This window comes from Ursus americanus, chromosome 26, assembly GCF_024610735.1.
Source record: "Ursus americanus isolate L20-20 chromosome 26, mUrsAme1.1.p, whole genome shotgun sequence".
Classification (NCBI taxonomy): domain Eukaryota; kingdom Metazoa; phylum Chordata; class Mammalia; order Carnivora; family Ursidae; genus Ursus; species Ursus americanus.
Window position 1 is genome coordinate 33,208,144 of NC_142152.1, and position 207,677 is coordinate 33,415,820.

The window sequence follows — 207,677 nt, forward strand, 5'->3', positions numbered from 1 at the left end:
GGCAGCCGGGACTTTGACAGGGATTGTGCTGAATGTATAGATTAATTTGGTGAGTACTGACGTCTTAAGACTATCAAGTCTCATCCTGTCTTCCACTTGTCCCTTGCCTCTGCAGAGTTGCGATTTCAAAGAGGCCCAGAGCTGGATTTGCTGGGTTCCAGTGGCCCCTGGGACATCAGGTTCCTGAAATCAGAGAAGAGGTTTGCTTTTTCTCTCAGAGACCCTTGGGGATCAAGCCTCAGCTTCTGGTAGGAGCATCTCCTGAATATTTGACAGAATTCCTGGGCCCAATCTGAATGCAATTTCAGGGCTTCTTTCCACCCCAGGCTTGATCAGCAAATGCTCCCAGCTGAGTCTTCAGGAAACTTCACTACATAAACCCACGATAGGTTGGCTTTTACACATGCAGCTGCAAATATTTCTGTTGCGTAAGTGATCAAATCACTCAGGCAAGCAGTAACCCCCAGGTCTCTTTAAAGACCCAAAAAGGCTTCCACCCCAAGGTTTCACCCTTCCTCTCCAAAGGCCTTAGAGATTCTTATCTTGGGCTGGTGCCTTTTAACATGCAAATGTGTCTGAGGATTAATGGAAGCTATAGTCTCCCTGGTCTCCCAGCTCAAGTTAGTTTCGTTTCATTTTGTTTCTTTTCTTTTCTTTTTTCTCTTTTTTCTTTTCTTCCCTCCTTTTTTTCTCCTTCCTTCCTTCCTTCCTTCCTTCCTTCCTTCCTTCCTTCCTTCCTTCCTTCCTTCCTTCCTTCTTTTTATTCATTTATTTGAGAAAGAGAGAGCACAAGCTGGGAGGGAGAGCAGAGGCAGGAGGGAGAGAAAGAAGCAGACTCCCCACCAAACAGGGAGCCGGATGTGGGGCTCAATCCCAGGACCCTGGAATCATGACCTGAACCAAAGGCAGCCCGCTTAACCGACTGAGGCACCCAGATGCCCCTCAAGTTAGTTTCTCACCTCCCTTTCCCTGGCACAGGAACCGCCCCTCCCAGGGTGAGGTGTTGGGGGTGGGCTGTGAGGGAAGCCAGGGAGGGAGCAGGGGCCCTGCCTGCCCAGGGAAGTGTGGGAGGGTGCCCAGGAGAAACTTCATTGACATCCTGATTTTTCCAGACCAGGCCTGGACTAGTTCTGGTGGTTAAGAATGTTAGGGCCTGAGGGAAGTGCTGAGAGAGCAGGGGGTGTAACCGGCACAGAGAAAGAAACCAGGTCAGGGCATCCAAGGGACAGCTCTGCAGTCTGGAGGGGAGCCCGGGTCAGAAAAGAATGGAGCTTCTCTGTGCTACAGGTCAGGGCTGCAGACAGGCCGTGGCCATTCCTTCCAGACTGACTGTCTATGGTGGCACTGGGGACAAAGCTGGAGACTGGGGACAGGCAGTGGGGAGCTGACAGCTGCATCCATTAGATGGCTGTGAAGTTACTTGCTTATAAATATCAGTTGTATTAAGATGTGGGGGTCTGGAGAGGCTCCTTTGAGATCAGCAATCTGAAAGGCCCTGCTGAGAGTGGCCACGAGGGACGCATCCCGGCAGAAGATGGTAGTGGAGGTGTCCTGTCGGGAAGGGGTCAGGGAGTGCTGGGGCAAGCGAGAAGGGCGGGGAGCTCACGTGACTCGGACCATGGGGGGCTCTAGGGCTTCTACCCAGGATCAGTTGGGAGCCACAGAGCAGCTTCAGTGGGAACGTGACATAATCACACTTTTCTGATGGTCATTGAGGTGACCCACCTCTAAACTCCCTGCCGCTGAAGCTCAGCCCCCCCCCCCCCCCCCCCCCGCCCCGGGGAGCTGCCACCCAGGAGCCTCTGGGAGGCCAGCTGCCGCCTCAGCACGCAGAGCGGAAGCCGCGGCTCAAGCTCCCTTTTATTTACCGAGACCAGGACACACTGAAACCCACTCTTGGCCCCGGCTTCGGGGGGTCTTTCGGCTGTCGGGGCACCCTGGGCGGGCGCTCTCGGAGCCGAAGAGCCAGGACGCAGAGCACGGGGGCATTTCTGGCCCACTTCCCTCAGGCCTCTGCCGCTCTCCGAAGTCTTGGGCGAAGCCGCCGAGCCACCTTCGGAGCGGGGCGGCGCGCTCTGGTCAGCGGGGCCAGCTGCCAGGAAAGACGGCGCGTAGCTTGGGCGCCCCCCGTTTCATCAGTTGTACCCGCACAATGTGAGGGGTGCTGTCGAACTGACAAAATCAGCTCTGAGACCCAGCCCCTCATCTAGAAGCCGGGTTCCGAATTGCCTGTGTCCCCCTCACCCCCCCCCCCCAGCTCTGTTTATTTGGGGTGTCTGTATACAAGGCTGGGAGTGATGTCTGTTTGTGTTTCTCTCTTTCTCAGAAACATCTCTAAAGTCAAAAACCAACATGACGTCCAGGGTGGCGCCGTCCCTGAGGGGCTTTTCCCCAGACTATGGGCCAATCACCACCTTTCTGGGCCTCAGTGTTCTTGCTGTAAATGTCTCTTGCCCCCCCAGTGTCTCAGAGCAGGCGCGTCTGGACGCCCCGTGCCGGTCGGTCGTGCCGTGTCCAGGACCCCAAGTGCAGTGAGGTCCCGGGCCTCCCCGAGTCGCCGCACAGGCTTCACCTGGCCGCAGAGGAGCCGCCCCGACTTCCTAAGGGGCATCTGCGCTCCACGACGCCCCAGAGCCGCTCCTCCCGGCCTAGCAAACCCCAGGACACGCCCCTTGACGGAATGGGTTAGGGAATAGGGTTTTGTTCATTTGTTTCAAGGTTTTTGTGGAAAGTACCCCTGGAACGAGAACTATAAGACTGCGGGGTGGGCGGGAGTTTGCCCGTTCCTCTCCCTGCGCCCCAGAGGCCAGGCCGACGCGTTTATGGATCCCGAGTGGTCTTGAGGTCGCCGAGGAGACAGAAGCGCTGCCTATGTCACGCACGGGCCACGAGCAGCAGAGCAGCCGGCTCCCGTGCCGGCGGGCCCCTTTCTCAGAGAAGTCACGGCCGCCAAGTCACCACAGCTCCGGAAGGAAGGTGCGCCAGTTACTGGGAGAACGCGGGCGACCTGCGTCTGAGGCGCCGAGCGGCGGGAAGGACTAGCCCCGTCATCAGGGGACTGATGACATCGACACAACTTTGCTGAGATTGGCATTCCTTTCTTTCTCAAGGATGGAAATGAATTTTTGACATCGAATGAGCCTTCTTTCATACTTTATCTAAGAATAAGACCCTCATTGGTGGAGGCAGTGTCTTGACAGTAAAAGGCAAGCTTATTCTAGTATCTGCAATACCGCAGAGAAACGCCCAGCCCCGGGGGGGGGGGTGACGGGGGGCAAAGGGGGCTTCCAGGGTACAGAGGCCTCAGAGACACAAGGCCAGTGTGATATATTTAATCCTTGCCACTTTAGCTTAGAGTGCAAAGACGTTTTGAACTGCCAGAAAGTATGTTAAAAAGATCCGTATTTCATTCCTCGTCTCTTTGACCGGATTGCACCCGATCCCATCAGTAGTTATTAGGCGGCTCCGCAGTGATCAGGCCAGTTCCGAACTCCCTCCCACCCCACCCCACCCCTCCTAGGGAGATACAAGTGCAGGAAAAGGTCCCTGTCCTGGACTTTGGGCTCTGCTGGGGAGACGGATGGGTTGTTAAAAAGCCTGGACAAAAACCACAAGGCAGAGCGGACATGGGGGTGCGGGTGGGGCTACCGATGTTGTTTCTGCCCTGAGTCTAGACTCCTGTCTTCTGGTCATGCTCCCATCTGGCTTTTGAAGAACGGCCTCGAACTAGCACCTATTCAGTCAGAGAAGATGCCCGGCCGTCCTCTAGCCAGGGCACATAGAACCTTCCCTCCTAGGTGGTTCAGTCTTGCCTGGAGGGACACAAGGATGAAGGAAAAAATACAGACAGACAGACAGACACACACACACACACACACACACACACAGTCGCAGGCTGCCCACCCCTCCACATTGGCTCAGACTCTGCTCAGCACCGAGGCCCAGATGAAGCAACCCATTAGTGTTTGTTCCTTAGGCCCCCAGGGCCAGCAGGCCCCAGCCCCTGCCAAGCCTGGCTCTTTGTTCTTTTGGTCCAACGGGCTTTCCCATTTCCTGTCATCCGTTCCCTTTTTGCTGAAGTTATTCAGAGGTAGTTTTTGTTGCTTTCACACAAAGAACCCGCGTGGGATGCTGGGGAAATTATTTTTACATCCCTCAGGGTTCGGAAAGATTAGCGAACATGCTCAGGCCTCAGGAAGACTGACAGAACCGTCCAGAGCCCAGACCCAGGCGGAGAATGGCTAGCCCTGGGGGCTGCGAGCTCTGAGAATAGAAGCAAGACACCTTGACTATGGGGAGCACAGAAAGCCTCCTATGTTGGTCAGATGAACAGAGATCTTAACATCTCCTCCCTGCTCTTCCCCCTACCCCTTGCACGCTCAATATAGGGTGTCCCACATAGTGGGGTCTGTGAATGGGTTCAATCCCATGAGTCACCTGTTTTGATAGGCCCGTGGGCCCCCAGACCGGAGGGCCCGCAAGAGTGAGCACACACAGCTTCCCAGACTGAACTTTGTACCATTTGCTCAGTCACCCTGGGGATCATCTGGGTTAAAATTTTATTTTACCTTTTTTGGGGGCACCTGGGTGGCTCAGTTGTTAAGCGTCTGCCTTCCGCTCAGGTCATGGTCCCGGGGTCCTGGGATTGAGCCCCGCGTTGGGCTCCCTGCTCAGCAGGAGGCCTGCTTCTCCCTCTCCCACTCCCCCTGCTTGTGTTCTTTCTCTCGCTGTGTCTCTCTATCAAATAAATAAAATCTTTAAAACATTTTTTATTTTACCTTTTTAAAGATTTATTTATTTGAGAGAGAGAGAACAAGAGCACACAAGCAAGAGGGGCAGAGGCAGAGGGAGAGAGAATCTCAAGCAGACACCACAGTGAGGGCAGAGCCCCACATGGGGCTCGATCCCATGACCCTGAGGTAATGACCTGAGCTGAAACCAAGAGTCAGACGCTCAACCGACCGAGCCACCCAGGTGCCCCTGGGTGAAAATTTTAGTCCTTGGGTGGTCTCCTCTCACCATCCAACATGCTCGGGGCAGACTGCCTTCCTTACCAGTTGTCCAGGGAAATATTTTAAAGCTGGTGGGAGCCAGGGCCCAGCATGCGGCGCTGTTGCTGGTGGCCTCCTCTCTTGTCGCGTCTGTTCCTCTCCTCCACGTTCTGTACGCACTGACAGCTCTTTGCTGGTGGCGCGAGGCCTACGTTGTCCTTTAAAAAATCCTCATGAACTATTCCTAACGTGCAAAAGGGCATAAGGAATACGACAGTGAACACCCGTGTGCTCACACTAAACTCAAGAAATAAACCATCAGACAGGCATTTGGAGGCTCCCGAGCAAATGCGCCTGATCTGGGAAGACCCCGGGGGAGCCGCCGTGGGTCTGGAAGATTGCCAACGTGATTATCCCTATCGCTCGAGTTTTCGGCCTCCAGAGTGCATGAGCTGAAATTCTGACTCCAGCACTCCGTGGTCCTTCTCATCCTAGTGACAACCCGGTGTTGGCGGGAGGTGTTGGTCAGACCGCCATGCCCAGCTCCTGCAGGTAGAGCTGGCTCGCCCCCCATTACCTTCGAGCTGATGGTGTATTAGCGGCCTTAGACCCTCCCTCAGCATTTGTAATCCTTCATAACTACTACAATTTTTGAGCAGTCTGAAAGTATCCAGACACTTCCAATAGACTTGACAGTACCAAGAAATACCCCAGAGAATGTTCCAGTTTCCTGGGACAGAAGGATGACAATAATGTCACCCCTGTTTTGCAGGTGAGGAAACTGAGGCCCAGAGAGCAGTTTGTCCTCCAGGGGTCAGAACTCAGGCAGGGCTGAGCGGTGGCATCCGGCATGGCGAGGAGGAAGGATGTCGAGGCAGAGGTCTTCCCCAGGCTCCCACCCCAGGCCGATTCGGGGTTCTGCCAGGCTGGTCCGTCCACTCTTTGGGATGGACCAGCCACTTGTGCTCAAGCCATAGTGTTCAGTGGACGGAGCCAGGGTGGCCTTCATCTGTGTTTCCTGGGGGTTCAGCATCGATTCCAGCCACAGCCGGAAGCTAGCACAGGGGCACAGTGTGGGAAGTCCTGATGGGTGGCCTCACTTGACATATGTTATTATCTCACAAAAATGAGAGTCTTGACTCGGTCTCGTGGCTCCGAGTCCCATACAGCTGAACCTTCCGCCAAGTAAACACGCAGCCCGGGCACTTACGGGGTACCTGGGGGCTCTCGGTGGTCCCACGCCAGCCCTTCACCCCACACCTCTCTGTCAAAGCTTAGGCCGTGGCCTTTGGCTTCACCTGGTGTTACCCTGGGGATTATTTCTTCTTTGTCTTATAAATAGCCGAACACGTGCCCAGACTGGCTGTTAATCCGGGGCACTGGCGGGGACACTGGGGAGTCACATCCACTCCAGCTCGAGCCAAGAGCCGCATGCACGGCATACCTGACCCAAGTCACGCAAACACAGCGCGGGAAGCACCAGGCTCAGTTCGGAGTCTGTGGCTGGATCCCAGAATGGATCAGAGTGAGACACACGAAGGACGTGGTCCTCACAAAGCCATCCTGCAGATGTCGTCCCACCTCACTTCCTCGTGGCCACGGGCCTCACACCGTGGAAGCCCCCCCTCCCGCCCCCCGGGAATCCTTTGTGGTGAAAGTGAAATTCTCCTGCTGGTTTCAGGCCAGAGAGAGGGAGGAGAGGGGGATAGGAATCGAGAATGAGGGCTCCGGAAGCAGGAGGTTGGCTCATTATTGCCAAGAAATGCAAAAAAAACTCAGTGCAAAAAGAGCCAGGCCACAAAGTCATGAACAACTGACAAGCAGCCTTTCATTTCAGCAAATTAAAAAAAATTTTTTTAAGTTGCTTTTTTACGCATCCCGTTTAAAACCAAGCCTTAGAAAAGACACCCCGCGGTTCTAAGCTGGGGGCAGCATAGGAACAGTGTCCGGCAGGCAAACTGGCCGCCGGGCCTCCAGGGTCAGCAGAAGGCAACGAACTTTACTCTTGGGCCAGATAATGAACTAAGTAAGCATCTGAGTTGAAGGCATTTCTTTCCCTCCCAATGTTCTGCTCCAGGTGGTTGAACTCAGGAGCCAAATGTCTTGAGAAAAGCTCTCGGGGTGCTGGTCCCGAGCAGGCAGGTGGGAGGGGGAGGGCTGTGCTCCTGGAAGGGCGCTGGGAGACGGCGCTCTTGTGTCCTCGTGGTTAAGAGGGGTGTCTTTTGTGTTATGTCTATGTTGGCGTGAGATTTAAATGTTGTCTCCCCCGAGGTAAGTGGAAAATACATCTTCTGCGAATGCTCTGCACGGCTAAAAGGAAACCTTGTTAGCCATCAGCCCGGATGTTACCCGGAACACCCCCTCCCTGCTCCCCCCACCTCCAGGTCCTAGGCAGCCGCGAGTCCAGCGTCTGTGTGGGGCTGGAGATGATGGCGTGCTTCCCTCTGAGTGACACCCGGTCTTAGATGCTGAGGGCTCAGTGGGTCTGGGGGTGGGCCGCAGCCTCGGGTCTTCTAGACTTGCCGCCCCCGGCACGGAACCCCTGCCCCAGGTGCCAGGGGCACTGGGGCCCCGGGTTCTCCGTGCACAGTGCCCACCGTGGAGCCTCTATCTCGCAAGCAGGGGCCGGGCAGAGGAACCGAGCCCCCAGCTCCCACCTGCACTTGCCCAGGACTCAGCCTGAGCAACAGGTAGCTGGGCCAGGTTGAGAAATGCTGACAGCCTGCCTCTCCTGGGAAGAGAGCCCCCCACCTGCATGCTGGGGGAGCAGGGGCTCTGTGTTCTCGGCTGCGCCGTTCTGGACGGAAACTCCCATCTCGCTGAGCTGGAGGTCAGAAGCCCACAATCAATCTCACTGGTCCAGTCAAGGTGTCAGCAGGGCCGGCTCGCCTTGGAGGCTCTCGGGAAGAATCTACCTCTTCGCCCGTCCAGAGGCCACTGGTAGCTTCAGGCTTGCGGGCCCTTCCTCCCCCTTCAAAGCCAGCAGCACAGCATCTCCCCTACGCTCTGGCCTCCGGCCTCTCTCATAGGAACACGTGGATTATACCCGGCCTCCCTTGGGTAATCCAGGATGATCTCTCCTCTCAGGACTCTCACCTTAACTCCACCAGGACAGTTCCTTTGCCACATAAGGGGCCACATTCGCAGGGCTGGAGATGAGCACATGGCCATCTTTCTGTCTACGACAGGGTGAGAAGCAGAAGGGAAGCCGGAGTGGCCTCCAGCTCAGAGCCTGGCACTTTCCCACTAGCGCCCAGCGTGGCTCGTTCCCTGACCCGGCGAGCAGAAGCCGAGGCTACGGCTGCGGGGAAGCTGCCAGCACCGTGGGACGGTCCGGGGAGCATTCGAATGACAGCAGCCCTGGCCAACGTCCTCATCCTGCCGGAAACACACGAGAGGCTCAGCTCTGAGCCGGAACCATCCAGCTGAGCAGCTCCAAATTCTTGACCCACAGGAACTGCAAAACAATAAATGGTTACGGTCGTGATGCAGGGACGGGGAACCCAGGCAGGCCCCGAGCCTCGACTCATCCCATCGACCGCTGCTACCTCCGAAATAACCGAACTGGGTCACTGGTTTTTGGAGACCTGAGAGAAGTGGGCCTTGAGGGATGGAAGGTGGGTGTTTCAGAGGATAAAGTGAGGGATGAGGGGCCAGGGGAGAGGGGGAGAGTCACTTCTCAGGGGGGCTGAGTCCCAGGAGACGGGGTGGGTGGTCGCAAGGGGACCGGGGAACCAGCTGCCGAGAGCCGTAGTCACGAGGCCGAGGCCCGCCTCCTCCAACATCCGGGGCGGCTACTCCCGGAGCCCTCAGGTCACACGACGGGGGAGACGAGACCTCTGGAGAACGCTGTGCCGAGAGACGCTTCCAGGCTTTCCAGGTACGCGGAGCAGAGCAGACACATGTGGTTGAAAGAACTCTGCCTTCAGTCAGCTCCACGCAGTTTTCGTATGAGTTAACGTGAGTCATTCTTTGAAGAATTCCTGATCTAGGGGCGCCTGGGGGGCTCAGATGGTCAAGCGCCTGCCTTCGCCCCAGGTCATGATCCCAGGTCCTGGGATTGAGTCCCATGTCCGGCTCCCTGCTCAGGAGGGAGTCTGCTTCTCCCTTTCCCTCTGCCACTCCCCCTGCTTCTGCTCTCTCTCTCTCAAATGAATAAATAAAATCATAAAAAAAAGAAGCATTACTGATATATACTGTTGTTTCTTTAAGAATCTTATGTAATTCCAACCCCCCTCCCCCCACAAATCCAAGTCAGGTGACAGGTGTTTGTACATAGACAGGTTTATTCTTTTCTTAAAGCTTGAACAAACACATCTTGGCACGCACACAGGTTGGTAAAAAGTAAGCCCTTACTGCTTTGTTAAAAATAACACCCATACACAAAACTTTCTGGCCAAACCCCCAAAGCAAGAAAACATCATATTTCTACAATACATCCGCTTTTGGATACGTGTATGTTTTCCAGTCAATACAACCCATGAGTCAGACCTGCCTGAACAAAGGGAAAACTAACTTTAAGACCATGAAAGGAAAAAAATACACGCCTCTCACAAGTGTTAAAGATAAGTAGCTATGGAATTCTGAAAATTCTCAATGAATAGTTCATAGTATAAAAATTCTTAACTCCGTATTGTTTACCTTTGATCAATGGCAGTACCAATTATCACTATAAGAAAGCATTCAAAAGACATTAAAATAACTATACATATTTACAGAAAAAAAAACCCCCATTTGTAACCTTTAGCTCTTCTTCTACATAAATTCCAGAAAAGGGAAAGTTCACTATAAAATAATACTTGATGCTTCTAGCCCAGCTAGAACTAATCAATTTTTTAAAATTAACCATAAAGTATTATAAATATGGGATTCAAGAAAGCAGCCAAAAAACCCCACAAAAAACAAAACAAAAAACTACTTACTAAATGCAGGAGGCATCAAGCAAAAAAAAAAAAAAAAAAAAAAAGAAGAAGAAGAAGAAGAAGAGGAGGAAGAAAAATGCTACTCCTTTTGGGGAGAATTAATGCTAGAGTAATACTAATAAAAATAATAAAAGATGGCATAAAAGGCAAATAAAAAAATAAAGTTGATCCTCGATGTGCGAATAATTTTATTGCTTGCATTGTAAGAAGGTCTTCCGTTTTTCTAGAGAGACTTAGAAAAAAAGCCATGCATATAAAATTCTAATTACATGCCAGTTGAGTGACTTTGTCAAAGGTTTGCCCCAGAAGGGCTTTTTCAAAGAGGCTAAAAACCTGTCCTAATTGCCAGCCACACTGATGTTTACAACCAATATAAGCCATCATCTTCTTTCAAAGCAAACCCTATCTAGAGACTTCACTTAAGAGCACTTTTTGCTTCTTGCTTGAATAAAAGGACATTTCCCATATTGGAAAACTGGGAGTAAGAGTGGGAGAGAAAGAGGCAAGCTATGCAGGTCAAGGACCTCACTAAGCCAAGACAGAATATGGGAAAGATAAAAAAAACCAAAATAACAAAAAACCCAAAACACCAACAAGTTTCTGCAAACAGAGTAGTTCCCCTCCTGGAAGGCAGGTGAGTACTTGGTCCTAAGCAGGAAACCCGTGGGGTCGGGATGTAACACAGGCTCCTTCCCTCTGCAGGCAATGAGGGCTTAGCTAACTGCTGCCCCGGCAACTAACAGATCCAGAAACAAAAAAGTTACAAAGACACCTTCAGAACCAGCCCTTTGAAACTGAAAACAAGTTTTGGCCAGAGACAAGATGCACCCACATGTCTCAAAAGAGGTATTAAAGGGGGCATTGAAGAGAGGTCTTTTATTCTAGAAACATATCCACTCTGGTTGGTGACTCTCCTGCCCCACAGGCCACCTTGGACGCTACATAGCTGGTGTGACGGGACATCAGGCAGCTGTTGAAAATGGTCCAAAGTTATTCGGCGGCTGCACACAGAAAATCACAGTTACAGGGGGTCGAGTCTAAGGCTGGTTCATCTTAACGTGGTGGCCTGGACTGGGCAAGATCAAGCACAGCTTCCCTTAGAAAGGTGGGAGAAAGCAGAAGGAACCCGCAGAGAGAGAGGGAGAAAAGAAAACCAAAAGAAAAGATACAAGTCAAGTGATTTACTTCATTGATGAAAATTTGGACGAGTTAGCAAAATTGAGGTACCCCCATTTCCCAAAGAGGAGCAAAGTTGGAGTGGAATGTCGAGGCTGGATGATGGCCCCGCACCTGACCTGATAAAGGAAAGTCAACAAACCGTTACACATCCTTCCTACCCAGCAGCTGGTTCCACTGGGACGCCACGTCTCTGGGAAATGTGCTCCTTAGAAGGAAAATACAGCCATGGGCATTGGGACGCTCTACTCTACTTTGGGGTACCATGCCTTCCCCTTCCTCAGAGCACCCCATGCCACTTACCAGGCATTTACCTGAAAAGAACGGCTTCTAGTTTTGAAGGGCCCTTAAAGAAGAGATCAGCAATCTATCCAGTTGCCACGTAAGACAAAAACAAAAGTCATGATTTCAGTCTATTTTAAAAATCAACAACTCTTGGGGCGCCTGGCTGGCTCGGTCGGTAGAGCATGCGACTTTAGATCTTGGGGTCGTGAGGTTGAGGCCCACATTGGATGGAGAGATTATTTAAATAAACTTTAAAAAAAAAAAATCAACCCTTCCCTTCTTGCTACCATAAATGCTAAATGGAAGAAGGCACAAATAAAAAGGGAAGAAAATATGTTCAAATTATATCAAATGGAGAAAACAACCAATGGAAGAAATCATAAAAAGAAACCCAGAAAATATCACAAACCTAGGCCCTTTAAAAAGACGGTATTCCTTAAAACTAAAAATGCATGCATGTTCTGATGTAACACATGACTACTTCCAAGTTTAAGGAAATTCTTGAACAAAACGTACACAGCAAACCAGGGAGGTAGCAGCTGGCTCCCTGCCCCAGAGCCCCCCGCGAGAGCCCCACACGCTCCCGCCAGTGATGGTACCGGAAGGAACCTCGCCTCTGGCGGGAAATGGCACTGGGCAAGCTCTAAGGCTCCTAACCGCTGAGATTCTAGAGATGCTAAAAATGCTGCTATGACTACGGTTTGCTGTGATCCCCATGCGGCCCCTGAAACAGACAAAGTTGGCTCAAATGACAGGACCTTCTACAAAGGAGCTGAGCGCAATGATACACTTTAAACCCACACTGAGAACCATAATACACATTGTAAATTTTTACTATCTGATGGTTGAAAATATGAAACAGCTCCTTAACTTTAAACCTACCTATTCTCAATTTCTATTTCAAAATATCAGTTATTATTCACTATACAGAATCAGGTTAAAGACGCTTTTAAAATCAAGTCGCTATATAAAAGAAAGTCTTCATTACTAAAGCACAGGGACATCTGTATTCTGCCCACCTTTGGGATCAAGGCACCTTATAGAATTTTTCCTCTTCTTTACCTGACCCTTCAGTATGCGGGTGAGGCAGGGAAGGACAGGGACAGGTATTCCCATTTCATGGTTGAAGAAATGGAGGCAGAGAGAGGCAGAGTGACTCGCCACGTGTGTGGCCAGCCTGGACATGTAGGACCAACTGCCTCCCTACTTCCTTCCCGAAAATCAGCAGCGGTATCATGGGAAGTGTCACACAGAGTACATATTACTCTTCAATGACAGCCCAAGGATCAGCGAAGACAGAAGGAATCATGTGAGGGCTTTTCTCTTTTTCGGTAACCCTGTTTCCTTTGAGATGCCATAATGTTTTTCTTAAGATGCGGTTAAGTACAATTGTTAAAAACAGAGCACTGCGAGACAAAGCTGAGGCATGGACCACGCCAGACGTGAACGGCGGGCTCGGTGTCCTCTGTCTCGCCTCCCGGGGCCCCAGTTCTCATCACAGGGTCGCTGCACAGGTCACCTGGCCTCTAACTTCACCACACAGTATCCTCCAGCATCTCAGAGCTCTTCTGACCACAAGAGAGCTAATGTAATAATATGTTGGTCGATATAAAGAAATAAATAGTATTTATTCAGTAATAGTCCTAGAACATAGAAACAGAGCGTCATGCCTGAGCAGTCCATTGGCAAAAAAGTTAAGAATGGAAATGTCATCTAAAACTGTTCCTTGAGTCTGTGGTTCATAAGCAAATCATTAATTTCCAATGTCTAAATGCCTCCAAAGGAGCAAATATTTATGTATTAGTCCAATCACAGGAAACCCACCCGAGGAAAGCCCTGATCTGAAAACACGTTCCGCGTCAAACGCCAAGTTTAACGCAGCCGTGCCTGCTGTTAGGATGGTTGGTGTCCAAGGCTACAGTCGCGTGCTGCTAATTTATAGTTTGCCATGTGAGAGGCACACGGGCAACTTTTATTTTCTCCGTATTAAACATATTTATCTTTAAACAAAAATCAGTTCCAATCAGGCTCTCATCAGGGAGGAACATTATTAAGTTTGCAAAGCAATCACAATGAAAAGAAGCCATGTTACCAGAACGTGCTAAACGTGCTTGTCATTATATCCATAAGATGAATTTACTCTGAAAAATGAAGAATTTGCCATGATGCTTTGCTTATCTTCCCCATCTCCCAGCATAAGCTTTGAAAAACTCCTCTAAATGCCACGACTATATAAGGAACATATATGGTGTCATGATATTTTCTACTGCAGAAACTTCTTAGGGTACCACCACCCGCCACCCTAAAAAAACCCCAAACCAAGCAAACAAAAAAAATTTAAAAATCCAAAACCTAGCAGAAAGAGTTGACGAATCAAACTAAAATTTCTCATTAAGGCAGCAACAATGAAGTCAATAATAAAAAAAAAAATAGGCATCACATGTATGTCTAGATGAAGTCAACCAAGTAAATAAAATGTCTTCCTCACACCAACTATCGATGGATGTTTTAAATACATGAAAGTTGGCCCTCTGAAGTCTTCATATTCAATCAAAATTTAACCATCCTTAAATCTACATTAAAATAATCCTGGAACTCTGGAATGTTGTCACCTGTGACAGCTGTATTAATTCCTTCAGAGACCAATCTGGCGTTACTAGTTTGAACTACTCGTATCCAAAGCTTTTTATTATTTTTTTTAAGATTTTACTTATTTATTTTAGAGTGAGAGAGACACAAAGTGCATGGAGGAGGGGCAAAGGGGGAGGGAGAGGGACAAGCAGACTCTGCCCTGAGCAGAGTCCCACACGGGGCTCCATCTCATTCCGAGATCATGACCTGAGCTGAAATCAAGAGTCGATGCTCAACATACTGAGCCCCCCAGGCGCCCCGGTAGTTTTCATTTTAAAAGAAACCGACACAGCTACGTCACCCCCTTTGGTTGGTCGAGCATTCATACCAGACAGTATTCCAGTACAGGCAGGATCACAGCAGGACAGATCATTTTAAGTACTTATGATGCAATTATGAAAATCTGACATTGTAACTAATACTTTAATAATCTTTGAATATGCTACCATATTTAAAACAAAACCCTCTGCCTGCTAACATCTGAAAAACTTAACACGAAACCAGTGTAGAAACCGATTAAAAGAAAAAGCCTACATAATGAAGACTATACATTAAGTAGAATAGTCACAAATACTTATCTTAAGTTTCATAATATCCATAGGGCACAAAGAAGTCAGTTTAAACTCTAATTAGAATTCCTAAAGCCTCAAGGTTTTCACTGAATGTATCATTAGATACATCAGTGGAACAAGTTTTCTGAATTTTTAGGTAAGTAGGGTTTGATAATTCTGACTTTAGAAAGCTAACGCTAGGCTCAAAAGCAAAGATGCTGAAATTAAAAAGTCAGAATACTTTGACAGTAGACTTGACTCCCATATCTAAAAGATTGATCAGAATTAGGGCATCTGGCTGCTTTGGTTGGTGAAGCGTGCGACTCTTGATCTCGTGGTTGTAAGAAGTTTCAGCCCCACACCAGATGTGGAGATTACTTAAAAATAACATCTTAAAAAAAAAACTTTCTTTTTTTTTTTTTTTAAAGATTTTATTTATTTATTTGACAGAGAGAGACAGCCAGCGAGAGAGGGAACACAAGCAGGGGGAGTGGGAGAGGAAGAAGCAGGCTCATAGCAGAGGAGCCTGATGTGGGGCTCGATCCCATAACGCCGGGATCACGCCCTGAGCCGAAGGCAGACGCTTAACCGCTGTGCCACCCAGGCGCCCCCCCAAAAAAACTTTCTTAACATATTTAGAACAAAGCACAGCTAAAATGTATGAGTTAGTGTAAGTACTGTATTGTATCATTAGTGTAATGGTATATATGTTTTTTTTTTTTTTTTAAAGATTTTATTTATTTATTCAACAGGATAGAGACAGCCAGCGAGAGAGGGAACACAAGCAGGGGGAGTGGGAGAGGAAGAAGCAGGCTCATAGCGGAGGAGCCTGATGTGGGGCTCAATCCCATAACGCTGGGATCACGCCCTGAGCCGAAGGCAGATGCTTAACCGCTGTGCCACCCAGGCGCCCCCCCAAAAAAACTTTCTTAACATATTTAGAACAAAGCACAGCTAAAATGTATGAGTTAGTGTAAGTACTGTATTGTATCATTAGTGTAATGGTATATATGTTTTAAAACAAGAACGGACCGGGAAGATAAATATTTATTTTACTGAGTGATTCTGAAATGCCTTTTATTTTATTTTTTTAAGATTTTATTTTAAAGTCATCTCTGCACCCAACATGGGGCTCAAACTCACAACCCCAAGATCAAAAGTCACACACGCTCCACTGACGGAGCCAGCCACGTGCCCCTTTAAGAAAGAATTTTCAATAGCCAGTTACTATTTAAAAATACCTTCAAAACATTTGCCACTCAACATGTGTAACAAGTACTGATTTTAACGCCCTACAACATATACTCTCCACATAAAGATTTTAGGTGAAATAATTTGCAGTTTGAAACAACTTTATTGACATTGGCTGTAAAAGCATTTTGAAAATTTCAAAGTCTAATCACTTTTCTTCAGTGCGGTTCTTTGTTGCCCGAAACAAAAGCAAAGTTTCATGTGATGTCTCAATCGGTGAATAAAACAATTTCTAAGCTCTCCCTCATATCGATAACACTTTTATGGTTAATGAGTGTACATAAATTACTGAGGATAAAGATACTTTAACCGTATACAGTGGAGTAAGGGAGACGGTACAGCCTCTGACTACTTAGTAAGATGGAAAAGTCACGAGTGGCATGACTTCCTGGGGTTTGAGAAAAAGACAAAAGCTCCAAACGATTTCCTGAATAAATAAATTAATATTTCAGTGAACTGCACACATGAACCAGCTTCTGAGCGAAAGTTAATATTGATAAGATAAGAAAGATCTGAGAAAAGTGCTCACCAAAGAAAAATGTCTGCAAAGCAAGAGCCTGGGGGTCCCATGAAGACAAAGAGGCCAAAAGCAAGAGATTGACGTTCAGAGCAGAGACACAAGTAACGGTAAACCGGACAGACCATTGTTAAGACACGCAGCACTTTGAGATCTTCCCAAATGTCACTGAGCAGAGGGAAAAATATGATCCAGGGGAGGTGCCCTCTCTATTAGGCTGCAATTTTGGTGTTATCTGCAAGAAACACATTCACTTTGTCCCCCAAAAGTTAATTTCTGTTTATAAGTGGAGATTTTCCAACCATAATATTAATTATGCTTCAGAGTCGCTACCAAATAAATGACAAGTGGGGATGGTCTTCTCAGAATAGCGAGGTGTTAGAACTGGCTCCATCAAAACAACTCTATCTTTTACAGCCGGGAATTTGTGTGTGTGTGTGTGTGTGTGTGTGTGTGTGTGTGGTGAGTGAGATTTTTAAAAAATTAGGATAACATTCATATAATAACATTTTAGGTGTACAATTCGGTGGTTTTGAGTACTTTTACAATGCTCTACAACCATTAGTCTATTTAATTCCAGAACGTTTTCATCACCCCAAAACATCACCTACTTGCATCACCTATATGCATTAGCAGTCACTCCCCATCTCTCCCTCCTACCATCCTCTGGAAACCTCTAATCTACTTTCTGTCTCTGTGGATATGCCTATTATGGACATGTCATACACATGAACTTATACAATAAGTGGCCTTTTGTGTCTGGCTTTGTCTATTTTAACTGGTAGTTCTTAAACCATTCCAAAAGTATGGTAATTCCAAGGACACCAAACCACCAGTGCTCAAGATTCTTGGTCTGGCCCCATGTGTGTACTCTAGCTTCTATGGAACTTCTATATAGGATGTTCTAGTTCTTTGACGGCCTTTTAATCACATGAAAATGGATTAAAATTGGAACTACAAATTATCATTCCCCAGAATATGTGAAGTTTCTAAAGTGGGAAAGCGTAACAAAGAACAGAGAAGTAAAATTCTTGATTTGACCACAGTATCTTAACAGTAACATGTGCTCGGGTTATATTTTTCTCTTGGTACCAGTGACATTCAAGCTGTTCGGAAGACTGGGAAAACCAAGCCATATTTTTCCCAGTATCTCAAAGCACTTAATAAGTAAGTGGTTTGTAGCATGTGAAATGTTTTTTAAAAACTGAAGCTAAAATGAGAAACCACAGGTAGGCTGATGAGATCTCATGTTGATGCTCATTGAAAGATTTGCTTTCAGAACTAAGTTTGTTCTCCGTGAATCAATTCTTGGAGTTTTAGCTCGAATTGTCATATATTTCTGTTCCAAAGTAGGTCTTTCATGTGTTTGCCTTGTCCGTATGAGGTAGAAACTCACAGATAGGGAATTAAGCATAACACCTTAGCTTTCAAAAGGTGGCCTTGAATGGACGTACTGTGTGTGAATTGTGAACTGGGTTAATCTCAGCAGAATTTTTTAAAGGCTAAAAATATTTGTATAAAATAGGAAGGTGTTGTCATCCTAAAGGTCTTGAGCTCAGTCTGTCTCTCACTCACCCACACATAAGCAAAAGCCTTTAAATAGTACCAGCACGGCACAGAAACCCTTTAGTAGGCCAGTCTTTCTATGACATAAAAGGCTCTACCTCGCAAAGTGGCAGAAATCTTATTTACTGCTGTATTACCTGCGTCTAGAACAATAGCTGGCCTGAGTAGGAGCTCAAAAACTGTGTGTGAAAGACAAGTGAATAAACTGGGCTCCCTCCTACGTGAACTCATGACAACCAAGTTCTCGTTGCCAGAAGCCACTGCGGGAAATGGCTTTGGTGATTAAGAGTGATTACCACCAGATTCCTGCTTTGGGCCACAATACAGTAGCTTGTAATTGAACTGATTTTCCCCCTGAAAACAACAGGAAAGCAAAATAGCACCAGGGAGCAAACCCACACAGGAGCCCTACGAAGCTCTAATCCCTGTAAGAAGGGAAGCCCGTTGGTATGAGCTCCACGTTCATTCTGACTTCTCAAAAGGCGCTGCAAATTCATGGCACAGGGGATATGTTCCCAGGAGAAAGCAGTCATCCTACCTGGTTGAGGAGACAAAGGTTGGAGTCTGGGCTGCTAAAGCAGCTAGGACTTGAAGGGCAAAATCCCAGAGAGGAGGAAACCTCAGGGAAGTGAGCCAGAAATGCTATTACTTTATTTCCTTGAGGTGTTTGCCATCCCTGAATCATGGGCACCAGGTGAGGCCTCCAGAAACCCAGCAAAGAGCAGCAGCTGTGAGGCTGAAGAGAGCAGAGCTTTGAGAAGCTCTTGGTGCGGAACTTTTGGTGCAGGGGTCAGGGCAAAAACTGAAACCCGCCCTTACAAAGTCTAAAGTCAATCCTCAAGAGGATTGTGGTAATCTCCCTACACTCTACCTACCTGCCAGAAGAAAGCATAACCATCTTGAAAGGACATAACTCCATGCAGTGCCTCTAAGATCTTTAATACACAATGTATAGTATTCAGCCAAACTCATGAGAGATCTTAGAAAACAGGACAAAATGACTGACTACCAGAAGAAAATATGTATGAATAATACAACCAGCCAATACGGAGTAATTCAGACATTGGATTGATCAGACAAGAACTTCAAAATTCCTTTGATTAATATGTTCAAGAATTGAGAGGAAAAGATTGAGAATTTCAGCAGAGACCTGGAATCTATAAAAAAAAGTCAATGAATATTTTAAATCTGAAAATACAATATATGAAATTAAGATTAAAATTCATTAGATCTAGCAGAACAGAGGATAAATGAACTGGAAGACAGACCAGTAAAAATTACATAGATTGAAGAACAGGGAGAAAGAAACAGGAAAACACAGAAAGACTGTAAGATACATATGGAACATGATGGAAGGTTTGGAAGAATTCTAGAAAAGAGGAAAGAGACAATAGGTTGGAAAAATTATTTGAAGAATGACTGGTTAAGAATTGCCAAAATTAAGGAAGAACATCAATCAAAAGATTTAAACAAGTTTACTATCCTTAGGGAAAATAGAGAAACCACACACAGGTATGTTACAGTCAAACTGCTAAAAATCAAAGGCAAAGACAGAATCTTCAAAGTGACCAGAGAAAAAAAGACATATTACCTTCAAAGGTGTAACAGTAAGACTGATGGCTGACGTTTCCACAGAACTTACAGAATGGGATGACATCTTGGAAGTGCTGAACCCGGAATTTCATACTCAGCAAAAACATCCTTCAAAAACAAAGGCAACAATGAATTGTACACTTTAAGCAGGTGAACAATATGTTACATGAATTGTATCTCAATAAATGTGTTAGAAAAGGAAATAAAGGCAAAAGAAGGTTTCAAAATTCAAAAGCTAGGGAAATCATGGGCAGCAGATCTGGCACTAAAATAAATACTAAAGAGAGTTTTCCAGGGGCAGCTGGGTAGGTTCCGTTGGTTCAGCATCTGTCTTCAGCTCAGGACATGATCCCGGGGTCCTGGGATCGAGCCCCACGTCGGGCTCCCTGCTCAGCAGGGAGTCTGCTTCTCCTTCTGTCCCTCCCCCTTGCTCATGCTCTCTCTCTCAAATAAATAAAATCTTTAAAAAAAGAGGGAGAGAGTTCTCTAGGCATAATGAAAACAATCCCAGATAGAAGTAAGGGAAGGCAGGATGAAATAAAATAAAGAGCAGAAAGGGTAAATATGTGGGTAAACAAAACTGAATACCGATTCTTTAAAATAGATAATGGTAGTAATAATAATAATAAATAAAATAATGGGTTGTAAAGTTTAAAACACACACAGAATACAGAGGTAAAACACATGACAACAACACAGAAGAAAGGAGGGGGTGAACAGATTTACACTGTGAAACAATTCTTACACTGCCGGGAAGTAGCAATGTATCAACTTCAGGTAGACTGTGGTAAGTCAAAGATGGGTGTTGTAACCTCCAAGTTTACTGCTAAATGAATTTTTTAAAAAATTTCCAATACACTAACATGGTAGGGAAAAAAATGGGTAATAGAGAGTACTTGGTTTCTTCCAAAAAAGGCAGAAAAGGAGAATCAGAGGAACAAAGAGGAAGTGGAACGAATGGAAAACCCAACTGTGGGACCAGGATTCAACAGTCACATGAACTATAAATGGACTAGATATTCCAAATATCAGACAATCCAAAAATCTTGGGCAAAATACTAGCACAGTGAATCCACTGATATATAAAAATAATACACCATGACCAAATGGGGTTTGTTCGAAGAATGCAACATTTGAAAATCAATTAGTGAAATTAATCACTATATGAGAACAAAAGTGAAAAACCACATGATCATGTCAATAGAGGTAGAAAAAGCATTTAATTAAAACTCTCAGAAACCTAGGAATAAAAAAATCCTTAGTTTGGTAAGTGGTATCTCCTAAAAAATTTGCAGCAAACATCATATTGAATGATAAAATACTGAATTCTTATTTTGAGTTCAGGAACAAATCAAAGAAGTTTGCTGTCACCACTTCTATTCAACATTCAACTCAATAAGGGAAAAAAAGAAAAACTGGAAAGGGAGAAATGAAACTATCATTATTTATAGAAGATACGAATGTATACATGAAGAAAATACAAAAGGATCTACAGAATTAGCATAATTAAAGTGAATTTAGTAAAGTTGCTAGATGCAAAGGCAGTATAAAAAAACAAATATAGGGGTGCCTGGGTGGTACAGTTGGTTAAGTGTCCAACTCTTGACTGCAGCTTAGGCTATGATCTCATGGTCGTGAGATCGAGCCCCGCGTCCAGCTCCATGCTCAGCATGGAGTCTGCTTGAGATTCTCTCCCTACCTCTGCCCCTCCCCCCACTCACACACACACACTCTCTCTCAAAATAAATAAATAAAATCTAAAAAAACCCCAACCAATTATATTTCTACATACTAACAAAAAATAGAAAATAAAATATAAACATCAACAATCTAAAAATAAATCTAACCTCTCCATGTAAATCTTAAAACCCTACTGAGACAAATTAAAGACCTAAGTAAATAGAGATATACCATGTCTAAGGATTGCAAAACTCAAAATTGAGAAGATATAAATTCTCCTGAAATGGATCTATATATCCATTGCCATACCAATTAAACCCTAATAGATAACTTCCCCAAGAAAACTGACAACTTGTTTCTAAAATGAATATGGAAATGCAAAGGGTGAAGAGTTGCTAAGACTATCTGGAAGAAAATCAAAGTTAGAGATCTGACATTACCAGAAGGGAAGACTCTAAAAATTATAACTACAATGCCCTGAGATTTTCAAGACACTGCTAAGTGAAGTGAATGCTCATGGAGTAAGTGAACTTGGACTATTACCTCACACCATATACAAATGTCGGTGCTAGATGGATCACAGATCTAACGTGAAGGGGAAACGATAAAGCCTTTAGAAGCATAATAGTAAAGACCGATGAAACAGGGCACAAAGATCATTCACCATAAAAACCGGTATATTGAACTTCATAAAAATTAGAACTTTCTGGTTATCAAAGGACATCAATTGGAAAGCAAAAAAGCAAACCAAAGAGAAGAGATTTATAACAATATACCAGACAAAAAAAACCCTCATAGCAATAAAATACAAAGAACTTTCAAATCAATAGGAAAAAGACAGACAACCTAGGAAATACAAACTTGTTAAGTGACTCGAACAGGCACTCGACAAGTGAGAATACCCAAACGGCTGATAAGGATATACAAGGGTGTTCTACTCATCATTAGTTCTCAGAGAAGTGCACGTTAAAACCACAATAGGATACACATTTGCCAGAATGCCTACCACCACCATGAAACACACCCTTGACGGAGCGGCTAACACTGAAAAGGCTGATGTACCAAGGACTGATGAGGAGGCAGAGGAACCGCAACCCTCACACGTCGTCCGGTGGGAGTGTAAACTCTTTGGCAATATCCTTTAAGCCAAATATACATCCATCCTGCGATTCAGTGAGCTTCCTTCTTATGTAAAAACCCAAGAGAAATGAATGCGCATACCCACCAAAAGGTAGGCACAGGAATGCTCACGACAGCTTTAGACATCAAAGCTAAAAGTTATCAACAACCCAAACGTCCATCAACTGTAGACTGGATAAGTAAACGGGGATACACTCATCTGATGGAAGAAGACACAGTAATGACAAAGAGCGCACTATTGTTTTTGCTGCGGGCAACAACGTCGGTGCATTTCACAGACATCAGATCAGGATCATCAAACCGAACCAGACACAGAAGACTAGACTACAACTGCATTTACAGGAAGATCAAGGACAGGCAAACGATCTGTGGAGACAGAAGTGAGGACAGTGGGTAAGTCTGGGTACGGACTGGGAGCCTCATCCTGATCTAGGGGATGGTTTTAAGGGCGATACGTACATAAACGTTGAGCTGACCACTTAAGATCTGTGCACGTTATAAGCTATACTGCATTAAAAACTTTAAAGACTATGATCGCTACCTATATGTAGTCTTAATGCTCTATGTGAATTGCTCTCTTTGACCACAGAATGGCAATGGTCTCGACAGAAGGCCAGAGGAAAAGTTGGGGAGGGGGTAGGGAAACAGCGAGGAGAAAGCAATCCCATGGGCCCCCTAGGAAAAAATAACTACCTTACCAAGCCTGTATAGACATGCTGAATAAGTTCACCTCTCCAACCAGGAGATGAAATTATTAAAGACATTTCTATAAATGGCTCCTGACATGGCATTTTTATAAAGTAGCCCTCTCCGTGTTCCTATCAATTGTTTGCATCTCCAAGATGTGGGGCTGCTCCCTTTCTCACAGTGTCCTTATTTCCTTATTCCTACACACGTTTCATCCCCGGGGCTCCCTTCTCTGCCCTAATCAAGTACTTCTCCGATCTTAATTACAGTCTATCAACAGTAGTCAATACATGGCTGTACTGAAGCAGTGAGGGAAGGATCAGTGTGGGGAGACATTACCATGTGCAGGCGAACAACCGGAAAGCAAGAAAACACAGCGAGAAACACAATGACGGCAGGCGGTGAAGGCACCACGCTTGGCGATGGGCGGCCTGGCACTTGGCTGAACCGTAGTGGGACTACACTTAGCCTTTTCCTTGTTCACCCAGAAGAAAAACAAAGTTTTTCATCTTTTTATATTCCATTTGCTTTCTAGGAAGACAAATTCTTGTCTTTCTGTAAACTGAGGAAGAATGTACATAGTTACGTAGATTATTGAAGTTTCGATTATTTTCAGCAATTCCACACCCAAGGATACATATCCGTTTAGACAGAAGTACACCCGCTATACATTAAAATGCCAGTCTGTCAACAATTCTCCTGGGTAAGTATAAATGTGGTTCCCTCTGCTTCTGAAGTTCTTAGGGATATTTTTCAGAACTCGAGTACTAAAGCATTAACTTTATATGTACTGTAGCATCTTCGTATTGCCCTTATGCATCAGAAGAACGAGAATGAATATACATTTAATCTCTCCTTCTACTGGTATTTATAACTTAGCAAATAGGCTAGCACTATATACTGAAAATAAACTGTTGTGAATGATCGAATGTCTCCATAGCCAGCAAGTCCTTCATGAGGATAATTGTCACACATCCTTTCAACACAACAGTGCACATTCTCCGTGATCAGCCTCTTAGAAAGTTAAAAATAAAACTGCAGTTAAGAATGTCAAGTTCGTTAACCTAACTGGATTTTAAACAAAGAAAACAAGAGAAACAATGGTTTTCCCAACTACCTATTAAGCAGAAATGGCAGAAAAATAAATCTATAGTATTCTGTTCATAAATTTCCTTTTCTAAGTCATGACACTTGTTTGTTCTTTCTGTTTCCTTCTTTCTTTCTTAGTACAGGGCTTTTTTGTTTTTTTTTCTTTAGAGAGAGAGTGTGCTAGCATGAGCAGCAGGGGTGGAGGCAGAGGGAGACAATCTTATGCAGACTCTCCGCTCAGTGCAGAGCCCGACACGGGCCTCGATCTCGTGACCCTGAGATCACGACCTGATCCGAAACCAAGAGTCGGAAGTTCAACCGACTGTGCCATCCAGGTGCCCCTCTTGGTACAGGGCTTTAAAACATCAATGAAAAGATAAAAACTCCTCCATATGGGAAGGAACAAGGATGAAACTGGAAATTGTTTTAGTGAAGAGACCAATTTTATAAAACCATACAAATTAAAATTATAAAGCAATGGAAAAGAATGATGGAAATGACACAAGGCTGAGTATCTTCCCAGTTGCCTGTGCTCCAGAGAAGTCGCTGTGGTAAATACCAGCTTGACCTGTCTGAAGCATTCAACTCTTGATAACTGAGGCAGCACTCCCGCTAGAAAAATATCACAACATGTCCTTCCACCCATCCCCGTGGAAATACGCCAGGAAAATGAAGCCTGATGAGTAACTACCAAGAATCCTGTCTTTTCATCCAAGTCTTCTAGACACAAAATACCAAGCTTTTACCATGTGGTCAGAAGTCATCGAGGAAAGGAAATGGCTGGCAGACAACAGGACCTATTTGGATGAGTGCAAACAAGTGGAGACAGATGGAACTGGGAGATACTTCAGTTTCGTACTCCTTTTCTGTCTGCTAGTAGGAAAATGTAAAATACTGGCACCTGCTTCATTCACGAATTCATGAACGAGAAGGTGGACAGCGCCCTTGGGGAACCATCATTCACTGAGTTAACGTAACAGAGAGCAGGGCGGCCAAATAACAGGGCTCAAGAAGCGAGATCTTGAAAGCCCAGAAGAAAGAAATGCTGAGGATGAGAAGTGGAACAGAGCTAACCCCATGTTCTTAGGATGGAGGATACTGCTCCCTTGATAAGACACGTTGTCCTCAGACTCACAGGATTTAAATAACTGCTCTCAAGAAACATATTCTCCCCAAAGAATGTCACAACTTTGGAGTGAAGTCACTTAACCAGACGGTGACTAAAACCTCTAAGTTGCTGTAGCAGCTATTTCCTTTGGCTAGATGAGACTTAAACTATTTATTTATGCATACTTCTTCTGTTGTCTTTTGATTACTTTCCCTTTCTTTGAGTTTTAGAATGACTAGCACTTCAATTCAAAATTTCGTGAGAGCCTGCTACATTCTTTTTACTGCTAGACAATGGTATCGGGTACAGATGGCCATTCATGTAGCGAACAGAAGTGATGACAGGCCAGAAGTCAGGTGTCATGGTGAAGGACATCTGAGGGCCAAAAGTCATATATAATTGTATGATATTTCATTATGTTACGATAATTCCTCTATAAGACAATTATTTTGATACGGTGTAAGTGGCATATCAGAATTTAACTTACGTATTTAGATCTTAAAGAATACTACAAGTGTGATAAAAAACAAATACCCAAATCTTGATCTTATTATTGGCCCCAGGTGCATACTCAAAGTAATCAGGTCGTTGAAGGCACAAGGGGACCAGTCATTTAGAGACTTTCACCATTCTGAGGTACGCCGCTCTTCATAAATATGGCAATAACAGCGTCTGAAATGGGGGCAAGGAGAATGAGTAGATAAGCAACTGTATATTTTTATAAAGTGCTTGAGGATATACTTAAAAAAAAAGTAAAGTGAGATACAAAAGAAATCCGCTTATTAAAAAATAGTTACTGGTATCCTCATAGGCTTCTTTAAAAAAACTTACCTTGTGTTTTCCATGTTGTCTTTACACAGTTATTTAAGAAATCGGTAGCAATAGAGAAACGTTAAAAAGCGTTTTTTCATGGTAAGTGAATCTGCAACTCTACCACAAACAAGCATGTTGACATTAACTCTGGGCGGCTTGAGTTTTTTGGTTCCAGGGGGTTCACGGACTCATTGTTTTATAGAGGCTGGGAAGAATGCATGGATTTCAAAATAGCTAATTTAACTCAGTCAGCCACAGGATCTGGCATAAGAAATAGAAGGAACTCACCTTTTAAAATGTATTTCCTCTATTATCTCATTGACCCTCAATCAGCCATCTGTAGTCGTAAAATAGATGCACCAGGACCTATGATGGTGTGAAAACTACATGCAAATAAAATCAAGCAGGGAAAAGGGGGAGGGGTGACTTGGCCTTATCTCCAAAATTAATATTATAGAAAGAGAATTTAACATATACATTTGGTTTTTATAGATCTACTTCTTTTTCTCTCCTGACACTAAGAAAGAGTCCTTTCATTGAACATTTTCATACGAAGCATTTTTTAGTTTACTCGGCTATGACTCAGTGAAAGCTTTGTGAATTTCCAAGTGCAAGTCCCCAGCCATGAACAGCTTGCACAGAGTCTAAGTGCTACAGACTCGGCATCAGAGCTGTGTCTCTGGAATTGGGGGATAGGGTGAGGATGAAGATATTTGACAATGGGGCACTCCGAGTGTTTTCTGAGATTCTTCCAAAAGGTAATTCAGGGAGCCTCACTGTGATGGATTTGCCTTCTCTTTCCTTCCTCCTCATCCTCCGCCTGCCTTTTCACCCATTCCATGTTCTGTCAGGTCCTTCGGAAGAACAAACGAGGGGCGCCTGGGTAGCGCAGTCGTTAAAGCGTCTACCTTCAGCTCAGGGCGTGATCCCGGCGTTCCGGGATCGAGTCCCACATCGGGCTCCTCCGCTATGAGCCTGCTTCTTCCTCTCCCACTCCCCCTGCTGTGTTCCCTCTCTCGCTGGCTGTCTCTCTGTCACATAAATAAATAAAATCTTTAAAAAAAAAAAAAAAAAGAACAAATGAAAAGGAAACCCCTCAATTTCACTCTCTGGGAGTCAATGACATCATTGGTCCTTAGGGTACACCAACTATTTTTCTGGATCATTTGCCATTAGCAACAAAGTCCCTTTAGTTTATACTTTATAACTAGTATTTCTTACCAGGATGCACAGTTTAAAAAATGACCTGAAGAGTTAACTTAGATGTTTCCAAATCTATTCAACATAACTGTAGATATAAGTGGACATTTTCTTGGTTATTGTAATGCTGTGCCTGGATGGAATCACATTCTGTGAATTTGCTATAGGTTGTAATAATTCATGTAAAGATTTCTCATCATTACCAGGAAAGGCTGAAAGCTAGGGGTACAAAACTTTCACTGACTCGTGAGAATTATAGAGCCATCTTGGCCACTGAAAAGTATAAAAAAGTTACTTCCGATAACCACTGTGGACAAAAATGTGAACAGAATAATACAATATTTTGAAAATATTTTAATATTTGCCATTTTTTGCCTGTGCTATTAATATATACATTGATTTAGTAATAAATATACTATTACATAGAGCGCAATATTTTTAGTATTCATAACTAGTTGAAATTAATGCTGCTATTATCTCAAGAAAGGAATAAATAAATATCATGCCCAAATTCCAAACCAATGCTCAAGAGGTTATCATTAACAAAAATTATAAAATAAACAGGTCGGGCATTATCTTTTTAAGCATGATTCTTGTAAACATAGCAAAGATCACTTTTCTCAGTCCTGACATTTCGTGTGATGGCTTGAAAAGAAAATACAACATACAAATCCTATCACTTCTTTTTTTTGCATAGGGAATGAATTAATTGTGCCTGAAAATGCAGCAATCTTTCAGTGAAATGTCTTCACCACATAGCACTTGTTTCCTGTAGGAATTCAGAACTTTGGAGCAATAAAAGTGCTCTGCATAAGTTTATAAAATATGCTTTCTGGATTTAAAATTGAACAGAAAGATTCCGAGACAAGTCATAGTCATGATTCTAAAATACTATGTACAGAACGTCCGGCCACAGGAGGGGCCTCGCTGCAGCGCAGCACAGTGTGCGAGGGAAGCACAGTGTTTCGCAGACTTGCCCTTCGGATCTTCGTCGGTGCCCACGTGGCTAACGATTGCGCCCGTTCCACTGGCGCAGACAAGGTAGAAAGGGGGATGTGAGGACAAATTTAAAGTGGATCATGGAAAAACTGGCAAAAATGCAGTACATATGCTTTAAACAGTGCACTTTATAAAACAGTTTGCTTTATTCGTAGTCTCTTATAAAGTGCAATATTACTTAAAAGAGACCTGTACCTTAATAGTTTGCAATAACCATGAAAACAAATCGCCAGGAAAGAGCAGTGCAAAATTAAAAACATACGTAGCTTAGCATGCATCTCACACGGATCCCGAGTACAGAGCGTGGGACCTTAAGTTCCTGTACTTTTTTTTTTTTACTTTTTAGAAAAAGATTAATAATAACAGGTTACCATCGTAAGTAACCATAAAATAAAGACAATAAGTTAAAATCCTCTCTCAAGAAATAAGTGTACGCCACACATACAATTCACTACAGAATCATTTTGAAAACCCTCAGACCGTTTTCTCTGATCGATCCCTGTTCGAGGGGTGCAAATCTCAAAAACCTACGCTGTCCACAAGGCAAAGCAAAAGGTGCCATCATCACAGGATGAGTGACTCTTGCCGGCAGAGCTCTGGAAAACCCACGACTCACTCTGTAAGCAGCTCAAACCTAACCAGTCCCTAATTAGATTTACAGATAGACACCTTTGCTCTTTCCAGAACAGTCTGATGGCATCGTGCTAGGTCGCTAAACAGTATAGCAGGTGCTCTGTTCACAGTAACATTCGCTGTCCAGTGCTTTTGGACAAGGATAACCAACTGGGTTTTCCTGAAAAAAATTCCCTAAGAGGCAGATTCCAAAAAGACCAACAGGACATGGTTGTAAAAGCGTAAGACATCACCTCAGGCACATGCTGAGGGCATTCAAGGTGCGATGGGTCGTCATCGGTGACACTCCTACCGTCCCCGCGCCACTCAGTCCGAGAACTGGAAGAGCGTGTCTGGGTTGCCGGAGTCCGCGGGGTTGCTGGGCTGCAGGGTCTTCGTGGGCGTGGTTTTCCCGTGGGAGTGAGAGGAGGACGAGTGAGAACTTTCGCTAGAGCTGCTGCGCGTCTCTGTGCTCGTGCTGGTCTTCTTCATTTTCCGTCTCTTCGCCAAAGGGGCCTTGTCGACATTCTGAAGGCAAAACCCCTCTCTCTTGTATTTGTTAAAGGCCTAGCGGAGAAAGAAAGGGAGCCCCTGTGAAGGTCAAGGGATTGAAGTTTTCTTGCCAGCTAGGACTTCTGGCAGAAGACAACTTCCGGTCAGCAACCACAGCTCCAAGTTGCTCTGGGAACAAGGTCCTGAAAAAAGCATTTGCAAACCTCCAGACAGGGTACGGAAGCTCACGGGGAAGAGTCTCAAGGGCTCTGCTTAAATCAAACCGGCCAGGCTGTTCAGGGGTTAGGATTCTCATAAATCTTTTGAAGAAGTTAGTGCTACCTTTCCATAAAAACCACGAACCTCTCAGCCCCCATTACTTTTACTAGTTCTGGGTCTGAGATTTAAAATGCTGACCACAACATCCCCATACAGAGCAGACTGGATCCGTGATGGGCCCTCCTCTCCACTTCCAGGTCGGGGCAGTTGGGGTGTATCTCGGATACGTCACCTGCACAGAGAGGCTCAGCTCCGCCCGCTCAGGCTGGCTTTCTCCTCACAGCGGCCTGTCCCCACCTCTCTGAGCCTCAAGTTTGGGTGTCCCTGGGGTTACTCTTGATAGCTTTGCATCAAGTGTCACTGGGAAGTCGGGGATCATCTGTACAAACTCTCGCAGTTAATCCCTTCACACCTCAACATATCCTAGCTCATTAATTTTTAATCCCTTTCTGCAGCTAAAGAAGAAATGCTGTCCCTTTTCCTCTCTCAAGATAATCCTTCAGAGGTAATTTACTTCTCCCTAACTCATCTATTCCTTATACAATTCTCTTAAAGCATTTGCATCTGCTTGGCACAAATGCATGCGCTCTTATTCCCTATCCCTCAGTTTCTAGGATGTTATGCATAAATGGCGGCCGAGTGAACGAACAGACTTTTCACATGTGCCTTAGTTCCTAATGTTTAGCTACGGTTTTTAAAGAAACTGATTTGGCCTATTTGAGAGATAAAAGTTCCAATATCATGCATAGTTTTCATTAGCTACTGAAAATTTTCAGCTCTTCAAATATCAAACCACTGCCTCATCTCACAAACACATCCGAAATGTCAAACAAGTATTTTGTGGGTTAGCAGTGACTCAGGTCCCCCACATACTTTCTGTTAATAAACGTGTTATATCATGGAGGGATTTATAAAAACATACCTAGAATGAAAATAACACATTCTTTTAAATGTACTACTAATTAAGAGTGTGTCTCAGAGGTTAAGGAGTAAACACATCTGATTCCTTTTCAAACCCGCCCGCCGTGTGCGGAGCGCAGGGCCTTACGTGGAAGGTTGCTTTCACACAGGTTTGCACGGCAGCTCCCGAAGATCCTAGAATGTCCGGAGTCATCAGAGGATTGGAGGACAGCTGACTGCCATCTTGAAGCCATTCGTTGTATCTCAAGCCTGACATTTTAAGTCTTTTATTTGGGTCGACTGTGAGGAGTCCTATGGGAATAATTAAAATATTTTTATTTTATGATTTGTTTCAAACATACATCTCAATTAGGTTTATGTGACACAATGGTTTCAATAAAGCTTCAACCTCCTACAAAGGTCATTACATTTTCATATACATTTCAATCCCCTAATAAATCCCGAATGCTAATGCCAAGGCCCACAATAGCCTAGTCTACGGTAGGCTAACTCGCTTCTCAATCAGGAGGACACTGGCACCCAAAACAAGGACTCCCACTGGCGACTGGGAAGCTCCACATGACAGAGAGAACCGAGATGTACTCACTCATGCACAAACACCTTGTACAAGGCAGCGAGCGCAGTAAGGCGCTCGAGATATGGAGATGGAGACCCAAAGGGGCGCTGTGAGGAGAGACACAGACGAAAACCGACTGTGACAGTGTCAGGGGACAAGCACAATAGCAACATCCCCATGCACAGCATGTCAGAGACCTGAGGGGAGGGCTCTGACAGCAGTGTGGACACCCTGGAAGCTTCCAGAAGATGAGTTCTGGGGGATGAGGGGGTGCCCCAGGGATTAGAAACAGCAAGCGTGAAGTCACGCAGGAATCTGAGCTCTGGCACATCTGAAGAATTCAGAGGCAGCATGAGGGTAACCAGAGGCATGGGCAGGCAGGGCCAGGTCCTGAAGGGCTCCGGAGTTCAAAGGCTCCCATCCGGGAGTCTGACCGGAAGCTAACGAATGGGGAGTCTCGGAAGGATTTTTAGCAGGAGAGAGGCATGATCACACCTGATATGAGGAAGGTCGCTCTGCTATTGATAATGGTGTCTAACACCTCCATAGTGAACTGACACTATTTTACTATCCTTTCCCCCAAAATATGCCTCCCCTCCCGCTCTTGCACTGCCAGGCAGCCAGAATGGGTGACACCATCCACCCCCCACCTTCCTCGCCTTCCACAGACAGCCACCCAGTCCTGCAGTTCAGCATCCGTCCTCACCACCCGCTCGTCCCCATTCACGTGGCCGCCCTCAGTTCCTGCTGTCCTCTCTCCTAAGAGCCCCCCCCACCCTTTCAGCTCGTCTCACTGCTTCTGCCTTGACCTGTCTGTTATTAGTGTCAGTTCACTAGGGGGTGTTAGATTGAGATGCTGTGGACCCTGCAGATGTGGATAAGATTACTAAGGGACAGTGTTCCGGTAAGAAAAAAATAAGACTCAGTTGAATAACATGGAAACCTTCTAGAACACACATGAGTTCCTTGAGTAATCAACAAATATATGCGAATGGGCAGGATTCCACGTCAATCACCTGCACATCATACGCAGTGTAAAATGTCATTAGAGTCTGACCTTGGATCAAATCTTTAGCTTCTTGGGATACATTCTTCCAGGCTTCTCCTTCAAAGGAGAAATCTCCCTTTTTAATTTTCTTCATGATTTCCACCGCACTGGTACATGTCAAACTTTTGTCATGAGACTGGAATGGAACTTGCCCCGACAACATTGTATACTATCAAGGACAAAAAAGGAACAAAGAGAATGTCTACCAAAGTCATTGTCAAAGCCATGCTAGTCACTTCATTACTAACTGTGTCAGCATCATTTACCAAATACCACAGCTGGCATTATTGGGTTTAAAAGATTACATGGACTCTATCCCTGAAGCAACAAATGCATTTCAAAGCCTGGTAAATAAAGTGAGACAGCTTATTAGATCAAAATTTAAAGAGCAAGAAGAACAAAACAAGGATACTCCAATTACTTCAGAAAAGATCATACTAATGTTAACAGAAAGTTGAGAGACAGCAGAACCTCTCAATACCTTTTTTTTTTTTTTCTATTCAGTTCCACATATCCTTTCCTTAGGACATTAATCGTGCTTAAGGGCTGCGAGCATTTTTGATTTAGGCCTTCCAATTCTGGTTGTAATTACCACTTTTATTTTTCTCGTTGCGTTAAATAGAATGAATTCTCTGCAACCACCTGTTTTCACTGAAGCCATGTGTTTGAAAATTCATGTTTAAGGGTTTTGCCCTTTAAAAAGTCAAAAGAAAAACTGAAAAGCTAAGTAAGGCTTGTCTTTGCAGCAGAGACTGAATTTAAACTTGAAACTTCTTGGAAGGTTTTCTCTCTGCTCGCTGAGAGACTTAGAGGCCTGCGGAGGTGACAGACGGCCATGAACAGTGGAGTGAAGCGACAGTGTCTGAGCACAGACCCCACAGAAGCACCGCACACTGAGGACATGGTGGTGCTGTCGGCAGGAACCGGCTCACCACGGCGGTTATTCATGAAGGGACACAAAAAGGAGGATCTCTGTTTCAAGCCCAGGCCTCAGGAGGAGGTGTGTGCCCACGGAGAAGTCCCAGCGACCTGGAAGGACTCTGCGTTTCTCTTTTCTGGCCATGTGTCTGATGAGCAGGCTCAGCCTCATGACGGCAAGATGGTGACACCGCTCTCACACACTGGCTCTCAGGAAAGATGGGTGTGCCCAGACAGGACAACAAAAAGGACATTAAAAGGGGAAAGCAGGAGGCAAAATTAGGTGGGCAGTCCACAAACCCTGGGTGAGGAGGACAGAGCACAGAGGGATGAGCCCCAGAAAGACAGGAGAAGAAACCTGGCTCCTCTGAGGTGACCAGAGACCAGGAGGCTCTGGGCGAATCTGGACTTTCTGCCTGAGAGAATAAAAGCTCTGCTCGCCAGGATGGAGAGTTTGAAAATCGAAGATGCCAAGGAGAAGACACCTCAGTTACTGACTTGGAACAACCTGACGTGAAGACAGTTGTTCTAAGGAGGGAAATGTGAAGATGCCTGAAGAACCATGACAACACAATTTAAGAAAATAAAAACCTCCCTAAATCTTCTCTCCTTTACCCTTCACGCATGATGTTCATGCAGCCTACCCTTTCCCCCCCGAGGTCTCCTTCCTCAGACGACGACACTGACTTCCCGACCCTGCCCTGGCACCTTGCTGGCACCTTCCAGGCTCCGACCTCGCCTGCCCGCCCACCTCAGCCTGTGAGGCCCAGAGTCCCACCCCATGTTCCGCACCAACAGTTCCTCGGCTTCCCTGACGGTGCTCCAGCTACTCATTCTCCTTAGAAGGCCATCTTCTTTTCAGCTGGCAAAGGCTCCCTGCCCCCATGGTGTAACTTTCCAGGATGTGTGACTAGGACCTCGGCCATCTGCCATCGTTACTCCATGGCAGGAGGGGAACATGGGCTTTGAGTCAGACAGACCTGGCTTCCTGCTTTTTTACTTACTAGCTTCTATTTTCTGTTTAGTTAGCCGTTTCGTTACTAGCTTAGGCAAATTAGTTAAGCTCTCTTAGACTATTTCTTCGTCTTTATAATAAATGTAACGGGATCGAGCAACCCACTGCATTTGGTAAGAGCAGCAGGCAGCTCAGTAGTACACCCAACTTCACTGTTTTCCCTTCCTCCTCTTTCTCTGGTTGGAAGGCAGTAGGGACCCCATTCCTGATGGCAAGTGGGGGAATCAGAACAGTGAGTCACACAACTTTAAAGTCCCTTCTTAAAGGTCCACTTTCTAGATCACTGCTGGCACCAACTATCTCAGCCCAGGTTCCCCAGACAGCAGAGTCGAAAGCAAAAGCTAATACACAACTACATTAAGGAGTGGGGTCCCTGAGGAGGAAGAATTGAGGAGAACAGGAACAGTGTCCGTAACAAAGGAACTGCTGGCCCTGGCTAGAATGGACCAGCCAGGATCAGCTGCCATGCTGAATGTGGTACAAGTCAATATGGTGCTGGCATTGACAAGCACCTGTTGATCTAGCCAACAGATCCTTCTTGATTTCTATCAATAGGAAAGATCAAAGCAGTACGTCTTTACATGGCGAGGACAGCATTCCTGTCTTGTCTGAGAGCTGTGCGAACTCTCCGGCTCTGTTACAATACGGTCTGTGAGGACGACCCTGATCATCTTGACATTCTCAAGAACCCCATGCTGGCTCTCCGTAGTGACGTCTTCACGAAGGGAGACCCGGTGAGCAGGAACTAGTAGTAACCTAAACGCCTTCTAAGCACCCGAATGCCAGAGGGTGGGAGAGAGACTGGACAGACATTCAGGGGACTGTCACACTGGTAGAGGTTTTAGAGCCCCCACCATTAGGGGCACAGAGACTTGTCCCTGAAAGACGGGTACCACCAAGAAAGAGGCATACGGCTTAGTGGGCTTCTTTGGATTTTGATGATGTCATCTACTGCTCTTCTCGAGAACACTGCTCCAATCCGTTCATCAAGTGACTGGGGAGGCTACCAGTTTCAAGTGGGGCCCGGAGTCAAGAGGGTTCTGCAGCAGGTCCCAGCTGTAACACAAGCCATCCTCCTACCGAGGCCATAGGATCTTGCTGACTCGACTGGGCTAGAGGTTTATCTGTGAAAGGTGAGCATGCTGTGCGGAGTCTCTGGCCAGTTCACGAGGAGAGTCACAGAGCAGATGTGAAGGATTCTGGGGTGGAGTTCTTGCCTTCTGTGGCAGAGAACTACTCTCTGAAAAACAGCTCCTGGACACTACTGGCTCCTAGCAGACCATGTGTGCCCGCAGAGGGGACACCAAGAGCAGTGCCTCATGTTCTAGGACCAGCAGTTGTGCTGACTCATAAAGTCGCAGCAGCGACCCGATGTACTATGGACACGGCACTCTCAGAACAGTCCTAGGAGGTCCAGAAGGCAGGAGTAGGTTACAGCCATGGCTGTATGTTACCTATCTCTGTTGTATCAACAGTTCTTCCTTAACTCAAGCCAATGGCCTCACTGAGGACAGGTTCCCGATGACCAACTGACAGAGGAAAAGGAAATTGGGACTGCTTGATGGATGGTCTATTAGAACATGAAAACCTCAGTGAAGGCACCTGCTCAGGACAATACCCTGGGGGGTTGGAGCTCTGTCCTCGAGGATTGTATCGAACCATCGGCTGATCCACTGGTGCTGGGTCGCGCATATCTAGATTCTTTTTTTAGCGTCAGAGAGAGGGAGGGAGAGACACTGCAACTCTTTGGGGTGGGGGGATCTTAGGCAGGCTCCATGGCCAGCACAGAGCCCTACACAGGGCTTGATCTCACGACCCTAAGATCATGACCAGAGCCAAAATCAAGAGTCAGATGCTTAACTGACTGAGCCACCTAGGCACCCTCTCCTCCAATATCTAGATTTTAAGGGTACATGGCCAACTTATAAAATATCTTTCTATTGTTGATGAACATCTGATTTGTTTCCAGTTTGGGGCATTTTGAAACATACTAAAAATATATATGTGTATATATATATACACACATTTTTTTTTTCTTATACACATCTTTTGGAACATAAAAATACAATTTCTCTCGGGTTTATTCCTGAGGATGAACTGCTGGGTCATTTGGTCTGTGTATGTTCAGGAGATACTGCCAAACAGTTTTCTAAAATATATTCCACTTCTTAATCCTACCCTACTTCCTAAAGGATGTGAATGTAGCTAAATATAAGAAAGTAACCTTTATAAATACAGTTTTCTTGCTTTCTGATATGTAATAATGCAACAGGCTGTTGGGTAGAAAAACTAATTCTCCATCTTTATAAGTATTTAAAGGAGACTGGTGATCAGGGACCTTGTAGAAAAGATCCCTGCCCTAGAAGAGGTAGAAATAGACAAACTTTAGGCTCCTCTTAACTCCAAGATCTTACAATTTTAGTTGATTACCCAGGAATCAACTTGTGTTAAAAATAATTTTGTGGGGCACCTGGGTGGCTCAGCTGTTAAGTGTCTGCCTTCGCCTCAGGTCATGGTCCCAGGGTCCTGGAATCGAGCCCTGCATTGGGCTCCCTGCTCGGTGGAAAGCCTGCTTCTCCCTCTCACACTCCCTTTGCTTGTGTTCCCTCTCTCACTGTCTCTCTCTGTCAAATAAATAAAATCTTTAAAAAATAATAATAATTTTGTGCCTGCAAATTGTTTGCAAATGGTGTGGCAAACAAGTACTTACATACATAAAGATATAGCTCTATGTGTGTGACCATATGTATGTATGTACCTACACACACACACACACACACACACACACACACACACACACGGAGAGTGTGCACACAAGACAGAATTCAAGAGGAAGAAAAAGGAAATGTGGCAAAATGCCAGATGTTCGCAGTATTATTCTCTCAAATTTTTTCGAGGTCTGAAATTTCCAAAATAAAATTTTGAGAAAAAAGTAAAATAAGAAAGTATTCTCCTAAATAAAACACTTGGAAGAATTATGTTTTAAGTGGAATTCTATATACCCGTTGGGTGGCATATAATCCTATCCTACATAAATACTTTGCATTAGGGACTGAATGCTTACATGCCTCCAAAATTCTTATGTTGGGGCACTTGGGTGGCTCGGTTAGTTAAGTGTCTGACTCTGGATTTAGGCTCAGGTCATGATCTCTGGGCCATGAGATCGAGCCCTGCTTCAGGTTCCCTCAGTGAGGAGTCTGCTTGAGATTCTCTCTCTCTTCTTCTGTCCCTCCGCCTGCTCACAAGCGCGCATTCAACAGTCTCTCTCTCTCAAACAAATAAATAAATCTTAAAAAAAATTCCTATGTTGAAGACCCAACCCCCAATGTGACTATAGTTAGAGACAGGGCCTTTACGGAGGTAATTAAAATTACATGCAGTCCTAAGGGCGGGGTCCTCATCCAATGGGATTAGTGTCCTTATAAACAGAAACAGCAGAGAGCTTGCTCACTCACATTCTCTCTCCAAGCACACTCACTGAGGAAAGGCCATGCGAGGGTACAGAGAGCAGTGGCTGTTTACAACCCAAGGGGAAAATCCTCACCAGACGCCAACACTGCTGGCATCTTGGTATTGGACTTCCCAGCCTCTAGTCTGTGCGAAAATACATTTCTGTTGTTCAAGCCGCCTAAGCGGCGGCATTTTGTTACAGCGGCACCAAGCTAGACACTGCGTAAGCTCTATTTTAGTTAAAGTCCTGTAGGTTTCTGACAGGGACCACGTATCCACGAGGCCAACGGGGGTGTAGTCAAGCCACATGAGACTACGTGACGCAGCCTCCTGGAGTGTTTGTTTTACTCAACGGCGGTGATGTAAATTATTTTCTTATTAAAATAGCCACATTCATGTTTATTAGATACAACCCACAAGAAGGCCACAGATTTCCTGTCTTTTTTTTTTAAGATTTTATTTTTAAGTAATCACAACACGCAAAGTGGGGCTTGAACTCACAACTCTGAGATCAAGAGCTGCATGCTCCACCGACTGAGCCAGCCAGGTGCCCCAAAAGGCCAGAGATTTCTAAGGCAAATCAGGAGACTCCAAATAAACTTGGTGCTTGCTATGGAATAACTGAGGCTTTGTATCTAGAACTTCCGGAGGTATGCATTCATGCATGTGGAAAGATTTGCAAAGCACTCTGGTTTTTTTTTTTTTTTGACAGCTCAATGCATGTGCTAACTTCGTTCTTCGTCTGTATTTCATTGTGTATCTCTAAAAGGCAAAGATTTTTAAAAATCACAACCACAACACCATGATCACACCTTTAAGAAATTAGCAATCATTCCTTTAGATCATTCAGTATCCAATCAATATTCAGATTTCTCCAACTGTGTCACATACATTGTATGTATCTATTGTAATTACATCTGTATGACTTAGAGTTTGAATTTAATAAATAGAATTGAAATTAGAATTTGCTTGAATCAGACTTCAAGTAAGTGTATATATTGTTTCATAAGCGTCTGTTAGTCTATACGCTCTCGGGCTACCTTTTTTCTCACAGGAGAAACCAGGTTATTTGCCTTGTAGAACTGCCCACAGTCTAGATATTGTGACTGTACTACTGTGTTATCACTTAAGCTGTTCTTTGTCCCTTACTTGTCTTAACAACTTGACAAGTGGATCGAGAGAGAAGCCTGGCTTCCGTATCCATGCCATTACACAAAGTTATTTCCATAGATACGGCATTAGGAACCTCGAAAATACCTGTCCGCGTGTCTAAGACTGTCTTTTAAAACCTTAAAGAGGATGATGATTATAACTGACCTATATTTAAAGGCTCTTTTACGAGGGGTAATTTTATATGATTACTAAAATTGGAAAGCTCCATTTTTTTTAGGCTAATTTTTTAGGAGAATGCTAATGAAAATGTTAGAGGTTTATAAATGAAACTCTCAAATCTATAGAAGTTAGTTGTTTACTTTTATTTAAAAGATCTTATTTATAAATATTTAATTTTAGTTTGAAAATTATAAATGATGACTTAAAATTGCTGAAATGAAAGCCGTATAAAACTTAAAAATAAAAAGAAGAACCATTGTGCAGGGACAACTGGCTAGCCACTGGGGGAAAACACGCTGACACCAAAATAAATCCCAGATGGAGTGCAGATTTAAGTATAAAAATAAAATATAATTCTAGAGGAAAATTTAGGAGAATGTTTTTATAATCTTGGTTTGGGGTAGGGGTGGAGAGACAATCTGACATCAAAACCACATATCATAAAGGAAAAGACTGACATCTTACTACATTGAAATAAAAAAATTCTCCATTTAAACCCCACTAAAACCCCAAAGAAAATCCCATATTATGATAAACAAAGTTTTCAAACAAAGGACCAAATCAGAAAAAATATCTTCAATATCAATGGCAAAGGATTAAAATCCTTCACAGAGCTTTAAAATAAGAAAAATTTCCCCACAGGAAAATGGGCAAAGCTCATAAACAGCAATTCATAAAAAAGAAAATACAAATGTTCAAATACACGAAAAGATGCTCAAAACTGAATAGTCATCAAAGAAATGTATGTAAATTATAACAACAGCAGGAAATAATTTAAGATTGAAATCGATAGTGTCTGATGTATTCGCATACAGTTGACGAGAACATGATCTGTTAAACCTTCTAGAAGGAAATCCAGGCATATGTGTCAAAATAAAGATGTGCACGCCCTTCTCGTAGGAGTCTATTCCAAGGAAATAATGAGACAAATGCAGCCACATATGTAAAAAAATTTTCATTTGCGTAGTTTATAATTAATGAAAACTGGAAAACACTAACTGCTCATTAGTATAGAAATGGTTAAATGAACTCTGGAGGCTCAAACCACATGTGTAATATAATCTCATTTGTTAAAAAACCCACATAGCTGACAGAAAACACACATAACATGATGGCGGAAGGCGGGGGGTGTTAGGAGTGGGGGAGCTCGCGCACATCATCTCCACGCAATGCGCTTATGAGTGATTTCACTGTTCCTTAAATCTTTCTGTATTTGTCTGAAATTTTCTCCCAAAGATTATGCATTACAAATTACATGCAGAAAAAGTCAAGCTATTTTGAGAAGAAACATGCCAAGATTTTTCTAGCTTAATGTTCTGCTTCTGATCATGGCAGCCAAGGACATTTTGTGAAAGGCATGCTTATCATGATTACTATAAGTTACTATAAATATTTCCCGCTTTCTCTATTAATTTGTTAATTTATCCTAAATTATCTTCCTTAATTACATTTTTAGTCTGAAAATCTCACAGAATGTATTTTTAATGTTTTCCTATCAATAAGTCACTTTGCTATTTTCACATTTTATCCAATATGACTACCTTTTGAAAATATACTATTGCTTCTTTTATTTAAAAAAACCACTATATAAACTCTTATGCACATAAAATGCAGTGCCTCCAATATTTCAAAATAAACCAAAATAAAACATATCTTTCAAAAATATACTTTTGCTTCTTCTAAAAAATATAAACTCCTATGCACATAAAACATACTGCCTTCAATATTTCAAAATAAACCAAAATAAAATCTCCTATATTGTCTCCAATGTAAATTTTGAAAAAGGGAAGTAGTCTTGGGTCAGACCTTTCATTGGTGGTACAGAAAAGAAACGAATCTTCCAATTTTCCCCAAACTTGAAGAAAAACAGCAGAGAGCGAGACAGGTAAGAGGCAATCTGGAAACTGACCGGGTTCAATGGCCCCAGGGAAATGAACTCACCAAAATGACGCCCAGGCTCCAGAGGTCGCAGGACTCGTCGTAGCCGTTGTGGTTCAAGAGCTCGGGGGCCGCGTAGTGCAGGGTGAAGCAGGGCGTCTTGAGAGGCTGGTTATCAGGCGGCTTTAAGCGTGCGAACCCAAAATCGATTACTTTAATTTCCAAATTGTCATTTTCATCAGTGAACAATAAATTCTGCAAGATACAAACACTTCAATTAGTCTCTCATGAAAATGTCCTAGGACCTGGGGACGCCATTTGTTTAACACTCTCGGTCTACACGCCGATACTGGATTCAGACGAGGAGAGAGGTCTGATGGGGAGCGTCTGGGAGCTGGGTGTCAGCATGCTGTTGTTCTCTGCCTGACGCTTTTTGGTATTATTTCAGTTTTATAATGTCTTGTGAAACACTTTTCGACTGTACCACGCCTCTTCCCATGTCAGAAGAGCCTTTGCCTACATTTTTCTCTCTCACGCTGTTTGCCCTCTACCTCCCCCATCAGTCTCCCTTCCGACCTGGCTCACATGCACCTACTCTTCGTTTGAAGATACCACCCTAATGTGCCACCAAACGGAAGTTAGGACTTTTCCTATTTTCTGCTAGCATATTTTCTTTTTCTTTCTGGTACTTAGCATCTTGGTATTAGAAATTCAACATCTTCTTCCCCCATTAGGCCATAATTCCCTAACGGCAGGGACTAGGTGTCCCCCTTATTTATGACTCTATTCCCAAAACCTGGTGCAGTCATATAGTAGGTGCTTTGGTAAGTATCTGTCCATCAAGTAAAGTCATAAATAAAATCGCTGTCTCTAGTCTCTCCTGTTAAAGAAGACATGGTAGGGGCGCCTGGCGGGCTCAGTTGGAAGAGCATGTGACTCTTAATCTTGGGATTGTGAGTTTAAGCCCCGCATTGGGTGTAGAGATTACTTGAATTAAAAAACAAAACAAAAAAACCTCAAAAAATAAAAAACAAAGAAGACATGGTAAAGACATACATTACATTTCAGAAATATTTTCTCCAAAACAGTTAATACTTAAATATTTTTTGATGCGTATGGATATTATCCCTCAGTTATTCAGAAAACACTGTTCTCTCGCATCCCTCGTCTGCCAAGCCTTCTCAGTCACTAAGGCTTTCCTGCGTCGTTTCTGTGTTTATCACATGTTGAATAAATGCTAACTGTCTGATGCACGGTCATCACTTTTATTAGTCTATCAAGCTAGTACCCACAGTAAGTGACTGATTATATTGTCTTCAGACATCCTGACAAAACCTGTTATGTCTTTATGTTTATTAAATTATTCCTCAGATCTGGACCATCATTTGCTTTGTTACTATTATTCCAGCTAAATTAAAAGACATCACAGAAGGCTTCATTCCTACCAAGAAGAAAAATCTACACTTTCCATTCAAAAGTTAAAAATGAATAAAGTGGGAGGAAAGAAAAGCAAAAATATTACAAAGTTTTCTTAAATGTTCTATCTACAATGCTGGATCCTGAATTTGTGATGGAATTCAAATGTGGATATGACTGAATGTAAGGTTCACCACCACTAAGTCAGAGCTGGGGTTCACGCGCTTGTGCTCGGGAGAAGTCTCCCAGCCAACGACTCCCAAGCCCCTCTGTAGGGCCAGCACTGGGCTGCGTAGGTAGGCGTGAGAAGCACCCCGGCCCCTGGCTTCATCGAGCCTGCTCAGCCTTCGGAAATGACTTCAGTTTCTTCTGTCTTTAGGCTGGCAGACGACTGCCTTAGCTGCAGTTCTTGAAACGAGGGAGACTCCCTCTCCGGGCGGAGCTGGGCATGCATGCGCAGGAGTGGCAGGCAGCAACGGCCTTTCAGCCTCCTGTCAAGTCCCACCTGAAACTAATCTGATGACGTTTTTCTTAATCTTTCAAGAGTATGGGGTTCGGTTTGAAAAGTACAAAGCAGCCCACCAGGAATGTTAGCCCGCTTCTAAATTTGTCGACTTCTCACCTAGAATTTAGGATTTTGCCTAAGCAGAAAGCCAAGGCCACATAAGTATCAACCCAAAGATATATAACCAGATCTTAAAATATGACATCAATGGGAAAGGAATTAACCCTTTGTCTGGAAATAATATACTCTGCCATTTAAAAGTCCAAGGGAAAGTTATTTTATTATGAGGATGTTAGTGCAAAGGCACATTTTCATTTCTCCAAAGTCTATTTTGATTTAGGGCTAGAACTGTAGTAGAATGTCCTAGATAATCTGACAGTTCTTCATTTCAAATGATTACTTGAAAAAAAAGGTTTGTAACAAATAAGAAGAATTAAACAACATAAGTATCTTTTTTATCAGTAAAATAGGAAGGCAGATTTAAATTCTGTTGGAGAGGACAGTTGCCTCATTTGAGACTCATGGGACGACAGATGGCCAGTTATCAAAGAATAAAACATGTGAAAATGAATTCTATACAGTCATGGAACAGATCTTTTCAATTAAAAAAATTACATGCTTGTTCCTTGTCTATCAAGAAAACATTTAAGTGGTGTGCTTTCACATTTAAAAATAGAGCGCTAATCTCTGATGTACAGAGCACCATATTTTCAGTGGGTGTTCTGTAGGAGAGTGAGAACTCACATGAAGGAAGCAGAGGGGGAGCTACCATAGTTGCAAGTTCATAAAACAATGCACTTTTGACTAATTACTAGTAATATGAAAAACAGCAATAGGAAGTCCACAGAAAGAAGTTTATATGCTTTAGAATCGGTCCATTATATTTGGATGCACATATTTCCATTTTTAGGGGCACCTGGGTGGCTCCGTCAGGTAAGTGTCTGCCTTTGGCTCAGGTCATGATCTCAGGGTCCTGGGATTGAGCCCTGCATCGGGCTCCATGCTCAGTGGGGAGTCTGCTTCTCCCTCTCCCTCTGCCCCTCCACCTGCTTGTGCTCTCTCTCTCTCAAATAAATAAAATCTAAAAAAAAAAAAAGAATTCCATTTTTAAAACATCCTCTTCCTACCAATGATTTGAGATATTTAAACAGGCAAAAAATGGTGCTTTTAGAGACATATTCTTTTGTGGTTTAACACAAAAAATTAACTCCAAATAAATTATTATTTTAAAAAATTTGACAATGCATTATAATCACATGGTAATTAAAAATGAAGTTCTATTTTAAAGAGGAAATATGTATAATTTTGCATATGGTAAAGGATGAGTCATTGTTATGCTTTTATAAATTATTGGGTTTTGTTTTTTAATTTTCATTATTATTTTGATGATTTCCTAAAAGGGGGGAATTTTCATATTTTTGATACCAAAAAGGGACATTCTGGAGCTAGAATCTTTTTTTTTTTTTTTTTAAAGATTTTATTTATTTATCCGACAGAGATAGAGACAGCCAGCGAGAGAGGGAACACAAGCAGGGGGAGTGGGAGAGGAAGAAGCAGGCTCCTAGTGGAGGAGCCTGATGTGGGGCTCGATCCCACAACGCCGGGATCACGCCCTGAGCCGAAGGCAGATGCTTAACCGCTGTGCCACCCAGGCGCCCCAAGAATCTTTTTTATTAACCTTTTGAAAGAAGAAATATATAAAAAGCTGCTGCTTCCACACTGCTACACAATTCTAAAAATATAATACATGAGCAAAGAGAAGCATAAATAAGGATGGTACAACTAATTAAACAAAGACAATTCTTTATGTTTAAATATTTAGAACAGAATTATATACATCCCGTTTCATGAGCTAATCAATTTGATGACAAAAATGAAAAATAAGCTTCTGCAATACATCATTAAAAAAAAACCCCTCTAAAACGGTACACATATAGAAAGGATATTATTTTCTGCTACAAAAATTTCCATTGCTATTTTTAGCCCACAACTGTTGCATAAAGTATTTCTTCCATAAAAGGCTCTCACACTTACAAATATAACCTCAAGATGATCTGCTGGCAAAAAAAAAAAAAAAAAAAAGACAAATTTATTTTAGACTAAAATAGAAGAGAAAGAAAATCCAAGAAACGGGATCTCTGCAAGTATCTATTTAGCAGAAAGCCCTAAACAACGAAACAAGAAAAGCCCACCCGGCTGTGGTGGGGGGTGTCTGGTACTGAGGCTAGACTGAGTGACAGGAGGGAGCGCGCGGCGCTTGATACCTCGGGCTTCAGGTCCCTGTGCACCACACCCACATCGTGCATGTGGCTCACGGCCGAAACGAGCTTCCGCATGATGTAACTGGCTTCAGTCTCACTGAAGTGTTTCTTTTTCTTAATGCGTTCAAACAGCTCTCCCCCGTTCAGAAGTTCCATCACCAGAAACGTGTGCAGCTAGAAAGGAAAAAAGGAGAATGCGGAGAGGGCTTTCATGAAGAGAAGCGTATTTACGGATGAAACATTCCTGGACTATTAACGATCGCCAATAAATTTCGATAATCCCTTGTTAAAATAATCAACAGCAAGCCTTAATGCTGGAGAGGGAAGAATTGAAGGATAACGTGGCTTTTTTAGAATTCTATTTTGGTCATGGGAAATTTCAAGTGCTGCAGTGAAGTCTTTATACATCCCTTCCTTGACTAATTCTTTCATTTGAATTCCATTCCAACTCTCTCTATCGAGTTTACATACCTTTCTTTTTAAAGTGTGACCTAGTGCTGATAATAATGTGAAATCGTCTGCTTTAAATCATAGAGAAGATTAACGACAGAGCATGGGCAACTGCCCACAAGGAGGCCTGACCCACCCACTGAATGGCAAATATATCTTTTAAAAAAGGTATTGTTTCATGAAGGCATTCTGAACCTCCTGTGAGAGCTCAGCGGGTAGCTTCAGGGTTCCTTGTTAATATTCATGGCAATACCAAAACTCAGTGCGGTGTTTTTTGTTTTCGTTTTTTTTAAATAACTGCTTTGGATACCAATGGCATTATCTTAATTAAATAGTTAAAAATTATTTATTCACTATGCTTTGTATACATGTCCATAAAGAAAATAACATAGGAGCAATCAAAAAACAAAGGAATTGTATCAGCTCTCAAATGAACACAAACATGTAGTTTAAAAAATGATATCCAATCAACAGATTCAGGCGCTATGTATTACGTCATCCAACAAACACGTTTCCTTTTGAAGTAGCAAAATCCAAAAAAAAAGAAAAAGCTTCATAAAAAAGGCGATTATCCTGTAATACTGAGAAAACTTTAAAAGCTGACCCTTTGTAATAAGAGAATTGCTTCCAGGCTACCAGAGATCAAGCTAATTTGAGTTTCTACATACGACGGATACAGCCAAAGTTGAAGGTCTGCTAGAAGCATATGCCAGTGAGCTTTTTTTAAAAAAATGGAGGGCAATACCTCTAAGTGGTTTAACAGATAGGTTTTAGAGTCAAACGTGGATTGGAATGGCACTTCTATACTTATTTATGACCCTGGAGATGCTACTTAACCTCTAATGAGCTTTGGGACCCTTATCGATAAAATAGGTAAGAGTGAGAAAATGTACATGAGAGAGTTGGACAATGGCCCTCGGAAGACAACCATATCCTAATCCCCAGAACCTGTGGACATTCCCTGATATGGTAAAGGGACTCTGCAGATGTGATTAAGGATCTTGAGATGGGAAGAGAGTCTAAATTATCCATCAGAGCCAACAGTATGGGAGGGGACTATGGAAACAAGAGACTGGAGTGATAAAAAGAAGGGTCACAAGCCAAGGAATGCGAGCAGTTTCCAGAAGCTAAAAAAGGCAAGCAAATGGATTGTCCCTTTGAGTCTTCAGAAGGGACCACCCCTGCTGCCACCGGACTTTACACCAGGGAGACTGATTTTGAACTTCTCATCTCCAGACTGTACGATTATAAATTGGTACTGCTTAGGTCTGTGGTAATTTGTTACATGAGCAAGAGGAAGTGAATACAGATCGCGGTACACTCCGTGAACTCCACTGCTGTGGCGTCGAGGCTGAAGACCCACCCTCATCGATCTCACCCATTAGCTGAAGAGCAGATTGTGTGCACTTGGGGATGACTGAGGCAACTGTCACTACACGGAAAGAATCACCCAAGGGGTCAACAGCAGAATGATAATATATTTTAATATATTTGTACTAGTATATATAGGATTATATCATGAGACAACTTATATTCAGTAACTTTTTTTTTTGAGAGAGAGAGCGAGCATGGGGGGAGGGGCAGAGGAAGAGGAGAGAGAATCTTTAGGGGGCTCCATGCCCAGTGTGGAGCCCAACAAGGGGCTCGATCTCACGACCCTATCACGACCTGAGCCGAAACCAAGAGTCGGTCGCTTAACCGACTGAGCCATTCAGGCACTCTTCAGTAACTCTTTCATATAAAAATAACAAATAAGAAATTTAACCTGTGGCATAAGTACAAAATTAGGAAGCCAGTTCCTGAGATATGACATCTACCTGAACATAAGAGACTGAATGTCTCTGCTGGGACGTAGCTGGGCACAAGCGCAAAACCGGAGGGGGATGTCAAAGGTCATCCTCCAATCTCTTGACTAATCAGGTGAATCATCTTCAACAGGAGACTGTCCAGGCTCTTTTTAAGCACCTCCAGTGGATGGGGGACTCATTACTTCTACTGGACTTGGGTGGCTCAACGACATGGAGGCAAGCAGAGGAGCATGGAGAGCAGCTCCCCCAAGGCCTTGCTTCAAAGATATTCCTTTTCTGACTATGCGAACCACAGAGCACGTAGATGACAATGTCATTTTGGGGTGCTCACTCCATGTTTCTGCCACCCCTAAGGCAGCAGAGTTCTGAAGTTGGACTGCTTAGTCCAGAGCCCAGCATTACCACTCACGAACTGTGAGACCCTGTTATTTAACTTCTGAGAGTTTCTGTTTTCTCACCCCATGGCGTGACTATAAGGACTGAATAACATGTGCGGAATCCGGGACGGTACCCGGCCTGCGTGAGGTATGCAATAATAAAGGGCAAGGTTATTGTAGTTAAGACGTATCACTGCTGGCCACGGCACCCTGGGAACTTTCAGTATGGCAGAGAACTGGGCCACGGCCTACCCAGGACATGGTGTTCCAGCAGCACCATGGAGACAGCCCCGGACTGGAGTCCAGGTTTTCCCGACTAGATGCTCACGGCCTTGTGGTGTGACCATGGACAAGGCTCATGACCCTTCTGAGTCTGTTTCTTCTTTGGTAAAGTTAGGGTAAGTCGCACCCAGGATTGGGTTTGGCTTTTGTGCTTTTAGCATGTTGTCTCAAGTAGGACCATGTCATCTCACCCAGACCCAGGGGGCAAGGTAACTGTAATGGAGCAGTTTTCAGAAGGTGGCTGTGGAGGGGCTGAGGAGGAGGCATGGACCTGACACAGTGGCACTCCTCCCGTGTGCAGAGTTCCATACTTCTGTGCTGGGCTCCTGTTGAAAGCAGGACTGAGAGAGGAGGGGGCAGCGTGAGCTGGCCTGCGGTCTGGGCGCAATATGGCATCTGGAGGAAGGTGAGAGGAGCACCTCCGCCCTTCCGCTTCGCCTCTCTTCTTGAGCTTGCACTAATTAGGCTTACAACTCTCTAAATTTTATTCTGGAAGTGAAAAGAAAGTTGAAGGCCGCTAATTAACGGACTCCTGAGAACTAACCAGTGATTAAGCTGCGGTGGGCCACAGCTGAACAGGTGACAAGCACAGGGCAGCCTATGACAGCGCCACCAGCTCCTGTCCCTCTGTCCTTCGTCCACGTCCTATATGCCCACTGCTGAGGGAGAAGAGCAGACGTGAAAGGATGCATCCGTCTGTGGGAAGGGTAAGAAGCTTCTCTGTCTTCTCTAGGGGCTGGGTCATATTCCACATCCCTGACTCTGACCCGGAAGCACCAATAAGACTGGTAAAAAGTAGAACGCTCTACATGAATCAGAATGCACAGAAAAATCGTGTCAAATACCTGATCGTGAAAAACTTCGTGCAATTTCACGACGTTGGGGTGCCCTTCACAGAGCTTCAGAGCTGTTATTTCTTTCTGAGTATTGGCTTCCATCCTGCAAGATGAAAGCAGTTAGCCTCCACATAATACCTCTTCTTCACCAAGTTCTTTTTTTTTTTTTAAAACATTTTATTTATTTATTCGACAGAGAGAGAGACAGCCAGCGAGAGAGGGAACACAAGCAGGGGGAGTGGGAGAGGAAGAAGCAGGCTCATAGCGGAGGAGCCTGATGTGGGGCTCGATCCCATAACGCCGGGATCACGCCCTGAGCCGAAGGCAGACGCTTAACCGCTGTGCCACCCAGGCGCCCCTTTCTTCACCAAGTTCTTACGTCCGGATGGTCCCAACCTGAATTTTGTGTTTATTGACAGTGCATTCAGAATGTAACTGTCAAAGTATCACAGTGAGGTCTCTGTGACAGTAGTGAGTCATACTACCCACCAGCACAAGTAATGCGTTATTCCCGAGACAATGATTATTTCTGAGTCAGAAGAGAGCCAATCCTACAAAGAAATGGATGCCTCACTTGCCTGACATTTTGGTAACAGGAATACATAATCACGGAGGTAATAACGAGTTACCGAAACGACAAATTGGCTCTCAAAGCTACCAGCAAATTGCTAAGTCATTTCAGAAAAAAAAAAAAAGTATTTTGAACCTATAACTATTAGGAGCGGCAACAGCTGCCGAGCACGTCTCATTGCCACTGCCACAGACAATGTTCTCGCAGGAACCTCGAAAGCCTGTCACCCTATGATTTATGTCCCAAATGGATTACTTTACCAGCAAACATCTATTAGAGTCAGAGGGATAATGGATCAGCTAATGAGCTGAATGGCTAAACCCATGGGTGAAAAGCCTTACAAGAAAGCATTGATTTTAAAATAAAAATCCTAATTTACAGAACTCATTGACTAGGATGAATCCACACAAAAGAATGCCAGACACGGTCCTACCTCTTGCTGATTATTTTGACTGCGAACGCTTGGTTACTTTTTTTGTGTATGCACTTTCGACAAATTGAAAAACTTCCTTCTCCCAGGGGCTTGTCCTTCAGATCCAGGTCATAGTGTTGATAGAACGGGGAGTCCTGATAAGAAACCAACATCATTTAACTTAAGAAAATACTAGGAATGCAGAGGGATAAACAACACTGTAGAGTCAAAGAACATTATTTATGTTAATAAATATGCATGGGATACATTTAGAATCTTCTAAGATTCATCTTACTTTTAGCTCATTTCTATTTTCATCTATATAACTTTTTAAGATACATCATTTCCTATCGTTGTAAAAAGGAGTTCATTGAAATTGATGTGACTAATTCTCGAGGGCAAATATTGCTTTTTCCACTTATTCATTTCCTAAAATTCCATCTTAGTCAAATGGTAAGTCTCACGTTCACCGGCCTTGACAATGTTAATTAGTGTTGGTATTTAAATCATAACTATGTCATTTAATTAACCACATCTATACCTTCATCATTGCACTCCTGGCAACATTTGTCACTCCAGGACGTTCAACTCCCATGTGAAACTGAAGAGGGTCTATGACAGCTGCATTACGCTTGAACAGAATAGAAGGAGCGACAAAGGAATAGCCCTAAAAAAGAAAAGGAAGAGTAAAGAATGAGGATTTGCAATTTGCCAGGTTAGCACAGACCCGACTGTAATAATTTTTTTCTAAAATCAAGAAAAAAGACTGAAAAACACTCAAATGTGTTAAGATGAATACAGTTTTATTTTATTTGTAATCTAAAATACAAGGTTATTTCAAATCAATAGAAAAATGCTTTTCAGAAGGAGATAATGCCATCTTCTGGTAGAATTAGACCAATTCAAAATTAAAGGCAGAAAAACCTTCCTTCCTTTTTTTTTTTTAAATAATTTTTATTTTGTTATATTAGTCACCATACAGTACATCCCTGGTTTTTGATGCAATGTTCCATGATTCATCGTTTGTGTATAACACTCAGTGCACCATGCAATACGTGCCCTCCTTAATACCCATCACCCGCCTATCCCAATCCCCCACCCTCCTCCCCTCTGAAGCCCTCAGTTTGTTTCCCAGAGTCCACAGTCTCTCCTGGTTCATTCCCCCTTCTGTTAATCCCCCCCTTCATTCTTTCCTTCCTTAAGTGAAGTAAGTCAAGCAGAGAAAGACAATTATCATATGGTTTCACTCATTTATGGAACATAAGAAATAGGAAGATCAGTAGGAGAAGGAAAAGAAAAACCTTCCTTCCTGTACCACCCCCAATATCTGACTCACAGCTGTAATTCTTTTCCATTGTTGATAAAAGTTGGCTTATAAACACAACTAACTTCTCAAAAAGGGTAGAGTTTAAGGTATAAAACAAAGTGGTCCAAGGGCTCTTGTTTATTGTTATTCCAAAGGCTACAGTTAGTTTCTAATTTAGCAATTATTTGGCTCATTATACTTCTTTAGACTAAACATTTTAAATAGAGTTTTGGAAAAGAAATAAAATCAAATGTCAGAATGATGTATTGAACCAAAAGATGTATAGTGATAGATGATTAATCTGTTCAAACTAGAACGTTCACTAGTTCGAAGAACATTTTTAAAACATCTACTCTGTGCCCAGCCATGTGCTAGACGTTAGTGTCGTCAAGGTCCAGAGACACAGCCCAGGTGACCAGATCAAGCCATACTAACAGGACACTTACGGGGTCAAGAAGGGAGCTCTGACGCCATTTAACAGAGTACTGCAAATCTGAGGAAGATCTTTTTCTAAGTATGAAATCTTTTCTAAATCTTCAGGAGTTGGAAAGCAGTTGAGCTAATTCACTGAAGATAAAGAATCGGATAATGCTTTTTATGAGCTGAAGAAAATTTTATATGGATAGAGGTAAAATAAAGTAGTATTGTATTTTTCTATAAAAGAGCTTGAACAGAAATAAAGTTTCAAGTAAAAAATCAGCACTGCTTTATAGAAAACACAAACACATAAGTAATATCTACTATTTAAGAGACCATAAGCTTCAGTTAATAATGGGCAGTATCTCTATATTTAATAATTTTGAAGAGATTAGGGAATCTTATTTTTAAGATGCCCGGAACACTGTCATCTGGGAAAATTAATCCTTTTTTCCAGCGCACACAGGGCCTCGGTGAGCACACTCTTGGGAGATCACCTGGAACAGCCTCTCGGAGCTCTGGGGCAGTGCCGCCGGGGAGTAGGTGGGGTCCATCTCCGTGAACTCTTCTGCGAAGTTACTCACATCTAGTTCGTCTCGGATGACTGGCTTAAATGGCGCGGGCACTTTTTTGGCAGCTAAATCATCCCAATTGATTTTCTAAAACAGAGAAAGAAAATTGGTACAAAGTAGAAACCAAGTATTTTCTCAGAATTGTCTGAGAATAACAAAGACAGATTAGGGTTTTAATTGGTCTATAGGGAAAGAGTACATACTTCAAACCGATAATTAAAAATACGTTTTTTGGTTTTTTTCCCCAAGCCTGAGCACATTTTCTGACTGCAGTTGTTGGCTCCAGCCAATGCTGTGTCTGAAAGAGGAGAGGGCCTTCCATCACTGTGTGGTCTTACTGTGTCCTCTGGGGGGCCCCAGGATACCCTCGTCCACCCTTAGGGATAACAGAAAAATTACTTTCGTCCTGACCCTCCTGAGAAAGGTGTGAGGCCAGAACAAAGCAAAACTGAACTGTAATAAGGGCTTTTCAATGCTTTATGGATGGAATATTAACTCTAAAGGAATATTCCTATTTTCTAGAGGCAATGTGAAGTGGCTCTCGGCCTATACTTGGTTTCCCTCCAGGTCATCTGGACAGATTAGAAAATAAACTCCTATAAATCATGCCCTCGTTTGTGTCTATAAATGTAAATGATACTATCATACTGATGTAATCATCTTTTTCTCAGTTAACTGTATTTTAGCTTTTAAAACTCTGCTTCTACTCCTCCTCCTGGGATAATCCGAGCCCTCTTTCCCCCCATGCCAGACATTACTGCCTGAGAAAGTGCTACGTTTTATCTTATTCAAATTCAACTCTGTGCTCTATTTTCCTTGTGCTCCTTCTGTCACTTAAAACAACCTTAAGATAATACTTACTGAATTGAATCCTACAGCTATCCTATCAACACATTTCCCAAATCTAAGATGTCATCACCGATAGTGAGATACAGCACTATTTTATGCACCATTAAGAAAAGGCATCGCCAGCTAGAATGGTTACCATGTCCATTGTAAGACGCATTCTGATCTCAGAGATGGTTGATGGCATCGCTAAGTTGTAATCAACTAACATAACATGCTTTTATTATGCCCTCTTGTGGAGGCAAGGTAGAAAAAAATCATTAGATTACAGATCTTCACGGCTTCCAGTTAGAAAGGGCTTTAGAGATCATTCAGCTCATCTCCTTTATTTGATCCAGATGGAAATCGAAGGCCAGAAGTAAGAACTAACCTTTTTCACCTAAACATTAGCTAGTGGAAGGGTCAGTCTCTGGATTTTCTAGTTAGTGTTCTGTCCTCTGTGTGGCTCTAATGTTTTCCATTACAAGCATATGATTTGTGCTTGGCTATTTATACACACGTTACGAGAAACTTCTAGAGTAAAGGGGTAATTTCAAGAAAAATGTTGTTAGCAGGAAAATGTTTGGTATGTAGAAAATTGAACGCTATTATGCTCCTCTCCACTTAGGTCTTTACAAGTTGGAGTCGGGTCTTTCCTAAAGTGTCCTTGTGATTTAAAAAGCAAGGCAATTAAATAACCTAAAATTACTATTCCAAGCTTTAGAAAAGAAAAACTTCTGTAATATGAAAAACATACTGTAATATTCACAAATATAGGGAACTGCAGAGAAAAAGATCCTAGGAAAATATGATTGAGATATTTTGCTTGAGCACTTTCTTGAATTTTACTTTATTGTTAAATTTTGAGCCCGATTTCTCAACATTATTTGAAACAGTTTGTTCAAATATTGATCTTTGTAATCCATGCTAATTTATGAAATGCACACACTGAGAAGTTAATTTTATTCTAAAAGTATTTCTGTTACTGAACTTCCATAAGATGTATAGTAAATATTTTTAAATGGGTTACAACTGAGAGACTGAGGCTCTTTTTTTGAGTATAGAAATACAGAGAGGTAATTCTTATTCTCAACCATTATTTGTTTTTCTATATTTAAAAAACAATAGATGACATAAAGGTTACTCTACAGCAGAGCTTTTTGTTTTGTTATGCTATTTTCATTTGTTTTGGTGATAATACTGTAAAAACTCAGTTTGCAGAATAAAAATAAAACTCGGATGGTCCCTTTAGACCATGGATATTTAGAGGTCATGTTTGTTGAGGTGATGAAATTATTTAAAAGTCATAAGTTCATGGGGTATCTGGGTGGCTCAGTCGGTTAAGCATCTGACTCTTGATGTCAACTCGGGTCATGATCTCAGGGTCCTGAGATGGAGCCCTTGTTGGGTTCCGCGATGAGCACTGAGCACGGAACCTGCTTGGGATTCTCTCTCTCCCTCTCTCTCTGCCCCTCCTGCACCCAATCTCCTGCTTGGGCATGTGTGTCCTCCCTCTCTCTCTCTCTTAAAAAAAAGTCCTAAGTTCAGGGTTTTAAAAACTGAGGTCACGGTGCCTCAGGCTGATCCCTTAGATTGAAAGAACTAGCCAAGCTGGCCAACTTCACTTTTTTCCTCCCAGTTATCTAAAATTTTGGAGGGTTTTTTTTTTTGTTGTTGTTACTAAATCGGGCAAACTAAGTTGAGCAGATGTATTGGTGTTCTGTGGAATGGCCTCATTAGGCTTTTTCAGGATAAGCAAAAAAAAAAAAAAAAGAATAATTAATTCTATGTTGCAGATACACAACTGAGAAATAGGTAGATTTTTAATTGTCTGAGATTGCTCCTGAGAAAAGAAGGAAAAATGAAATCACTGTCTAAAAGGTGGAACACACCGGTGGGAATGGCTTGTATACTGAGGGAAGAGTAAACAACAAAAGCCTCCTTGGTCCACGTGCCTAAATTTCAAGATCGTAAATAGAAACCAATACTCAAAACTGGAACCAATATACATATGGAAGACTGAATGCTATTATGGTCCTCCCCACTCTCACTTCATTTAGGGAGAAAAAGACCATTTAGGTGTCTCCAAGTAGAATTCTGATTCTTGGATTCCTCCAGGGTCCCTGTCATTTTAAAGAAAGCTGCAAGGTATGTGAAAATAGGGAGCAAAGATCTCCAAAAGGGACCACATTCACTCATTTCAACAAGAATGCCAAGCACCCTGGAAATAGCAGGGCATACAAAACCATCTGTTCAATATATTTCACCTGGAAAAAGAGATGTTCTTTGATCTCATCCGCATCACGTGGACCACATCCCAATCTTTTCTTGGGATCTTTCATCAAAAGACGCTGAATTAGGTCTTTAGCTAAAGCACTCATTTCTTGAGGATATGGAGGCTCACTTTTTAATATTCTCCTGTAGGTAGATAAAACTTGCTATTAAAACAACCAGAGAATGAAGTTATAGTGACAGTATTCTTAGCAAAACAAGTATCGTGCAACACACTTTGAAACTGAACTATCTGTGAAAAGTAGAGCAAGAGTATTTAAAATGAGATACCATGAAATCAAATTTCTGAACTTAAATAAACAGAAACAAAAAGTGTTGGATCATTTTTCAATATAAGTCACTCCTAATGGGAAGTTGCCATCCCAAATATTAAAAAAAAAAAAAAATGAAGGCTTGGGACCTCCCATCTATGGACTCGATTCTGATGAAAGATTTCCCAACTGAAACGATTCCTAATAAACTCAGGGAAATCAATCCAGCCCTCAGATTTGAAAGGACAAAAGAAACTCCAACCATACCCGCCTCTCTTCTCCTTCCATGTGTGCCAGCCAACAGCAGGGCCCAGCAGGAAGGGGGAGGGAAGGCAGGCCAAGACAGGGAGAGTCAGAGCCACTTGGACATGGCTCCACTCCTAATATCTGAACATGAGCACCAGGGCTTTTCATGGGATGAAAGCACCTGCTTCATTATTACTATAAAACAGGCAGGCGAGCCCTATAAGGAACTCAAAGATAACGTCTACTATTTATTACAGAAGGTAAACAATTATGATAATCAAGTTTCTTGATGAAATATTTGACTTTATTCTCAGGTCATGGAAGAAACCAGTTCAACCAAATGTACCTTTTACTCCTGTTAAAAGGAAGATCAATAATGAGAAGGAATAATGAAGGGGACAAATTGAAATTAAGAAGCTTAACACGGTATATATGGAAATAAACAGTTATTCCTTTATTTGGATTTGCAAAAAGATTCCCTGGTGTGCATTAAAATATTCATAACTGTTAGGGAACAAAACCAGATAACACATTTGTAAGAGCACAGCGTGGTAAGAACCTGGACTCTGGAGCCAGACAGAATTCAAACTCTGGCTCTGTGGCTTACTGGGTACGTGATGCTGAGATAGTTCAATAACCTCTTTATACCACGGTTTCCTTAACCTAAAGTGGGTTTGATGGCACTTAAATGGGTGAAAACACGATGAACAGCGCTTAGCGCTGCCCCTGGAATGGAGCAAATGCTTGACCTGCGTGCGCTGCTGTTAGACTCCCTCCGCCTAGAGCCGCCGCGAGAACACCGGAGCCGGGAGCCACTGAGAATCGGGGAAATGATCAGTGATTTGGGACTGAAAACTCCATTCGTGTTGTTCCTTTCAAAGCGAATCCGACTTCTTGCGCTCCATCCCGGGGACGCGAGAAAACCTTGGCAGAACAAGGGAAAAAAATAAGCAGTGCCCTTTTTTTTCTTTTTGACTCCTTAGTGTGCGCCCACGGCTCGCCGCTCGTCCGGGTTTTCAGCGTCAGAGATAATCCTCTCCTCGGATCAGGCACATCCGACAAAGACACTGGCCGCCCCGTGTCTGAGGGCAAAATAAGCACAGACTTTTCCATTTTCTCCACCTTGAGTGTACTTTTTGCAGGCAGGACCTTTTTGTATAAAAGGATCGGGCAACAGACACGCTGTTGCTGACAGTGAATTCTGCCGATTCGGGCGAGGGAAATAAGCACTGCAGCCGCCGTCGGCAGCGGTTCTGATCCTGTGTGTCTGCGGCTTCTCACACCCGAGTCGTTGGCATTTACTGGAAGTCTACTCCGCACCAGGCACCAGGGAAAGTCACGGTCGGTCAGGTCAGCGGGGGTGGGTTCATCCACAAAAGGGGGGACGTGGAGAGAACAGGGTGGCCCCGCGGAGATGCCAAACCGGAAAGAGGGGCAGAAAGAGACCCCGTGTGCAACTTGGGGTGGTGGTCGGAACACACAAACAGCACTGGCGGGCGACGGCATGCAGCAGGTGCCACGTGGGTTTTAGGTTGGGACAAGGTAGGGATCCCATCGGGAAGACACAGAGTGGAAATGTGAAGGGACTTCTCAGAACAGTGCTGATGAGAGGACATGAAGAATCCCCGGTGCTGGCCCCAGAGCTTTCCCTTGCAGAGAGAAGCTCACCCGGCCAGAAGCAGCGGTGGGAGGCCCAGCAGGCCATGGCAAGCACCCAGCCAGCTTGCAGGAGAGAAACCAGGGGCCCCCACAGGAGGAGGCATCACGGCAGGAACACTTCTTAGGCTTCTTGTTGTCTTGGTAAACAGAGTGGCACAGGATTTCCTTAGTGCATGGAGAGGTTCTGAAGCCTAATCCTGCAGAGAACCGTAGGGCCAGGAAGAGGACCAGAAATGGAGGTGGGGTGGTGAGGAGAGCGCCCCCAGCAGGCTTAAATCTTGTCTCCACCGGAAGATGATCTGGGATTCACCTTCTTCTTATACTGTTTCCTTGAAACGTAGTGGGCCACGATAAATGTGAAATGACAGCGGTGCCTGGTTATTGCAAAGTTACCCCTGAGAGGTGTGAGCAGACAGGACTATTTAAAACTCGGAGAACACAAGCTTCTGGGTGTTATCTCTTACCCCAAGGGTGTCCTTGGGTCGGGGTGGGGGTGTGCTTGGAAGCTGTGCACAGGGGAGTGTTAAGATACAGTTCCCGTGCTGAGCTTCCCATGCTGGGGTGGTTTGCATCCACCCACCAGGTCTCACCACTAATGGCTGAGTGTGTCCTCTGTGAGCTGGGAAGCCAGGCCGAGGTGATTAGAAGGACCACTGATGAAGAGGTGTTCGAGGCTGTCATGCTGTTGCTCTGTTTCCTGACCTGTGTCTTAGAAAGCCAAGTAAAACTGGTGCCAGATTCCAGCCCACTGTGACCTGTGAACGTGAATGCCCATCCGAAGCCCAGACCGATACAGCTACACAGAATGTGCACTGCAGAAATGGGGGACGCAGGGGGAGGATACTGTTCTAGCCGGTGCTAGTCGTGGCCATCCTAGAACACCCTGCAACAAGGGCAGGGAGACATTTCTCAGGTGTTGCTGCCACTTCATCTCTCCAAATGTTCTCGATTTCTGAACTGGTAGTAGTCCAGAGCTCTTTCTTTTTAGCTTCAAAGGGAATCCGGAAAACTCCACAGAGGAACTGCCATGGAGTACAGCTCTCTGTAAAATCACTACAGGCTCTTGATAGATCATGTTCAACACTTCTTGTGTTTGTTATCATTTAATCCATACAATAATCCTATCAAAAGGCGAGCTAGTATCATCCCTGTTTTAAAGATGAGGCAAGATTCCTTTCAAATAAAGCAAGAAATATACATACAAATTAAAATTTCAAGCAGGTATTTTAGAACATAGATGATTTTAATTTTTTTTGCAAGAATAAGCAAAACAGCTAAGAAGAGTTTGAAAAATAAAATAATTGGGAAGGATTTTACATGTTAACTCTGTGTTAAAAAGTATTACAAAACAAAATTGTAAAACTGAGGTGCTAGCAAAATAAATCAATAGCCAAATCAAATGAACAGAAGAGATAACTTGATAAATATCCAGGCACATAAACAAACTTACATTGTTTTTGAAAAGGGAACAGCCAACATAGGAAATACCACACTGCTTGACAAATGTGTTGGGGAAACCAGCTATTTGGGAAATATCGAAACAAAGCAAGACCCTTGCCTTATACCACAACCTGAAATAAACTCCAAATGGATTGAGGAATTACATGAAAAAAGAAAAATTAAGTAAAATTAAAATTTATAATATAAACATGAATATAAAATTTCTTTCTATTCATGAATGTTAAGTTTCTGAAAACCTCTGTGGCCAAAGAAATTCACAACTGATTAGCTTAAGAACATATGAATTAAAAGGTGCAAACACCAAGACTAGACTTAAAACTATGACGGGGAACAGGATGGATGGACAGTAGACAGACCAAGCAAGGATGGTCAAACCGTCATGGTAGAATCATGGCGGAAGCAGGTAGACGCATGTCCACTCTAACAGATACAACATTTTCATAATAAAATGTGGTGGAAACAGTGAGCCTATGAAACTTTTCACGTGTTTCATACGTTTACTAAAACATAACAATAAGGAACTGTCTCAACGATGGTATTAGTACAATGGGTAACGCTCACCTGTTTCTCTACTGAGGTCTCTGCTCAAGGGTCACCCTATCAGAACATCTTTCTCTAACCATCCTGACAAAATACCCATTCTCTTCATCCTTCTTTCTTTTTGCTTCATGGAATTTAAAGACTATTACATTTTTATTTGTCAATTATTTATCTCTCCCAAATAAAATGTAAACTCTGAGGGAGTAGGGATTCCTTTTTTTAAAAAAAACAATTTTGTTCACTGCTTTTCTCGTGGGGCCGAGAACACTGCTTAGCACACAGCAAGCCCTCAACAAATATTTCCTGAATGAATAAATATCTGATTGTTTTCCATTCACGATATCTTGCTCACTCAGGATCTTTCTTCCTCAACTACAACAGACGCCAGCAGACAACATTTTTGCATTTTCACAGATGGCATGCCTTCTCTTGGGTTGTTTATTTCTATTTGCCCTCCATTTCAAAGTTCACAATCTTTCCAATATCGTGACTTAATATTGTTGATTCTCACTTCCTGGTTCCCAGGTGGTCCCAGAATTACAGGATTACTCATATGCCTGCCTGAGTTAAGAGGTGTTCTCAGCCAACTTCACTTACTCTGAATAGTTAAGAACATTGTGGTATATCTATTCAATCGTATGTTATAGAGCCATTGAAAAATTGTGTTTACAGAGAGCCTATAATTGCAGAATGTGTAAAACTTAAAGCAAAAACTGGGAAATAGGAAATTGTATTTCTAGTATGAGTACAACACTATACAGATGTAGAAGGAAATATATCACAATATCAGCAGTGTTTGTCTCTGGGTGTTATTATGCACATTTCACACTATATGCACATTTCACACTAAATTGAACATTATTTTTAGCACAGGAGCAATAAAATGAACTTCATTTACAAGATCACAGACCCACAGAGAACAGCACGCAAGCATGGCAAGGAGGCCAGGAAGGCTCGAAACTCCCGTGAGCAGGCCCCTGTGGGTATTTCCCACCATCTGAAGGCATCCTTTTCTACCTTCAGCCTCCACAAACCTTGTCGGTCCTCCCAGCCTGGCCCCTGCGGTCTCTCCATCCTGAACAACTGCTTCCTTGACACTCCCAGTCCTCACGGGTCTGCGCTGCCTTTGTATTTACATGGCATGGTCCTCTTACCACTCAACTATTTTTCAAAACTCCCTGGTATTACGAATTGTCATCTCTTTATTCCATATCTTCCCGGACAGTATGTAAGTTTTCCTCGGACGACAACTCTGTGTATTTCTCTTCTGCCTTACGAGGTAAAAATGATTCAGCACATACTCTAGAGATCAGTGACATCAGTCCCCCTCTTGTCTGCGGGCCAGCACTTCCCAATCCCTTACCTGCAATAAGCATCCACCTCCCTAGGAAAGAAAGCAGCAGCACAGAGTCAAGTGTGAGACCTGGCAGAGCATGGAGCAACTTTCCAGGAGCCACTTTGTACTTGACCCCACTCCCAGCTCCCAGTAGCTCTGCGTCCTTAGGCAAGAAAAGCTCAGTTTCTTCTTCTGTAAAGGAAGCACACAGGGAGCTACCTGTTTTCCAGGGTTGTAAGGATTCCAGGCAACGAGGTGTGTGACTTCTCGGCACAGACAAAGGCTGGCACACAGCTGTGCCCAGGTGAGCCTCGCCCTCGGTGGGGCCAGGACCCAGGAGTGTGCCTGCTCTGAGATGCTGGCTGCCCAGAGGGGACACTTCCCTTTGGCTGTTACTGCATTTCTCCTTGATCCTCCTACCCTGTATTTCCCTAGACCCTGCCACTAAGAATAATCAAATGAAATTCTTTACCTATTCCTGCAAAATCAGTAACTCTACTCAAACTCTGAGCCAGTAACTCCAGGGACCCCCCAGGGCACGTCTTATGTGAGCAATAAATACTCTTCCTCATTCTCACATCTCAGCATCTCCTTTCCTTCTTTTGCCTCACAAACTACCCGAGGGGTGCTCACTCCTGCAATGGCTTCTGGTGCACAAGACAGAATATTTCTGTTCCTTGTGAGGTTTGGGGAAGTAAAGATGTGTGCATGAGCTTGTAAAGATTTTGGTAAAAGAGCTTTCTTTTCTTTTCACCATACAGCATCTTCTCCCTAAAAGTGATGGATATGACCTAGATTTGCCTCCCCCCCCCACCCAAGGGCTAAGGCTTCCAAGAACCGAGCTGCTCGGGCTGGGCTCCTCCCCTCTGCACTCTCCTATGCCCAGCAGGTCTACTAGACTGCTTTATCAGACATGCCTGGGTGGGTCTTAATCGCAGGGTAGGTGCAGTCTGGGCTAAAGCTGGGACCCCACTACACCAACTATGTTTTTTGTTGGCAGTCCTCGTCCCTGTCCCTCTTCCTTTCCGCTCTTTTCTGTGACTCAGACAATGCTCACAAAGCTTTTACTTCACCCACTCCACTATTCTGTTAGAGCACTTTTCCTTGGAATGTCTGGGTGACTCAGTTGGTTGAGTATCTGCCTTTGGTTCAGGTCATGATCCCAGGGTCCTGGGATCGAGTCCTGCATCGGGCTCCCTGCTCAGCTGGGAGCCTGCTTCTCCCTCTGCCTACCGTTCCCCCTGCTTGTGCTCTCTCTCTCTCTCTGACATATAAATAAATAAAATCTTAAAAAAAATAGAGCACCATTTTCTTAATGGGCAAGATGAAACAGATGGGAGAGGGTGGAGAACCACACCTTGGGGGTTTCCTGGGACCAAGAGGCTGCATGTGACAATAAACTAAGGCAGCGTTGAGTCAAGAGTGGAATGAAATGCAAAGAATTTCAAAGAGATGGCTAAATGGAAAACAGCCAGAGTGAGGGCAAAGAGCTAGAGTACAGAGCCAAGATTATCATCCAAAAGGATGAGGCCCATAAGGAACAGTAAGATTACTCCAGAGATGGAACTAAATGACTGAGTCATCAATGCAGAAGGCCACCTCCACAGCCTCTCCAGGTACGGATGAGGCGGACCTTTTCGACTTCAGGTTGCTGGAACCAGTGGAGAACTGGCTGAGGCGGTAATCAGAGAGGGCAGTGAAGTGCCTACACAGGGCCTTGCAGGGACAACAGAAGGCCAGGTCTCAGGGGGAGCACTGCAGACTGAGAAAGCCCCAAACGCTAACCATTGTGATAGCACCGCTGATGGCTCCTTCCACGGCTGGAAGGATTATTCCTACGTTTTATTCAGGGCTCTACACCCTCTAAGCTCCTGAAGAGAGTGCTTGAGAGGGCAAATTAATAATACAGTATGATTCAGCGGATCCCCACATGTTATGCAAGGGAAGCAGGAGTAACCCGAGCTAAAGGACGCTGAAAGGAAGTAAGACAGAAAGCTGAGTACCAAGGGCAGGGTCATTTCCACCCTGCTCCTCTCCTCACTGCACCCCTCCCATCACTGGACTCTGCCCTGCTGCTGCAATTGTGTCACGTGGAAGAAAGTGTAGATGAAATCTATTGTGCACAGGGAACATTAGTGGATTTGGGGGTAACTAGTCAAAAAAACCTCCAGAAACACAGATGCTGCTAATGTGTACACAAATACCTAAAATGAGGAAGAAAAGAAAAAAATGAATAGCACATTGGGAATCAAGAAGGCTTTATAAAACATGCTGATTAAGGATTTTATCCAAAAAATGTAAGAAAGCCAAGGGGAAAAATGATCTCTTAAAACAGGCTAAGAAATAATGACGCTTGTTATTCTATGCATAACTCTAAAAGCACGACATCTATAAGCAGACAATCTTAAAAAATACAAATGAGTTAATTCAAGGTGTTACTGACTAATCAACATGGATAGAATGAAAGAATCCAACAGAATTACTATTTTAATTTTGCTTCAGAAGACTATAGTATGACACACAAAATCAATGTACCAGAGTAATTACCTAAAGAGAGACACTCCTTGGGAGGACAATTAATATTCAGTTCCCTAACCCAGAGGTCAGCAACCTTTTTTAAGGACCCATGGTAGGCAGACTTCTAAGATTATCTCCAGCGATCACGGTCTCCTTATAGTCACAGTAATCCGCTTCAGGCATGTGCAGGACCTAGTGGCTTTCTTTTTCTCCTTCTTTTTAAAGATTTATTTACTTATTATTTCAGAGAGAGAAAGAGAGCACGAGCAGGAGGAGCAGAGGAGAATCTCAAACAGACTCCGCGCTGAGTGCAGAGCCCAACGCTGGGCTCCATCCTACAACCTTGAGACCACGACCTGAGCCAAAACCAAGAGTTGGATGCTTAACCTACTGAGCCACCCTGGCGCCCCTGACCTCGTGACTTTCTTATAAACAATACTGTCAGTAGAGGTGACAGGATGCCACTGTCACAATTAGGTTCTAAAACAGTCCAGCCTCCTGGAGACTCTCTCCATTCCCTTCCAGCCTGCACGCTTTGAGGAAGCAAGTGGCCAAGTCAGATAGGCCCACGTGGCGAGGAACTGAGGGGCCGTCTTTAGCCGACAGCCAGCCAGGAACAGGGTCCTCGGACCAACGGCCCAGAGGAACCGAATGTGCCAACCACCACATGAGCTTGGGAGCGGATCTTTTCCCAGGTGAGCCTTGAGAGAACTACAGCCCGGCCAGCACTCCGGCTGCAGCCTGTGAGTGACCCGCAAGCAGAGAGGGTTTAGCTACGCTGTGCCCAGATTCCTCAGCCACGGAAACTCTGAGATAGTTAATGTAGGTTGTTTTTAAGCCACTGAGTTTTGAGGCAGTTTGTTACTTAGCAACGGATAAGGAATAAGCAATATAAGGCCAGATGATAAAAATCCGTTAGGCTTTGAAAGCCACGTGGTCTCCGGGGCGACTCTGCACCCCTGCTGCAGTGGCCCCCATGGCAGTCAGAGAGGATACTCCAGTGCAGGAGCACGGCTGTGTTCTAGGAAGATTCTACTGATGGACGGTGAAACTCAAATGCCATATAATATTGATGTGTCATAAAATATTGTTCATCTTTTGACTTTTTCAACCACTTCAAAATGTAACATGGAACGTAAAAACCATTCTAGCTCACAGGCCACACAAAAACACGCAGCAGAATGGATTTGGCCTGTGGGGTGTAGTTTTGCTGACCCCTGACCTAAACAGATTTTATTATTATTTTGATAACACTGAGACCTGAATTTATCTAACATTATGCTTATAATAGTACAGTGAGACACATTAACAAAGCACATTGTACTGATGGATTGTGAAATGCCAAACAGCAAATATTTTCTACCTTTCAAAGTCAGGGAAAATGAGGCAAAGAAACAACGCCATCAGAGATGACGGAAGAACTGCACACAGACCTTCTATATCCTGAGTCTCAGGTGAGGACACAGGATCCAACTTTCGTGGATCACAAAGCCCCAGGCCCGCAAAGGACGAGGGGCGGCCAGAATTGACGGAGACCCTGGTGATGGGGAGGACGCCTTCGCACGCAGCAGTAACCCAGAGCTTAAAAGAAGGGGGTCTACACACAAGGGGAATAAAAGCTAGCAGGAGACACACAGGTAAGAAAAGCACACGCTATGTACGTGAAATACAAGTAAGACACAGACTCAGAAAAGCAAATGAACGCTTTATCCTAAATAAAACGATCTTCAAATCCCTAAAGCACTGTCTGGAAGAAACAACAGAACTTGTCTATGTTCTTCAGAGGATGGGACCAGGATCGACATGCAGAGGTTAGAGGAAGCAGACTGCAGCTCGTGTTAAGGGAGGCAAGACTTTACACAAGTGAAGTTGTTCAGGAACAGAAGGGGCTTCCCTGAAAAGACCTTACACGCCTGCGTCATCCGCTCGCCGATGGCGCTCACGTGGAAGGGAGAGGATGCCTGGGACCCTGCTGAAGGGGTTCTTACAGCAGGAAGAAAGCTCTCCTCTCCTAAATTCTTACTATCTTTTAAAATTTGATATAGTGGAAGAACACTCTTACTCTGGTTTTAGGCTACCTAACAGCTACAGGCAGGCAGGTAACTTGGACCTGATGCTATCTGGAAGCAGCTCAAGTAAGAGCTCTAGGAAGTAGGCAGCACTCAGGAAGATCACAAACAGGAAGCAAGAATTCAGTGATGAAAAAAGCCCTTGGCTAACTGAGACAAGGGACAAGATAATGATACACTTATCAGAATGGTACATTTTTTTTCACTTTTTAAATTTATGGGTTTTTTAAAAAACTGAAGTAGAGTTGACACAATGTTACACTAGTTTCGGGTGTGCAGCACAGTGATTCAGCAAGTCTGTATGCTACGCTCTGCTCATCGCAGTGTGGCTACCATGCGTCAGCACGCACCATCGCAGCACCACTGACCGCATTCCCTGCAGTGTACCTTTTAGCCCATGACTGACTCATTCCATCCCCGGAAGCCCTTATCTCCCAATTCCCTTCACCTGTTTTGCCTGTTCTACACCCCCCCCCCCAACCATTAGGTTGTTTTCTGTGTTTATGGGTCTGTTATCTGCTTTTTTTTGTTTGCTTGTTTGTTCAGTCTTTTAGATTCCACAAATAAGTGAAATTATATGGTATTTGTCTTTCTCGGTTTCACGTATTTCACATAGCATAATACCTCTAGTCCGTCCATGTTGTCACAAGTGGCAAAAATCTCATCCTCTTTTATGGCTGAGTAATATCGCACTGCATATGTTGTGGATGGTGCATATTTTTAAAAAAAACAGACTATGAAAGACTTTATACCAGGAAAGACAATCGGAATGATTACCTTGAAAGGGAAAGGTAGTGTAGGATAATTTAATTACTACACTGTTACAAATTTCAGTAACAACCAAAAACCATGCAATCATAAGTTAACCCTAAGCTTTAAACAAAATTATTAACAACATGACAAAATGGATAATTAGTTGATTAAAGGGCAATAATCCTATTTAAGTTCTTGAAAAATATGTTCTAGTTTTAAGATTTCTGACACTCTGATTAAGGCTCTTTCTCTTCCTAAAACCAGAATGTCAAATGATTGATCTAAAGGCAATAAAAGAGGGGCGCCTGGGTAGCGCAGTCGTTAAAGCGTCTGCCTTCGGCTCAGGGCGTGATCCCGGCGTTCCGGGATCGAGTCCCACATCGGGCTCCTCCGCTAGGAGCCTGCTTCTTCCTCTCTCACTCGCCTGCTGTGTTCCCTCTCTCGCTGGCTGTCTCTCTGTCACATAAATAAATAAAATCTTTAAAAAAAAAAATAAAGGCAATAAAAGAAATTTAAATTTGAACATCGCTTGGTTTAGAATACTCCTGCCATCGTAATCAGCAATATATTACCTCACTGCAGGCAGTCCTTGAAGGAAAGGAAAACTGTAAGAAGACCGCTTGCGGACGTGGACTCAGAGAGTGGGGAATCAGTCAGAGGACGCACTATTTCATGCCGTCAGGTTAAGGCTGCCCTTTGCACCTGTCACCATGACAGATGTGACCTTGCAAAGAGACCCAAATTCTCAAGACAATGATCAAGATTTCCTATAAATCTGAGGCATTTTCAAACTGTTAAGAGGCCCATTTAAAATAAGCAAAGTGGTATTAAATTTTTTAATAACAGGCATGACTTTAACTATGATTTTAACAAGAAATATGACTGATCACTTTGGAATTAAATAAACTGGAATAGTGAGAAATTATTTCCTTCCTAGTCTGTCCTGTAATTGGTATGTTTAGAAAAATGTAACAGTTTTATTCAAGTAAAACTGACGCACAGTGAATTTCCCACACACAAAGTATACACTTTGGTAAGTTCTAACGCATGTACACCTGTGAGATCACTGCCACAGCCAAAGAAAGGAACATACCCAACCGCCCTCCATAGGTTCCTGGTGCCCCTTGGTCCTCTCCTCTGCTCCCCTTCCCAGTCAACTGCTCCTCATCAATTCCCACGCTTGAGCCAGCTTATATATCCACAGGACCTCTTGAATGAAGGGGAAGGTGGGTCGCCTCAAGGAAGGGCCATGAAAATTCATACTGTGAATCTTCCTCCCAGCCTTCCCTGAAGGGGCCTATAGCTTTTTACCAGAGGAACTGTTCATTGGTGAAAAGGAATTAACCACTTTCTGGGGACTACTGGACTCCGGCTCTGAACTGACAGTAATTCCAGGAGACCCCAACCATCACTGCAGCCCACCAGAGTCGGGGCTTATATTATGGAGTCAGGTGACCAAGAGAGTTTCAGCTCCATCTCATGGTGGCTTCAGTGGGTCCCTGATGCCATCCTGCGCTTATTTTCCCAGTTCCAGAATGCATAATTGGAAGAGACATAGTTAGCAGCTGTCACAATCCCCACATTGGTTCCCTGACCTGTGGAGGAAAGACAATTATAATGGAAAAGGCAAAATGTAAGCCATTACAGCTGCCTCTTCCTGGGGAAGTGGTAAAACCAAAAGTGATAACGGCATTCCTGGGGGACTGCAGAGATGAATGCCACCGTCGGAGACCTGAGAGATGTAGGAGTGGTGATTCCCACCTACCCTCTTGCCTCTTTGGTCTGTGCAGAAGACAGATGGATCTTGGAGACGACACTGGAGTATCATCAATTTAACCAGGTGGTGGACTTCAACTGCAGTGCTGTACCAGACATGGTTCCGTTGCTTGAGCAAATTCACACACCCTGGTACGCAGCTATTCATCTGGCATATGCTCTTCTCTCTACCGCTCTCCATAAGGCCCAGCAGAAGGAGTTGCTTTCGGCTAGCAAGGCCAGCAATGTACCCTTACTGTCCTAGCTCAGGGGTACATCAACTCTCCAGCCCTGCGTCCTAATTTAGTTTTTGAGGCTCCCGATCACCTTTCTCTTCTATACCACACTGATCAACATGTTATGTTGATGACCTTATGCTGATTGGACCTAGTAAGAAAGAAGTAGCACCTACTCTAGACTGGGAAGATAGCTGTATGTCAGAGGGTGGAAAATAAATCGAACTGAAATTTAGGGGCTTTCAAGGTTAGTGATTTCTAAGGGTCCAGTTGTATGGGGCATGTCAAGATACTACTTCCAAGGTGAAGGATAAGTTGTTGCATCTGACCCCTCCTACAACTAAAAAAGAGGCACAATGCCTGGTGGGCCTCTTTGGATTTTAGAGGTAACATATTCCCCATTTGAGGGGAGGACTCCAGCCTGTTTTCCAAGTGGCCTGAGAAGCTGCTGTTGAGGGGGGCCCAGAACAAGAGAAGGCTCTGCAACAGGTCCAGGCTGCCGTTCCAGCTGCTCTGCCCCTTGGGCCTTATGTTACAGCAGATTCAATAGCGCCTGAGGCGTCAGTGGGAGATAGGGAAGCTTTTGGAAAGTCTGGTAGGCCCCTAGAGGTGAACTGCAGTACAGACTCATAGGATTTTGGAGCAAAACCCTGTCATCTTCTGCAGATAACTACTCCCCTCTTGAGAAACAGCTCTTGGTCTGCTACTGGGCCTAAAAAGAGACTGAACACTTAACTATGGGCCCCCAAGTTCCATGAGACCTGAGATGCCCATCATATGCTGGGTGTTATCTGACGCATCAGCAGCACTCCCTCATCAAATAGAGGTAGTAGACACAAGATGGGGCCTGAGCAGGTCCTGAAGGCCCAACTTACATGAACAAGTGACCTGGACGCCTGCGCCCCCCGCTCCCGCTCCATGCCTTCTCTCTCGCAGCCTGCATCTGTGGCCTCATGGCTGGTTCCCTATGACAGCCGACAGAGGAAGAGAAGACTCAGGCCTTGTTTACAGATAGTTCTGCATGAGAAGCAGGCACCACCCGAAAGTGGACAGCCGCAGCACCATAGCTCCTTTCTGGCACATCCGGGAAGGACACGGTGAAGGGAAATCTTCCCAGTCAGCAGGACTTGGAGCAGTGACCTGGATGTTCATTTTGCTTGGAAGGAGAAACGGCCAGACGTTCAATTTTATACTGACTAATGGGCAGCGGCCAATGGTTTGGCTGGATGGTCAGGGACTTGGAAGAAGTAAGATTAGAATTGGTGACAAGGAAGTCTGGTTGACAAAGATATATCAGTAAGAGGTACATGGATAAACCTTACTGAGTGGGGAGAAAAAAATGTAGAGACATTTGTGTCCCACGTGAATGCTCACCAAAGGGTGACCTCAGCAGGGAGGATTTTAATAATCAAGTGAATAGGGGGATCTCTTCTGTAGATAGCAGTCCCTTTCCCTAGTCAACCCCGCAGCAGAGCCCAACACTGAGTGCCCACTACGGCACCAATGCCCAGGGTGATCAGCCAGTTACATAGTGGCAGATTGATTACACGGGACTGCTTCTATTATGGAAGGGCCAATGTTTCATCCTACCTGGAATAGACGTGTATTATAGATACGGATTTACTTTCCCTGCATGCAGTGCTTCTGCTAAAACGACCATCTGTGGACTTAGAAAATGCTTTATGCTCTGTCATGGTATTCTACGCAGCATGGCTTCTAATCAAGGAACTCACTTTATAGCAAAAGAAGTGTAGCACTGGGCCCACGCTCATGGAATTCACTGGTCCTTACCAAGTTCTCCACCACCTTGAAGCAGCTGGCGTGATAGGACAGTGGAATGGCCTTTTGAAGAGACAGAATGTGAGCCAGGTGACAATATGTTGCAGGGCTCTAACAAGGTTCTCCAGAAGGCTGTAAATGCTCTGAATCCACATCCAGTATATGGTGCTGTTTCTCCCATACCAGGATTCATGGACCCAGAAATTATGGGGTGCAATTGGGAGTGGCACAACTCACTTTACTCCCAAGTGACTCACTAGCAAAATGTTTGCTCCCTGTTCCCGACTTTATGCTCGGCTAGCCCAGAGGTCTTAGTTCTAGGAAAACGAATGTTTCCACCAAGAGACACACAATGAATGATTCCACTGAGCTAGAAATTAAGACAGTCATCCAGCCACTTCAGGCTCCTCGTGCCTTTGAATCAACAGGCAAAGAAGGGAGTTCTGGTGCTGGCTGGGGTGACTGATCATCACCACCAAGGGGAAATTGGACTATTACTCCGCAGCAGAAGTAAGAAAGAGTGTCCAAAACATATGAGATCCCTTAGGGTATCTGTTAGTATTACCATGCCCTGTGATTAAGGTCAACTGAAAACTATAACAACACAACCTAGGCAGAAATACTAAAGGCCCAGATTCTTCAGGAATGACTCTCTGGATCATCCCATAAGGTCCTTGCTAAAGACAAAGGGAATACAGAGTAGGTAGTGAAAGAAGGTAGTTATAAATACCACCTATGACCCCGTGACCCGTTACAGAAATCACTGTATTTCCTCCTCATTTTGTTATGAATATATCTGTGTGGGAATACGTGTGTATTAATCATTCTAATATATATGTATTACAATATGTCTTTGTTGCCTTTCCCCTCTTACTGCTTTATCATGCAAGATAAGATGCACTGACTTTATATCAAGGTATTTAAGTATTGTTAATTTTTATCATAGTATTTAAGTTATGGGATTTCAAGAAGAGCGAACATCACTTAAGGATTTTATGTAAGGGGTTAATGGGTATTCCACTGTATGTAGGATAGCTGTATCGCATTTGGTGGAATTATGACCTTGTTATTGTCTTTCTTTATTTGGAGATTAAGTACAGTTAAAGGAAATGTGCATGGCTGCCAAACTGACACGGGGTGGACTTGTGATGGTTAACCCCAAGTGTCACTTGACTGGGCTACAGATTGCCCAAATTTAACATTGCTATGGGTGTGTCTGTGAGAGTGAATCTCAATGAAATTAGCATCTGAATTGGTAGACTCAGTAAAGTAGAATCCTCTCCCCAGTGTGGGCAGCAACCAATCCCTTAAGCGCCTGAGTAGAACAAAAAAAAAGCAGAGAAGAGAGGATTCAGCCCCTTGCTGCCTGCCTGCTTAACATAAGATGCTGGTCTTCTGCCATTGCACTGGGATTCATATCCACAGGCTCCTCTTATTCTCAGGACAGGGTCTCCAGCTTGCAGACGGCAGATCATGGGACTTCTCAGCCTCCATAATCAGATGAGCTGATTCCTTATAATACATCTCTCTCTCTCTCTCTCTCTCTACACACACACACACACACACACACATACACCTTAATGGTTTTGTTCCTCCAGAGAACCTGCTACAATCCGGCTCTTTATCTGTGGCCACTCCAGTGAGTACACAGCAGCATCTCACTGTGGTTTACTCTGCATTTCCCTAAAGACTAATGATGTTGGTCATCTTTTCACGTGCTTATTTGCCGCTCATAGATCTTCTCTGGTGAGCTGTTAAAATCTTTTGCTCATTTTTCAAAGTGGAGGGTTTCCCCCCTTGAGTTTTGAGAGTTCCTTATGTATTCTGGACACCGGTCGTCGATCAGCTGCAGGATTTGTCATTTTTCTCCCAGTCTGTGGCTTGTCTTTCCACTTCCTTGGTTTCCTTCAAAGAGCACACATACTTAATTTTGATAAAGTCCCATTTATCAGTGTTTTCTTTTACGGGCTGCACTTCTTGTGTCCTATCTAAGAAGTCTTTGCCTAACCCAAGGTCACAACGATTTTCTTCTATGTTTTCTTCCAGAAATGTTGTAGTTTTAGATTTTACATTTAGGTCTATGATCTATTTTTAATTTTTCTATAAAGTACAAAGTATTTATTGAAGTTCATTTTTTCCTCATGGCTCTAGCATTTGTTGAAAAGACTATCTTTTCTCTACCAAATTGACTTTGCACCTTTGTAAAAAACAAAACAAAACAAAAAAACAGAAACAGTCCTCTATATCCGTGTGGTTCTGTTTCTGGACCCTCTATTCTGGGTCGTTGATGATTTGTCTATCTCAATATTAACAGCACAGTGTCTTAATTATTGTAGCTTATAAGCCCTGAAATCAACTTTGGTCTACGTTTTCAAAGGTGATTTGGCTCTTCTACGTCCTCTGCATACCTCTATGAATTTTAGGCTGTCAACGTCTACGGGATAAAAAACAACAACAAAATAGCCTGCTGGGATTGTGATTGTGACGAATCTACAGATCAGTTTAGAGAGATCGCATCTGAACTATACTGAGTAGCTCCCTCACGCGTGTGCGCTTATCAACACTTCACTGAATACTCAAGAGGTACCTTCTGCAAGTCTCTGGATGTCTCTCTGACTCTGCCCTGCAAACGCTAGGTGCCTGGTCCTCCTGGGCTCAGTTCCACATCACCTCAACTCTGCCTGGGCCTGCCCTCCCTGTTCTGTAGCCTGGATACTCTCTCAAGGCAGTAAGCTGGGCAATCAGAGGGCTCACCTCGTTTATTTTCCGTCTCTCTGTGTTCACTGTCCTTCACTGCTAGAAGCTGAATGTCTTCGACAGTGCTGTTTCAGATATTTTGCCCATTTTAAAAATTGTTTCAGGCAGGAAAGTAAATCCGGTCCCTGTTATTCCATCTTGGTGGAAGTCTCAATTTTTAATTTTTAATGTCAAATCTGTTCTCAAAGTTATAAAATTCAAGTAAAAACAGGACAAAAACATAACTAGCAATTAGTATAATGTTTTATCACTGTTCGTTTATTTGCTCATTAATCCATTTCATTCCAAAAGTATTTATTGAACTCTGCATGGTCAGCACTGTGCTGGCACCTGAGCATACAATCCTGAAGATCAAAGCCAGATACGCCCCTTGCTCTCACCGAGCTTACAATCTAGTGGGACAGACAGACATTAATCAAATAACTAGGAACACATATGTAACACTGCCATCGTGACAGCTGCTATGAAGAAAAGACTAGAAGAACGCTACTGTGATAACCTACAGGAGGGTGATTTTATGGTATTTGTTTCTATTGAGCCTAATATATCCATGAGTTGAAAATATCACTACTTTTTCTTTACTTGCCAAGAAATTACATTCGGTTTACAGTAGGGAAAAAGTGTCCAACAAATACACTTCTCAATATATGATGTCCTAGGTTAAGATAATAAATGAAGTGCTTAGGAGCACATAAAAATTTTGACACTATCCTTATGAGACTTAAGATGTAAGTGGGCACGTAAAATATAAAGAAATATAAATTCTACATATCTCCATTGAATATAAATGGAAGTTAACCACTTGAACATCATTTTGTCTACCTTCATTTAAAAAATTATCTTTTCTATCAGCCTTAATTTCAGAAATTTGGTAAGTTTCTTTGAGAAAACAACACACTTATTTTATTTGGTAAGTCTTACCTAGATATCTCAGCTTGGGAATTCTTCTCCCCATCCACAGTGAAAGGAGACGCTCCAGTAAGTAATTCATACATCAGAACACCCAAACTCCACCAGTCAACTGCCTATAAAACAATAACGCCATTTTATAGACTATGAATATATATTGTATGAGAAAAGAAAAAGAACAGAATAAAACTATATATTTGAAAAATATTTTAACAAAAAGATCTTGTATATAGCTTTCTGTGTAAGCAGTATTAAATGAAGCACATGCAAGAAAGACATTTAGAGAACAAATATCCAGGTATCCTCATAATAGAATTTAAACACAGCAAAGTCGATCAAGGGACTAAAGGTGTTGTCATTATTTCTTAAATCATTAACTAATGGTTTTATTTTGGTTAATTTTTTTAAATTTTAAAATTTATTTTAAATTTAAAAGATTTATTATTTTTAAAGATTTTATTTATTTATTTGATAGAGAAAGAGAGACAGAGAGAGAGAGCATGAGATGGGGGAAGGTCAGAGGGAGAAGCAGACTTCCCACTGAGAGGGTAGCCTGATATGGGACTTGATCCTGGGACTCTGGGATCATGATGTGAGCTGAAGGCAGTTGCTTAGCTGACTGAGCCACCCAGGTGCCCCAAATTTTAAGAATTTTAAGTAAAATCTTCAGACTTATGGTGGGGGGAAAAAAGGAGCGTTCAGCATTTTTATTAATTATTTAGATACAATAAATATTATGAAATTCCTGGAGTCAGAGAACAAAAATGAAAAAAATCCCATCTAAAGGTATCATATTTTCATAATCACCTAAATCAATTCTTCTTATAGGACCTATCACATACATCTTCATTTATGTGAGTCTTCAATTGTGGGAAATGTGAAGATACTTAAAATGATATAAAATAAAATGATCTAAATTGGAAACCAATTTATAAATGCAGCTACCTGAACTGAGAGCATAGCAAGTTATATATAATTTAAGGAATCCTGACATATTGAAAATTAGTTCTTTTATAGTTAGGCAAATCAAGATTTCAATATCTGTTGAATACACAAGCTTATACCAATGAGATATTAACTGGATGCTAAAATTTTTAACTCTGCTTCCAAATTTCAGGGCAAAGGTTTCAGAGAGATGATGCAAAATTTATGAACCTAGAGCTATTTTAAAGAAAACGCATAATGATAAAGTATAAACCATGATCAGGCCAACTGCAATCATAAAAGGAACAGTGTGTAGCCAGGTACCCTGATAAGCACTTTGTATATACGGTCACATTTAATCAACTCAAAGTCATCAAGGTATTCCACGAACAGGAAAGAGTATTTATTGACTAGCTATATTCCAGACCTTGGGTATACAGGAATTCTAGGAGGTTCTAGAAGGTTTTTGTCCCTAAAAATTGGTTACATTAGGTCTTCGAAGGTAATTTTCAAATTTTAACAGTTATAAATCCCTAACAAACTGTTGGGGACAACAGTTTCAAAGAATACCATGAAGCAAATGAAACCAGCAATTCAATTACTTTATTCATACAAGCTGTTTCACTGCCACCTGAGTCAGGACCCTCCGAATGTTTTGCTGTTGGATTTGAAACCAGCTGTTGAGATGATACAGATCAACAGATTCCTAATCATATGGCCTGAAACTAATACCACACCAACTTGAAGAACAGGCTTTGGTATATGATTAGTTATTAGTAAGGAGAACAAAGATTCTCCACACTTATAGGTGGGATTTTGAAAGGGGATGAGGGAGAGGGGAAGATGAGGACCAAAAAATAGTCGAAATTCCTTATTTGGAGAAAATTATTAGTACAGCAAAAGCATTAAGATGGCACTAAAGAAATCTGTACCCTTTAATACAGGATGAAAAAATATGTGACCTAGATTTTATAACAAAACTGCTTAAGATGCTTCTACAGTCTTCACTTTGCACATACAAAGGGAAATGAGGTTTTTAGAGGGCTTAGGAAAACAAACTTGGACTATCTTGAATGCAGGATTTTTTTCTTTCTTCAAGGACTGTTACAATGCTTATTTCTGTTGAAGAGATAATCAACAAAGTCTATCTTTTCCCCCTCAAACACCAGAAATCATAATGTGTTCCTGTACACAAAGCAAAGGACAGAAAACAATGAAGGTAAGACAATACCAGAAAGAGGGCTCCGCTGAAGATACTGGACCTGGGTTACTAACTAGGGTTCTTATTATACATTTTATGGAGATATAAGAAGTGTAGAACATACCTTGTCATGTCCTGAATCTCCCCCTCTGACAATATCCGGTGCCATGTATTCAATAGTCCCACAAAAGGAATATGCTCTTTCAGCCTTAAACAAACAAAAAGGCATTTGATTTCAAACCAGGCAAATGACAAAAAAGTTAATATTACATGTTAGTGGTTGAGATACATCACAGTAGAAAAGTAGTGGTAGAATCTACTTGACAGACTCCCCCCTTCTCATCAGGACAGATCATCACCTATATAGTGAGTCCTGTCCAAAGACTTCCTTTGCCTGAAACCCTCCCATTCATCCATCCATCCATCCATCCATCCATCCATCCATCCATCCACCCTTCTTCTTTTTTGTAGTCTCTGTGTGTATTTTAATTATTGGTTTCTTGTACCATTCTTTTTGTAAAACCTCAAATAATCCTAGTAGGGTAACGAGAACTGTTTAACACTTTAGTACTTTATTTCCAGATAGGCAAGATTGGGAAAACACTGGGAAACCTTAAGGCAAAAAAGAGACCAAATTCTAAGAAGGAGAATAGGGAGTCCAAAGATGAAAAATGCCAAAAAATATTTTTTCCACCTTATTTTGTTTAGGTTTGGCACTGCCAATCATATGTTTAGTAATGAGGAACAAAATTGTTTTTCTTTTATAAAAAGATTGTCTCTTAAAGAGAGTTGCTTCTCTTTTGCAGAGTTTTAAAAAGGTCTAGATTTAAAAAACTAAATTTTTAAATGATCAATTGTGTCATATGACTCATCCCAATGAAACAAAGGAGAGTAAATATCTATATTATTATACAGATATATTAAATATGGAAAAAAGAAGTCCTCTTTAACAAGATACATTCTTATGGCTGTATCTGAAACTTTTTAAGGCACTTTGGCACCATTAAAATATTTTACAAAATTACTTTAAAGGAAACTTTTCAATTTATACTTTACTCTTTTTCCACTAACAAGGGTTTTTTTTTTTTTTTTTAAAGATTTTATTTATGTGACAGAGAGACAGCCAGCGAGAGAGGGAACACAGCAGGGGGAGTGGGAGAGGAAGAAGCAGGCTCCCAGCTGAGGAGCCCGATGCGGGACTTGATCCCGGAATGCCGGGATCACGCCCTGAGCCGAAGGCAGACACCTAACGACTGCGCTACCCAGGCGCCCCCACTAACAAGGTTTTAAGAAAAATAAGCATTCCTCTTATTTATCCAATTTCAAAAGTAAAGAACACTATTCTAGCAATGTTATAGAATTAGTAGAAGTCCTTTACTTTATTAGGGGAAAGTTAAGCCCAAAGACAATAAATATAATGAATTTATTTAAACATTTTGGTAACTAATGTATTAAAACTACTTAATTGTATATATATATATATATCATATATATTATACATCATATAATTAATATGGTTTAAGATTCATTTCTTTCTTTTTATGTGCTATATATGCTGAAAGATTACTATCCCCAGAAACTAAAATAAATAATTTACTTATGCTTATATCTGCAGAAAATTTTCTTTTTTATTACCTGGCAGAATAATATTATTGAAGAGCTAATATAAACCATACATCAAATATTATCTCTCTGCTTCATCATTTCAGTACCAGATGTTAATTTTGTATTAAACTACTGGAAAATTAAAGCTAAATAAAATTGATTCCATTTAATATCTGCACAAAAACTTAACGAGTCATTTTTAACTTTGTTAGACATGCTTGGAAAAATGTGTCAGGAAACATTCCTCTGTTTACTGAATTATTAAAAAAGAAATAGTACAAAATCACTTTAAAAAAACCCCCAAACTTCATAAACCAGTGTTTTTAGTTAATATACTATTTATTATGCAATAGCCTTTTTTTGGATAAGCTAAAATCACTGTGTAGCTGACAAAGAAACATGAAAATTACTAAGTCAGAGTACTTATTATTTGTTCTCATCTTAAAAGATACCTTTAAAGCATTATATCCTAAATCAAGTTTAGATACACTGAAAAAAAAAATTCTCCAAACTGGTTTAGGAGTAAAAAGATAAGGAGTTTTGATTGATTGCTTCTCTAGATTTTATTTATTTAGAAAACTAGTCTTTTTAGCAAATATAAACTTTCACTTTCATTTATAGGCAGCTCCATGTCAAACCATTTTGGAAATTACACACATTTCCTTCTAAGTATGAGGCAATGATTAAACTTTATAAGCCGAGGATCAAGAAAATATGCACTCTCTTCTTCAAGATAGATATTCGTAAGTTTAGTGTAAAGAGGGTATGAAACACACAGATCTTATTGATTAAGTGCCAGAAAGGTTTGACAGTCACTACCATTTCCCATGTCTTCCTTTCTCTGACAATGAGAACTATGGCGGCTCAGTTCTTGACTGTCTCAACAGAGGGGAAGCTCAGAACCACAGTAAGTGCTCAAAGAGATACTGGCTACCTTCTCTGTGTGATTTTTGAGCTCCTTTTTAATACACTTTAGGTTCTCTGTTTTGTGTTTGTTTTATGTGTTTTTTGGGGATGGTGGTGGTGGAAAGGAGTAGGTAGTATCTACATTAATACGATAATTATCTATTTGATTGAAATTCCAGGAGACAGAAAAATTAAAGCCGAAGTGTTGGGAAATTCCAGTTACTGAGAAATAATAGTGAACAAAGCATTTCTTAAGTTTCTGTTATTTTAAAACATTGCCATTTTAGCCTCCTGCAATTCTGTGTCTGCTTCCTCTTCCTCTGCCCCAGTGGAAGTGTTGCTCCCTCTGGGTTTTAACTTACAGTGTATCAGCCTTGACTTCCAAAGAGTTTATCTTTTATCTGTAAACATATCCCTAATTTACTTTTCAATTTGTGTTTATCTGCCTAGGAAGATGCATGTTATCTGGAGTGTATACTGAGTGCCTTTCAAATACTTCTACCAAGAAGATAAACTGATGCGGTATGACAGGGGAAGGTCAGTAGTGGGTGCAGGAAAGATTTCTAGGTAATATTTTATGAACTATGATATAAAAAGGCTAGGATAACACAGCTAAATTCTATTGCTTATTATTTGTTCAAATTATCTTTATGGTAATATTCTTCTCAAGGAGACAAGGTAATCAACCTATTTAGCATTTAAGTCCATGCTATATTATAAGCAACATTACTGATTAAAGCTAGCACAGAATTAAAAGATGAGAATTTATTGAATGTAAAAATGGTAAAAGCAGAGTGTACCATCCTGGCGAATAATATATAGTACTCTTGTGCTTAAGGAATCAGCTGATCAAGGAGGTTTCACTGTTCCTTAGAGAGAAAGATCAGATAGCACTGGACAAAAAACTGGCTTCCTTCTAAGGAAGAATCCAAATACAAACTGAACTGTCAAACTCTTAGGCATTTCTTAATAAATACTAGATTAAATCATCCCTAGCTTTTATTTGCCAATGTTTTGTTTTTTTTTAAGATTTATTTATTTATTTATTTATTTGACAGAGACAGCCAGCGAGAGAGGGAACACAGCAGGGGGAGTGGGAGAGGAAGAAGCAGGCTCCCAGTGGAGGAGCCCGATGTGGGACTCGATCCCGGAACGCCAGGATCACGCCCTGAGCCGAAGGCAGATGCTTTAACGACTGCGCCACCCAGGCGCCCCTTATTTGCCAATGTTTTATTCTGATCTTATTTATGATAAATTTGTAAGTTAAATATAAATTTACCAATGAGAAGTTTTTTTCTCCCTCCTGTATTTTTTCCCATCCTAATTTTGACAAATCTCCTCACAACAAGTATCTAGAAATGTTCAATTTTTAAAAAGAAGTAAATATTGGACTGCTAATCATCTATGACTGTGCTCACAAGAAAGAAAGGGGAATCCCTAGATGCCAGCCATGAAGAAGGTGCAGAACACCAGTGAGGTAGGCATATGACCTATGCTGTAGCTGCACAAAGGGAGGGCCTTAGCTTAGAAAACAAACAAATAAATATTCCTCTTGTGAAATCAAATCCCAAGGCTGTGCCTCTTGTAGATTTAAGGCCTGAATTTACTCTCATTCTCCATGGTATGGGGAAGTGAGAAAATCTGGTCAACATGGTGCTACTCTGGAACACATGACCGAACCAGAGAAATTTCCACAACCTAGCTGGACCAGGGTTCACATACAGAAAGTCCCAGAGTCTTAAAATTTCTAAATATGTGAACTCAACCAAACTAAACAGAAGGATTACTTGAAATCCTAGAACAATAATCTATAAAAGATCAGTATGTTGTAAAAGATGAAAGACATAAAGGAAGGAAAATATCCATAAAATTACATAGCAGTATAGAAAAGATTAGAAAAGCTATGAAAAAGCAAATAGAACCATATAATGAAAAAATATAGTAATAAAAACAGGCTGACCAAACAGGGTAGACACAACTAAAGAGAGAATCTGCAAACTAGAAGATACATTTGAGAAAATATTGCAGAAGTCCCAAGGAAACTAAATAAAAATACATCCATGAGTGGCAAATTCCATTTCTTAACTTGAGTGATGGTTATAAGTGTTTGCCTTATAATAATCCCCTACTCTGCACATATATTTTGCTTTTGTTTTTGCATATGTTTTATTTTAAAATAAAAAGATAAACCAGTCCATAACTAGATATATCTATGATGGCTAAATTAACAATGAATATGCAATAGAAAATAAAGGCATTTTAAGACAAAGAGAGTTTACTATTCATTAAGTGTTGTTAAAAAAGACATCTAAAGGATGCACTTCAGAAATAAACTGAATTCACAAGAAAAGAGTTAAGTTGTAAGAAGCAATAGTGAACAGGGAAAACAGGTAAATGTGAGAAAATCTAAACAAGGATTGAATTTATAAAATGAAAATTACAGAATAATTAATTTGGGGAATATAACACAACATAGGACCAAATAATAAGTAACAATAACACAGAAAATGAGATGGATAATTGAAGTTAAAGCATTCCATGTTCTTGTAGTGGTCATGGCAATTACAGACATAATTGTTAAGTCAGTATGTAAATTAAAAATTTCAGGGTAATAACCACTAAAAGAATAGAAATAGAGTATATATAACTTCTAGACCATTAGGGAGAAATGAAATAAAGAAATCCTAATAATCTAAATAGGAAAGGAGGGGGAAAAGCAAAGAGAAGTTGTGATAAAAAGAAACACATAGCAAGATAAAAGAAATAAGTAAAAACATATCAGTAATCATAATATACAGATTTAACTCACCAGTTAAAAGATAGAAACTCTCTGGATCAAAAACAAAATCCAGCTATATGTTATTTACAAAAGGCACACCTAAAACATAATGACAAAGAAATATTGAAAGTAAAGAGATGGAAAAAGATATATCAGACCAGCACTAACCAATAGAGAGCTGGAGTATTTTTATTAACAGCAGGAAAATAAACTTTAAGGCAAAAAGATTATTAAAACTAGGTAGAGTTATTACATAATAATAAAAGAAACACTTTACTAGGGAAATAATACCATTCCAAACCTGAATTGCTCAATATTTTTTGAAAAGCCTTAAACTATATAAAGCAAAAAGGAGAGATCTTCAAGAAGAAATGGACAAATCCACAACTGTAATGGGCATTTCAACATATCTCTTTTATAACTCACCAATCAAGCAGGAAAATAATTAGTGAAGCTATAGGGGATTTGCATGATGTTTATGAGAATACACAAAACTTTTATAACAGAGAATACACATTCTTTTCAGGCATACATGTCATATTAACAGGAATTAACCATGTAATAGGTTACAAGGCAAATCTCAAATTCCACAGAAATAAGATCATACATAGTTTGTTCTCCAAACGGAAAGCAATAAAATTAGAACTCACTTACAAAAAGATAACCAAAAAATCCTATATGTTTGAAAACCTAAAAACCCATTTCTAAATAATTCATGGCCCAAAGAAAAAACACAATGAATATTAGACTATAAGAATAACAGTAAGCATGCCATATATCAGAACTTATGAGATACATCTAAACTTAAAATTCAGTTTCATTAAAAATGAAAAGATTAGTGAGCTGGAGGTCCAACTCATAAGTTTAGAGAGAGTGTATGAACGAAAAACTCAAAAAGTAAAAGAAACAAAGTAATAAAGGAACATCAGCAAAGAAATAGAAAAAATGAGAAGCTTGACAAAAGCTGTTTCTTGGAAAAGACTAATAGGCAAATTTCCAGCAAACTGTCCAAGAGAAAAAAAGAGGAAAATTACAGATCAATAATATTAATAATTTAAAAGGAAACATTACTACACTTACAATATTTAAAAAATAAGTGAATTCTATGAACATGATGCCAAAGAATTTAAAAAGAAAAAAATGTAACATTTTCTATAAAAATATAACTTACCAAAATTGACTCAAGAAGAAATTGAAAACTTAAATATTATTATAAATATTTTTAAAGAATTAAATAAGTATTTGAAAGCTACTCACACTCACCTAGGAGGTGGGAAAAAAATATACACCCTGAGGTGCATTAAGGGGAAATTTTCAGAGGAATAGGATTTCTATCTACATACATGATTCTAAATTCATCTCATGATGTTAGTATAAGCTTGATATCAAAATCAGACAAATGTAATATTAGAAAAGAAAATTACAGGTCAACTTGACAATAAAGTCCTAAATAAAATATCAGCAAAAAAATCCAGCAAAGTGTAAAAAAACCAGCAACATAGAAAGTAAAGTTTGTTCTAGGAACTGAAAAATGGTTTAACATTCAACAATAACAAAAATCCTATTAAAATAACTTACAACACTAGGTGATTAAAGAGAAAAACCGTAAGAATTTATATCAATAAACAACTAGAAACTAAGAATATAATTCATCTATCAAAAACCTAGAGTAAATACCATACTAAATTGTAAAACCCAAGACATGTCTCCTTAAAGTAAAAAGCAAGAGTACACACAAATAAAAGTAGACAGAACAATAAAGCCAAACCAAACCATCCACCCACAAATACACAAAAAGTAAAAATGAGAATCACAAAGATATAAAGCTACCATTAATGACAAGGTGGTTCTATTTTTTTCTCTTAATATAGTCATTTACATAAAAAACCCAAGTGAATCTGTCAATTAGTGGAATATGAATTCAGCAACATTGCTATGTACAAGATCAACAATATTCTTATGTGTTGCCCAAAAAACCATAATTTTCTAATTTTTGTAGACAGGAATAAAAACTATAAAGTTAACAGAAATGAATCTAATAATGTAAATATAAAGCATTACATAGAAAGTTATATTATTGAAGGAAATAAAAGATAACTAAATAAATGGGAAAGTATGAATATTCACTTATGCTAACTAATTGATAGGAAGATTCAATATCCAAAGATCACAGTTATTTCCAGATTAATTTATAAATTTAATTCCATAATTCACATGGAGGAACAAAAGATCAAGAATAGAGAATACGGTGAAGAGACAGATGAAAGGAGGAGAGAATGGTAGGATAAAAGTGAAGAGGAGAAAGATCTCAGATTCAAGACTTACTACAAAATCATAGCCTTTAAGATTTTTTTTTTGATTTACAGCGAAGCAACCAGACAAATGGAATTGAATGAAGAAATAGAGTATATATAACTTCTAGAAATAGACTCCCAGGCATGTACAGGAATTTGGCATATGGCAGAAGTTACCTTTCAAATCAGTAGAGAAAAGATTAACTATTTGATGATAGTTTAGTCAATTGGGTTAATCTATAAAAAGAGATAAAATAAGATTCCCAATTTGTTTTATATACAAAAATTAATTCCTAGTAAATTAAAATTTTTAATGTGCTAATTTTCAAAAGAAAAGCAAATATTTTACTGCATTGAGGTAAAAAGAGATTTTGTTTTAAAAAATTCAAAGAAATCAACAACCCAATTTTACACCTCAAGGAACTGGAAAAAGAAGAACTAAACCAAAAGTTAGCAGCAGGAAAGAAATTAGTAGACTAGAAATAAATGAAACTGAGAACAGAAAAACAATTGAAAAATTTTAACAAAATAAGAGTTGGTTTTTTGAAAATATCAATAAGACTGAAAAAATCTTAGCTAGATTTTAAAAAAAGAGAGAAGATTCAAATAAGTAAAATCAGAAATGAAAGAGAAGACATTATAAGAAGCTATTATGAACAATTACACACCAACAAACTGGATGATCTAGAATGGATAAATTCCTAGAAACATGCAATTTATTAAGACTGAATCATGAAGAAATAGAAAATCTGAACAGACACATTGTCAGTAGGGAGAATGAATCAACAACAATCAAAAACCTCCCCCCAGAAAAGCTCAGGACCAGATGGTTTACAGGAAAATTCTAAAAAAAAAAAAAAACCACAAAAAAAACCCCCAACATTTAAAGAAGTAGTAAGACCAATCCTCCTCAATTCTCCAAAAAACTGAAGAGAACACTTCCAAACTCATTGGATGAGGCCAGCATTACCCTGATATCAAAGTCAGCAAGAGATACTGCAAGAAAATGACCACCTTATATTTCTGATGAAGACTGATACAAAAATCCCAATTAAATACTAGCAAACCAAATTCAAGAGCACATTAAAAGGTTTGTGTGGGGGCGCCTGGGTGGCGCAGTCGTTAAGCGTCTGCCTTCAACTCAGGGCGTGATCCCGGAATCCCGGGATCGAGCCCCACGTCAGGCTCCTCTCCTGGGAGCCTGCTTCTTCCTCTCCCATTCCCCCTGCTTGTGTTCCCTCTCTCGCTGGCTGTCTCTCTCTGTCAAATAAATAAATAAAATCTTTAAAAAAAAAAAAAAAGGTTTGTGTGACATGACTGAGTGAGGCTTATTCCTGGAATGCATGGATGGTTCAAGACTTGAAAGTCAATCAATTTAAAACACCACATTAACAGAATGAAGAACAAAAACCACATGATCACTTCAATTGATGCAGAAAAAGCATCCGACAAACTTCAACACCCTTTCATGATAAAAACACTCAACAACAAAGAAGGAATAGAAAGAAACTACCTCCATATGGTAAAGGCCATATATGAAAAGCCCACAGTAAACATGACGCTCAATGGTGAAAAACTGAAAGTTTTTCCTCTAAGATCAGGAACAAGGTAAGGCTGCTCTTACCACTTCTATTCCATACAGCACTGGAAGTTCTAGCCAGAGCAGTTAGGCAAGAAAAGGAAATAAAAGACATCCAAATTTGAAAGGAAGAAATAAAATTATCTCTGCTTGTAGATGATATAATCTTATATGTAGAAAACCCTAAAGATTCCACACAAAAAACAACTGTTAGAATAAGCACATATATCAAAGTTGCAGTTGTATCAACATACAAAAATCAGTTACATTTCTTTACACTAACAATAAACAATCCAAAAAAAAATTAAGGGGAAAAGATCCCATTTAAAATAGCATCAAGAATAATAAAGTGCTTAGGAATTAATTTAACCAATAAGTCAAAAGACCTGACAATGAAACATGATAAAATATTGTGAAAGGAATTAAGGAAGACAGACATAAAAGGAAAGACATCACCTGCTTGGAGATTAGAAGACGTAATACTGTGAAAATGTCCATACTATCCAGAGTAATCTACAGATTCAAAGAAATTCCTTTCAAAATCCCAATGGCATTTTTTTGCAAAAATAAAAAAAATATATGAAAATTCATATGAGATCTCAAGGGACCCTGAATAGCCAAAACAATCTTGAAGAAGAACAAAGTTGGCAGTGTCACACTTCCTGATTTCAAAACATATTACAAAGCTACAGTAAGCAATACATCTTTGTAGTGGAATCAAGACAGACATATAGAGCAATGGAACAAAACAGAGAGCCCAGAAATAAACCTGACAGTGCATTCGGTCAAATGATCTTCAACAAGGGTGTCGAGACCATGCAATGAACAAAGGATGGTCTCTTCAACAGATGATGCTAGGAAAAATGGACAGCTGCATGCAAAAGAATGAAGTTGGACCCTTACTTCACACCAAATACAAAAGTTAACTCAAATGGACTGAAGACCTGAATCTAAGACAAACTATAAACTCCTAGAAGAAAAAACAGAAGGAAAGTTTCATGACACTGGATTTGAGAATTATTTCTTGGATATGATACCGAAAACACAAGCAACGAAAACTGACAAATGGGACAATATCAAAAACTTCCCTGCATCAAAGGAAACAAAGTGGAAAGACAACTTACAGAATAGGAGAGAAAATTTATAAATCACATATCTGATAAGTGGTTAATATCCAGAATATAAAAAGAACTACAAATCAACAAGAAAAAAGCAAATAACCTGATTAAAAACTAGGCAACGAATTTCAACAGTCATTCTTCCAAAGATGATAAACAAGAGACCAACAAGGACATGAAAAGATGCTCGACATCACTAATCATGGAAGAAATGCAAATAAAAACTATAACGAGATATCATCTCACACCCATTAGGAGGCCTGCTATCACAAAGGCAGAAATACTAAGTATAGGTGAGGATGTGGAGAAACTGGAACACTTGCACATTGCTGGTGGGAATGTAAAATGGTGCAGCCTCTATGGGACACATTAAGGATGTTCCTCAAAAAAAATACAAATAAAATTATCATGGGGGAAAATAAATAATACAATCATACGATCCAGCAATTCTACTTCTGGATATACATCTAAAAGAACTGAAAGCATTATCTCAAAGAGATATTTGTACACCTATGTTCAACGCAACATTATTATTCACAATAGCCAATAAGTGGAAGCAACCCAAATGTCCATTAGTGGATGAATAGATAAAAGTGTGATATATATAATATATTATAATATTATTTAGCCTTAAAAAAGAAGGAAATTTCATCACATGCTACAATATTAATGAACCTGGAGGACGTTACGTTAACTGAAGTAAGCCAGTCACGAAGATAAATACCATATGATTCTACTTATGTTAGGTATCCAAAGTAGTCAGACTCACAGAAACAGAAAGTAGAATGGTGGTTGCCAGGGGCTAGGAGGAGGGAAAACTGGGGAGTTGTTGTTCAGTGGGCATAGAGTTTAGTCTTGCAAGATAAAAAGTTTCTAGAGACCGGCTGCACAATAGTGTGAATACAGTTAATACTATTGCTGTACACTTAACAATAGTTTAGATGATAATTTTTATGTGTATTTTACCACAATTAAAAATTTTTTAAATAATCCATTGTAAATATGAAAAGATTAGTAAATTTGATTTTACTAAAATGTCAAATCTGATTATGGGAAAAATACCATTAAAGACAAGTGAAAGACTTGGAAAAGAAAGTATATAATTACAAATGATAGGTGTCTAGAATATTTGAAGAACTTCAGAAAACCAATAATATCAGAAAAAACTTGCAACACTGAGAAAACACAGAAGCCTAAATGTATCTCAGCAGGAGAATGGAGAAGTAAACTGGATAATTCATTTAAAAGAATATTATACATGGGAAGCCTGGGTGGCTCAGTTGGTTAAGCGGCTTCCCCACTTAGATGCACTGAGTTTTTCCCTCCGAAGGTCAGTGTTCTGGTAATCTTCCCCCTTCTATCATTATTACATTGACCCCCACTTCCTTTCCAGGAATATGTCAAGCAACATATGATGTCTGTCATTTCTCCCACCTTAAAATAAAAAGACCTCTACCTCACTCCATCCTCTGCTGTCCTCCCCACATGATTTCACTATTCCTTTTTACAGAAAACCCCAAAAGTTGCCTTAGGTTGTGGAGGACAATATGTCTATTCCCATTCTCTCTCTCCTGAGATTCAGACTGAGCCAATGCTCCATCTCCAGTCCTCACCTTATTTGACCCAACATCAGTATTTGACAGCGTTGATTGCGTTCATCCTGGAAACATTTCTTCACTCAGCTCCTAAGGCAACACACTTGCCTGTTTTATTCCAGCTTGCCAATCCCTTTTTCCCAGTCTCCTCTGCTGGCACCTTCTCCTCTTTTTACTCTCAAAGTCAGAGTAGCCTGGGGTTCAGAGCTTTGTCCCTTTTTCTTTCCTATCCGTACTTATTCTGTTTATATTCTCCTCCATTTTCTTTTTTTAAAATATATTTTATTAATTTATTTGAGAGAAGGGAGAGAGAACACGGAGGGAGAGTGAGAGGGAGAAGCAGACTCCCCACTGAGTGGAGAGCCCAGCGTGGGGCCTGATCCCAGGACCCCAGGATCATGACCTGAACTCAAGGAAGATGCCTAACAGACTGAACCACCCAAACGGCCCTCTCCTTCATTTTCATGATTTTAAATATTACTTATATATTAGCAAATTTCACATTTATATCTCTACATGAGACTTCTCCCCCAAACTCCAGACTCAGATCTCCTATTGCCTACTGGACATCTCTATAAGTCTAATAGTCACCCCAAATTCAAGCTGCTCAAATGCACTGTTCTACCTACCCAAAATCTTTCCATCAGAAGCCCACTCCATGTTAGTTGATAGCAACTTCATCCTTTTGGCCGTTCTGGCCATAGACCTTAGGGCTCCCCTGATTCCTCTTGCTCTCTCACAACCCACGTCCAACCCATCAAGAAATGTCATTATCTCTAATGTCAAAATACATCTAAAATCTGACTACTTATTACAACTTACTCTGCCACTGCATGGTCTAAAGCATTACCATCTCTTGCTAGGATGAGAGCAACAGTTTCCTAACTGGTCTCCATGTCTCTAGACTTGTCCCACTACAAGAATACCATGCTTGGCAAACAGAATTACGCTTCTAAATTCAGATCATCTCACTCCTCTACTCAAAACTTTCTAATGGCCTCCATTTCACTAAAAGAAGTCACAGTCCTCACAACAGTTTTCAATGCCGTGCATGATCTGTACAATCCTTCTTCCATATGACCACCTCCACGCCCTTACTTCCTGCTATTCTGAGCCTCTCTCATTCTATACACTTAAACTGTATTCCTCATTGTTCCACAAACAGCCCAGGCATATTCCCACCTCGGATCTTTCAAACCAGCTGATCTCTCTGCCTAAAAATCTCTTTCCTAAGATACTGATATGGCTCACACTCTCACTTCCTTCATGTTTCTACTCAACTGTCACCTTCTCAGCAAGACCATTCCTGGATCTGATTTAAAAGTGCAACTTTTTTCAGGCACCTGGGAGGCTCAGTCCATTAAATGTCTGACTCTTGACTTCAGCTCAGGTCATGATCTCAGGGTTGTGAGGTCGAGCCCCATGTTGGGCTCTGCGCTGGGCATGTAACCTGCTTAAGATCTCTCCCTCCCCTTACCCCTCCCTGCCCCCTCTTTTTTTATTTTTATTTTTTTTAAAGAGTTTTTATTTATTTGACAGAGATAAAGACAGCTAGCAAGAAAGGGAACACAAGCAGGGGGAGTGGGAGAGGAAGAAGCAGGCTTCCAGTGGAGGAGCCTGATGTGGGGCTCGATCGCAGAATGCCGGGATCATGCCCTGAGCCAAAGGCAGATGCTTAACAACTGAGCCACCCAGGTGACCCCTGCCCCCTCTTTTATTTTTTTAAAAAAAAGTGCAACCTTTTCCTAGTGTATTTGTCTTCTTGTAACTTCCCACTATCTAACATATTTCATACATATTTTACTTATTTACTTGTTATTGGCTGCCTCCCTGTCTAGAGTAAAGATTTTTGTCTATTTTGTTCATTGCTAGATTCCAATACCAGATAGAACAATGTGTGGATCACAGAGGACATTCAACTGGTATTTGCTGAATGAGTGGGAAACAACGCAAAAGGTTTATAACTGTACATGTGAATAGTGGCTGCACAGATTCTGTTATATCATCTTTAAATATTTTTATTATTTATTTAAATATTTCATAATATAAAAATTTAAAAAGAAATTTGGAAGATACAAACATTTATTAATCACACTTATGCAATATCAGTTAATATTTCAGAATATTTTTTGCTAAATTCCCCTTAAGGGTTTGGAAATCCCTGACATTCAGCCTGGGTTTTAAGTAATTTCCCCCTTTTTCTTAGAAAACAGATAAAAATGATCTATTTTCAGATTAATACATTTATATTAATATAGAATAATGTGACTGCTAAATATAATTTTCAAGTAAATAAAAATTATATATATTTAACCTGATTTGAACAAATGGAATATATTACAGAAGTTTCTGTGAAAAGAATCTCCACTCAAAAGTTGTCCCTGCTTCTCTGTGATGTCATTTACATTAAACCTGCCCTCTGAACTTGTGCGTTGAACTTGCCTTACAGTTAGAAAGAGTATTACAATAAATCTTATCAGAGCCAATAATTTCTACCATAAGAAAAGTAATAAAGGAATCTGTGAGGCAGACATCGAGGGCAAAGCCCTGACTGTCTCCCTCCCCTCCTCCTGTCCAAATGTAAGGGATCCACTCCAGGATGGGGCAGAAGAACTTTACAAACAAATGGCTGAAACTAATGTGCTAGCATCTGTATACTGTAATACTGTTTAAGTAGAAGAAAGACTGGGGTAATGGAAAAATGCTCTGACTGGTTTCTAGGTCTCCTGTTTTCCCAACACTTCCATCTCAATGTTTACCCTAAAATAACTAAAATTATCCCAGAGTCACTGATTTTGATGAATGACTGATAGGATTTATTTACAGAGATCTAATACATTCCTTTTTTTTTTTTTAAGATTTTATTTATTCGTCAGAGAGACAGAGAGAGAGAACGCGAGCGAGCACAAGCAGGGGCAACACACAGGCAGAGGGAGAAGCAGACTCCTGGCTGAGCAGGGAGCCTGATGTGGGGCTCAATCCCAGGACCCTGGGATCATGACCTGAGCCGAAGGCACACGCTTAACCGACTGAGCCACCCAGGTGTCCGAACCTAATACATTCTTTAGGAGCATATGCAAATGAAAAGAATCGTCAACATATGCCACTATGAATCAACTGAAGAAGGGGACAGAAGAAACTAAAAAGCTTCCGTAGAGAGTAGGGTTATCTGACTCCTAAAGCAAACATGCTCTTTATGGGTCCTGAATCTCACCTAGGCATCTGGAGATATACATGTCACAACAGAATACTGCAAATGGCATTATTAGCTAGACATTTACTAAAGAGAGGCATAATTTAAAACTTTCCTACAAATCAGAAAAAGGAGAGTAACTTAAGATTCTCATTTGTATATTTTAGTTTTGTTCCTGGTAATCTAAAATTTGAACAGTATGTCCTATAAGCAGAAACTGGTATTTATTTACTGCTTCACATTCTAGAACATACTTTCATGAGCACCAACTCATTGTGTGATACGATGATCCTATAAATTAGGTATGACAGCTATTATTTTACAGATGAAGAAACTAAGACTAAGAAGGGCTAATGACTAGGGCTTACCCAATGTCACACACTACAGAGGGGAGGCCTGAAAAAGATCCTCTTCCCTTAATACACGTTCTATTCATTATACACAAAGGCCACTTATATGTTCAAAAAATTAATTAATGAATAACATCTTCATAACTAAGCAAAAGTGTATTTTTCTATTTTCTGGAAAGAGAAAATAGTCATTAATCCACAGGCCTTTCCTTTAAAGTATAGCTACTGTGGCAATATGTTATAATTAGTTGAGCTACTTCTATTTTAAGTGCTGGGGACATTATTTTTCTGCTAGTTTTATTTAGCTACCTGTAGATTCACATTAATAATCTGTTGTGATATTTTTAAATGTTCAGTGTGAAATTATGAAAACACAGAATGCATATGCCATATGTAAGTATAGGGTAACTAATAGGACATTAATGTATCATTTTGACATTATTTGCTTATAAACAGGTAAAAACAGACCCCCTTTAAAAATAAATGTCTTTAAAGTCTTCAGTGTTAGACTCATATACCCAATACCAGCAGACTGTCTGACTCACAGTTAGGAACTCAACAAATGTTTGCTGAATTGTACTCTTCAGAGATCCTATGAAGGACATAGACTAGCCTGCAAATATTTAGAAATGTCTTCTTTTATTCTCAGAATCTCAAGGGATTTATCAAATTCTATGACTGAGAAAACCATATATGAAAAGTATCAAGTTTGTAAAGTGCTCATTATCATATAAAAGATTTTAAAGATTTCTAAAATAAACCAATTTTACCCTGTGTACAATCCAGTTTAGCAAACTATAATCTAGAAATAATTAATTATATGTATATTTGACAAATACCTCTAGAACACAGGCTCATTAGGACAAGGAATTTGTTATGTTTACCACTATATTTCTAGGGTCTAAGTACAATATCTGACACATAGTACTTAATTAATATTTGTTCAACTACTCAATTAATGAATACAGAGAGATGAATATTACACCATGAGCAGAAACTTTAACTGTTATTTAAAAAGTATATGTTTTTATACTAAGTAAATTCCTAAAAATTAATAGAAATACATTTCCCAGATCTAATGAGGGCAGAATTTGTAACACAAAACTGCAACGTACTGAAAGAGAAGCCTATTTGGGTGGGGGAAGATTAGTTCAGCTTTGGAAATGTTGAGCTCAAGGAGTCTATGAGAGCATCACATGGCAATACATTACAAGCATGTTTGGATCTGGAGCCCAGAAGAGAGGTCAGGGTTGCCATACATTTTTAGGAATCACCCGCATAAAGGAGAGAGTAGAACATTGAACTGTGAGGAACCCTCGGGTAGAAGAGGAAGAGCCTGTAAAAGACAGTGACAGAGAGAAGGAAAACCAGGTGTGTGTGGTGTCACAGGAGCCAAGGCAAGAGGCAATATCCAGTTCAACATTACTAGGTAGTCAAGTAAGAAAGGACTAAAAAGCATCTAAAACTAAGGTTAATAGTGACCTTGATAAGAAGGCTTACAGTCAGTCGGTAGGTGTTCCAGCCAAACTGGAGTAGATTAAGGAGTGACACGTGGGTAAGTAAAGACAGTGTGTAGACAAATATTGACAGAGAAAAACAGCACAAGAGCTGGAAAGGAATATGGAATTCTGAGATAGATTCTGTTTATCTATTAGTCCGTCCATCCATCCATCCATCCATCCATCCATCCATCCATCCATCTTTAAAATTTTAAAACAGGAGTGACTAGACATGCTTAAATGGTGACAAAAGGGTCCAAGAGGAAGAGGAGAAAGGGCAGTTGGAACTGAAGCTATAGAATCTCTCTGTATACACTGGAAACCAAGGAGGAGACTCCTTAAACTAGAGTTTAAACTGAAAACCAATGACAAAAAAGAAACTCATTCCAAGAAAGGTGGTATTTCGATGTAAGGGAGTCAGGGTGACATGTGAAACCAAAAAGGAATGCTTGCTAATCAAAACAGAAATTGTTTGGTGGGAATATTTTTAAGGTGGAAAGAGTCTAGGCAGGGAAACTTGCGGAACAGGTGCTGGGTGGAACTAGGGGAGCAAAGAACGACTAGATCCTATTGTAGGGGTGTCAGAGAGGGGTAGCTCCCACCCCAGCCCTGAGAGTTAAACCTGAAGCCTAGTGTGACAGTATGTCCTCCATGGGAAGAGGAAAAACGAGCTGGTGGTCTGAGGGGAAGAGATGAAAGTGGAAAGCTTAATGACACAGACCCTAACACATAACTGTATTAAATGCAGCTAGGCTGTATTCAGTGAATAATAGCAAAATCTATAAATCATTTCTCCACTTCAGATTGAATCCCAATATTTCATTTTTTAAAAAGATTTTATTTATGTATGTATTTGAGAGAGAGGAGGGGAAGCAGCAGAGGGCGAGGCAGAGAATCTCAAGCAGACTCTGAGTTGAGCCCAGGGCCCGACATGGGGCTCAATCTTATGACCCTGAGATCATGACCTGAGCCAAACCAAGAGCTGGATGCCTAAGTGACTGAGAAACCCAGGTACCCCCCTCACCCAATATTTCATTTTTGCACCTAAACAACTAAGTGTTCAAAACCTATGGTATCTGACAAGAACTCCCTTTGTTTCCTTGTTGAGGAGCTGTTGACATGATTAACAGAACACACAAGTCTCTGTTGTGAGGAGGGACCTGTCAGATTTAGTCACATGGCATTTCTGATTAATTTCTATTTCTGTATTAAAACTCGGCAACTCTGATCCATGTTTGACTTTTGTTTATTTTTGCTGTTTCCCGGGGCCAAAGTCTGCAAAATGATCAGCCACATGTACCCATAAATACAGGAGTCACTAAGTGATTCTTTTCATTGGTGTCTTACCAGAACCTAGCCTAACGTCTAGTATGGAGAAGGCCCTCAACAAATACTGATGGAGTGAATGAACTAATGCAGGACGGTTCCAAGGAAAGAGGAGAAGGTGATCACCAAATCTCTCTATGCAGGCGTGCTTCACGTGCCAAGGATCCTTTGGCCATCTGCTGAAGCCCACAGACCCCTTCTCAAAACAATGTTTTTAAATGCATAGTATGACAGACGAAACTATAATCACATTGGAATACAGACACAAAAAACTACATGGAAATACAGTGAAATCAAAATAGAAAAAGAAATGGTGACTTCATCACAAATATGGTTCTGTGGCATGTGCTGGGCTTGTCAAGTCACAGACATCTCTGTAGAAAGATCTGGCCGGCCTCATTCACTGGCAACACTACTACCTGAGAGCATCTGCAGAGTTTCTGCTCTCAGTTTCTCAGAAAGGAATCCTCCAAACTCCTGTCTAGGAAGCCATGTTCTCAGAATGAAGACGCAGAAAGGCCATGGGAGCTCCATGGCTCCCTATGTCATTTTTCACTTCAACCACTAAAGCTTCCTTGTTGTGTCCTCACCTTTAGCCCATTATCCCTGGATCCAGTTGTTCTAGTTAACCCTTTCTGTCTTCCCTGAAGGTAAAGAAAGCCTGGTTGCCTAGGTGAATCAGGTAGATGGCAGATCTGAGGGGGCTCCCTGTTTCTTATACAGACCTGCAACCATATCTCCTGTGCTCCTACTTTGAGGGACACCGGGTGCCCCCAATTCCTGACCCTGTCTGGGAGCCAGAAATGCAAATTAGCTTGCTTTGGGGCTTCTCATGTTACTAGCTTAGGATTCAACTGTGACCAGGAAGGCTACACTGGTTACAACTAGATTTCCTGCTGTTCGTCTTCCAAAATTTGGTTGCTATTTTCTTCCTTCTCTTTTGAGTACATGCCTATTTTACTCCCTTACTTTTGCGTAGTGGGCTTAATGAGGAAGCAATGGTAAACATATTTAACCTGTCACATTTTACTGAAGTTGCCATGAAAAGTTTTACAAAGGAAAAAAGGCTTTAAAAATCAGATTTTGAAATCTATCCCTCAAAAATTCATCTATTTTATAACTATGATTTCTTTCTATCAGAGATAACCAATATAATTACAACCACAACTTCATGAAGGCAGATATCATTTCCACCTTCTTCATTATTGCATTATCCAGTACCAAGCAAGCATAGTAGAGGTGGTCAATAAATATTTATTGAATAAGTGAACTGAATGAATATGGATATGATAAAAAGCTGGGATCTTTAGTTTTATAATTTCAGCACTTATGAAATTCACCTAGGACTGCTTTGGCAATACTGAAAAAAAGCAAACAATCAGAAACAGACGCACCTCATGTGGAACTCAAGAATGATGTTTTACAACCACAAAGTCCTTCACTACAAAAATTTCACTGTAATTCTGTATTCTATACCAATAATTTCTTAGATAAAAATGAGCTAGCATTCAAATTTACTTTGTTATCTTGCATAACCAGTAGAATAAAAATATAATTTTTATTACAACTGCTACGTAAGTAGTATTTAATTAGAACTAGTAGATGTACACTTTAAAATGTGATTAAATGCATTTGTCATAGTAAACAAGTACTAATCAATACTGACAATGCAAAGTCTTCCATATTTAAAACCTGCACATTACCTATTACATTTTAGTTCCTATGGACAAAAACAGCAGGTTATTAAAGAAGTTGGTCTAGTAGATCCTTGTCATTTTTGTCAAGTGAATTCAAAGGGCCATCAGGACATGTCCCACTTTGTAAATACAACGTAAACTCTATGTCCTTCATTTTGTAATTCCCTATTGGTTACCAACTAAGCCATGATTCTCTTCAAGGGCCCAAAGGATTATGTACATTTTTCAGTTATATTTTATAGCGAAAGTTAAAAGCATAGCTTTGTTTTAAACTGGGGAATTCTGATATAGCCATTAAAGATTTACTGCAATTCTAACAAGATGGTAATTGTAAGCTAAAAATCTTTACAGTCATTCATGTCAAGATGTTCCTCTGGGCAAACCTGCACAAAACCCCATAATCCATATGGTACTTTCCTGAAATATGCTTATTCTATAACTGATTTTTTTTTATCATTGTTTACATTCTGTTGTTACTGACTTCAAATTAAAATATTAATACTCACTTCCTCAGCCACAAACTCCTTACTCAGACCAAAATCTGTCAGCACCACGTGGCCATTAGAATCAAGCAGAATGTTCTCAAGCTTAATGTCACGGTATATAATTCCCAACTGTAAAAACAAACAAACACGCATTTTCAAATAACAATTTCAAAAAAATGGATTAGGAAAGTCTTTATTCACCTTAAAAACAAACCAAAAAAAGGATTCTCCTGTTCAGGATGCTATAATCGCTCTTAGTCACTGGCTAGGGCCAATGTGAACTTGTCCATCTCATGGCTCATCTGCTGGGCTCCCTGGACCTCTCCTACCATGTCTTCCTTCTCTGTGTAACGAAGATCCATTCCCACTGGACCAGCTTCTGTGGGGTGTCTCCGTTGACTACTGTCAACTCCATTCTTCCTGTTCTATCTTCTGGATGTATTTAATCCTCACTGCAGATGATCTTCTTCAGATACTTTTAGCCAATTCATGTCTATCACTTCCTAATGGATTCAGAGACTTCCTGACCAACCAGATCCCACACTGGTCATGTCTTTGTTTTTATTCCTTCACTTACCTAAAAATACATTGTACTTACCTAAAAATAACTGATATTTTCTAGGTATTTCCTGCTTGTCTCGATATAACCATACCCTAACTCTGTTTTTCACTTTTCATGCATTTGCCTAGTATCTTGTATAGTGTCAAATAGGTAATTAATAAAGATTTGTTGAATAATAGGCTCCTAAACACAAAGGCTGAAGATCATAGGTTAATTTTAGTTGATCATTAGTTCTAAATAAGTGAAATAAGTCAATTAGATAATATGCATATATCCTTCCATTTTGTTTTGCATTAAGTTTTATAGTAAAACACTCCAGCTATTTCTTCAGCTAAATAAATCTAAACAAGTCATACAAGAAGTTCCTAATAGATGTGCATTGCACATTTCATGTTATGTCAGCCTGAATTAAATGTTTTTAAACTTAGAAACACTGCTTTCCACAACACTAAGTATATGAAAAAGCAGATTCGTAATAACTTCTTAAAATTGAAACAACAAATTACAAAAGGAAAAATGCAAGGCAATTTTCCTCCCAGAACTTCAGTGCTCTACAGGAAAGAAAGACAGCAATCTATTGAACAGACATTTGACTTGAAGCCTCACAAGCATCTAACAACCAGTGTGACTTTTTTTAAAGAAACTTTTTGGAAGCAATTTTAGAAATAAATCATTTACTATCTGCTTTACCTCATCACTTTCAAGTAAACTTCCATTTTTATCTCTTCCCAGAAAACTCAATGTTAGCAGCTATATCAAGGTTAATGTTACTGGCTTAATATCTCTTATTTTGTATCTCTTTGTATTTATCTCTTTAGGGTAGTAAGATCAAGAGAAACTTAGCTGAGGTCTGATTTGCTATATTACTTTCACTCCATATCAATTACGTGTATATCCAGTATTCATCATATTCTCTACTTCTGTGGTTCTGATTACCCTGTTTTAATAATAACAGATATTCCTTTAATAAACAGAATTAGTGGAATTAAAGCTTTCACACAAAAATGAGTTTCCTAGCTTACCCACAGGAGCTTTGTTTTGTTTTTACTCTGGTCTTTATGGTGATTTCCACCACCATTTTTATATTATAAAAACTTACATCTAATACCCCTAAGCATAAAACTCAAAGATATTTTCAGCCTATTCCTGGGCTCAATTTGGCTCCTGTATGAAGATGTCCTAACTACCGTATATCCCACAGAGTTACTCACAGGCAAAAGCTGACCACCACATGATAACCCTACCCAAGGGAATGGGGTGTCTGTCCCCTCCCTTCCTGCTCCTCTGTCCTTTCTCTCCAAGCACTGCAGTCCCGCCCCCCATGCCCACTGGGGCTTTTTCTCTTCCCCCCTGTTCTTATGCATTATTCATCCACTTCTCTTCAGATTCCTACTCTGACTCCCAGCCCCTGCGGGCCCAGTCTAGGCTCTGCTCTGGGCTAGTTACCTCCTGTTCCTGATCCCTTCCTTCCCTGCTTGTATCTTCTCTCCATCTTTTCTCACAGTCCCTCATGTCCATTTCCTCCATCTTGTAATTCCAGTCTCCCTGCCCCTTTAAAAATGTCCTCCTTCTTCCTTGCCTTTTCCCTTCATCTCTCTCCACCCTTGTCTGTGCTCCACAATCACCACTTTAATCTCTGTTCACCCCTAATCCAGTGCAGGATCTGAATTCACGACGAACAGTGGCTCTATGATGTACCTGTCTCATCCTAATGTATGACTCAAGTCATGCTGGTCTCGTGGTCTCACATACTTTGATGAAAATTAACTCGAGTGCTTTCTATTTCTGAGGAAATATACACACGCCTAGTCTACACAGTGACTGCTTCTATAATAATGCTTCCTTGTTAAGTTCAAAAAACTTTGTTCAAAATTTCTTGGATCAAGATTAATAGTATGTGAAATAAAATACATTTTTTAAGTTCAAACTGATTTTAATGGAGTTCAAACAGCATCCCAGACATGAATTCCGCTTAAACTTTTTAGCAACTGAGTTCACGCTACAGGGGAGGCACTGGAGGAAAGAGGGAGGGAGAGGGAGCAAGGGTGGGCCCTGGGGAGAAAACACAGGCAAAGGCAAACCGGAGTGGGAGAGTGGGGTAGCTGGATTGCATGGCAGGCGCTTCTTTCATATTCTCCAACCTATCAGGAAATACACCCTGCAGACACACAGGCAGTCTGCAATGGAGTAAGTCACAATTAAGGAAATACACATTATGACTTGTGATTCCATTTTAAAGGTTATCTTAAGAATGAAAAGCTTTTATTCTAATGATACTTAGTAATAAGCATTAGGATTTTTCATGAACAAAACCAAAGAACTGCTCAGGTTCTACCTTTTTAATCTGTATAACAGGAAACTACAAAAAAAAAAAAAAAAGAGTAGATTTTTAAAAAGGGAACTACAGAATTGAGAAAATTGGCCACAGTGTGTAAGTGTGCTTTCACAACCTCCACGAAGACAGTGATGTTTGAAAACATTAGCTCTTTTAGCTCCACATTACCTCAATTAACAAGATTTTTTCAAAAAAAAAGAACTCCCAAAGATTGAGCATCTTACCTTGTGGAGATGTTCGAGGGCAAGCACGATCTCTCCAACATAGATCCGCACCTCATGCTCTGTGAAACGCTCTCTTTGAGAAAGATGAGTAAAAAGTTCTCCACCATTTATATAATCTAAAAATGAAATATATTTTTTTCTTTCTTTGACTCGTATTCATAAACTTAAGGTAGTATTCCCTTTTAATCATTTTGGATTAACCAGAAGGCACTGATTTTAATATATTATTTTTGCACAATTCTTTGTGTATAATATACAGTTTCATCTGGAACATATTACTAAATTTACATAGTAATACAGTTATGTAAGATAATGACTATCCTATGCTGCAAATAGATTTGCATAGATTATTGCCATTAAAACTATTACATGATATCTAAATATATTTAAATATGTTTCCACAAATGCAGTGTATCAGGAACCTCTGCCATCACCATATAATACTTAACTTGCTGTGGGGTACCAAGACATCAGCTACTGTCATACTCAGATAAAAAATGAACAGAACAAACCAAAACACAGACAAAAATCCCAGCTCTTCCTTTGTAATAGCTGTCAGTCACTATTTCTAAGCAGGTTCCCCATTTTCTAGAATTTTCTATGCACCTTTTCAAAAATGCGTATTAGATAGTAGGTAGCCTTATTGCTCCACACAGTTCAAAAGGAAAAGTGGCACAATGTGGCTGAGTCAAACACCTGAAACTGAAAAACTCCCATTTCCCTCTCAATTTGCCCTATTTACTCCAAGAGGAAAAATGAAATGAAAGACAAAACAGGCTACAGCGAGGGGCACCCAGGTAGCTCAGTCAGTTGGGCATCAGACTCTTGGTTTTGGCTCAAGTCATGATCTCCCGGTCAGTCGTGAGATCCAGCCCTGCGTCAGGCTCCATGCTCCGTGGGGAGTCTGGGATTCTCTCTCTCCCTCTCCCTCTGCTCCTCCCCCCACTCGCGTGCATGCTCTCTCTCTCTCTCTCTCAAATAAATAAATAAATAAATCTTAAAAAAAAACAAACAGGCTACAGTGAGAAATACATAAGGGAGCCAAATAACAACAACGATAATAATAAAAACAATAACATAATTAGCTCTAATAAGACATTTACTGATAAACTGATAGTTTCATTAGAAACTAACTACTGTGACCTTAACACACATTTATGTGTGAGAAACAATGTAGACCCTGAAAACAGTCACAGATGTAGTTGAAAGCTTTCCTCTAAAAACTTGAAAAGCATGTATCCCAAGCATATTCGTTTGTCAAGTTCAGCACAGTTTGAAAAAAGAACAAAGCAAAATCTTCATAAACTTGCAAATTTGTTTCATCTTGTCTGTTTAACTTTAAATTCCAAAAAGCAGATGCAACAGAATTAAAGAACTCTAATAGCTGGTTGCTTTGCAATGTATTTTACCAAGCGTATGCCAGTAAAAAGCATTGCCCCCTCTAAGGCTTCTGTATTTTGCTAAGAGGTTTTAATTATATCTTAACACAAAGCTAATTATTAAAAAGGTGTAAAGGAACACAGCATTCCTGCCAACTAACAATGAATTTTTTCTACCTTTAAGTAGTTATTTGCTTAAATCTAACACTGATGTTTATGCATAAATGGTTTCCACAGTTAGTCATGACACAGAAGTAGACACCCACAGGTCAGCTGACCAACTGACAAACTCCTACACATCCTTGAATGTCCTACGCAGTCTTCTCATCTTCAATAACTACTCCAGCAGAGCTGATCACTTCCTTTTTTGTTAGCCACTGTACTTATTAAAGACTTCAAACCACTGCAATTACTGTATTGAAAATGTTTATTTGCACCGTTGCTCTCTCTGCTATACTCTGAGCTTTTTAAAGTCCAAATCAATGTATTCACCTCTACAAACACAGTACCTACATACAGTAAGCACTCAATAGATATATTATTAATTAAACACAAATTCTTTACAGTGGAATAAATATTAAATGGACTCTGAAAAAAATCACCCTGAAACTCAAAGCAAGTGTGTTGTAAAAAGAATCCCATGTACTCTTCTCTTTAGGGCACCTGAATATAGTCCACAGGACCCGGCCTTTGTAACTCACAGACCTGGATTAGACAATGGTTTCACTGTGTTCTGAGCTCTCTCAGCTGCAGCTGCAGGTTTTTGTCCATACAATGGGAATAGTAACAATGTGGATTGTTGTGGCTTGGAACATAGACAGTGGTTTATTCTCCATTTACTGGGAAGACAGAAAAAGGAACTACAAATCTAAGAAAACAAACCTAAAACAATATCAAGTAACCTACTTCCTACTTTTGGAATAGACCAGGAGCCAAAAGTGAAGACCTGACTTTCAAAAATAAACATGTTTTATTTGTAGGTATGTAGCTGTATACTTCACAAGGTCAACAGCCAATTCTATGCAGCAGTCCAGGTATTCAGAGTTGTAAAGCCATACAGAAGCTGCCAAAGGGCTCTCATGGCAGGGGCTGTGGTATACCTGGAGTGCCCTTATGCGGCAGGTACTCCACATCAGTGGCTGGGATATGACATCAGTGGGAACGTCTATAAGGTAAGCATTTGGTACACTCAGTCATTATAATTTTAGTTGTTCTGTTCAGTGTGTAGTGGTATCTCATTATGGTTTTAATTTGCATTTTCCTGAATAAAAATATTTGGTAGCTTTCCATGGCTTATTAGACATTTTTATATCTTCTTTAGTGAAGTGTCTATTAAAGTTTTTTTTGCCTCTTTTGATTTTCTTTATGTGAAATATAATTCACATACCATGAAATTCACCCATCTGAAGCGTAAAAATCAATGGTTTTTAGTATATTCAGAGTTATGCAACTATCACCACATGGAATTTTAAAACATCTTCACTGCTCCACCCTCCCAGAAATCCCAATTTATCTGTTTTTTTCTTTAGTTGCTTGTGCTTTTGATATCATAGTTAAGAAACCACTGCCAAAACCAAGGTCACAAAGATTTACCCCTATCTTCCTCTAAGAAAGTTATAGTTTCAGCTCTTACTTCTCATCTTTGATCCACTTTGAATTAATTCTGTACATGATGTGAGATATGGGTTCAACTGCAAAAAAGCCCATACGAAATTGGTGATCCAGTTGTCCCAGTACCATTAATTAAAAAGACTATTTCTTCCTCATTGGCATCTTTGTTGAAAGATCAATTGACTGTAAATTGACTGTGAGGGTTTCTTTCTGGACACTCAGTTCCATTCTATTTATTTATATGTCTTTATTCCAATACCACACTTTGATTACTGTAGCTTTGCAGGAAATTTTAAAATTGGCAAGTGTTGAGTCTTACCAAACTTAATTCTTCCTTTTCAAAATCGTTATACAGCTACTCTAAGGTTCCTTGACCTCCCTGGGAATTTTAGGGTCACTTTGTCAATTTCTACAAAGAAATTAGCTAGAATTTTGAGAGGTTGTGTTCAATCTGTGGATCAGTTTGGGGAGTATTGCCATCTTAATAATATTAAGTCTTTCAACCCATAAACATGGGATCTTTTTATTTACTTAGGTCTCTTTCACTTCCTTCGACAACATTTGGTAGTTTTCGGAGTGTCAGTTTTGCACTTCTTTAATGCTAAATTTATTCCTAAGTGTTTTTATTGTAATGTAAATGGAATTGTTTTTTAAATTTCGTTTTCGGATTTTTCACTGCAGGTGCTCAGAATTTGTATGTTGCTCATACAAATGACCTCAGTTGCCTCCTGCAACTGTGCTGAACTTGTTCATTTGTTCAAAAAGCTTTTTAGTGGATTCTTTAGGATTTTCTATTTACAAGATCATGACATCTGTAAACACAGGTTTTATTTTTCCTTTCTAGTGTGAAGGTCTTTTATGTTCTTTTCTTGCCTACATTGTTGAATAAAAGGGTGAAAGTGGACATTCTTGCCTCGTTTCTGATATTAGGGGGAAAGAAAGGCTCTTGAGTTTTAGGTTCCTGATTTTCAGGAAGTTCACTTATTCCCACTTTTTTGAGTGTTTTTATCATGCAGGAGCGTTTAATTTTGTCAAATTCTATGTCTACCAAGTTGATAATATGGTTTCTGAATAAGGGTATTCATGACTGATAAGGTATATTAATTGATTTTCACTTGCCCTTGCTTTCCTGGGATAAATACCACTTGGCAACAATGTATGATCCTTTTAATTTGTTGCTAGGTTCAGTTTGAGAGTATTTTGTTGAGGATTTTTGTGTTTGTATTCATAAGAGATATTGGTCTCTAGTTTTCTTGTTTTATCTTGATATTTTAGTCTGGTTTCAGTATTGAGATAATACTGGCCTCATAAAATTAGTTGCAAAGTGTTTCTTCCTCTTCTATATTTTGGACATTTGTGAAGACAGGTATTAATCCCTCTTTAAATGTTTGGTAGCATTAACGACAGAGGTCATCTGGGTCTGGGCTTTTCATTGTGGTTAGTTTACTACTACCATTCCTCCCCCTCCTCCTACTATTACTACCTCTTCTTCAATCTTGTTATAGGTCTGTTCAGATGTTGTATTTCTTCCAGTCGGTTCTAACAGTTTGTGGCTTTCTAGGAATTTATTTCATCTAAGTTACCTAATTTTTGGCATATATTTGTTCATGGTTTTCTCTTGTGACCTTTTTAAATTCTGTCATCAGTATTAATGGCCCTTCTTCCATTCCCAATTTTACTATTTTGAGTCTTCCTCCGTTTTTCTTGGTCAGTCTAACTAAAGGTTTGTCAATTTTGTTTCTCTTTTCATAACTTTTGGTTTCATTCATTTTATTGTTTGCACATTCTCTATTTGATTAATTTCTAATCCAATTTTTATTATTTTCCTTGTATCTGCTTGCTTTGGGGTTAGTTTGCTCTTCTTCCACTGCCTTAAGGTAAAAGATTAAGTTACTGATTTGAGTTCTCCTTTTCGAACTTTTTTCTTCTTAAAAAGCAATACAAATTTTCTTTTTAAATCTAGACAATTCAGCTATAAATTTCCCACTAAGCACTGCTTTAGCTGCATCTCATAATATTCTCTCATCTCAAAGTATTTTGATTTCTCTTTGACACATCAGCTATATAAGAGTATGTTGTTAAATTTCACAGTTGTGGATGTCCCAAACTTCTTTCTGTTACTGATTTCAAATTTTGTTACATCGTGGTCAGAGAACATACTTTGTATGATTTTAATCTTTTTTAACTTACTGAGGTATTTTTTTTTAGCAGCCTAGCATATGGTCTATCCTAAAGAATGTTCCTTGTGCCCTTGCGAAAAATATGTATTCAGCTGTGTTATTTGGCGAGTTCTACAGATATCTGTTATATCTAGGTGGTTTATCTTCTATTTCCTTGCTGCTCTTTTGCCCAGTTAATCTTATACGTATTGAAAGTGGAGTATTATTGCTGACGTGTCTATTTCTCCCTTCATTTCTGTCAGTTTTCCTTCATGTATTTTGGGTCTATGTTGTTAAGTGCATATTCGTTTATAACTGTTACATCTTCCTGATGAATTGGTCCTTTTATCATTATGAAGTCTCCCTTTTTAATCTCTAGTAACATTTTTTGTTTTTAAGTCTATTTTGTCTGATATTAGTAAGCCACTCCTGCTTTCTTGTGGTTGCTGTTTGTGTGATTTATTTTTACATCTTTCTTCTTTACTCTATTTGTGTCTTTGAATCTACACTGTATCTCCTATAAACAGCATAACGCTGAATTTTCCCCCATCTGACAATCTCTACCTTTTGATTATATGATATAGTCCATTTACATTTAATGTTATTATTGGTATAGCTGGATTTCTGCTTGCTGTTTTTGTTTTCTATATATTTTATACAGTTTTTTTCTCTATTCCTCCTTTACTACTTTGTTTCACTAAGTGAATATTTTCTAGTGTGATATTTTAATTCCTTCAATGAATTTCACTTTCTTTTTTAAGTTATTAGTGGTTGCTCTATGGCTTACTATATGCACATTAACATCAAAAATGCTTCATATTTATATCAATTTAATTTCAGTGATACATATAAACATTACTCCTATACAGCTCATTCTCTCTCCTTTTTATGCTATTATTGTTATACACAGTACAACTACATGTTACAAAGCCAACAATATGGATTATTATCTTATACATTTTATGTCTTTCAAAGAAGCCGAGAGGAGAACAAGTATATATTTACAACTAGCATATTAGCCTTCTTATTTATATTTTTGGTTCTCTTTCTTTTTTTTCTTGTGGACTCAAGTTATCTGATCACAACTCCCTACCCCCACCGGAGGCTTGTTTTTATTATTTTTTTCTTTATTTATTAAGTAATTTGGATACCAGTCTTTTATCTGTAGTGTCATTTGCAAATATATTCTCCCATTCCGTGGGCTGCCTCTTAGTTTTTTTGACTGTTTCCTTGGCTATGCAGAAGCTTTTTATCTTGATGAAGTCCCACAAGTTCATTTTATCTTTTCTTTCTCTTGCCTTTGGAAACGCGTCATGAAAAAGGTTGCTGTGGCCGATGTCATAGAGGTTGCTGCCTATGCTCTCCTCTAGGATTTTGAGGATTCCTGTCTCACATCGAGGTCTTTCATCCGTTTGAAGTTTATCTTTGTGTATGGTGTGAGAGAGTGGTCAAGTTTCATTCTTTTGCATGTAGCTGTCCAATTTTCCCAGCACCATTTATTGAAGAGACTGTCTTTTTTCCGCTGGATGTTTTTTCCTGCTTTATCAAAGATTAGTTGCCCAAAGAGCCGAGGGTCCATTTCTGGGTTCTCTATTCTGTTCCATTGGTCCATGTGTCTGTTTTTGTGCCAGTACCATGCTGTCTTTGTGATCACAGCTTTGTAGTACAACTTGAAATCCGGCATTGTGATGCCCCCAGCTTTGTTTTTCCTTTTCAACGCTTCCTTGGCAATTCGTGACCTTTTCTGGTTCCACACAGATTTAAGGGCTGTTTGTTCCAGTTCTTTGAAAAATGTCATTGGTATTTTGATCAGGATAGCACTGAAAGTGTAGATTGCTCTGGGTAGCATGGACATTTTAACTATGTTAATTCTTCCGATCCATGACACTACAGATAAAAGACTGGTATCCAAGATCACAAAGAACTTCTCAAACTCAATACGTGAGAAACAAATAAACAAATCATAAAATGGACAGAAGATACGAACAGACACTTTTCCAATGAAGACATACAAATCGCTAACAGACACATGAAAAAATGTTCAAAATCATTAGCCATCAGGGAAATTCAAATCAAAACCACATTAAGATACCATCTTACGCCAGTTAGAATGGCAAAAATTGACAAGGCAAGAAACAACAATTGTTGGAGAGGATGTGGAGAAAGGGGATCCCTCCTACATTGTTGGTGGGAATGCGAGTTGGTACAGCCACTCTGGAAAACAGTGTGGAGGTCCCTTAAAAAGTTAAAAATTGAGCTACCCTATGATCCAGCCATTGCACTACTGGGTATTTACCCCAAAGATACAGACGTAGTGAAGAGAAGGGCCATATGCACCCCAATGTTCATAGCAGTATTGTCCACAATAGCTAAATCATGGAAGGAGCCGAGATGCCCTTCAACAGATGACTGGATTAAGAAGATGTGGTCCATATATACAATGGAATATTACTCAGCTATCAAAAAGAACGATTTCTCAACATTTGCTGCAACATGGATGGCACTGGAGAAGATAATGCTAAGTGAAATAAGTCAAGCAGAGAAAGACAATTATCATATGGTTTCTCTCATCTATGGAACATAAGAACTAGGAAGATCAGTAGGAGAAGAAAGGGATAAAGAAAGGGGGGGTAATCAGAAGGGGGAATGAAGCATGAGAGACTACGGACTCTGAGAAACAAGCTGAGGGCTTCAGAGGGGAGGCGGGTGGGGGAATGGGATAGGCTGGTGATGGGTAGTAAGGAGGGCACGTATTGCATGGTGCACTGGGTGTTATACACAACTAATGAATCATGGAACTTTACATCAAAAACCAGGGATGTACTGTATGGTGACTAACATAATAAAATTAAAAAATATTATTAAAAAAATAAAATAAAAAAATAGAAGTTAAAAATGTTATTGACTATTTCTAAATAAATAAATAAATAAATAAATAAATAAATAAATAAATAAATTGGGGATTCTAATAAGGTCTGTTTTATCTGTAAGAAATCTCTGATGCTGCTCCTTAGAGGGCACAACCTTGGGCATTCACACAATGGTTTGGCAGGGCTCTTTTTTACTCTCTTTTCTTGATCTGTTAAGCTGTCTGCCCCTGTTGGTATTACACCCAGTTGTTAGGCTCCACTAATTGCTAGCTGACTGATCTATCATTTTCAATAATACCCTGGGGCATAAAGTATTCCACAGTCTGATTCAATAAATTCAGGCTCCTTTGTAGGATTAGTTTTTGAGGCCAGTGTTTGAGATTTGTTCTGACTCCAAGAGTGTTCTTCATAACTGACTATTTCCCTCATACTCTCTGGTACTCCCAACAGTCTACTTTGTTGCTCTAATGGAGCTACCAAGCCTCCTCTTAATTGCTTACCACCAAAATCTCCATTTTTCCCCCTCAAAAGCATCCTTAGGCTTCAACTTCCCACATACTTTGCTTCAAATAAAGTAAGTTCTTTTGTTTAGAACTTCAGAGCTCTGTGCTTATGAACTACACCTCTTCCTCTGGGGAAATCTCTGATCCACTGCTCTGGAGCTGGGGGGGAGGACAGTGGGAGCGGTTTGCCCTTAATTTTCTTAAAGTTTGTCTCTTCACGAACAGAAAATGTTTAATTTTTATTGGTTCAGCTTTCTCCTCCTCTTCCTCTTGCTTTTCCTACTCCTTCTCATCCTGCTCCCATCCTCCTCCTCCTCCTCCTCTTGGTTAGTGTTTTGAGAAGCCTTCACCTATCCTAGCTATAAAGATATTCTATGATTTCTTGTAAACGCTTTATGTGCTTAACTTTTATGTTTAGGGTCTGTTTCAAACTAATACTTGTGCAGAGCAAAGTAAGGGTTGAGATTCACTTTTTTTTTCCCATACAGATATCCAACTGTTCTAGCACCACCACTACTTCTTTCCCCATTGATCTGCTTTGTCACATTTGTCAAAAATCAAAGGGCTATATAAGTGTGGGTCTATTTCTGGAGTCCCTGTTCTATTTCACTGATCTATATATTTCATGCCATACTACCTTGATTATTGTGACTTTATTCCATTTTAAATCAGGTCATTTAAGCCTTACACATTCTTTCTTCTTTAAGACTAGATAGGCTATTCTAGTTCCTTTGTTTTTGCATAAGAATTTAAGTCAGTTTGTCCATCTCTACAAAAAAGCCTGCTTGGATTTTGATTTGGACAGTCTTGCATCCATAGTTCAATTTAGGGAGAAATGACATGTTAACAATAATGAGTGTTCCTACCCATGAATAGCTCTCTATTAACTAGGTTTTCTTTAATTACTCTGATCAATGTATAATTTACAGAGTAAATTTACTCCCAAGTATTTTATGTTTAAAAAAATTATACTGTAAAGGATATTCTAAAATTTCATTTTCCAGTTGCTAGTATGTAGAAATATAACTGCTTTTTGTCATTTTATTTTGAAACAATTACAAATTTAAAGAAATGTTTTAAATATAGTATATCAAACTTTTTTTCATGAACCGTCTAAGTAATTTGTCTACTTGCTATCCCATCACTCATATGTATACTTGCATTTGTATCTCATGCCACAACCTAATCATTTAAGATGTCAGGACATTAACCTGAATATACTATTACCATCAAATCCTCAATCCTAATTTCATGTTTTCTTAGTTGCTCCCAAAATATTATAGCAAAAGGTTCCAGTTCAGAATCAAATGTCAACTTTAGTCATCTATTTTCTTCAGTTTGGAATAGTTCCTCAGTCTTCCCTTCACTTTCATAACCTTGACACTTCTGGAGATTACAAGCTTCATATTTTGTACACTGTCCCACAATATGAGTTTGTCTGATGTACCTGCATGATCATATTCAGGTGTGCACCACTGGGAGGAAATTATGGAAGTGACACTGTTCTTGGTGTATCATCTCAGGTGGGGCAAGATTTCATTCATCCTAATATTAATGATTTTCACTTTGATCATCTGATTAAGGCAGTGTCTCCTTAGCTTCTCTACCATGAAGTTACCTATTTCACCCCTGTAATTAGTAAGCAATTTTGGAGAGGTACTTTGAAACCATGTAATTATTCCAACCCACATCATTCAATTTATTTATTTATATCTAAATGGACTCATGGGTTTATTTTATTCAATGGGTTAAAATTCACTACCATCATTTAGTTTTGATTCTGGGAATGTGGTTCTTACTCTCACAGCATAGCTCTTCTAGAATTTTGATGAGTCTTGTGGAGTTTACCAAGTCCCTGTACCTTGGGAGGAACTTAATTCTAAACTGTCTCCCTTGAGGTTGGAGCTGCTGAAATCTTTATTCAGCTTTCAGCCTTCCAGCTCTTGTCTCCTCTTGTCTGGGCCACTAAGATTCTCGCCCCATGCAATCAATGCGGAGAAGTCAGTCCACACACAGAGATTTCTGAACCACCTCACTCGTGGTTCCCTTCTCAGCAGGGTGCCTCTCCTCCACAATTTGCAGCCACTCTGTTAGTCCCAAACTCCAATTTCTGGCTCTTCAGCCTTGTGAGACTGCCTCTTCTGGAGTACATTTTGACCTCTTATTATACACATCCTTGGAAAGAAATATTTTTGGTATTTAAGAACAGGTCTTGAGTGTCAGAAAATTAAAAAATCCTAGCTATACCATTCATCAATTATGTGACTTTGAGCACGCTGCTTAATCTCTTTGAATCTAAAACCATATTTAAAAGGCTGAACAATATATTTTCCTACAGTTTGTTCATTTCATTCAACAGACTTTGAGATCTTATTATGTATCAATCACTTTTCTAGATACTGCACACATACACTGAACCAAACAGATAATAATCTCCATCCTAATGAAGGCTGCATTCCAGTGGGAAGAGAGAAACATAAGTAAATTAGATACTACAAATATTTTGGAAGATGATCTATGGAAAAAGTAGCACAGATAAAGTCAGATAGGAAATGCCAGAACAGAGATGAGGACTGCATTTTAATAAGAGTGGTCAGTGTATGCCTCACCAAGGTGACTTTTGAGCAAAGAATTTAAGAAAGTGGAGACATGAACAAAGCAGATATTTGGGGAAAGACTGTTTCTGGCAGAAGGAACACGAGTGTAAAGACCCTCAGGCAGGAGAGGGCCTGGTGTCTCTAGGGATCAGGAAGGAGGCTAGCACGGCTTGGACACAGTGAACGAGGAAAAAGTCGGAGGAGGACATGGTCACAGAAGTAACTGAGTTAGGGGGGTGGGGTAGCTCGTGCAAGGACTTGTAGACCATTACTGGGACTGCTCTGTATGCTCTGCACTGCACGACATATTGTGATCTAAGTAAACAGTGGCCTCTGGAGCTGAGCTGGCCATTGGAAGGATCTCATCTTTTCCTCTGAATGAAATGGGGAGCCTTTAAAGGATTCTCCGTAGAATAGTGGTATGATAAACTCGCATTTACTAGGATCAATGGCTCCGGCTGCTGTGCTGAGAAGAGCAAGGGTGTAAATGAGGAGACCACCTGCAACAGAGGAAGGTGAGCGAGGATGGTGGCTAGGAGGAAGGTGACAGCAGTGGCGGGGGTACAGATCCAACCCCACCTGAGCACCTGAAGAGATGGAGTTGGTGTTACCTGAGATGGGGAAGGCTGCCGGAAGAACAGGTTTGGGGAGGATGATCCAGAGTTTGCTTCTGGATATGAGGCATGCACGCTGTCTGACAAGTAGTAAAAGCTCAATACATGGTAGTTACCATTATCATGATCATCACCCTCAATTACATCTCCTGAGACGAGGGAGAGGAATTCTTATGACGGATTTAGAGCATGAAGAGGAGGTTCCGTGAACCATCCTGAAAGTGCTTCATGTAAATTCCTTGCAATTATGCACAATTATTTTCAAGCATATTAGGAATCTGTGCATTCTCCTGAGAAGAGAGGGTCCACAGCCTTTCTGAGATTCTCCAGGGAGTTGTAAGCCCCCCAAAAAAGTTTAAGGAACATCACCCCTAAAAACAGCATTATAAATTCGAACGGAAAAGCTCCTATCAAATTTATTTACAAACAAACCAATGTGGGCTGGCTGCCAGCACATGGAAACAGCCGAGGGTAGCATCCCACAGCTCGCCAGCACTGTAAACTTTATCGTGACAGCACGCACACCAGTGTGGCTTCTCCAGGGCACCGAGCTTGCTTCTTACTGACTTCTCCCCTTGCTTGTCATCGCTGTCCTGGGGCTTACCTGCATTTAGAATTGGACTGGTGAGGTTCGGAGCTTTAAAAAGTGAAATGGAGCAAGGGGTTTTCATTTTCAACAAGATCTCTGACTCCTGAGGACGTGCTGGGACTGCGTTTCTGGTGTCTTAACACTTGTGTGTTTATCAAGAGAGCTGGCAACCGTATTAGGGTTAGGCTGGGGCTGGCTTGCCCTAACGAAAAACAGCTTAGCCAGGCAGTGAGACAACAGTAAAACAAAATTTAGAAAAGAACATAGGGATATTGTTAAACATGAGCTGAATTATAAAATTTGTACTCTCCTGAATGAGAACACCAGACTCGGAAATGCAGGCAGATTCTGGGACAGTTAGCAATGGCATGGACGTGGTCGGTGACACTGTGAAAACCCAGATCCTTACAGACGTCTGAAAGGAAGTCTTCTCAGCTTTATAATTCAAGGAACCCCATCCCCAACCCATCCCTTTCCTACTGAGCAATAAATTACATTTCTTCACATAAAAGACTTACTAAAAAGCTCAGACTGAATAAAGCCCCTGAGTGGGGACCGTCTATTACTAGAATTATTTGAGGTCCACCCTGCCTGGCGGGCTCTTGGTCCATGCCAACTTGTCTACCCTGAGTAATAACTTTTCTGTACAAATTATGGATTCATTAGATTACTAGAAATTAGATTTCTTAAGGTTCTGCCAATTTCTTTGCAACCACGAAGTATGTGTTTTTGTTTTTGTTTTTTTCTTAAGCCAATGCTGTTTTTATTCTCTTTATGACAGGGAAACTATCAGAAACAATACAAGAATGTTCTGTTTTTACTGATATTCCTGAGTCTTTTTTGCCTCTCTAGACATATGACAAAAATGGACCAAGTGGCATTGACTAAGTGAACATTCCTGGCTCCTGCTGTCTGTATGGACGCAGCATCTCAATAATCCCTGAGTCAGGAAGAAGGAAAGGGCTGCTGACAGGTAGGAATTCAGTGATATAAAACAGGGTTTTGGCTGCTCTCCTTTAAAATTTGTATCTTAACACAGCCTGCTGCTTTTAAGACCAGACAAAGAAGTAATAACAACCAGAGATACTGGGTACCTTGTAAGGGCCCGTTCCACTTAGATATGGCAATGAATATGACCCTCATAAACAGTGCTCTTAGGAACATTCTAATAGTATAATCCCCAGAGAAAACAGGTACTCGCTAGAGAATAGTGAAGCTAAACAAGTTATCCAGAGTTGCATATCCTTTGACTGGGAGAACAGGGATTATGAACAGGGGCAGTCTGACTTCAATGAGTGATTTTTTAATGCCATATTACAACTGCCCTTTACTCCCTCCAAATATGGTTTTACTGTCACTTCCCAGGAGCAGCCTCATCATGCAGTTGGTCTTGCCACTTACTGTCCAAAAAACTGCATTAAGATCAACTGTTCTGTCATTCAAATATGTAAATGGCTTAGAGCCAATAATTCTATGTATTTGTTCATAAAATTTTGCTAGCTTACATGCTTTTCACAATTAAGTTTTGGAGGGCTCATCTGAACGTCACAATACCCAAAAGTAGATATTCTAGGGGGGCTATATGGAAGTGTTGTTTTTTTTTTTTAAGATTTCATTTATTTGAGAGAGAGAGTGAGAGAATGAGCAGAGGAAGGGGCAGAGGGAGAAGCAGACTCCCTGCTGAGTGAAGAGGCCAACTTAGGGCTTGATCCCAGGACCCCGAGATCATGACCTGAGCCGAAGTCAGAGGCTTAATCCACTGAACCACCCAGGCACCCCGAGGTTTTTTGGTTTTTTTTTTTTAATGGGCACAGTAAACAATGAGTTTCAATCTTTTCTGAGTATGTGCCAAGCTAAAATTATCACTGACAGATTTATGGCACATAATTTAAGAGAGTTAATTTATATCTTATAGGAATGGACTCTAGGCTGTTTCCTAAAAAAAAAAAAAAAAGAAAGAAAGAAAGAAAAGGTACTTGGCCTTGTCTTCAGAAATACCCTCAACCTTGTGGAAAGCGCCTTAATTTTTCCTAAGAGGTCATCACCTTAGCCCACCTGCCCATAACGTGGAGGAATCTGAATTTGGCAACACAGAAGAGCTACCATCTAGGTTCTTGCCAGAGATTAGAACCTCAAATTGTCTGCAGTCCAAATCTCATCAAATATTCAATTGTGAGAAATAATACATACAAAGGCCATATATATATATATAATCTATACATCTTTCTGGATATACTATAATGGCTTTGGATAAAGTCAGAGCAAAAGAGAGCTACAAATTTGAATGACACCATTTTGGTGTTATACTCTAATCTTGTTCCACAAGCTAACATTATATGAAATAGTGACATGAAATCTGGCATTATCTTTAGTCAAGGAAGGCTGGTGAGAACTGTCATTACATCTGGGCCCTATTTAAAAAGTTTTCCTAGGTCATAATGCCTTACCTGTGGGTTTTATCTATTTATTTTGAAACTTATCTTGATATAATTTCAAACTTACAAAAAATATTTGCAAGAACAGTTCAAGGAATCCCCAAATAACCAGTATGCAAATGCACCAATTATTTACATTTGCCTCATTCACTTTAGTATTCTCTCTCTCATGTTTTTATATATGTGCATACTCTTACCGAGAAGAAGTTGGAGACATCATGCTCCTACCCCTAAATCCTACAGTGTGCATCTCCTAAGGAAAAAACAAACAAAAAACCCCCAAATACCACCCTTTCATAGAACCACAGTACAATTATCAAGATCAGAAACTTCATGATAAATACCATTATCTAGGGGTGCCTGGCTGGCTCAGTCAGTAGAACATGTGACTCTTGATCTCGGGGTTGTGAGTTTAAGCCCCAAGCTGGGTGTGGAGATTACTTAAAAATAAAATCTTTTAAAAACCCCACTATTATCTAATCTACACTCTATTCAAATTCTGTCATTTGTCCCACTAATGCTCTCTCTAGCTACTTCTGTTTCCAGTCCAGGACCTACTTTATGATCACACAATGCACTGGAGATACGGGTCTTTAATCTGGACCTTCAGTCTTTCTTTCTTTCTTGATCTTGACAACTATGAAGAGGACAGTTCGGAGATCTTGTGGACTTCAAACCCTCAATTTCATTTTTTTTTCCTGATGTTTTCTCATGATTAGATGCAAGTTATGCATTCTTAAAAGGAAAATCAATGAGATGATGTTACCTGTCTTAGAAAATATCAGGAAGCATGTGATGCTAGTTCTCCCAATACTGGTGTTAATTTTGAGCATATCATTAGTGTGGTGTTTGCCAGGTTTCTCCACAGTAAAGTTACTGTTTCCTTTGTAATTAACTGGTAAATTGTGGGAAGATGAATTGAGACTATGTAGAAATAATATATTCCTCATCAAACTATCACCTACCCCTCTAGGATCCAATGATGATTTTTTAAAAGATTTTATTTATTTATTTAAGAGAGAGAGAGAGAGAGAGAGAACAAGCAGGGTGAGGGGCAGAAGGAGAAGCAGACTCCCTGCTGAGCAGGGAGCCCAGTGTGGGGCTCGATCCCAGGACTCCAGGACCATGATCCGAGCCAAAGGCAGATGCCCAACGAACTGAGCCACCCAGGCGCCCCCAGTGATGATTTTCTAATTCCACCATATCTTCTCTATGTTGGTTGGACTACGTTTTGTCTGGGCAGGTATAGATTAGTAGGACGGATTCATAGAATTAGATTGCTAGGTTGTAACATACTTAAATATTCAACTTTCATAATTGCTGACAATATTTTATTAGTATTGTCCTCAAGAAGGCTTATAGATACTTACATTCCCCGCCAACAATGAATGAATGCCTTAAAAAACCAAGTTCTCACCAAATCTTAATATCATCATGTTTAAATTTCTACCAATCTGATAGGCATTTCTGAGATACAGAACTTTTTCAGTGCAAAATAAAGAAGAGGGGAAGAAAATCAGAGTGTGCAGCAGCTGGACTTGATATAGTGCAGAGTCCACACACTGGAATACCTTAAGTGATGCTTGTACAGACTACTGGTTCCTTGAGTAAACTCAGAGAAGCTTCTTATATGAAAACTGATTATATGTCAAGGGGTCAATATAAAAAATATATAACGAACTTATACAACTCAACACCAAGAAAGAGTCAGATTAAAAAATGGGCAGAGAACCTGAATAAACGTTTTTCCAAAGCAGACATCCAGAGGGGGCCAATAGACACATGAAAGGTGCTCAAAATCATGAATCTTCAGGGAAATACAAATCAAAACCATAACAAGATATCACCTTCCACCTGTCAGAATGGCTAGAATCAAAAAGACAAAAGATAATCAGTGCTGGTGAGGATGCAGCGCAAGAGGAACCCTCATGCTCTGCTGGATGCAAACTGGTGCAGCCACTGTGGAAAACAGTGGGGTGGTTCCTCAAAAAATTAAAAATAAAACTACCATATGATCCAGTAATGTCACTCCTGGGTACTTACCCAAAGAAAATGAAAACATTAATTTTGCACTCCTACATTTACTGCAGCATTATTTCAAGGAGCCAAGATATGTAAGCAGCCTAAGTGTCCACTGATAATCAAATGGATAAGGAAGACGTAGTAATATTTACATAATGGAATATTACTCAGCCATAAAAAGGAATGATATCTTCCTATTTGTGACAACATGGATGGATGCAGGGGGTATTACAGTAAGTGAAATAAGTCAAACTGAAAAAGACAAATACCACCAGATTGCACTCATATGTGGAATCTAAAAAACAAAAAAAAATGAAAATACAAACAAAAAGCAGAATCAGATTTATAAATACAGAGAACAAACTGATGGTTGCCAGAGGGAAGGGGGTGGGAGATGGGCACAATAGGGTTCCAGTTATGAAATGAATAAGTCATGGGAACAAAAAGCATAATAGTATAGAGAATATAGTCAATGGTATTGTAATAGCATTGCAGGGTGACAGATGGTAGCTAGCTACACTTATGTGAGGTGGCATAATGCATAGAAAAGTTGAGTCACTACGTTGTACACCTGAAACTAACGTAATTATATGCACATTTAAAAAAATTATTTAAAAAAGCAGAGATTTGTAAAAAAAATCACAATAAAGCCAACATAAGATAAAAATGATTCTAAATTCTTTTGTATTTGCTAAATGGATCTTATTATGTTTAATGGCTCATATTCTCTATCTGTAAAATGTGAATATAAACCCCCACATAATATTGTCATAAGGATTCAATGAGCTATCAAGAGTTAAACCTGGCCAGAGATACAGTAAGCACTTATGGCATGGTGACTATTAACCACTGTTATTATTTACAGAGATCAATTATAATTCATAGGACTGAAAAATAATGCCAAGTTTAATTTTAATGATTTAAACATAAAATTCAAATTTATGGTGTCCAAACATCTACTTTCTCAATGTAAGCATAACTTCAAGGCTTATAAATGTTTAACATATATTACCATAAAGTACTAGTAGGGTATACTTAGTTTTAGTCAGTATTAGACTAAAGAGAAATGTTCTTATAGAATTGATATTTTAGTGCAATCATCAAGTTTTAAAGTTGCAGAGAGATCTGATTTTTATTCAAGTGCAATTAACTTGCTTTTAAAGATTTTTATGTGATAGTAGTTGGAGTGCCAGATGAGCACTCCAATGCTGTGTCTCTAAGAAGCATAAAAATAACTCAGAAATCACACAAATAATGTGAAAATTCAAAACCACAAAATCTCTCCCATTTAAAAACACACTACCATTCTCCCTAAATCTTGCATGTCCCATCTTCTCTCTCTTCTTCCTTTCATGGAAATACTTCTTTAGAGTGTCTATGTGGATATCTGACTCTCCTTACTTACCTTCTGTTCGCTTCCTATTCCTGCTTTAATAAATTACTACAGCCCTGGTGGCTTTAAACAATACAAATTTATTACTTCGTGTTGTAGATTGGAAGTCTGACATGCATGTCGTTGGGCTAAAATCAAGGTGTCGGCAGGGCTGTATTTATTCTGGAAGTTTTGGGGGAAAGTTTTGTTTCCTGGTCTTTTCCAGCTTCAAGAGGCCGCCCACACTCTGTGGCTCGTGGTCCCCTCCATCTTCAAAGCCAGCGGAGACAGTCAAGTCACTTCTCACACTGTGTCACTCTCACTTCTTCGGTAGTCACATCTCCATTGGACTCTCCTCTTCTGCCTTCCTCCTCTTCCACTTTTAAACCCCCCTTGTGACCTCACTGGGCCCACCGAGATAATCTGGGAAAATCTCCCTATTTTCAGGTCAGCTAAGAATTTTAATTCCATCTGCAGCTTTAATTCTCGTTTGTCCTGTAACCCAATGTATTCACAGGTTCTGAGGAGCAGGATGTGAGTATTTTGGAGTGGCCGCCATTTTCTGCCCACCGCAGGCTCTATCCACACCTCCATATACTACAGAACAACTTCCACCCTCATGATATCACCACGGACGAAGGTTAAAAGCAACCTCGTGTCACTAGTAATGGGCACTTTTCAGTCCTCGCAGTACTTGACTTTTCAGCTGCCCCTTGCAAACCAAGAGAAAGATTTCAAAGAGAGCAAAGTGAGAGAACCATCCCTGTGGGCTGAGCCCAAACAGAGTTCCTCCAAAACGGCTGTGTGAAAGCCACTTAATTTGGGCTAGTCTGCTATGCAGAAAAGGCTAATAGAGACATTAGTAAGTTGTAGATCATGCTTGTAACCAAGGGACTTGCTCAAGGTCACACAAGTCCACCTGACTCCAAGATCTATAAGCCCTGCATGATCTGGCCTCACAACCACGCTGCACAGCACTCTTTCCACTGCGTTCACATTGGCCTTCTGGTAGCCCCCTACCGCTCCTTCCAGTCTTCGGGCTATCATGCATGCTGGGTGGAGCCCTGTGCCTGGAATGTTCTTCCCTATCCCCTCCGTAGCTCATCTACCTTCAATTCTTCCTCTTAAATTACACTTAAAATGTCACTTCTCTGGGAAGGCCTTGCCTGACAACCAGACTAGTCCTAGGTATTTTCATTACATGCTCTCATTAGTGCCCTCTGCATTTCCTTCCAAATACTTACTTCAACTAATTACTTAATTGTGTACTAATTTATTTAATGTCCGTACCCACTTTAGATTACAGGGCCCTGAGGACAAGAATCTTGTCTAGGTGGTTTGCTACTATTTCCAAGCACTGAGCGCATAGGAAGCAGGCAAATATTTGTGGCATGAATGAAGAGTTTTAGAATTGACAGTATCTTGATGTAGTTCACCTCTTGTACCAAACGGGTCAATATCCCAAAGAATCCTCCAGGCAACCTACACAGTGAACTTGAAGAATTCAAAGGCACATATCATCTCACATAATGAGCCATCATGTATTCTACTTTTGAGTCCTAAAAGGGCACCTATGCTTCTAAAGCGGCTCAAGTATTAGGCCCACGGACTGTGGGAAAAAACGTTTCACCCAGAAGTTCAGGTGAAGTTTATGTCTAGAGAAGTAACAAATTAAAGCACCAAAGACTTCTACCGATGTCAGTAATTCTAGTGCTGTAATGCACTGATATGTCCTTGTAGAAAATGATTGCAATGCTAGATTCTTTATAGTTCCCTTTTAAAAAATCTTTTTCTCAGGGTGCCTGGGTGGCTCAGCTGGTTAAGATTTCAGCCCAGGTCATAATCTCAGGGTTGTGAGATCGAGCCCAATGCAGTCTCCTTGCTGGGCATAGAGTCTGCTTGGGACTCTCTCTCTCTCTCCCTCTCCCTCTGCCCCTCCTGCCCCCATGCTCACTCTCTCCCCCTCTTAAAAAATTAATAAAATAAAATAAATCTTTTTCTCTATTTTACTAGAATGATGTTCCTTTAACTTAGGCCAATTTTTTTTCATATAAGGGATGCAATTTATGTCTTATTTCAATGACACTTAATTTACACAGATATTTAATAATAGCAAGTAGATTTCATTTTGTTGTTGTAAGCCTACCCCATCGTCAATCACATTTTCTTCTTGGATTTAGAATAACATACTCTGTGTGTGTGTGCGCTTGTGTGCGTGTGTGCATGTGTGTGTCTGTCTGTCTCTGTGTGTATAGAAGGTGGGTAGAGATTGGAAGAGAAAGAAGTAGCCTTTAAATTAGTAAATTTATTTTTTAAAACAATGAATTAATCTTAAGAACTTGAACTGAACATCCCCGCAAAATTTCCAGGATTCCAGCAACTCCCCAAGACAAAATTATTCATATAGTTCAGACAGTATCTTATGGGGTTCTCATTAGCAAAACTGCATTGTATATTTGTAAGTTGCTAAGAGAGTAGATCTTAAAACTTCTCATTAGAAGAAAAATAATTTATAACTATGTGAGGTGATGGATGTTAATTAATCTCACTATGGTAATCATTTTGCAATATACAAACATATCAAATCATTATGTGTGCATTTTGAACTAATACAATGTTATATGTCAATTATATCTCAATCAGCCTGGGAAAATATACCTTATGGAATTAACATGAAAGCAAGCAGCATCTGCTCTCAATCACAATTATTACTTTCTATGTACATATTATTTATTTCTATTTCAAAACAAAAAATAGGTATTCAAAGTCACTTCTAAGTATTTACAACAACTTTTTCTGTTCACATTATGAGCATCACCATTGAGAAGTCATGCTATAAGAGGTTTAAGAACACGGAACAAATTCACTTTGTTGAGAAGGAACATACACTGTTAGTTGGCAGAGGACAGTTTGAGTAGCTCAAGACCTCTGCACATCTGACTTGTTGTGACTTACTGCTGAACCCAGAAAACTCTCTGCTGTTCTTAGTTTATGTGCTTCTATTAACAGGTGGAGAACTGAAATCCATCCAAGATACTGAGTTGGATGAGTCCTCAAATGTTACCGAAGATTACAGAGATGACCTACACAGCACTACTTTCCACTGAGGATGTAAAAAGACAACCATGGAAAGAGCTGGGTTAACTTCTTAAGGCTATGTTTTGTTTATGCAATCTCATGGAAATGAGTTGGCAGGAGGGGAAGCAGAACAGACAGACAAAAAGAAGGGTGAAATCCTACACCTCCTCTTTTCAAAGACAGATCCTCTAGTTCTGCTTTCACTCTCCAAAGACCTACTTATTTCCAGGAATACTCTGACTTCTAGCCACCTAAACTTTTTTTTTTTTTAAGATTTATTTATTTGTTTTGAGAGAGAGAAAGAGAGGGATAACAAGTAGGAGGGGCAGAGGGAGAAGAAGAGAGAATCTTAAGCAGACTCCACGCCCAGCACAGAGCTCCATCCCAAGACCCTGAGATCATGACCTGAGCTGAAATCAAGAGTTGGATGCTTAACCGACTAAGCCACCCAGGCATCCCTCTAACCTTTTTAATCTCAAATTCTCTTATTTATTTATTTAAGATTTTATTTATTTATTTGACAGAGATAGAGACAGCCAGCGAGAGAGGGAACACAAGCAGGGGGAGTGGGAGAGGAAGAAGCAGGCTCATAGCAGAGGAGCCTGATGTGGGTCTCGATCCCAGAACGCCGGGATCACGCCCTGAGCCGAAGGCACACACTCAACGACTGAGCCACCCAGGCGCCCCGCAAATTCTCTTATTTAGCATTTCTCTTTCATGTTTCCTCTTATGGTGGCAAATTCCAAAGAGCTAACTGCTTTTAGTCCCATCATCTGCCCTCCCCTCCTACTCCCACCACACACTATTACTTGGCCTTCTTTTAATTTTTTTTTTTTTCCTACAAATTTTTCTCTTCCTTCAGACTGGCCTCAAATACATTAACTGCTACACATTATGGTTCTCGTTTTCACCTACTCTTCCTCCTGCAGACCACCCAAATCCCTCGATTGTGCCTCCTCTTGTCTGGTATCTCAATTACAGTCTTAACACGATGTACCATACACACCTGAAAATAATTTCTTTTTAATATCGTGCCAAAGTCATCTTATATTTTTTTTCTTTTGGTTTTAGCTCAACATTCTAATAGCACACCTCCTTGAGAATGCATTCCAGAGTATCAAAATCATGATAAAGTTCTAAGATATTTCTATCACTGTTGTGAATCAGTCATATTTACTTCAAAGCAAGGATACCCCTTCAGTTACTGTCTGTTTTGTTACATACCACTGACTGCAATGTATCATGATCCACTCCCAACTCTTACCATCTCAGCAACATCCTCATGTTGTAAATTTTGAGATGATATTAATACTCAAAAGTGAAACTTTAATGCTTTAAATACCTTTAATTCATATTGAAAGGATGACTCGCAGCAACAGAACTGTCTACAAGGCTGGGGCGGCATTTGTTGCTAACAATTCTCCTTGGCATCACCTTTATAAAACCCTTTGTGATTTGCTTCTTTGCTGTCTTCTTTAGTGTCTTAATTCTACCAATAAATCTGGTAGTGTACACAGTCATAAATCAGCTGGTGTTTTGACAAAATTACTGCCAACAGATCAGAGAACACCAAAAGAAAAATTGTTTTTATAGATTATTTTCCACATAGAAGTCCCTCCCACGGTTAGTTAAAACGAATTCGAATTTTAAGAGACACAGAGAGACAGAGAGACAGAGAGAAAGAGAACAGATGAAAATATTTGTATATTTCTTGTTGTAACCATACAGACAAAGGTATAGAAAAAGTTATTAAAAGGAACTATGGTCTGCATGTTATAAGATTTGGAGAGGCTAAAAAAATATATAAAGGAGAAAATACAATCAATCCATATGATGCCATTAGATATAAACTACAACAGAGCCTAAGAAGATATTAATGATGTAGAATTTTTTAAAAAACAGCCAGAAATGTGACTTATAACAGACAGGTTCACAGGATCAGTCAACAAATTACAGCTGGGAGGACAAGTCTAGTCACCACACCTGAGCCCCAGAAGACCAGAGAAACAACAGAAATGAATGGAGCTAACAGCCACTAAAGAAAGTGTGTTGTAGGAAACAGTCGTACATACTCAGTTCTGAGAGGACTACTATACTCCATAGCCGGCAAATGTCAAAGACAAGTATCTGTCAAGATAATACTGACATTATAATAATCTTATCATTTGGAGAAGCTTGTGCCAATCAGGCAAATGTTATCCCAAGGGAACAAGACTGGTCAAGAAATCCCCAGTGAGCCATGATTCCTAGGAGAAGTGTGGTAGCAACCTAGATGTGAATCTCCACGTCTGCTCCCAAAACATCCTAAAAAACATCAAGAACGATTGTAAACCTCCATAACCTGTTCCTTCAGCAAAACTGAGAGACAAAACCAAGCAGCATGCTGTGGGCAGGCTGAGAAAGAACACGGTGGGACCCAAGTGCTGCAGGAGGGTGAGAAAATGCAGTGAGACAGCAGGGTATAAAATTAACGTACAAAGACTGTCAGCTCTCAGCTAGAAGATATGGTGGAAGAGAAGACCCCATGTACAACAGCAACACATGACAGAATATCTAAAATTAACTTAAGCAATTTGGGTAGGAGGAAAATGACAAAATACTCCCGAAGGTCTCAGAAGTAGATTTCAACATATGAGATTTAACTATGTTTTTAAAACAGGAATAACCAGTATCATAAAAATATCAATTCTCCCTAAATTTTTTTAAAGATTTATTTATTTGAGAGAGAAAGAGAGAGCATGAGTGGGAGGGGCAGAGGGAGAGAGATTCTCAAGTAGACTCTGCTGAGCGTGGAGCCCAACACACGGCTTGATCTCATGACCCTGAGATCACCACCTGAGGCCAAAACCAAGAGTCCAATGCTTAACCGAGTGCACCACCCAGGGACCCCTCCTTAAATTTTTTTAAAATTTAAAATAATCCCAGGGTGCCTGGGTGGCTCAGATGGTAAAGCACTGGACCCTTGGTTTCAACTCGGGTTGTGATCTCAGGGTCGTGAGACTGAGCCCTACCCTGGACTCTGCTGGCCATGGAGCCTGCTTAAGATTCTCTCTCACCCCCTCCCTCCACCCACCTCGCCTTGCACATGCACGCTCTCTCTCTCTCAAAAAAAAATCAAATCAAATCAAAACAATCCCAATGAAAACAACCTAACAAGCTCCCCCCACCCCAGAACTAGACAATTTGATTTTAAAGTTCTTGTTAAAAAATAAACAAATATGATGGGCCCCCAAAAAGTTCTGAAAAATGAGAGCAATAAAAGACAAAGGGGACTAGCCTTGCCAGGTATTAAAGCACACTGTAGAACTCTGATAAACTAAAATAGCGTGATTATGGCAGATGATTCAACAAACCAAACACAACAAAGAATCAAGAAACGGACCCTAATGTATATGAGAATTTAAAATACGGGAAAGGCAGAGATTCAAGTCAGTGTAAACTTGGACTTTTTACTAAATGGTGCTGGGAGAACTAGGAGCCATTCGAAAAAGATGAGGTTGGATTCTATTTTATGTCCCTATGTATCAAAATACTCTATGCAAAAAATAAAACTATACAAGCAGTGGAAAAAGACATTGGTAAATTCCTTTATAACCTTAAAGTTGAGAAGATCTTTTATGGCTTATGACTGAAAATCCATAAGCCATAAAAATAGTTCTAAAATAAATTCCACTACACGTAAATTTAAATGTTTTACATGGTAGAAACATCATAAAGTCAAGAGACAAATGGAAAGCAGGGAAATTTTTATAATGCATATTGCAAATGGTTATTCTAAGAGCTCCTTGAAAATTAAGAACAAAATGGCCAAAGGGTGCAAATAAAGAATTCTCAGGAAAAAAAGATTACCTTTTAAGCATAAGCGAAGATGTTCACCCTCACCGAGAAGAAAAATACGCTTTAGCTCTACACGGAGCCGCCACTCCTCACCTAGGAGACAGGTGAGCATCTCAAGTCTGACGATGCCAGTGGGAGAAACGGCACTCGAATACGATGCTGGCAGGAGCGTAAAATGGTACAACTCCTATGGAAGGGTACGTGCGAAATACAGATCTAGTAATCTCCTTCCAGGAATCAAGTACAGTTTCTTCCTAGGCAAGTGGGAAATGACATGCAAGTTATACCTGAAGCAACAAAATAGAGGATTAGAAACAGCCGTCCCCTTTCTAAGAGAACTAGCTGGCCACGCACACTTTGGAACAGAATGGCAAACTATGAAGGGATAAAAAAGACCAAGATGGTCTTCATGAACTTGGGCCGCATGAGCTCTAGGATACACTGCTAAGTGAAAAAAAGAGTGGTCAGAAGAGTAAGTAGAGCAAACTACCTCTGGTTATGACGGATGGGAGCTGGTATCAGGGACCCTGAAATACACCCCATTTGAGTTAAGCTTTTTAACTTCTTACTTTGAATACTGACAGGCAAAGGGAATGCTTCTTCCCTTTCCATTAGAAACTGTATCTCAGGGTAACCAAGGAATGACCAAAAAAAGCCGTATTTAACCAAAGAATGCCAGCCAATAAATACAGAAGAAATGATAGATTTAGAAAATCACCATTTTGCAACTCATAATTAAATAGTTGGTTGAAGCAAGTAATTATTGAGTGTTAATTGTTAAAACCATAAAATGTCAAAACATCACAGAAGTTATTTTCACTTCTAAGGAAAAAACATAGTCCTGTTATAAAGAGAGCAGACTGTCATCTTTGTAATTCAGTCTCAGCATTACTAACAACCAGATAATGGGTTTCTCCTGACGTGATTCAATGCAAAACATGCAATATCACCTATGATTTATTCCAGCTAAAACATTTAATGTCAATCTATCAAGATGAGATCTAACTTCCCAACTACTGGAATTCAGTAGAAAGAGGAATGAGCTAACAGATACTACAAGATATTTTCTCAGACCAATATAAAAAAGGGAATGCTCCAGATTAAGAAACGTCAAGGACATGACACCAAGTGCATGTTCCTGGACTGGATCACGGTTTGGACACATCAGCTGTGAAGGATACTATCTGACAATTAATGAAAAGTGACCATGGACCTGTGTGGTAGATAGCCACAAATTACTTGTAGTCCTTTCATCAGGAGGCGAAGTCTTTGGCACGGATGTGGAGAAAAGGGAACCCTTGTGCGCTGCTGGTGGGACTGCAAACTGGTGCAGCCACTCTGGAAGACAGTATGGAGGTTCCTCGAAAAACTGAAAAGAGAGGGGCATGTGGCAGGCTCATTCAGTACAGCATGCAGCTCTTGATCTTGGAGTTGTGACCCTGGGCCCCATGTTGGGTATAGAGCTTACTTAAAAATAAGATCTTTTAAAAAAATAAAAAAATAGAAGTACCATAGGATCCAGCAACTCTACTTCTGGGTATTTACCTGAAGAAAACAGAAACACTAACTCAAGAAGATACATGCACCCCCATGTTTACTGCAGCATTATTTACAATAGCCAATGAATGGATAAAGAAAATGTGGTACATGTATACATGATGGAGTACCATTCAGTCATAAAAAAGAATGAAATTGTGTCATTTGTGACAACATGGACGGACCCTGAGGGCATTACACTAAGTGAAATAAATTAGACAAAGATGAATATCATATGATCTTACTTATATGTGGAATCCCTAAAAAGAAACAAAAAGCAAACAAAAAAACCAAGCTAATAAGTATAAGAAAACAGTTAGGTGGTTGCCAGAGACAGAGGTGGGGGGGACGTAGGCAACATGGGTGAAGGGAGTCAAACGGTACAAACATTCAGTTATAAGATAAGTCAGAAAAAAGATAAGTAAGTCATGGAGATGTAATGTACAGCACGGCAACTATAGTTAATAACACTGTATGGCATATTTGAAACTTGCTAAGAGGTTAAATCTTCAAAGTTCTCATCACAACAACAAAATTCTGTAACTATGTGTGATGAGGGACATTAACTAGATTTACTTTGGTAATTATTCTATAATATATACAAATATCAAATCATTACATTATATACCTAAGACTAATATAATGCTGTATGTCTATTATACCGTAACTAAAAAAATAAAAGCTAAAAACAACAACAACAACAGCAAAGTCTATTTCTCTACCACTGATTCTGGGCCGGTCTTGTGGCAGAGGTGAGGCTGTGTGAGATCCAGAGCCTAGCCCTGGGAGGCCTTGTAGCCTCTACCTTGCCCTCTTGGCAGCCTTGCATGAGCTGCCCTGAGGCCGCCATGCTTCGAAGAAGCTGATCTACTGCGCTGCAGGATAAGAGGTGCCCCACACAACAGCCAGCACCAGCTTCCAGACATGAGAGCAAAACCATCTTGGCGCTTCAAGCCCAGCCCACTCTCCAGCTAGCTGAGCACCCCATGAGCAAGCCCGGGCCAAACCAGCAGAGATCTGCCAGCCAACCCACAAAAATAAGGGAAAATACATCATTGTTTAAGCATCTAAATTGTTGAGTGGTTTATTATGAGCAATAAATAACTGGTACCACTGGGTATTAAATGAAATGAAAGTTTATTAACCAGGAAAGGCAGACACCATTAACTGAAAAAAAACACTGGTTACAAACAAAACATACATGCAGGCAGACACACAGACAAAAAGATCTAGAAGGATATATACTAAGTAAGTGCCAAGTGCCGCAGAATGAGGTAAACTCTAAGTAGTGAAAATGTTTTTCTGATTTTTGCTTTTCCATATTTTCTATATGCATATATGTGCTTTTGTAGTAATAAATAGTTTTTAAAATATATTACTTAAAAAGATCTATAATGTTTACTTATTCTTCAGACAAAAAGGTCAGCTGGGTCTCTGAAGAGCTCCACATGAAAATTCTTGCTATCGACCTCTAACAGTACACAAAACTGGATAAAGTCAGTTAATCAATAAACTTTAGAGACAGTTATGGGCTGAATTGTGTCCCCACCCTACCCCCAAATTAATACATTGAAGCCCTCACCCCCAGTACCTCAGAATGTGACTGTATTTGAACACTGGGTAATTAAGTAACTTTTAGAAAATGAGGCCATCAGGGGTGGACCCTAATCCAATCTGACTGGTATCCTTCTTAGAGGATGACTGAACACAAAAAGCCCCACCAGGGCACAGAGGGAGGGCCGTGTGAAGAGGCAGCAAGAGGGAGGCCAAGTGCCAGCCAGGGAGCAGGCCTGGAGCAGATACTTCCTTATGGCCCTCAGGGGAAACCAACACTGCTGCACCTCGACTGGGGACTTCCAGCCACCAGAACTGTGAGGAAATAAATGCCTGCTTTTTTCAGCCACCCAGTGTGTGGTGTTTCGTTACGGGAGCTCGAGTAGACTCACACAAGGGCTACGTGTACAGCACGGTATTTGGAGAATTGACCTACTGTGCATTCTAAGCACTGCAAACTGAATCGTAAAGACAGTTAATAATTTAGTCTTGTTCTAAGATTCTGACAAGTTTTGTCTTTAAAGTCGCATAACAACTATAAACACGCACAAAGAGAAATTATGTTAAATACGCCTATGCAGAGAGGAAGTAGAGGGCATGCTTTCCAAAAGCACTGCCTCACTCACGAGGGAGCCGATGTGCTATTCTAGTCCACATTCTACTCTTGAGCTGCCATGAGAAACAGGTTTTCCTGTTTTGTTCTGCAACTGCTTATTTATGTGCCACTGACAAAGAGCAAAATTAATGGAGAACCAACGGCTAAAAAGCAACACTACAGAAGACTATTGTTTTTTAATCAAATACAAAATATTCCATTCCTCTACTTTTAAATTAAAAACATGATTTACAAAAACTACACTATTTACAATAAGCAGTAAAAAGAGAAAAAAAAAAGATTGAGTAGGGTTACGATAAGAGAACCGGAAAAAGAGGGAGGAGAGGGGAGAGAAGAGCTGTTGTGTGATGGTGCAGTCTGGGAGGGTGGGTTCTTGCTACTTCTGGCTTATACCATTTGTACGATCTTAGGCACATGATTAACTTTTGTGAGCTGGTTCACTGTAAAGGGAGAAGCTTAAATAAGGTAATTATTTCTCAGTGTGGTTTTGATTTGAATTTCCCTGATGGCTAATGATTTTGAACATTTTTTCATGTGTCCGTTAGCCATTTGTATGTCTTCGTTGGAAAAGTGTCTGTTCAAATTAAAACCACACTGAGATACCACCTTACGCCAGTTAGAATGGCAAAAATTGACAAGGCAAGAAACAACAATTGTTGGAGAGGATGTGGAGAAAGGGGATCCCTCCTACATTGTTGGTGGGAATGCAAGTTGGTACAGCCACTCTGCAAAACAGTGTGGAGGTCCCTTAAAAAGTTAAAAATTGAGCTACCCTATGATCCAGCCATTGCACTACTGGGTATTTACCCCAAAGATATAGACATAGTGAAGAGAAGGGCCATATGCACCCCAATGTTCATAGCAGCACTGTCCACAACAGCTAAATCGTGGAAGAAGCCGAGATACCCTTCAACAGATGACTGGATTAAGAAGATGTGGTCCATATATACAATGGAATATTACTCAGCTATCAAAAAGAACGATTTCTCAACATTTGCTGCAACATGGACGGCACTGGAGGAGATAATGCTAAGTGAAACAAGTCAAGCAGAGAAAGACAATTATCACATGGTTTCTATCATCTATGGAACATAAGAACTAGGAAGATTGGTAGAAGAAGAAAAGGATAAAGAAAGGGGGGTTAATCAGAAGGGGGAATGAAGCACGAGAGACTATGGACTCTGAGAAACAAACTGAGGGCTTCGGAGGGGAGGGGGGTGGAGGAATGGGATAGGCTGGTGATGGGTAGTAAGGAGGGCACGTATTGCATGGTGCACTGGGTGTTATATGCAACTAATGAATCATGGAACTTAACATCAAAAACCAAGGATGTACTGTATGGTGACTAACATAATAAAATAAAAAAATATTATAAAAAAAACCAAAATCTTAAAAAAAAAGATAAATAACTAGTGAAAGCTTGTTTAAGATGTATTTACAGATAGAAGTAGAATAAATTTAACTAGAAATGGAAACACAAATTTCTTTAAAATATCTTCATGATGTTTTGCATTTATGTATTGTTAATTTCCACTTTGATAAATTGCTCTGCTTGGTTCTGTTTACATAATTTTAAAGTATGTCTAACTGAAGGGATCACAATAATTACTCCAGAACCATCTGCCCCTTTGTGTCTCTAGCAGCAGAGAATGGCATGCGTTAGTATTTTAAGTTACTTAATTTCTAACTAATAAAAAATTTTAGAAGTAAAAAAAATAATAATAAGGTAATTATTTCTCAACCAGTCTTCATGGCCTTCCTAAAGCTTCCCTGGAAATTCTTTTAGGAAAATAAACTGGTAGGGCTTTGTGCCCTTGAGCTCAGATGCGGGCAGTGGTAGTCATTTCTGTTTCTTTTCCATTTGAACGTTTGTGTTTTCACTTGGGGTAAGAGTTCTGCTGCTGGAATATCTGAAACCATTGTATTAAAATGCTCTGTCCCTGACAACTAGGTAAAAATACTCCAGGAATACATATTTACGAATGAGTAAATAACACAGCTGAGCAGATGCACACAGGAGGCAGAAAGAAGAGTCAAATGATACTGACTCGTAGGAACAACAGACAGACGATGACATTCATGGGGACTGTGACAGGGCAGGGGAGGGTGTGGTCTCTCTGTGTAAGAGATTCAGGACTATTAGCTGATGTTAAGCATTGCAAACCGAGCCTGAAGTGTAACTTCATGACTCAAAAAGTGAATGCAATTTTAGGCATCATTAACAAAAGTATAATTTCCAAAATGCACTCAACAAAATTGCCAAATACATTTAAGAACCTGTTTGTACTACCAATGATCAAAGAATCTAGACAGCACTGTTTGGCGGACTTTGAAATCAGTCAGACCTAAGTTCCAACCTTCATTCTCAAATTTACACAAGATATGTAACTTCAGGAAACAGAGCTTCTAGAACCTTCAACATCGCTAATGGGGGGACTCTAGCAACACTGTTGTGAGGATTAGTGATTACCGTGGATAATACTTAGCATAGTGCTGGCATACTGTAGGCACTCAAGAAATAGCTAATGCTTACAGAGCACTACGTGAAATTCTAGCTCATATAATCCTCAGAACAGTTTGATAACTAGGAGATTGTAATACGTCAATGCAAATTATCACAAGAATGGGACTAAAACTGCAACAAATGAAATAGTCCTTGATGACAGAGTGCAATATTAGCAGTACCACCATTTACTATTAGCAGGAACAGAAAATGGTGCAACTTCTCTGCAAAGCAATCTGGCAACATGTAACAGAGGACAATTTCAAAGTTCATAGACGATGGTCCAACTCTATTTGGGAAAGGAAAGGATTCAGAAAGTGCTTGTGGGTAGAAATGGGAGCGATCCATTGACTGATTGGTGGGCATTTCCTTTAAATGCATGTTTATCACCACAAATGCAAAGCACCTCCAAGAATACAAGTCTTTCTTTTTTATTTTTCTCAGTTGCTGATTTCCATAAACATCCCTTTGTCTGTCCAAAACTGGACGTTCCTGAGAACTCCTAAAGCAGAAACTGCGGCCCACTTCCCCTTTCAGCGCCTCACATTTACGTGGGAGCATGCTGCCCGGGGAAGCAGACACTCCTAATGACCCAAGTATTTCTTAAGATTAATAAAGGAACGTGGAATAGAAAAATAGAAATTCCTTCGGGTTGGGAGGTCCCCAATCCAGAGCAAGTCAGGATGAATTGTCACCACAAAGAGAGGAATGAAGGTCAAAACACTTCATTTCTTCTAAGTTTGAATTACGCTGCCCTTTGAGTTCGTTGCAACTCAAGACCCAAGAAAAAGCATTCTCGTTAGAAGTCTACCGACGATGGACACTTACCTAAAATGAGATGAAGTTTGGTTTCTGTCTGGAAAGCGTAGTGCAAGGTCACCAAGAATGGCGACTGCCTGATGTGCTCCAGGACTTGCCGCTCGGTCCTTGTGTGCTCTGTGGTTTTGGCCTTTTGCACTATTGTGGCCTTTTTCAAGACTTTCATGGCGTACAGCTTGCCAGCGTCGTGACCGCTGATTTTACGAACCAGAAATACTTTTCCATAAGCTGAAAATGAGAAGAAAAAATAAAAACAATTAAAATACCACATACGACGGTAATTTATTGGAAGTTGAAAGTTACAATGCACAACAAACAATCTTTGAATGAAAAAGTATCTTCATTGCTGTTTCAAATAGTTCTTTCATAGAGACGGCTGGGTGGCTCAGTCGGTTAAGCGTCTGCCTTTGGCTCAGGTCATGATCTGAGGGTCCTGGGATGGGGCTCCACGTCCTCGTCGGGCTCCCTGCTCAGCAGGAACCCTGCTTCTCACTCTGTGTCTCCCCACCCCACTCGTGCACGTTCTCTCTGTCATGTTCTCTCTCTCTCTCAAATAAATAAAATCTTTAAAAAATAGCTCTTTCATAGATTTCTTTGATTGTATGCCAAATATATTTCTAGGTCTAAACCTTGGTATTTACATATCTAACCACGCTAACAAAGTTATATTTTACTGGTATTCTCTCAATATTTTTAGCTGTAGGAAACTAGCTGTTCTTATGGTCAATTAACCACAATCCAATTCTGGAACAACTAGGACATTTTAGACAGCAGATAAAATCTCCAGGTGTTCCTGTTGATGTAAACCAATGAAAACAGTTCTTAATAAGAATCTCATACATTTAAATCAAGCACCTCAAGTCTCCCTCTTATACTTACGGAAAAATCTAAAAGGAACGTAAGCTGCCATTTTTAAACAAAAGAGATCTTCAGATTTAAAAAAATATTAAAATGCCCTAAATTGTCCGCAATCCTGATGAATCCCCTTTACATCTCTGGGCAGTAAGTCATGGCTCAGTGGGTCAGCCTGGCCAAGTGTTCCCTAAGGGCTCAGCTGGGCAAATCCTGTGTGTGGCGCCACTCCCCCAAGTGGAGGAACTGGAAAAGCAGGGTGCATCTTGGGCACAGCAGGTATCTGCATCGATTTCCCTAGAGAAAGGGGGAAAGGGCTGGAAGGGGTACAAGGAGGAGGGAGGAGGAAGGGTAGGAACACCACTATGAGAGGGAAGGGCTAGGTCCCCAATTCATCTCTAGAGCGTGTGAATTCTCTTCCCTTGTAAACACATTCCGGGATGGGTAAGCCCAGTCCCACTTTTGAAGTTCAAGACTAGTCAGACCATTCTGGAGCCAGTCTGAGTTCTGACCCAGACCAGTGCTTCCCTGCACTCTGCCCACATCTTCACAGTAGTTAGCACGTAACTCTGTTCGGATCCACTCACTACTGTGAGAGAGCTTTAAGGGAGGGGCTCTTGTACCCTCTGTGTTATTCAGGTCAGTCCTTCAGGAAGTAAATTAGTAGCAACAGATGATATACACAGACATACGGATCAGTGGAAGGCTGCGATACTCCTGAGGAGGAGGAAAACCAACACTTCCTAAGGAACTTGTCTATGCCAGGCTCTGTGCTAAACATATTCCACATATTGGTTCACTTAATCCTCAGAACGGCCAATGAAGGTGGTACTTTTAGTAATTCCATTTCACAGATGAGGAAATGGGTTCAAGGAACATAAGGAACAGGCCAAAAGACTTGAGTAAGAAGTGGCAGAACTGATTCAAGCTCAGAGAACCACACTCTCAACCGAAAATGAATTGTAAAAAATGATTCTTTGCAAATACTAGAAATCGGATGCTCTGGGTTTTAGTAAAATCACTACCATAAACATACTGAACACATTGTGGAATACAGAGAAAGTTCACAAAAGGTTTGTGTCTTATCTCACTGTAAATAAAATAATTATAGACGGAGATCTTTAATGAGGTAAAGTGAACCAAAAAAAGAAAAAGACAACTTTCAGAACCTAACAAATTAAACTGAAGTATAAAAATGAAAAAGTTGATCTATTCAGAACCACTGAAATGAAGCTGGAAAATATTCTAATGAAATGTGCTGTATCTTCCACAGAGTCAGCCATTATATAAACGCAGGAGAAAGTGAAGTCCTCCACAAGTACGGGGCTTTTGTGTTCCCTACACACACATGGCACCTGCCCTGAATTCCTGTTCTCTGAGAGTCCCATCTCCAGAATGCTCCTTAGAAATTATATTACCCATATATCCTCTCCAACAAAGAAAATCCTCCTACAGGATTCATCGCTGGAAGATGGTGTTTGGCTTATCCGTGCTAGTCTTCCAGCGTAAGTGCTGACCAGTGCAGGATGTTAGCACCCGACATGAGTACTTGTCAGGCGCTTTAGAGGTACACTGACTCATTCCAGTCTTATAGCATCCCTGTAAGGAGGTGGGGAGGACTACCTCCAGTTCACAGATGACGAAACTGAAGCAAGAAGGACACACCTGCCCACTTAGCCTTGCACCCACACTCTGAGCTATGCTCCATCTGCCTCCCTTCAGTGAATGACCTCATAGGCAAATAGAGGAGTAGACATTAAACGAAAGTGACAATAGAGGTTAGGGGTTTTATTGGTGGAATGGACATAGCGCTATTAACTTCTAAGAGGAGAAAGTCTTGCAAAGTGGCCCATTTTATTGATGGAGAGGAGAGATGGAAATATTAGAAAATGTTCCCTATATTGAGTGGAAACAGGCCTTTTTATAATATTTATCTGTTGGTCCTTCTACACCCTCTGGACTTACAAAAAAGAATATTACCCTTCTTCTATAATTTTTTTAAATATTTAAAAACACTATCATGCCATCTCACCTATGCAAAATGTCCTCATTCCTTAAACCAATCTTAAAGTAAATGATTTTGAGACTTCTCACCACTAGGAGGTTCCACTGATGTGCTCTGTGAGTTCTAAACATTTTTTCTTTGATTTCTTTCCTGTTACTTTAAGAATATGTCGTATTATACTCTCCACATAAATGAGATAGCATAGGATGACAATGGATGTGTCAAGTAATATAAAACCATCCTATTGCTACATTATACACTATCTGTCAAATAATAGTCATCTTCTTTGCCATGTGATGATATCCAGAAGCTTGCCAGTAACATAAGCTAAAGTCTACATATATCCTGCCAATACAATTACTTTCTCATTTATCAAAAAATGTCAAGGGAAAAAGTGTGATAAAGCTTACAAATCTTCTGTTTTTACTTTTATAATTGCCATGATTAACTAAAGCTACAGTAAGTACTTTTATCACATAGTAAGTGCCAAAAATGCTTTTGTCAACAAAATTCAAGAAGTGCCTTGTAACGTTCCAAATAACAAATATTTCAGACAAACAGGATCTTATGAGTAGGCTGCCTAACTAAAACATAGTTGCCTCCAGACGGCCTTGTTTTTTGAAGCGCCCATAAGGCTGCTTATCACACTGCAGGGGGGAAGAAAACACAGTCCCTATCGGAGAGCCTGTACACAAGCCCCCCTCCCTGGGTAAGCTGGTTTGCAGACTCGTACAGGGAGAGAGTAAAGCAGTCCTTCTGCTGAACAGCACCATCCACCGCAGAACCACCCACATGTCTTCCAGTAGTTTAAGAGGGGCCACTAAAACCAGAACTGATGCCAGCATTACATCCTTTCGATTTGTAAGCAGGTGAATGCTTGCCTACCTTCGAGCGCAGCCAACACAGGGCTTTCGTTCGTTATGCGCGTGCTGATGTCGTTAAAGAATGCCAAGTTTGAAAGCATCTTTTGCAAACTGGACAGGCGACCAATGGTGAAAACTCTTTTGGCCACAAAAAGTAAACAGTATTTCTTGCTCTGATGGAGCCCCTAAAATGGATGTCTGGCCACACATCTGGCTTTGCTACTTCAGAGACTGCGCTTCCTGCTTTAGCGTGACTCTAATGTCCACATCGGCACGCAGTGGCTTCAAATGCTTTATGAGCGATCCTCACAGAAGTCTTGTGTACTGCTGTGAATCTTACTGGTTTCATCAGCGCCGGGGCCTTTTCAAGATATTCTGCCAAGTAATGTGAGCAGAAGAGGGCATGGAGTTCACTGGTTTTCTTTTTTAAGGTTTTATTTATTTATTTGACAGAGAGACACACAGCCAGCGAGAGAGGGAACACAAGCAGGGGGAGTGGGAGAGGAAGAAGCAGGCTCCCAGCGGAGGAGCCTGATATGAGGCTCGATCCCAGGACCCCGGGATCACGCCCTGAGCCGAAGGCAGACGCTCAACGACTGAGCCACCCAGGTGCCCCAGAGTCCACTGGTTTTCCAGAGGAGCAGTCTTACAGCACTTGACGGAGAGGGAGAAGTTCTCCTTACTTTGAGACTGAGGGGAAGTCAATTCTAAGAATCCATGACAAGAAGGATTAATTCCTTACTTAGCTTGACAGACACCTGGGATCATATGAATGAAATAAATCCTTCAATTCTAGGCCTTAGGGACATCGTTTTGGGTTCTGCTGAAGACCTGCATGCTTGTCTAGCCACGCAGCCATTTTCAGAGGCGAGAACTGGATAAAGATGCATAAATAAACTTCTCCAAAGCTGGAGAAAGAGTTCTACGGCTCAGAGGAAAATGACAGATACCTTCTGAAGGTTACTTCTGTTCAAACTGAAATGTGGGTTTAGAATTCTATCCCAGCTGACACAGAAGTGTCAGCACAATGTTGGCAAACCTTGTTGATGATGATCTCAACGGCTTGAGGATAAAGCAAATCATGCAAAAGGAACTAAAACCAAGAATCATGGGGAAACGTCCAGCTCCGCGGAGTAGGTCTCAGTTTGCTTTTCCAATGTAGGAATCTTATTCCACTTGCCTCAATTACCATTAGGAATCAGGTTGTCAGCACTTGTTGTCATAATAAAGAAAAGTTAAAACCGACTGACAGTTTTAAAATAAGATGACATTCCTGCCGCCATACCAAAAGCCACCACACAATTGCAAGTACTTTTCAAGCTAAACAAAAGCCGACTTCTCGCTGAAATTTATTTTGAGCGTAATTAAACTGATCTTTTCACTTTATTTGTAAAACGTGAATTCATTAAAAAGTTTTAGGAAATAGCATCTAATCTTTGCATTAAAATGATAATGAGCTCACAATTTGGTAAAAAATATTTTTACAGTCTGTAACAGCAATCACTTTACAATGCCCCAAGACCAAATTCATGTAAAATTTGCATATGTTTACATGCATTATTCTGGAGGAAGAGGTGAAGGACCATTGTTCTACCAGGTCTCTGGTTTATTTACTTCACTACAGTGCTCACCTAGGACATGCTGCTTTCCCTGGGATCCAAATGGCTCAACCACCGTGAGACCACTATTTCCTGTCACTCAGACTTTTCCTAATGCTGTACACACTGCTTATTAGCCACGTCACACTTTGGGTTCATACGAAACTTGTAGCAGAAACTACTGTACTTGAACCACAGCCTTTAATAAAATATACAGTAGAAATTCTTAGTGACTTCCGTTTAGACAACTAATACCTCCCTTTCCTTCTGTCCAACACACGGCTGCACACTGAATGCCCAGGGCCGGCCGGTTCACCCATGCGCTTTGGTCTCCCTGCAGCTCAGCCGTCTGCTTCCTACCACTCACGGATATTCGTGGCCTCACCCATTGACTCCTGTTGTATATGTTACTGTTATTATGTAATTTAACTATATATTACATAAACCACTAAAATGTAAATGTGGAAGAAAAGAGAAAAATGAGGTTGAATACTTTGGAAGAACTACATAAAAGCAAGACATTTTAAAAAAAAAAGAGCTGCTGAAAAGCTGGGTGTGGGTGGAACACTATAAAAGGCTTGGGGGAAAATTGTGGAAATCTAGAAGGATTTTGTACTCAGAGTACTTCAAATGCGTCTCCTTCTCCCTCCACTTTAAAGAATCTGAAACTTAATTTCAGATGATACACTACAAGCGTAGTTTTACAAAATAAACTATTGTTTAAGAAATTATTCTCAAAGAAAAGGTCCTGTACCTACAAACAGAGACTGGTAAGTGAATAGATATTTATCTTTTTTAAGTGAAAATAATATGTTCAAAGAATTTATATCTATCCTTTTAAAGTGATTTTCCACTTTAACCAACTTTTTTTGATTAGCGACAAGTACCCATCATGTCGTATGAAAAACAGGATCACGTTCACCACTGCTGGAACCCATCCCTCTCTGCTCCTTCCAGATTACTAGAATCTGGTTCAAGGGTCACCTGCCCATCAACCACACTAACTAGGCCTTCCAGCTTACTTCCATCCTCAACCTGGTAAACATAGCTTTTGTGCTGCCATCTGAACTGTTTTTTTTTTAAGATTTTATTTATTTATTTGACAGAGAGAGACAGCCAGCGAGGGAGGGAACACAAGCAGGGGGAGTAGGAGAGGATGAAGCAGGCTTCCCAGCAGAGGAGCCCGATGTGGGGCTCGATCCCAGGACCCCGGGATCACGCCTGAGCTGAAGGCAGACGCTTAACGACTAAGTCACCCAGGCGCCCCTTGAACTGTTGATAAAAATATAACCCTCTGGCTCAAATCAATTGATTTCCAACTGCCCTTAAGATAGGGAGAATTCTTTTTTTTTTTTTTTAAGATTTTATTTATTTATTCGACAGAGATAGAGACAGCCAGCGAGAGAGGGAACACAAGCAGGGGGAGTGGGAGAGGAAGAAGCAGGCTCATAGCAGAAGAGCCTGATGTGGGGCTCGATCCCAGATCGCCGGGATCACGCCCTGAGCCGAAGGCAGACGCTTAACTGCTGTGCCACCCAGGCGCCCCAAGATAGGGAGAATTCTTAACATAATTAAATCATCTGGCTTCTACCTATCTCTCTCCATCTTCTCACCACCTCATTTAGCTGACTCCTTCAGAGAGCCAACCTTTTCTGACTTCCTAGACTAGCATAATTCCTCTAATTTTATGTTCTCATGATACCACACATTCTTTGTCACAGAGACGATCAGAAACATGACTTTTCATTAATTTGCATGATTGCTTCATTGTCTAACTTCCACTGGACTGTAAATTCCACAAAATCATAAAAAAAAATCACTCTCTGATTTTACTCACTTTGTATCATTAGCAAGTAACTTGAGCTGCCAAATCATGGAAACTCAAATAATGCTGAGTGCATGAAAAAACATGAACAAACAAGCTAGTGAACAGGATTAGAACAAAGAAAGCTGTATACTATACAGCCAAATACCCTCTTCTCAGTTGAGAATTTTGATCTAAAGTCGAAGCTGAGTCTTTAACAAAAGAAACCAGCACTGCAGATCTGTAGTGCAGAGCTATGCCCAGCCAACTCTTTCCCTCTGAGGAAGGAACAATGAGCTTTCATGAAGTAATCCCTTTTAATTCGGGTATTAAATATGATTCCTGACAACATTCCCCGGTGAAAATGAACTCAGGAAACTTAGAGGCTACCATTCTAGAGCAGGAAAATGTTCTAACATAGTGACATCCATATATGGCCACGGTTCTGTAATCTGTCACAGTCACTTAAGAACAAATTACAATGCCTGGCTATATCCATTTCTCATATATAATTTAACTTGGGGAAAAATTTCTGTCTTTCCACAAGTGATGTGTCCTGGGCACTGACCATCAGGCCACCTGTCTTCCCTCTTTCTTCCCCTATGGAACTTCATTTACCCCAAGACAACAATGTCAGAAATGGAACGAAGCAAGAAATACACTCGTAGAATTCTGAATTTCACCTGTCCTGCTCTTGGAAACTGGTATCCTTGTCAACAGGCAAGCTGAATGCATACAGTGAGTAATGCTAGAGGGGTACATATGAAGCCCCCCGTAAAACTGCCATCATCAATCTCAGAGAAGTAGCTTCACTTCAGTGTTTACTGCAACACTATCATTCACAAAAAACACATACTCACAGTGCAATGGAAAACTGACCAATCACAATTTGGTACTTCTAAAGATTCATCTGAAACATCTGATTAATTACACCTCAGAATCAAAAAGAAACACTATTGGGGTGCCTGGGTGGCTCATTTGGTTAAACATCTGAATATTGGTTTCGGCTCCAGTCATGATCTCAGGGTTGTGAGATCAAGCCTTATGATGGGCTCATGTGCTGGGCGTGGAGCCTGCTTAAGATTCTCTCTCTCTCCCTTCTGCTTCTCCCCCTCAAAAATAAGAAGAAATGAAAAGAAACATTGTTGTCATCCCAGTAATTCTCTAAAATCTACCCTGTGTGGACAGAAGCAACAGAAAGCAGCTCACTTGGACCACAGTAGCAGCTCAGTTCTTCTCAGAAACACATTAGTAAAGTACAGTTTAATCATATGTGTATCACTTTCTAAAGGAACCACCTAAAATACAATTATGTGTTTTCAATAATACCACCACCTCTTTTGTCAAAGATGCTATTCTCACGACCTGATTTAATGTTCACGATATAAGAACCGTTCGATAACTTCAGCGCTTGTCACAAGTCTCTCTGAATAGGTTTTTTCCAAACAGTGGGCTGTGACCCACTAGTGGATGATGGTAAAAATTCAGTGGGTTTTAACAGTATTCTAAAAAACTAAAAGAGAACCAAATATACTACAAGTATTTCATGGAACCCGTGTTTCCTCTTTGTATATGCATGTGCGTGTGTACGTATACATAAATGTAAACAAATCTGAGCACATGGGAGGGGAAAAAAGGGTTAGTACAGAGCAATGGTTAATACACAGACTCTGGGCCAGATTGCCTGAGTTTGAGCCCTAGATACGTTATTTGTAACTATATGACCTTGGGTAAAACAGTTAAGATAACAGTGTCTCCCGTGCCTGGGTGACTCAGCCAGTTGGGCGTCTAACCCTTGGTTTCCGCTCAGGTCATGACTGTGAGATTGAGCCTCACATCAGGCTCCATGCTCACTGGGGAGTCTGCTTGAGATTCTCTCTCTCTCTCTCTCTGCTCCTGCCCCCCCCTTGTGCTCTCTTTCTTTCTAAAATAATAATAATTTTAAAAAGATAAGTGTCTCAATTTCCTCACTAGGGACAGTAACAGTTCCTACATTATAAGGTGTGGGGATTAAATAAATTAAAATAAGCATCCTGGCAGAAAACAAATACTATGTAAGTGTTAGTGGAAAAATGTGTGTGTGTGTGTGTGTGTGTGTGTGTGTGTATTTATATGTCTATACGTATAACATAAATACACATACTGAATTGCAATACAAAATGTGCCTATTTCATTCTATGGGTAATAATCAGAAGAGCTTGAAAGCCACTGTTCTAGATGAATTTATATGCCTTGCCTTTAAAAAGACAATTATGGGGCACCTGGGTGGCTCTGTTGGTTAAGCCTTTGGCTCAGGTCATGATCTCAGGGCCTGGGATTGAGTCTGGTGTAGTAGGGCTCCCTGCTCAGCGGGGAGTCTGTTTCTCCCTCTCCTCTGCCCCGCCCCCTGTTTCTGTTCTCTCTCTCTCAAATAAATAAGTAAAATCTTAAAAAAAGAAAAAAGAAAAGAGAAAAAAACAAGAAAAAGAAAATCATGCAAGTCACAGAGTTTTCCCTTTATCCCTGCCTCTTAGTTACCTCAGAGGTAAATGTAAGACTCAGCTACAACGCCCATCTCACCCCCAGATGTCTGCAACATCTACTTTGCTTCCCTTTTATCTGGCTTTTGCTCGGTCTTCTTCTTCTTCTTCTTCTTCTTCTTCTTCTTTTTAAGGTTCTCTCTTTTTTATCTATCTTTGAAAACACCCTTAAATCTCTTTTTGAAAGGAGATAAATTTTAAAACACATTTAAAATAAAATGCACTTGATTTTCATATTTTTCAAACAAGCATTGTTTCCTAAATTCCCTTATACAACAGATACCTTAATTATACCCTCAATTCCAAATATTAAAAAAATACATAACTATGAAACTAAGTATTTCAATATAATTTTAAAAGAAAAAAGGAGAATTTGAGCCATTTAACATAACTATTTTTTAAATTGGCCACTGTTTTCATTTGTAAAATCAAAAACACCTAAAATTTCTAAAATTAATGAAGGTAGACTGACAAAAATAGATTATTCTTCTAGCATGTAAGGAAAAGCTATGACTCCAAGACATGATTAAATAAATGGAAGCTAAAAGTAAGAAAAAGAGACATAGTGTAAGCATATGAAATCATAAGCAGTCATTTTTATAAAAGACACTGAGGTAGGCCATTTGTTTGGGGCATAAACATTTATATCTTCTAGAAGATACATAATAAAGAGGACCTAGAGGAGACATAATAAAAGTGTCAGCATTCTAGATTTAATCCAGTTACAGTTTTTAAATTAACCAGGGCCATTTGACCCATTTGCTAACTCACTTAATGGTCAGAAACAGTAGTACGGCTGAATCAGGAACACAAATCAGTACATTTTCTCATTGATGGTGACAGCGTCAAAAAAAGACTTAGTATGTACAAAGGTTGAAAGTAAAAACAGTCACAGGATTAATTATCTGTGGGTACCATTTATGCATATTGCATTAGTTTGAGTAATTAAAGACTAATTGTATAATAATCTTCTAGATCAGCACTTTGTAAGTTTCAGAGAAAGCACTAAAACACTACATGCATTAAACCAGCTCATAATTGCATGTATGTAAGTGGCTATGGCCAAGTCCTGACTATCTCCATATGGATGACCCATTTGAACCACAGGCCATTTCTTACCCCTGGTGCCAAATGACTTGAAAACCAAAGATTCTAGTCCAACGGGAAAGAAGAAAAAGTTACAAAGGAAACCATGTTCAACTGTGAGGTCTAGACTTGGAAATGATTACCCATGGATGTGATAACCAGATAATCTCACTAAAAGAAAAATATACAAAAACAAGCAAATAAGAACAACTAAGAAGCACATTCATAAATCATTCTCTTTATACCTTAACAAATAAGCCATTTGCCTAGCTACAGAATTATGTCTTAATGGCTGGTGTTCATGACCATCTGTAGTACACGTGAATGGTGCTCTGCCAGATCACACTTTTACAGGCTGGGGTACCCATACCCCAGCTGCTAATAGCCCACAGTTGCCTCCTCCTGCCTCTGGAGAAAGGCATAAGGTACAGAGAAGTCACAATCTCACCCGGGAGGTTACCACCACAATACCACCTGGGAGGCATTATGCCACCATTCCCTACCCTGCCCCCACCCAAGCAGCCTACAGCCAAAGACTACCATAGGTACAAAGGCTTCCTCCCCACTTTGGCTCCAAAACTTTCCATGGGTTCAGGCTGAATCTAGACCCCAACTTAGACCACATCCTGCTTAGGTTCTTCCCCTGCTCCTTCTGCTTCCCTCACTCTCTCCTGAGAGCATTCCTACAATAAATCACATGCACCTAAATCCCTGTCCTGGGCTCTGCTTCTAGCAAACATGACCTAGGACAGGATCAGTAAGAAATCAATTATATTTACACTAGGAAGACAATGTCAACCAACATCTTCATATAGAGTAATTTTATGATTATGGCATAAAACACTACAAGCATTTAACCTCTAAGATTTCCATAAACACCACAGGTTCACACTGAAGCATAAGGTATAGTGGGTATATGCAGACACAGATTTAAGCTTTTTTGAAAAGCAATTTTGACAATTTAATGAACACATGCTTTGAAAAGTACTATTTTTTTTTAAAGATTTTATTTATTTACTTGACAGAGAGAGAGACAGCCAGCGAGAGAGGGAACACAGGCAGAGGGAGTGGGAGAGGAAGAAGCAGGCTCCCAGCGGAGGAGCCTGATGTGGGGCTCGATCCCAGAACGCCAGGATCACGCCCTGAGCCGAAGGCAGACGCTTAATGACTGAGCCACCCAGGTGCCCCTGAAAAGTACTATTTTAATAGGGATACTTTCCAAACACTTAAGAGAATAAAATGACAAATGATGACTAAGTCATCATACTTCATAAAACAGTCTTCTATATGATTTCAACCAAAGTTTTCCCGCTCTACCATTTCACCAAAAAGCAGCAGTCTTTAAGTTGCCTAGTGCGATTTCTAGCACCCTCTAGTGGCAAATTACCCAAGAGAAATAGAAATGACTCCTTTAATAAATAAAATGTTTCTGAAAACCCTACAGTAAAAATTAAAAATAAAAATAGAAAAGGCTATCCCTCCAGGGGTGATTTTCACAGAGTCTGCGACAATGAGTAAAGAACTATCAGAGTCACCATTTCGAGGATGGCACTTAATATTGAGGTGAGCAACCAAAAGATAAGTCTCTCTACGGGATACATACGTATTTCCATGAAACAGCCTGTTAAGATCTGCTATTGATTAGATGTCAAAAAAAAAAAAAATATCCCCAGGGCAAGGAAAAAGTGACCTTCTTATAAGGGCACCAGGAACTGAGGTAGGCACCAATGGTGGCTGCTCATCGGAAGCTCCTGGTGGCAAGGCATTGTGAATTCCCGTACTCTGCCAGGACTCATTCCAAGGTTTCACAAGCCCAGGAATAATTCTATATTAAATGAAGACCAGATCCTTATTATTCAATTTGCAAGTTTGTATGTAATATATCTTTTTTTTTAATGCTCAGTACTCTATCCTCAACACCCAAAACAGTACTTGCCTCTTGATAAATACATGTGAATGAATGAATCCCAAATGCAATGGGAATGAACTGAAAGTTTTAAATAGAGAAGTGACAGGTCTAATTTTGTACTTAAGACAGACCACTCCGTCTGTAGTGTGGAGAACAGACCAGGAAGAATCAGTTGAAACCTGGGAGATCTGTGGTGGTTGTATTTCCCTCTTGTTGGACATATTTTAGGCTTTGCAATAAAATATTTGTTAAGAAATAACATTCACTTACATATCAAGCTAATCTGAGGCCTCAGTAATGCATTATATTAGCTCTTTTAGAAGCTGGGCTTCTTTCCCTTTCAGTTACATAAATAGCTTAAGTTTGTACAGCATTTCCTATGTGTCAGGCAATCTAAATGTTTTATTACTCATTTTCGGCACGTTATAGCATAAGATTGTCAACCTAAAGTACAGAAAGGGTGTTCAGAGGGGCGCCTGGGTGGCTCAGTCAGCTAAGTGACCAACTCTTGATTTCGGCTCAGGTCATGATCTCAGGGTTGTGAGATTGAGCTCTGCACTGGGCTCCACGCTGGGCGTGGAGCCCACTTAAATTCTTGCTCTCTCTCTCTCCCTCTGCCCCTACCCCCCACCCCCACCCCACTCATGCACACACGTGTTTGCTCTCTAAAAAAATAAAAAAATAACTTCTGTTGAAATTACTCCCAGATACACTAACAGAGTGAGTGACTTTATGAAAAAACTATCCCTATGAAGAAGTCCTAAATACTTTTGTTTTTCTAATTTAGGGTACAGCTTTACAGTGGAGTTTCCTATTCAATACATAACCACAACTGATGGTTATCTAGCACTTGGCAATTCATATCCATTATTTTATTAATCCTATAACAACACTATGACATAGGTATTATTGACTTATGTCAATAGGGACTTAGGCTCTCAGAGTTCAAGTGATTTACTCAAGGAACTCAAGTAGGTAATGTTAACATCAAGATTCAAACCTGAATCTTGTATGGCATCCTGGATACCCAACTACTTCATAATTACGAATGCACCAAAACTGGAAGAGGAAATCAACTCAGCTGCACCTTTTATGGTTGGTTATACGGCAAAATTTATTATTTTTTTTTTTTGGCATAATGACAAAAGATCTCCAAAGTACAGGATCATGTATGGTGAACAAAGAAAATTCAAAGAGAATACTAAAGTCTTTTAGCTAAGACCATCACACTCCACTAAGCATCAGAAATACTAATGCACACAATGGGTACACTTAAAGACTTTCTTCACCGATACTTGGACACATGTCTCAGAGAAAGCAAATGGTTAAAAGTAAAGCAGCAGAAAAGAAGTGAAATAAAAACAGAATCAGATTTCTCACAAACAATCCAAACTTTCATCATGAAACAAAATACAGCTGATTCTTGAACATGGGTTTGAACTACAAGGGTCTACTTATAAATGAATTTCTTCAAAATACAGTACAATACTGTAAATGTATTTTCCCTTCCGTATGATTTTAACGTTTTCTCTAGCTTACCTGACTGTTAAATATACAGTACATAATATGTGTTAATAGATAATTTACGTTATCAGTAAGGCTTCCAGTCAACAGGAGGGTATTAGTAGTTAAGTTTCTGGGGGATCCAAAGTTATACATGGGTTTTCAACCATGTGCACCCCCACCCCCCACATTGTTCAAGGGGCAGCGTAATTCTAAAAGAAGAATCAAAGCTATTTCCTGGACTTGGAAGTACCAATCTCAAGAATAATGCAAGAATTCATAAGAGTGTGAATTATATACTTGTTAAACTATTATTATGGTTCATACTGTCAGGAGCTATGGAGATGTGCCAGGGCAACAGAATTGGACAGATATATAGGGATGATCCCAAAAGCTTACAATCTAAAAGGAAAATAGCAGATATTGAAGGAAAATTCAGAGAACCACTCAGTACGTGTTCTCTGCAAAGGATTTTCAGTGCTCCAATTCAGAGAATGAATCAATCTGAGCAGGATTTAGATAGGCAGAAGAGAAGAGCAGCACGAGGATTATGGAACAAGATAAGGCAGAGCATCAGAATATGTGAAAGGATGCATAATTGTAGGGGAGTAAAAGAAAATTAACCAGACTAGAAAGTAGGTGGAATATCAGGGTAACTGGACAAAAAAGACAGGAGAAAACAAAGCTAAGCCTGAAAGTAAGGCAAGGATTTGGATTTGAATTAATTAACTGGAAAAAAAAGGCACTATAAGTTCTGAAATAGGAGAATAGCACAATAATGTTGAATTTTAATGAGGATGCATACCATTTATAACAGAATATATATAAAATGCATAAAATGGAAGAGAGAACTTACAGAAAGACGGAACAGTTAGGAAAATCCTAACAACAATCCATGTACAAGGTAATACAAGGGACAGCACTAAGAACAGAAAAGGTCAATCCAGGGGCGCCTGGGTGGCACAGCGGTTGGGCATCTGCCTTCGGCTCAGGGCGCGATCCTGGCGTTATGGGATCGAGCCCCACATCAGGCTCTTCCACTATGAGCCTGCTTCTTCCTCTCCCACTCCCCCTGCTTGTGTTCCCTCTCTCGCTGGCTGTCTATCTCTGTCGAATAAATAAATAAAATCTTTAAAAAAGAAAAAAAAAAGAAAAAAGAAAAGGTCAATCCAAGGGTCATTTTGAAGGAAAAATTATAGGATTTTGTGAGAAACAAGAAACAAAAAGAGGAAAAAATCAAAAATTACTTCCACGTTTCTATCTTAGGAAACTGATAACACTCAGTGACAGACCAACAGAAACAAGATTGCTGAAAAAAGAAATCAACAGTCTGAGTAAAAGAAAGATTTTTATTTTTATTTTTAAATTTATTTGTCTATTAGAGCATGGGGGGGGGGAACAGCAAGCATGTGCACAGGGGAGGAGCAGAGGGAGAGGGATAAAGCAGACTCTGCACTGAGCATGGAGCCCAACACAGGGCTCAATCCCATGACCCTGAGATCATGACCTGAGCTGAAATCAAGAGTCCAATGCTCAATGGACTGAGCCACCCAGGCACCCCAAAAGAGATTTTTAAATGACTATTTCATGCATTTAAGTGTGCAATCAAAAAGCAAATCTTCGATATTATAATATTCCACTAAGTCTTCAAGATATTGGATGAATAGCATTTTATATAGTTCAAAATACATAAAAATTAATTCATCAGAAGAATTTTCAGTTTCACTTCCAAAGAAAACCTGGCATGACACATAAAGACATCCGATGAGGCTTTTCTATTATTCTAAGTAGTGCTGGAAAAAATTATCTTAAAAAGGTAATGAAACTGAAAGATTAGTGGTGAAATTTTTGAATAAAAATTGAGATTTTATTATATTCATAAGAAAAGTTTCCACCTACTCCATTTAGTCATCAAAAATGTGATTTTAAATACAGAAATACCTACAATGACATCTTAGTTATGCCATGTTCTCATAAGAGCAAGCACGCTGTCAGTTGACAAAAAGGAAAAGCAGTATCCACAGCTAAACAATAGACCAATAATACATCAGTGAAAAAGCATGACATGGAAATGCCAAGGTAAAACATTACTGACAAACTCTGTCTTCACCTTTGCAGAATTGTCTTAAGGACCTGTGATCACACCACTCAAAAAGCTGAGGTAGATAATGGGACAAAGTATTAATTATGTTGAAAGAAAATATACAGCAGGTTTGATTTTATAAATTTGATATTAAAAATCTCACATGCGGGGCGCCTGGGTGGCACAGCGGTTAAGCGTCTGCCGTCGGCTCAGGGCATGATCCTGGTGTTATGGGATCGAGCCCCACATCAGGCTCCTCCACTATGAGCCTGCTTCTTCCTCTCCCACTCCCCCTGCTTGTGTTCCCTCTCTCGCTGGCTGTCTCTATCTCTGTCAAATAAATAAATAAAATCTTAAAAAATAAATAAATAAATAAATAAATAAATAAATAAATAAATAAATAAAAATAAAAATCTCACATGCTTGAAACTGGCCTCTAATTTTCCTTCCTTATATTCTCTTTGTGGTTTTTGGAATCAAAGTTATACTAGCCTCATGCAATGAACTGGAAAGATGAATCCTACGTTTTCTAGGCTCTGAAAGAGTTTGTGGAAGATTGGACTTATCTATGTCTTGACTGTCTGGCAGAACTCATTCTTAAAACTGTATCAAGTGTTGTCCTAGCACGGAGATTTTTACTTACCAATTTCTTTAACAGATACAGGATATTACTGTTAGGATATATAGGATATTACTATAGGATATTAAGGTTTTCTATTCTTTTTTCAATTGGTCTGGAAATTTACACATTTCAACATTTGTGAGCATGTTAAAGTTTGAGGAATACTAGCCTAGAACACTAACTTCTATCACCTCCCAAACTGTATGCTATTCTTGTCCACTGATTCAGTTTCCTTTTTTTAACCCCACGATTTCAACATTACAACTATGGTTGTCTAGATTTTCTTTACCCACCAAACCTTTCTGCATCTCAGAAACTCTCCTGAGATTACTTTCCTTCTCCCTATATCGAGATCCTTTAGAAATTCTTCCAGTGAGGACGTGCTGGTGGAAAACACACTCAGCATTTGTATGTCTGAAAAATGTCTGTTTTGCCCTCACTTCTGAAAAATAGCTTAGTTGCCTTTAGAATTCTAAATTGAGAATTATTTTCTCTGGGCATTCTGCAGGTATTTTTCTTCTCTTCCACGGCTTTCATGGTTGCTGCTGAAAAGGCATCTGTCTGTCTGATCACTGTTCATCCTTAATAAATCAGTCTTTTCGCTCCAGCTGCTTTTAGGGTATCTCTCTGTCTCTGGTGCTCATCCCTTTCTCTATAATGTATTCATGTGAGACTTTCCATATAGTTGTCTGCTCGGAAATTGTTCTGTTTCTTCAATCTGTGAATTCATATTTTCAATCAATCTTGGTAAATTTTCAGCTACTACCCCTCCTCCATTAGCTCCTTCTGGGATTCTGATTAGGTAAGTTTGTATCTTTTCTCTGTCCTCTACATCTTTATCTCATTTTTCTCCATTTTATATTCTGCATATTTTCCTCAAATCCATCTCTCAATTTGCTAATTCTCTTTAGCTACATCTCATCTGCTAGTAAACCATCTACTGAGTTTATAATTTGCATTATTTTTCACTTCTAGAAGCACTATTCGTTCTCTTTCAAATCTGTCCAGTCATTTTGTAGCATGTCTTTTTTCCTTAATATTAGCATCAAAGTTCTGTTTAATTTTAAAAACCATATAAATATACATATCATATTTCATAGCTAATAATTCCAACAGTCTCTGCAGGTCTAATTTTGCTATTTGTTGTTTCCACTTCTTTCACTCCTGGGGACTTGCTTCTTGGATGCTTGCGATCACTGACAATTAAGATCATGTCTGTATCAGAAGGGGGAATGAAACATGAGAGACTATGGACTATGAGAAACAAACTGAGGACTTCAGAGGGGAGGGGGGTGGGGGAATGGGATAGACCGGTGATGGGTAGTAAGGAGGGCACGTATTGCATGGTGCACTGGGTGTTATACACAACTAATGAATCATCGAGCCTTACATCGGAAACCGGGGATGTACTGTATGGTGACTAACATAATATAATAAAAAATCATTAAAAAAAAAAAAAAGATCATGTCTGTAAAACTTCCTTTGGTACTCTATGGTCTAGGGAACAGTGCATTCTTTCAAAGAGGATTTACATTTGCTTTTCCTAGGCACCTGGGAACACCACCAACTCAGTACTACTGTAAACTAAATTCTTACCTATATTTTGTTCTTTGGGATCATACAAATACGTACAAATTCAAGCTGCAAACCTGCACAATGCCTGGCTTATGTTGTGAATGCTCAGGGAAGGCTTTTGTTTATTTTTTTATTCTCTTCACCCAGAGCCAATGCTGAGGCAGAAAGATTTCCTCCACGGCTCCCTTTGAAGGCTGGATTTTCTTACTTAGTCTTCTGCTAAGCAGTAGCCTTCTCTGCCTCTCAGGAGCCCTAGATGATCTCTCTCGTGCAAAGCATGAAAATGGGAAATCCAGAGAACTAGCTCACAATTTACTGGTACACTTCCCCAGAATAACCTCTGCCTTCAGGGAGCTTATTTATTCTCTAGATTCCTGCTCCCACTTTCTTTTTGGATTTCAAGGATTTTCCTTATTCTTACCAGCTGACCTATACCATCGAGTAGACTTTCTTTACAGGCATTTTATCCGTCACTTTAGGGGTTTAAAAATGAGGGGGATTTTCCAGGATATGCAAGCTGTCATCTTATCGGAAAGAGAACATACACTGCCTTTCTACTTCTACTTATGTATTTGGAATATACTGCCAAATATAAAATTGACAGATCAAGGAACAGAATTAGTTTCATGGCTTTTGTTACATGCTATAAAATTCAGTGATGAAAACTAATTAATATTACATCTTACAGTGGCTTGAGAAGTTTTGTAGATTCCATGTCTATTTTGCTTCAGAAAAGTTATCCAATAATATTAAATTAAAGTTTTTTGGTTTTGATGATATCTGGAATAAAACATGAGTTTAGTCTGATTTTTATAACTTCCTTTCTAAAAAAAACAGCTACAAGTGTTGGTAAGGATGTGGAGATACTGAAACCCTCACACACTGCTGGTGGGAATGTAAAATGGTGTGGCCACTTTAGAAAACAGTCTAGTAGTTCCTCAAGAAACTAAACACAGAATTATCATTTGAAATGGCAATTCACTACTAATATATACTCAAGAAAAATTAAAACTTACGTTCACCCCAAAACTCATACATGAACGCTCAGAGCAGCATTGTTCGTAATAGCTAAAAGGGAGAAACAACCCAGCAACTGATGAATGGATAAACAAATGTGGTATATCCATACAGTGGGATATTACTAAGCCGTAAAAAGGAAAGAAGCAGTGATCCATGCTACAATATGGATGAACCTAGAAAACATTATGCTAAGTGAGAGAAGCCAAACATGAAATGTCCAGAATAGGCAAATAAAAAGATATAGAAAGTAGGTAGTAGTTGTTTGGGGCTGGGAAGATGGTGACCTTGGGAGGTAACAGATAAAGGGTTCACAGTTTCTTGCTGAGGTAAGGAAAATGTTCTAAAAGTGACAGTGGTGATGGCTGCACAACTCTGTAAATATACTAAAACCACTGATTTGTACACTTTAAAGGGATGAACAATAAGGCATGTGATTACACTGCAATAGGGCTATTAGAATAAAAACCACGCAGATAAAACAAATTCTGTGGCTATAAGATAAATTGACCCAAAAAACCCTTTGACAAAATGGTACAAGCACTATTTCTAAGGAAATCCAGTCACTGTACAATTATGACCCTTTTTCTCCTTTGAGTTGGTACTGCCTTTGAAAGAAGCAGCAAACGTGAGGATAAAAGACATTATTTTGGTATTCTAAAAGCATGATTTCTTAGGGATAAGGTAGGGTGAGGCTAGTTTGCTTTAAAAATACATCTTTACAAATGATCTGAAGGACAGAATGCACGGTAAAATCTCCCAAGCTGACAATTATACGATACTCTCCCTGACAATAAAACACTTAGTTGATGAAAATAAATCATAGGGTTTATTCGCTGGCAGCTGTAGAAGCTGGCTCTACACAATATGCTAGACTACTCAGGAAAATTATCAAAAGCTTGCATGGCAAGGCCCTAGGCATGAAGGCTCAACACCAAATGACTTAAAGACAAATTACATATACGTGAATATGGGAGGGCAGTGGCTGGGACTGATTTTGGAAGCCCAGGAGAAAGAATTTTTCTCCTGCTAGAAGGCTTGGCACTTTGGAAGGATGGGCAGATACCCTCATATGGACAGTGGCAATCCCTCCTGTCAGGGGCTGGGTATACAGCTAACTAACAGTGAAGCTAGACTCTAGTGGGGAAGAATGGTCTGTCCTCGGAAGCTCTCTCTCTCTCTCCTTCCAGGAAAGAGACAATAGTCCAGCTGAGGATGGGAAAAAACAAACAAACAATGAAAATCCTCCTTTTCACTTCTACTTGGGAAGAAGTTCTCACTCCAGTGTAACTGCAGAGCAACATTCCAGAGGGCGAGCTGAGGAGAGGGGGTGCACTCCTGGCAAGACCAGCTATGTCACTGGTGGGCCTGTTGCAAAATCAAAGTGTGGGGTGCCTCGTCCATGAATCATTTAGAATCTCAGAACAGTGACAGCAGAGCATTACACCTAACATGGGCTCTTCTGAGTGTGGGGATCGCTGCAGCTGCACGGGCCATACACCCAGGAGGCCCTGACTCCTGAGCAGCAAGAACAGCAGTAGCAAAAACTCAGGAGGCACAACAGAAAACCAAGATCATTTAAAATCCTATCATCCAAGACTATTACATTTTGCTGTATATTCCAGAGAATTTTATATGTACACACAGACGGTTGGCCCTGGAACAACATAGGTTTGAACTGCACGGGTCCACTTATACATGGAAATATTTGGATAAATACAGTATAGGACTGCAAATATATTTTCTATTTCTTACTATTTTCTTAATAACATTTTCTTTTCTCTAGCTTTCTTTATTGTAAGAATACAGTACAGAATACATACAATATACAAAATACATGTTAATTGACTGTTTATCAGTAAGACTTCCAGTTAACAGGAGGCTATTAGTAGTTGTTTTGGGGGAATCAAAAGTTACCCACAGATTTCCAACAGTGCAGGGGACTGATGCCCATAATCTCCTGCATTGTTCAAGGGTCAAGTGTACATGGAAACATTGATTCAGACCATTTTTTATTTCACAGAAATGGTACAGTGTACCCTATCTTCTGTAGCCTTTTTTTAAAGCTTATTACAGTATGGAGAACTTTCAAAAATGTTAAATACGAATCATTTCCTTCCAATTGTACAGATTACAGAACATAAGGATCCATGTTCCGTTTAACCAAACTCCTATTGTTAGGTTTCTGAAGGGTCTTGGGTTTTTCATTATTAAACACTATGACCACTGGATATGAATAAAGTGGAGTGAGGACTGAATGAGTTAATCAGCATAAAGTATTTCACAGAGTACTTGGCAAGTCACAAGCTCTCTATAAATGTTAGTGATTTTAGTATTGTATCCTATGTAAAGATTGAACTAATTTATATTCCCAACAGCAGGGTAAAAGAAATTGGTTTTCCTAAATCCTTGCCAATTCTTCCAAATTTTCCCTTTTGTATTTCTTCTATGAATCATTTGTTCATGTTCTTTGACAGTTCTCCTATTGGATTTCTTATGCTTTTAAATTTTTAACTGATTTCTGTATTGAGGATATGAGTCCTTTGTCATAACACACACTGTTTTTAGCTTAAAAATTTTTTTCAAGACTTACCTCCAGTTCCTAGGACCTTGAGGAGCTCAAAATTTTCAATCCCCACCTTCTCTGCATGTCCTGTTAAATTAGCTAGAAAAATAAAAAGAAAAAAGAAATAATTAAGAGGATCAGTGACAGGAGGGGGCCCGTGGGGGCTTCTGAAATACCAGCAATGTTTTATTAACTTGACTTGGGTGGTTAGGCCAGCGTTCACTTTATAATTATTTGTTAAACTATACAGCTATGTTTTGTGCAGTTTTCTGTATGTTATATATTACAGGAAAACTTTTTTAAGAATTTAGGAGCTATATATCATTTGTACCTAAAGTTAACCTAAAAATAAAGTGCTAAGACTCACTACTGATCAAGATAATCTGAAAATAAAGACAAATTCCAATATGTAGCTAGATACGCAATACAAAAAAACTGGACAGATTTAGACAACGTATTCATTTATTTAACAAATATTTATTGAGCGTCCACTAAATACTATCCCCAGCATTTAAGCTGGGATCGACTCCCATTTCTTTTCTTTTTTTTTTTAAGATTTATTTTATTTGTTTATTTTAGAGAGAGAGAGAGAACATGAGCAGAAGGAGGGGCAGAGGGAGAGGATCTCAAGCAGACTCTGTGCTGAGCGTAGTGTCCGATGCGGGGCTCGATCTCACAACCCTGAGATCATGACTTGAGCCAAAATCAACAGTCGGATGCTCAACCGACTGAGCCACCCAGGCACCCCTCTACTCCCATTTCTTTTACTAAGCACCTGCACGTGACTTAGCCTGCATTAGTCATTTAACTACCCTGTGTCTCAGTTCCCTCATCACTGAAATGAAAGCACTGGTCTCAATAAACTCTAAGATCTTTGCCAGCTTTAAAATCTGTTTAAAAAGTATAAACTCTTTAAAAACATATTCTGCCCTAAATAAACAAAATTAGGATATCGTAAAAAGGAGATTTTCCAAAGTATATTCCTTCGATTCTGGTCCTACCCTACAAGATATTAATAGATGCTATATTTGGGAGGAAAACATGCTTTCAAGTCAAATAAACTTGAAATGGTTGGCTTGAACAAAGTTAATCAGGTTTCTTTACTGCTGAACTTCACAGATGAAAATCTGCATGTGAATCTTCAAAACTGAGATACTGTATTTGTCCAATTTATTGGATCACAAAATTATTTTTTATGGTAATACCTATTAATATTATGTGAACCAGCATGCTGTAGATGTGGTTAAGGCAGGCTTGGCCCAAATCCTAGTTCTACCACTTAAACGCCATGTGACCTTACACAAATTACTCAACTTTTCTGTGTCTCAGGTCCCCTCTAGTGTAAAACGAGGATAATAAAAATACCTACCCTCAAAGCATACTGATGTCTGCAATTTGCTTTGAAATGCATTAAAAAAATAAGATGGATTAATGAATGAACATAGGTATGGATAGATATGTGATAAAGCAAATAGATAAAATGTTAATTACAGAATCTAGATAGTGAGTGTACGAGTGTTCAACATGTCATTCTTCCAAATTCTCTGTATATTTGAAAATGTCCATAACAAAATGGCAGAAAATAAAATAATACCTACCCATAGGGTTGTGATGAGGATTCGCTGAGTTAAATTTATACACAGCTTGCTATATGCCACTAAACATTATTATAAGTGTTTGTAAATAAACAATGCTCTGGGCCTACAACTTCAAGAAAATCAGACCCAACTAGGAACTTCTAGAATTAAAAGTTTCAGGGGGATAAGTTATTTCAGTGTCCTTCCAAAGTTTAACTAAACGAATAATTAAATAATTAAAATTTTTTAAAATTGTGGTCAAAACCACATATAAAATTTCCCACCTTAGCCATTTTTAAGTGTATAATACAGTGGTGTTAATTATATGTACTACATTTACAAAAGATCTCTGGAACTTTTTAAATTTTGCAAAACAAACTCTATACTCATTGAACTTAATCTATTAACAATTTAATGTCACTGTTGAGATGGCTGGATTTGGGTCAACCATTTTGTTTTACTATTTGTTTCCAACTTGTTTTTTCTTTTCCTTTTTTTAAGTTTTATTTATTTGAGTAATCTCTATACCCAACGTGGGGCTCAAACTCATGATCCCAAGATTGAGTCACATGCTCTTCCAACCAAGCCAGGCAGGCACCCCTTAACTTGTCTTTTCTATTGTTTGTTCCCGTGTTCCTATTTTCCTGACTTAAAACAACAACAACGACAAATACCATTTAAAACTTTTTTAGAATTTTATTTCAATTTTCACATTGGGATTTTAGCTCTCCGTCTTTGCCTTATTAGTGTAGTTGTTGCCCTAAGGATTACAGTATACATCTTTAATTACTCACAGTCCTCTTATAATTAATACTGTATCATTTCCCCCCAAAACATAGAAACTTTGCAGTCATTCTCCATGGAATAGAGATACGTATTAAATGGAGTTAAAATCTTCTATATATGCTATATATGCACAACTTATATGATTTATAAAGAAAATGAGAGGAAAGACAGAGGCTTTCCTATTTCTCTAGGTATTTATCATTTTTGACGATCTTTTTTTATCTTTTCAAGGACCCTAAATTTCATCAGGTAAAAGTTTTCCTCAGCCTCGAAGAACTTCCTTTGACATTTCTTGTAGAGCAGAATTCTCTTGGGTTTTCTTTTATCTGAAAAAGTCTTTGCCTTCATTTAAATTTTTTCATTGAGGTACATTTACATGTACCTTTTAAAGGGTACATGTCTGTGGTTTTTAGTCTACTCCCGGCTGTGTCACTGTCACCACTAAGTAATTCTGGAATCCTCTTCATTTCTGCAGGATATTTTCCTTTGATAAAGAATTCTGGGAGGCCAGGCTCTTTTCTTTTCTTCCAGCACTTTAAACATGTTCTTCCACTTTCTTTTGGCCTCCATGGTTTCCGAGGTGAAGGCAGTCATTAAATGGATCAATGCTTCTCTATTTGAAATGTTATCATTTTTCTCTTATTGCTTTCAACATTTGCTCTTTATCTTGGGCTTTCCAAAGTTTTGCCATGACGTGTCTTGATGAGGACTTCTTTGGGTTCAGTCAGCCTGGTATTCACTGAGTATCTTGGATCTGTGAGTTTCTGTTTTTCATCAAATTTGGAGAATTTCTGCTTTAAATTTTCAAAAATTTTTTTCTATCCCATTCTCTCTGTCCTCTGAGATTCCATTTCTGTGCATGTTGGATTGTTTAATTCAGCCTAAAATGTCCCTGAGACTGTTCATTTTTTGCTCCAATATGTTTTCTCTCTGTTCTTCAAACTAATTTCTATTGCTTTATCTTCAAGTTCATGTACTTTTCCTTCTGCACAACTGTTTTTTTTCAACTGTTAAATCCATTTAATGAATTTTTTTTAAAGATTTTATTTATTTATGTGACAGAGAGACAGCCAGCGAGAGAGGGAACACAGCAAGGGAGTGGGAGAGGAAGAAGCAGGCTCCCAGCAGAGCAGCCCGATGTGGGACTCGATCCCGGAACGCCAGGATCACGCCCTGAGCCAAAGGCAGACGCTTAACGACTGCGCTACCCAGGCGCCCCCATTTAATGAATTTTTATTTCAAATATTGTATTTCTTAATTCTAGAACTTCCATTTGGTTCTTTTCCATGGTTTCTATTTATCTGATAGGATTTCTTGTTTTGCTATTCACTGTGAGTATGACATTTTATTTCACTGAGATATTATAACAGCTGCTTTAAAAATCTTGTCTGCTACTGCCAATATCTCATTCTTCTCGGGGTAGGACTCAGCTGATTTTCTTCCTCTTCAGATATGTTCCATTTTCTTGATTCTCCATATTTGGGGTAACTACGGCTTGTAGAAATGTTAATTTGTGAAGACTAGGAAACTGTTATTTTCTCTCCAGTGAGAGTTGTTTCTTTTGTTTAGCTGGCAAATATCTTGGGTTGGCTTAAACTGTAAGCTCTTTTCCTTAGGAGGCAGCTCCAGTCCAGTTCAGATTTTCTGTCTTTAGCTGAGCTGTTCTGAGTCCATTGTACTCATGTATGGCTTGGCGGTCAGTACAAGATGTGTGCGCACAAAGGACTCCCCCTCCTCTGCTGCTTCTTCTTCTGGGACTTCTCCACTATCTTCAGTGATCAGGGCTTTCTGTTTTCAGTTTTCTAGTCTCCCTGGCCAGAGAGACTATTGTTTCCACCAGAGTCTCCAGAGTACAGACTGTACTTAGCCTGAAGCTAAAATCAGTGAAAAGGCAAAGTTACTTCTTATAGCTCCCTTCCTTCCCTCCTCCAACTATGTACTCCCCAGGAGAGCCTATCTGCTTCTGTTCACTCTCAAGTGCCCTAAATAGTTGCTTTTTATATTAAATCCAGGTTTTACAGTTGTTTTCTGCAAAGGAATTCTCCAGGAGGGGGTCTTTTCTGAAATTACCAGAAACAAAAGTTTTCCTTAATCCAGTCAACAGGATGAGGGGAGCAGAATACGCCACCCCCAAATATGCCACTTTGGCATGTTGATTCTTTTGAATTAAAGTTACTTAAGAAACAGCCGGAGAAAGAAGGACACTGACCTCCTCTGCAACCCCGCACCCCCGCACCCCGAAAAGCAGGAAATAAGTCTCTCATTTGAAAGGTACCCTCCCTGTACCAGGAGGGTAGAAGGCATCCTTATTACCACAAATAGGGGACTCAGGGCCAGAAAGCTATATAAACAAACTTGTTACTTCCTCACTAATTTGCTATCCCAAACCCAAACCCTTCAGTCTTGTCAATTTTTCACAAAGCCACCTGCTCTGGTGACTTGAGTCTCATATTTCTATAGGCTCCTGTACATACAAAATTAAATGTTTTTTCTCCTGTTAATTTGTGTTATGTCAATTTAATTATTAGGCCAGCCAAAGAACCTAAAAGAAAAGAAGGGAAAGGTTCTCTTCCCCTGCAATTATGAAGTTTCAACTTTACTGCCCTAGCATGTTAACTTCAAAGAGTAACATAAAATAAAAAAGGTGATTTGATATAAGCTCATTTCAGGGATCTTGAACTTAACATCCATATAATTCTTTTATATTACACCTGTTAGGCGAAGTAAGTAATCAGATATATGGAAGCAAACCAATAGGAAGCTCTATTAATATTTAAGCATGGGGGAGAATTTATCAGTTACAAAGATCTTTTTCATTGTGTTAACAAAACACATAAAAACAAATGGTAAATAGGATACTATATAGACTCCTAAGCGCTGACACACAAATATTCGAGCATGTGAGTCTAGGTGTCTAAATGGTTCTCATTTCTATGCTATTACTTGTCATTATAATTAGAAGCCTTTGAACATGAAAGTCTAAAAATAAACTATATTTCTCTTAATTAAATTGTTAACCTCAGATCAAGAGCTCAAACTTCCCAGCAACACCACCAACATTTATTAGAACAAGACTTAAAATATTTACATACTGTATTTCACCCTGGAGGTGAAGTAAACATCAGCCAATGACAGAAATCTGCATTTCTGAGTCATTATGTGCCTTAGTAAAGTCCAAAATGTACGCTGATCAGATGGTGAGAAGCTACTCCATGCCTGGGGCCAGACTGTACCAGAAATAAGCCTTTACAACTGAGAGACAGAACTGTCCACTGTTTTCCTTCACACGTGAAAATAAATGGCACTTTATTGTGGCTGCAGGAGCTCCTTTTCCTGGGCCAGGCAAGCCTCTGCCCACTTCCTGTCTAGTTCTCCCCGTAGGTAAGAGAAGTTACCGACCTAATCTTCAAGAAGTTACCGACCTAATTCTTCAAGAGTCAAGAGTTCTTCAAGCTAACTGAATGGGCACAGTTAGCACCGTGTTCAAGTAACAGTCTCCACACGTGGTCTGTGTTACTGTCTCAAACTCTGGGCCTGGCCTGACCCACAGGGGCGCAATGGGCATTCTCTTGTACTTCCCGCTCACTATACAGCAGTCCCTCCTTATCCACAGCTTCCCCTTCTGCAGGTTCGGTTACCCACATGGACCGGGGACAGAGGACCCTCCCTCTGCTGCGTCCTCAGAAGGTCACACTATGTTACAATGGCTACATCATTCACCTTACCTCGGCGCATCACGAAAGCATTTTATTATCTCACGTCATCACATGAAAGGTGAGTTCAGTACAGTAAGAGAGTCTGAGAGAGAGACCATAGTCACACGACTTTTGTTATGGTATACTGTTTAATTGTCCTGATTATCAGTTATTGTTGTTAATCTCCTGGTGTGCTTAATTCATAAATTAAATTTTATTATAGGTATGTATGTACAGGCAAATGCATAGTGTAGAGGAGGCTGGGTACTATGCATGGTTTCAGGCATCCGCTGGGGGTCTTGCGATGTTTCTCCCATGGATAAGGCCAGGGGACTACTGTACCCAGTAGTCAACAAAGCAGATTCAGAGATTCTTTTGGGACTGAGTATTCACTTACTAGTTTGTTCTCCCCTCCAACCTTCTAACTCACACACCTCAATATGCCAGTCCCAAAATGGTGATTAGATGAGGTTGGGAGGGAAGCAGGAGTCCTGACTTAGGCCTTAAGCCTGAACCACTTGCACCAAGGCACTTTAAAGGGAGTTCTGCACTGAAGTGCTGCAAGTTTGCACAGCCTTTATTAATGTGGCACTCTGAGCCCCACGGGCTACTGTCCCTTGCAGACAGTCCCCTCATGACTCTCCGGGGGTAAGAGTATATTGGCTGGGCAGAGTCTGGGCATTTCTGGATTTCTGGCTATAATGACTTGGCACCAATCCTTACCCTCAGCTCCTAATTCCAAACTAAGAGGATTAACTCCTTCCCACAGAAATAATGCCTTATGAAAACTCTTCACAAATATACAAAATACCGAAGAATATCAACAAACAAACTTAGACTAGAGGTATTTAGTTGGTACATAATAATACTGCCAGGTCAGTTGTTTATATCCGGCAGCTATTTTGATGCCTAGACTTCATGAGTTGTTAAATATCAGTAAGCATGGATTAAAACAAAGAGAATATTTTTAAACTTTTCGAGGTCTACATTAGACTATCTCTACAGTTAATCAGCTTAGACAGTCTCCTCTCATCAAAAGCATTTATAGATTTTTTACATTAATGCATTACTCAGTTTATTCAATTAGAAAAGACAGGTGTGAACAGTTGTAATGCTTTCATAAAGCAGTTTTCAACAATTTTTTTCTTACTAAAATATGAGAAACTACCCCATTGAAAACCCTTCACTTCTTCATTGGTGTTATTATCCTATAATGCATTCTTCCTGGTTAGGAAATCACTTTTAAAGCTGAATTTCACAAATTCTTTTACAAGAAGTCAATGGATCTTTTAAAAATGTTTGCCAAAACTCAAATGAATTTCAATGTCTAACAGATTCTCTTTAGAAAACAGTCTGAATTATTAATAGGTCTTAAAGGAAAAATCTTGTCTTACAAAATGAATATAAAGTACTCGGTTTTTTTACACTACAACTGGATTCCCTTGGCTCCTCATATAATATGGCTTTGTGCTGTGTAGAATATGGCTGATGTAATTTTTTTATTTTTTTTATTATTTATTTATTTATTTATTTATTTATTTATTTATTTTAAAGATTTTATTTATTTATTCGACAGAGATAGAGACAGCCAGTGAGAGAGGGAACACAAGCAGGGGAGTGGCAGAGGAAGAAGCAGGCTCACAGCGGAGGAGCCTGATGTGGGGCTCGATCCCATAACACCAGGATCACGCCCTGAGCTGAAGGCAGACGCTTAACCACCGTGCCACCCAGGCGCCCCTGATGTAATTTTTTAAATAAGAAATTTAGAAAAACCAGGTAATTGTCTTTTCTGCCAAATTTAAATAGCTTTGTTGCTTGCTCTACTATTATTATAAAATAATCCTGGTTTGTGGCTTAAAAAAAAATAGACAATATAAATAGGCCTGAAGTGGACCTTGAAATTCTCCCATATCCCCGCCAAAGATTAGTACTGCTATTCCTTGGCATATTCTTCCAGGATTTGAGCCATAAACCTATGAATGATAAACGGCCTCTTAACCCAACTTTCTAGGCAATTCTATCAAATGTAATTTGTAATGCATATTATCTATAACCATTTCTTTTAAGTTGATATGTTTAAGTCAGAACTTCTCAATCTCATGGAGGAAAACAATCAGGAAAAACACATTTTCATTCTGTTGCCATAGTTTCTGCTCAGCTGCACAAATGTAATTGTTCTGAGCATGGGCTGAAATCATTTGATTTGATCCAATAATTCACTTGTGTTAAAGCTAAGAAAAGGTTTAATTTAAAGCACTTTTACAATTAAAGTAGAAATAAAGAAGAGCAATAATGCTTCTGAAGTCATTTCAAGTAAGTTGTTCAAGTGAGGTACTCATATACCAGATTTTATTCAATGGATTAATCATTTATTAAACTTGCAATAAGCTACAAGAAATGTAATTTATTAGAAAGGATTATGTAGTCTATGGACAATAAGGGGAATATCATTATCACGTGAAACTACTTAAACATGTTCATTGAGAATACAAGTTCTCATTTACTCACTAAACAAATACTCACTGAGCACCTACAGACACCTGAGCCAGCTGTTAGGTCTTTAAGAAACAAAGGATTTGAAAATGTGAGAAAGGCTAGGGACTTCTGGGCTAGAAGAGTATCTGGAGCAAAAGCACAAGTTGGAAAAAGTATTTTCTTAGTACAAAATAAGAAGAGGATTGTCCTAATTAGCTATGAAGAGCTTATGTGGGAAAAACAGTAAAAATACTACATCGAATAGGTACATGAAACTAGCTCATTCAAAACCTAGAACGTCAGACTAATTAGTTTAAATTGAATCCATAAGCAGTAACGGCTTTTGACAAAATGAAAGTAAGGTTTTAGAAAATTACTTTGGCAACAGTGTGCCATGTGGATAGCAGCAAGGAAAGACTAAAAAGCTAAAAGGGGGAGAGGTTAATGCAAAAAACTAGTTCTGCACTAACAAGAATCTGGTCTAAGTAGAAACTAGAATAAAGAGGAAAGCCCGAGCCTAAGAATCACTGCAATGTGTAGTTCAAGAAACACTTGCTGAACACCTGACTTGGGTGCTGAGACCACAAAAGCAAACAGGACAGGGTCCTCACTTTCAAAATAAATAAATTGAACTTTGTTTCTTTTCTCCCCCCACTGCACCCATATCTAAAGTATAAGAAATGGGGTCCCTGGGTGGCTCAGTCAGCGTCCGACTCTTGACTTTGGCTCAGGTTGTGATCTCGGGGTCCTGGGACTGAGTCCTGCCTGCGGCTCCCCACTCAGTGTGGAGTCTGTTTCTCTCCCTCTGCCCCTCCTCCCACTTGTGCGTGCACACTCTCTCTCTCTCAAATAAATAAATCTTAAAAGAAAAAAAAGTACAAGAAATGCAAGTCTGGTAAATGGTAGTGTTACTAATGAACTCTGTTGAAAGGGGAAGTTGAAAGGGAAGGTTGAAAGGGGAAGTTTTGGGGTTTCAACACTGATTTTGGAGTGATGGCAGGGCATCCCAAAAAGGCTGCCATGTAGACAGTTCTAGACAAGGAACGGAAGTTTGGCAGAGACAGCATGTTGATGGGGTTTAGAACACGCTACCTGCCAAACATAGCACCTTGGTATACTGAATATTTTAAACTGAAGGAATCTGAAAATCAACAGCAGGTTCAGGGAAGGAGTTTCTGACCTCCCCTGAAGCAAGTCATAAAACTTTCCTGCGAGAGGCACCCTTGCTAGACTCAGAGAAAGGAGCATCCCTCTTTCTGTAGAGAGGGGATACAGGGAGTAGTCTGAACAAACAGGCCCTGTTAAGTTTCTCCCTTACCTCATACCTTTGCCTTCTCATACCCCTGTTCTACGACCTTCCACACCATCAAACCTAACATGAAAATGCTAAGTTTATGTCTCCTGGGTCTTCCTTTCCTTATGAAGGCTCCCATGTCACATAAAACTTGTTACATAAATGTGTATGCTTTTCTCTTGTTAATCTGTCTTTTGTTACAAGGGGTCCCAGAGAACTTAGAAGGGTAGAGGAGAAAAAAAGTTATTGGGGAGGAGCAAACACTTTAAGAAAGCCCTCAGGAGGCCACACAGAAAGAAGAGCAAGTCTTGATGAAGACCAGGAGTGAGGATGCAGGAAGAAAAGAGGCACAGAGAAGATGAAAAAATGAACAGCATATAGAATGCAAAGAAAGAATACCTCCAAAAAACCCTGATTACCAATGAAGTCAAACATGGTACAATGTGAAATATATATTTGGTCTTTGTCCAGGTTCCCAGCACACAGCTCCTTGAAGCTTAGGACTCTCCTGCGTGGTAAGAGTATCTTTTGTATGCAAATGACTGGGGGCTAAGGGGGCCCAGACAGCTTCAGGATGGGGGCTGGCTGCTAGAAAGACCTAGGGCTTTCAGCCCCACCCTCCCCCTGCCTCCTCCTGGGAAGGGAGAGAGGCTAGGGATTAAGTTACTCACTCACCAATGGCCAATAATTTAACCAGTCATGCCTGTATCAAGAAACCTCCAGAAAAACCCTGAACAATGGTTTTGAGAGGTTCAGGTTGGTGCACACACAGAGGTGCTGGGATAGTGGTGCTCCCTGAGAGGAAAAGAGGTTCCACATTCCCCTCCCGCTCCCCCACTACCAATACCTAGCCGAAGAATCTCTTCCATTTGGCTGTTCCTGCGTCATAGGTTTTATCCCAAGTCTAGGCTGGGAGGTCAGGGTATATGGATGGAGATGGATAAGCAAAACAACATCCTTAAAAACAACGGATACAGAAAATTCTATTTATGGATATGAAAGGAAGGAATAGAGTGAGAACGGGAAAGAATCATATGAAATAGTCTTCCAATATAGCAGTCAGATAGATGAGAGAAAAGTTCGGAAGTGATACATAATGGGATTCAGGACAGAAAGGGTTAGAGAGAGGATTAAAAGAGTGAAGAATAAGGATATGTAAAGGATGGAAAAAAAGATTATATATAGCTTTTCTACTGGACACAAATGGTCTCCAAAGGGAGTACCAGAGAAGCAGTGCATGAAGCAAGAGTAAAATGCCTCAGAAACCAGCTTGGCTAAAATGTACAGGGGGATGAAATGAGATCTACAAAAAGTTACCACATGAGTTAAAAATCACTATAAGCAGCACAGAACTTGAGCTACGCTAATCAAAAGAACTAAAATATTTAAAGAATGGATAACAAAAGATAGACTGGAAAAAATGAAAACTAAAAAGCAGAATGCCAAGTTGGGTAGTGTGTTTCTAGCACTTCCCAAGGGACAAACTGATTACCAGATTCAAACATCAGTCCCCTAGGAAGCAACACCCCCATCCTGGAGATGGCCTAACTGTGCTCCTAAGCCTTTCACTCGTAGAGCACAAGGCCAATTCCCTTTTTTCTAATTCCTTACTCATCCAGCAACCCAACTTTAACTCCAGACGCTCACCCCAAAGAAAAAATACACTAATCAAGCCAATGCAAGTGTTTAATGTAGTTGTTTATATGTCCCACTCCAAAGTGGTAAGGTGTCATTTGGGTTGGTACATCACTCTTTTGAGATTGTAATCATAGCTATATGCATGAAATCAGAGCATGAAGAGGAAATGCAATTAGCAGAATGATCCAGCATTGAACCCTGTTTGTCACTATCGAGGAACACCTCATTAAGAGCAGTATCTACAAGACACTGCAGCAGTGAATGTGACCTTGTCAATGGTTTTGTGACTGTTTTCATCTCGGAAGAAAAAGAGGACAATTACAGAAAGCAGCACTGTGAGATTCAGCTGTGAGTGCAGTAGGAAGTAGGGAAAGCGCTTGCTGCAGCAGAAACAGAAATAATTAAACCACAATTTATTATAAAACTGTGATCTACAGAACATCAACTTAGAAAGCTTAAACACCACACTCTTGTCTACAAAAAATGCTCGTCCAACTTTCAGGTTTGTCTTCCTCTCTGAGACATTACCCCATCAATTAAAAAAAAGGCGGGGTGCCTGGGTGGCTCAGTCGTTAGGTGTCTGCCTTTGGCTCAGGGCATGATCCTGGTGTTCTGGGATCGAGCCCCACGTCAGGCTCCTCCACTGGGAACCTGCTTCTTCCTCTCCCACTCTCCCTGCTTGTGTTCCCTCTCTCGCTGGCTGTCTCTCTCTCTCTCTCTGTCAAATAAATAAATAAATAAATAAAAATCTTAAAAAAAATAAAAGGTGGGGGGGAACAAAGCCTAACAAGTTAATAAAAAAGTTCCCATTTTTGGTAAAGAAAGGAGTTTCAGTCCTGGCTCAAATTCCCTATTCTTCAGTGATTAGTTTCACCTTCCCCTTTCTAGTACCTTCAATATTAAAGAACTCAACATTAACCTCTAATTTCCAACTACTGGTGTGAATAAGATCACAGCACAATACTGTAGACATTTTCCTCTTTTTAAAACTTTTCTTCTATCATGACCTATAACAGAGAAAGTCTCAGAGGCAGGGGTGATTATAACCCCACCATCCTAATACAAGCTGCTCTCCTTTTGTCCATTCATCTCCAGTCTTTTCTCGTATATGTATCCTAGTTACTAGCTGGGGCTCTTGCCCGCTACAGACTAAAGGGACTCGAATTGGCAGAGCCACGGCCGGTGCTGGTCCAGAGCTCCCCCCCTCCAGGCTTCTAACAATTCCCAGAGGAGCTGATATCCTCAGCACCCTCTGAGCTCCTCAGGTACCACCTCTGTTCCACACACCAATCCAGACGTGACAGCGGGTCCTCCTCTGAGTTCTAGAAAAGATAGTAACAGAACCCGAACAAGGGCAGAAAGCATTCCTGAGTAGAAGACACTTCAGTGAAGATTTCTGGAGAAAGGCAGAGGGCTGGCACACATGGCAACGATGAAAGGGGAACTGGAAGTAGGAGCAGTCCGGACGTCTCACCATCTTCCAGCCTGAAGGGAGGGGGTTTTTATCTCACCAATTCCTCACTTTCCTCCTTTTCTCGCTCTCCTTCCTTCTTAGGAGCAAAACCAACAGATCAGTTCCCTTGTGTCCTGTCTAGCAGCTTCCTCCGCACCTGACCTCTCAGCCCTACCTAACATCCGTACTCACATCCCAAAGTGGGCTTGATATCAGGGCAATGCCCGCAGGGCAGCTCCCTCCATACAAGGAATTCTGGGGCCCACTGCTGGGATAAGACATTTTTTCTTCTCCCTACCTCTATCGTAGGTTTTATGTAGCCATCATACTCTACATAAAACTACATAGTCCACTAATTGAACAAATATTCTGAATGCTTACTTGAATCCAATATTGTGCCAATCAGTGGCGACACTGGAGCAGACATACTCCCTGATAACAAGCAGTGTGGAGGACAGAGCAGGCACGCAGGCCAAGTGAAGAAGCCCATGGTACAAGCACTACCAAAGAGGTATGAGGCAGAGAGTACCCAGAGGGCATCTCGCCACATCTGAAGGTTTGGGGAAGTTAGGCACAGACGGAAAAAAAAAGGCCTGCTTGTCAGAAGAAAACACACAAAAGCACCAAGATGCCCGAGAACACAGCACATCTGGAATGTGCAATTAGTGCAGACAGGCACATGCAAAAGAAGGAAAGGGCGAGAAAGCACGGCAAGACACAAGGCGGGAACGAGTTCATGAAGACTCAGATTGGAAAAGGTATGTATTGTGTTCTAAAGGCAATAGGAGCCAATGAAAGATTTTAAGGAGAGGATTAAAGTAACCCTTTCTGTACCTGAGAAAGACCGCCAACAGCAGCAGCAGCATGGAAAATGAGTTAGAAAGGAATTCACACAAAGACAGCAAAGCCAATGCGCAGGTTATACTGGTTGAGGCCAGAAACGATAAAGGCACTGAAATTAGGAAAATAAAAGAAAAACTTAATTCCTTAATATTTATTAATACTACTAGGCACAGAGTGAAAACATTGGAAATTACTAAAATCATGAAATTCTGAATAGCTGTAGTACAATCTCTTCAATTCAAAATGATAATCCTTGAGGCGCCTGGGTGGCTCAGTCGGTTAAGCACCTGCCTTCAGCTCAGGTCGTGATCCCGGGGTCCTGGGATCGAGTCCCACATCAGGCTCCCTGCTCAGCAGGGGTGTCTGCTTCTCCCCCTCCTTCTGTCCCTGCTCGTGTTCTCTCTCTTGCTCACTCTCTCTCTCAAATACATAAAATCTTTTTAAAAAAATGATAATCCTTAAATGACCATGAAATCATAAAGTACTTGGAGCAAAAGATCAATTTTCAAAGTGTTGTACACGAACTGTATCCATTTGTTAAAACTCAGAACTGTATGCCAAGAAGGGTGAATTCTACTGTATGTAAATTATACCTCCATACAAAAATACGAGAGCTATAAAGAACCATGAAAGTATTTTTTTGTTTTTTGGGTTTTTTTCCCATGACAATATTTTTTAAACATGAATGTTATAAAGAAGAGATTTTCAGATTCAACAAGAATTTTCTTGATGTTTACTTGGTTATTGTTTTGCACACACACCTGTTTGTCAAAGGTAATGCTTGCTTTTTAGAAAAGCCGCATATTTTCTAATAGCAATATAAAGCTTCTAAGACTTATTTTTCAAAATGCACACATTTTTGGTACATCTTACACTATATCATCCAAGCAACTTGTTCCTCAATTTTATAAAAACAGATTATTTATTAATGCATTATTCTTAAATGTTACAAGTTTTCTGTCCTTGCTATACTTGCATGTGATTTGATAACATATTATTTATTATGCAGATGTGTGTGTGGGTGTATACAGATTTGGTGAACATAAACTTTCTGAATTAAATGTATGTGAAATGTCTGTGGGATTTCCAAATGAAGATGACCAACGGACAGTAAAGAATTTTACTTAGTAGATCATTTGAAAATTCACAATCACTATAAAACATACAGCTTTACCAGAACAGTCAACCTGAATACTTCATTTCCTGGCCAGGTCCTATGACTTGGATTAATCCACACAAAAATGTGAAGAAAAAGACAATTTAGGGAACAATATAGCACACATCAAAAGGACTGCGTCAAAGTTTTTAGAAAACTTATTTTCAGAGGTAAGCTCCCTCAGTATTAGCTCATCACTTAGTGTTAGTTTATCATCAGCTGACAGTTTAAAGACAACCATGCTTTGAACCTAAATCTGGACAGCCGAAGAACAGAGCCACAGGGCTGACACTCCGCATGGCTTGCCTTAGTCTGAAAGTCTCCCTTCATCTGCAGTGGGAGTCACGCTGCAGTATTTTGGCAAGCAAAACATAAGATAACTTACACATGATAAAAACTGAAGCCATGACAGCAAGGTAAACACTCCAGATTCCAAAGTGCCACTGAAATTAGTTCGGTATTTGTTGACATATTTTAAATTGTACCTTCCATGCAAGATATAAAGTAGTTTTCAAACAGCCCAAAGTAATATTCCCAAGAGTCAGATTTCAATTTGATGTAAGAAAATACAGCAGCACTTTGTCCCTCCTAAGCCATAACCTCATTTTTCCACTGCAATTCTATTGTCGCCTCTACGCCTGATTCTATTGTGAGAAAGAACTTTATCAACACCCTTTCCTTTTTCTAGTTTCCAGACTACATGCTGCTAATAGTGCCAATTTGGTTTCTATCAGCACTTACATGCAGCAGCCTTGAATCAAATCAGTTTGCAATAATATGTGCTTAGGGCTAGAAACTTTCAGACGGGCTACTGCCAACTCGTTTTTCAAGAATAGTTCTACTTTCAAAAAATGTTAATTTTAACTCCTAGTGAACTACCTAAGATGAACACTGGAGACCAAAGAAACCAAATTCATCCCATCTTCTCCCATCCTTCCTCTCCAATCTCAGTTTTAACTGTTTTCTCCACCACAACCATCCTCTGACACCAAGTCTACAATTCAGAAGAAAAGGACAAGGAGTGGTCTTGAAGGACTTCGGGGCACTAGAGCTCCACAGGACCGTGCTCCCTTGTTGTCCCCTCCTTTCCTTATTTCAAACAGGAAGTGTATAACCCATTCCCCTGAAACCAAGTCAAGCAATTACCACCTGTGATTTTATGACAAGGGTATGAGCACAATGGTGCTGCCATATGACAAGTCACAGAGCTTTCGTGCCTCTCCAAACACTATGACAGTGCTCCCTGCTCACATAAATGTTTTCCCTTATTTTAAGATGATTTCAAAATCTAAAGCTGCTAATGGACAACTCTCATATTCAGAGTTACCAATTTTTAACATTCTGCCACACGTCTCTTATTTGTACACTCACACATACACGCTCTCACACATGACTTATTTTTCTCTGATCTATTGAGAGTAGTTTGCACATATCATGCATCTTTGTCCCTTAACATTTCGGTATTTCTACAAATGCTTTTACGTGACCTCAGTATAGTTATCAAATTCAGAAGATTTAACTTTGATAAAATACTTTAATCTATGGTCCCTATCCTGATTTGTCAACTGACTGGTGTTCTTTGTGATTGTTAATTTTACGTGTCAACTTGGCTGGATGGCTATCAAGGAGAAAAATAAACATCACTCAAGAACTGTGAATCCTCTTCAGCAAAAATGGTTAGTGTGTTTTCTGTTGTACACAGGATAGCTGTATCATGTTAGCTGCAAGTTTGACCTTGCTATTGTCTTTACTTGGAGGTTAAGTATGATTTATGGAGATGGCATATGGTTATTTGGTCAAACAGTCAAGCATTATTCTGGGTGTTTCTGAATAACACTTAAATCTATGGACTTTAAGTAAAGCAGATAGTCCTCCACAGTGGGTGGGCCTCATATGACCAGCTGAAAGGCTAAATAGAACAAAAACACCAGTCTGTCCCAAGGAAGAGAATTCTCCAGCACACTGCCTTCAGACTAGAATTGGATCATCACCTCTCCTCAGTCTCCAGCCTGTCGGCTCATCCTTGCAGATTTTGGATTTGCTAGCCTCCAGAATCACATGAGCCCGTTCCTTCACTTACACACACACACACACACACACACACACACACACACACACACTCTATTGGTTCTGTTTTTCTGGAGAACCTCAACTAACAAATCCTTTAATAGCACTTTCTCCTTGAGTATAAAATCCAGTATGTAATCACATATTGCATTTATTTTATCATGTCCCTTTAGTCTTGTTTAATCTGGAAGACTTCCTCAAAGCTGGTCTTTTATAACTGATGTTTTTGAAGCATAGAGATTATTTTTGTTTACTTAAGCAGAATTTTGTTTGACTGAAATCTGCTCACAATTCAGGCTGTCCAAGCCCAGCGGGAGGACTACTTAAGTGATATGTGCTTCTCGGGGTATCACAACCAGAAGCATACAACGTTAGTCTGTCCTATATAGGTGACATTAGTTTTACCGATTTATTTTTTATTTACTTATTTTATTTATTTTTAGTAGGCTATACACCCAAGGTGGGTCTTGAACTCACAACCCCGAGATCAAGATCACATGCTCTACTGGTTAAACCAGCCAGGTGCCCTGGTAACATTAGTTTTGATCACCCAGTCAAGGTGCTGTCCAGTTTCTTGATTATATAGGTACTAATTTCTCCCCAGCAATAAGCAAACTGTGGAGAGACACTACAGGGCCATTACAATGTCCTGTTCCTCTGGCAATTCGGGATCTTTTCTGGTTCCATACAAATTTCAGGATTGTTTTTTTCCAGTTCTGTGAAAAATGTTGATGGTATTTTGATAGGGATTGCATTGAACGTGTAGATTGCTCTGGGCAGCATAGACATTTTAACAATGTTTATTCTTCCAATCCATGAGCATGGAATGCTTTTCCATCTCTTTGTGTCTTCCTCCATTTCTTTCATAAGTGTTCTGTAGTTTCTAGAGCATAGATCCTTTACCTCTTTGGTCAGGTTTATTCCTAGGTATCTTATGGTTTTTGGTGCTATTGTAAATGGGATTGATTCCTTATTTTCTCTTTCTTTAGTTACATTGTTAGTGTATAGAAAAGCAACTGATTTCTGTGCATTGATTTTGTATCCTGCCACATTGCTGAATTGCTGTATGAGTTTTAGTAATTTTGGGGTGGAGTCTTTTGGGTTTTCCACATAAAGTATCATATCATCTGCGAAGAGAGAGACTGTGACTTCTTGACATTCTGAATGCCTTTAATTTCTTTTTGTTGTATGATTGCTGAGACTAGGACTTCTAGTACTATGCTGAACAATAATGGTGAGAGTGGCTTCACTCATGTGGAACATAAGGAATAGCGCCGAGGACCACAGGGGAAGGGAGGGAAAACTGAACGGGAAGAAATCAGAGAGGGAGACAAACCATGAGAGACTCTGGACTCCAGGAAACAAACTGAGGGTTACAGAAGGGAGGGAGGGGTTGGGGGATGGGGTAAGCAGGTGATGGGTATTAAGGAGGGCATGTGTTGTGATGAGCACTGGGTGCTACTAATGAATCACTGAATACCACATCAAAAACTAATAATGTACTATATGCTGGCTAACTGAACATAAAAAAAAAAAAAACCTTAAAAAAAAAAAACCACTAACCTTTCAAAAAAAATAAAAAAATTTTGTTCTTCATCAAACTCCCACACCTAGATTTAGCATCCATTGGTGATTCTTGCCTAAACCAATCTTTACTATATGGTTACGAAATAATAAAATCTTTGACAAAAAATAATAATTTTTTGTTAACAATAATTTTCCACCTCTTCCACTCCTTCTACGTTTATCAGTTAGCACTGTAGTTTAAGAAGAGTCCTCCCTTCTTCCTATCTATCCATCTATCATCAGAATATTCATGGATTACCATTTTTTCAGTGGCTTAAAATTCATTCCTGTCCTTAATATTTTTCTGCAGAAATTGACCCAGATTTGGTCTGTAGAAGCATCTTCAAGCTGGCTTCTGTGTCTTGACATGACCCCTTAATTTATTTTCTTCTTTCCTTCCTTTTTAGCATTTCTTTGCTGCCTCTTATAAGTAGCTTTGACTCCTTTTAAGGGTAAATGTAATATTAGGAGCCAAGATCTGGGTGCCAGGTGTGCTCAGTGCTACTCGGAGAACTTGCCTTCTAAGCCTTTTCATGAACAGAGCTAGGAAATGTATATTTATGCCATTTTATATATACTTAAGTCTTCTGTGCATATATACTTATGTATGGACTTACGTTGTACATGGACTTATACTATATACACATGTAGTATGTGTGTTTCAAAATACCGTAAGAGATGCCTCATTCAGCGGTGTAAACTATTTGCTTACAATTTTCTAATGTAGAAAATTATTTGTATATATAGTTATTTGACCTTAAACTTATTTACTGGTTTAAGTCATATGAAATGAACCAAAAAGCATATGGCCAACTCACCCAGAAAAATAAGAACATGACGAGTACAAGAGTAATGATGTAACTCTGAATAGTAAAACCCAAATATTATAATGTTGACCCCTTGGAATGTGAAGTACACCAGTAACGTCCATGTCTCTAGATAGTCTGCCAGGCCATCGCTAAGCCACTTCCCATCAAATAACCAGTGTGCTCACCTCCCTGTATCCTTTCAAGAAATATTAGAATGTCAGCAACTAGAGGATACTTGGTGGAGAAGCTGAAGCAGAAAAAGAGCTGAGCAATCTGAAAAGTCAGGTCCTAACACCCCTTCTCCCACCACCTTTTTAGCTTGGAAACAAATGCTTAAATTTGAGAATGTTTACATGGTTTGCATGGTTTCTTAGTTCTGCTTCTGGATGTTTCATGGTGAAAAACTAGATTTTTGCTGTGACCTCAAGTAAAATTGAAATCGAATCTAAAAATGGGAACAAACACGTACACATACTTATGCTCTTATGCAATACAAATTACAAATAGTTATATACACAATGTAATTTAAGGTTTACATGCTGTTCTTCTATGTGCGGCCCCATCTTGTTTTAGTCCCAGCTCTACAAATAAATATTACCAGCTTATCAACAGTCCTTTTCCCCAGTCTGTTTGGATGGAACTCACTGTCTGGCAGATTCCTCAGGAAGACCACTTGTGTAGGATATTCTCTGAATTCCTGCATACTCAAAACTTTTTCTATAGCCTCAATCCTGAAGGCAACTGGCTGAATATAATCCTTGGTTTGCACTTCCTTTCCTTAAATTGCTTTTTTTTTTCTTTTAAGTCGCTCCAGGGTTGCCTTGCTGTGTGTGTTGCTTTTGAGAAGTCTGGTGTCAGCTAATTATTCTACCATTGTGTAATTTATTTGCTCTTTTGGCCCAAAGCTGTGAGAATCTGTTTATTCTTTAAAGTCTAATAGTATTACTAGGATATGTCTCACAGCTGATCACTATGGGGGACAATCATTATATTATCAATTTTTCCCATCACCCACTAGTCATTTCAATGGGCAGACTCAAGTCTTTTATTTTTGGAATTACATTTCTTAGATAATTTATTTTTCTTCTTTAAAAACTCCAGTTGTACATACTACATCTTCTTTGTCCTCCATTTCAACTACTTTATCTCTGACCTATTTTCTTTCTTGCTGTATCTAACCTTTAACAATTTATTTCCCTGCTTTTCTTCAATGCTCCTTATTCGTTTTCATTGGAATCTATTCTTCCTTGGGGTCTCTGCCAGTCTTCATTCAGCTATGATTCTGTCTTCCTTCTTCTTCTTCTTCTTTTTTTTTTTTTTTTCTAAATCTGATTAACTCTCATTGCTGGGCTTTTGGAGGGTTTTGTTTTGTTCATTTCTTGTTTAGTTTTTGAATACTTGATTTAAGGAGTTCTTCAACATCACCTAGTGCTTTTCTCAGGATAGTTATTTAGTTGGGAGTATTGTATTCCTGTGTTTCTTTTGCATAACAGCTGGATTTAGGGGAGATGGCATCAGCATCAGCTATTTTCTTTTTATAATAGCTTTGTAATCTTTTCTTTTTTCTTCTATTTTTAGGTTTTTGGTCTACAGGGTTCTTAGAGGTATAAAAGGAGCCTATCAGTTTAGTGGGGTTCACTTTGTTCAATGGGTGACAGGAAGGTACTGGTGGATAAGTTATCTTGCTTCTGCAAGGTCTGTAATTTTCTCCTTTTCTTTCTTTCATTCTCTTCCCCAGGCACATTTCCAAGATGCTCACACCTTCCTTATCTATTCTCCTCTAGAAGCAATTTTTTAACATTGCCAATTCTGATCCTGCTTGCTTTCAAGCCCTTTTCTTGGCCAAAGCTGTGAGCTACCAAGTCCCAGGATTGGGAATCCGTATTTTGCAACATACTCTTGACATTCTCTAAGGGTGATTTTTGCCTGTGTTTTGCCTCAGTTTCCTGTGCCTTTCTCTTTTCAAAGACTCTCTTAAGACCTCCCTCTCCCACTCTATGCCCCACAGGACTGCTATAGCAAGAGCTCTGCCAGAATTTGGTGTTGTTCCTCCTTCCCTACTTAGATGTAATCTGAAGAGTATGGTATTCCCTATCTCCCAGCAAAGCTGATGATATGGGTCACAGGTGGTTTTATCTGAGCTTCTAATTAATATAATGAGGGTTTTTTTTTTTTGAGGGGGGGGATGTATACGGAGATTTGGAATCAGGCAACTGTCATTATCCCCCAAATCTAAAAGATCTATCCTTGCTCATGGTTTAAGTGTCATTTCTGAAGTCCTCTCCACTCCCACCCCCCCAAAATTTTCAAGGCAACTAGGAAGTTTCTAGCTTGGTCTGGGAGGAATAGTTAAAAACCCTCCAACCCAACCCCATCTGACCCTCAATGGAAAGCTAAATGTCAGTATCCTTTTTCTGTTAAAAAAAAGAAAAGGTGGATTCTTTGCAGCATTATACTCTTAAAAAGTTCTGAATGCCTTCATGCAGGATTTTCCCTACAGGAGGTTTTATCACTCAAAATCATCTAAATTATATTACAGTAATATATTACGCCCGAATTTCAGTGGCTCAAAACAAGTTTACTTCTCATTCATTCTTCATGTGCTTTGTAGTTTACCTAGGGGCTCTGTTCTGTGTCTTTACTCCAGCACCTAGGATCACAGAGAAGCCACCATCTAGAGTACTGCCAGTTGCTGGAGCAGTGGGAATAAAAAGCTTTGAAGGATGTCATACTGGCAAATTTTTTTCAAATTTTTATTTAAATTCTAGTTAGTTAACATAGAGTGTAATATTGGTTTCAGGAGTAGAATTTAGTGATTCATCATTTAAATACAATACCCATTGCTCACCCCAACAAGAGCGCTCCTTAATCCCCACCACCCATTTAGCCCATCCTCCACCCACCTCCCCTCCAGCAACCCTCAGTGTGTTCTCTATAGTTAAGAGTCTCTTGGGTCGCCTGGGTGGCTCAGTTGGTTAGGCATCTGCCTTCAGTTCAGGTCATGATCCCAGGGTCCTGGGATCGGATCCCACATCAGGCTCTCTGCTCAGTGGGGAGCCTGCTTCTCCCTCTGCCTGTTGCTCCGCCTACTTGTGCTCTCTCTCTCTTTCTCTCTCTCAGCTCTCTTTCTCTGACAAATAAATAAAATCTTCAAAAAAAAAGTCTCTTATGGTTTGTTTCCCTCTCTCTCTTTTGTTTTGTCCCCTTCCCCTATGTTCATCTGTTTTGTTTCTTAAATTCCACATATGAGTGAAATCATATGGTATTTGTCTCTCCCTGAATGACTTATTTCAATTAACATAATACCCTCTAGCTATACCCACATTGTTGGAAATGGCAAGATTTCATTCTTTTAGATGGATGAGCAGTATTCCAGTGTGTGTGTGTGTGTGTGTGTGTGTGTGTGTACATCTTCTTTATCCACTCATCAGTCACACCTGGGCTCTCTTCATAGATTGGCTATTGTTGATAATGCTGCTATATAAACATCAGGGTGCATATACCCCTTTGAATCTGTATTTTTGTATCCTTAGGTAAATACCTCATAGCAAAATTGCTGGGTCATAGGGTAGTTCTATTTTTTTATTTTTTATTTAAATTCAATTAGCCAACATATCGTACATCATTAATTTCTGATGTAGAGTTCAGTTATTCATCAGTGGCATATAACACCCAGTGCTCATCACATCACATGTATTCAAATTGGCAAAAAGAAGTAAAAAAACTCTACCCCAAAACTGCTAGAACTCATACAGGAACTCAGCAACATGGCAGGATATAAAATCAACACACAGAAATCAGTTCATCTCTATACACTGAGACAGAAGAAAGAGAAATTAAACAATCAATCCCATTTATAATAACACCAAAAGCCATAAGACACCTAGGAATAAACCTAACCAAAGAGGTAAAGGACCTATACTCTAAAAACGATAGCACACTTAGGAAAGAAATTGAGGAAGACAAAAGAAATGGAAAAACATTCCATGCTCATGGATTGGAAGAACAAATATTGGTAAAATGTCTATGCTATCCAGAGCAATCTACACATTCAATGCAATCCCTATCAAAATATCATCAACATTTTTCATAGAACTGGAACAAACAATCCTAAAATTTGTATGGAACCAGAAAAGACCCTGAATAGCCAAAGGAAGGTTGAAAAAGAAAACCAAAGCTGGTGGCATCACAATTTTGGACTTCAAGCTCTATTACAGAGCTGTAATTCTCAAGACAGTATGGTATTGGCACAAAAACAGACACATAGATCAATGGAACAGAATAGAGAACCCAGAAATGGACTCTCAACTCTGGCCAACTAATCTTCGACAAAGCAGGAAAGAATATTCAGTGGAAAAAAGATAGTCTCTTCGACAAATGTGTTGGGAAAATTGGACAACCACATGTAGAAGAATGAAACTGGAGCATTTTCTTACACCATACACAAAGATAAACTCAAAATGGATGGAAGACCTAAATATTAGACAGGAATCCATCAAACTCTTAGAGGAGAACACAGGCAGCAACCTCTTTGACCTTGGCTGCATCAACTTCTTGCTAGACACGTCTCCAGAGGCAAGGGAAACAAAAGCAAAAATGAACTACTGGGACTTCATCAAGATAAAAAAAACTTTGCACAGCAAAGTAAATAGTCAACAAAACTAAAAGGCAGCCTGTGGAATGGGAGAAGATATTTGCAAAAGACATAGCAGATAAAGGGCTAGTATCCAAGATCTATAAAGAACTTAACAAACTCAATACCCAAGAAACAAATAATCCAGTCAATAAATGGGCAGAAGACACGAACAGACATTTCTCCAAAGAAGATATAAAAATGGCTAACAGACACATGAAAAAAATGTTCCACATCACTTGGCATCGGGGAAATACAAATCAAATCCACAATGAGATACCACCTCACACTGGTCAGAATGGCTAAAATTACAAGTCAGGAAACGGCAGATGTTGGCAAGGATACGGAGAAAGGGGAACCCTCCTATACTGTTGGTGGGAATGTAAGTTGGTACAGCCACTCTGGAAACCAGTATGGAGGTTCCTAAAGAAGTTAATAATAGAGCCTCCCTGCAATCCAGCAATTGCACCATTATGTACTTACCCCAGAGATACAAATGTAGTGATCTGAAGGGGCACCTGCATGCCAATGTTTATAGCAGCAATGTCCACAATAGCCAAACTGTGGGAAGAGTCCAGATGTCCATAACAGATGAACGGATAAAGATGTGAGATATGTACACACACACACACACACACACAGACACTGGAATACGATCAGCCATCAAAAAGGATGAAATCTTACCATTTACATCAATGTGGATGGAACTGGAGGGTATTATGCTGAGCGAAATAAGTCAGTTAGAGAAAGACAATTATCGTATGGTTTCAATCATATGAGGAATGTAAGAGCGCAGAGGATCATAGGGGAAGGGAGGGCAAACTGAAAGGGCACGTGATGTGATGAGTAGTTCTACTTTTAACTTTTTGAGGAACCTCCATCCTGTTTTCCAGAGTGGCTGCTGCACCAGTTTGCATCCCCACCAACAGTGCAAGAGGGTTCCCCTTTCTCCACATCTTTGCCAACATCCTTTGTTTCATGTGTCATTAAATTTCAGCCATTCTGACAGGTGTCATACTGGTAATTAAATGTACATGGCCTGAAGTCTTACATGTGACCTCTCATCAATTTCATTGGTCTGAACTGGTCACATGACTCCACTCAGCTACAAATAGACCTGTCTTGTGGCAGCAGCAGAACCAGAAATCCCTACAATAGAAACTGCATCTAAAACCTAAAATATGCCCAAATAATTCTGTTAATAGCAATAAGAAAATGTACTTCTTAGCATGTGAAAACTAGACTGACTCTTGATAATAAAACCAAAGAAATCATGATCTAATGAAATTCAAATGACATGCAGTAAATCCAAATACGCTTGTCAAATACATGTAATATTATAGTTGGCCAAATGATGGCAACTAAAATGCTTTAATCAGAATTCCCATTAAACAAATTTAGTTATTATCAAAGCAAGCCCATTGCCAACATTTAATTACGGAAGATAACTGTACCTATAATACCCTTCTAGAGAGAATTACATGATTTTTAATAAAGGGAGCCACCAATATATGCACACATAGGCTTACATTTGTATGCCCAGAGATGTTTATCTATATATACCTTTAGATGTTATTAATTACCTGTTTAACCTAAATATATCAGCATAGCTGAAAGGGTAGTAAACACAAAGGAAAGTATTTAATTTTGGATTTATGGTAGTTCTTAATTTGCTCTATATATCAGGAAGATAAACAGGCAAATTCTAAAGTATCTATAATATCGCAACAATAGTTAAGTTGATAAGCATAAACATTTTTTATAAGTCAAGGACATCCATGGTGAAAGAAGATTAACCACAAAAAAAGATTTTTTCTTTGCTATGTAACTGCAAAAGGGAACTTTAAAGGAATATTACGATAATTAAAAATTGAATACCCATAGACTCTTTGTGGGAATTAACATAAAAAATTCAATTTTGCTTTCCTATTATTTGCTTTATTATTGCCTTCCATTTCAATAGCTACTAAAATGAAGATAAAAAACCTGCTAGCTTTTAAAAAGGGCTTTCCAGGGGCACCTGGCTGGCTCAGTCAGTTAAGCGTCCAACTCTTGATTTTGCCTCAGATCAAGATCTCAGTGTCGTGGGATCATGGGGGGTTCCACACTCAGCAGGGAGTCTGCTGGAATCTCTCTCTCCCTCTCCCTTTCCCCCACCCCCTCCTCACACTCTCTCTCTCTAAAATAAACCTTTAAAGAAATTAAAATATAAAATAAAAAGGGCTTTCCACTTTGCTCAGATGTCTTTATTTATGATCCTGAAATTGACTCCCAAAAAATGGATAATAAAAAGATATTAAGATTTCACATTTAAAAAGGGGAGCAACTGGGCAATGGCTAAGCAAAAGCATACCTATAAAAATTTCATCCTCATTTAATTAAAAAATTAAAACTCCAAGGACACTTTGAAACATTTATTCTACAAATATTTAACCAGTTCTAATTACACATAACATTCTAGAACACTAGGGGCTTAGAGTCTCACTGTGTAGGTTAGAATCCACACTCCATTTACTAGCAACACATTCTCAAACAAGTTGCTTGACCTCTCTCCGTATCTCTGTAAAATGAGAATACCAATAGTACCAGCTTTGTAAAATTTGTTGTGGGATGGAAAGACCTAAAATACTCAAAATTCTTAGTAAAGTCAGTGCCTGGCAAACCAGATACTGTACAGATCAAATGAGCTAACGCATGCACACGCTGGTGCCACACGTACAGTAAGTGCACAATACAGGTTAACTGTTGCTATGATTCACTGAAACGAAATCATTTACTGACTTTCAATTTCAAGATGGTAAAGACCTTTCTGTATCCTAGTCTTTCCAAAACATTGCTCCCAAACGAGGTAAACAAGAAACAGAAACACACTCTACAATTAATAATACCCAAAGAATTCTATAATTCTGAGCTACAAGGCATGAGGATAGAAACTATTTGAAAGAATGGTGAGGCGCCTGGGTGGCTCAGTCAGTTAAGTGTCTGACTTTGGCTCAGGTCCTGATTTCAGGGTCCTGGGATCGAGCCCCACAACTGGCTCTCTGCTCAGCAGGGAGTTTGCTTCTCTCCCTCTGTCATTCTCCCTGCTCATGCTCTCTTTCTATCAAATAAATAAAATCTTCAAAAAAAAAAAAAAAGAAGAAGAAGAATGGTAAATGACTCAGGAAAGGGGAGAAAGGTCAAGTCAAAATGCCTGCAGAGGGAGCTCACATGAGCAAACTAAAATACCCCCAGGGGACCCCAACAAAGCTTGGGATATGGAGGCATAGGTAAGTAACCATGGCCAACAGAGGACTGACTGGGAGGAGGGAAATGAAACATGGAAACAGGGAAAATGGCTGACAGCCTTTCAAGGAGTTTTACTCCCCAGGTCCCCACACTCACGTGACACGGGATTAATAATTTGGGAATGAAAAGAACCAGGTTTGAGGTTATCAGATATAGCAAGGGGCAAGGATGAGGCAGGAGACCAAAAACAAAGAATTAAATAGAAGTCCACATATCCCCTGGTTGCTCCAGAATCAGAGGGCCAGGCTAGTCCTCCCCAAAGAAGTCTGAAGGATCCTTCTTGGGAAAAATGAAGAGTCTTGAGTAAAAGCCTTATTGATATTGACATGTGGGGTTTCCAGTACAAAAGCTCTACTGTATAAGCCTCCAACTAGCAAGGCAATTATCCCTCACAGTTTCTAACTAGTGTTTTAGTGTCTTACTCAGGTAGCCAGTCAAGGATCACAAGATAATTGAGAGAAATACCTAGCATACAAGACATCAAAATAAACAAGAAAAAAGGGAATCAGAAGAAAGAGTAGTAACTCAAGGTACAAGAAAAATAAAGCTTTATAGAAAGTAGAATTCATATCCTTAAAGAAATATATTTTAACTGTAAAACATAAATGGGGTATAATTAAAAAGGAATAAACTGATGGGGCGCCTGGCTGGCTCAGTCAGTCGAGTGTATAACTCTTTTTTATTTAATAATAATTTTTTATTATGTTATGTTAGTCACCATACAGTATATCCTCAGTATTTGATGTACTGTTCCATGATTCATTATTTGCATATAACACCCAGTGCACCATGCAATATGTGCCCTCCTTAATACCCACCACCGGCCTATCCCAACTCTTGATCATGGGGTTGTGAGTTTGACCCCCAAGTTGGGTGCAGAGATTACTTAAAAATAAAAGTCTTAAAAAAAAAAAAAAAAGGAGGGGCCCTTCAGAGGCTCAGTCAGTTAGGCAGTAGACTCTTGATCTCAGCTCAGGTCTTGATCTCAGGGTTGTGAGGTCAAACCCCATGCTGGTCTCCGTGCTGGGTATGAAGCCTACTTAAAAAAAAAAAAAAAAAAGGAATAAATTCAAAAGTAAGTGTTTAGAAATTTTTAGTATCTGAAAAAAATGTCTTAAAGATCTGGATGATAAAGTGAAAGAAATAGGCTAAAAGTAAATTAAAAAATGGAAGAAGATGAACAATAGGCAAGAAAAATAAGAATGTTACAAAATAATCTTGGAAACCTAACATCTAACAGAATTCTAGAAAGTGTGAATAAAAGAACCAAGAGGAGGAAATTATCAAATCTATAATTCAAAAAATACTCTGAGAACTGAAAAAGTTTTAAGGGGTGCACTCAGTGCTTAGCATAATGAATAAAAAAATATAGTATCCACACATAAATGTGAAATTTATATTTCCATGTAGATGTGAAATTCTAAAATTCCAAACCAAGGATAAAGAGAAGATACTAAAACCCTCCTGAGATTAAAAAAAAAAAATCATATACAAAGCACTGGGAATCAGAATGCATCAAACTTCTCACCAGCATCCTTAAAAACTAGAAGATAATGGGACATGCCGCAAAATCCTGAGTGACAATTCAATCTAGAATTCTGTACCAAGCCAACCTATCACACAAACGAGAACATAATGAGACATTTGGAGATTTGAAAAATCTTTAAGGAAAAAAAACCCCCACAGGATCCAGAAAACAAGAATGAGTTCATCATTCCCAAGTTGATGGTGAAGTAAAGTCCCATGATGACAATTATGAAGTTGCAGAGAGAGCAACAAATCCTGATGGAAAAAAACAGAAGGTTCCAGAAGGAATGTCATCAAGAAAAAAGTAGAGCTCCTAGGTTATCACATCTACAGAAAATCATATTGAAATATATTTTACAGAGCTGTTAAAAACATGTAACACTCAGAGACTCAAAGAAAATTAAATAAATGAAAAGACTGGGATAATTTAACTCTAGGAAAAAAATTTTTATATAATGAAGAAAACAAAAACATGAAACATTGAGCTCAGCACTGAATATTTATTTAGCTATCTATTAAAGGATGAATATAGATTCAACCAAAATTGCAATGTAACTCCATTATTGTAGATGGGCAAAGAAATAAAGGTCTACATTGGAGGACTCAAGATCTTTTAAATGTCATTTGTAATTGGTAGACAATATTAGAAGAGAGTATAAACTGGGAATGGAAGGTCAGGAGGGTCAGGGACTGATCTTGCTTTGATGTAAGCCTTGTACTGTTATTTGACTAAGTATCTACATGGATTATTTTGTTGACTACTCTTTATGGCAGACACTACACGTTGGTCCACCTAACAACACAGGTCTCCACTGCCTCCTTCTTTGTCTAGAGAGGTCAGGAAGCTAAACACTCGATTTCACAGCTTCCCTTACAGAAGGATGGCCATATGACACCATGTGGCCCAAAACAAAACATACAGAAAAGTCTGTTGAACATTAAAATTCAACAAGCGTCATTAAGCAGAGTTGGAGGGTCCCAGCCAAACACATAAAATCAGAAAGATTTCTTTACCAACCCAGCTACACTAAGAAACCCAAAAGAAAAAAGTGACTTTAAGAAAGTTGTAATTTAGAATTTTTAAAGATAACTTTTATGTTGGTTTACAATAATACATGCCAGTCTCAAAAGCTTCTCATCACTACTGATAGGGTAGCAATGTCCACACTAATCTGGAGGTTCAGCGAATTCAACACCCAGAATTCAAATACAAGCCCCCAACTGAGAAAGACGGGCTTCCAAGATTTGAGGAAAGGGGCTCATCACAGCACACTGACTTCACAAAAGACAACATTAATCCTTAGAGCCTCACCAGACAATTTTATACAAAAATCACACAGCAGAGAAGTAGCAACGAAATACAGGGCAAGCATCGAGAATGGAAACAAGAAACAAAGGAAGAGGAGAGGAAATACTATGAAAAGTAAACAAAAGAGCTCTAAAAGGCACAGAAGTCTAGGACCACCTGAGTATGGGAACACCAACAGTCTCACACATCTTCAGCACTGCTATCAAAACACAGCACAATAATGTTGTTCACAGTCATTTTTTAAAAAAGGAAAGGTTAAATTATATCCAGAGAATTCTGTTAAGAAAGTTAGGGATATCAGTTTCACTTGTAGGATTTTATGATTCATCACTTACATACAATACCCAGTGCTCATCAGAACTAATACTACACTGTATGTTAACTAACTGGAATTTAGGGGTCCTGGGTGGCTCAGCTGGTGAAGCATCTGTCTTGGTTCAGGTCATGATTCCAGGGTCCTGGGATCGAGTCCCGCATTGGGCTCCTTGATTAGCGGGGAACCTGCTTCTCCCTCTGCCTGCTGCTCCCCCTACTTGTGTGCTCTCTCTCTCCCTCTTTCCCACTCTCTGACAAATAAATGAATAAAATCTTAAAAACAAAACAAAACACCTAACTGGAATTTAAATAAAAACTTGGGAGAAAAAAAAAAAGAAAGTTAGGGATACAAGGTATGTAACCACAAGGTATGCAGCATAAAGAACTACTTTTACACAAAGACAAACAATCCAACAGAAAACCCAATTTTTAGGGGGCTAGTGACAAGAACCCACAATTTCACAAAAGAGGAAAACCAAATGGTCAATAAACCTATTAAACCTATTTCAGGGAACTGCTAATTCAAAAAGAGAGATTACCTTACTTCCATCAAATCAAGAAAAATTAAAAACCTGATAATATCAAGGGTTGGCAAATAAAGTAAAATTAATTCGTATGTCATACTGGTAGAGCTATGAACTGCCAGCATCAATTTCAAAGGCCATTTGGCAATACTGAATAAAGTTGAAGGTGTGCACACCTACACCTCAGTGATTCCATTCGAAGGTATACACCACAGATAAACTCTTGCACGTGTGCATGTGAAGACATATACAAGTCAACATTACTTCATGATAGCAAAAAATTAAAAACCTAAATACCCTCAACGGGACAACAGATAAAGAAATTATTATATAATCATACAGTTGAATAACATACAGCAGTGAACATAAATTTTAAAAAGTTATAAAATGTCTATACAAACAACTCTCACAATGTTAGCAAGGAAGGATGTGGATAATATAGGTAATAAGGACACGCCTATGGGTAATAAAGATGTGTATATAACATAACGTCATTTAAGTAAAGAGAAAGACACGTAAAACATCGTTCTGTACTGTAATTTATGGACACAGACCTATGTTATAGAAGTATAAAAGCATAACTGGGATGACAAAAAGCAAATTCAGGATAGTGGTTACTTCTGGAAAGTAAGACAAAGAAAAGAATGGGATCAAGGAGGGGTACAGAGGCTTCAACTGAATTAGCAATGCTTTGTTTCCTGAAAAACAGATATTAGTTCAACATCACAAAATATTAAGATTAGATAATGCTAGTTGGTAGGTTTATGGGTGTTCATTCATTACAGCTACTAGAAAAGATTCATGCTATTAAAAGGGACCTCTTAAAAAAAAAACAAAAAAAAACCTAAAGTAACGAGAATTAACAATTTTTTTTTAAAGATTTTATTTATTTGTCAGAGAGTGAGTGAGAGAGAGACAGAGAGAGTGCAGCACAAGCAGGGGGTGCCACAGAGGGAGAGGCAGGCTCCCCGCTGAGCAAGGAGCACAACATGGGACTTAATCCCAGGACCCTGGGATCTCAACCCAAGCCAAAGGCAGACGCTTAACCAACTGAGCCACCCAGGCGTCCTAAGAATTGACAGATTTCTAAAGATACAAAAACAGCTTTTCTTCCTTGGCTTGCCACCCTCACTCCTCACCACCACAGACCTTGCACCACCTCCAACTTGAAAATAAATAAATGAGTAAATCAAGGTATGTGCTTCTTGGGTAGGGTGAAAAATCAGTCATGGGAAAAAAACATGAGGTAGAGCTGTTTCTGCAGTCCAAATATCTGTATTCACACCCAGTTTTGCCACTTGCAATGTGTGTAAACTCAAGCAAAGAAAGCCCTTGACCTTAGTCTCCTCTTTCATACCACAAAGCCAGTAACACCACTTCAGCACAGGGCACTCGATGACTTCAGAGAATGCACAGGTAAAGCACTGCCTGGATTACACTAAAAACAGCAGTCACAACTGGTCAGTGGTATAGTCAATCTCATGCACTGCCTCAAAAGAAAAGAGTGGTTTGTTCCGATCTTCTGGATGGCTCACCAGTGACACTGATAAAAATAGTAGGGTCAAATGTCTTCTTGTCATGTCCACCTGAAATTGAAGTGTTTCCAGAGAAATTACTCCACAATTCTAGCTTCATGTGGCTTACTTAGTATTTCTTTTGAGTAGAGCAAAAATGTACTCTTGGGAATATGGAACTCGGAATATGAGTTCAAAATTTTTCCTACCAATAGTAAAACTAAGAAAATGATCTTTCAATAAAAAAATATTGAAAAGAATGCCTATTACTCATGGCACCCAAATATCAGACAACTATCCCTTCTGTTTCCTTTTCTCTTTTTCCTTATTATTTAAGAATATGGAAAACTAACGAATCTATTTTTTTGAACAAGTTCATTTACAGAAACAAATTTCCCCTCTGACCTGTACGTCAGTAAATCAATGCAGTGCAATGCTGACTAATGCCTACTATTCGTAACAATATCTTTCTGCAGGGGATTCTGAATAGTCAGTCTTTTCATCCCATGAACTACAATAAAGCTTTATATATCTCTAACTTAATCTTCCAAAATTTTGTCTAATTTTTGTGTCTAATAATCATGCCTACAATACCAAATGGAATATTGTAAGTAACAAATGGATTACATGGGTCCCTTAGTCTGAGAAGAAATTGCTCTTTTAAAAAAGAATGTTTAATAAAAAAAAAAAAAGAATGTTTATATTTTGAAAAGTTGGGTAGAAAAAAACCAAATTTCTATCAGTAGAATATATAGTAATGATTATGTAAAGGGCCTGAATTTTTACATATCCAGTTTCCTTAAATTCTTCATCATGAAATTCTTTATTTCAAAACCAGTTACAGAAAAATCACAGGCCAGATATGGGAAAGGCGCTAAAAAGCAGTAACTGACCACAAGAGGGGATTCTGGCATACCTACGCCCAAAGTTCATCAGGCAAACTGGGCATTGTACATTTAAGAACCCAAGTTTGGGGGCGCCTGGGTGGCTCAGTTGTTAAGCATCTGCCTTCGGCTCAGGTCATGACCCCAGGGGCCTGGGATCGAGCCCCACATCGGGCTCCCTGCTCGGCGGGTAGCCTGCCCTGTCCCTTTCCCTTTCCCCCTGCTTGTGTTCCCTCTCTCGCTGTCTCTCTTTCTCTGTCAAATAAATAATAAATAAAATCTTTAAAAAAAAAGAACCCAAGTTTGTCTTTTTTGTAAGTATGGAATTTTAGCTACGTAGCACATAAAATAGGTCTTATATAGAAAGTGGTAGAAAGACACTTATACATTAAAACAATCCATTAAAAACATTAATTTTGCAGAACCTTTCACAAATAGTGTTTAAAAAAAAAAGAACAAACCATGAATCATTTTAGATTCTAGAGTTTTAACTAGTCAACAATATTAGAGGTAAGAAAAGATATATATGAAAATCATTGCAATTTTTTTGAATTCATCAATCAACATTAGAAGCTCTATGGGAGAAAGTGGTACTTCTGCTATCTTAAACTTTCGTAGTATTATAATACAAAGCTGATCATTATTCAAACTGTCTACTTAAAATGGTATAGTTCAAAAATTTTAAACGGTACATTCAAATTTTAAAACTGATGATCAATATGATTTTAAAATACTCATTATTCACAACTAATAGAGGTGGCATTCATCAACTGATTGTTTCTATTCTGCTTTAAGTAAATTAATCTATTTAGTGGGTACATACTATGGTAACACAACAAAGAAATGTGGTTTGTGGGTTTAGAGACATTCACAATTGGATGAGGGGGAGGGGAAACACAAATATATAATTACAATGCAATATAAAAATGTAATTATTAGAAATAAAAGTAGTTAGGAACACAAAGAAGTAGCAAATATCTGAGTATGGTAACTGGAAAACTATAGGGAAGATTTCAAAGAAGAGAAGAATGCAAAGTCTGAGCTGACTGTTTCAAAGTACAGAGAAACTCTGGCTAAGGGGGTTGATAAAGGCTGCCTGATTTCAAGTCTTCCTGTTCACTCTCCAAAAAAAACAAAAACGAAAACAAAAAACCAACACCATAAAACCAACAAAGAGAGGAAATAAAGCCACATGTGACCCATGCCTTGGGCAGGATTAAAGAATACCACAACCTGGGGCACCTGGGTGGCTCAGTCCATTAAGCATCTGCCTTCAGCTCAGGTCATGATCCCAGGGTCCTGGGATTGAGCCCCACATCGCGCTCCCTGCTTCTCCCTGTCCCTCTGCCCCTCCCGCACCCCCGCACATGCTCACTTGCTCTCTATCTCAAATAAATAAATAAAATCTTTCAAAAAAAAAAAAAATACAACAACCTTCAAATGACCTCTAATAGAAAAACAGACCAGATTGTAACCAAGCTCCCACCACCCCCACAGCCAAGTCTGCCAGTTTGGAGACAGGGAGGGACACCTAAGAGACACTGAAAAGAATAGAGGACCACCGAGGACTTAGACAAAGAAAGAAAAAACCATGCTCCTAAAGTGTCTAAAATAAAAGCCAAAAGATTACACGAAGATTTTTAAAGCACTAGCTAGGAAAGAAGGGATTGGACAGAAATGGCAGACTTGGAGAAGCACAGCTTCTGAGGGCAAACCAGATAGAAGGAGATGTACCCTTGGGAATATGGAAGTGAAGAGAAAGAAGGGACTAAGAAAACAAGGACACCACAGAAATGAAAGAGAAACAAGACATGTCCCCCCCACACACACACCATCCATAAAAGAAAGTACACAGAGGAGGATGCTACAGAACTCTTCAAGTAGGGAATGAACGGATACACAAAAAAAGCAGGACACAGACACAGAAAAACAACTGTGAAAATCAGAAAATGCTAATAAAAACATTTCAGCTGATAAATCCCTCCCCCTCTTTTTACTGAAGAAAATGGTAGGACAACATTCCAAACTCAATTTAAAATCCTCAAACAAGCATTTGTGATATGAAAAAAAAAATTCTAAAACAGAAATACAAAAACTAAGAACAGAAATGAGCAAACAAACAACTGAAAAAAGAAACGCAACAAGAGCTGAACTGGAAAAGAAACAGAAAAATGTACACTTTTTCCAAATAGACTGTGCGGAGTGCATCTCCCCACAATAAAACACAGGGAAAGGAAAGAAATGTATTGGCAAAGGAATGAGCATGTTCACATTACAGCTTGCAGACAGGTGAACTATGAACAACCCCTACGGACACGCAGGTAGGGCCAGATCACAAAGGACTTCGAAGGACAAGCTAACGTCTATTGATTTCATCTTCAAAGGTGGGGAGGCAGTATAATCAAGGAAGAAGGGCACGTGTTTTGGCTTTAGATGAACTCAATCTCTACCACTTACTAAGGCTGTGACGAGCAATTATTTCTACCACTCTAAGCCTCTTATTTGTAATCTGTGGTTGAATGGATGGATAGATAGATGGATGGATGGACGGATGGACAGATGGATGGTTGGGTAGGTAGACAGACAGACAGACACAGGCACACACACACACATATACACACAGAAATAACAATTGTACTTGTCTGAACCTGGCTTCCTCCCAAAAGCAGAGCATCACAAAAGGACTTGTATAAAGACAAGTTAATTGGCAGGAGAAGTAAAGGACCACAGAGGGTGAAACTGGAAAGGAGCATGAACCAATATGAGGGCACCTTATTGGGATGTTCATTGCTGTAGGCAACTGGAACTCAATCTTGCCAGACTCTCTGAAAATGATTAGAAAGCTGTCAGAATTGTCTGTGCAAAGACAAGGAGCGCATTTCTCCATTGGCTCCTGCTCCCTCTAGTTAAGGGTTGCTCTAGGAGGAGCATTCACTTGCAGGCACTTCCTGGCTGAACAATGAACAAGCCAGCCCTCCTACCTGTATCTCCTGCTAGGGTGCCTTGGAGAAGCCCTGGAGCAGAAAGGAAAAGATGGGCAATAAGCATACTTGAGATAAAGGCAAAGTGAGTCAAAGCTTGCATGAAAGAGTTGGAAATGATGGGAGGCGGTGCTCCAGAGGCAACGGATAAAATATAGCCCAAATTCCTTCCATCTGGGTCACTGAATACATGTGTATCAAATCATCCCATTGTATACCTTAAACTTATACAATGTTACATATCAATTAACTCTCAAATAAAGCTGGAAAAAATTAATTGGTCACAGAGTCTTTCCACGGAGAAGCTAGCATTGCTACTACATAATGGTGACAGAGAGGAGTTTATCTTGAGCTCAAGGAATTCATGAGGGTATTTGATGTTGCTTGGTGCCTGATAAATAATGCTGCAGATGCATTTAGAGCAACCACAGTCCAAGGGCAAGGCAACTGAAGGCTCAGATCCTTCAGAGATAAAGGTCTTAATCAAGTTAACATCCTGGGTTGTTGTCCATTTTGGTGGTCCCATGATCTACTAGCCATTGCCACAGATGTCTGTGGGTCAGAGCACCCTGAATGCCACTCCGGCCCATTATGATAATTACATCCACCTTGCCCTGATAAATGCCACCATCTGGCCTGTTATTCCAGAATCCTATCATTTCTATGGACACTAAAGAACCTGGTTCCATGGAAGCATCTCCTATCAAGTCCAGCCTGTTTCCCCTCACCAGGGCATTCTGTATTACCCTGTTAAGTGTTTTTTCTTTTGGGGGGGGGGGGCTGCCTAAGGAACATGATCAGATAGTATGTTCTCTAGTCTCATAAAATAAATTCTTTCTAATATTCTTTCTTCTCTAAGACTTCTGACCTTGATACTCTGCCAAAGCCATTCTTGCATATTTATCTAATTTACTATAGGTCACATTCATGTCCAAGCTTCGAGAAACTATCCCTGCAGTATATTAGGACCAGGTTACTAGGATATTAAAACCTGAGTTATGAACAGTGCTCCCATGTTAATAAAATCTCCCCCATCCAGCCTCATTATTCTACCACTCCTGGCCCCATACCTTCAAGATCCACTCCCCAACATACTCCTCTGTTCCTACTGGTACACATTAGCTAGGTCCTGCGATTATTTGTCTGAGCATTTCCTCCCAGAACAAGAATATCCCTGATTAGATTATACCAGGGTTGCATCTAGTTGTTCTAGAGGCAATAGGTGTAGAGGGTGGGGAAGATTCTAGAGAGGACAAACATCATTTTGGGAGGCATGAACCTCAGCCAGTTCTTTGCATGGTCTCCAAACAAGGGAAGGCTGTTCTGTTCTAACAAGGCATTAGTTCTGCCTGTCGAGAGGATCAGGGAAAGCCAGGGGTCCAAAATTGTCAGGCTCATCCACCCAGATGTTCCCATCACAGATCTCAGGCTCCTATTCTTTCCATATGAGGTTGCTGACTTTGGCCCTAAACACTTGTCAAGGGTGTACAGAAGGAGAAGTACCATGAACAATATAGAACAAGGGACTTGTATAGGGGTTTGGCCTCACACAGGTATAGGAGTTAAACTGCCCATGTAAGCTGCTTCTGCATCTGGGGCTGAATGTGAAGACAGCAGGGTGGGCAAGGGGAAAGGAAAGGTGAACATGACATGGCAAGGAGCAAAGATAAACCGCAATCCCAAAGACAAGCTACCACCCTTGAAGACAAATAAGGACCTGTCTGCCTCTCACTACCTTCATGCCTCCAACTGTGACGAGACAGGTACCCTGGGGAAAAGCCACACACCCTGACCAAGGATTCTAAGAAGTTGAGGGAGGTGATCCAACAGGAGCTAAAAGAACTGCAGGCCTGGTTAAAGCTGCATGCCAACAATATGACACAGCAGATTGGCAATGACGTGTGGGAGCTGCAACAGTGCCTAGTACCAACCTTCACATGTAAAAGAAACTCGACTGCTGCCTCACTTCTGCCTTTAAATCTTGCTCAAAATATCTCTTGTGGCCAGTATTAACCCAGAACCCAGAGCGGAGTTCTGGGAAATGTCATTCTCAGTTTAACTCAGTTGACACAGTACAAACCCACCAAAGAACATATACGGCCCTACCACTCTTAAGATTAAATCCCAGGCCAGCTTTAGCATCGGCTGTCCTATCATCGCAGGCAGTAACCATCTTCTCAAAAGCCGCCACAGAGGATCTTCTCATGGTGTACCCTGCATCGATAGTTGCCTGGCCTACATCTGTCACTCTCGTTTGCAAAGTTGCCAAAGGTAAAGAGGTCAGTCAGCTTCAGAGTCCTTTATAATCACTACTGTCCCCATGCCACTCAAGTCGCAGAGCTGTGGCATTACCCCACACTTCACCTTCCATTCAATGCCACTTCCAATGTCTTGCAGGGAAGAGTCTCAGTAACTGTTCTGTCACGTCAGGGGTGACCACCGATGATGTCCCTGTTGCAATCTCACCAGGGAGTGACGCACTCCAGTACCCAGTACCTGAGGTAGGCTTCCTAGAGCTGCTCTTGGTACTGTCTTGGCTGGGGTTCCTGTGCACGTGATTGATCTGGAAGGTAATCCCAGCGAGGAGGAGTAAGAAAGATCTCGGGAGAGTGAAAGAGGGAAGGGGGAAAAGCCCATACAAGGATGCATTATCAACTCAATGTAATCTGGACATTGTGAGGAACGTATGGAATGCCCCTCAGAATTTTCCACCCTCAGACCAATACAGAGAAGCACTTCTTATGGGCTTCCATCCCCCATCACTGAAGAGTGCCCCAGCCGGACGTTCACTCCGGACACTTCTGGGGTTTGCCCTTGCACTTGCTGAGCCAGCTCCCCCTAGGATCCTAACCGTATAACAGGAGTCAAAGTCCTGGTGCAGAAAGTGAAAAACGTGCAGCACGTGGATCTGAAACCCGACACCATCAGACTGCAGTGAGTTACGGAGCTGAAGCCCACACAGGACTGTTGGCCCCAGCAGGACTCCAGAGTGCGGCAGCCAGGGTGGGAGCTTGTGCACTACAGCTGTCAGAGACAACACTAATCACATCGGCGTGTGGTGAGAATTCAGTGAGACGCACAAAATGCTTGGCAGATCTCCTAACACACAAAGCTCAATAAATGATAGCTATTACCATTAGGTTGGACACCGATCTAAGACTGTGGTAGTGGCAATGGGTGAGCAAGAAACAGATAAGGGACATATTTCCGAGTTATAAACTAACAGGATGGGTCTCAAAGCGAATGGGTAGGCAGGGAGAATGTGAGGTAGAGGAGGAAGCCCAGGACGTTTCCAGCTAGGGTCCTGGCAGGATGGAGAATGACAGTGCCACTAAATATAATATGAAAAGCTGGAGGAAGAAGCATTACTCAACCCGAGAGTGGAAGGGACCTGTGGGCTACCCACATGTTTTATGCTCAGCAGGCAGTAAGTAACTGATCAGAAACGCAATGAAGAAAGCTACGCTGAAAACAGACTTGGACAGTAGTTCAAGCCATGATGGTATTTGAGTTCCCAGGAAGAGCATGTACATTTACAAGAAAAGAGGGCTGACAGTGGATTATCAACATTTCTGAGACTCGCAGAGAGACGGAGGCCAGGGAAAGAGGGAGATGGGGCAGCCGGCGAAAGAGAAGAACCGGGAGGAAGGGCACGGTGTCCTTGGGTGAAGGGAAGACAGTACAAACACTTGAGCACCAACTGCTGTGAAAGCGGTTAAATCAAACAGAGCCGTTTCCACTGGATCAGGAAAATAGGGAGACCTTGGGGATTTTAGAGGGAACCGTTATGCCCGACAGACTGAGATGCGAGCCTGAAGTGACAGCACATCAAAGAGCGAACGGGAGATAAAGAAGTAGAAACAGCTGTATAAACTGCTCTCTCAAAAACTGGTGGAAAAGAGCACGACAGCAAAAACTAGAGGGCCACCAAAGATTTTTTTTTTTTTAACAAGACGATTCAAATGTGCTCGTGGGAAGGAGAGTTTGAGGATGAGGGAAAGGGGAGGGAAAAAAATGGAGTAAGCTCTCTGAGGAAGTGGAAGATTGCAAAAAGAGGTGTGAGAGCACAATCTGACTCAACCCTCTATTTAATATGCTGGGATTTATTTTTAATACACCAACTAGGAAGTATGTATTTAGCATCTAATTTGCTGAGACCAACCTAATAAAGTTATAAAATAACTTTTCTTATGAAATCTTGTCTTTTCTTACTCAACATTACAAAAACATAAGCTTCTTGGATTAATTTTAGTTTCAGTCAAAAGGTGACAATTGTATGCAGTGAGAAACAAATCTTCCTCTGCTATTTTAGCTCTTTTTTCTTTTTGTCAGGGGGAAATAAATGATTTCTAAAACCATTTATCAGATGAGCTCTAACCCTGGGGGTGTCCAGCACTGTATCGACGGCACGCACATAGCCGTGTGCTCTAAATAATCTTTAACCCCCATCTGCAGGGTCCAACTAGCCCAACTGCAGGGAATGTATTTGGGCTGGAAAATACGCTAAACAGCCAGCACATCAGGTTCCTTTTAACTGCCAGGTGGTAAGCTATTCTGAAGCTGTTTAGATTTGTGGTTGGGCCTCAAACCATGTCTCTGGACAGCATTCTGCTGGAGGCAGAACAAAGTTATATTTAATATCTGTGTACTTTAAAACAATGCTGCCCACTTTTCTCTTATTGCCGGGGTCACTTACCTTGAAGACTCACTGTACTTCTGGTGTATAAAACAGCAGTGTTTACTTATCCAGCTGATTTTGGAATGACATGATTGGGCCAATGTGAAAACTGAGTCAAGAGGAAAACAAATGCTTGTAAAGCAGTAACAAACAGCCTTTTTTTCCAATACATGTACCAAATAAATTTAACTTAGAAGAACTGAACTAAATATAAAACACTTCAAAAAGAAGAAAAAGAACATTATGCTTACTAAGAATTTTGGCATGATCCAGAGAACATGTTCAGAGAACTGACCTCTGTGAAAGCACAGAAGCATTTCAATGGCTCTGCCTGAAAACCTCTTTTCTGTAAGCTATTCTACAACATTCCGTAAACTCTCATCTTATAGCGTGTACGTTGTGTCAACTTTTTGTGTGCTTTTCTAAATCTAAGAATTTTTAGAAGACCAAAATAACAATTTTTTTAGAACAATGAAGTGATTTTTCTCTTCTTGAATAAAGAATTGCCTTTGCTTCACAATTCATAGAGGAGAAAAAAAATACACGAGCTCACAACTCCCGTATCTTCCTGCCACCAAATCTACAAATGCACCTGTATCCTCTCCCTCTTCCCTTTTATTATACTAAGAACAGAGGCATTCTCTTATCAGAGGCCAATCTCTGCCCCCACTTCATGATCCTCTCCCTCTTCCCTTTTATTATACTAAGAACAGAGGCATTCTCTTATCAGAGGCCAATCTCTGCCCCCACTTCATGTCCCCCTTCCTCTCAGGGACCTTGCTGCCGTCAGCTATCCCCTCTTGCTTGTATAGTTTCAATCTCTCTCTGTAGTGGATTCAGACTAGTGGTATCTAGCATGTTCTAGCACCACTCATCTTAAAACAACAAAAAACACCCACCTTGAACCCCCCCCCATTTCTCTCCGGCTATGTCCCTGTCTTTAACCTCCTCCAGAACCAAGTCTCTCAAAGTTGTTTTCACTCGCACCCATTCCTCATCCTGTTCCATTCTGGCTTATCCCACCAACTCATCCCACACTTGCTCCAGATAAGGTGGTTAGCTGACCAGTCGGATCTGACACACTCCTGGGCTTCCACAAGCCATGGCACTCCTGCGTTCTCTCCTGGTTTTTCTTCTGGGTGTTCCCCTTCAGTGTCCCTTCGTAGCAACTCCTTTTCTACACATCCTCTAAATTTTAGAGTGTTTCAAGGCTCAGTTCTGAGTCCTCTTCCTCTCTGCATTCTACAGTCTCTCCTAAAATGACCTCACTTCCACCTGGGCTTTCAACGTCAGCTAAATGCCAGTAATGCTAGGACCGTCACCTGCAACACAGACACCTTCTCCAAGCTTCAGACCCATACCCCACTAATGAATCAAAGTACAGTGGTTTAGATGGGCCTTGGGCCAGACTGCCTACATTTCAAAACTGGTTCTTGTACTTACTTCCTGGGTAAACCTGAACAAGTCATGGAACCTCTCAAAGACTCAGTTTCCCCGTCTGTAAAACTGGAATAATAAGGTTATTGTCTGGATTCAATGAGTTGGTGAAAGCACCTGCCAGGTGGCACAGGGCAAGCTTTCATTATCCCTGATTACTATTACCATATATGCTCATTAAAATATATCAAAGGCATCTCAAACTTGCTTTGATCCACATAAAATTGGGTCCTATCTTTCCTGCCCACCCCATCTGCATCATCCCTGGTTCACCATCTGTGAGTTCTAAGGCAGAATTCTAAGATGAGCCCCCCATGACCTTTTACATGATCTCCTTTCCCTTGAGTGAATGAATATGATATCACTCTTGCAGTAAAGGGATTTTTAGAAATGTAACTAAGGTCCCAAATCATTGGCCTAATGATAAGAAGATTATCTAGGTAAGCCTGACCTAATCACACAGCCTAGAGAAGAGGATCTAGAAGTCAGAGTCCAAGCATGGAAGCGCTTGAATTTCCATTGCCTAAAGATGGAAGGGCCAAATGAGAAAGAATGCAGATGGCTTCTACAAGCTGACAGAGGCCCCCGGCTGCCAGCCAGCAAGGAAACTGGGACCTCAGGCCAACAACTACAGGAACTAAAATCTGCCAACTACAAGAATGAGCTTGGAAGTGGATTTTTACCCAGAGCCTCCAGATAAGAATAGTGTGGCTACCACCTTGATTTCAGCCATGCTGGGAGGACTTTTAACCCACCAAACTGTGAGCTAATAAATGGGTGCTATTACAACCCCTGAATTTGTGGTAAGTTGTTATGCAGCAAAAGAAAATTAATACACCATTTGAACAAAAAGCACCTTCAAACATACATTTGTTCCAGCCAGAAAACCCCCATCAATACCACACCAAGTTCTGCTGACTCTATTTCCTAAAGACATCTCAAGCATATTCACAACTCTTAATCTGTCCCCTACTCCAAATTGTACGTTCCATCTGAACTTCTGCAACAGCTCTCAACTGGCTTCCCTTCTCGCAATCCTCCCGCTTATTCTCCTCATAGCAGTGGGAGCCATTGCTTACGGTGCAAAACTAGTCTTGGGAAAATCCTTCAAGGCCTCACACTGCACTCAGGATGATAATACCTGAACACCTTATCATAACCCCCAAACCCCCGCACAAAATGGCCCTGGCTACCTTTTCAGCCTCATTTCCTGTGACTCACCTGCTTGGATATGATGCCCGAGCCACAGAGGCTTGTCTTCCAGTAACCCTGGTGTGCTAAGCCATTTCCCACATTAGGACCATCTGTGTCACTTTGCCCCACTCACCACCCAGTGAGAGCCAGGGCCTCAGCCTGAATGCTACTACCTCACAGAAGCCTTTCCTCGCCCCGAACATGATGCCAGGCCCGCCAGTTAGACTCTCTCACAGAGCCCTATATTTCTTCACAGAGATTTTCACAATTGCAAACATATAGTTGGTTGTATGATTATGTATTTAAGGTATTTCTCTTAGATATAGTTCAATGAGGGAGGGAGCCATATCTAATTTGTTCCTTGCTAAAACTCCGCATCTGGTACGGTACCAGACAGACAGCAGGAATTCAACTATCCTTATTGGATGAATAAAACTGTGGCTGTTTTGCCCAACTTATACATGGCAAACTTAGGTCAAGATTATGAGGTTGATTTGTGTGTGCACCATGAGATTTATCTTAATGTAGCCACAATTAGGATGCTTCCTTACAAAACAGATGATGTAAATATAAAGGACAAATGGGGGTAAGTTCATGGGAAAGCGTCACTGCAAAACTGCTAGGATTCAGTGTTCATGCCTCTTAAGGCAACAACATATTTAGATGAGGTGCAACATTATCCTTATTGCATATTTTGAATAGTTTTTCCTTTAGGAAAAACGTATAATTCCGCTCCAGTATTGACGTGGTTAGAGGATAGAGTGCTTCAGTTGACTGAATTTTCCAGCTAATGAAGGGATATTCCACTAATGTAGAAAACCGCCTGGTACAAAGACAGGCCTGTGTATGCTCTCCACCCTTCTGCCAATAGAAGTATGCCTCTATCTTATTGATTTCTCATTATTCCTCTCATTTTATCATTTAAAAAAAAAAACCCAAAGTGCTATTAGTTAATCAAAGACCTCACTTTTTTCCTTTTCGGAGACATATAAAAATAGCAAGACCACCATATGACAAAGATTTCATTTAAGAAACAAAACACTGAATAGAAAGTCAAATATCTTCCCATATTGTCCATATTACTTATGCTTTGTGTATATAACTGTATTTAATTCCTCCCATGATCCAGAAAAGGTTCAAGGCAAATTACCTGGATAAACTAAAGCATAAGAACACCGAAAGAAAAAGAAGAAAGATTAGAGACATAAAATGATATTAAAAAGAGGCTCGAGGGGTGCCTGGGTGGCGTAATCGTTAAGCGTCTGCCTTCAGCTCAGGGCATGATCCCGGCATTCTGGGATCGAGCCCCCCATCAGGCCCCTCCACTAAGAGCCTGCTTCTTCCTCTCCCACTTCCCCTGCTTGTGTTCCCTCTCTCGCTGGCTGTCTCTGTCAAATAAATAAATAAAAATCTTAAAAAAAAAAAAAAAAAAGAGGCTCGAGATGCATGCCAGACCACAACTGTATCTGCTACAGGCTTGAGCTGTGGAGCTTTCTAGTACCAATTTGATAAAAGAGGGACACTTCACAGCATTCCTATGGAAAAAAAGGACAGCTGGTCAAAAGCAGCTCAGCTAGGGTTGGTACTAAGATCAGAAAGGAATGTCTTCTTGGGAATTTCTTAGAGAGGACACCATTCTACTTCTATAAGAACACTTGTTACCAGTTTCTACTAAAATAGTTGCTTAAATAACTGACCGCCTCACAGCATTATCATACCGAGTTACCCAGGCCTGGGGCAAAATGATCTCTTGGCTCATCCAATCTTAAGCACGATTTATTAGTTTCCTATTATTGCTATTTAAAAAAATCAACATAAACTTCATCGTTTATTAACAACCCACATTTGTCTTCTTGCAGCTCGGGAGATCGGAAGTCAGAAACTGAATCTTACAGAGTTAATATCAAGGTGACAGCCAAGCTGCGCTCTTTGGGGACACTAGCAAAATATCTAATTGGCAGCTTCCAGAGGCTGCCCGCACTCCTCGGCTCATGGGCCCTTCCAGCAGTGGCGTCACTCCAGGCTCTGTTCCCACCGCCACATCCCCTTCTCTCCCTCTGCTGTCATCTTCACATCCCCCTCTCCAAGTCTGACCCTCCTCTTATAAGGACCCTGTGATTCCATGGGGCCCACTTGGGTCATCGAGGATAATCTCATCTCAAGAGCCTTAACTCAATCACATCTGCAAGGTCCCTTTGCCACGCAAGGAAACATATTCACAGGTTTCAGGTTAGGACACGGACAACTTATTCAGCATACTACATGAGACTCCATCATTTATCTATTTGCAGCTACCTAAATTGTAAGGATGGTGTCAGAAAACAGTAATGCAAGGCCAAGCCTACATGGTAACAGTAAAGCTACCAATAGGGAACTTAATCAAAAAAGTTTTAATTCAAGAGTTAATCACAAAATCCTTTTAAGTAGCAAGTTTACCTTCTATATTCTAAATAATTTGATATACAAAAATATTATTTACACAATTTTTTTGTCAGGAACACACTGGTTATAAAAAGAAGCACACCTACACAAAAACTTGAGTGTGAAATAAAGTAACTGCAATACCAAGTACTGTACTAAAAATTGGGAAATTTACCTCCCTTCTCTCTGCAGTCAGAGGGGAGAATGCCTACTGAATATTAAAAAAAAAAAAAAAAAGTGAGATAGTCAGCTCACTCAGTACTTTAGGAAGGTATAAAGTCCAGGCAGCTTACTTGATTTTTGGAGCAACAGCTACAGCTGAACCCAAAGGGACACTGCTAGGGACAAACATAGTGAGGGCAAGATTCTATTTTAAACCCTATTCATCTTCCCTGACAAACCAGAGAAATGTAGGAGTGCTCACACCTTTGAGGTGCATAAAGAGATCTGTAAATCATTATGGGAGCTCAAAGGGAATAACTGTGACAACCCCTCCCTCCCACTGCATTCTGGGACTGACATCTCTCAACAGTGTATTTAATTGCGAAGTTTCAGTCAACACATGATGTTATTATGTTAGATTTTTCCGTAGAGCTTTCACCAAGCATCAGCTTCTTTTTCACAGGAAGAATTCAATCCTGCCCACCAAACCACTTATGCCTCCAGGAAGCTGAGGTTTCAAGATTCTTTCTTGCTTTGGAGTAGAGATTAATGCTGGGTCTGATACAACATGAGACTTGCCACCTGAGAAGGTTTTTCTCCCCAGTAGACTGCAAATACAAAATACACTTGAATCCCTCTTGACTTAAGGACTGAGGACTAAGATTTACCCCAGGAATGCAAGATAGGCTTAACATCTCCAAATTAATTAATGTAATACACCACATCAATAAAACAAAAAACAAACACCACAAGATCATCTACATCACTGCAAAATAAGCATTTGACAAATCCAATGCCTTTTCATGATAAAAACACCCAAACAAACTAGGAGAAGAAGAGAAATTCCTAAATTTGATATAGGGCATCTATGAAAAACCCACAGCTTGGGGCGCCTGGGTGGCACAGCGGTTAAGCGTCTGCCTTCGGCTCAGGGCGTGATCCCGGCGTTATGGGATCGAGCCCCACATCAGGCTCCTCCACTATGAGCCTGCTTCTTCCTCTCCCACTCCCCCTGCTTGTGTTCTCTCTCTCACTGGCTGTCTGTCAAATAAATAAATAAAATCTTTAAAAAAAAAAAAAACCCACAGCTAACCTCATACTTAATGGTAAAAGACTAAATCCTCCCCTCTAAGATCAGAAACAAGGCAAGGATGTGTGCTCTCACCAATTCTATTCAACATTTTACAAAAGGTTCTAGCCACGGCAATCAAGCAAAAAAGTTAAATAAAAGATATGCACACTGAAACGGAAGAAGTAAAACTATCTCTATTGGCATATCTTATAAGTAGAAAACTTATATAAGTTTCTTATAAGTAGAAAATCCTCAGACATCCACTAAAAAAACTATTGGAACTAATAAACTAGTTCAGGAAGGTTGCAGGATGCAAGATCAACAAAAGGAAATAAATTGTATCTCTATATATTTACAATGAACAATCCAGAAATTAAAGTAAGATAAAATCCTTTACAATAACATTGAAAAGAATAAAATATTTAGGAATAAAATTAACAAAAGAAATATGAAGTTATACTTTGAAAACTACAAAATGTTGGGCGCCTGAGTGGCTCAGTCTCTTAAGCGTCTGCCTTTGGCTCAAGTCATGATCCTGGGGTCCTGGGATGGAGCCTGTGAGCTCAGGTTGGGCTTCTTTCCCAGTGGGGAGTCTGCTTCTCCCTCTGTGCCTCCCCCTGCTTGTGTGCACTCGCCCGCTCTCTCTCTCTCTAATAAATAAACAAAATCTTTTTTAAAAAAAAAGAAAAAAAACTACAGAATGGTGTTAAAAGAAATGAAAGAAGATCTAAATAAATGAAAAAACATTTCATGTTCCTGGATCAGAAGACTTAATAAGGTAAAATGGCAATTCTCCCAAAACTGACCTACAGGTTCAGTGTGATCCCTACCAGAATGCCAGTTGGCTTCTTTGCAGAAACTGACAAGCAAATCCTAAAATTCCTATGGTAATTCAAGAGACCCAGAATAGCCAAAACCATTTGGAAAAAAGAAAAACAAGATTGGAGGACTCACACTTCCAAATTTCAAAACTTACTAAAAGGTAGTCAACACAATGTGGTGCTGGCATAAGGATAGAGTCCAGAAATAAATCCATATATCTACAGTCAATTGATTTTTGACAAGGGTGCCAAGACAATAAAATGGGGGCGAGAACAGTCTTTCAGCAAATGGATCAAAAACCTAAATGTAACAGCTAAGACCATAAAACTCTTAGAAGAAAATAGGCATAAATCTTCTTAACATTGGGTTAGTCAATGATTTCTAAATACAACACCAAAAGCACAAGAAACAAAAGAAAAGAGAGAAATTGGATTTCATCAAAATTAAAGACTTTTGTGCCTATAAGGATACCATCAAAAAACAAAAACAAAAAAGCAAAAAGACAACCCACTTTATGGAAGAAAATATTTGCAAGTCACAGATCTGGTAAAAGACTTATATGTAGAATACATAAAGATTCACATTCAATAATAAAAAGACAAATTAACCAATTAAAAAATGGGCAAAGGACCTGAATAGACATTTCTCCAAACATAGACAAATGGCTAATAAGCACATGAAAAAATACTTAACATCATCAGTCATTAGGGGAACACAAATCAAAACCACAATGAGATACATCATACTCACTAGGATGGCTACAAGCAAAAAGATAATAACAAGGGTTAACAAGGATGTAGAGAAACTGGAGCTCTTGTACATTGCGACTGGGACCGGAAAGTGGTACGGCCATTTTGGAAAAGTTACAAAGTTAAACACAGACTTACCATGTGATCCAGTAATTTTACTCTTGGAATGTACCCAAGAGAAACAAAAACATAGATCCACACAAGAAACTTGTACACAAATGTACATAGCAGCATTATTCACAATAGCCAAAAGGTGAAAACAATGCAAATGTCAGTCAACTAATGAGGTAAACAAAATACAGCATATCCATACAATGGAATAGTATCTGTCAATTTAAAAAAATGAATTGAAGATAAATGCTGTAACACGGATGAATCTTGAAAACACTATGGTCAGTGAAAGAAGCCAGTCATAAAAGGCTATATATTGTAAAATTCTATTACATGAAATGTACCTAGGCAAATGTACAGAGACAGAAAGTAGAATTAGCAGTTGCCTAGGGCTGGGGATGGGTGGTGAAAATGTGGAGTGGCTGATATAAATGGGCAAGACGTTTCTTTTTAGGGTGATGGAAACGTTCTAAAATTAGATTGTGGTGATGGTTGTATAACTCTATAAATATACTAAAATTCACTAAATTGTACAATTAAAACAAGTAGATTTTATGGTATGTAAATTCTATCTCAAAAAGTCTGCTAATAAACACTGCTGCAGGGCGCCTGGGTGGCTCAGCTGGTTAAGTGACTGCCTTCAGCTCAGGTCATGATCCTGGAGTGCAGGGATGGAGTCCTGCATCGGCTCCCTGCTCAGCAGGGAGTCTGCGTTTCCCACTGACCCTCCCCACTCTCAGGCTGTTTCTCTCTTTCTCTCTCAAATAAATAAATAAAATATTTTTTAAAAAATAAAAATAAAAAAATAAACAATCCTGCATCTACCTTGCTCTTTCATTTCGATCACCTGTTCTGGGGGAGCCAGCTGTCATGTCATGAGGACATGCAAGCAGCTGTATAGAGAGGTCCCCAAGGCAAGGAAATGAAGCATCCTGCCAACATGAGAGTGAGCTATCTTAGAAGGGGAAGCTCCAGCCCCAGACAAGTAACTCTTCAGATGACTGCAGTCCTGGCCAACATCTTGACTACAATCTCATGAGAGATCCTGAGTCAGAACCATCAAGCTAAGCAACTCCTGAATTCCTGACCCACAGAAATCATGTTGCTTTAAGTCACTAAGTTTTGGGGTAATTTGTTACACAGCAATATATAATTAATACCCCTTCCCTGACCCTCTCTTCAGTGTTAGGCTCTCTCTTCTGATGAAGGACATCTAAGGAAATGTCTTCCCAGCAACCCTGCCTCTCCTAAGCGTTTGGTTTCACCCCCATCCCCATGTTCACAGTAGCAGCTGTCACATTAGTAAATCATGATCCCATTCCCTAGCCTTAATTGAATGATCTGAAAGTGGGCATCTGACCAAAGCCAGGTCAATAAGGTCCTGCCCTGAAATTTCTATACCTGAAGTTGTGGAAAAGGCAGTATCTGTCCAACACCTAAAGCTGTAAGATGTAAAACTTGGGGTCTATCAGTAGCCATGTTCTTTCCCATGTGGGAAATGTAGATGGCAGTGGAGAAGGATGAAGCCCATCACATGGAAATAAGGACAGATTCAAGATGAAGGGAGTATAGACAACATATGACTCTGGTTCCAGGGATTTCTGATGCAACCCTGCCCTTCCAATGGGAAGAATGTATCTGTCTTGTGACCCCGCCATCTAAAACAGCACTCAGTACATAAGAGTTAGTGAAATATTTATGAAATAAATGAATGGGTAAAATAATGCAATATCCTTCCAATAATACCCCTCTCTCTCTCTCTCTTTTTTTTTTTTTTTGCTGTTGTTCAACAGAGAGATTTGATTATTTAAAACCTAAAAGTCCCAATCTCTTTTTTGCTACCTTTACACTCTGTATATCTATTATTATACTTATGGCAATATATCCTAATTACTGGCTCACATGGCCTCCCCACCCCTACTATCAGAGGGCAAGACATGTGCTTAGTCATTTTTGCTATCATCAGTACCATTTAGCCTAGAAAACCGAAAGTGTCAAGAAACGTATGCTTAACTGATTTAATCAATCCTTTACTCTTCATTCTTCAGTTTTTATAATTAATGTCCCCAATTTACCAACGACCTAACATCTATAAGATACTGAGAAATACAATAAATCTATGTTTGTTGCTCGGTCCTGCATTTTCATCTACTCAATGAATTCATTCAATAAATATCTGAGAACCTACTAGATCCAGGGGCTGAAAATGGACAAAGGACATGGCGTCTGCCCTCAAGAACCCTACATTCTAGCACAGACAAGCATATTGATTATTACAGTACTGTGTGTTAGATGTTATTGCAGATATACACACAGGCTGCTAAGCAGTAGCAAGGGTCATGGGGAGTTCTACTTCAGAAGGCAAGACATACACAGAAAAAGATGATAGCCAGCAATGTGACATAGGCTCAGCACCAAATGAGTGATTTGTTTTCTAAGTTACATGGGGTTAAACTGCACACTTTAAGAAAAGGTACCACCACAGAGTGATTTTCAGACTTTATATGCAACCAACCTCTCCTGAGTGCCTCGCAGGTGCCAAGCAAACTGCTTCTTCCAGCAGGCTCACATTCAACTCTCTACATTTTGTAGTCGAGAGATGTGAGTCTGAAAGAATGAAGTGACTTGTCCAAGTCTACACAGCAAGTAAGTGGCAGAGCTAGGATTTAGAATTAAGTCTTCCAATTCCATGTCCGGGTACAGCGTGCTACTCAATCTACACAACTGGAACACTTTCCATGTGACTTTCATCGGCTTTTCGTCCATCCCAGAGCATACAATACAGTGTTGGGCACGAATGGGAAATCACCAACTGCTGACTTGATGTGGTTATAATGCTTGTCCACATTTTGAGACGCAAAGGACCACATCAGGTCAAATTTCTTTGGAGCCTATTATAGCATCATGTGCTGACAAGAGTGCAGTTGGCGGAAGATGAGCAAATCTTTCAAGTTATATTTTAACAGGACTTTTGACCACTATATCCGGTCAGTTGTTCCAATGTTCAGCAATAAATCAAAATGACTGTTCACTTCCTTTGACAGTTAACAGTACTAATGAATTCAGTATAATCTCACCATCTATCAGAAAAATTTCTAAAACGCAAACTTGAAGGTGATGATTCACATGGTTAGCAGGGAAGGAGAAGTAAAGCAGTACTCACTGCTTTCTACAAAACTAGCATTGTTTGCAAAACCCAGAAACTGAGCAGTTGGTTGACTACTCATAGCAAGTAGGTTGCTCTTTGGTTATTTAGCAAAAAGCTGCTTGTTGCATGCACCATGGTCAGTAGCTGAGGAGCATATGACTTCAAGTAGCTTTTGTGATACAGCATAATTCTACATATATAAATCAGTGAATTGTTACATAAGATTTTAAAAAAAGAAATTCAAAATCTTCACATCAGAGAGCACCTGACACTGAGCCTGGCACAAATCAGATATTAATACTAAATAAATGTTTTCTGAAAAAATGACTTAATGGCCCTTTGAAAACATAAGTTGTCTACTAAACAGAGAGAGAAAAATCAAACCAACCAAATCCACGCAGGTTATGTTAGGAACTCAAAAAGATTATGGGGTAACTAGCTCAAGATACAGAAGAAATTCACAACGACCAAAGGAAAAAAAAAAATGTTGAAATGAGTGAACATGCATTTGACATCCCTCTTAAATTAAGTCACCACACTGGCACTCAGTGGAACGCTAACCAGCCATCTCATTAGAAATAAAAACGAAAAGAACAGGTGACAGATCTAACTTTACAATCTGTTCAAAATGGTAACAAGGTGTACTTGGCATATACCTGAAATCTGCTGCATAAGCTCTGTGTCTACATAATAAAAGAATATCTCTATATGCCAAGCAAGCTGAATCATAAACCTTAATAAATGCTCACAAGAACATTGATAAATGTATTAAAATGTATTGTCCAGAAATGAAAAAGTATCTCTAATACCAGACTAGGCTCCACAAATCTAAACCCAACTGTACTGATTAGTCCAAATAAACATTTTCCAAAATGAACAGCTCGGACCCACACAACGAATAAAGTAATCTAACAAGTATAAAGCTTGGGACAACTCTAGTGATCTGAAACGTTAGAACATTAGAACGTGAGCGCTAAAGCGGACTGGTTTAGTCACCTTTATTTAGAGCTTTACATTTACAGAGCCTTCTTCTCAAGAGACCTCTGAAAGAATTCAAGGCCAAGTATAGTATTTCACGATAATTGCAAATAAAAGCGCTCAGACCCTGGAGCCCGCGATCCCTCTCTGCCTCACTACAGACTGGACTGATGAAAAGCCCTGGGGACAGCCATCCCTTGAGCTCGCACAGGACCCCGGCACCTTAGGGGATGGTTCCACAAACCCCAACTGGGACCACCTCTAGGGAAGCAGAGGAGTGGAGGAGAAGCGAGTCAGGCTCCAAAACAAAGCGTCGTTCACCCCACACCGAGGAAGGCGCACCTTTCGACCCGGACAGGATGCAGTGACAGATCTGTCACCTGTGCGGGAAGGGGGCGCGAAGACATCCTCAGAGACTAGTGCCAACAGGCAGCTGTCCACCGCTCCGCGGGCCCCAACGCCCCGCGCCCGCCGCGCATTCCCCGGTTCCGGAAAACTTTCGGCCCGCGCCCCCCAGGGTGAGCCCCCACCGCCAGGGACCCCCCCCCGGGCTCCCGCGGCGCCCGCGAGGCCCCGCCCCGGGCCCGCCCCCCGCGCCCCCACTTCCCGGCCCCGCGCCCCGGGCCCGCGCGGGCACCCGCGTGCCCTCGGGGCGCGCCCCCGCGCCGGGCCCGGCCGCCAGAGGGCGGGGTCGCTCACCCGTCCGCAGCTCGTGCTTCACAGTGAGGAGCTGCTCTCCCCCGGCGCCGCCGTCCCCGCTGGTCCCCGCGGCGCTGCCGCCGCTGCCGCCCTCCTCCATCTTCTGCCTTTTCCGATCCCGCGGGGTCCTACGCGGGGACCCGGGAGACAGAGGACGCCCGGCCCCTCAGAGCTCTCGCTGCAGCCCCAGAAGCCGGGGTGCGGCGGCTCCAGAACTCGGACGCAGCGACGAGTCTCTTTCCCGCTCTGGCCACACGGCTCGCTCCTCCGCCTCCTCCCCCTTCGGCGGGCACCGCTAGTACCGCGCAACCAAACCGCCCCCTGCTCCGCCGCCTCCTCCTTCGGGCCGCTCCGCCCACAGTCAGCAAGGTAGGGGAGCCATTCTAGCCGCTATCTCTTATTGGGCACAGGGCGCGCGCATCTGTCAACGCCGGCTCCCATTGGGCAGTCCTCTATGACGCTTCAGGGGCCTCCCCGCCCCGCTCCTCGAATTGTTGTTGCTTGGCGGGGAGGCTGGAGAGGGAGAAACGCTACCACTCCGATTGGTGAGAGCTGAGGTTCTGCTCCGCCCATTTCCGCTGGTGCGCACGCGCAGTCAGGACCCCTTCCCTGACCTCCCCAGAACGGTCACACCCCTTATTCCCCAGCTTCGATCTGTTAGTAAACAGTGTCTAGTAGTCAGGAGGCGCTCGGAGTCTGTGATTGGCTATTGCCGAAAGAGGCGGGGAGGGCTGATTGGAACGTGTGGTCCGCCAATCACCGTGGACAGAGGAGGGGCCTGAAGGGAAGCGCTTCCCACACACGTG

The 207,677-nt window shown here is 40.5% G+C and overlaps 1 protein-coding gene across 2 annotated transcripts; it reads right to left on the minus strand.

Moving 5' to 3' along the window:
* Positions 1–13,789: 13,789 nt before the first annotated feature.
* RPS6KA5 (ribosomal protein S6 kinase A5) lies at positions 13,790–207,187 on the minus strand. 2 transcript variants are annotated; one of them, XM_045807630.2, is made up of 17 exons: positions 206,872–207,187; positions 153,094–153,165; positions 131,074–131,292; positions 98,971–99,086; positions 95,871–95,978; positions 75,548–75,631; positions 73,311–73,414; positions 55,006–55,156; positions 51,839–52,000; positions 50,160–50,285; positions 49,640–49,773; positions 48,645–48,738; positions 44,886–45,056; positions 40,764–40,955; positions 32,117–32,276; positions 30,631–30,794; positions 13,790–29,378 (listed from the first exon to the last, which is right to left on the minus strand). In XM_045807630.2, exons 1-17 carry the CDS (start codon positions 206,969–206,971, stop codon positions 29,139–29,141), a joined length of 2,397 nt encoding a protein of 798 aa, XP_045663586.2. In that variant the 5' UTR covers positions 206,972–207,187; the 3' UTR covers positions 13,790–29,138. The 2 variants fall into 2 exon arrangements, with proteins under 2 accessions (XP_045663586.2, XP_045663587.2); XM_045807631.2 differs by lacking the exons at positions 13,790–29,378; positions 30,631–30,794; positions 32,117–32,276 and adding an exon at positions 36,831–38,252.
* Positions 207,188–207,677: the final 490 nt, after the last annotated feature.

Excerpts from the sequence above, each read along its gene's own strand:
- RPS6KA5 (XM_045807630.2), bottom strand. The coding sequence starts at position 206,971 with ATGGAGGAGGGCGGCAGCGGCGGCAGCGCCGCGGGGACCAGCGGGGAC. Across the intron at positions 131,293-153,093 it reads CAAGGTCCTAGGAACTGGAG|CTTATGGAAAAGTATTTCTG; the intron begins GTAAGTCTTGAA and ends TCTCATTTTCAG. Across the intron at positions 49,774-50,159 it reads CCAGGAGTGCAATGATGAAG|GACTCCCCGTTCTATCAACA; the intron begins GTATAGATGTGG and ends GTTTCTTATCAG.